The sequence below is a fragment of the Diabrotica undecimpunctata genome, chromosome 8, assembly GCF_040954645.1.
Source record: "Diabrotica undecimpunctata isolate CICGRU chromosome 8, icDiaUnde3, whole genome shotgun sequence".
NCBI lineage: Eukaryota > Metazoa > Arthropoda > Insecta > Coleoptera > Chrysomelidae > Diabrotica > Diabrotica undecimpunctata.
In genome coordinates, this window is record NC_092810.1 from 127500564 (window position 1) to 127744356 (window position 243793).

General features: G+C 33.9%; 3 protein-coding genes and 1 non-coding gene across 7 annotated transcripts; 2 read left to right on the forward strand and 2 right to left on the reverse strand.

Annotated features, from left to right (window-relative positions):
- Positions 1–13440: 13440 nt before the first annotated feature.
- On the forward strand, positions 13441–13514 carry TRNAT-AGU (transfer RNA threonine (anticodon AGU)). The gene has a single exon. It is a non-coding gene; the product is annotated as a tRNA-Thr (tRNA).
- Positions 13515–13818: 304 nt separating this feature from the next.
- Positions 13819–33607, reverse strand: LOC140448559 (armadillo repeat-containing protein 1-like). 2 transcript variants are annotated; one of them, XM_072541642.1, is made up of 5 exons: positions 33515–33607; positions 31535–31701; positions 28914–29070; positions 25731–25925; positions 13819–14022 (listed from the first exon to the last, which is right to left on the reverse strand). In XM_072541642.1, exons 1-5 carry the CDS (start codon positions 33584–33586, stop codon positions 13852–13854), a joined length of 762 nt encoding a protein of 253 aa, XP_072397743.1. In that variant the 5' UTR covers positions 33587–33607; the 3' UTR covers positions 13819–13851. The 2 variants fall into 2 exon arrangements, with proteins under 2 accessions (XP_072397743.1, XP_072397744.1); XM_072541643.1 differs by lacking the exon at positions 31535–31701 and having other exon boundaries at positions 33515–33603.
- Positions 33608–35525: 1918 nt separating this feature from the next.
- Positions 35526–220466, reverse strand: wnd (Mitogen-activated protein kinase kinase kinase 13 wallenda). Of its 3 annotated transcripts, none has more exons than XM_072540992.1 (8): positions 220249–220466; positions 145252–145413; positions 75830–76038; positions 68605–68986; positions 65283–66060; positions 64716–65088; positions 61071–61395; positions 35526–55009 (listed from the first exon to the last, which is right to left on the reverse strand). In XM_072540992.1, exons 2-8 carry the CDS (start codon positions 145401–145403, stop codon positions 54709–54711), a joined length of 2520 nt encoding a protein of 839 aa, XP_072397093.1. In that variant the 5' UTR covers positions 145404–145413; positions 220249–220466; the 3' UTR covers positions 35526–54708. The 3 variants fall into 3 exon arrangements, with proteins under 3 accessions (XP_072397093.1, XP_072397092.1, XP_072397094.1); XM_072540991.1 differs by having other exon boundaries at positions 61071–61398; XM_072540993.1 differs by lacking the exons at positions 145252–145413; positions 220249–220466 and adding an exon at positions 128141–128372 and having other exon boundaries at positions 61071–61398.
- Positions 170751–196993, forward strand: LOC140448561 (myrosinase 1-like). The gene is made up of 9 exons (XM_072541644.1): positions 170751–171016; positions 175644–175729; positions 177934–178134; positions 180035–180427; positions 183937–184031; positions 189018–189281; positions 189530–189667; positions 191818–191924; positions 196730–196993. Exons 1-9 carry the CDS (start codon positions 170976–170978, stop codon positions 196944–196946), a joined length of 1542 nt encoding a protein of 513 aa, XP_072397745.1. The 5' UTR covers positions 170751–170975; the 3' UTR covers positions 196947–196993.
- Positions 220467–243793: the final 23327 nt, after the last annotated feature.

The following is a 243793-nucleotide window of genomic DNA, read 5'->3' on the forward strand; positions in this document are numbered from 1 at the left end:
ATAACACAAAGACTGTATAAAGAAACACAAGTGCATATAAAGTTAGGTAATGAAATAACAAAAACAATCACCGCAACAAAAGGCCTCAAACAGGGATGTGGTCTCTCACCTACACTTTTTAACATATATATATATATATATATATATATATATATATATATATATATATATATATATATATATATATATATATATATATATATATATATATATATAGATCAGGCTTTGAAAAGATGGTATAGAAAATGCGGAACAAAGGGCATACCAGTACAAGAGAATATATTACATTCACTACTTTTCGCAGATGATCAAGTCATTTTTGAACAAGACAGGGAGGATATGGAATATATGATAAGGAAATTAAAGGAAGAATATGAACTTTGGGGACTCAAGATAAATATGTGCAAGACCGAATACTTATGTATTGGACCCGAGGTTGCAGATTTGAACTTAAGTTTAGAAGAAGAGACTATTAAGAGTTGTAAAGCTTTTAAGTATTTAGGGTCAATGATTAGCCGAGATGGTCTTGTATGAAAGATATAGAAATGAAAATAGCACGGGAAAAACAAGCCACAAGAGCACTTCATGGAGTGATATGGAATAACACTCTAACCAAAGAAAACAAAAAGAGGATCTTTCAAAGCATACTGATGAATATTACCCTATATGGAGCGGAAGTATGGCCAATGACAACAACAATACGAAATAAAATAAGAATAGTTGAACTGGACTTTATGAGAAGATGTCTACAAATCACAAGAGCGGATAGAATAAGAACGGAGGAAATATGGAACAGAATGGAAGTAAAATGCTCAATTACAAAAAAATTGGAAAACAGAGCCCTGCAGTGGTACGGGCATGTACAAAGAATGCCAGAGCATAGGTGGCCGAAAAAAATATTAAACTGGGACCCGTCGGGAAGAAGACGGAGAGGAAGACCTGCTACAAGATGGAAAACATACGTCGAAAATGCTATGATAGATAGAGACCTCAGAGAAGGTGACTGGGAGAATAGAGTGCTGTGGAGGACGAAAACGGCGAACTCATAATGGGAAAAGCCGAAGAAGAAGAAGAGATTTTAGCCATTTTTCAATCTATGCTATGCGACATACATACTTAAAAACGACGAGGTAATCTTGGAAACGACTTATTAAAATTCAATTTCGTTTTTGTTAGAAAAACCGCTTCAAGCTTTTAACATTTCTTACGGTGAAAGCGTTATGAACGGATTAATAAGAAAAAAAATATTAAAATATTAATAAACTGTAAATTACAATTTATGTTACGTTTTACAGTGATGTATCGATTTAATAAAGCAAGTAATTAATTTTATGTTTCATAAACGTCACTTTTCCTATTAATCTTGATTATGAAATACTGTTTACATACACATTCTGTATAATAATGGATACATCGATCCTGTAATAATTTCAAGAGATAAATGACTAGAAGGAAATAGGATATTTTAATGAAAATGTCATTTTAAATTATGAATAAATGGAATCAATCAGACGTTATTTTGCAATAGCTAGTCAATAAAAACACAAACAGTGAAAATTTAGTATAACAATAAATGGATTTACAACTGATGTTGCCCTTGTTCTCTTTATCATATTCTCCAATGATTAACACATTTCCTATTACTTTTTTTAAACTTCTTTATCTTCTAGACTTTTTCTACTAAATTATCTTGATCTTCTTCGTGTTCTATGAGACTCCATGTCTTTACTGTAATCGTTGTATTATTTATAATTTTCATTACTTATAAATAGACTTGGGCAAATATGCAAATAAAAAAGTATGAAATATGCGCCTAAATATGCAGTATTTTATTCAAAAATTTGCAGTATTTTATGCAAAATATGCATATTTATTGAGAAAATATACATATAATATTTTATTTACAAAAATACTGGTTCGGAAAATGTCCCAGCTAGTACTTGAACCACTTCAGAAAGAACCTGGTAACCACTATTTTTTCCATGGTTACTTTACATTTTTAAAAAAATTCCTTTCCAATAGTACCTTTAACGTCTTGACACAATGACTCAAATTCTTTTATTAAAACTGTACTCTCTAACAATGATAATTTGAAGGATTCTAATTGAGTTATAGTTTTCTGGACAAAACTATAATTTGATTTCATGAGTGACAATTGCTGTTGGAGGATGTTATTTTGGAAGGCTTGCTTAGCTTCCAATAAAGATTGGCAACTATCATCCGTTAAAAGGTTAATTATTTTTTTTTAATCAACAAAATGGTCAGCATAGAAATTAGCTGCTTCCCAACCATGTTCCCCAACGTGTTAAAATGGGTTGCGGTGACAGTGAAACAGCAGGAAGTATATCTCTGTAACATTGTATTCTTACAGGTGATTTTAAGGAATACCTTTTTGACGCTCGCTATTAAACTGTTAACTAGTGGAAATTTTTTTCTTACTTCCTCCGCAACTCTGTTTATTCCTTAATATTGTTCTGAAGCTATTTTCTTGTGGCATTAAATGGGAAAAAGCCACAATTAAAGGTTAAAATACATTTATTGACGTTTCAATTTCCACTTCGGAAATCGTTCTCAAAATACAAACATTAGTAAATTAAACAAATTTTGTTTTTGTTACTTAGTGAAAAATTCTTCTAATAATTTAATTTTATCTGACTCATCTATATTGACAATTCAGACATACATTATACATTTTAAAGTAGACGACTTTAAAATGATATTGCCAATATTGTTGAGTTGCGTTCCTGGGACGACTTTACTTATAAGATAGTTCATTCGATTACATGAAATCAACTTTAACTTGAGAATATCCGTTAGAAAAAATCATAACATGTAATTCGCCTTTAAAAAGACAAATACATGCCATGATGACAGTCAAACTCTCCTGTTAGTGATTCCATAGTAAATTATGAGGGAAAAACCAGGAAAAAAACCTCATAATACTATCCCGACATGGTAAGTATTTGATCTTGCATTTAGTTTACCTTCAATAAATACCAAATTCCGATTTTATATGTTTGTTATTTAAAAAATATAAATGATGTATTCTCTATATGTTACTGACTTACCAATACTGGTATTTTCCTTTTAATAACTTCCTCTTTCAATATGGGTAACCAGATCCTACTACATTCTGCCGAGGAATTGGCGACACAATTGGTCTCATTTAGCATAATTAGAGCCGCTTCTTTGATTTTTCTCTTTTTACCATCCGTTTCTTTTAGGACTATATTTGAATCATTCCATTGAACCCTATGTTCATTATCCCATGCATGTTTACATATTTGAGATCTATCAAATTCTCTATTTTTAATATAGGATTGATGTTCACTTATTCTAACATTTAATGGCCTTGATGTTTCACCTAAATAAAACTGATCGCATTCACAAGGTATTTTATAAATGCAATTCTTTGTCCTTCCTTGTTCATTGTTAGGTTTGGTTTTGGACAAAATAGATCTCAACGTGTTTGTTGTTTTGAATGTTGTTGAAATGTTGAATTTATTTCCTATCCTTTTAAGCTTTTCCGATAATCCTTTTATGTATGGTATTGTTATTTTCCTCGTATTATTCCTTGTATATGCTGTAGGATCTCGTTCTAAGTTGTTTTGTTCTAAGATTTTGAAACAAATATTATTTCTAAACAAAATTTAAAACCCTCAGTATGGTGGAGATATGTAGATGATGTATTCTCAATATGGCCTCATGGATCAGAGTTGTTGGACACATTCCTAAATGATATAAACGATAAAGAAGAGACAATAACATTTACCATGGAAAAGGAATATAATAACACATTACCTTTTCTGGATGTTTTAATCTCTAAGAACGATACTGGATACGAAACTCAGGTGTATAGAAAACCAACACACACCAACAGATATTTAAATTTCAAATCAAATCACAATATTAATATTAAAAAGGGAATCATTAAATCCTTATACGATAGAGCCAAAATTACTTGTTCTAACGAAAATTCGTTCTTGGAGGAGAAACATTTGTTAACATCTGTTTTATTAAAAAATGATTATCCTTTATCGTTTATAAATAAGGAATTTTCAACAATCGATCGAATAGAACAAAACAACTTAGAACGAGATCCTACAGCATATACAAGGAATAATACGAGGAAAATAACAATACCATACATAAAAGGATTATCGGAAAAGCTTAAAAGGATAGGAAATAAATTCAACATTTCAACAACATTCAAAACAACAAACACGTTGAGATCTATTTTGTCCAAAACCAAACCTAACAATGAACAAGAAAGGACAAAGAATTGCATTTATAAAATACCTTGTGAATGCGATCAGTTTTATTTAGGTGAAACATCAAGGCCATTAAATGTTAGAATAAGTGAACATCAATCCTATATTAAAAATAGAGAATTTGATAGATCTCAAATATGTAAACATGCATGGGATAATGAACATAGGGTTCAATGGAATGATTCAAATATAGTCCTAAAAGAAACGGATGGTAAAAAGAGAAAAATCAAAGAAGCGGCTCTAATTATGCTAAATGAGACGAATTGTGTCGCCAATTCCTCGGCAGAATGTAGTAGGATCTGGTTACCCATATTGAAAGAGGAAGTTATTAAAAGGAAAATACCAGTATTGGTAAGTCAGTAACATATAGAGAATACATCATTTATATTTTTTAAATAACAAACATATAAAATCGGAATTTGGTATTTATTGAAGGTAAACTAAATGCAAGATCAAATACTTACCATGTCGGGATAGTATTATGAGGTTTTTTTCTTGGTTTTTCCCTCATAATTTACTATGGAATCACTAACAGGAGAGTTTGACTGTCATCATGGCATGTATTTGTCTTTTTAAAGGCGAATTACATATTATGATTTTTTCTGACGGATATTCTCAAGTTAAAGTTGATTTCATGTAATCGAATGAACTATCTTATAAGTAAAGTCGTCCCAGGAACGCAACTCAACAATATTGGCAATATCATTTTAAAGTCGTCTACTTTAAAATGTATAATGTATGTCTGAATTGTCAATATAGATGAGTCAGATAAAATTAAATTATTAGAAGAATTTTTCACTAAGTAACAAAAACAAAATTTGTTTAATTTACTAATGTTTGTATTTTGAGAACGATTTCCGAAGTGGAAATTGAAACGTCAATAAATGTATTTTAACCTTTAATTGTGGCTTTTTCCCATTTAAATAGTAATCAGTTTATTCCATGCGCTAAACAAGTGACATGTATTAAGTTTGGATAAAATATTTGTAAATTTTGTCCTGCTTTCACCATATATGGTGCGGCATCAGATAAAATAAGCAATAATTTATCATTAGGCACAGCAGGAGGAAGAAAAAAGTTTGCTAATGCTTCTTGTAGAAACCGTGATATTGTTAGAGCGTTGGTTTTCTCCACTTGCTTACAGGAAATTTAATACGATTTTGTAAAGGTTTCATCACTAAGTACACCAATCAATAAGTGCACAATGTATCTTCCTGACGAGTCAGTGGTCTCGTCCACACATATGTAGAAGTAATTATTACCTATTTCGGCTTTTATGTTGTGGATAACTGAGGAATATAACAAATTGACACTATTTCCCTTTAGAGTTCGTTCACTGGGAATGTTTTGTTTGCAACATTTTTTTTTAAAAAGAACTAAAGTTTTCATTAGATAATTTTGAAAGCGGTATATTAGAAGACACTAATGCACGACAAAAGTCTTCGTTAAAAGTCTGCTGTTCGGTTTGTTTTTTGGAACTTGACTGAAAGCACTTGGACACTGAAGGTTGATATTTTTCACCGGATGTGGTTTTTACCTTTTTAGCTAAATGTTTCGCTGTTCTAGCATGCTGATCTATTTGAATTTTTTTTTTCAGATGATATCTAAAAAACAATTAGAAAAAAGATTTAAATTAAATCAAATAAAAATCGATGTAGTAATCTTGAAAATGAGAAATGACTGTGCAAGAAGGAAAAACCCCCAAATATTTATGAGGCTCTTGGTCTGTTCTGTTTACATTTAAAGAAAAAAATACTGTGAGCACAAATTAAAAGCACGCATGCTATTGTTAGAAAAAAATGTTAGCGACCTTTCAGTAGACTATTAAATGATTTGAATTTAAAATAGGTATCCTATTTTTTATCGCAAGGAGTTTAAAAAATGCTAGAAAAAAGAAAAAATACATCGATTTATTGCAAACTAGCCTTGTGTCGGTACTTTCTTAAACATAATCTCCAATTTTAAAATCTTTGTTTGTACCACCGTGTAAATTTTTAAAATAAAATAAAAAATAATACGTATGTACTTACGGTTTTGCCACAACATGAGCAATAAACTATATCCATATCCATAGATAGCTCTTTGTACGGTTTTATCCAAGTTGAAACATTGCTTATTTTCGGCATTTTCAAAGCACAATAATTATTCACAATGAGAAATACACGTTGTTTACGCCTCCAATTTTACAACAAGAGTGAAACCAAGTGAAACTGACCGTCAAAATAAAAATTTTTTTCTAGAGACATAAACTGGCAAACACAAGCCCTTAATTTCAGGACAAAACGTGGCAAAACTATAAGCCGCTGTCTTTTATTAGTTACTATGCCAAGAATTTGAATACCAAGTGATTATAAAACAAAATTAAATATTGGCATTTTCAGGCTATCTGTAAGTTTGAATATAAAAATATATAGTTATACCAAATTTTCAAATTATATGCACTTTGTGCTCACTTTTATAAAAATATGCAAAATTTGACATTTTTGCATTTTTTATGCATTATATGCAAAATATGCAATTTGCATATTTGCCTAAGTCTACTAATGATAGTAAAAAAAGTGATTCTTCAATGTCAGTAGGCTAGTTTAGGTTCACTCAGTTCATTGTTCCGTTAAGTATTTCTATACAGGTATCAAACATTATATACAAAACTTTAATTATTTATGTTATATTGTAAACCTTTTTCCGTTTTAATACTTAAGGGTTAATAACCGTACTGTAGCAAAACAACGCACACAGTTCTCTGAAATTGTTGCCAATCTCTACCACTGAAGACGGCATTTGAAGAAGGCCGATTCTTTTCTCTTCGCTCTAGGAGAATACTTAACTAAATGGTGGTTCTAACGAGAGAGAAGAAATGTTTAGTTACATCCACTGTTTATCAAACAAAACATAAAACAATTCCATCTTTTATATTTCCATAAATGAGTTACATAATGACAGGGGTTGTTAAAAGAAATATTTACTCCTTCCTTGATAGGGTTTATGATTGTTGCATAATACCTTCTGAAATTTGGGATCATATATTCCTTCAGCTAGTAAGTCACCGAGAACGAAAGAAAAATGATAAATAACAACCATTTTTCTCTTTACTTTTGTTTGATGTTATCACTATCAGCGACGCTTAATAAATTATTTAATTGGGGACGCTCTGTATAGCAGTGGCGCTAGATAAATCCAGTTGATCCACGTATGTGTATTTCTAAGTGCGTTCATTAAATGCCGTTGGTGTATTTGCTTATTAAAGTAGGCACCCCTATAAAGGGGAACTACTACCCTTCGCAATAACATAGGGTTCCACGTAAAGGGCGATTCAACACTCCATATAGTTATATGATGCACTTGCTCCAAAAATTTTCCCCATTAATTTGTGATCGTGTTCCCATGGTGTTTTGCGATATGAGATTGGAGATATGTGCGTGCGTATGTACTTGAGGGATAAAAAATTCCAGTAATTCAGTTTACATTCCCCAATGGCGTAACAAAATATTTTTCAAAAAGTACATCGTTTTGTAAAATGTCCAATAAAAAGATTATATGTATGCTAAATAAGTAAAATAAAAATGCTTATTATTAAAAAACACGTTAAAACTATTTCAAGCACTAAATAGAGGATTCCTTAATAACAAAGAAATATCAACAAAGACCAAGATGACAATATACAAAACAATATATAGACCTACAATGACATATGGAGCAGAAAATTTGATATGAAACAAAAGACATCAGAGCAGAATTCAGGCAGCAGAGATGAAATACCTCAGAAGAACGATCGAAGTAAAAAGAACTGATAGAATCAGAAATGAAGAAATAAGAGAAAGACTCAAAATCAAACCGATACTCGACTCAATCAAGGAGAAAAAATTGGCATGGTTCGGACATCTAACCCGGATGGACAATAATAGACAAGTAAAAAGAGTGTGGGATGCCAAACCAATAGGGAAGAACAGAAGAGGAAGACCCATTAAAGAATGGAACAGTGACATCTCGCAGATACTGCAGAGTAAGGGTAAGACTTGGCAGGAAGCAACACAGATGGCATCCAATAGGAAGGAATGGAGAAAGTTCGTTAAGAGCTAGGACACCTCAGAAGACTATAAAACATTGTAATTTAATGAATTGTATTATAAACGGCCCAACACCGAAAGGTACAAATGGGTCTACTGATTAAGTAAAGTAAATAAGTAAGTAATTAATAATAATAAAAAACATTATGTATGCTAAATCATAAGTCAATAATCAACGGCATTGGCATAGTCTGGTTTGTCAAGAACATAGCATGGGCATTTAATACACAGATATCTACTGTGTAAAAAAATAATTTTTTATACCATTTTGTGGTGTTCCTTATGCAATCAATGCTACTTATTATCATGTCCGCGTAGTCGACTGACCCCATTTGTTTATTGTACTCAATAACACAATATGGTTCCCTTACTGGTTCTTAAGTAGTAGGATCAATTTTGTCAAGAACAACCAATGTATTTTCATGCATTGTTGTTATCATCATATAATCTCTTCAATTTAAACACCAAGCAAATGTCAGAATTTCTCGAATCTACTTCATCTTCTTCCAATTCTTCTCGCAAAGAAGGCATATGAAGCCTTTTAGATCTAACAGTCCCACACGAAGTTGTTTTATGTTCATACAAATATTGTGACAGGATTAGACTGCTAAAAAATTGTCAATAAACAGTGAGTGGCCTTTGTTTAGATATCGTTTCATAAGCTGAGTCACAATGTTTCCAGTGGCACTCAAGCCTTTGATAGTTTCTTCGGTAGAATATGTATTCTTTCCAACATAAACAATATAACATAAAGTCACATATAACATAAAGTTTTATACCAAAGCGGTGGCGTTTGGTTTTTATGTACTGTTTAAAAAGGAGTCTTCCCTTAAACAATATCATACTCTCTTCAATAACAAGGTTTTCAAAGGGATAGAATTGTGACTGATATCTTTGTTTTATTTGTGTCAAAACCTTCTTTATTTTATACAAGCGATCTCCAGCTTTTGCATGTTCATTGCTACATAATTTGTAAGTATCTGTCTCTTGATATTTTTTGGTAAAAACTGAGGAGTACAAAAGAGGACCTTTTGACCAATTCTCCTTTACTTTAAGCTTTTTGTTTCTGGACATAAGCATAGTCAATCCAAGAAATATAAAGAACTCATCTAAATAAAGATGTTTCCATTTTTTTATCATTGTTTTGCATAGGATACCTGTATGTTTCATTAATTATATATTTGGCTGTATCTTCGGTAAAAATTTTCAAAAAATAATCTATTGCCTTTGGTTCTTCCGTTAAGTTCATCATGTCCTGTACTCAGCTCTGACTATCATCAAATTTATCTAACTTGGAGATGAATTGATTGTTTTCCCACTAGATTTGTATGTTACTATAATATTTTTTAATATTATTTTGATCGTTTGCATCTAAGTTGTCACAATTCTCTAAGCTTACATATTCATCAATTTCTCTAAAATTATGCCAAAGTGACATCTGACATATGATTTCATATGTCAGATGTCACTTTAACATGTCCGTTCTATCCGAGCCTATCTCTCTCCTGATAGCACCCAATATGTAGCTTAGTCGATTTTTAATCATTTTTAAACTGTTTGTCCTTGTGTCGTGTTGTGATAATGTATCATTTAATGTTTATGACATTCTGCATATATTGTTGAATAGCCTAATTTTGACGAAGAAAAGAAACGTTTCTTGGCTTATTTCAGATGCCCCTGAAGATGTTCTAAGAGCGAAAGTACTTGGGCAAGATTTAATAAAAACTGTACTCGATATCTGCCTTTTATTTGATTAAAATTTATTTATTCGAGCATTTAACCTTATATCACATTATTAGAAATGTTAATTTCACTATACCACTTTACTATACCATTTTTAAATTATAAAAATTTTCTACAAGGTAAAATACGATTTACCCAAATGAGAGTGTTTTAGAACAGATACCGCCTGGTCCTCCTGCTCTTCCAACATCAGGTGATGATAGTTCTAGCACGTCACAAACTCTGTCATCATCACCAACTGTAGCGAAGTCTAAATGAAAAATGATGCTGACTCCGGAAGATGAAGTGATAGAGCTCGCGGAAGAGCGGCTAAGAAGTATTCGTCCTAATGATGAGTTCGAAGCGTACGGTTCGTAGCACATAAGCTAGGTGTCCTTATTCGCGAGAAAACTCATAAATGACGTGATTATTGAGGGGGAGATTGAATCACCCTGCAAAGATTTTAAAGTAATGAACTCTCAGCAATTTAACCTTTACCACCCACAACTCTATCCTCCACCGTACATCTAGCGAATGCCAGACCATTAACTCTCACCCTTTTATATACCCTAGCCACAACAACATAATCCTCGTTCTTCCAGTTTCAGTACTAACATTCTACACCACCCAAACTCTCCATTATTCAGTACTCGCAACCTCTCAACCATGATACTCCCGATGTATCTCACATGACACTGCCTAAAGTTCAAATAAACAATCCAGGACAAGCCTACTCTGAACAACCAATATAAATTCCGACCAGTCCAGTGTTACGTGTACATAAAAAAAAACTAAAAATGTTCTACTTCTATCAACCTTACATGAGGATGACCTAATAAATGAAGAAACCGGCGAAGCCTACAAGCATGAGTTATAGCGTGAAAGTTAAAAAAAATAAATCTCACACAAAAATACATTCAGATTACTTTGTAATAACTATTATGGTGCTAGCAATCAAGTAATCCCGTAAATTTCTAATAATATTTGCTAATATATTATTATATGTATTGAAAATATTCTATATTACCGACAATCATTGCCTAATACTAGAAGCGCGACCGTTCCAATTTTGACCCATTTCGAAATTCATCTCTGTGCAGTAAATATTCTCTTCTTGCTATAGCCTTAAATTACATTATCATATTGACATTTTGTTAATTATCTGGTACATTACATACACAAAACTATATATCTACTATGATAACTAATTTTTTGTTTTTTTACGAAAATACCTTAAAGCGTGGATGGGTCATTCTTGACCCAGCTATCTATATTAATATAAATTATTTACAATTGATACATACTAATTTATATTTGTATTCGGAGTCTATATTCAGAGAAGCATTAGACGAGGTCCAAGGCGGAATTAAGATTAACGGAATCAGCATAGACAACATCAGATATGCTGATGATACCGTCTTAATAGCAAGCAACGCACAAGAACTACAAAATATAATAAATGCGGTAGTTCACCACAGCGAAATGTTCGGTTTACATCTAAACGTTTCCAAAACTAAAACTTTAGTATTTTCAAAGACACCAATAAACGTACAGGTGTATGCCAAGGGTCAAATAATAGAACAGGTAAATTCCATAAAATATTTGGGAACAAATATCAATAGTCAGTGTAATCCAAAAAAAGAAATCCTATCAAGAATCGAACAAGCAAGGAAAACATTCATGAGCATGAAAACATTTTTTACAAGATCAGACCTTAGTCTACAGCTTAGAATCCGAATGATCAGATGTTACGTTTTTTCTGTCTTACTGTATGGGTGTGAAAGTTGGACAATGGACTCTGAAATAGAAAAAAGAATAGATGCCTTTGAGATGTATATATACAGACGAATGTTGAGGATTCCATGGATACAAAGAGTTACTAATGTTGAAGTACTTCGTCGCGTGTGTAAACAAAAAGAATTACTAAGAATAATCAAAGAGACGAAAATGCAATACTTGGGTCATGTGTTGAGAGGCGAAAGATATGAATTACTTCAAGTTATACCGGAAGGAAAAGTACAGGGCAAAAGATCAGTAGGAAGACGCCAGAACTTGTGGCTGAAAGACCTGAGGAGATGGTTCGACCGCTCATCCGCAGAGATCTTTCGCGCAGCAGTTTCCAAAACTACAATTGCCATTTGTATCGCCAACCTTCGAAAGGAGACGGCGCAATGAGAAGAAGAAGAATTTATATTGGAATTTAAAGGTTTACTACTTATCTTATAACTAACGGCAATAGAACGAGAATGTCGAAATACATAATACCGTCTGAGTGGAGGGGATACCATACTTACGTTCGCCAGATCGTCCATCGCATCTCGATCTCGCGTCGTTCCATTTTCCATTCAGACGAGTTTGAACTAGTGAAGTGATAGTATGTCTTTTTTACTTTTATTGACTACATATAAAGTGTCGTGACCATGAATAATCGGCCTTTGAGACTCATCAACGACATGTTGATGCAATGAATGAGATTTTAGAAGGTGAAGTATTATACTCTTCATCTGATGAAGAGTATAACAACCAGCCCAAGTTGATTCTACGTCCGATGACGACACAGAACCGATAGTGTCCCAGTCTGAGAGAAACGTTGTTAAAGGTATGTTATGTGTTCTTATGTGATAAGATGATGATACTATTTCGTACTTTTATGTATTTTGTCGTTCTGATGTAGTATTTGATCGAGGCGCCGATCCTCGATCGGACCATAGGATGGCATTATATTATCATCGCCACGTAAAATAAATGCATTATTTTAAATGGGAGCGTTTACTGTCAGTGCTATGCTCTAGGCGAGGATACCATGCCATGGTCTCCGTAATGAACATACCCTTAGAAAAATACGCAGGGACTAGAGCTGCTGTCAAACGAACTGCCATCCCAGATGAAATCGATGAACCTCAAAAAAGCGAACACGTTGTGAAATCAAATCAGAGTGCTCTGGAAACAAAGCATTTGTAAAATACCACGAGTGTAAAAAACAGTCTGTAAAAAATGCACTTCCACACAATATTTTGTATGTTCATTATGTAGGTAAGAGCACTATCTAGTAATATTTTATATTAGATTTTTACTTTGTTTATTACTATTATTCATTATCAAATAACTATATATTTTGTTTCAAGGTTGCTTTTACATTTTCGACTTAACCATACGGGTCAAAAATGACCCGTTCGCACTTATACGACTGGCAGAAATGTCAGCGCTTCTAGTGCTAAATCGTAGGAATGGAATGGAAATTTGATCTAATTACAGATGATGGATGATTGAAAATATATTTTTTACGTTATCAAATATTGATAGGTTATTTTTACAAATAATGATAAAAAATATACATGGGCTCTAACTTAAATTTGGTAAAATATCAAACGCATTCCAACGGCGCCGTGGCTTAGTTGGTTAAAGCGCCTGTCTAGTAAACAGGAGATCGAGGGTTCGAATCCCTCCGGGGCCTCAGCTATGTGGTGGCATTTTTTGTTTTTATTTTTTTTTTAAGACTTAGCAAGAAATAAATTTTTTTTTGATGATTATTAATGCAAGGCGACGTATCTCTTGGTCATGACTCATGAGTCAATTATTGAAACACATGTAAAAGTAAAATCAAATAAACTGTAATGAATCAAGAACTGTATTTCTATAATATGAATACTCCATTCATACTATGAATGTATCCTTCAAAGAAAAATAAGAACCATCGATAGTTATGACCGATCTGACTGACAACTACTTTAAAATCGACAAATAAAAACTAAATCATATAGACGAAATGTTTATATTAACAATATTTTGTGTTACCAATACAATGATTCATTCCAATAATTTATTAGTTTAGTTAATAAACTATTTCCGCCTTCCGATGGAGGCTTTGTATTCTTTGTTATCGCCCAATCATCTTCCATAACCTCATCTTCGTCATATTGATAATAACTTTCAGATTTATTTTTAAAAATGTCCATATACTCCTAAAAAGTAAAAATAATTAAATATGAAAAAATTTTTGCTAAAAAAGATACTATCGTAATCAAAAATAATACAGTGAGGTGCTAAATTGCAACCTAAGCTAATAAAAGAGAAGAAAAACTGTCACTCTTTAACCTACAACCACTTCAACTATGTCAATTTAACTTCTCAAAAATTATTAGACAACAAAAAAAAAATCGGTTGCCTGTAAAGTCGGTTTTACGGGCGAAGATTTTACGTGACAACGTCTTTTTTTTATATATTATTTTATATATTATATATTATTATATTATTATTTTATATATTATTTATATTTTATATATTATATTTTTATATATTATTTTATATATTATTTATTTTATATTATATTATTGATCTTATTATTTTCTACAATATCGATCATTGAAGTTATTGTTTGCTACCAGTATTTTATATATTTATTTTTTTCAGTTATAAAAAATTACTATTTCCAATTGTGTCTACCAAGTATGGTCACATGTATTTGCCTACATATTAAATAATAATAAGTACAGATAATGTTATGTGACGTTCACTTCTGATTATATATATTTTAATATTTTTAATTTTAAACAATCAATTTGAAAATCAAAACACTTATTCAGATCGAAGGTTCAAATTTTTGCTAAATAAATTTGAAATTAATTAAAATTTGTAAATGTAAATGGTAAAGTTGAAAATTAAAACATTTACTAAAATTGGAATTTGAAATTCTTGCTAAACACAGTTAAATTCTAACTCCGCGCGTGGTGATTGGTCGGTTTAGTTCGTTTGTTTGGTCGCCCTGTTTTGACAGGTTAGAAGTTATAATTTGTTATTTTAAATGTTTGACTAGAAATACGCGCTGTTTCTTCTCAATCGACTGAATTACGATTGATTGCAGAGTGATTTAAACTAATAATTTACTTAACACTATCAACATTTGTCAATAGTATGACATAACCTATAAACTCAGTTTCTCAACTTTTGTGTCAATCTAACAATTAATCAATCAATCATAGTTTACGATAATGAAATATTAGTGTACAATTATTTACCTTTATTGTTGTAGTTGATGTAAATGACGAATCTAAGCACTCCACATTTTCACTACAGACACAGCTGACGATACTTTCAACGATTTTCAACTTTAGCGATTCAACGCGCCTAATTCTCTAGTGCTGCGCGCAGCGGACCGATCATGTTTGAGTGGGAGAGAGACGCAAGGCATTCGCCGGTCCGGCGGGCCTCTCTCTCGTTCGGCGACTCACTGTAACAGACGTGAGCGGGCGTTACACTTTTTCTTAAATGACTCCGAGCCACAACCTAATTTAAGACGTTGTCACGTCAAAAACCATTCCTGTTTGCCAGTTCCTCTTGCATACAAGTGATGTAGTGCTACAAAATACCCCTTTTTAAGGATGTCTGAACTCCTTATGGTGGGATCACAATAATTTCCAAAAGGAACAAAAAAAGAATAGGGCAAACCATGGTTGAATCAGTTCTTTGTTATGGCTCTGAAGTATAAACAAGTAATGCAGACATGAAGAGAAGATTGTTGGCAGTTGAAATGGATTATTTGAGAAGAAGTTCTAGAATATCAAGGCTGGAAAGGAAGACCAACGAAACTATAAGAAATAACATGAATGCTACAAAAACGGTCATTGACAGAATAGAAAGAAGAGTTTAAAATGGTTTGGACACCTATTGAGAATGCCTGACGAACGTTGGCCCCAAAAACTTCACAGATGGAATCTCCTGGAAGAAGAAAAAGAGATAGACCTCGACGCTCATGGAATGAAGGAATTAGAAGAGCGATGGAATCGAGAGGTTTGGAGGAGGAGCATGCCTTGGCTCGGGAGGATTGGCGGGAGGAATACGGCGATAGCCCTCTCCAAAATATATTATATTTACTTGGATCCTGTAATATAATATAACTTTTCCTTTATTCGTTAAATAGTTGCAGTAAAACCAATGATCACCTGTCACCTGTTCACCATAACAGTTTTTTAATTATGTTTTCTTAAACATTTAATAATAATTCTCGTATCGACATGTAAGTAATATTTATTTATTTAATTTCAATTTTACTAGATCGATTTCACTTAATTTTTTATTTAATTAATTTAAATTCATATTTAATAATTTAATTTAAATTGCTGTATATTCTGTACCAGACAGCAGATTATATTTTCAGCATTTAGTTTACCATCTACCGTTAACCTGAAGATGCATAGCAAATTATAGTATGCGAAACCGGTCGTTGGTGGTAAAATAAATTGATTGTGAGTCAGTCTTATTCTTATTTCTTTTTACCTATTTACAAAAATAAAGCTTTTTTTAAAGACTTTCAAAAAGTTTTGATGAGTTTTGTCCGAAAAGTGCTTAATTTTTTGGTTATTTCACGTTGAAATATTCGATTTGGAATTTGACAAATAGGAACCTACTATTCATTAGTTATAACTTTTTTTTATTCGGTCTATAGTGTTCATAAGTACATCATTTTTTTTTGTTCATTGTAAGCTTAATTTTTGCTAGGATTATTTTTTTCGATAAGCTGCTTACTTTTTGAGTTATTTGTGAAAAACCGCTTGAAAACATGGTTTTTATTTTGAAAAATGAACATTTTCACTCGCAAATAACTCAAAAAGTGTTGACTTGGTGAAAAATCTAGAACAAAAGTTGCTTAGAATTATCCATTTTTTTATCCATTTCCGGACTTATTTTGAGCGCATGTTCACCTACGAGAAGGTGTGACTTTCACCACCCATAAATACTGATTTAAATACTTCATTTACATTATATTGACTTTACATTTTTAATGACGGTAAATTCTGTGTTTACTTATTTTATTTTTCAGTTTAGCATCATAACACAAATCTGAGCCATGAATCTCGACCCATTTTGTCAACCTCTACGTATATTTTTGAATAACATTTCGTTGTTAACATATTGTACCAAAAACTGAAAAAATATGGAAACATTTCCGCATATTTTTTACTTTCAAATCACGTATTTCTCTTATATTTTTCTGAAAAGTCTGGAATATATTACACCCAGTCTTTTATCATTAGTCGTTTGTTACATGGACCACATTTTAATATAATCCTCTTCCAACTGTCTCCACTCAATTGTATCGTGTCTTTCTTTTTCATATCGAGACAGTAAGTTTCTATGTCAGTCCAATACGTTTAGGATCTAGCAGGGATCTTTTTGTCATGTTGGGGTGCGGAATTTCCAATTTCTTTGTACTGTCTTTCATCTTCTTGGCGTTCATTGTATCCGGCATATTTTAGTATGGTAGCATACTCGACAATATTTGAGCGAATATTTGTTTAATATTTTTTTCTTTTAAACAATATATTTAAAAGTATTACGTAATTACTATGATGTAATTTTCACATATGTAAATGATATATTACCAGTTGAATCAATAAATGTAACTACTACATCCTTCTCTATTGCAAGCCAATTCCTAATGTGTCCTTGTTGAAGCCAACAATTAAATAGAATCATCATCATCATTCTCTTTGTCTTTATCATGACTTTGAACCATCTTAACCTATGCTCTCTTATCTTGACAACAATTGGAGCTATCCCTTGACTTCCCCTAATATACTAATTCCTAATTTTATCCTTTTTTGTTACTCCACTCATCCATCTAGGTATTCTTATTTCCGCCATATTCATTCGTTGTTCTTCTTTCTTTTTAACTGCCCAACATTTAGTTCCGTACGTCTTATGGCTGTTTTTTATAGAATTTTCCCTTCAGCTTCATTGAGACTTTTCTATCACACAACACACCACTCGCTCGATTCCACTTTATCCATCCAACCCTAATTCTACTGCATGCATCTCCATCGATTCCCCCATTACTCTGTAACACCGACCCTGGGTACTTAAAACTATTACTTTTCACAATCATTTCACCATCCAAATACAGTAGACTCGCGATTATCCGAGTCCCGATTAACCGAGCCTCCAGATTAACCGAGGTAGTAATTGAAAAGAACAAATTATGTAAAAAATTAGCTTGGAGAGCGAGATCAAGTGAAAGCATGTACGCTGGCTTTTGGTACGCTGAAGAGATGTGTCACTAGTGAGTGTTATTGTTCTAGCCACCATGCTTCTACTAGCCACCTACCCACCCACTCCCCCACCCGTCAGTTTGAGTCATCACAGCTAGATGTTCGGTTCGTCCCACTGTAAGCTCTTACAGGTTCATTCATGTATTCTTTTTGTGTAGTTTCTACGTAACTTGAAGTGCAATATGAGTTTAAAACGTAAACGAGTTGTGGTTTCTTTAGAAACAATTTTAAGTGCTATAAAACGCTTGGGTAAGGGTGATTCAGTAAAGAAAGTTGCTGATGACCTAGGTGTTGGAGAAGTGACTGTGAGAGATTGGAGACGTAAACGAAAAGTGAATGAACAATGGGTTAATAAACGTAAGAGTGGTGAAAGTAATTTGTTGCGGAAAACTTTGAAGAAAGGAGAATACTAACAGACTTCTGAAGCCTTATTTTTATGGTTTTCTAATCTTCGACGGTTGGGAAATCCAATTAGTGGTCCCATGCTTCAAGCTAAGGCTGTCGAGTTTCACAAACGGTAAAGGATGGCGTGGAAAATTTTACTGCAAGTGATGGTTGGCTTGACAGATGGAAGAAGAGATATGGCATCCGACAATTGAACATTTCGGTTGAAGAACTTTCGGTCGATTCAATTGTGTGATTTCAATTGTGACGAAACGGGCCTTAATTTTAGAATGCTTACAACCAAAACAGTGGCAGTCAAAAGTGAAAAAACTGCGCCTGGATACAAAAAAAAGTAAAGAATTAGTAACTCTTTTGATGTGTAGCAACTCTTTTGGATCCTGAAAATTAAGACCTCTACTTATTGGAAAATCGAAGAATTCAAGGACTTTTAAAAATATTCAAGTAAACTGTCTATCCACCTACGGGAATCAACGTAGTACGTGGATGGATTGCCAAATTTTCAAATATTAATTTTTGATGAGTTCGTTTGCGTTGTTAAGGCATACTAAAAAAAGAAAAACCTACTAAGAAAAGCTATTCTTCTTTTGGACAACGCGCCATCTCATCCAGATGCAAGTTCGTTGGCTAGCGGTGACATTAAAGCTGTTTTCTTGCCACCAAACGTCACATCTCTCATTCAACCTCTGGACCAAGGATTATCCTTGATATGACCCAGATTATCAGGGATCAATTGTGTATAATTAGGGATTTTTTTTGTACATAAGTAACTAGACTGACTGTACATAACTGGTGGTGGGTAGCTATAAAAAATTATATTGTATATATTTGGATAGGGATTAAAATTTGTGGTGAAACTAAATATTTTAGTTAATACCTGTTTCCTTTCTTATTTCAGCAAACAGCTTTACAATATACCTTGGAAAGTTTATGTTAATACTTTCCTGGCGCCCACTCACATTTTTGAGCAACTTCTATAATCACTTTTATTTACATTAGTTATATACCTATTAATTGTTTATTACCTTGTCATTCATTTTCTTATTCTACGGTCTCTGTAGGGCATGCAAATTGACCGAATCCTCTTTTGAGTATCAAGTAGTCACTCTCCGGCACCTTCTGCTAGCCAGCTTTAATTTATTTGTTATCTGTTACATTACTCCAATATTTTTGTTACACACATACACACTTTTATTACATTGGCGTCATAAACGTCGCAGTCCACACATGTTTTTGTTACATTGGCCTAGTTGGATGAGAGAATGACTGTGACAGCAGCCCTTAAAAAGATCACCGTTAAGGAGGTGTCTTACTGGATAGCTTTAGCGTGGGATGATGTGAGAGTAACAACTTTGCAAAAGTCATGGCGGAAGCTTTTTCAAATTGAAGCGAAAAGTGATAGAAAAGTTAACAATAACTGTATTGCTGAAATAGTAGACCTCGCTAATCAGTTACCAACGGTACTGCCGATAAATGATGAAGACCTCAACGAGTGGATTATGCAAGATCAGCAAATGGAACTGACTGATGATCAATCGCCGACATGGTTATCAACCCACACAATGTCACTAAGTATGATGACACAGATGAGATAATCGAGACAATATCTCACTTCGAAGGATTGAAAGCGATTGGAGGTGCCTTTGCCTACATTGAGCAATAGGAAGAGTCAACCCCTACCGATGTCCTTCATCTTCAGCGTTGGCGCAACATCGCAGCGTCAAAACGAGGCCAGAAGTTGGCGCAGAAATTTATTAAAGACTTTTTTAAAACATAAAGATGATCTAGTACGTAAATGTTTTCCTAACTATATATTTTAACTATGTACTCTATATACAGGTTTACATACTTTAATTGTACATAATAAACTAATTACACACGTCATAACTTTTGAATTTTTCGTTTATTTTAAGCAAATACCCGATCTCTGCATTATCCGAGTTTTTCGGTATCCGAGGTATGAGCGGTCCCAATTAGCTCGAGTAACCGCGAGTCCTTCTATGTGTACTAACTTTCTTTAAATGAAAATTTCAAATACCTACTCTGTTTTTGTCCTACTAAGTTCTAAATCTTTTTCCTCAAGAGCTTGTCTCCACTGTTCTAGTTTTTGTTCTTTTTCACTATTTCCTATTAACACTACATCATCAGCATACATTAAGCACCACGTAATATTACCCTGTAGTCTCGCTGTTATTTGATTCAAAACTAATGATAATAAATAACAACTAAGCACCGAGAATTGGTGCAATCCTACTTTCACATGAAATTTATCAGTCTCTCCCACACCTGTCCTAACACTAGTTGTTACTCCCTCATATATGTCGCTCACAATCTTGAGATATTCACCAGGACTGCTTTCTTATTGAGTGCCCACCACAGAATTTTCCAATTAAATAGAATAATAATTATTTTATTAATATTATCTTTGTAATAGTGGGGAAGATTAAGATATTAGTATTAGGCTGGCGAATTTTCAAACTTGAGTCTCAGGACAGCCAGTGCGGAGCCACGACTATTTTATAGCCGATGCCAACCGGAGTTTTAAATACGCGTTCGATGTTTTGGATATTTCGACATAGAGGTTGTGGAAAGCTTGTGTATTTTGACCACGAAATAAGATTACCGCGAGACAACCAGACATCTGAGCTGCTCAGAAGAGTAAGTTTAGGTTGGATTTCATTCGTAAAAATGAAAGACGTGTTTTAAAAAATGTACCAATCCATTTAAAATGAGCTTTCAACTAGTGTGTTCTACCAATTCTCACATGTGTGAGAATTGTAATCCAAAGTGGATATTTTGTTAAGTGCCGCAGAGAATTCAACGTCAATAATGTGAGCCATACAACTATCCTAAGGTGTCTCCATGAAGATAAACTTCATCCATATAAATTGACTTTTGTGCAGGAGCTAACAGAAGACGATCCAGATTGTAGAATGGATTTCTGCGAAGGAATGATGGATAAAATTAACACAAATGAAATAGCTTTTGTACAATTTTTTCTGATGAATCAACATTTACATTGAACGGAAAGGTAAACCGACAAAACTATAGATATTGGTCAGCGGAGAATCCTCATTGGATGCGTGAGACACACACTCAGTATCCTCAAAAGTTGAAGGTTTATAGGAGATCATATTATTGGTCCTATATTTGTAGATGGTAATTTGACAGCGGAAAATATTTAAGCATGCTAAGAGACGATGCTCTTCCTCAGTTATTAACTTATATCCCAATCCAATAGATCCGACCCTACCGCATGAAACTGTCTGGTTCCAGCAGGACGGTGCAACACCCCATTATGCTTTAATGGTGAGAAATCACTTGAATGAAATCTTCTTCAATAAATGGATTGGACGAAGGGGTACTATTGAGTGGCCAGCCAGGTCGCCAGATCTTACGCCTTTGGATTTTTTTTCTGTGGGGTTATCTGAAGAACAAAGTATATGCAACACAACCAACTAGCATTGAAGACCTCAAAGAAATGATAACTACAGAAATACGGAATATTTTATCTCAAACTTTAAACAAAGTTCGGGACGAGTTTTATAGGAGACTGTGTTATTGCCAACAACAAGGTGGAGAACATTTTGAGCATTTATTTTAATGTAATCCAATCAATTACTTCGGGTATTCTATGAATTAATTGTCTTGAAGAAAATTATACTTAATTTCAAAATTTCACCTTGTATTATTCATAATACCCTACATGATATAGTTCGTTGAGATCAAGTTGTTGAGCAGCTTTTAAAAACATAAAAATATACAGGGTGTTTCATTTAGAATACCGATTATGGACTATGCCAGACTTGCGTGGATCACCCTGTACATTTAAATTTATGTTTAAAAAGCGCACATCTAAATTTAAAAGTTAAGGTATATCAACGTTTTTTTATTATTTTCTAAAATAAGGACACAAACAATTTTATTCCATAAGTGGTTTCCACACTGTACATATAAGCATAAGTTCTATTGAGCTATACAGTTCTGTAAATAAAATTTATGCTCATAGATAATGTTTCGAATGTTCAGTACAATTTGTAAATAATTCGTATTTTTTAAGGTCGATACAAAGAAAAGTTAAACATTCGTTTTTATTAAACGCCTATAAATGAAATATTCCACTGATACTAAATTCCGGTCGCATGTGACATGTCGATAAACATTATCTATTATCTAGTTTATACAAAAAATCCAATAACAAATTTAAACTGAAAGTCCATTGTACGTACAAAAAATAGATAACTGGAAACAACAGTTTAAAAATTTACCTCGCATCGACCATGTTTATTGAAATCGGAATAGATAAATATAGCAGTGTTGTAATAGCCACTGATCTGGTTGTTTTGTTAACTATTTTATAATAGTAAATTTCGCAAAGCTCCTCTATTAAAAACAGTCTTAAAATATATAATCAAACATACACAAACATTATTGATTGCATAGCACAATGCCAACATAATGCAACGTAGTAAAAATGGTGTAAAAGGGAAAACCAACTTAAAGAAATAGGAAGAAAAAGACAAAAAGGAGCTCCAAAAATCTAAAAACCTGAATTGAGAAATGGCCTAGGAGAGATCCAGCATTTCCTCTAAACTCATTAAATTGCAGTAAATTGTTTGGCCATGACTACTGACATAGAAGGATTTCACATTCACTTCAATCTTTATTTCAATATGGAATCCACAATGTGAAAATTTCTTGATGTACTTTTTGCATAAGTTACTTTACAATACACATATTATTTGCAATATGAAAGTGGACAAAAAAAGCCGCAACATTTAAAATATAAACAAATACAAGAGCGCATAGTTATAGTTGTCCAAGAGTATGATGTCGAACTTAAACGATATTTGTCGATATTAACGGCCACTGAGAGTTATGAGAAAAAAATGCATCCAATATCATAAAACTATTTCAAGACAATAAGACGCTCCAAGCTCTAAAAAATGCGAAAGAAAGTACACGTTTTGCCAAACAGATAAAATAGCAACAGGCATTATACGAGGATAGATTGATATTAAACTAGCCTTTGATAGATGGTTGGTACCTTTGATACCGAATTGGTTTCGGTGTTGACATTTGCCATTCATGACATGACGTCTGTCAAAATTTTAAGTTTTAAAAACAATTAGTTTGGTTTTTACAGCCGTCAAAGTAAGCAAATTTTGTGTTTTCGGAGAAATGGAAAAAGTCGAGTATCGTTCGGTGATTAAGTTCCTCCACAAAAAGGGTAAAACGAATGTGCAAATCAAAGCCGACCTGCATGAAGTTTATAATGAGGTTGCACCTTCGTTAGCAACAGTAAAATTTTGGAAAGCTGAATTTGTTCGTGGTCGTACGAGTATTTTTGATAATGAGCGTCCCGGGAGGCCTAATGAAGTCACCACACCGGAAATGATCAACAAAGTCCATGACATGATTATGGCAGATCGTCGAATTAAGCTCCGCGAGTTAATAAAGGTCCTAAAAATTACCTACGAACGCGTACACAACATCATTCACCATCATTTGGACATGAAAAAGCTAACCGCGCGATGGGTGCCGCGTTTACTGACAATCGATCAAATGCAAAAACGTGTGACCACTTCGGAGACGCTTTTGGCGATGATACGGCGCGATCTGAAGGATTTTTTTCGCCGATTTATCACCGTTGATGAAACCTGGGTGCATTATTACACACAGAAAAACAAAGAACAATCAAAATAGTGGCGCAAAGACTAGTGGCGAAGGGCTCCGAAGAAGGCAAAGAGTGCACATTCGGCCGGCAAAGTGATGACGACTGTTTTCTGGGATGCGAGGGGCATCATCCACATCGACTACTTGGAAAAAGGAAAAACAATCAATGGTGAGTACTACGCAGCATTATTGGATCGATTCGATGCCGAATTCCGTCGAAAACGCCCCGGTTTGGAACGCAAATAAGGGATCTTTCACCAAGACAATGCACCGGCTCACCGATCGGCCGTCGCCATGACAAAATTACAGGAATTGGGCTATAAATTGGTTGAACACCCACCGTATTCTCCAGATCTTGCCACCAGCGATTTTTTTCTGTTTCCAAACCTAAAAAAAATGGCTCGGAGCAGCATACCTGAAATCTCATGTTTTGAAGTTTTACTACCCTCTGTATTCTTCCATCCAACATGTCGCTTCAACGTTGCCATACTGGCTCCAGCGTCTGCCAGAAGAGTTGTCGATATTCGACGCAGACAATATACTTGTCAGGGTCGCCCAAACCCAGATATTTTGCAATGATGAAGGGAATTTTTCCAAATGCATTTTTCCAACTTGTTGTACAGTACAGTAACCTTGTTTATAGGTCAGAAAAAATATTTTTTCTGAACAACCACGTAGCTCTGAAGACATTGTAATCTCTTATTAGCTTTAAACTATATATTTTGTCTTAGTGATTAATGGTAAAAACGCTTCTTTTGTGTCCGGTACATACGTTTACCATAAAAACTGATTTTCTATCTTCTACGTGAGTAATTAGCATATTCACTAGTTCCTGCCGTCGACCTCCGCCAAATACACCAAATATTAATGCAACTTCGTTCATTAATAACGTATCCTTCGGAGCTTCATGAATAAATTTTAAAACCTCTTTTCGTACTTACTCCTTGACTTTGCCATTAAGTTCACAGCATACCTAGGTACCTGCTTGTTTTGCGAAAAATTTCAAGCAAATTTTTTCATACGCATGTCTGTACGTATCATTAACAAAATACGTTTATTTCGAAAACGGTGTACTTTTTTGATTTGAAACAAGAATATCTTTTTTGTATAGAATTGAATGTTATTTCATGTTTTTTTCCTAGAATGTTTATACAGGACGGACAAAAAAATTATGGCCACATTATTGAACCAATGTTATAGTAGGTGGCGCCACCTAGTGTCAATGGTAAAACTAATATCATTTTCATATTAAGCATACTAAATAATAGCAAGATACCAAATTTCACTTAAATCGGTTAAATAGTTTTCAATATACATATCTCTAAAAATAATATAAAAAATATTAATAAATCAGAACGAAAATTAGCAACATTTTGCCTAAGCAATTTGAGCTCAAACGCTTTATTTTGATGTCAGCTATCACCCATTAGCTAATGTCCAATTAATTATGGGACACCCTGTATATATTTTATAATAAATACACCATGCTCGTATCTGACCTACTAATCAAGACTTGTATTGTATAAATAATAAATTTGGTTACTTACTTCTGAACCTGTCAATGTATTCTTTACTACAATCAAACACATCAAACCAGTCTTTTCATGAATTGTATTAACAACGTCTTTAATTTCTATCTTCGCAGATATTCTTATCGTACATCTCTTCATGTCCATATTTACAATGAAAGAAATTACTCCCTTTATTTTAACCAATAGTTCCTCCAGACAAATCAAAATGTCCTAAAAATTTAAACTTATTTTCACATCATTTATTATATATATATATATATATATATATATATATATATATATATATATATATATATATATATATATATATATATATATATATATATATATATATATAGTGATCCATCCTATAAGCTTCGGTCTCTTTACGGAAGGCGATTTAATGTTCATCCAAAAGAGTGATATATTGAGAGTCCAGTCGTCAGAGAGTTGACCCCTAAAAATCATATGAACAAGCTGAATTTTGCAGAGAATATTAATTTTGGAACCCCAAAAAAGATGCAAAAAAGTTTACCACTTTTACCCCCAGGCTTCTCCCTAAAAACACCACTCGCAGGGGGGTAAAAACGCAAAAACATCGATTTACCAAGAACCTATACACCGTAAAAAAAATGTTTCAAATAAAAATGTAGCTGAGATAAATTTAAATAAAAATGTTTATAAGCATTCTTTGTGTAGCTTGAACTGTTCTCTTAGAAACAACGCTTGAAGCAACCGTCGATTTTTCATGTCAGTTACGCGAGCGAAATCGATGTTCAATAAAATTTGTATCAGCGGGACGGTAAAAATTAGATATCTTTTGATCCAAATGTCATATCGACAAAAATCAAGACGTGTTTTAAAGGCAAATAGTGCAGCTTTTGTATGCAGTTTTTATATTTTGCCGACAATAAACTCAGTTTTTATAAAGGTGTTAAATAAATTACGTGGCGCGATTTTTGCCATGTTTTACGATTCTCGTGAGCAATAAAATTGATCACTTTCATTGACAATTGGTTAAAATTTCCAGTTAGTTTGACAGATGATTGTCTCAATTGGATTGTGACTTAGGGTAACAGATCAATTGAGACCTTTTGCTAAAGCTTGAATGGCAATGGTCGAAATAGGGGTAACAGAAAAGTTATGAACCACTGTAGTGAGTTTCAATCCTTAGGGATTCATCCCTACCGTTTCTTGACGTTATCATAAAGAAAAACCAAACCCAAGGTGTTCATCACTCTGTTCATCAAAAACCCACCCATATCAATTGTTACTTGCATGCCAACTCTCATCACCCACCTTCACAAATTAATTCGGTCATTAAACCCTTGTCTCCAGATCAATACGCCTTTGCCACGATGCAAGTAGACTCGCTGAGCTCTCTAATGTAAAATAAGCCCTCATCAAAAACGGTTACCGCGAAAATCACATGAATAGGAGCATCCACGCACATCAATCTCCCATTTAATCTCAACCCAAAGACTCATACTCTCATCATACAACAACTTTTTTTCCTTACATCTAAGGTGTCACTGACAAAATCGACCAAAATTCTTAAATCAAGAGGAATAAAAACAATATTTACCCCCCAACAGAAACTTTCATCTCTTGTCTGATCAATCAAAGACAACATTCCAAATAATCAACACGAAGATTATGAGATTCCTTGTGCAAACTGCCCCCGATCTTATATAGACCAAACAAATCGTAGAACGTAGAATACAAAATAGGATTTAGCTCTAGGTCAACACCATATTTATACAGATCACAAAATTGATTTTGAAAACTCCAGAACCATAGCCTTCATCCGCTTCTATAAACCAAGAATTATCCGAGAAGCCATAGAATAATAGCAATACAAATAAATAAGTAAGTAAATAAGTAATATGCTTTATTGTCACTGAACATTGTACAAAGCTTATAACAATAAGACAAAAAAGGAGAAAAAAAATCAGAATAAGAATCGTTTGAACTTTTAAATAAAAAAAAAACAATAAAATTCTTCCAAACTTAAACATAAAAAATACTACCTAATTAAGAACCTACAAACTTCGTAAAATGTACCTAACAAAAAATAAAAATTAGGAAAGCAGATTAATGAATTAAGGGCTCAAATATTCCATCTCCTTGTGCTAAACAGTAATCAAATCTGTCATACAGATTTTTCCTCATATTTTGGAGTAGGACTGGTGTAATGCTTGCAGAGAATTGACCGACAATATGGTCGCCCAACATCCCAGTACAAACATTTAACTTTTGCGGATGCTGCGTTCGCATTACAACACTGAGGTGCTTATTTTTCCGAGAATAATACCTTGCAACGGATGGATTGTTTTTTTTTATGTAATAATAAATGAAGATTCGACAGAAAATAAAATATTTTTTAAAAAGTGTTCATTTTCATTCTGTTTATGTATCATAAATTCACAAAACTTGGTCCGCCTAAAGTTATCTTCCGGAAACAGTTCTTGTGTTGGTTGTATCTTAAAACAGTGATACCCATTCCGTTTGAGAACTCGCTGGACAGTTCGAGCATTCACGTTAACTTTCCTAGCAATTTGTACACTATTGCAGGGTTCACTAGCTTCCACAAAAGCACAAATAACAATATCCATGTTTTGTGCTCCCCATCAACAGGTCTAATATGTGGTTCATTACATTCATGACACTTTTTACAACTGTTTACATATCCCGAAGTTTGAAAATATTTAATGGTATATTTTTCAACTGTTGTAACACTTGGTGGGGGTCTATTTTCGAAGGTAACAATAAATAAATCAATTACTCCGCGTATCGATGACCCTGAAAGTACCATGTTACAAGTTATACTTTTTCTTGGACGGTATACAATGTAATAGGCATTTTATTAATTATTTGTTTATTCTTTCAGAACTTCGTTTGAAATTTTTAATGTCAATGTGAGAATTACCTACGACAATTCGTACCTACGGTGAAATGAATATAGGGGTGGAAACGTGTAACCTGTCACAGCGATTGCCATTGTGTTGTATGGTCAATAAAACAATGTCGTCATCTGTATATTTAAATTTGGACCAAAATTATGGTCTTACGACAAATGAGTACTTGGACTTTCTCGCACTTATGCCGAACACTGTATATTAATCGTTGATAAATTGTATTAAGAAGCATAAATAATGATTGGTGTATCAATTAAAGGTATTAAAATAAACATTATTATCAAATAGAAGTATAACTTACCCCGTCCATAGCTTCGAAGTGTAAAACATAAAGCTTATTTTTGTTATGTGATCTATTACACCTATTGCTAGTATTATTAGCCAAATGAGCAGCGTTTCTTAGTTTATTGGTAATCTTCAACACTTTTTGATAAAGTTTCTTGTTATTGTCTTTTACCCTATGGAACAAACACTAAATATTTATTAAATACAAGCTTTGAGTTCCTGAAATTTTGAGTAATAATATCCTGGTGTAATGTTAAATTTTCACTCTATAGTAAAATTTTAACGCTATAATTTTACCCTAGAGCAAAAGTTTAACACAATTTTACTCTCTTTATCCCATGTTATAAGAAGACAACGAGTGAAAACAGACTGAATAGCTTGGCTCTCATTCACTATGAGATAGAAATTAATGCGAATGAAGTAGTGGATATATTTAAAAAGAAAAACAAAACATTAATTCTGTAATGCGTAACTATATATAACAGAACCTTATTTTTTTAGTTAGCCTATACTGCCCTACTGCTCAAAAAGGGACTCCCTCAATTTCTTCCAAGATCTGTTCTGTATCTATTTTTTAGATCTTTAATATTTTTTTTATGAATATAAGGATTGTTTTATGTACTTTTAATCGTTTTATTTTCTTATATTCGTTATATTTTACGCATATTTTCACTATTTTTATAAAGCACTGTCACTTAAACTTTAGCTTCTGGTCAATCCAAAAAATAAAAAGTATTTTAGTAGGTACATTTTCAAGGTTAATCTACAGTATGGGCGCTTTTTGATCTTTGAAGAAATTTTTCTCTACAGTACTTAAATTGACACTGCTACTTACTGTTTAATTTAATTAAACCCAGCTTGGGAGACTTGTTCACCACTTGAACTGACGTTAGGGTAACAATTTAATGGAGCGAGGTGTATTCATTTGAGTCATAGGAATCACTTCACCGCGCTCCAATGCTCAAGAGTCCAGACCATCCCCTTCCCCCCTATAGCACCTGATGCGCGATAGGGGCACACCATCAGCCAAATACTCTTCATGTGGAAGTCCTGGGCACAAGGACTTTAACATAGTTCCCTAACCGAATCAAATGCATGCTAGCGTTAGGGACTTTATTCCTGTTATCCTCTTGTGACTTATCCGCGAATCTGAAATTGCATGCTCGGGCCTCAAGTGTTTGCTCTAGGCTACGCCCAGTTCGAAGACTTGGTACTTGAGAGTTTGGTCCATACTTTACGTGCTCGGGTTTTTTGGTTTTTTTTTAATTCTTTTTTTGGCTTGCGCCGGTTTTTGTTATTGTTTTTTATATTTTTTTTTTGTGGCCGAAGCCATTTTTTATATTTTTTGTATATTGAAATTTTTGTATGAAAAAAATCTTATTAGTGGGCCTACAGTCAGTCAATCACAGTGGTTGTGACTGTCTGTAAAGATAGAGCTACGAACTATCCTCTGATTTTTCCTTTTGGTTTTGTCTCTGGGGTATATATTTATTTATTTTTAATCCAGTATTTGTTGCTTTGTACGCTTATGCTTCTATTGGTGGAATCTTATTATCTCTCGTAGTATGGGACTTGGATGGTTCTACAGCTCCGCAAATTTTATTCTTGCTTTTTCTGTATCATATTGGTCAACCTGACTTGTTGCAGTTCTCTGAATAGAAACAGCGACGTATCTCGATACGTTGACTGCTTTCCTTAGGCTGCTGTTGTGAGTTGCTTGGATCTTTTTCTTAGTTGTACAAACCTACAGACGTGTCCACATGCGAGAGATGCGTATGTGAGTATCGGTAATATGATGCTATTTACTAATCTTATCTTTATTTCATTCTAGTTTGCTTTTTTGCCTGCAAGTCCTCTTATTGACGCTTTTGCCATGTTGGCTTTTTGTATTGTGTCGTCCTAACCTTCAAACGTGCTGTTTAAAGGTTAATCCTTTGTCCATTATTACTCCCAGATATTTAGCTTCGCTTTTCCATTCGATGGGATTACTTTGTACTGTCAATTGTTCCTCTGGCTGTTGATGTCTCTTTTTGAAGAGCACCGCTTGCATTTTGAGTTTATGGCGATTTTCCGTTGTATACTCCATTCTTTGATGTTGACTAATGCTGTATGCAGGTTGTTTACTGTTATATCTACATTTATATGGTTTGCCGTTATCGCCGTGTCGTCGGCATAAAGGCTGAGTAGAGTTCCAGGTGAGATTGGAACATATATTGTATACAGTATTGGTCACAGGATTACTCCCTGTGGTACTGCAGCCCCGGGTTTCCAAGTTCGGACAGGACTTGTCCTATTCGAACTCTGAAGCTCAGGTTGTCCAAGTATGAAGAGATCAGTATCGTCATTGTATCTGCTGTATCAATATCCTTCATTTTGTAAATTAACCCTTTATGCCAGACTCTATCTATGGCTTGGCTTACGTCCAGAAAGGCTGCTCCTGTATATTGTTTGTCATTAAATCCGGCTGCTATGTACTCCGTTAGTCTGAGTACTTGCTGCTCGCTGGAATATTCTGGTCGGAATCTGTGCGCCAACCAAACTGTGCTTCTGGAATTATCCCTAGTCTGTCTGTTTCTGCTTGGAGTTGGTCTGAAGTACTAAAATACTAAAGTACTAATATTAACCTATTTGTACTACCTGATCGACAATGTTTCTATAGCCTCATAAATGCCTAAAGTTGTCAATAGAAAGGAATGTGTTGATTTATTTGCAGCATAATTTTCTAAAATATCTAAACATAGGCTTAATATATTTAAATTTTCACTGTCTAATAACGTGGCTACGTGTAAAATTGCTTGCTTTCCCTACAAAAAAACGATCCAGATGAAAATGTGCAAGTTCAATAGCAATAACTTCAGAGAATTTATATTTTAGCAATGAAGAATTACAATAAACTCAAAACTACTGTTTTAAAGAAACTACTTCATCATCTCACCGATCAGCCTAGATAAATGGGACGAATACTTAGCAGATGTACTGGCGAAAGAAAGGGCAGAATATTTGCAAACACCTCAAACACAATCAGAGGTGCAAGTACATACAATAGCTTCCCCAATTAGGATTGACGACAAAGAAGTAGCACGAATATGTCAAGCTTTAAAGAATAGAAAATCACCAGGCCCTGGCAATATCCCACCTGAACTACTCACGACATAAGACATAGTTTATCACGACAATACATAACAAGGGATGTAAAGATGTATGTGACAATTATCGAGGAATCGCAGTCCTTAGCACCATTTCGATCAAAAAGAGAATGGAAGATATATTCTGTGATATGGAGGCCGAAGAACAGGCCGGCTTTAGAGCAGGTAAATCAACTATTGGCCATCTGTTTACTGTTACCCAGCTAATCGAAAAAAAAGTAGCAAGAAATCAACCAATACATCTCCTCTACGTGGACCTTAAAAAAGCTTATGATAGTATGCCACAACAAAAACTCTGGGAAGCTCTCGAGAAAACAAATATTAGTTTAGCCTTAATCAACGATGTTTAAGACCTCTACAAGAACAACAGAACAACAAAAGTAAAATAAAGAAAGGTCAGGAGGTATCCAAGGGTTTTACTATCAGCAAAGGACTCAAACAAGGATGCTGCGTGTCTCCTATTTTGTTTAAGATCTACTCGGAGCAAGCGATGAAGACGTGGAAAAGAAAATGCAGAAACATGGGAATTCCTCTAAACAACGCAATATTGTACACATTTGAGTTTGACAGTCGACCAGATAATGATGGCCCAAGACTATGAAGACCTCGAATATATGACCCGTAAACTTATCGAAGAATACGAACTATGGGGGCTAAAAGTAAATATCAAGAAAACTGAATACATGTGTATTGGGGGAATTCAACAAAATCTAATCTTGAAAGAAATACAGCGAGAAATAAATCACTGTCAAAAATACAAATATTTAACCAACGATGTCAAATTAGACGAAGAAATTAAACATAGAAATAACCAGGGAAGACAAGCCATTAGGCAATTAAACAATGTACTGTGGAACAAAACAATCTCCAAAGAAAACAAACACAAAATCTATAACAGTATTATAAAAAGCATTGTTACATATGGCCACTGAAAGGAAAAAACTTAAAAGTATTAAAAGCAACAGAAATGGACTTCTGGAGAAGAGCGGCTGGAAAATCAAGATTAGACAGAGTTAGAAACGAAATAATACGAGAAATTATTGGTGTTAAGCACAATATAACAGAGGACATCAGAATAAATCAACCAAGATGGTATGGACACGTCCAAAGAATAGATGAACACAGAATACCAAAGAAAGTATTGAACTGGACACTGCATGGAAGAAGAAAGCAAGGTAGAACGAGATTAAGTTGGAGAGAAAGATCGATAAAGACTTAAGGGAGAGGGGAGTTGAAGAAAACCTTTGGAACGACCGAGATAAATGGAGACTGGAAATCAGAAGACGGCGGAGAACGTTAGAAACTAATTTATTGATTGATTGACTGCAGAAACTACTAAAGCTTAGCCAATATTAAAGAGAAATAATCTTAAATCGAGCTGTGCTTTTTAAAAATTTACAGTTTGATACAAGAAATCTTAGTTGGGCGATGGTATCTACTAATATAAAGTTTACTAAGTTAAATTACTCACTTTTGAATCCAATTGCTCATTTTTGTTTTCGCTTTGTATTTTATAAGTTTTTAAAATATCAATTGTTGTCATTTCTCGTAATGTCTGATATTTCAAAACATGTCAAGTCGACATATTAAGCTTTAATCAAGTCTTCTTCCATTTTCAGATCTCATACTACGTAAGTATGTGATAACTGGATAGTGAGGCAATAAATTCATGGCAGCACGCATATTTAGTATATGTACAAGATTCGTCCGAGGAAGATCCTAAATCGTAAACTTTTTATTCTACAAAATTGTCGAATTTGGGACAATAACAAGACAGATGAGCTTCCAAGAGCGTCTAACGCACCCAGAATAAGTCACTGTTTGGTGAAGAATCGAGGGAATGGTCATCCCACGGGCGATTTTGACCCTGTTAGATTCTTTCATGTGGGGGTTTCCTTAACCACAGTGGCCCTCAAAGCTAACATAACCTTGTAGCGTTTTAAATTTGTTAATATTTAATATCTATATAATAATATAAATTCTGTTTTAAGTTTTGTATTCAGTTGTTTTTGTCGTTGAAAACGATTTTTGATTTGTTTCTCTGATCCATTTTTTTTATTTATTTAAGAAAAATCTCCTAACCCCTGTTTGTGTTTCTTTATTTTATTTAAGGAAGAACCTTTCTTTCCTCCAGCAAGATTAGGATCCTTCAAAGCGGCGCCCTTATCCTAAATTGCTAGAAGCCCTTTCTTGTTGTCTTAATTGCCCAGTTGTCCAGGAGATTTGTGTAAGTATCCCTTTGTTTCATATTCTGGTAGTTACCCCAATCCGAGACCCTTGTCATTCACTTACCCACGAACCCAGCTCTCCAACTAACCCCTGAGTGCCCGTTCGCACAAGTAACGATTGTTTTGCTTGCCCTATCTTCGCCCCCATAGTTTCTGTCCGCAATTTTCTACCCCCACGATCTTACCCTAAGGTAGGCAAAATATATTTCGTTACAACCTATGCCATTGGTACTTATGTTACTAGCTTGAATCAATACAAAAATGAAGAAACGCCCAGAACTCTCTTGGTTTAAAGAGAGGAACGAACTTGGAACAAACGTTTAAAGAACTTACACAGGCGCAGCATTATGACAAGATTCTCTATACAGGTGCCTCCTAAGAAGAACAGGCCGTCAGCGTCGGTTGGACCGTCAGTACCTCAAATACAACAGGAGTATCATATCGAAACATACAACTTCATCATGATCTAAAGACTAGTATCAAGAACAACTAATTAAGTACTTCCCAAACACCCAACACAAAATACTCTGACACTCATCTTACTCATGGATATCTGATGTCTTCTGAAAATCGCCCTCGCTGCGCTGTGAACATTGTATTGCCTCCTTAACAGTCCAGTGCATATTACAAGAATGTGTCCACATATAATTCTGCATGAAGAATGCTGGAGGGTATTGGCAACTTATATTTTTGGCACATATTAGAAGATATAACTGCTGCTCCCACGCCATTTATTGATATTGAAGCATCTGTATATATTTTAGAGGAATTTGTATAGTTTGATAATAAGTTTTGCAGATTTTCATGTATTATAATACTATGGTTAGTAGTATGTTTGTCCAATGAATTTAAACTAGTTATTATTTTAGATACCCATGTCCATGCTGCAGCAAGTTCAAAACTAACACTAAAGCAAGGAGGTAAGGTGGTGTTAAGAGATGAGAGATCCATTTTGATTTGTTGGTAGAAAGGTTTGTGTAGACGTGGTTTATTGAAGAAAAATGTTGATAATCGATTAAGGTGATCATATTTGAAGGTGTGGTTGTTAGAATTTGCATTTGATTTAATTGCGTAGGTTAACTTTTAAGTACATTCTTCTGTAATATAGTGATGGTTCAGCTGCTTCTGAGATAGCTTTACTTCCCAAATTTTATATTGATTGATAATAATCTACTGTTCAAAACTCTAGCGCAGTTGAACGCCTCTTCATAATCGATAACTGAAAGAAACATAAAAACTACAAATTATATAATATTTCTTTTATTTAAATATCAAGCCAAAAAGGCATTACAATCTAAGTAATTACTACTAGCCAAAATGGAATGTATACGAAAATTACAAATGATATAATTGAAACAAAACCTATCCATAAGATTAAAAAAATATTCATTTCAACTAAACCATTCTCAAGACCGACTATTTAAGTTTATATCTAACAACTCTATGAACAATTTGTACACTTTCAGTTAAAGTTTTGTACAATCTAATTATTCGTTTCTAAAATAATCTATTAAGTGACGGAATGAGTTATAGTTTGTTCATGGCGAATTGGACCATTTTCTATAAAGTTTGGACCTATATAATAAGAATATTTGTATAAATCCGTAAATTACATGTATGTACAATGCGTGATAATTTGTAGAAATAAATTAATAATATAAATAAAATTTTATACAAAATAAATATATTCAACCTAACCTGGAAATTAACCAACTTAATTTCCAGTCTATATGTGACATACATTCACCACACTGTAGAATCTGTAAGTGTTTTATATCTAAATTATACGTAGACTTTCGTAGCAGGTATTTTGTAATGATCACTTGTTTTCCATATTCTAGTCTGGAATAACTGAGATGAATTATTTCTTCTTAATGTTTTGTCTGCAACTAAGTAGGCATTATCCGATAAGGCAACGGTCTAAGCCGTCTTCCACTAACTAAGGTTTGATAATATCTGCCACAGTTATGTCTTAGATATGTTAACACAAGTAACACAGGAATAAAGGAGGTAAACGACAACGGCCGCTAAATCTGCGATTTGGTGGATGCGTATACAAAAATTATCACGGCACATCCACCAAAATATAAGTTTAATTCTGGTAATTTTTCAGTGTTTTGTGGTGGGGGTAAAACGGCTGGTTGGATCTTGACATAATAAGGTGTCACGTGAGAGGGTTTAACGAATAGAATACGTTGTCAAAGAAAAATTAAACATGTCAAAGGGGCTTTAAACATGTATCTTTGCTACTATGGGACCAAGCGTGACGTCCGAGGTATCATATGACAAGATTTAGCGAACAGAATACAATGACAAAGAAAAATAAAACATGGCAGTATGCCATAAAGACCATAAGCCTATATAACCTAAAGGCATTAACGTACAGATAGGTATGAGGTGTCATATGCGGATTTAACAATTAGAATACGATAGCAAAAAAAATTATACATGGTGACATACCAAAAGGGCTTTAGATACGTAACAGTCTTGACTTGTGGGTATCATATTACAAGATTTAGCGAATACATATAATAAAATGACATATAAGAAAAATTAAATATGGGAATATGCCATAGAGACCTTAAGCTTATATCACCTATACCTCCGCGAGCAAAATCGTTTGAACAGGAGGTAAAGCCATGGCCATGAACCTTCGTCTGTCAAGTCTTCTTCTTCTCGTCTAACAGCGTTTCGTGTCCTTCTTTTCCTCGACTTATGTAATATGTCAGCTTCTTCTTAATGGGGGTTAAACACTTAGGGGTGGGGCTAAGCAACATTATTAGGGATGGGGCTTACATAATAATATTTTTTTAAAGCATCATAGGCATCACCAAATCGGAGATTTTGCGGCCATTCTCTTGTACCCGCAATCACAAGTATGTTATATAAGGAATTCTGGGCTTGAAATCCAACAATACTTATTATTTAGCTTTAATTATATAAAATCTTAAGAAGTCACATTGTGATGAAACACGTCATATATAGGTAAATATAATGGAAACTTTTCAAAAAAAGAAAAAATTTTAATCATTTTTAACATTCTCAATAAAATAAATAAGACTAGGTTTTTGGACGGAATGGAAAAAGTGTTAGAAACTAAAAAAAAGTAAACACGTTAAGCTGTTTTAATAATGCCTAAAATAGGTTAGTACCCATCCAAGATTATAGAGATTATTTAGATAAAGAGTTATTTTAATTCTTCTATTTTACATGTTCTAGTTTATTGTTTGTTTTCAAACGCTGTTTCAAAACACGGCAACGAAAAGTTTAATTATACTCTTGGAGTTATATACAGTTCAATAACAGTTTCTCCAGCTATTCAACATTTATATAACATACAGCAAACACCAATTATGGTGATTTACTCGAAATGGGGTATTTTCGTTCGGAGATCGGAAAAACTTTAAATTATGTGAAGGGGGAATTCTTCGAATGGGTAATACAATTTCAAAGGACACAGTATTCTTCATAAATGTATGGCGAGAAAGTAGTAACGCATTAAGAAAACATATAAAGGGCATATGTTAAGGCAATCTGCGGTTAGGATTAAGGATACCTTAGTGTGACATTCGTACAACGGAAAAAAAAGATGGAAAATGTGGCACAAATCTAAGGAGAAAGAAGCTAAAAGGATAGGAAAATCTTCAATTGAGGTGAACGCGCTAACAGAGGATGGAGTAAGTTGGCGGCAGTCTTATGCTTCAGAGAGAGTTTCAGGAAAGAAGTCAGTAAGTCACGAAGCAAAGAACAGATGTGTCTCAAACTCTGGACTTGAATGTTCAAATTAGGCATATTATTTTGAATCTGTTCAGAAACTTACAACATCTAAGTTGTAAGGTTTGTTGAAAAGCGATAAAATACTTTTATTTTTTACTAAAGATACATACTGTTAAAATGTCTTTAATTTGAAGATCGTCCTTTAGGTCGAATAATTTTTATAAGGGTAATAAATATTTAGAGTGATTAAAAAACTATTTAACACCACAATTTCATTAACTTTTCGCATCGTATAGACTATATTCTTATTATACGAAGAATACTATAGAAATTGGCCCAAGTGATGTTTATAAATACATAAATATTGCGACACAATGAATTAAAATTAATAAAATAAGTACATACAACTATAGCTACCATACAAAATATCACAATCAAAAATGTTAAACAAAAAGGATGGAAAATTTCACAACAGAATATCAACGTGCATCACTTTTAGATAAGGAGGAGGAATGTAACAGGGTCGATTTTCTACATTCAGTCTACCTATTTGGAAAGTTTGGTTTTTATATTAAAAAATGTAATTATTGGCAAAAAAATACATCTTCAAACTAAATATTGGGCCACACCCGAAAATTTATTTTTGCAAGTTGCATCGAGTAGATTATAACAGCGCCTAGCTTTCGATTCCCTTTTTGGACTCATTTTAAGAATTTGGTGTTTCTAGGCCCTAACCTCCTGAGGTTATTTAATATATTGTTTATAAATTTAATGTTTTTATAATAATAAAAACTCTTATAAAAGAGTGTCCCTTCGTTTTACACTTAAACGATTTGACGGCGTTTATTGGACAATGCTCACCTTGTCCATATAAATTTTGACAGTCTATCATCTGTGTTTGTGGTCATTGAACGTCACATAGTTTTTTTGATCACCGCTTTGTATTAAAGTTTGCAATATTAGGATGTTCACGAGCTGTGATTATAAGTGTGAGTTCAGAAGGCATTACTAAAGGCTGCAACCAAATTTAAAGCCTGAAAAGACAAACAAAAAACAGAAGTGGATGACTTCAGAAATTCTAGCATTAATGGAAGAGGAAAGAAAAGCCAAAGGGAGAAATGAGCCAAATAACAAGAACTACAAAGTAGAATTAAAGTAGAGATAAAAAAGGCCAAGGAAAAGTAGTTAACAGATCAATGCATAGAAATAGAAGAGTATGACAGAAAATACGACAGCTTTAATATGCATAAAAAAATAAAAGAACTAACAAATACCAAAAAGCGAGCACACTATGGGAAACTCAAAGACAATAATGGTAAACTCATTGCAAACATCAGATGATAGAATAATACAAGAAGAACCACAGGAACAAACAGGAACGAAAATAATAATGTGCGAATTAGACAAGCAATTAGAAATGGAAAAGACCGCAAAATCAGTAGGCCCAGATCAGATATCCACTGAGCTAATTAAATGCATTGACGAAGAAACACTGCATATACTTTTAGATCTATTCAACAAGTAGATACAACAGAACAATTTCCCTAATAAGCCACACACTTAAGATATTTCTCAAAATAATACATGGAAGACTATACAAAAAAATAGAAGAAGATATAGATGACACCCAGTTTGGATTCAGAGGAGGACTAAGAACAAGAGAGGCTCTGTTCCCTTTTTCGCGCAAAGACGACTAGATATGAACCAGGATCTCTATGTCTGCTTTATGGATTATCAAAAGGCTTTTGATAGAGTACATCAGAAACTCGTAAAACTGTTAAAAGAAAAAAATGTGGATAGCTGAGATATACGGGTTGTCAATCTGTACTGGAATCAAAAAACAAAGGTTAGAATCAAAAATGTCGATACAGAAACTATAGAAATCAAAAGAGGTGTTAGACAGGATTGCGTGCTGTCCCTCATTTTTATTCAATCTGTACAGCGAAGCTATTTTTAAGGAAGCAATATCAGATGAACAACAGGGTACGTCAATAAACGGAAAAATCTTGAACAACATAAGATTCGCAGACGACACCGCTGTTTTTGCAGACAGTCTAGAAGCACTGCAACGCTTAGTAAATAGATTACATCAAGTCAGTATAAAATATGGACTACAAATGAACGTTAAGAAAACCAAGTGCATGATTATTTCTAAGCAATATACAGTAGAACGGCTAGATATCGAGGGAAAACAAGTAGAAAGAGTGAATAACTACAAATATCTGGAAACCTAGGTAAATGAAAACAATGACCAAGGTAGAGAAATAAGGACACGCATTTATAAAAATAAAAACAATGTTTGTTAATCGAGACCTTCCTCTGGAGCTGAAGATAAGAGCCTTAAGATGCTACGTGGACTTTGTTGTATGGAATGGAAAGCTGGACACTAAAAGTGGATCATATAAAGCCTATATTGACTCTGACGTTACAAGCACAAAACTTTCTTTTAAGCAGTGGGAACATTCCTCTTGTGTGTGTTTAATTGTTTGCCCTTTGCAGTCCATTATGATTAAGAGGCAAACTTGCCCAATTTGTGTAATCGATATACACATAGACTTTTTACATGTGGATGTGATTTATTGTGCACCAAGTTTGGCGTGGTAAATTAAAGTCAAGAGAACTTTCAGTAATGCAGGACATGTTGATGGATTTGACTTCAAAGTATTAATGTCCTAAATGTACAACCGTAGTTTACATTTTTCTTCTGTCGTACCTGACTGCCTTATATGTAGCGCATTCCAACTAAACTTTATAAATTTTCTGACAGTTTGTTACTATATTCCTATTTCACATTTGCTGCGTGTTTTAGTTGAGAAAATATTCGCAGAGAAAGCAAAGAAACACGTTTTTCACTTTTATATTATAGTTATTAACTCTCTCTCTTCTTCCCCTTCGCATCTCTTCGTTGTTATTATATTTATCCACAAACAGTACTTCTCAGTAATCGGTAAGTAATTATCTATCTTTGCAAAATTTATTTTCTTTAACAGTCGTCCATGCTTCGAAGGTTGATGTGCGTATTTTGATAATAGTGATGTATATTTTTGATTAGCTACTTTAAGTACCAAGCGTAACATTTGTTATTTTTTTAGAATATAACTGAAAACCATATTTCCAAACAAATTCTTAATATAAAAACCAAACAATAACTACATTTATACCATAAGTTGTGTAGAATAATAAGTTTTAATTTAAAACAAAACACTCTACCAATTTCAAAATTGATAAACAAGTTATACGTATTTGATATAGACAAACATTTTACCTACTATTCTCTAAACATTTACTCTAACGTAGGTACTTTTAGCTCAAAAAACCTCGATATTTATAAAAATATTACCAATTTTCAAACATTTATAAAAGTTTCTATGACGGCGACTAGTTTAATGCATATTTACACTTTTGCCCGCCTGTACATTCAACCAATATGGGCTTAATACTAAGATCGTATTACGTACATAGAATATAAGTACTAACTCAAAGATTTAAAGCACAATTGCCAAGTTATACAAAAAACACAAATGCAAAATGTTTCAAACGATTTTGCACTGGGAAAAATTTCTACAAAGACTCTATACAAGATCTTATAAAAATATTTTACTATCATTTTCTCCTACAACTTCCAATACACAACATTAATTATTTTTCTTACACCACATTCTTATAATTATCATCCATATGCGTAAATAATTTGACTGGAACTCTAAAATAATATAGAAAGGTATAATCATTACTTTTACAAAAGTTGAAAAATCAATCAGTGACTGCTAAGAGCCTATGAAGGGCCTTTATCTTTTCTTACTGTTTCTAGGCTCTATTTTGTACATGTGTCAATAGTTAACAACAGAGGCACACATGACAACACAATTATGGTCGTCCCAGCAACTAGTATATGTGAACAAAAAAATAGTTTCTACCTGTATATTGCTTCATATGCGGCAACATTTCATATCCACAGCTGTAATATTGTATTTTTCATTATATACTATTTCAGTAACTTGTCTACTGTGCTTTTTAAAGTTTTATTTAGAAAACCTTTAAAAAAGGTATATAAATATTATTATATATCTTTTATAAAGGATTTTTAAATAAGACTTTTGTGGTTCATTGTGTATAGCCAACTACAGAAATTTCTTTTTTCTTGAGGATAATGTGCTTTTGTGAGCTGAAATTCCCCCACATAGGTTTTAATACTGAACCCGAATCCGTCATCGGTTTAGGTTCTGGCTGAACTAATCCGCGGATTTTGACGTATAATTCTGGGTTCGATTTGATTACAATGTTGCGAAATAGAAAAGAACATTTATAAAATTATATTTTTGGGTTATTATTCCTATTTACAATAACACTTTACCTGTACCTTTTACAACTGTAGCGGTTATAAATACTCCATTGTTTGATGATTAATGTTCATAATTTCTCATCGTCAAACATGATCTCTACTATTTAGAATAAGATATTACAATGTACGGTTGCGCAAGTGACTAATGACGTGCAGTGACAGTTGTAGGAAAAATCCTATATATAAAATATATAAATATTATGTTCAGTAGATAATTCACAGACTAATCGATTGTATGTTTTAACAAACATAAGAACTGTTATATGATTAAGGGGCACCAACGGCTTTTGTATATTTGTATTTTGAAACTGTAGTTTATGACAAGATTATAAAACTAATATGCGAATATGTTCTTGCTGGTTGCATAAAAAAAATTAATTAAAACCGAATGGTAAGATGAATCGTTGATTATTAACATGACATCCGTCATTGCTATCAATATAGAATATAATTTGAATGGCAAGCATATAGATATTGCGCTACAGATATTCGTAACTTATGCATAAGAGATATACAGTAAGGACCGTGGACTTTTTACTCTTTTATAGCTCACTAATATCTGACGGGATTTAATACAAAATTGTAATCTATTATCTTTGTCTCCCACACTGGAAAACGAAGACGAAATAGATACCATATACTTTTAAACAGAGATTTATTTTACATATTTTAATTTTAACGGTAATGTACATGAAATAATTTGAAGCTCAATAACAATGATAGGTGTAATATCAGTTTTACATTTTTTAGTCACCTTATTTATTATCATATTATTTTAGATGACACAAGTCTGGATGGACGGGACCATAGCCATAGACAGGTATTGTCTATGGGACGGGACATTCGGTTAATAGCCAGTTTGTACTGAAATCGGACAGCTGACATTGGAATTAAAGGTTAGGTATTTGAAGACGTTCCTATTATAAAGGGTGTTCGACAGGGGTATGTGCTTTCTCTGCTTTTGATTAATTTATATGCAGTTTCGAAGAAACTGTGGAAAATAGAACAGAAGATATAATTGCCAACAGAATAGTGATCTACAACTTAAGATATACTGATCACCCGGTTTTGTTGACAACGGATAAATATGATTTACAGATACTTTTATCAGCGGTAACTGTCCATAGCAAACAATTGGGTTTGAAAGTTAACACAAAGCAAATCAAATGGAGAGTCATCAGCAAAAAGAAAAATATAGCGAACAATTTAACTTATATCAGGATAGATCGAGAAACTGTGGAGAGAGTACAATTAAACAAATATTTGGGCTGTTGGGTGAATGACAAGTGTAACTTATCTAAGGAAATCAAAATCAGAATAGAGCAAGCCAGAACATCATTTAAAAAGATGCAAAAGGTATTAACCAACAGAGCGCTAAGAATCCCCTTAAGAATACAGTTATGGCGTTGCTATGTCTTCAGCATTCTTATATATGAAATGAAAAGATGGACTCTCACTGCAACAATGTATAAAAGAATTCAGACTTTCCAGATGTTAAATGTATCGTGGATGTACAAAATGACGAATAAAGCAGTTTTACTAAATAACGTCTAAATAGAGATAGAAGAGAGGTTCTGAATACCATAAAAAGAACAAAATTGGAGAGTACTTTTCCCACGTGATGAGAAATTTTAAATATGAATAACTGCATGTAATTGTACAGGGAAAAAAAAGGTAAACGTGGTCATGGACGACGAAGAACCTCTACTAGTGGTATGGAATTAGCACCACGATACTATTTAGGTCGGCTGCGGACAAAGAAAAAGTTCATGTGACTGATCACCAATGTTCATGGAGTCGCTTGAAGGCACTTAAAGAAGGTGTGCAGCTCACCACTGACCAATTATTATTGTTGTTTAATATTTGTTTTTGCGTAAGGCTGACATTCCTAAATAAAGTATTTCAGCAAAATGTAGAATGTAGCCAAAGACAGCGACATTAAGTGGCGATCTTGCCTTCCAAATAAACAAAAGAACTTAAACGGATCTGAAAAATACTTCGTGAACGAGTTTTGTTTGTACTTATATGTGTTGTCATCTATATTGTTAATTTTATTTACAGACAAACTATTCTTGATGACGTGTCCGAGAAAAGATCCCCGGTCTGAACTGTAAGTTACGAATTATAAAACATTATAAAATAATTTAAATATAATCGGGATTTTGGAAAATCCATCAACATTCAAGGTAAAGATATTTTAAAATTTTAAAACATGTTAATTCCATGACAAAATATAGTTATATATTCTGATAAAATCAGAAGTATACCATAAAAACTACAGTTCAATAATAATCAATATTTGCAAGCATCAAGAAAACAATGAAAAGTTAAAATGGAGTAATACAAAAATAATTAAGATACATGCAGTCGACCAAAAGCAGGTTAACGATTTTCATTGCTGGCATTTGTAAACACATTGTCCCATACATCAGCAATAATAGCATAATCTCAAATAAAAAATTACTATTAGGAATTTTCGATAAAATAATAAATTACAACGATCTGCTGTACAATGCTTTAAATTTATTTTGAAAGATAGTGGGCACCAGCTAGGAAGAATCAATGCCGCACATCTTTAGTATTTCCGAAAGTGACAGAGCAGCTGTATATATGTGATATAAACTGTCCTGTTCTCATCGGTGTCAACAGCGATCAGGTCACTACAGAAAGTTTTGTGGGAAATTAGTTATTACCAGGTGAATTTGAAAACTTAATTTTGAATCCCTGTATATAAAATGTGGATCATTGTTTACGTTCTCCCGATTAGCCGATTACGATTTCGGCTCCCGAAGCTCCCTATCTCCCTCGTGTAAAATTTAAACTTTTTGATGCCTAAATGGATATAAGCTATTCCTTTTTAACAACACAAGCCAACAAGCCTGAAAAAGACAAAGTATGCTTTTTATTAGGTTTTCGGTGCGCCACGAATTTGAGATCAAAATTACCGAATAGGCTCTGGTTTCGGAGATATCCTCATCTAAAAGTGCAAAAATAGCGGTTTTTGGCATGGGCATATAATAGACTGAGCGATAGAATACAGGCTGGTTCCTCCAGTGCAATAGAGATAACTAACGCAAAGCAGTCCCTGCAGCTCTCTCTAATGGGCCAGGTTTATCGACCATGTGACCTAAATGACCAGTCAGAAGGTCGCGTGGTCAATAAACCCAGCCAATTAAAAAGAGATGCAGGAAGTGCTGTTAGTTTTCTCTGTCGCACTGGGGGGAATAGGCCTGTATTACGGCGCTCAGTCTAGAGCTAAGAAACCAGAGCTAATTTTACAATTTGGAATTCAGATTCGGATCTGTGTAGAAAAAAACCTTCTCAAAAGTATCTTATGATCTCTGGTTCCGAATATTGGTCAAATTTTGTCGTAATGTGTAATTTATAAATTGTATTTTTTTGAAAATGAATCTGTCTCGACGTAGACTTGTGCTTGAAAAATCACAAAAAGAGAATTTGTTCTTTTTGGACGATTTTAAGAGTAAAATGGCTCCCTTTTTTAAATATCAGTTTCCAGTAATCTTTGTTCAAACCGTAGTATAGTTTTTTATCAGGGTGGCATCGATCTGGAAATATCACTGCATATGCTCTAGCTGCAGCACTGGCATTAACATTATATGGAACTAAAACTTCTAATATATTAACGTATTCTTGATTAGAATAATAACTTGCACTAATAATGACAGAAGTTGTCAGAAATAATAATAAATTCTTAACATCACTGTTGAAATATAAGCCAGCCATTTGTTTTAAGTTTACTACGTTATTAATAAAGTTTAAAGACTTTATCAATAACTTGGAAACAACGACAAAACGCAACATTTTTAGTCTTACGATTTAATTTGTCTTAGTCCGCCTATTCACATTCGGAAGTGACACAACTTTCCTACCAGCTTTTGGTCTATTAAGTCTGAAAATATTAGAGAATATTCAAAATTTGGTGCGTTACAAGATGCATTTACTCCATGTTCATTTATTGGACTTCCAACCCGGTATACGTAGATGAAAACGTGGTTTTAAATTATGTATGTCATATATTCATACCTACGCCCCCTTTAACTCAAGTTCATCGTTTATTTCACCGTTCAAATATACAACTTTCGAATTACATAGGTTTTGCAAGATTTATGCCTCAGGCATAATATCTGAGTTGCATACACGAAAGAATATTAAATCGAACACTAAAATAAACAGATTCTTATCCACCGGGTAATAACCAAATCTAATTTAACAAACTTAGCAATTTTTAAGACTTTAATGATGATGATCTCAACTATCCAGATAAATAATGAAACTTAGTATTGTTGCTAATTGTTTACCAGCTCAAGGTCTACCCTTACTTACTGCCCTTTATTCGTAGAGTATGTAAAATAACCTACAAAAATGTTAAAAATATCGTAAAATCATATGTTCAAATAGTTATAGCTTATTGTCATTTCAATTCATACAAAAAGTCGGGCAAGTTTTGAATATTTATAAAAGTCGTAAATATGCTGTGTATCTGTAATATTATTTTTAAACATTAATTTTACATTTAACCATAAATAACATACGTCTATGTTATAACTATTTCAAATGTATTTATTTATTTTTAATTATCTACCTTAGTTAAGTTTAAATAAGTACTTGTAACATAAAAATTACTTGAAGAGGAATAAAAAATTGTCGAATAAGTTAAAACAATAAATAAAATGTAACTGGATAAATAATATAACAATTTCGCACAGTTGAAAAAATAAACAAATATGGACCATCAATAAGTATCAACTACAAAAATAATAAAAAGAGTAATTGAGTAAAACCTGACAAATTAAAATTGGTATTTTATACATAATACAGAATCAATAAAAAATATATTGAAAACTGAATTTATATAATTTAGTATAACTTCAGTTGTCACTGACATTAAAAGATTCAGGTGCCAAGTGAGAAATATAGTAATTAAATACCGAAACTGTGAAAACGTATACAGAGTTGGGATAAAGTATGGAACCAAGTACCCATGAATCAAGGAACCATGAGAATTTGCATGCAAGTAGAATGGCATAAAACTCATCTGATGCTATATTTTTGTACTATTCTACTTCCGGTTTCACTGGAAATACTCTCAACTTATTTAATTATTATTATTTAAATATTAAATGGAATACAATATGTATTTTTGCAGATTTTAAAAGAACTTGTTATTCCTAATTGACCAAGTTTGGTAAAAAATTTGTTAAATCTGAAAATAAATCACTTTACAGTTTAAAAAATTGGTAAATCTGTTTACTAAGACCAAAGAGAATAATAATTTAAAAAAATCACTTCAAACGTTCAAAAAACTCGTAGTTCACATCCTCACAGTTTGTAGGCATACTAATTTATTTTTTTTTTATATTAAAACAATGTAGTAAGAAACAAACAAGTGCTATCGGTACTACGGTGATCGGTTAAGGTGATCATGTTGGAACTCATGAAGAAGTTTATAATATTTTTAATGAGTGACATCCTAAAAGAAATCCCATATCACGTTCGACGGTTCAACTCACCTCAACCTTCCTCAACAAATTTGGCACTAAACCATCGTGTAAGTCGACGATACGTAAGGAAAATATTGAAAATTGAAAAGTATCATCCGTAAATTGGTTAAAAAAATTATTCTAAGACGATGATTTTGACCGACTGATATGAGTGTTGCGAGCTACCGATGGACTTTTGGACATTCGAACATTTTGAAGCTAATATAGTGTTTTTCAATTAGGCAACTTGACTTGTGTCAAGTTCACTTCAACGGAATAACCAGTTAAGACAAAATTTTTGATTTGAATAAAGAGTATCGTCCCACTATTATCGACACCTGAGGATTCATAGAGTGGTCTGCCCGTTGTTCAGATCGTAACCCGTTAGATTTTTTCTTTGAGAATATCATCACGTGTTTACATGAGACGACCAACATGCTTGTAGGATTTGAGACAAAGAATTATTTATGAATGTTGATGAATAGTACGTGTAGCTGTCTGGAAAAGAGTGACTCACGAATTTATTACTAGACTTACATCTTGTCAGGGTATGAACTTCGATCATTTTGCACATTTGATAGGAGTTTTTTTAATTCTTATTATCATTGGTCTTATTAAATAAATTTACCTATTCTGTAACTGTAAAGTGATAATTTTTCATTTTAACAAAATTTTTCTACCAATCCTAATAATTATGTATGAATTAGGAATAACAACTTCAAAAATATACAGGGTGTCCCATTTAAATTAAATTAGTTAACGAAGTATTTGCGGTGAAACCAGAAGTAGAACAGTTATAATAAAAAATATGGCATCAGATGCGTTACATATCACTGTACTTGCAAGCAAAGGTTCGTGAATATCGTGATTTTTCATTTTAAAGATATTTACTTGGTTCTATACTTTATCCCAATTTTGTATAGAGCAGTCGAAAACAAATCTAATTATAGTAGTATATGACATAAAATAATGCAGATTTGGATTTTAGCCAGTTTCACAGACTAACATATACATATAACCTAAATTATTATTTACAATTTTAATATAAAATAAAAATTTTAATAAAAATTGTTTATACACAACTTTTATATGGACAACGACAATGACATAAAAGTCACAAACTGATGTTAACGATTTGCAAAATGGCTAAAATTTCAACTATCATTATTTCAATGTAAAATCATCCATAACTTACTTTAATTACGATTTTCTCGGTGGCTCTATACAATAGTCTAAGATACCACCACAAAATCACTACATTCATAACGTAGTTAATCAATTTTACATGTTTACGTACATTTAAAACTAGGAGAATACATTGATAATAGGTTGCCAGTCAAACAGTGGCGGCAAATAATTTTATTTAAATTAATCGTAATTAATTTTTAAACAAAAATTTCGTCTATTTTTGTTTAAATAAAATACGCTGTTTATGACGTATGTGCATGTTTTTTATATCAAAATAAAGATAATTTTGTTAATATGGTGATATAAGGTTGTCGGAGAGAAAATAGTTGCAAATTAGGGTTGCCAGTTGGTAAAAACTCAGGATATCAAAGATGCAGTAAAAGAGGGCTGGCGCGCAACGCCACTGGTTTAACATAGAGAGTAGCAGTTATGTGATGTATTTTATACATATAATTAAAAATACACTTTTTCATTTTTCTAAAATGCAAACTTTACTTTAATTAACGTAATAACATTATAACGAACTTCAAAACTTGGTCAGGATAATCTGACTATCGCCATCCTTGTCAAATCAGTGGCTTTGCCGGCTAGCTCTCTTTTACTTTATCTTTGATACCTTGCGTTTTAGCCGCTGGTAACCCTAATTTGCGACCATTTTTTCTCAGGCAACCTAACATCATCAGATTAAAAAAATTAGCTTTAATTTTATATAAAAAAGATGCATATACGCAATGAGTAGTATTGCGTAAATGCATCTTTTATATATTTTATTTAATAAATATATGAAAAAAATTAATTTTGTATTTAAAAATTAATTAATATCAATTGAATTAAATATCTGGGGCCATTTTTTGACTGGCAACCTATTGTCAATGTATTTTTCTATTCTTAAATGTATGTAAACATGTGAGTTTGATTAACAACGTATGAAAGTAGTGATTTTACAGTGGGATCTCGTACTATAATTTAACATTGGATAAAATATGTGGCTTTAATTTTATGATAGATATCATAGGTTTCTTAAAATAGTTTTGTCTCGGACAACACCTTTTAAAACATAGGTGTCCGTACCCTGTGCGTTCGAAGAGTTCAAAATTTACATATTTTTATACTACACTTACAGAAGGTACACCAAAGAACTGTAAGTACAATAATAGTTGATAAGATTGTGAATAAAATATCACAGAACGTAGCTAATAAAAAAAAACAGTAAGGAGCAATGAGCAAATAAATTATTCAAGAACCATCAGAAATCAACTATAAAACTTGGAGAGAGAATTAATATATGTTAAATGCAGAATTCAACTGCCAACTGTATTTTAATCTATTCTCAACCTCGTTTTTTGTAGCGGTTCTCGAGCCTTATTTTGCCAACAAATCTGCTCGTTTATTTCCATGCACCCCTTCATGACCCGGCACCCAAATTAAAGACACTTCATTATCTTTTGCCAGGTTGTTGAGATTTTTGCAGGTATGTACTGTATTATAATCTAGTAAAATCATTATTTTGTAGAACGCAGTAATCTGTGTGACAACGCACGAAAAGTGATACCTTGTAAAGGGGCCATAAGTGGCATATGAATGATAAAGGAGCTTGTATTGTACACAAAAAAATAAGTGTTTATAAATACTCTGTTATACATAATTATTTCAGCAGCATCGCACCTTTTTTAATACGAATAACAAATAACGTCAGTGACAATTGAAGTAATCCTAGACATTAAAATTAAAATCGACCCATTTAAAGAAAAAAGGTTAAGGTAAAATATACTTTAAGTTTGATTTCTGACTTAACCTCATTTATACAAACTACTTCATATATCGAGGAAAGTTATATTTAAGTGTTTTAGTGATGAATAAAATATGAAATATGTAAAAAAAGTTCCCCAAGTCGATTAAGGTACGTTCATAACGGAGACCATCGCATCGTATCCTCGACTAGATCATAGGACTGGCAGTGAACGCTCGCATTTAAAATAATGCATTTATTTTACCTGGCGATCGATAACATGGTACGACGGTCGAATCGAGGGTCGGCGCCTCGTTGTGAGCGCCTACTTAGAAGTCACAGTTGGATATTTTTTTAACGTAGTGCCTTATGATATAATAAAAAGGCCACAGAGATAGTACTGCGCTTCAATATAATATAGTGTTACCATCGTTATGATCGTAATTCATGTTTTATGCAAACTGGAGTCTTTTACATATTTTTTAAAATACCTTGATGTTTATCAGAAGTCGTCGTCAAAAATCTTTTAGCTACCCATTCACTACATATGAATAAATTTGTAAAATATCACAAACCAACAGTAGATCACACTCTATGATAAACATTATGTATATGAAAGGAGTATTATCAATTGTTATGGTATGGTACCGGAATTTGGCACAAGTTCGATATTATTCTCAATTTTTTTTTGTATTACGAAATTATACCGCTTATCGCTAAACGACAGAATATGTGCCTAAACAAAGACGGGGAATAGCTGACAGGAAATTGTAAGTTTGATAAATAACAATTCAAGTGTTATTATAACTGATTTTCGAATTTCTTAAGTTCAATCCATTTTCATTACTTGACTTATATTTTTTTTCAACAGGAGTTGTTATAAAGGTAATAAAGATATTACCTTACTGTTCGATTTTTTACGGTAAGACCTTATTTATAAGCTAAGCAAGCAGGAATATTTTATAACCTCTAAATGGACATTCAATTTGTATAAATATGAACGTCGAAGATTATGCAACAATCCAGTGAACTAACTAAGTGGGAGGTCTATTCTTCATGAGAGAAAATACTATTTTACAATTTGCTTATTTATTTATAAGTTTATTTATAGTTTAACTAGAATTTTTAATATTCAATGGACCAAACGTGTCATTAATGTATTTGCGACAACTTTGGAGTACTATAACAAATGGAAACCAAAACATGTAATAGTTGAGTTGTATTCGATTCATACCAACTATATAAACTGGTTAAACAGTAAAATATTTAGAAGGCCAAGGCACATAATTATCATAATTAATGGATTCGACTGTTACTTAATAGAAGTTCAGTATTTTATTGTTAAACAATTGTTTATTGTTAAAACTTTTATTTTCAAGAATTCCACAAAATTTATTTTGTTACAGCTGTTTCGACAGAATGCCTTTCTCAAGTGACGTATTTTTACTATGTGTCTATACTTTATAGTCTGTAACTGAATAAGTTGAGGAGATGAGATATACTTTAAAGATAGCTTTATTTTTAATATAGAGAATAAGAAATTGGTCAATAAACGAATGATTATTATCTAGAAGGTGAAGTGCGTACGTATAATCTATTTTTTATTATTTAAAGCCCTTTTGTGTTCTGCTATACGTTTGTTAAAGGTTCTACCAGTTTGACCGATGTAGGTTTTTGGGCAGTCACCTATTACTCAGGATAGATCAATCTCTTACTATTACTCAACATCGCAGTTTTACGTCAGATGGTTTATAATACACAATTTGAGTATAGTTTATGAGTAAATGTATTTTTTCTAGTGTTCTTTGAACGGAAAAAACTATATGGATTGAAACTTTTAAAAAATTACCATTTCTATGTGACTTACTGCGATATACTAAAGAGGATTAGCATCGATACACTGGATCTACTTTCTATTAAAGAGTAAATAAGAATATTTAGGATATATAATCTTCTTTGTGTGTCATGCTTGTTTTCGAGCGTTAGCTATCATCATATTAACCTTTAAGTGTTAGTGGTAGCTATATTTACCACTGTTGGTAAAGGTTATTTTTCTAACCCATAGCAATGAGTACTAGACCGTAAGCATATACAGTACTGTTGCACAGGATCTTTAATGAAATTAAACACCACATGACTCGCACATGCCTGCACCAACCCGTGGGTCGTTAAGCGGTAAAGATAGCTACCAGGTACTTTATTTATGTTATCGTTATAGTAATTTAATCTAATTTTTCATTAGTTTATTCATTGAAATATAGGATAATAAAAAGTTTACTGGTGTAAAATATAGCGTGAAAAACATTTCGCCATAATAAAGAGGGAGTATTATTGATTTCTAAAAGTTATCAATCTATTCAACATTGCCAATATATCTAACCTAATTTGTTTACGTACTTCACAATTATTTTCCATCAATACAAAAATAGAGAAATTGCATCTTGAAGAATATTAGGGTGCCTTCTAGTATTTCATATGAAAATAAGATATCTTTTTTAAGTTTTTAAGCGAAAATACGAAAATACGATGGCAATCACTTCTCACTGCAGAACAACTGAAAGAGTTTGTAAATAAAGACGTGGATGATACTCATAATAATCCAGCATTGGATCAAATTTAAGCAAAAATATTGCTTCTAGTTTAAGCTCAAATATCGCTTTACCATCAAAAAAACATGAATATCATCAGCAAACTCATTCAGCTTTGGATTTCCCAGATAGCGGTGACGAAGATTCTGACGATTCAGTTTTAGATCCAGATTATTCCGCCGAAACGATTTGTACTACTAAGAAAAAAAAATGTAGGGTTAGAGCCAGAAGTAAATAAAACAAGAACCATGTGGATATTTCATCTTCCAAAAAATCGGATTGCAAGTAGTCTAAAAAGACAGATACAAAACAAAAGACACCTACCATAGATGTGCTAACTGTAGTTCAAATAAGAAACAGAAGAGGACCATTCCTATTTGTCGGAAATGTGACGTAGCATTATACAAAGAATGTTTTTCTATATAATATCAGAAATGAAGTTTGAAGTAATTTGTTTTCTTTTCGCAAATTTTGTTTTAGTGTGTAGATGTAGTGGTAGAGATATTTATCAGTGATTTGTATGTACTGGTAAATGCGAAGATTTCGGTTTTTTATCTCAGGTAAGTAATTAACTTCTATTTCATTTCACAATTTTCGAAAATATTCGCCTTAAAAAGACAAAATAAGTTCTGCGCCTTAAAGGGTTAAAAAGCTGCTGAAATGCAGCCGATAGCTGCTTATACGTAGATGGTAATACGGTCGGTAATCACCAGCTAAACATAGCAAAGCGGAGCAAACGTAGCACTTTAATACTTATAGAAACGTGTTTAGCGAGAGACTTCTATTGCATAATACAATGCCCCAATGAATGAATATTTTACGTGCCAGCTCATTTCTAGTCGAGATTCCCTAGGACATGTAATGCGAAAGCAAAAAGCTTTTACGTTGGCTATTATAAGTTGATGATGGACGGATAAAAGGCGTACAATGTTTTGGCAAAATACTAATACTTTATTAAAGCCTTTAAAATCTCAAAAAGATAATCAAAATCCCTGTTTGGATCAATTGTTTCAAATTTTAAAAGTAAAATCTTGTTTAGAGGACGACAAACGAAGAACGTGTATTCATCGTAAAGATATCAGTGGCTTGTTCCAAAGTTTCCATCGTTGAATAAAAATTTTATTACCCATTATGAAAAATAAAACGGAAAGTATATCTTTAAGTTTGTCTTTTCACTGGTAAACATTTTATGTTTAGTAAATATGAAGTAATTCAGAGAAAAGGTTCAGAAATCAAACTTGATTGAAAAATGTGATAAATATACTTGTCAAAAAATCAAATATTCACCGTATCGTTTGAATTATATACTATACGAGATTTTGGAACTAAAATTACAAACTTACAAACTAAAATCACATTCACGCTTTCATATTCAGACTACGTTTTCAGTTTTGTTTAAGGTAAATGCTACCTGTGTTGCGATAGTAATATTATCCTCTGATTCACTATCTGACGACCTGCCTAAACTGTCACTGGGCCTTTTGTTCGACAGATTAGACAGGCGACGCACCCGTTCCGGGTTAGATTCTAGTGTTGATGATTTGCTCGAAGGCGAGACTGAATAATCCGATGTGTTGCCTTCATCTGAAGCATTAGGTTCTCGTTGGAAATGGACCAGACTGGCTTTAAAACGGTTTGATCGCCTTCCTGGGTAAATAGGCCTCCTCGCAAGACTATAAACATAAAAAAATGTTATTAAGTGCACAAATTCGAACAAATGGTTTCATAGTGATGTGTTTTTCAGCATGCAACTAAATAGCGGAAAAATATAAACTACAATTGTACAAAAAATAAATAAACATAGAAACAATAAAATAACACTATACTAAAAAAAAAAAAATTATAAAATTATTTATTATTATTATTATAAAATTCAATAAGCTATAGAGGGGACATAACCATTTGCAGGTGTAGGCCTCTAACAGGACCGCATTTAGGATTATCTTTTCGTTTGGTAAGAAGTATTATCTTGTAAAATACGAAATCTATATTTAAATTTTGCAAAATGTTAGACAAAGAACCTGATTGTTTTTAGTTCATATCCGACAATAGGAACTATTTATACAGGACGAAAACAAACCAAGAAATTATTTTTTATCTCAAAAACAGCCAACAAATTTTACATACAGGGTTTTTCAAAAAATATAAGTTTAATTTATAATTTTTGTTACAGTGGTTTGTACGATTTCAAAAAGTTTAAATATTGCCAAACGGTTAGTTTTTTGGAATAAACATACAAAGTGATTAATAATTCGTTTGAGTTCGGCGTAAATATATGGTTTTCTATTTTGTTCCTTTTCATGGAAAAAGTGTATCAGTTTAATCAGTTTAATGGTTCAGTTGTAGTTTAAGTGAGATTCCAGAAGGTGAGGAACAAGAATCGTTGTTTCCATCCCCGTTTTGTTTCTCCATGGTTGTCATCCCAAGCTTTTTGGCAGTTTGGAGATGAATTTGTTCGTGTTCAGAGATTTTCCATCCAGTTCTACCCCCAGAAATTTTAATAGATCCAGTTCCCGACCCCAAACATTATGCAGAGTGAAATTTAGTGAAATTTAAGGTAACTTTTTGTGTTAAATTTTAAAGTCAAGATGGACATTTTTTTTTAAATAATAATTGCTTTCATTATTTAAAAAGATAATTTTTTATTTGCAATAATTTTTTATTTGCCACAGTTTATAGCCCAGTAATATTTGTAAGTTTTGTAGCATCTCACGAGTTTGTAAAAGGATAATAACATGTAAGTTTTCTTTGTTATTTTTGGTATAAATCTCTGTAACTATTAATATAGTGTTTTTGTGCCATCTGTATTTTTGTAACTGTTTGTGGTGAGACACGATAAATGTTTTATTTATTTCTCTGAACCATTTTGTCTTTTTATTTTAGAGAAGTCTCCTAAAGTTCATTCGTTTACCAAATTCCCATCAGTAAACATGAGCACGTGTTGATATTCGCCGTCTCATTCGTCAAGAGGCTATTAAATATAATTTATTACCTTAAGCGAGACAGATTCTCATGTTACAGATCCCAACTTGCAAGCATTTTAAATTCAAATTGTATCGTGTTGATTTTTAAGTTAATATATTGTGTTATATTTATGTTATAGTTATTGTTAAGTTATTTACTGGTCGTGTTATTTCTTAGAGTTTAGTTTAATTGTGATATAATGATTAAATTTCAAGAAATTCTCACACTAACAGTTTCAAAAGTAAATATTTTTAAAAATCATATGATACATATGTCGTACATCAGTACGACCCTGTTTGGCTTACACGTGGTTCTATTGACGATTGGGAATTTGTAAAATGAATAGGGTTTAACCATTTTTGTATTTTTAATAAATATTTCAATAGTTACAACTAGTTGTTGTAATCGTTATAATTCGGCACCTCGAAGCGGCGTCCATTTTAAATTGCTAGAGGTCCTCTCTGTTGTTTTTTTGTCCGTTTGTTCAAAGAGACTTATGTAGTGTTTCATTGACCCCTTTGTTTCATTTTTTGTAGTTGCCCCAATCCAACCCCCTTGCCATTCAACTTATCTACGACCCAGCTCTCCAAACAAACCCTGAGTGCCGTTCGCACAGTTTCGTTTATTTTGCTTGCCCTATCTCCACCCCCAGTAGTTTCTGTCCCCAGTTTTCAAACCCCCTATAATTATACCCTATGTGGTAGGCAAAATATTTAGTTACAATATTTGCTCAGATAAGTTCTATGGGTTTTAACTCACAGTGATACTGAGGAAGTTTCAATACCAGTTTATTCTGGGTTTTTGCTATTTTATCAATTACGTATTTATCATAAAAAATTTTATGGTCTTTTAAGATTGAAAGTAGCTGTACTTTAACCATATGTTGATCAAATTTTATATTTTTGTAACGGAGCCAATTCTGGATATTGCTATCTTTAGATGCACAGGTATTTTCTCTATTTTACGAGAATGGTAAGGTGCGTTGTCAAGAACAATAATGGTGGAACAATAATACTCTTCTTATATTGGTTTTCACCATAATTTTCACCAATTTTCAAAAGATTGACCTGTCACTGGATCTGGGTCTGACCATCTCTTTATGGTAATCAAAAGACTTATTCGACTCTAATGCTCAGAGGGCATTTGGATGAGACCCATCTCGCTGCTAATGTGACAAATAATAAGTCTTTTACCTTTTCCTAAAAATTTAATGTATTTGTAAGTTTTGAGATTTGAAATATGTAGAATGTAATAAATTACTTAAACGGTTTTTTAATCCCGTTGTTAATCCATCCAAAAAAGCTTGTTTAGGTGATTTGACTGTAGTGTCTACCCATATTTTAGATTTTGTATGCCCAGCGTTCAACCATGTCTCATTTGGATAATAAGTTTTGGGCTTCTCTTCTCTATAAGTCGTTATCTGTTGAAGATATTCTCGTCGCCACACCACAATGTTGTATCTGTCTAATAAAAGTGCGTTTCTTCCCCTACATTGATATTGAAAATTATTTTTTTTAGTATTCGATAAAATGTGGTGTTCGTCAAATTTGTTAAATCAGGATCATCGTTCACCTCCCTTAAAACCATATCCACGATGAGTATTTCGTTTGTCATGAAAAAATTTCCTTAATCAGCGTAAATACACTTCGATCAGAAACTCGAACTTTACTTACCACTAGCCTGTGATTTTCTATTGTTTCATATTTAAATACATTTCAAATTATTTCTTTCACTTCAGCGCTAAGAGGACTGACTTCTTGTAGTTCGTTTTCGAGAAGGGCTCCATGTATTTTCAACTAATTCATCAGCAGAATCAGTGGACGACATTTTTGTTATTAACAACAGTAATCACGTATCTGCATCGCTTATTAAAATTTAGTATAAGTACTTGAAAAATCTAATATTTCATAACTTTTCTTATAGAAAATTTCCAAGAACAAAACGGTAGGTAAATTATTATTTATACCTAATTTTGTACAGACTCTAATATAAAACTATTCATCTTTGGCACCATCTTAGGGCATGCTGAGAAGATTAAATTTGTCAAATAATTGATCAAAAAGATAAACTGGAGCAACTATTTAAATTCAACATTGTTGTCAAATAGTATTTAGACGGATCTAAAATGGCAACTGACTTTTTGTGAGTACATTCTTTAAAGGGTCTGAAGCTCCAAACAGAAATAGCGGTATACTTTTTCTACTAGATTCGCAATATTTTGTACTATACTAAAAAGTTAAATTTATATAAATGTGTTTGTAGAGAGAAGTAACACTGGCTTGTGCAACTGTGAACTGCACTTTTCGTTGTTTTGAATGTAGTATATATTCATTAGCATTAGTTCATTAGCACATAGCCATATTCATTTTACAAATTTTACAATATTGGTGTCTTCAATCTAGTTCCAATCTAGTTTAACTGTTATTCATATGTTTACATAGCTGAGAGCCCACATGCTATTTTGGTTTATGTAGATAAGGATGACTTTTTTGGTTTGGGTGCCCCAGACAGATTTTTGATTATCTCGTTCCTTGTATTCATTGATGTTTCCAAAGTGTATACTTGCTTTTGCTAATCCAAAAAGTTTTAAATCCCATGAATGACGTGTCTGTCAAATTTTTCCAACTATTCTTTGATTCGTCTTCTATAGGCGCTAAAGGCATTACTGAACGCTGGTACAGGAAATTAATTTCTGTATTCTGCGGTTCCTAGGTTAATTTGAGGCCCACAATCGTCGCTTTTTAGAAGAATAATCATTTTAAGGCAACGTAAAAAAGCTGTATCCTGTTTTCCTGATAAAGCAACATTTTATTTGGAACCGTTAATAAACAAAATACACGCTTTTGTTAACATCCACATTGATTTCAAGAAGGTTATACACCAGTGCCACAAAAAGTTAATGATTGGAATGGGATTGTTGGAATCGTATAGTTGGCATATATTTTTTCGATAGTACTTTTAATGCAGATCTTTACTTAGACTTTTAACGTTTTGACCTTATCCCAGAGTTAGCAGTTAAGTTCCCTAATGAAGACTATCCGGATGTACCGTCTAGTAACATCTGGTTTCAACAAGACGGTGCTCCGCCTAACTTTAAGAAGAATGTGTGGAGTTATCTTCAAAAGAGATTTCCAAATCGATGTACAGGTAGAAGGGTCACCTAGTTCTCCGGATTTAACCCAATAAGACTTTTGGTTGTGTGTTTATTTAAAATGCAAAGTATATAAGTAAATATGCCAAACAACATCGAAGAGTTGAAACAACTCATTAGAGAAGAAATTTTAAATATACATTTTGTGAAATTACTGTTAATTAATTTTTTATGTTTTTCAGGCTTGGAATAGCAATTACGCAGGGAATTATAAAAGTTATCAAATCCATCAGAACTAAGGAAGATTCGTAATCAGAATTGAAAAATCTTACTACTGCCTAATAAGACAAGTATTGTAAATATTATTTAAAACATTGTGTTTCTTGATTTAAAATAAAAAAATGAAATGGTCAAACTAAATAGTGACAAGTGTCAGCAAAAAAGTAATGTGGTACCATGTGTTTGTCTGCAGTGTGTAAGATTACCTTGACTTTACAGATTCTTTTCCAGAAGCAGGTTTGCTACATAGATTAAAAAGTTATGTTAAAATAGATACTTGTAACACTAATATCAGTTTTGGTACAAATTTTCATTATAAAGACCAAAAAATATTGATTTTAATTATTATTTAAAAACAGAGAGGCGAATTGAGGCTTAGAATATCACTTGGTATTATTGGCTCTATTTCTCATCGGTGTAACAACCCTCACAGATTATCAAGGGCAAGAAGAGTAGATTATCAAATTAAAGTTAGGGCATCAGAGGAAGATGAAGATTGAATAATAACATAAACTACACTCATCGTACTGTTCCACCTTGACATGGGGATGGGGCGTTACCAGGAAACCAAAAGAATGTCAACACACCAAAATATTAAAAATAATAAAAACGGGGAGCCTAAGAAAACCCTAAAAACTAAAAATGCTATTTCCAAAAAGGATCTCCAGCAGATTAAGAAGAGCTACAGTCTCCAAACCATCGGAACAGAAAACTACATTAGAGGACGATTGGCGCACTCTTACACAAAACACAAGAGGCATTTCGGTAACGCTCATCTGGAGATCAAAGAAAGAAGCTCAGGAGTGTGAAGGAGCAAAGTGCAAGGTCACCATACCAATTTGCTAAACACACTGTATATACCAGAACTACCGACGAGAAAATTAAACAGAGCAACAGTCCAAAACTGCTCTAATGGGATCAAGACGCGATCCCCAAGAACGACTCTGATAAAAGAGTGTCAAGAATGAAATAGAGTCCATAATAAATGTCTTCATGTATTACTAGATTTGAAACAAACTACTTTGGTTAAATAGGTGCTTAAGACGAATAAAATATCGATAACTCTATGTATTTCTAGATTTGAAACATAGTCGACTTATGGACGGGTACTTTGATTAAATAGGTGCTTAAATAGGAGCTGCATTAACATCACAAATCACTTTTTTGGAGTGGATAGTTGTTATGGCTAAATATCTCTCTACATTCAAACATATTCTGGCGATCTTCTGAAGGACAAAAGTAAAGATCAGTATGTAACACATCAGAAAGAACTATTTAAATGATTTAAAATATATTAAGTGAACAACGTGATCCAAATCCAGAATATAATTAATTGCCCTTTTGGGGTAAAAATATCTCAATCATTTTTAAATAATTACATAATCAAAATAAATATTTACCTTCTCCTTCTTAAAGGATGATTATATATCTCCCCCTCCTCGTCTGTGACACTATCTTCGTTAGCTGCATCTTCAGTACTATCCAAATCGTCCCTGGTTTCTGAAAAAGTTCGCTGCCTGATAATATCTACGAGATTAGTAGAAATGTTGCCGTTTTCTGGTGAGAATATCGTATCGATTTTCATCGCAGATACTTTTCGACTGATCGTTTCGAGATTATCCTCTTCACTGGACAATTGCGGATCAATGTTTCGATTGACGCTGTCTTCGCATTCAAAGATCTCTGGACTTGGTGTTCGGGAATCTCTTCTGGTAAATATCTGAACTACTAAAAAAAAAATCACGTTTATATCTGAAAACTATTGTAATATAAAAGTAATTTAAAAAGAGGCTTTCTACGGAAACTCTTATCCTTTGCTTTTTTATTTGTAAAAATGATTCTGTAAAATATTAACTTGCATCAAATATATAATTTTTGCAAATTAGGAAAAATTAAAAAAATCATTCATAGTTTTAACCATTACGAGCCCCTTCTCATATCAGCTGGATCACCTATGGAATTTGCAGTTTAAGTCGATTACCATAAACAAATTATAATCTGCAAGTTCCCATATTAATTAATAAGGCGTTTTATTAATATTTATTAAAAACATTACCCTTATGGTTTTTTATTTATTTTCAACAATAAAAAAAATTTCCCTAAACCCTCGCTATGCATTCACTTATGTCAACATACGTTGAAGAGATAGCTATGGAAAAATGACATCAAAACAATAATATTGTCAGTTAATGTCAAATGTATTTTGTAGTATTATAAAGCTTTTTGCCGTTTGTGGATTGTACAATGGGTCGAGGTAAAGTTATCGATGAGAAAATTTGTTCAATCATTATTAGATTTTTTAATTCTGGAAAATCCAATTCGGCAATCGCGAATATGTTGCAACTATCACGCTATAGTGTAAAAAATATAGCCAGAAGATACAAAACTACAGGTTCGGTCGTCGTGATCTCACTAAGGAGTGAGATATTTTCTCGATTATCTCATCTGTGTCATCCTTAGTGACACTGTGTGGGTTGATAACCATGTCAGCGATTGCATCATTAGTCAGTTCCATTTGCTGATCTTGCATGATCCACTAGTTGATGTCTTCATCATACTATCATAAATACAACTGGCAACCAATTTGGACTGAAGATCAATAGAAAGAAAACTAAATTTATGGTGATCAGTAAAAAGAACATTCAACATATCGACCTGAATATTGAAGCCGAACGTATTGAAAGAGTACACCGATTTAAATATCTGGTATATACAGTAAATGATAAGTGGGACCCAGACTTAGAGATTAAGATCCGAATTGGAATAGCAAGATCCAAATTCATCAAAATGAGAAAGCTCTTAAGCAACCGCCACCTAAGCGTTAACCTCCGATGGCGCGCCACGAAATGCTATGTACTCTCTACGCTACTTTACGGAGTTGAAGGGTGGACGTTAACAGCAGCAACTATAAAGAAGTTAGCGGCTCTAGAAATGTGGCTGTATCGACGCATACTGAGAATACCTTGGACAGACAGAGTGACCAACACAGAGGTATTAAGACGAATGGGTAAAGAGGTGGAATTGTTAACAACTGTTAAATGGAGGAAAGCGTCATACCTGGGCCATGTGTTTCGTAATGATAAGTACAGTCTGCTACAGCTTATCGTGGAAGGCAAGATTGAAGGTAGAAGAGGTTTGGGCAGAAAGAAGAAATCCTGGCTGAGAAACTTGAGAGAATGGTTTCAAATACCAGAAGCTGCGAACATAATACATGCGGCACAAAACGGAGAAACCTATCGTTTGATGATCGCCAACCTTCGGTAGAAGACGGCACATAAAGAAAAGAAGATGTCTTCATCATTTATCGGCAGTTCCATTTGTAACTGATTAGCGAGGTCTACTATTTCAGCAATACAGTTCTTGTTATCTTTTCCATCACTTTTCGCTTCAATTTGAAAAAGCTTTCGCCATGGCTTTTGTAAAGTCGTTACTCTCACATATTCCACGCTGAAGCTATCCAGTAAGACACATCTTTAATAATGATCTTTTTAAGAGCTGCTGTCACAGCCATTCCCTCATCCAACCAGGTCAACAACACTTGGGAAGACTTCGACGATATTTCCGTTGCATAGAGTCTAAAATTCCTTGGTCCAGAGGTTAAATGAGAGATGTGACGTTTCGTGGCAAGTAAACAGCTTTAGTGTCTTTAATATCACCGCTAGCCAACGAACTTCTCCGCATCCGCATCTGGATGAGATGGCGCGTTGCCCAAAAGAAGAATAGCTTTTCTTGGTAGGGTTTTCTCTTATAAGTAGTCCTCAACAACGCAAAACGAACTCGTCAAAAAACCACTCTTTAAAAATTTGGCCGTCCATCCACGCACTACGTTGATTCCTGTACATGGTGAGTAGGCAGCTTACTTAAATATTTTCGGATTCTTTTTGGATTTGAATTTTCCAATGGTCTTAATATTAAGGATCCAGAAGAGATGCTGCACATCAAAAGAGTAACTCGTTCTTTGATTTTTTGTATCCACGCGCAGTTTTTTACTTTGAGTTGCCAGTGTTTTGGTTGGAAGCATTCTGAAATTGAGTCTGACGTGAGACCCTGCTCTAAAATGAGATCTCTCAATTTTATATTAAACGGCTCAATTTCACTTGCCGAAACTTCTTCACCCGAAATGTTTAATTGTCGGATGACATACCTCTTCTTCCATCTGTCGAGCCAACAATCACTTGCAGTAAAATTTTCCTCGCTATCCTTAAACCGTTTGTAAAATTCGACAGCCTTAGCCTAAAGCATGAGGTCGCTAATTGGACTTCCCAACCCTCGAAAATTAAAAAATCATAAAAATAAGGCTTCAGAAGCCTGTTCGTATACTCCTTTCTTCATAGTTTTCCGCAACAAATCACTTCCACCACTCACACTTTTATTAACCCATTGTTCAATATCTTTTCGTTTACGTCTCCAATCTCCCACAGTCACTTCTCTATACTTAGGTCAGCGGCAACCTTTTTATACTGACTCACCCCTATCCAAGCGTTTTATACCACTTAATTTTGTTTCTAAAGAAATCACCAACTCGTTTACATTTTAAACTTATATTGCACTTCAAGTTACGTAAAAACTACACAAAGAAGACATGAATGAACTTGTAAGAGCTTACAGTGGGACGAACCGAACAGCTAGCTGTTATGACTCAAACTGGCGGCTGGAGGAGTGGCGGGTGCGGTGGCTGGAGGAGTGGCGGGTGAGGCGGCCAGTAGAAGTCTAGTGGCTAGAACAATAACACTCGCTAGTGACTCATCTCTTCAGCATACCAACAACCAGCGCAGCGCTTTCACTTGATATCACTCTTTAGCAAATTTATTACATAATTTGTTCTCTTTAATGACTACCTCGGTTAATCCAGAGGCTCGGTTAATCGTGTCACTTTTTCCATTTAAAAACGTTTTGAACAAATGCCAAGTTGTAGGAATATAAAATAAGAGAATCAATAATAAACATGGCTCTTAAAAAGAGCCATGTAGAGATTGTGAGTAAACTTTAAAAAAGTCGTCATACTTTACACATTAAATTACAGCAGTAATAAAAAAAATAGATACCTGGCTGTGGATGTGGTTCCATATAATGCAATTGCACACAATTCCCGTTCGCCGCCTCATCTTTGACGTTACTCTTGAATTCTTCTAGTATTACCCTTTGCGGATAAACTGTCGTACTCGCACAACTGGTAGTCGCGCAGCTGGTTGTCGGACTCATATCCGTTTCGCTAATATCCATGGAATCAGTCTGTGTTTCGGCATCGACCACGATCGACATTCTTGAACTTGATGACCTGGAGCATCGTGAATTTCGAGGAGAGTTTGAGTTTGTTCGCTGATGTCTTTTACGTGATGTTATTGATGTTTGTGTTGTCGTAGAGTGTGTTGCGATGTCAGTATTTAAACGGCTGTATTCTGGCGCTTTTGTAGGAATCTAAAAATAAGAATAGAACTTCGTTATACGAGTCATATGATATAACATGAACAAAAACTATATAAGTATGCTTTTTGATTTTTCCTTAAACTGAAATCTTCTATGTAACAAAAGTGTAAGAAAAACTGGTCCTACTTTAACTTCAGAAACTGTAATCAAACTTTTCTTTGTTATATAGACATATTGACACTTACGAGTTGGGGACTGTCAGGACTTGTTAAACTGCATTCGGGACTAGTAGGAGTGGTGCTTTGATTCCCGGGTCTTCGTCTGGCAGTATTAAACCTAGAGAGCATCTTCTTTGGCCGTCCACAAGGTCTTTGTCGTTCAATCTGTTGAATCTTCCCCGACAGCATAATCAACATTTGATTTACTTTTTCCAGTCTTCGATCATATACCTGCCTTATATCTCTAATATGCTTCAGTTCTAACTCTCTTCGCTTAATAAGCTGTTCCTCTTTGAGTTGATACTCGATCTTATGCTTCTGTAGCTTTTCACAAAACAGAAATATGTGAGATCTGATTTCCTGCTTCCAGCTTTCTTGTGTTTCGAAGAAAGTTTTGTCTTCATATTTAGAGAATATATCAACTGACGCGATCTCCAGATGGTTGCAAATCAACTTGAAGTTTGGCCGTTCTTTGGGGTTGAACTTCCAACACATCTGCATAATCAATTTGAAACCGTCTGGACATGTAGAAGGTATCGGCGGGGTTAATTTGCCCGACCCTACGGAATACATTATGGCACCCTGATTCATACCGTCGTAAGGTACTTCACAAGTGATGAGTTCCCACAGCACCACACCGTACGACCAAATGTCGACCTTTTCACTACAAGCCAATTCTTGAATTGCTTCTGGAGCCATCCAAGCTACTGTTCCTGCGAAAGTCATTTTTTCACTGACGCCGTTCCATGTTCTTGATGTACCAAAGTCACTGATTTTTATTACTTCGCCTTCTCCAATCAGTACACTAAAAAATACAAGATAATCAAAATATTGTAGATAGCAGTTTAAATTTGATTTAATATAGTTAATACACTAGACAAACAGTATTAAATAGGGTATTAACAAAATAAATAATTCAAATAATCAAAATATCGTATGATTTTTGTTTTTGTTTAATGAGAATTAAATGTAATGAAACATATTTTGTCTCATAAATTTCTATAATACTCCAGGAAACAAAGCCGAAAAAGCACTTGAAAAATCGAATAATCACTGGCCGCTATTTTTCAACTGGAATATCTGGGGAAAGTCAATAGAAATGGCGTACCATGGCGTGGGTATCCAAATTTTTACAGTGTCATGGTTTAACAAAAAAGTTATTGCAAATTAAACCATATTGTAAACTCCAACACTTGGACTTACTTTTGCCTTTCTCTACTAGGTGGCCACAGTAGTAACACATTCCATTTGAAAGATATTTTAAGGTGAATAAGGGTGTACCAACAAAGTACAGTGGACATAGAGACACATTGGTTACCTTAAAATATCTTTTAAATGGAATGCGTGATAAGTCCAAGTGTTGGAATTTACAATACGACCTAGTAGGTAACGCAAATTTCCGATAAAAATCCTAACCTCAAATTTGTGAGTGTCAAGTAACTTTTCTATTCTATTCTATTCAACTTTCCCATAAAAATATAAAGAATGACTTTTTTTAATATACTAACAGTTAAAACATAGTTGTACTTTGGGACACAGTGGTCATTTCAAAAAGGAGTACAGTCGTCACTCCTTTCTCATAGTGCGAAAAGTGACCACTGTACCCCCATCAGAAAATTCCAGTGTTTTATATAAACTTCTTCTTTTTATATAGACATGACTCTGTCTGTTTTTCAATGTGCCTCCAGTAAGTTGTCGTTTTATCATTTCGTAGTCTTCCTACTGATCGTCTTCCTATTGGGGAACCGTCTCTTGCCGTCTTTACTACTCTATTTGTTGTCGTTCGGTTTATATGGTTGTTCCTTTTTTCTCTTCAATTTTTTACATACTCCTTGATGTTCTTCACCTTGTATCTCTGTCGTATATCTGTACTTCTAGCTCTGCCCCATATTGACTTACCATAAATTTTGTGTTTACATGTCGGCTGTTTCTAACATCCTTTTTGTCCTCTATGTGTCAGGTCGTGTTTCTGCGCGTATGTCATTATTGGTCTGATGACTGTTTTGTAAATTCTGCTTTTCGTTTCTTTCCCGATATATTTATGTCTCCATATTGTTTCATTCAGGCAGCCTACGGCTCGGTTCGCTCTATTCACTTGATCTTCCACTTCAGTTTCCGTAGCTAATGTGATGCCTAGATATTTAAACTCAATCACTTGTACTCATGCATTTTATCTTTTTTGGGGAAATTAACATGTTAAATTTTCTGGCGGTTATATTAAATTGGTGCAGCATACGGTGTAAATCATCTTCACTTTGAGCGAGTAGTATTGCGTCGTCTGCATAGCAGATTATTTAAAGTTATTTTTCTCCCATTTGGTATTCTTTTTTAGTTCTTACTTTGTTTATTGTTTCATTCGTAATCAGGTTGAACAATAGAGGACACAGGGAATCTCTCTGTCTTGTCCCATTGCCAGCTTCAATAAGCTCGGTTAGTTCTTCTTCTACTTTTACTTTTATTGTGTCGTTTTGGTAGATATGTTCGATCGTTTTGATTATTAATAGAGGTATCTCTCTTGCGTACACTAATTGGATAATGTCTTTTATTTTGATCCGGTCAAATGCCTTCTTAAGATCTACGAAACATAGATATGCCGGTTTATATAAACTGTTTTAGGCAAATATAGTGAGAAATAGAAAGAGGAAAACGGAAATGATCTTACCAGCGAAGAAACTATGCTTGCAGCATTGCGAACTGTTTTATTATGGTCAATTAAACGTACTGCAATGCAAATTTCTATTGCAAGACATTGCATTAACTAGATATGAAAAAAAAATATGAAGAAAAACAAATAGCTTGGGATATAGCTTCAATTATATCGGTTCCTAAATTGGGTCCAAATGAGTCCAAGCGCGCTTGAAAATTTGTTGTTAGGTCTTTGGTATTTTAGTATTTATCGTAGAATAAACTTTAGGTTAACAAAATTTAACATACCAAACATTTTTTGGCACGTTTTTCGTAAAAATCTTATTATAGAAGTAAGGGGAGAGGAGACAGAAATCAAGATCAAGAGATCATGATAAAGTATACCAACCCCATTGTTGCAAACGGAGGTGCTCCATTGTTAGAATCTGGAGAAATGACATCAGTGAGAACAATGTCATACCCGAGAATAGATCATCAAAATGATCTCCAGAAAAAAAAATGTGGCCATCTCGGGACGATAGATGCAACATATCAAAATTGTTGGTTAATATTACAATTAGACGGACTTAATATTATAATATGTATACAAGAGTGGAACACATCAACACTAAATTGTAAAGTAAATTTTAATGATTGGTATTACAAAAAAGATCTTAATCGGGATGAGGAATCATATTGTTAATATTAAAATATCCATACTTACTTTGGGCTTTTTAGATCTCGATGAATAATTTTATGACTGTGCAAATAGTGCATTCCGTTTGCAATCTGCTTGGCCCAGGACACTACCCTGTTAATCGTCACAATATTTTTCTGGTTTTTGAGCAAATCGAACAGAGGCCCATAAGGACAAAACTCCATCACTATACAATAACACGAGGGTTCTTGAGTACAAACGCCCTTGAACTTCACTACATTAGGATGATTCAGCTTCCTAAGATTTCGTATATCTGTGTCTTTAAGGTCTGAGACTTTCTTTACAGCCACTTGAACGTTGTTGAGGGTTCCTGAGAATACTGCTCCTTGTCCTCCAGATCCAAGAAATTTGAGGTCAGTGATTTGATCGAAGGGAATTTCCCAATCATCTAAAACATTAAACAAAATTTAAAATCAATAATTAACGACAATTCACAAAGATTTGTTGGGTGTATTTTGGGAAGGAATTGTTTATGCAGGGTGTAACGTTTCTTACTAAATCATCACTATAAATATTTGAATACAGGGACTGAACACTGGTACACAGATGTCTACTTTTGTCTCTTCCTTGATAGTCACTGAGTAATCATTGACGTTAATAAGTCTTACAGTAATTTATTTAGCAGAAGTAACCAATTTCGTTCCAATTAAAATTCCTCGGCCAACCTCCTCGTCACTTTTAAGGCTACATCATAAGAGGTCTTTCTTCTACCACAATTCTCTTCAGCTTGCACAGTACTGTCATCCTGTGGATGAAAGAATACCTCATCGTTACCCACTTTGATTACCCTATTGTTAAAATCCAATTAAAACCCATGCAAATTCTTTAAGTCCATTCCTAATATAACATCCTCTTCGATGTCAGCAACTATGACAGTATGGACGAACTTTCCTGTCCCAGTTCCTAATTGGATCTGAATTTCTCCATGGATGTTAGCATTTTCACCTGTGGTAGTCCGCAGTCGCAACCTCGTTGGTAAAAGTTTTACGGCTGTTTATAATTGTCGGGCATATAATGGTCCTAGTAGTTCCAGCATCCACCAAAAAGTATACTTTTTACCATTTATTTCTCCATCTACGTATACGCTATCTTCACGACATTTCAAAGAAGCTATTAGTATGAGAGGGTCTTTAAAAAAGTATTAAGTCAAAGCTACCCCCTAAGGCCGACCCGTTCTAGTTTTACTGCTGGCGAAATTTTTGATTTGCATCATTCCGAGAAAATCCGTCCTGCAGAGAAAAAATGTATTTCATTTACAGAGGATAGGGTCAAAGCAGAACTAATGACAATAATCAAGGAGCATCTTGGTAGATATCGTCAATACATTGATGTTTCAATGGCTAGACGTCATGGTATTACTGTTTTGAGACTTCCACCTTACCATTGCGAGTTAAATCCATTTGAATTAAAACCAGAAAATAGAAATCCAAAGATTTTCTGGTAGAAGAAACAAACCAAACTTCAGATTTTTTCTTAAATCTGTGCCTTCTATAAATTGCAAGGCAAAACATGATGCAAGGCAACAAAAGAACGACATATCGAATCTAAAAATTGCATTCCACAACATATCTATTCACTAAGCAAAAACCTTCGGTGAATTAATTTGGGCTCAAATGAAGGGATATGTTGCTCGAAAGAACGTAACATTTTAAATTGGCGATGTTCAGCGCCTATTACAATTCAGTATAGATTAAACACATCCCACAAATTGGAAGAACGCTGTTGCCCGTATCTTTAAAATAGAAGAGAAAATGTGGAAGTTGGATGGGATAATAAAAAATGTTATTGAACATGTAAGGGTCGGCGCCAACAAGTCAGAAGACTCAATGGATTCCCAGGAAACCCGCTAATATAGAAGTTATTGAAAAATTAGAAATGCTTAAAAGTTTCATCATTACCATCACTGTCAGTAACATTATTATCATCACTCTTCCCCGTTTTGGATTATCTTTTGAATCTTCCCATTGGTCATTCAGCTAACGTGGTCGATAAACCCGGCCTACTAGAAAGAGATGCAGGGACTGCTTTGAGTCAGTTTTGTCTGTCGCACTGGAGGAATGGTCCTGTGTTGCAGCGCTCAGTCTATGCATTCCCTAAATCTCCTACTAATCGGCCGGATTTTTTGACCTTCTTCTTCTTAATGCGCAGTCTCCTTTCGAAGGTTGGCGATCCAAATGGCAATTTGGAAACTGTTGCATGAAATATTTCTGTGGATGAGCGATCAAAATATCTCCTCAGGTCCTTCAGTCACGAGTTCTGGCATCTTCCAATGAGTTCTTAAATGACCAATGGGAAGGTCATGTGGTCGATAAACCAGGCCCATTAGAAAAAGATGCAGGGACTTCCTTACGTCAGTTTTCTCTGTGGCATTGGGGGAACGGTAATGTATTGTAGCGATCAGTCTATTTGTATTATATGTCTATGTATCTTTATGAACCTAACCTAACCAAACTTAACCTCACTTAGACAATTAAAATTTATTTGATTAATTAATTGGATTGCTGATCTGATTACCTAAAAGAGGAACTATAAATAAGAGTTTGCAACACTCTTTAATCATTAAATTGAAAATAGAATGTACAAAAACTGATTTTGAAGATATTTCCAAATATTAACAGGTTTTTGCTACTTTTTCATCTTAATACATGAAAAAAAATATCATAGTTAGACTCTCTTCATTTATGAACACAATTTTTAAAAAACTGCATGTTCCTCAGTCGTCACAGACGAAAATGCCACTGAACCTCTAAAAATCATACGAACAAGCTGAATTTTGCCGAGAATATTAATTTTGGAAACCCAAAAAGATGCAAAAAAAGTTTACCCATTTCACCTCTGAGCCTAAACCTTCACCCTAAAACTCTCCCCGCAGGGGAGTAAAACCACAAAAAAAAATCGATTTACCAAGAATCTAACCTTCTCCCTAAACCCCACCTACGAGGGGGGTTTAGGGGGAAGCTCTGGGGTAAAAGTGGTAAACTTTTTTGCATCTTTTTTGGGGTGCCAAAATAAATATTCTCGGGAAAATTCAACTTGTTCGTATGACTTTTAGGGGTCAACTCTCTGACGACCGGACTAATGCTAAACTGCATTTATGCAGAGAGAAGGATAACACCAAGTTCGTAAAAAATTAAAATTTGAGCAGATAAATAGTGAAGAAAACATAAAAATGAAGAATTTGAACTATAAACTCTAATTTCATAGAAAATAAAGTCTACAGAGAATCCCAGAAACTTGAAATTGGAGTTTAGAACATGATTTTAAATGCCAAAAGACAAATTAAGTATACGAAATTCATATTTTAGATAATAAGCATTTATTCAATGATAACTAGTATTAGTCTGTATATTATTGGCCGTGCAATAGCCTCACTCTGTACACTATTGAAATACCCGATCGTCAAAGGACAACATCAGAGATTTTTTCAAAATTTAAATACATTTTCTCGATTCAGTTCTCAGCGCACAGATGTTTACGGAATGTATCACCTTGACCTGCTTGACAGCCACACATATGGATATCTGAGGGCACTACATGTACAATTTATTTATATAGAAATGCAATGTTTTGTAATTAAAGTTATAATATAAAACCAATATAAATAAATAGATAACCTTTATATTGTAGGCTGTTATTGAAGAATTTCTAACAAAACATACTAATGGAACTGTATTGCTGGTATAAACTCGTAACGTAGCCTCGACTTATTTAACCTTAAACATTATATTGTATCTTGCATCTAAACAATCTCTTCAAAGAAGCATGCCAGAGTAAATTGGATAATTGTTTCGTTCAACATATCTTCTATGTTCTCTCCTTCATATTGTGCCACAATGTCAGAGATTAGAAATCATTAAGTTTATTTTGAGTTTAAACAGCGTACTGTGGAGTCATGAAATAGGAAAAAGAAGAAAACACAATATCTACGAATCTCTTATTAAAAGCAGTCTATTGTACGTAGCGGAAACTTGGCGAATAACCGAAAACAACAGAAGAAAACTGAAGGCAGTAGAAATGGACGCTTTTAGAAGTAGGAGTGTCACGCAGAGAGAGAATAAGTAATGATGAGATAAGACAGCGAATGTGGGTTGACGGCTCTCTAACAACAGACATAGAAAGAAAACAGCTGATATGGTACGGACACGTCCAGAGGATGGATAACTCAAGACTCCCAAAAATAATTATGCAATGGATACCACCAATCCGCAGAAAGAGAGGAAGACCCAAGTTTATCTTGACCTTATTTAAAAGGCTTCACAAACAGTAGGACTATAGCAGATCAAATAAAATATACTCCATATATTTTATATATTTTCCACACATTGTTCGTAAGGAGAAGATTTACCGACCAAATGGACACAAACCAATTATTACATCCATACATTAGAAAGGAAATAGAAAAATGTGAGAACTATCGAGGACTCAGTAGAGGAATCATCTGTGGGCAGACTATACAGGGTGTTCAGAAACTCCGGATATTCCTCAGATAATTTTAAGATAATCCCAATTCACCTAGTCCATAAATTTTTCCTAAGGGAGCTAGAGCTCTTTTAAGATGGCAAAAAATTAAATTGAAACAAAATTGAATTTAAAGGTTTTTAAAAACAAAGTATTTATTACAATAGAATAAAAATAACATAAAAGAAGAAGTATCAAAGGTAGATAGTAGGAAAAGATGCTCGATATGATAACCATTAGTCTCTATGCATAAATTTGCCCTTTTGCTTAGAGAACGCCGAATTTTTGCAAAAATTCGAAAGTTATTTCTAAATTCGTTGCAAGTATCTTGTATTCTTAGCGAGAGTTGTGCACGATTTTGTATCGGAACTGAATAAACAAATGCTCTTGTGTATCCCCAAACACAATAATCTCAAGGATTCAAATCCAGCGACCTTGCTGGCCAAGCAACTGCACCGCCTCTTCCAATCCAGTGTTCTTCGTAATTATTATCAAGAAAATCCCATACATTTCTGCTAAAGTGGGCCAAATTTTGCCGAATATTTGAAGGCACATCTTCTAACAAATCAAGTAAAACATTTTGTAGGAAATGTAAGTAATCAGTACCATTTAAACGGTTAGGCAGTTCCACAGGTCCAAGTAGATAATCGTCAACTACTCCTATCCAGATGTTTATGCTAAACCTATGCTGATGCTTAAATTCTTGAACAACGTGAGAATTGTCACCAAAGTATGAATAATAATGTGCTTATGTACATTAAAAATTCCATTTTTTGTGAATGTAGCTTAGCAAAACAAAATTTTATAACCATCTACCGATTCTTCACGAGCTGGAAAATCTCGTTGTAGCAGTGCTTGCACCTTTGTAAAATAAGGATATAAATTTTCATTGTGTCAGATATTTCCTACGGACGATTTGAAAATTGTGGGACACAGCAGATAGCCTTCGAACGCTAATTTATGGATTTTCCTCAACTTCCATTAAAATAACCTCTTCACGTGCTGCTGTTACATCATTATATATCTCTGTTTCATTATTTTTTGGGACCACTGAACCTATTTCTCTTCATCGTTGATGAAGAGCTGTAAATGTTGAGTGAGTGGAATGCTCACGATTGGGAAATTTTTCAGCGTGCTGCTAAGCGTTACACCTCATTTGGCCATAAACAAAATGCATATCAGCGTATTCCTCATTAGTAAAAACCATTTTTTTAATTGAAATTGTTGTGTTTATATGCCACAAAGTAAAAAAACTAAAAGATAAAGTTCGCGAACTGACAACAATTTGACGAAGAAAAACGTAGGTTATAATTCTGTTGCAAAGCCAACTAGTGCAAAAAATATTAATTTAACATTCATGACAAAAACGAAAAATTTTCAAATCGATTTTTCTAGAAAAGGGTGTATCCTACCGACTTAAAATAAGAGTACCTTTTAGTATTAGAATACCTGAAAATTTAATACTCTAGTATCACGAATGCTTAAAAGTTAAGCGTTAAAATAAAATAACCGTTGACCCACCCAAAAGAGACGCTTATGACCGGTACCAGAAATTCGCAATTGATGGAATTCATTCACTTCTGGAGGATAATCGTCCCAGTTTTCGTTTTTTAAATAGAAGCGTACTGGAGGTAGTAAAAAAACTAATTACAAGGCGCCATCTTCAAAGAGTCTTTAGGTCCAAATATGATTTACATTCTGAAAATTGTATGAGGATCACATTTATACTTTAGATCAACTCACAGAAAAACTTATGGCCCAAAATAGACGTCTATATTGCATAATATAGAGAAATCTGAAGGAAGATTAGGATGACTGAAAACACAGAATACAGGCACTATTTTACGAGAGTTCAAAAATTGCAGTAGAAAAAATTTGATTATTACGCGTACAGATGGTGCAAAATGTCAAAAATTATTTTATATGTACTTATGTCTGTTATTAAATTAATTTTAAAAATTAAATCAGAAGCTACAATTTTAGTATGTATTTAATTTATTCATCAAAATGAGCTTAAACTCAAACAAAATTATTATGACTGAATAGGTATTTTCAATACCTTTTAAACGAGTTATCACTTGTCGTAAGGTCCCATTTAAAATTATCTGTCACAGTGGCGCTGTAACGTCATCTGTCACTATTACGTCACCTGTTATGACTAGTTGAGAAGCCTACGTCTGTTAATTACCTCGCTCCAAATTTCACTATTATAACAATAACCGTTCAAAAGATACGAGGGGGGAACGGACTTTTGACTAGCACTGCATATTGATTTTTGAATAAATTTTGAATATTTTAGGTCTGAAAGGCTTGTTAAGCAGGAACTTTTCCTGCTACAACCGGCTCCACGTGAGCTAAAATCAAGCTGTAGTTTTCTGAGCACTCGAGGACTACACCCATTAAACAACATCTAAATCGGAGAGAGAATCACTGAATTGCGCTATTAGAAGAACTAGCTCCTGGTCACGATGAAGCATGGGAAATCTGAAAATCTTTTTCTAGACTAAGGCCTGGGACTACCAGATGTAAAGACTAGCTCCAGACTTTCAGAACCCGTGATATACGCTATACATATTGTTGTATTGTAATAGTATGTGTTGTTTTCCATATTGTGAAATGCATACACGTTATAGATCAAAAAATAAGTTATATGTCTTTTCTATCAAAGTGAATAGGTGATATTTAGAACTTTTTATGTGAGAAAATAACTTCTTAGACATACCAAACTGACAGATACAGTTACAAAATAAATGACAAAAATATATTAAATTACCTTGATTATTCTTATTCTCCACAACACCCTTTCCAATAATGGACAAGACAGGTCTGAGGCAACCAAAGATTCCGTTCATCCATCCCTGTTTGAGATCGTAGCCAGGTTGTGGTGTGTCTGGAGAACTGTCTTGGCAGGCAGCAGGAATATTAACCGCATAATCGTTGGCTATTTTTGGCAGAGAAAAGTCATCTTTTATAGGAACACCACTGAAACAAAAAAAAAGTGTTGTTAGAATATATAGAATGTATATTCTCTACATAAGTACATTGTTCTTTCGTTTTTATTGGAACAGAAAAATTGATCATCGCTTTCAATTCTTCTTTGAAGCTTATCCTGTCAGTCTTTCTATTCACTAAACTATGCCTTACCTATTGATTATAATCAAAATAGGCATAATTCAACCTGCTAATACGCAGCAGGACAACAACGAGTTGCAAGATAGCCTGGTAAGATAAAGGGCATGTGTCGTACAAGAGTTTAATGGGACAAACCCACTTAGCAGACCATCGCTACCAAAAATAAACTCTTGTAAGAAACTAGGTGCGCTATTACAAATTGTGAGCACTGAGGTCCTACCCAATTATATCGTGGAAGCCCATACATTAGAATATTTTGCATATGCTGATTTACTGTGCAGCAACAGCAATTGCTAATGTTATGGTCATTAAGATCAAAACACGACGGGGTACTAACATCGGAAGGACTGAAAACAGAATTGCACCATGGGAAAAACGACTGCTGAGGAAAATTGAATTATTGCGTAGGGGTATTGGACAAATTATGGAATACATTCGAGGAGGTACACTCGAAAAATAGTTAAAAGAGCTGAAGAAATAATTCTGAACACTCTAAGACACTCACAATATGATTCAGAAAACAACACAGCTCAACACTGCCTGGACACATTAAAACAAAATCTCTCCGTTTATTCAGGTCGCCTAAGGAGATACAAAGTTAGTAACAACCGGAAATTTGACAATATACTTTTTGGGTATGCAGAGAAGGCTTTCTATGGGAAACTGAATTCCACTGTAGAATATGAAAATAAATCCTACCCAAGCCAAAAAGAAATTCATGAGTTTTGGGAAAATCAACTTTCGACGAGAGCTACTCATAACAACAATGCTGGGTGGAGTGAAGAAACGACGAACAACTGTCAACACTACAGTAATATTCCCTATGAACCTTTCAACACTGAAGAAGTTTCGAACATTATTAAAGAACTTCATAACTGAAAATCTCCTTTACCAGACCGAGTACAAAACTTCTGGCTAAAGAAGCTTTGGAGTGTACACGAGATTTTAACTTCTTTTTGTAGTTCCTTCTCCTATCGGAGGTTGGTTATCATCACAGCTGTCCGTACCTTATTGGCAACTACTCTGAAAAGATCTACGGAGCTGCAACTATACCACTCTCTTGGGTTTCTTAGCCAGGAAATTCTTAGTCTTCCTATGGATCATTTACCATTGATTTTACCTTGCATTATGAGCCTTAATATCTCATATTTCGCACCTCTGGCAATGTGGCCTAAATATTCCAGCTTTCTTGTTTTGATGTGCTTTATGATCTCGCAATCCTTCTGTAGCCTTCTTAACACTTCTGCATTTGTAACTCGTTGGGTCCATAGTATTTTCAAAATCCTTCTATAGCACCACATCAAATGATTGAAAATGAACTTTTAAAAGTATTAATTAATCATGTTATTTATAATCCGCAGGAAATATCACCATTTCTTACTCAAGGAACTACTTATCTAATACCGAAGGATCAAAATAACACCCAGGATCCAGTAAAGTACCGCGGAATTACTTGTCTTCCAACTTTGTACAAATTGGTCACATCTTGTGTAGCAAAGCGTATCTACCAACATCATTCTCTAAAACAATATCATAGAGCCTCAACATAAAGGATGCGCTAAGGGTTTCATGGGCTGCAAAGAACAACTTATAATCGACTCAGTCATTTCCAACCAGGCGTACACCAAAAAAAGGAACGTTTTCACCGCTTTCATTGACTACAAGAAGACCTTTGATTCAGTACCGCATGAATGGCTTATAGATATATTTAAAATATATAAAGTCGATGATAATATAGTGACCTTTTTAAAGCAAATAATGACGGAGTGGAAGACTAAAATTCACCTTCAAATACCCGGTGAAAACAACATCGAAAATGAAAATATCAGGTTGCTAATTTAAGAACTTATTTTCAGGTACAAGCTGAGACATCCACTTTACATCGAACAATTTGCTCAGTAGAAGATACAACGCCGCTTAAACTGAAGGAATAAGAAATGCGGAAAAACCATCTGACTAAGCAAGAAAAAATGCGCACTTGGATGAGTAAACCTCTGCATGGGCGACATCTCAATGAGATCAGCCAAGAATCTGTCAACAATACAGCGTCGAACTATTGGTTGACATCAGGAAAGATGTTTCCCGAGACTGAGGGTTTCCTACTTGCCATTCGGGATCAGGTTATTCCTTAAAAATTACCTGAAATATATTGTTAAAGATCTTCAAGCCCAAAATGACAAATGCCTATATGGATGCCAAGCCCAAGAAACCATCCATCTTACCGGTGGCTGCCAGGCGTTTGTCGGTACTGATTATAAAGAACGCCATGACTCAGTAGGAAAGATTATCCACCAAGAACTAACTAACACACTGGGACTTTTCCAAATCGACCATCTTCCGTATTATCAATACGTCCCTGACAGAATGCTTGAAAATGACAACTACAAGCTATACTGGGACCGCACTGTGCTCACAGACCAACCAGTGGCACATAATAAACCAGATCTTGTAAGTTAAGTGTAAGTACATGATATTAATTGCAGTAAATTCAAGAAATGTTATAGTTTCTAATCAAAGTCTATTTAGATATTTATTATGTATTACTATTGTCTATTAATCAGTCCTTTATAGAACTGTATTGTTTTGTTTTCAATCCATTGTTTAGTTTCATATTTATTGTTGTGAATTTATTAAAAGGTTCAATATTTATAACACTTACGGATTTAATTTATTTCTTTATTTATATTAACTTATCTGACAATTTATTATATCCGTACGTACAAATTCGCGAGCGCGGGTCTTGAGTATTAACTGGCTCTCCATATAAAAATGTTGTATTTATATACGAAATCCTGATATACTGGAATACTCGAGAACATCAAGTTGGAGAATTCACCATAATTTGAATCTAGACTTCCACCGAAATTTCTACAATAAAACAGAATAATTAGTCATAAAAGTTAGGCCAGTATATTTATCGTAACATTGCCCCCCTCTTAAAAGATGGTTCCTCCTGGAACCTTGTCGGGACTGGAACCGGAACTGTATGCTGGTATCGGCAACTGGACCCTCTTTTACAACTTCCAGTTGTATAAAAATGACAAGGGACGGTTTTCTCTCCGCACCAGTAACTATGCGGATTGCAACAGACTAACACCTGGACTTCGGTGTCTTTAAAGATCTCCTCCACCATATTTCGGATAACCCTCCAATCTAATTGGCGGCACTCCAACTTTGGCATGGCTAACTTTTGCACGTCGGACTCTAGTACGTGCTCTCTCAATTGAAGTAAGGCTTCCCATACATCTCGGTAGGTAGGTTGGTCACGGGCAGTGTCTTTTGTTACCAGGTAGAAAAGGTAACGTGATGCATCTTGGAGTTTCAAGGTTTTACCGGGAGCTGGCACCTGGCATTGAAGTTCTGCAACTCGACCAAACTTCCTTCGAAAGACGGATGCCAACCCTGGTGCGTCTTTGATACTGGCCGGGATGGTAAGGGCCAGCGAGTAGTCATCGGGGAGCGCGAGTAGATCTTGCTTTTCTTCAGTGGTAACACCATGTCTTGCTTTACCGGTACCTCCATAGGCACCCATGAATTCCTCAAACGTGAGGTCAGACACGTCTTGGACTTGGTTTACTTCCACTTCTTCATCTACGTCGTGGTCACCTTCGAAAGACGCCAGCCGGTTATGGTGTACTATCATCGGCTTTCCCCTCGGAATCTTGTTTATTCGGTAGATGACATCGTTGATCTTCTCCATGATGAGGTATGGACCTTCCCAAAACTGCTGCAATTTGGGAGAACAACCTTTTCGCTTCTTGGGATTATACAGCCATACTTTGTCGTTCTTCTTAAAGCAACCCTTTTCGGCTTGTGTATCGTACCGTTTCTTCATTCGGTCGCTAGCGATCTGAAGGTGGGAACGGACCAACTCATGTACATCGTCCATTCTTCTTCGTAATTCGATCACATAATCTTCACCTGCTACATCTTCTCCAGGTCGACACCCAAACTCTAGATCACAAGGTAGTCGCATTTCGCGTCCGAATAGGACTTTCGCTGGTGTCTGGCCTGTTGATTCGTTAACAGCAGATCTGTAGGCCATTGTGAAGAACGGAAGGTATTGGTCCCAGTCTCGCTGATGATCGGACACCATCTTTGTCAAATATTTGCCAACTGTCCTATTCATCCGTTCTACCATACCATCAGATTGCGGATGATATGCTGTAGTTCTTGTTTTCTTCATGCCTAGTCTATCACATATTCCTTGGAATAGATCGCTTTCGAAGTTCCTGCCTTGGTCACTATGGATCTCCAAAGGCACTCCAAATCGGCTGATATATTCTTGGATCAACTTATCTGCAACGGTGGCGGCCTTCTGGTCTGGAAGTGCGTAAATCTCGACCCACTTACTGAAGTAATCCATTACTACCAGCATGTACTTGCCTCCATTTTCACTTTCTGGAAATGGCCCAGCGATGTCCAAAGCTATTCTTTCAAACGGGCTTCCAACATTATATTGTCTCATAGGAGCTCTCCTTTTCCGGTGAGGCCCGTTACTCGTAGCACAAATAGTACATTTCTTACACCAGTCTTTTACGTCGTCGGAACTGTTCATCCAATAAAACCGTTCCCGAATTCGCTGAAGGGTTTTCCTTACACCAAAATGCCCTCCCGATGGACTGTCGTGTAACTGACGAAGTACTTCGGCTATTCTGCTCTTTGGGATCACCAACTGTCTTCTTTTCTCTGCACCGTCATCATTTTCCAGGACTCGTTTGAGCAAGCCATCTTCGATGATAAATGAGTCCCACTGGGCCCAATACGTCTTAACTACTGAGCATAGGTTTGATATTTCCTGCCAAGGTGGTCGACGGTTTTCCTCTTTCCATTTTCGGATTTTCTGTATAACTGGATCTCTCTCTTGTTCTTCCCTTATCTTAGTAGGCGTCCAGTCGTCGTTGACAATCGTCGTTCTTAGCACTGCTGCTTCCTTGGATTCCGTTTTGTTGCAGTGGGAACACTCTGCGGGGCATGGCCTTCTGGAAAGAGAATCAGCATTTCTGTGGCTAACTCCGGCTCGGTGCTCAATCTTAAAATCGTATTCTTGGAGTCGTTCGATCCACCTGGCTATCTGACCCTCTGGATTCTTAAACTGCATCAACCACTTAAGGGCGGCATGGTCGGTTCGGATTAAAAACTTCCTTCCATAGAGGTATTGATAGAAGTGCTCTACTGATTTAACTACTGCTAGAAGTTCTCTTCTCGTGACGCAATAATTCCGCTCAGGTTTTGAAAGAACTTTACTAAAATATCCGAGGACTCGTTCCTGTCCTCCTTGAATCTGAGACAGCACTCCTCCAATTCCCACATTACTTGCATCCGTATCTAAGATGAACTCTCCTTCTGGCAGTGGATACCCCAAAATTGGTGCTGTTATTAAATGCTTTTTCAACGTTTCAAAGGCATTTTGGCAGTCTATATCCCAGCGGTATTCTCTTGCTTCCTCTGTAAGTCGCGTTAATGGCTTAGCGATATCTGCAAACTTCTTAATAAACCTCCGGTAGTAAGTACATAGTCCAAGAAAACTTCTCACTTGATGTTTGTCAGTTGGTTTTGGCCATTCCTTAATGGAATCGATTTTTCCCTTATCCACGGCCACTCCTTCTTTACTGACTATATGACCCAGATAATTGACTTTACCTTGAAATAGCTGGCACTTCTTGGGGTTTAGCATCAATTGGGCAGCTTTAAGTCGATTAAAAACGTTTTCTAAATTCCTCAAATGATCTTCGAATGTCTCCCCCAAGACGATTATGTCATCTAAATAAACCAGGCATGTTTTCCAAGATAACCCTCTCAACACATTTTCCATAAGCCTCTCAAATGTCGCAGGAGCATTACAAAGTCCAAATGGCATAACGTTGAATTGCCACAATCCAGATCCTGTGGTGAAGGCTGTCTTTTCTTTATCGACTGGGTCCATTTCTACCTGCCAGTATCCAGACTTCAAATCTAAAGTAGAAAACAATTTACTTCCAGCCAATGTGTCCAATGTGTCATCGATCCGAGGCAGAGGATAACTATCTTTCTTGGTAACGTTGTTCAGCAAACGGTAATCCACACAGAACCTCGTCGTTCCGTCTTTCTTCTTAACCAGGACCACCGGAGAGACCCATGGACTCGTAGAAGGTTCTATCACCCCGTCTTTCTTCATTTCCTGAACAATCGTTTCAGCTTCCTCTCTCTTCGCCTGTGGTAATCGTCGAGCTGTTTGACGAATTGGCTTAGCATTACCAGTATCAATTTTATGCTTAACAACGGTAGTTCTTCCCGTCTTTCCTCCTTTCGGTACGAAAATATCACGATACTGCCGAAGAAATTCCCTTAATTTCCTTTTCTCCATCTGATTTAGAGACTGTCCTGCAACTGCAACCATTTGGTCGAATTTGTCGTTGGAATTATCAGATGTTGTCGCCTGACGAATTATGGATGTCACAGGTACACAAGTTCCTACTTTTGTCTCTTTCTTTATGGTCACTGGGTAGTCGTTGACATTGATAAGTCTCACAGGAATTTCTTTAGCCGAAGTCACCAATTCCTTTCCAATTATGATTCCACGGCCAACCTCATCGTCGTGGTTCCAAGGCTCCATCATAACAGGTCTCCCTTCGTCTACAATTCCCTGTAGTCGCGCTACTATGATCGTTTCGCTTCTCGCAGGCACGACTGTATCTTCTGTAATGGCTGCTTGCACAGTGTTGTCATTATGTGGATGGAGAAATACCTCCTCGTTGCCAACTTTGATTACCTTATTCTTAAAATCCAATTGGAATCCATGCATATTCATTACGTCCATTCCTAATATAACATCCTCTTCGATGTCAGCAACTATAACAGTATGGACAAACTTTTCTGCCCCAATTCCCAATTGTACCTGGATTTCTCCATGAATGTTGGCATTTTCACCTGTAGCGGTCCGAAGTCGTAACCTCGTTGGTAACAGTTTCTTTCGGCTGTTTATAACTGTCGGGCGTATAATGGTTCTGGTCGCTCCGGTATCCACCAACAACGTATGCTTTTTACCATTTATGTCTCCATCTACATATACACTATCTTCACGACATTTTAAAGAAGCTATTAGTATGAGAGGGTCTTTGGAAAAGTTCTGGGTCGAAGCTGCCCCCCTAAGGCTGACCCGTTCTAGTTTTCCTGATGGTGAGTTTCTTGATTTGCGTCGTACCTAGGGTGCTTACAGGAGCTTCGTACGTGTCCTATTTCGCCACAATTCCAGCATCTGATGGTCTTCGTTTTCTTGTATGTCATGCTTTTCATCATATTAACGAGCTGGTCAAGTTTATCTTCATCTCCTTCCTCTTTTACAGTCCTAACTTTACTGTACCCGCCAGAGGCCTGCGTAGCTGACTCGTATTCGAGGGCGGCGGATAGGACATCAACCAGCGTCTTGTGACGAGCTAATCGCAGTGTTCTCTGCATTTCATGATCACGAAGACCATCAATAAACGTTTGAACGGCCAATTTTTCCATCATGTCTTCGGGAGCTGTTGGATAAGCATATCGTACTAATCTGGCAATATCTACCTCATATTCTTGAAGAGCCTCATCTTTCTTCTGTCTACGATTTTTAAGCTGTGACTGATATACATGCTCCAAATGTTCGTGGCCATATCGCATATTTAACCTCTTCTTCAGTTGTTCGAAATCATCGGTCTCCTCTACGGCTATGGTCTGAAGCACATCTAAGGCATCTCCTCGAAGGGCGATAGTCAGGTTTACAGCCTTTTCTTTTTCAGACCATCCATTTGCTCTTGCGGCTGATTCGAACTGTTTCATGTAGTTGTTCCATGATGATTTTCCGTCGAAAGTTGGGACTTTAACATGAATAGAACCTCCACTTCCTTCAAATTTCGGCCGTGTCTCCAACTTAAATTTCGTCTCGTCTTCTTTTATCTCCACTGTAATCGGATTGTTACCTCTCTCTGCTGTCCCTGTTTCCTCCATCTTCTTTTCCATCTCTTTCCATATCTTTTCTTCGAAGGCTAACATATCGGCAGCAACTTGGTTTTTTAATGAAGATATTCTATCGTCCAGGGCAGACATCTCAGAAGTGACTTTAGAGATTTCCGAAGAGATGTTAGCAGAGACTTTGCTTTCCAGCGAAGAAATCTCGTTAGAAACTTTGTTTTCTAATGAGGCGATGTCGCCGGAAACTTTTGAAATATCGCCAGAAACTTTGTTCTCTAATGATGCGATGTCACCAGAAACTTTGGCTACATCACCAGAAACTTTGGCTACATCAGAAGAAACTTTCGAAATATCGTCAGAAACTTTGTTTTCTAATTTCGAAATCGACGAGATAACAGCATCTTCAAATATATAAGTCTCTGGATCTAGTCCTTCTTCTAGCAAAGCGTTCTTTAGTCGTTGGACTAACTCAGCCTTTTTTCCGGTAGAAGCTAATTCTCTGTCTTCGAGATGTCTTCTTAAATTCGTCACTGTGAGCTCATAAATCGTAGCCATTTTCACAATTTATTTTACGTATTCACTTGTATTATTATTATAAGTCTAATTTATGTTCGATCCCACTCTGACACCATTTGTTGTGAATTTATTAAAAGGTTCAATATTTATAACACTTACGGATTTAATTTATTTCTTTATTTATATTAACTTATCTGACAATTTATTATATCCGTACGTACAAATTCGCGAGCGCGGGTCTTGAGTATTAACTGGCTCTCCATATAAAAATGTTGTATTTATATACGAAATCCTGATATACTGGAATACTCGAGAACATCAAGTTGGAGAATTCACCATAATTTGAATCTAGACTTCCACCGAAATTTCTACAATAAAACAGAATAATTAGTCATAAAAGTTAGGCCAGTATATTTATCGTAACATTATATCTATGTTTATAATTTTTAATTTGTTTTAAATTCTCTGGTAGACAATTGTATAATTTGGACCCTATTTAACCAACATATCTCTGGAGTATGGATTTATTACATTTAGGTACAATTGCATTATTCCTTGAATATCTACTTTGATGGGCATGATTGTTAAAGTTTAATATTATCTTTTTTTTTATGTATATGTATTAGAGCTTTGTAAGAATATCTTAAATTTTTCCCATAAATAATTCTAATTAGCCACTTCTTAATAATGTTCATAGAATGCAAGTAATTATTCCGTATTACACCCCATCTTAAAAGGCCATTGGAAAATGAGTTTTTTATGTTTAATTTGCATTTTCGTAAAAATTTATATAACTGAACTTAATCTAGAACTTGGAGACTCTATAAATAGCTATAATTTATTTTGAACTTCACTTATTATTTTATTTTAATTTAAATTAACTAATTTATTTCTCTAGACATAAATTAGATTAGAAAACCAAGGCATAGGCACGCGTTTATTCATGTCACAGGTTTATCGGTATATAATTTATTTGTATGATCTTTGATTGCAGCTGTTAGTACCAAAAGCATTCGTATTAAACCCTTTTTTTATTTCAAACCAGATTTTTGTTTCTAATACACACAGCTGACGTCAAGGTTATCATTATCAGGTTGAAATGTTTGTAATTATCTCTCTGGTTGAGTAAATAATATATAAAAAACTAATCTGTGGTTAATATGGTCAATTTATCGATAATGTTAAAGATAATCTACGTGCAATTTACGTGTATTGTGATACGTAAGGTATACTGACAAACAAGCATTATAAAAGGTGTTGCAAACGAATATGCTTTTCCAAAAGGGGATACTCCAAAAAGGGACGTATGTCTTGATGACATGCAAAGGGATCCTTCTACAGAATTACACGAAATTTCGCAAATAGATGTCTTAGATAAATGAGTTTGGGTAAATGGCCACCTAGATCAGCAGACCTTACTATTTCAGATTTCTTCTTTTTAAGATACCTTAAGAGTAAAGTATACCATGAGTGGCCTGTATTGACGTAAAAGCATACAAACAAATGAACAATGACGCGTGGTGGAACTTGCAGGAAAAAGTAACGTGTTTAATAAAAAAAATTAATTCTGCAATTTTCAACTTGCAGCTTACTACATTTAGTCAATAATTTTTATAATAGTCATAGTTAAAAATAGTTTCCCATTAACGTCAAATAAAGGCAAAAGATAAGCTTTGAAAAAAATTAAGTTACAATTATACTATGTTACTTTCATCATAAAAAACATTCACTTACAAATAATGAGAGTGATTGTTTGTAATTATATTTAAATATGTTACACGTAAACCGGAGTGACTGACATCATCGAGAAGATAGCCAGACTAAAATGGAGATGGGCAGGACACATAGCCAGAATGACAGATGGGCGATGGACAAAGAGGTTATTGGAATGGAGGCCAAGGGAAGACAAGAGAAGCGTCGGTCGACCACCTACAAGATGGACTGACGATTTAAGAAAACTCAATAAAAACTGGATGAGAGCGGCGCAAGATAGACGGGGTTGGAAACATGAGGAAGAGGCCTATGTTCAGCAGTGGACTCTTGAGGCTGGATGATGATGTTACACGTGGAAAACCTAACATACTCAACAATCTGTTACGGAGGTTCGAAATATAAGGTTAAGTTAGTACACTATGTACTGAATTATCACGAAGACATAGATTTTATCGAAAAAGTCGAAGAAACACAGCTAGAAACGCACGAGGAACAAGAAGAAATAATAAATCCCATATCACCCAGAGAAATAAGTGAACTGAGTAATTGTATATTTAACAAACCAAACAAACGCAATATTACGATGCAGGCTCTTCCCAAACCGATAGAAGTAAGCCCATGTAATCATGATCGAAGCCAGGAAAGAACTACACATTTCCGCAAAATTACAGGCCGACTAGCTTACTTCCAGCAGTCATCAAGATAGTACAGCGTGTCATCCAAACCAGACTCCAATCAGAGACAGACAGGTTAGGTTTAATCTCAAAAGCACAATGCAGATTCAGAGCTCAACATTCCAGTACTAGTACGCAGACTTATAGAGTACGTTACAGCTGGATTCAACGATAAGCAATATACAAGAGTAGACTTGTTGGATGTAAGCAAAGCCTTCGGTAGTGTGTCACATAAAGGATTTACATAGAAAATAAGAGATTATGTATATAGCGGGGTCATGACGAAACTCATCTCCTCGTATATAAGCGACCGGTGATTCAGGGTTCAAATTATCAAGAATCCATGGATACCTGAGGGACATTGCATTCGAAAATAAAATGAGGAGTACAAAGAAAAACTACAGAGAATTCAGGGCCAAAATATTAACAACAAAAAGAATAATGGGAACGATGAAAATGGGAAAATATTAAGAACTATCAAGGGAATAACCTTTATTGATAAAAATAGAATATGGTGAGATGGGTTAGAGCAGGCAAACGATTTTGAAGAGATCATATAGATAGAATACCAGAAAGTGGATATACAAAATAGGCTAAAATTCAGAAAACTAACACATGAAAACCAGTAAGCAGACTATCCAAATGACGATATGAGAATTGTAGCTTAGGATAAACATAAGATATTAAATATGATGTTTAAAGTTCTTTAAATGATTTAAAATTCGTTTTACTCTACCAAATATTATTTTGTATATTTAATAAATTTTAAAATGTTTTTTTGACATAAAAAACTGATATCGTAAAAAGTCAAAGTATTTTCAAAAACAATTGTTACGAAAGTGTTTCAGAGAAAAGATATTGTGATAGCAACATACTTAGCTGATCTTTATCTCAGTAATGCGTAAAACAACTTCAAAGAATAACTATACATAACGTATTAATCTCTATTTTTTTCTTTTTTGTTCACTCTGTTATTACTAGATAACTCACGAATGATTGGAGAAAAAATTCACAGTATAAGAGACAAGAATTAAATTTATGTCTGCAACAAATAAATGCTATGAAAATATTTTATAAAAATTAATCTCACAGAAAGTGGACGTTGCTATCTCTAAATGAAAGAACGCGGAACGAAATAAACTACAGAGTAAAAAAACAGATATAGAGGATGTCTCTTTAAATCCTGATCCCCCGGAGGGAGTGTAGTGGTCATCGTGATGTCGTGTGGTGTCCGTCATTCTCCTATAAAGGATGTAATAGTACTAAATATAGTTTCCTTAGATACTAAAGTTTTAATGATTAGGTTAGAACTGGTTATGGACGCAGTAAGGATTAAGAACAGCACAAAAGTAAACTAAAAAACAATCAAGTACAATATAAAAGCAGTGAAGAAGCTGAACGCCAGATCTTAAAAAACATCAGGAAGGGTATGTACAAAGAGACTACTCGTATACAAAAATAGAGAAAACTGAAGCCTAAAATCCAACTTATAAATTAGAAAAGAAGAAAATTATAACTATGAAAAATTAACAAGGCAACTGGAAAGCAAATGGAATATAAAGTAGGCCAATTGGTCCATGTAGGTATACATACAGCTCGTCAAAAATTGCAATGTCTCTGAGTTTTGACCAGAATATAAATTTGGATGGGAGGATCCGTCAGTAGCCCGAATATACTCAGTTCCATTTTGTTAACAGAAGCAAACAGATCAGACGCATCACATTACACTGGTGTAGGACTTATTAATCCGGTTCCGTTACAATGGAATTTAAATTCAAAAGTTCATCGTAAAGTTTTGAGTGGTCAATCTCGTGAAATTATAGCAAATGTGATATATTTTATGAAACGAGAAGCGGAGGCTAAACATCCGATAATAGAACTAACGAAAATTCAAGAGCGTGTTTCGCGCGCAACTGGTGTTAGTGTTGGTTCTGTAAAGCAAATTTCAAAGGAAATGAGATCAGTTGAAGATGGTGAAAGTGATTCGTTCTATACACCTAATATTAAAAGACAAAAAAGTGCGACTAAAACTAAGTTGGATAATATGGATAAGGAAATTCTTTGGAGATTTGTAATAAATTTTCACGTCCACTAAAAAAAAGTTCCTACGTTGAGAGGCATACACAGGAAATTTGTCAATGAAATTAATTATACAGGATCGTATAACAGTTTACGAAAAGTATTACATAAAATTGGTTTCCGTTGGCGAAAAACTCAGACAAACAGAAAATTGCTTAGGGAAAAACCTGACATCTAACAAAAAAGGATAGCTTTTTTGCGAAGTATTAAGAGGTAGAGAAACGAAAATCGTCCTATAGTATACATGGACGAAACATACATCCACTCTTGTCACATATTCAATAAAAGTTTGAATGATGATTCTCACGATGGTTTATGTAAACCTATCTCTAAAGGACAGGGGTTAATAATAGTTCATGCAGGAGGAGAAATGGGGTTCATAAAAAATTCCTACTTAAAATTTAAATCAAATTTAAAAACTGGTGATTACCATAGTCAGATGAACTTTCAAAATTATAAAAAGTGGCTAGTGGAAATGTTGACTCTGAACTTACCAGCACAAAGTGTATTAGTGATTGATAATGCCCCATACCACAATGTTCAAAGTGAAAAAAATATAACGACTACATCAAAAAAAAGATGAAATAAAAGAGTGGCTAAGAAAGAGAAATATACCATTTACATATGATATGTTTTAAGAGCCGAGCCATAGACTTTAGCAAAATTTTATCAACCTGATCATAAATCATATGAAATAGATAAACTTCTAGAGGAAAATGGACATTCGGTATTAAGACTACCACCTTACTATCCCGAGTTAAACCCCATTGAGTTAGTTTGGGCATCCATGAAAAACTATGTTGCACAACGGAATGTAAGTTTTAACTCTAAAGATGTGGAGGTTTTATGTGATCAATTTTTTGAGACATTTTCAGAGGATGAATGGAAATCACGGTGTGAAAATGCCAAACAGGCAGAACAGTTTTTTATGAAAAGCACTCCGTCGGTGGACTTAATTACGGAGAAAGTGATAATTAACTTGGATGATGATGATGACGACAACGATCGCGCTGATAGTGATAGCGAAGATGATCTAGAAGATACAGATTCAAGTTCCGATCCAGATATTTGAGGCATTGAACTATTGTAACGTTATTTTGTAAGTATACTGTTAGAATTCGGACGTTATAAAGGAAAAAAAGAATGATTAAACAATTTATTTTATTTTTATATTTCAATATGATGTATACAATGCTAAAATGATCATATAAAGAAAAGATGATGGTTTATCCATCCAATGCTTGCGTAATGTTGGTGTTCAAATGTACCAACCAAAATAACATAGTTATCGATTCCTTCTAAAACATCTTAGTTGTTCCTATCCTTAAACAATGAAGATCCTAATATTGTGAGTTTATATAGATCAATATCCTTACTGTCTTGCGTATTCAAAACTCTAGAAAGGCGTATAAAATTTAGATTAAATTGGTGGTTACAGTAAGAGAATCGACTCCCAGTAAACCAGTTTGGCTACAATAGAGGTTTTGGAACTCTAGACGCTTTAGCAATACTTGCTCTAGATGTTCAGGATAACTTAACTAGGAATAACTATTCTTGGGTAGCAGCACTATTCTTGGATATTGATGAAGCATATAAATCAGTTTGTTTGTTAATTGTAAAATACAAAATGGGGAATTTCTTTCAAAATGCCAATTGCTTTCGTTAACACAATCATGGGTTTCTATACAGACAGAGTAATCTCTCTCAGAGATCATAGTAACAAGCTAATAGGACCTCGAGATAACTATCACAGCATATCACAAGGCTCAGTATTATCGCCAATCTTATTCCATCTGTAGACCTCTGATATACATAATATGCCCATAAACAATATCCCATTCAAAATAATACAATATGGAGATGACGAGGCTTCTCAATCTTCTGCCGCGTCTGATCAAATGCACGACAATTATTCCATGTGGCAGAAGATCGAGAGTCTGGATACTGGATATTAATATATAAGATATACATCAGGCTTAAATGAAAGTGAGGATGGGTAATAGAATGAAAACGAGACCAATAAAAATCAACCGACGCATAATACAAGCAGAAAATATCACTAAAACTATTTACATCTGATAAAAAAATTAATACTCTTATCTGTATTAAAAATACATAAAATTGTTACAAACGTGAAGGAATTTAAATATTAATAGAATACAGATGGTATTAGTTTACGTGAAAAACACGTGAAAACGTTATGTACAAGGAAAAATTATAAATTTAATGATTTAGTCTACATATATTATATTTCTAAATATTATAATATAATCTAAATTACTTCGGCCACATAGTCAGAACAACAGGGACTATGGAACTATTGGTAGTAGAAGGAAAGATAGAACACCTAGAGGAAGATCTCCAATAAGATGGAGAGACCAAATGAAGAGTCTGGTGGGAGAATCTCTACACGAAACTCTATCTGGTACAGGATTGCAGCCAATACAGATAGCAAGCTAACAATATTTATATTGTCTCCAGTGACAAGGAATCAAGAAATGAGAAGGAGGATAATATATTTAAGTCAACATATACAGAATAATCTTTTGATAACGTTTGTTATCAACACGTTCGCATATCTTATCTTATCAATACATCAACAAGAATCGAACTAAATATTATCGGTCACCAAATATAAATATGTATGTCCTAAATAAAGGGTTTTCTTATATTTATTTGACTATAAGCAAGGTTTTGGTGCATTTGCTTTTATCATGCTTATGTTTATAAAGTAAAAGCTCGTTATACGACCTTAATGTGTTCATAATATTTGGACTTATTCTAGGACTTTCATATCCTAATCAATGTCAAATACCAAAAGTCCAAAATGCAGGCTCAGAACACATCCCGGATATCATAACAGAGGAAATAAAAAGAGCTCTCTCGGAGATGAAAAACAATAAATCACCTGGAGAAGATGGCATAGTCGTAGAACAAATCAAAGAAAGAAGAGAACGTTTTATCTTTTGTCAATTTTCACTAATACCAGCAACTTTTGTTAAAAATGCATCCAAGGGACTCCCTCCCAAGTCAAAAACTAATTGTTCTTTCCAAGCAAAGCTATTGTGATTTGTTTGTTTGTCACGACAATCTATTTTCTGATTAATGAAAAAGGTGCTCGATGTCAGAAGAGAGCCTATTCAGTCTAGTCTGATGCTCATCGTCTATAATTTCTCAGTAATAAGGTTTTAATCGTATTGTTCCACTAACTCTTCGTGAAATCACGTACATCTAATTTCGTTGATCTACCACGGAAATAGCTGGATCCACTCGATTATAGGGGCCCTAGATTCGAGATCCCTATATATGTGAAACTTCTTTCTAATCTTTTTCAATGAGAGATATAGCATATTCTTCTTTCTTAACATCTTTGGACCCTTTATAGGTGTCTAATTTATCTATTTTAGCTCCTACTTCAGTTAATTCCTAACCTAGTCTATCTGTTTTACGACCCTACGTCAAATGTTTCATTTCTTCTAAATTATTACTTAATTTCGATTCTCTTCTGTTGTAGCTTCCCAACTCTTCCTGAGTCGGTCTTTTCTACTTCTGTATGTTCTTTTATCTTCTACAGTAACTTATTCTCGTTCATCTTTGCGATATGTTAAAAATAAGTAAGTTGTTTTATTCTATTATATTATCGAATAAAACTATTAAAATGTAAATCAATCGATTAAAGTACAAATGGCTGATAATATAATTAGTTTGTTTACAACAGACTAGCTATCAGGTGTAACAACATATTGCAACAATTTATCGTCAATATTATTTCGTAGACGTCCAACAATGAGACGATATCAAATGGAAATAGCCTGTTACACGAATTTTAAATTTTAAATCGTATTATTTACAGTTTCATATCAGATTGTCAACATGCAACGCAAAACAAATTGATATAAAATTAAATTTGACTTGTTGATGTGTCATTTGACGATGGCATCTTCGCGCATGGATGCGTTGAAGAAAATAAGATGGCCGGCAGACAGTCCTGGCCAAATTTGTATCATGTTTTCCAGGCAGCCTCGGAACTTTATGTGCTCAAACAGGCAAGTCTTAAATATTCCAAGCCTAGTTTAAGTTTGAAATAAGTAAGAATCTTCTTACATACGGCTAACGATTAGTCATGTCTTCTTTAATGATTCAGCGCGAAAATTCAAATAATGGCCGGGGGACAAGGGGGTGGCAACTCTACAAACTTAGATTTAAGCTTAACTTACACCCCCCTCTCCCCCCCCCACCCCGCCAAGACACCAAAAAAATTAAATTACTTTCTTTGAAAAATAGGCCTAAAAAAATCTAACATTTCAATGGACTATTAAAGGTTTAAAATCCATAATATTATCCTTTATAAATGGCGCAAATTGGGAATCTTGTATTTCTTGTAAATGGTTAATTTGTATACTTAGTGGTAAAATTTGCTGTTATGAATTGGAGAAATAGTGGGTTGTCAATTGGTTGACGAACCATAGAAAAAAAACTAAAAAAAAATTGAGTTCATAGTTTCTAACCTACAAATATATTGTCACGGTTAATAAAGAAATCTCTTTCATCAGTAATTTTTAAAAAATAATAAAAAAAAAGCAAAAAGTTTTTGTCCACTCCAGACAGTAGCTTTCACAACAAGAAATACTGTCGTCTCGGTTTGACAAGAACCTAAGAAAGGATTTAAGGTTGTGAGAGATACATATGATACATTTGTTTATATATATATATATATATATATATATATATATATATATATATATATATATATATATATATATAAAATAGCTTAACTCAAAGGTCAGGATCAGACAGAAATCCAAGGTCACTGATGTAATCCCCACAGAATTAAATCATTAAAATGGTAGTGGGCGGAACATTTAGCGAGAAGAACTGATCGTAGATGGTCCACCAGAGTTACACTGTGGTATCCAAGAGGAGTCAAAAGACCAAGAAGACGTCCAAATTTAAGATGCATTATGATTCATTTTTAAAACAACTTGATTGCCAGCTGCATTAAGGTCGCTTATAAGTTCTTGTAGTTCTGCAGGATTATAAGCAATCAGAAAGATATCGTCTGTAAATCTTATGAATGAGGTATTCTCTATCAATGGAGAGTCCTTTGTTCTGCCAGTTCATTTTGCTGAATATATTTTCTATTGGTTGGTCAAACCTTCTATTACTGCCTTGGGATATACAGAATCGAAAGCCTTCTCGAAATTTATAAAGGTTAATGCTAGCGTTATTTCATATTCTTTAGCTCTACTCATTAGTTCTCGAAGCATATGGAGATGATCCAGGGTACTGAATCTACTTCTGAAGCCAGATTGGCTGTGCAGCATCTAATGCATTTTTTAATCTGTTGTTGATGATCGTTGTGAATATCTTTTATGTGATTGGTAGTAGACTTATTGGTCTGTAGTTTTTGATATCCTTTTCGCTATATTTCTTATGAATGAAAATTGTGTTTGCTGTATTCCAGTGGTCTGGTATGCATCTTGCTCTTAAGCAGTTCCTAAATATGCCTCCTAAAATTTTTAAGGTTTTTTGCCAGGGTATTTAAGTAGTCCAACTGTTATGCCATCTATTCCAGCTGCTTTACCGCTTTTATTTTTATTTCATTTTATTTTCATTTCATATATATATAGAAAGTCAAAAAAATTATTGAAAGTTTTTTAAGGAAACTCCCGGTAATGTTAACTATAACCATTTATACACAACGTATTGAGTATAAACATTTTTTAACCTTTAATGTGCTTGTCAGATCCTTTTAAAATTGTTTCTATTTACAAATTAGAAGGCTGACAATTTACTGACATTTGATTGATTGATTTTATGCTTATTCTCAACGCATGGCCTCCTACTAAAAATTTCAATAATACTTCCAGTGATATGTAATGTGTAAACGATGAAATATTTCCCGTTAGTCACATTTTTCTGTTAAGAATATAATGGCGAGTTGATAAGAGCTTTAATTATCACTAATTATAATGACTATCTACTAAAGTCGGTTTCGTACAAAAAACTGAATTTAATTATTATCCAGACATTTTCAATTAAATGTATTCATATCTTTTACATATTCTAAAAATAGCCAACAGGAGGAAGTACAAAGGCAAGGCTGATGCACCACAAAAAAAGTGAGACCAAAATCTATAAGGGCCCCTAGTTTTGTAATATACGATGACTTGACAGCAAAACTGTTTCGCCCTTATTCACCCCATTTAGGAAGTAACACGCGAAGCTTGTCAGAGCTGGGTATAATCGTTCCTTTTATTGATTCGATTCTTTATTAAGAACTTCTTGGATTTTATTCACCACTACCGAATACTCCATTCACAGTTATTTGGCAACGTTTTTAATCATAAACTTATCATGACTTTTTTGTACTTCTTTCTTCTTTTGGTGCCTATTCGTTTCAAATATTGGCGATCATTGTGGCTATAATTATTTTATTAACTGATACTTTAAATATATTGGTTGTTGTTGTAGAGAACCATTTTTTCAGGTTTTTTAACCATAATATTCTTCTTCCAATCCCTCGTTTTCCGAATACTTGTCTTGAAGAATTATTTTCAGTAATCTGTATTTAGTGCCGTTTCTCATTATGTGCCCGAGATATTCTAACTTTCTCCTTTTAATCGTATACATCACCTCCCTTTCTTTCCACATTCTTCGTAGTACAGACTCGTTGGTTATCTTGTCCGTCCATGATATCCTTAGGATTCTTCTGTATAGCCACATCTCGAAGGCTTCAAGTTTTTTCTCCATCGGTTCAGTGATTGCCCAGGATTCAACTCCATAGTATAATATCGAGAAGATATAACATCGTAGAAGCGTTACTTTTATCTCCAGATTAGGGTTGTGGCTTTTAAAGAGTTTGGCCATTTGTTGAATTCACTCCTAACCTTCTCTATTCTACATTTTACTTCTTGTAAGTGATCCTATTGTTCGTTTACTATTGTTCCAAGATAGGTAAACTGTTTTACTCGGTCCAATGGTGTATTCTTGATAAGCAGTTGAACGTCTCTAATTTTATTTTTGCTGATGAATATAAATTTAGTTTTTGATATGTTTACTTGTAGTCCAAATGTTTGACTTACTTCATTAACTTTGTTTATTAGTTGCTGTAAACTGTTTAAACTGTCTGCAAAAATAACGATGTCATCTGCATAGCGAATGTTGTTGAGGCGTTCTCCATTTAAAAGGATTCCATGTTCGCAATTTTCCAAGGCTTCACTAAATATTTCCTCTGAATATAGGTTGAATAATATAGGTGAAAGTATACATCCTTGTCTAACGGATCGCAGAATCTGGATGGCTTCCGTCAGTTCATCTCCAAGATTTGTTCTTATTGTGGCTGATTGGTTCCAGTATAAATTTTGTATTATACTGTAACACTGCCGTGCTACAATAATATTACAAGGCCAGAATCGCTCGTTGTCGAAGAGAATAGGGCGGGGTTATAGAAACTACTATATCGTATTTTAAATTCAAGCACAATTAGATAATATGAAATTATTATTTATTATTGGACGCCACCCCTGGTTTATCCTCGAAGGGGAAGAGCAAAAAAAAATTAAGATTTATTGAAGGTTTACAAGAAAACTATTCTTTATTATTTCTTAGTAATGAACAAAAAGAAAACATTAAAAGTTACGTCATCCCAAAGGGATTCCAAAATATTATTTTATGTTTTAACATTATCATAAACAAAAAATCTTTGTATCGTATTAAATTAAGAATTGGTTATAAAGAAAATGAATGTATATATATATTAACCCCAAATTTCGAAATTTGTTTACATTGAAAATAATATAGTTATTTATCAACTAGGAACAATGAAGAAAATAAACCTTTAAATTAAATTAGAACACTTCACTATATTTTCATTTTTTTTGAGTTCATAATCATTTCTGTTGTCTTGAAAGTGAGTATAATAAAAATTGGTACAACCTTAATCTGCTCTGTTTCTCTTCTTATTTAATCAGTCACCAAATAAACCATTGATTCAGCTACGTACTATATCAAATCACCACCATCCTAGATAAGAGGGGTTAGGGATTCCATAAAAAGATACTGCTACTGGGCCATGATCTGGAATAACTCCATAGCAATACTATCTTGCGACGAGTATTAGAAATATAATATCAGCATTATAGCCTCTCCAATAAGGGTCTAAAAAAATAAATATCTATCTGAAATATGGACAAGAAAAGGATTTATTAGCTCACCTCTGAATTGAGACCCACTTTGGAAACACGTCTTAACGGTTGGACGGTCTTAACAGAAAAGAGCGAAACGCTATCATGGCGCCTGAATCTGGAAATTGGGCGTGAGTGACAAGTTGAAAAATATGCTCATCTACCGGATATATTTGGGAATTACAGAAGAATCCTTGAGTCGGCTACAGGTAGGTACTTGACAGATAGATGGGGCTATTAGTTTTATTAAAAAAAAAATATAATCGAAATATATAATGAGTTTCTTTTAAATCTTTTGAAACGGTTACAATACGCCGATCTTTATCATCTATTTGGGCTTTTGTTAGAACATCCATCATGTTTCGACATAAAATGTGTCAAATGCTTTTTGGTAGTCCACAAAGCAGGTGTAGATATCGCAAGTCATATCTTTGCATCTTTGGAATAATACCTTTAGACTAAACAGTGCATCTCTCGTACCTACGCCTTTCATGAATCCAAACAGTGTGTCTTGTATTCTCTCTTCACACAGCTTGTATATTCTGCGATGTATAATTTTAAGAAAAGTTTTAGTGTATGGCTCATTAGACTTATTATCCTATATTCTCTGCATTTTTTCGCTGCCTGTTTCTTTGGTAACGTAATAAGTTCTCAAACTAGCCAAACTTTTGGAATATTGCCTGTATCATAGATATTATTGAAGATTTTATATAGTATTCTTAAAGATTCATCATCAAGTAGTTTAAGAAATTCAGACTGTACTTCGTCTGGTCCTGCACCTCTCCCTTCTTTTAGTGATATTGTGGCTGCTCTTATTTCTGCCACTAGCATAAATGGTCCTGTTTCCGTAGGTATTGGGGACTGGTTCTCCCTTTCATCAAGGTATTATCAATACTCTCTTTGTCCACGATTACCTCTTCGTTGTCATTAACAAGTTTACTTACTCTTCTGTTTTTACATTGCCTTGTAATTTTTCTTATCTTTTTATACACGTTAAAGTCGTCGTATTTACTTTGAAAAATCCGATTTCTTGGCATTTTTCTCCAGTTCTTTCTGTTTCGCTTCTCTGATCTTTCTCTGTATGTTGTAATGTTTTATACATAGAGGTATTGTTATTGTTTTTCCTTCTTTCTTCCATCAGCTGCAGAATCGCTGTCGTCATCCGACATTCATTGTACAATAATTATTAAATACCTAAAGTGTTAGTAAAGTGTTATAATATCAGATTATCATCATTCTGGTTCTACACCCTGTATGGGTCCTAGCCTCCTCAAGAATTTCTCTCCATACGTTCAAATCCATCGCCTTCCTCCGCCAAGTATACCCAAATTTCTCATGTCTTCATCGATGTTATCAATGAACCTTGTTCTGGGTTTTCCCTTTCTTCTCTGGCCAATTGCTCTATCAGGAACGTTTTTCTAGCTGGACCAACTTGTTCCATCCGCATTACATGAACTACCCACCTCAGAGGTCCTATCTTAATGAATTTTACGATATCTGGTTTCTGATATTCTATAAAGTTCGAAGTTGTATCGTCTTCTCCACACTCCATTGTCATTCAGTGCTCCATAGATTCGCCTTAGTACTTTTCTTTCGAAACATCCTAACATGTTTTCATTACTTTTTGAGTCCAGGACTCTAAACCATATGTTAGGACTGGGCGTATTATTGTTTTGTAGAGTTTTAGCTTTAATTGAGGATTTATAAAGAAGATTGAGCCCAAAAGAGCAACTGTTGGCGGTGCAAAATTCGCTATTTCGGAAGTCGCTTCTCGTGAGTTACGTTGTCGATTTCGAAGTGGTTGTGGAGATCGTTATTTTCGAAGTACCAAAAGTTGTTTTGAATATTTGATTCTATAATCGCTAATGTATATGTTGCATTAGCTGGCAACCCAACCATTACGCAAATTTACAGGGTGTTTCCTATTAATAAATACGTTGTCCTAGAATATCTCATGATAAGCATTGCTATTTAAACAAGCCTTGAGATAAATTCAACTTAGTAATATAATTGGTACTTGCAGATTTGTTACTTCTGGATACACTTTTTTAACAGCCTCATCAAATATTTATTAATAAAAGGACTCCATTTTACATAGTTAATCACATTTCGTTCCTCGTTCCAAGATCGGTGTCAAATATATATCGCAATAAACGGTACTGCTTGCAGAAATCACGGTGCCTCAATCCTATATTTAAAAAACTTCGGTTCATACGGTGGTATCGTACCTTTTGAACCGATCGACTCACCTCTACACCTCGTGCGTACTCTACCTATCGTTGACCCCTCTGTCGTGCATAATACAGTAATCTAACAAATCCTTAAGAGGGGAGATTTTGGCATAAAAATAAATTTAAGTACATGCGTGATAAAATTGCATTCAAAAAATTAGAATTTAATTTTAGGACTTGTCCTAATGCACCGCAATAAACTCGGTCTTATTGTAAGCTATAAAATGTCTTCGCCTTATCCTATCGTTTTATCGGAAACGGTTTTGGATGAAGGAGTTATAGGGTATTTATTTACATATTTCCTCTAGCTATTTTCGATGGTTTATTGCTACGTTTTTCATTAATTTAGCCCCCGCTTTTTCCATACTTATTCCCTTTTCTTATATCCTTGATGTTTCTTATATTCTTGAAGTTATATATGTATATACGTTAGTGTACTCTTTCCAGTTACTGCGTTTTTTCAATCCAGTTTTGTATATGATCTATGGACTAGGCCCAAACCGTCATAGCTGCCCGCCTATTATTTTCAACATTAATTTATTATAAACTGTTTAAACATTGATTACTTTAAGGTATTTTGCATTCTGTAAATAATGTAAACAGGCTTTATTTTTTAATATATACCAGGGGTCTTATTTAGACGACAAGAATAATCTCCAAACTAAGGGGTGAGTCTCAATAGATTCACAGCGTGGAAACTACTCTACGAGGTTCAACACCCTGCTAGGCACGTCAGTCGTCTACAGATAATTCCGAGTTTTTCAACACCGAAAAGATTATAATACCCACGTTCGTCTGTCTAAAGCTCTGGTCTACTGTCAAAGATCGATCCCACTATAAACCGCTAATCTCAATTAAAATAAATGCTCGAGCGACAGCCGTAGCGAAATACGATTGCCTAGTAAGTCAAATTGTTTTGAGTCTTTTCGTCTTTTGTTTTGAGTCTGAAACTCTAAGAGATATCGTTGTATCCTTTGACGAGAAAGGTTACCGCCTTAGAGGCATTCAGACATAATCCCACAGATGATGCTTTGCGCCATTACCAGCTCGAGTAAGCGCGTCAACCAAATGTACGAACCTGTGGTTCCTCTCTTACTGGGAAGGATTACCTGTAAAACTAACATGTATCGCACGGTCTAAACCCAGGTTATATTCCTTGTCTACGAGTGAACAATCCAATGCTTACTGAACTCTGCTTCGCAATGATAAAAAGTGCCGACATTTAAGGATCAAAAAGCGAGGTGGCTATGAACGCTTGGCCGCCACAGTTATCCTTAAAGTAACTGAATATCACCATCAAGCCAGCTTTTGCCTTTCTACTTTACGCGATGTTTCTGTCCTTGCTTATCTGGCTTTAGGACACCTGTGTTATTCTTTGGCTTAGTTAAATATGCCACCTGGTAGGGTTCTCGAATCGAATCAGGGTGGAGGTAAGTTGACACTTGAATAGGACCAAACAAACGCTAAGCGGGTATCCGAAAGAAAGCCTTACTGGAAACCATGAAATCGACAAACGACAAAACACAATACGCCACTCACTTACTTTTTAAGTGGCCTTGTAATTTTAAATATCTGTGTGGCAGACCTAGTATCTTTCAGCTATTTATATAGTTTTCTCTTCTCTTCGATTTATTATTGTGGTATTTCATCAACAACAGGTGTACTTATTTATTTTCAAATTTCTTTCTTGTGGTTTTTCGAAGTACATATTTTAATTGCAGTAGGTATCTTTAATTAATGGTATCAAATCGAAACTTTTCATTAAGCTGTAGACTCCGTTCCCAAAATTATTACAACGATCTGGATCCAAGGTGATCCGATGACTTTTTAAAGTAGGGGAGACCGGGGGCAGTTTTAACATGGTACAATTGTGACAGTAGCCATATTCATTGTCCGGATGATTCAAATGTAGCGCCGCTTTGAGGTTGACGCGTTTGACATAAGAGACGCGTAGTGCTGTAAATTCAGCGCGCCAGTTGTAGTACAATACATATAATTCAGCAGTAAGACAATTTAAAATTTGTCATGTAACCCTGCACAAACACATTAAAAAAATTAAAAGCGTCATTAAAAATCCTAATATTAGTTACAATTCATATAACAAAGTATTACCAGTGGAAATTCGGCGGACCTATTTTATGGGCTTACAGCAACTTCCGTTCGTTCTTTGTCCTATGAATTTTTGCATAAAGAAAAACTTAAAGGTTCCAGAACAGTGGCACGTTACGGAAATGGCATCAAGGGATTGGTTTTCCAATTTTATGAAGAGAAACTCCACCTTATCAATAAGAGTACCAGAAGCGATAGGTCACGCAAGGGCTGTAAATTTAACTAAATAGTTCTACACTACTGTATTCAAACCATTCCCTCAAGTTCTTAACCCACGATATTCTTCGTCTTCCCACATTTCGTTTTTTTTTTCCTCGAATTTTGGAGGAGCAACAAGATTTAATTTCTTTATTAAAAGATAAATATAATAAAAATTCAGCTATACCCATACTATCGTCATCTAGCGAAAAAACTGTAAATAAAGCAGGTTCTACCAGTCAAGAACCCAATAAATTGTCATTAAACAAAAACACAAGTCGACCTCATTCATACATGACTTATAAAACAAAAAGAAAATAAAAACAATCTAAAAACAGGACACTCATCTTGGAATACCCAATCGAAAAAAGAAAACAAATACAAACCGGTTATTGGAAGCAACGAATCGTCTACTGTAAACACTATTCCTAGACAAGGTCATGTATATGTGTCCTGCATAGGTGTTGATATGAAAGCCGATACTACTTTCTACTGCGTGGAATGGCATAGAATTGACAAATACTCTACATATAAGATATTTTTCACTTTCGATAAAATTGATGAAGTCTACAGACCTAATATTTGGCCCAAAGAAGCTGCAGTTAGAAGATTTAACTTCAAAAGAAATTTTCAGCACATAAAGAAGACGGAGGAAGAAATCTAGAAGCTTCTAGAAATTTTTATCAAAACTAATCCGACAAGATACACTAAGCATGTTTCATGTTAAACTGCAGTGTATTATAAAGTCGATATGATCAATGCTTTTCTTGCGGATCAAAATTTATATGACGTCATATGTTTTTCGGAGCACTGGCAAAAGAAAATTTAAAATTAATTAGCATCTAAGGCTTTTCTTTAGCTAATTTCTTTTGTAGGGTAAAAAAGGAACAGGGTGAAGTAATTTATGTAAACGAAAATCTTCTGTATGTATGTATTGTTTTCTTAATCTAAATGAATATAATGTAGAGCAAAGTTCAGAGTTTTGCGCAATTTATGTACCTTCAATAAAATCCAATATTTTAACTGTATACACATCGGATAAGGGTGACTTTCACTTGTTTTTGGTGAATTTTGAGAATGTAATCACGTCCTTGCTTAGTAAAGCAGACAAACTGATCATACTTGGTGATTTTAATATAAATTTTACAATTGAATCTAACCCTTCTTTTGGTTCTTTTAAATCTATTGGTCTAAAAGTAACTATAAAAGATAATACTATAATCACATCCCAGTCCAGTAGTTGCCTCGACAACATTATGACAAATTTTTCTGAAAATATCTACAGTGTATTTGAACCTTGTTTTTCTGACCATGGAGCTCAATTTTTATTTATTGATTCTGAGCATAAAGTTGACACTAATCAAACATTTCAACGGTTTATTACTTCTTCTGATTTGCAGAAACTTAAACGAACGCTAGCTAGTACAAAGATGGACTTTTTCTATGATATTAATAATGATCCTGATTTTTTGATAGTCTTTCTTACCGAAACTTATAACAACTTAATATTAAAGCATTTTCCATTAAAAAAAGTACGACAAACTGCTGAAAAAACACCCGTGTAATGGCTTAATAATGGATTAAGGTCTTACAGATCTAATCTTTCTCTTATTAAACGCATTGCAGATGCCACTAAGGATCCCAATTTGTTTCAAAGTTTATAAACAACAAAAATTTGAATATAATCGGCAATTACAAAATGCTAAAAAGTCAGCTTACTGTGATGTTATGACTAATTCCAATAATAAACCTAGAGAGTGCTAGAAAATGGTAAATTTCGAAAGAAACAATACAAGATCCAGTCCGGTACAACCTAATCTACGTCCAGACGAAATAAATCAATTTTTTACTACAACTGCAGAGAATATAATTACATCTCTTCCCACTATTAATGTTGATGTCCTTTCCAATTACAGAAATTATCCTTCTCCGGGCAAGTCCTTTTTTTCGTGCAGTTGTGGAGGTCTCTCAAATAATAAAGTCTCTTAGTAATTCTAATTGTAGGGATGTTCACGAAATTAGTAGCAAAATTTTAACAAGAAACTTACCAAGTAGTTTTAACACCTTTCACTCATCTTATTTAATTAATTATATCAACTGGAGTATTTCCGGAAGTACTAAAACCCTCAAAAGTACTACCTACATATCTACAAAAAAAGTGATTCCTCAAAAACTGTGTTACAGTTTTTAACATGCCTGTGATACATACATGTGTATCTCCGGCTTTACAATATTTTACCAAAAAGTATTAAGCAGCTAAGCTGTAATAGTTTCGAAAAGTTATAAAAAAATATCTTCTGAAACATTGCTTTTATTGCTCAGTAGAATATAGGACTCATTGCAGAACATACAGTCATGCCTGTTACTAATGGCATACCAGTACCAGTACCTAACAAGCACCAGTTACTTTGGCAAGTCCTATACTTTAACCAAACTGGCAAGTGTTTACGTTAACTGGCATGCTATCTAATCGCAAAGAATTTAATTTTGCTTGCTTAGTAGCATGGTGGCATGCTGTGAGATACAAGGCGCATGCGTGGGGAGTGTCACTGGCATGTGTGAACGCGCGCTACCGCTACCAGCATGCCAGTAGCTAGCAGAGAATTGTCAGATTTGTTGTGTTGGTGATAAAAATTAATCGTTTTATTTTTAAATTTGTTAATTTAAAAAATGTTTCGTTGGGGTGATGAAAAAACCATCAAATTTATTGCTACATATTATAGAGAATTGGAGTGTCTTTTGAATTTTAAATCATCTCTATATAAAAATAAAATAGTCGGTGACAATGATTACACAAAAATGCATAAGGAAACGGGTGAATTTATTACTATAAACGAGATAAAGGCCAAAATAAAAAATTGTTCGAAGATTTTCTCGCCTACCAATTCAATTTCTCACCCAAATTTTTCTCTTTTTTGAGTTCCGCTTCGGATTCATTATTAAATTTCTAACAATATCTGTGGTCATCAGCAATATTTGCTTGTTGAATTCATTCCGAATACCTTCCAATTTTGTTTTGAATTACAAAACAAGTACTTAAGTTTCAAATGAAACCCATTCCATTGTTTACTAGCACTGGCGTGTGTAAAAATCTACCCTGCTTTTTCGCCTTGCCAGTATAGGCAAGCTACTGGCATGCCACTACTAGCAAATGTGTTTTGTGTCTTGCCAGTTACTGGCCTATGCCATGTCAGCTACTTTAACAATTTACTGGCATGTGTGTACCCGACTTTACCGTGATTTGCCATAAATATTATTGTGTTTAATATGTGTTCTTGTTTGTGGTATATTTAAGTTATATTTTATATTCTTTTTTATATACTATGTATTTTTTTTGACTTGCTATAAACAATGTTAAGTAGTTAAATAAATATAAACCCTAAATTCTGCTTCTTTACATATCTGTCTATGTCCTCCCATCATAATGACTCTAATTTTATAGCCCTTTAATTTGTTCATTTTCGAATATTACATTTGTTTTTGTATGCAAGTTTTAAGGCGCTGCGTCTGCTGTTATCTAGTATTTGCCTCAGTTCCATAATGCTATTAAGCAAACGTGTTAATCCATAAAATATAATCTGTAAATAAGTCCATAAAATTTAATATGCGGTAAATAATATGGCACATGCATGTCTACCTCCTTTTATTCTACAATAAGTGCAAAGTTCTTCAGTACCGTCATTTTTGCTTTGTCTCCTAACAAACATAATTTTACTTTTTAACCATAACAAAACCACCAATTTATATTTAATTAATGCATTAACTCCCGTCCATTTCTGATATTTAACAACTATACGAGAATACTACTTTGGAAGGTAACATAACGGGTTTTGTTAACCGGTCTTTTCCCAAGAATCTAATTTATACACTACATTGTCTGGTCTCATTTAACATTTACAAAAATACGCAATCATTAGAAGGTGATAATTACAGACAATATTAGTCACTATTTACGTAAGCGAATATAATATCAGAATTGGTTTAAATTTGACAGGAATAAATTATGCAAGAATGTGTCTCAGAGCCATTTCATAGCACCAATAAATACACACGGCAATCAGTATTTAAATAAAAATAATTACATAGTTTATTAGTCGTGACAAAAATGTAATTTCACTTACAAATCATGTGATAACTACGTGGAAAACCTTATCCACAACGCAGTTTGGAGAAATTCATGTTTAAAATTTGCATTATTTTGTATTGCATAAAAAATACCAACCACTAATCAATAACACTGGGCAACCACCAAAATGTATATGACTAATAAAAATATTGTATATTTCAAGACAAAGTAATAAATATAATGTTTTGGAACATAATTTTGAAGAGGTAAAAATGCACGAAAAAAAAAACAGAGCAAAACAGGCCCTGATAAATTTCCCTCGAAAATTTTCGTCCCATCCGATCTTACAGGTATTATTTACCAAAAATATGCTAATATGTATATAAGCTCTCGGGGGAACCTGTAACCCTAGAGAGCGCGTCCCCAGGTGGCGGATAGGGGAATGCCCTCACCGGCCTGTTTGCTGCTAGGCCGGCGGGTAGGTGGGAAATAAAATACCACCCGCGGACCAACAGGTGGGGTAGATAGGACTCCTAAGCCGTAGAGAAGGCAACTTATCTAAGAGAAGGATACTCTGATTTAAAACCCTGGTCCTCCAAGTTGGGGGTTGAGGCATCGGGCCAACTCCTCGATACTCGGAAAAAATGATCAAAGTTAAAAATTTCAGCAAAAAGCCTTGGAATTCGGACGGATTAAACTATAAACGAAATTCGCAAAGAAAATGGATTATGAATTTGGGTGCTTGGAACATACAAGGAATAAGGACAAAACAGGAGGAGGTCTTCCGTGAACTGAGTAAAATGAAACTAGACATCTGTGTATTAACTGAACTAAAGAAAAAAGGAAGAGGAAATGAAAAGATAAACGAATACCTGCATTTCTATAGTGGCGTAGAAAAGAGCGAACGAGCTAAAAGGGGAGTGTCTATAGCAATACATCAGAAACTGAAAAAATGTATTAAATCATGGCAAGAAATAGATGAAAGAATTATCCTCATGGAAATTAAGAAAAATGGCCATGAAATAGTGGTAATTGGAACATATGCACCGACGGATGACTCAAGGGTTGACAGCAAGGAAGAGTACTTTAACAAGTTAACAACTGTTCTAGCCACAATTAATAAGAAGAAAGAAATTTGGATCTTAGGTGATCTTAATGCAAGAACTGGAAAGAGCTCCAACAGTGAAATAATAGGGAGATATGGAGAAGACATTCTGAACGACAATGGTCAAAGATTAATAGATTTTTGAGAGGCACATTCTTTGAAAATATTAAATGGTTTCTTCCCCCATAAGAATATACATAAATTTACATGGACGCAGCCTACCAGGAATTTAAAATCAATAATTGACTATTTCATTCATCGTAAAGATTCTAAACTAAAAACGAAGGACGTGAAGGTGTTTAGAGGGCCAGAATGTGGAAGTGACCACCATATGATTATTGCAAAAGTAATGGTGACATTTAAGAGAGAACAATCAAGTCACAAAAATGATGAAGTAACAGACATAGGAACAACCATAGAAAACATAAAATATAACCTGGAAAGCTTTAAACAAGATTCGACAAAGTTCTTATATAAAATTAGAATAGCTCAGAAAATAAAAAATATAGAAACAAAGGACTTAGACCCTGAAAGTCTGTATGAGGTAATTAAAAAATATATTCATGAAGCGGCAAATGAAGCACTGGGAAAAGTTGAAAATCGGAAAAAAGGAAAACCTGAATGGTTGTCAACGGAACTAGAAGAGAAAGTTCTCAAGAAAAAACAAGCATATCACATATGGCTTCAATCCAAAGATCCTCAAGACAGAGAAATATACGCTAAATGGAATAGAGAAGTTAAAAAAGACGTGGATAAGGCGAAAAATATAAACTGGGAGGCTAAGTGTGATGAACTGGACAGATTTATGGGTGGAACAAAAGTGGCGCAAGCTTGGAAAACATTAAAGCAGTTTAGGAAAAATGAGAAAAATGAAGACAACATTTCTCTCATAAAGTTAAATGAATGGGAAGAATATTATACGAAACTGCTGAAAGAGGATAGAGTAAAGTACAGATGGGAAAAGATAAGGGAATTAATAGACAACAGAGACGAAAGACAGGAAATCCCTATAATAACATTATCTGAATTGACGGAAACCTTAAAAGAGGTTAAAAACGGAAAAGCCGCAGGGCCTGGAGACATTCCCATAGAGCTGGTTAAATATGGGCCGACTGCACTTTTAGAATTAATAGTAGACCTTTTCAATAAATGTATGTGTGGAGACCAGGAAATTCCTAAAGATTGGAATAAATCTTATATAAGCTCCATATATAAGAGAGGGAATAAAGGAGACTGTTCCAATTATAGAGGTATTAGTGTGACGAGCTTTGTGGGCCGGTTGTACGGCAGAATATTAAAGAAGAGGGTTGAAAGACAGATACAAGATATTGAAGAACAAAGCGGCTTTCGTACCGGGAGATCCTGCCTTGATAATATATTTATCCTACGACAAATAATTGAAAAGCGTGTCGAAAGAAGTAGAGAGACCCATTTGGTATTTATAGACCTTGAGAAAGCATATGATAGTGTCCCGTTAAAGAAAATGTTTGAGGTCCTCAAAAGGTCCGGATTGGATTCGACGTATATCCGAGCGATATATAAATTGTACGAAAATGCAGTTAGTTGTGTAAAAATTGGAACCAGAACCTCAAATGAATTTAAAGTCACTAAAGGCCTAAAGCAAGGATGCTGTTTGTCACCGACACTCTTTAAAATATACGTCCAAGAAGCATTGAGGAATTGGAGAAATAAATGTAGATTTATGGGCATCGAAGTGGGACAAGAAACTCTGTATACATTGTTGTTTGCAGATGATCAGGTGGTGGTTGCAACCGATGAGGAAGATATAAATTATATGAATCGAAAATTATTTGAGGAATATGCCAAATGGGGGCTTACTGTAAACATAAGCAAAACAGAATATTTAAAAATTGGAGGAAATACCACAGATCTGAGACTTGAAAACGCAGTCATAAAAGGCTGCAACCAGTATAAATATCTAGGAAGCATCATATCAGCAGATGGCAGAGTTAAGATAGATGTACAAAACCGAATAACCCAAGGGAAAAAATGCATCCGAATACTGAATTCATTACTGTGGTCTAATAAAATAAAGATGCATACCAAACTTCGCGTATACAGAGCAATTGTAGAACCAATTACCACATATGGTGCCGAATGTTGGACGATGACAAAAAATGAACGAGATAAAGTAGACGTTGTGGAAATGGATTATCTTAGAAGGTCATGTCGAGTATCGAGAATGGAAAGAATCAGGAATGAGGAAATACGAAACCGTACAGGAATTAGAGATACTCTTTCAGATAGAATACAAGGAAGGCAATTACAATGGTATGGTCACGTGATGAGAATGGAGGAGGAGCGGTGGCCAAAGAAAGCCTTAATGTATGTTCCGCCAGAAAGAAGGAAAAGGGGAAGACCACCAAATTCCTGGAGAAGAGAAATTACAAAAACAATGCAATCTAGAGGCTTAGAAGAGGGAGATTGGAGAGATAGGAAAAGATGGAGGCTGAAATGCGGGAAGCGGCAATCGCCGTAGGACCCCCGTTATATGATGATGATGATGTATATAAGTGATTTTTGGTTTGATTAGTATTGGCTCTATTGTAGTTTCGATACCGTACGTCAGAAGAGGTCTTAATCTTTGACACATTTTCACCTTACTCTCTACTCTCTATTGCCATATTAATTAGTTCTATAGACTATCGTCTAAAGACGATCCTCTCAAGACACAGGATCCTGACTGCTAGAGTTGTGCGCTATTAGGTCAGGAAAGAAAAAAAAAATAGCTACAAAATATTATTTTGAAGGCTCTAAAAGGTATAGCTAATGACCAAATCCTTGAAGACGTACAGCTGATTTTGCTTTATTTTTTAAAAAATCGCAAAAAATAAAAAAATCATTTTTTGTCTATAATATTTGTCTATAAAACGTTTCTTATACATTTAAGAGAAAATTGGTTCAAATTAAACTTTTAGATCTTAAAAAGTTCTTTAATTTGCGAGTTTCTAAGATACATAAACAATTGACCGTAATAATCGCCAAAAAATCATTATTATTGCAGTAATTTATATAAGTTAATAACTCTGTGGGGCTTAAATTTTGAGATCCTATATTAAAAAAAAAAACATTTTATTAAAATTGTTATTATACAAACCGTTTGAAAAAGGGCTGACTTTTTAGCTTATAAACATTTATAATAACTTTAATTTTTTATACCACGCGCTTGTAAGTAGGTTCACTGAAAAAACAATATTTAAAAAAGAACCTCCTATTACCAATGGAAACCAAGATGGTAACTTTTTAAAATCATATTTCCATTGTCCATGTTTACATTAAGAGGTGATAAGATAAGAATAGAACAGATTATAACGAAAATGATCTCAGTTGTATGATCCATTTCATAGATGGCATATCCTTCTGAGACCTGATGTCCAATTAAATATACATTTACGTATTACATATTTTTTGGCAAGATCTAAATTTACAGCGCCTAGTCCCACGGTCCATCGTAGTGTACATACTAGAGAACTTGACAACAGCGCGCCGTATTGCTGAGAGCACATTTTAACTTGTTAACCTGTTAATCACAAGTGACAAACATGGCGCGCAGTTGTAGAAAAACAATTGATGATAAGTAGCTAAGATTATTAAGCTAAATCTTGCTTAGTGTAATAACATACGATGTTATAAATATATTTATGTGATGTAGTTGTCTTAACAAACCATTTTGGGTTTGTTTTTTATCTAAAACAGGGATGTCCATTTTTATGGACGTCAGGTCCTTAGGCATACATAAAATACTATGTATTATTATACATGAAACGTCAATAAATTAATTTAAAACTACAATTGTAGCTTTAGTTCCCAAATAAAACAGTAAATTATATAAAATATTATATTAGACTTTTTTGTTTCAGCTGTCTTTGTTAATAAAAAATATTTAAGTTGACCATGAAAGACTTCTTGAATGTCTGGAAAATTCGGATATAGACGTTTTAGATTCTGAAAACTCTCATGACTGCTTTGATCCAAATGAAGAATTGTATCAGCCTCAGCAATCAAATTTGACTCAATATACAAATGATGAAAAACACACAGAAATACCATCCGAAGATGTATTAGATAACGTGCCACTCAATGAACGAAAAAAAGGATTAAAAACCGAAATATATAGAACAAAATTAGTGTTTACTAATTCTACTATTCAAAAAAGGAGATAAACAACAGCCAGAAAACTACAGAGGTATAAACTTGTTAAATAATACGCTAAAACTTACAACTAAAATTTTATAAGTGATAATAAATCAGAGGATAAGTTTAGCAAATAAACAGGGTTTTCGTAGTGGAAGATCGTGTACAGATGAAATATTCGTTATAAAGGAAATTACTGTGAATCACTAAAGTATAATAGACCAGCATTTCTGTGTCTGATTGACCGAAAGAAAGCGTTTGACAGAGTAAGACTCAAAGAGATTCTGTATAATAGGGAAGTTCTCCTAAATATTATAAAAACTATCGATAACATCTACCAAAACAACAAAATAAAAATCAGAATAGATGGACAACTTACAGAACCTATAGAAATAGTTAGCGGAATGAGACAAGGGGATTCATTGAGCCCCATGCTCTTCAATTTGATCATGGATGAAATCATCAAAATCGTTAACAAAGGAAGAGGATACAGAGTTGGAAACAAAGAAATCAAAATACTCTGTTACGCAGACGACGCCATATTGAGAGATAGTCTGCAAAGACTGGTCCACAGATTTAAAAAAAGAGCAAAAGAATTTAATATGACTATCTCATCTCAGAAAACTAAAACAATAGTAGTCAGCAAAGAACCAACCAGATGTAAAACAGAAATTGATGGCATCAGTATTGAACCAGTAATGGAAATAAAATACCTGGGAATTACACTGTCTAGCTATGGAGACCTGGACAAAGAAGTGAGAGATCAAGTACAAAAAGCAAATAGACTGGCAGGATGCCTTAATAACACTATATGGCGAAACAGACACATTGACACTGAGATGAAGTCAAGAATTTATAAAGCCAGTGTAAGACCAATAATGACATACGCCTCAGAAACAAGACCCGATACAGCCACAACGTAAAGGCTACTGGAAACAGCAGAGATGAAAGTACTGAAAAGAATTACAGGAAATACGCTGAGAGATCGAAAGAGAAGTGAAGACATTAGAAGAAAATTTAACGTACAGTGTATAAATGAATGGACACAAAATAGAAAAAAAAAATGGAATAACCACATAAGCCGAATGGAGGAGACCCGTGTCGTCAAAAGAGCAAGAGATAAGTCACCAATCAGCAAAAAAAAAGTATCGGACGACCACGCAAAAGATGGAGTGACAACCTTTCATAGTGGAATTAATCCGCCAATTAACAAGCATAATTGCTTATAAAGAGGAAGAAGAAGAAGAAGAAAATGAGTGTTTTTGTCCCTCAGCATGTAGACTTGACTGGAATTGTCGATACAGTCCACAAGAGGCAAAATTGGAAAGTTAAAAACTACGTCGGTATGTATTTTGATGATAAAGATTTTGGGAATATTTGTAATTGTACAAATATTAAATTTTTGCAAGAAAAAGGAAAACCTTTGAACTTTACTCTAGCTGAGGTAAAAATTTTTTTGGAATATTTATTCTAATGCCCTGTCTAAAGTATCCACAAATTAGAATTTTTGGGCTAAGATAACAAAAGTCAACAGTATTGCACAAGCCATTATTAAGTTATCTACAACATTATTAGAAGGAACGCATGTATTCATTGATAGATATTTCACCACCTTACCTTTACTTGAATACATGTTAAACAAAAATATTTTTTTAACTGGTATAATAATGAGATCCATAATACCCAAAGCAGTTCATGTAACATCTGATAAGATGATGAGTCGATTGGGTAGTGGTTCTTCGGAATAAGATGTAAAAATTAACATAGTCCAATGGTATGATATGAAATCAGTTATGCTAGCGTCAACTGCGTTGCAAATAGAAATTTCAAATGAATGTAAGCGATTGTCAAAAAGGCTCCCGATATGCTGAGGTACCAAACATTGTTAAAAAGTACAACGAATCTATAGAGGGAATAGATTTAATTGACAGGATGATCAGTTATTATCGAATGGGAGCTAGAAGTAAGAAATGGACAGTCAAAACCATTTTTCACTTGTTTGACCTTGCGATTGCCAATTCTTGAATTCTATACAGACATGACCATAAGCAACTTGGTGATGCTAATAAAACCGTTATGAAGTTAACTAGAAACAGTTACAAACCTAGAACATCACTTCAAACGTCTACTAAGAGAAAGATGCAACACATACCTGCAATGGCATCCGAGTTACAAAATTCTGTTAGATGTAAGCTTCCAGGTTTAAGGGTAAAACAAAAGTTTATTCTGAATCATGTGACATATTTTTATGTTTAACGGGAAATAACAACTGCTTTAAACAATTTCATTTACAATAATTTTGTATTGATGCAATCCTCTCCTTTTAAATGGACATGTTCTTTTTCACATTTAGCAAAAAAATAACAATTTAGAAAAATGTACATGTTTTGTGCTAAAAATCATACTAATTCTATTATTTAATCAAAATAAAAACAAAAAAGATCAGGTCAGGTCTCAGGAGGATATACCGAGGAGTAAACTCGTTAAAATGATGGTACTTGTAAAATACCGCCTGTAAGAGTTCCGTTTAACATTAAGAATACTAATAAATTAAAAATATATCACATCCAGAATTGGTTTGTACATGAATAAATTCCCTCTAAGGGAGTAATGGAAATGTATATAGCCATTGGATCATTGAATGACAAATTGTTGAACCGTCGGCCTGTGATCAGTGATAAATCTTGCTATGTATGACCTTTAATAATTGTCATGGATACTGTTCGTTTTATATTTTCATCCCCCTTAGTATTGTGACCTTTAACTATTAAGTTGTATAGTTGATTAAAGTTTTTTATATCAACGTCTACCGAAACAGGGGATCTAACTTTGCCCTACTTGCTACTGATGATAGCCAATAATCAGTTACTTTCATGATAACACTTTCTATTTATCAGCGATACAGCGATTAGAAAATATAGTATCTCTGTGGCGAAATATATATTTAAAGATTTGGAATTACCTGCTCAAAGCACAAATTAAATATAAAAACCGTCTAATGAACTATGTATCTAATATTTTTTTAATCGTAAATATTTTTGTAAATACCATTCGATTCATACATTTTGTCTCTATAATCAAGATAAGCTATAAAAAATAATCAATCAATTGCAGTGTTTTATTAAAATGATAACCACACATTTATTTCACGGTGTAAAGATCAAGTGCTTCAAATTTTAAAGAGATGTTGGAGTAAAATTTAAAATTGTACTAAAGCAAAGTTGTTACAGCAGAGGAGTGGCCTTTAACCAGTGTTCAATGTTATGAATATTATTAAGATTGGGTATTTCACAAGCTGAGGCTGAAACGTCGTATTACCCAGGGGCGTGATTTTGCGATTGTAGTATTCATGTAAGCAATTCTTTAATGGTGCAAAAAGACTTGAAGGACGTTAATATGCTACTACGAGACAATAGCATCGATATCTAGTAAGATTCACAACGACACGTGCGTGCAATTACAAAAGTGTTCTGTGGGATCTGACCACATACCCACACACTTAATATGTGATTAAACTGTAATCAATACACTAGATGATGCTGTGCTTCTGGACAGAAGATCATTGAAGGTTTCCATGTTATATCGTGAAAGTCGTGTACTAATCGTAGATCCTAGATTAAAATGTAGTTGTACGTTACTTATACATGAAGTTATACTGTCTCCATTCTGATTCAAGAAGAGTGGAAATCTGGAGAGAAATTGGTGGACGAGAAGTTCAGGGTAGACATTTACAGGGAATTTATCCATATAATGGTCTCTAAGTTATGAGGGCTAGACTAATTTGTCATCATTGAACTGTTCCCGTTTCTGCGCCGGGAATTTTAAATAACAATATCAATATATTTACTAAATCAAAAAACAGAATGAAATTATAACACTAGCAGAAGAATAACAAGGTTTTATGTCGAGAAGATCATGCACCAACGCTATATTTATAAAGAGGCAATTGCAAGAGAAATCATTAGAATACAACAAACCGGCATATCTATATTTCGTGGACCTTTCACGTTTGACCGGTTCAAATTAAAGGACGTTATCCACTTATATTGTTCACAAGAGAGATACCTCTAGGAATAATCAAAACGATCGAAAATATCTACCAAAACAACACAATAAAAGTAAAAGTAAAAGAAGAACTAGCCGATCCTATTAAAGCTGACAATGGAATAAGACAAGGAGATTCCCTGAGTCCTCTATTGTTCAATCTGATTATGGATCAAATAATATAAAAAGTAAGAACTAAAAAAGGATACCAAATGGGAAAAAAAAACTTAAAACAATCTGCTATGCAGACGACGCAATACTACTCTCTCAAAGTGAAGATGATTTACAACGTATGTTGCACCAATTTAAAGCGCCAGAAAAATTTCCCCAAAAAAAGACAAAATGCATGTTTATAACAGCAGATTTACTAGGATGTAAATTAAAGCTGGAAGGTCAGATAATAGAACAAGTGATAAAGTTTAAATATCTACGCATCTCATTGTCGAGCGAGGGAAAGCTCGCAACTGAAGTAGAAGATCAAGTGAATAGAGCAAACATCACCGTATGTTACCTGAATGAACAAATATGGAGAAATAAAAATATCGGGAAAGAAATGAAAGGCAGAATTTACAAAACAGTCATCAGACCAATAATGGCATACGCGGCAGAGACATGACCGGACACAGAAAGGAGAAAAAGGATGTTATAAACAGCAGAGATGGAGACGCTTAGAAAAACTGATGGTAAGACACTATGGGACAGAGCTAGATGGGAACTTGGTAAGATCAACGAATATATTTCATTATGTTTCAATTTCCACTTCGGTCATCATTCTCAAAAAATATTTTTGAGAACGAATTCCGAAGTGGAAATTGAAACATCAATAAACTTATTTTAAATTCCAATTTGTTCCCATTAAAATAGTAATTACTTTAAGGTGCCACAAGAAAATAGCTTCAGAACAATATTAGTATACTTCAAAATACTCCTGTAGATGGCGAATGCATAAACTTTATTTTATTGTTTGTAGATATAGTTTATTAATAATAAACACCAACAAAACGAAGTATATGAAAATAAGCATGCAACCACAAATACTACGACCACTTGTTATAGAAAACGATGTCATCGAAGCAGTGAACGAATTTGTATACGGCTATTCAACGGCCAACAGATGCTATTTTGGGCTCAATCTCCTCCTTAAATCCACAATTAGGTATATCGAGAAATACAAAAATAAAACTCTATATAACAATAATACGCCCAGTCCTAACATATGGTTCAGAGACCTGGACTTTAACAAAAACTAATGAAAACATGTTAGGATGTTCCGAAAGAAAAGTACTAAGGCGAATTTATGGAGCAGTGAATGACAATGGAGTGTGGAGAAGACGATACAACTTCGAACTAGAATATACCAGGAACCTGATATCGTAAAACATATTAAGATAGAACGTCTGAGGTGGATAGGGCATGTAATGCGGATGGGACAAAATGACCCAGCTAGAAAAACGCTCCTTAGACCCATTGATGAGAGAATAAGAGGAAGACATAGAACAAGGTTCCTTGATAACATTGATGAAGACATGAAAATATGGGAATACGTAATTGGCGGAGAATGGCGATGGATTGGGACGACTGGAGAGAAATTCTTGAAGAGGCTAGGACCTTCGTAGGGTTGTAAAGGCAGAATGATGACGTTGTGTTAACAACGTTTAATTAATAATTAAACTTCCATATCTTTTACATATTTGGCCTTCAGAATATAGTTTGTTGTTTCTAATATTTCTTCGACACCTAAGGTTTCTTAGCTTTCCCCTTTTATTCACAAAAAGTTAAGTGACGTCCTTTTTCTATCTTTATCTACTTTTCTATGGTAGCTTTCCATACATTTCTCTCTATCTATTTCTTCTTTTGATGATTTCTTCTGTTATGCAACATGCCGATTCCAAAAGCTTCTTTTGAATTCACGACTCGATCTCCACCAACCATCTGGCTGCCATTCGCAGTATATCCATTGGTGATCTTTCCAGCAACATCCAAAAAAGGTTACGCATGGTATAACACTATTAAATTCCGTACATACATAACCGGTTACGCCTCAGAAGTACAAAATATTTATAACAGATAATAATTTTCATCTCGGATAATCAAACTTGTGGTTTTTGTTACTTAACATGCCTTATATCGGTTTATTTTCTCTAGTTTTAACGTAAAAATGAATCGGCAAATTATTTGAAAATCCCGGCCTTCTATTTCGAAATGTTGTATTATTTATATATTTTTTTAATGCGTGAACCATGTCTTAATTGATCAATTACACAGTAATTACTGATAATTATATTTTATTTTCCGACGTTTGTTGCTTAACATTGATAAAATTTACATATTTGCTGTAGCAAACAAGTACTTATTCGACCATACAAGAATTTTCTACTTTGAAAACATTTCAAATGCTTTATCTTTTCGTTTTACCACTACCTATTATAGACACGTACTCAAACTGGGAGCGCAAGCTTTTAGCTTTAAAAAAATACGAAATGTAGAAATTCGTTAGAATGGGAGATACAAGTAGAAAAACTCGATTCTTTTAAAGCAACAGATTACCGTTGCCGCAAAAGCTGTTCATTTTTCAACTTTTATTATTGTTGGCTTTTATTAAACACAATACCATATCTGCTACCGAATTATTTATTTGATCATTCTTCATCTTATTGTAGTTCTATGACCGTTTACGATCTTTAGATCTTTTCCTGAACGATCAGATCATATTTTTAAGGGTGTCTCATAATGTGACTGAAGTATTCCAGTTTCGCTTCCACCATGAAGAAGAACAAGCTGAGAACCTCTTTTGGTTCTAGCTTTCATTTCAGTAGAGAGCCCTTTTATGAAGGTATCTCGTGGATTCTTGATCGTTGTGTACATTCATTCCTTTTTGACTGAATCACCGACGTTAATCCAAGACTCATCGGTATAAACAAGGTTTACATTATCCCTTCGTCAATATTTTTATTTGTCTGAGGTACTTATGTCTCCAGGGTATGATATATTTTCTTTACATCATTATCGAATATCGACCTCTTTTTTTCTATATTCAAATCCCATGTCATTTAGTAAAGTAATAGATATGGGCATTAAAAACCAATCTCAGAGATAGTAATTGAAACATTTTAAAGAAGATGATAGATATTATGAAAAATTTAGAGATATTCCAGCTGTTGTTAATATTTTCTTCTACAGAACAGACCTCATATAGTGAGTTTGTTGAATTTTGTTCAATTAATATGACTGAGGACGTATGCTGGGAAGCTGTCGTTAAAACTATCACACAGTCCGTTAACAGTTTATGGTTCGAGTTACGATATAGCAGAATAACTGCATCAAAACTTATTAACTGGTAATCTAATAAATATTTTATTAGGTCTTTAATGGTTGTACTTTTACACAATCATACTAATACAAGAACTAAGGTGGCTAGACACGGGAAACATAAAAATAGACAAGGCGATTATTTTCTACAGTGGAAACCAGACAGAAAAACACGAATTTGGCACAGGTTTCATAGTGCGAGAAGAATACCTGAACAGTATTATAAGTTTCACGCCCATTAGTGAAAGACTTTGTTATATTAGACTGAAAGGAAAATGGTGCAATATCTCAATTATATCCGCACATGCTCCGACAGAAGATAAAGACGAACATATTAAAGATTACTTCTATGAACAACTCGAAAGAACGCTTGAGAAAATCCCCAAACAAGACATGCAGATAATCTGTCGAGACTTTAACGCAAAAATTGCTAAAGAACCTAACCTAAGACCGACAATAGGACAACACAGCCTACACGATATCTCAAAAGACAGTGGACAAATGCTCGTAGAGCTAGCATCGGCTAAAAATATGCTTGTAAAGTCTGCTATGATACAAACATTCATAAACAGACTTGGGTCTCTAATGGCCACTCCACGCGGAACTAAATTGACCACGTAATTATCGATGCTAGATATGGAAGTAATGTGCTGGATGTGAGAAGCCTCAGGGAAACAAGAAATTAAACAGCATCTAAATATAGTAGACCAGAGCAATGATGTCGAAAGGCTGTGGCAACAAATGGAAAAATCAATTACGGAGTCAGCACAACTAATAATAGGAAAAAGCAGGAAGAGAACAAGGAAATGGTTTTATAGAGAATGTGAAGAAAAACTACATGACAGACAGATAAAGCGAAACAGTATGCTTCAACAAGGAACAGCAGAAAGTAAAGAAAACTATGCAACTTCACGCCGAGAAACAAGAAAATTAATCAGAGAGAAAAAAGGAACTACGAACAACAGAAATATGAAGAAATGGAAAGGAATAGACAACAGTCAAATAGTCAGAAAAAATGATGAATTAATAATAAATGAAAAAGAACTGCTCCAAACATGGCAAGAATATTTCAAGACTTTACTAAACATACATCAAGAGGAAGAACATGCAGAAAATATATATTCTGGGTGGACCTACCGGTAGAGGACCCCAAAATAGATGAAACATTGCAAGCAATTAACAAATTGAAGAACGGAAAAGCTCCAGGCTCTGACAATATACTGGCTGAATTCCTTAAATACGGAAGAGAAACTCTACATAGACAAATACACAAACTAATAACACTTATATGGAACGGAGAGAAAATACCAACAAAATGGCACGAAAGTGTAATAATCCCCATCCATAAAAAGGGAGACAAAACCAAGTGCTCTAATTATAGAGGCATCTCACTACTTAATACGGCATATAAAATCTTATCGAACATCCTATTAAGTAGGCTGACACCATTTGTAGAAAATTTCATGGAGGAATACCAAGCCGGCTTCAGAAAACATAGATCGACCATAGATCAGATCTTTACTCTAAGACAGCTGCTTGAAAAAGGATGGGAATTCAATAGAACTATCCATAATCTCTTCATAGATTTCCGGCAAGCGTACGACAGCATTAAAAGGGATCAGATGTGGAATGCAATGGCAGAACTTTCAGTTCCAAAAAAACTTATCCAGCTTGTTAAGTTATGTGTGACTAGTTGTAGATCCAGAGTACGGATAGGTAACAAACTCTCAGAATCTTTCGAAATAAGCAGTGGCCTGAAACAAGGAGATGCGCTGTCACATTTCCTCTTTAATATCATCCTGGAGAAAGTAGTAAGAAAGCACAACTTAGAACAGAATTACTGACAGTAAATGGACCAAAATTACTACTAGCATACGCAGATGACATTCATTGTGGGAAACACAGTCACCAATGTGAAGGAGACTTTTAATAAATTGGAGGTAGAGGCAAAGAAAACAGGTTTAAGGGTAAACGAAGAGAAAACCAAATACATGTGCATTAACAGACAAAAGGGACGAGATAAAATAGGGCAAAATGTTACAATAGACCCATATAACTTTGAAAGAGTGGAGAGTTTTAAATATCTCGGAGCAACAATCACTGCAGATAACGATATCGCGGAAGAGATTAAAGGAAGAATTCAGGAAGATTTAAGTACACAGCAAATTTTAAATTTATATTGCCAAGTTATTATGAGTTTTTGAGGCGTAAAATTTTGGAAATTTTATTTTTAAACGAAACTGGACATCATTATGTAACAAAACACAAAACTGGATGTTCCCTATTCAGTAAAATTTGAACTAATTCAATCAGTACTGTATCATCTGCATGTCTAATATATATATTAAACAATTCCCCATTTATTTATATTACTTATATATCGTTGACGTTTGAGTGCTTTTTTTTTAATAATTGATCTTAAACAATTTTTGAATAATTGAATAAAAGCTATGTAACTTCTCGTTGTACAGATAGCTCATCGGTATGATTTTCCAAGGTTTACCTTAAGGGTTTAATTCAAATATTATTGTACATCCATATTGATAGCTCCAGATGAAGATAGTCTGCAAAGACTGGTCCACAGATTTAACATAAGAGCAAAAGAATTTAATATGAAAATCTCATCTCAGAAAACTAAAACAATAGTAATCAGCAAAGAACCAACCACATGAGAAATAGAAATTGATGGCATCAGTATTGACCAAGTAATGGAAATAAAATACCTTAGAATTACACTGACCAGCAATGGAGACCTGGACAAAGAAGTGAGAGATCAAGTACAAAAAGCAAATAGACTGGCAGGATGCCTTAATAATACTATATGGCGAAAGAGACACATTAACACTAAGATGAAGTCAAGAATTTATAAAGCCAGTTTAAGACCAATAATGAGATATACCTCAGAAACAAGACCTGGCACAGCCACAACACAAACGCTACTGGAAACGGCAGAGATGAGAGTACCGAGAAGAATTACAGGAAATACGCTAAGAGATCAAAAGAGAAGTGAAGACATTAAAAGAAAATGTAACGTACAGTGTATAAATGTAAGTACAGTGTATTAATCCGCCAATGAACAAGCAGAATCGCTTATAAAGAGAAAGAAGAATATCCATAGGAACAGAAAATACCATTAATTTGCGAAGAAATAAACGCATATATGGACAAGAACAAATGAGTAACGTATACAATGATTAAACTCTGAGCATATATTGAGCAAGAAGGAATCTAAATCAGTCAAACATACTACAATTACACAAAAGAACTAGAAATAGCTATTTTAAACGATAACCACCCATTGTATGGCTCTACAAGTCCTGACCTCCCTCATTAGACCTCTACATTCGTTACAGTCTGTAGTTATTCTCCTCCACAATTGACTGCCACGAAAATTTCTTGCATCCTCATCTACATCATCCTCCCATCGCTTTCGTGGTCTTCCAAGAGACCACGTGGTCTTCTAGCTGGCATTCTTTCATTCAACAGTTTTTTTGAAAGCCCGTGTTCTTCCATCCTAAATACATGGCCTACTATTGAAGAAGCTGTAGGCGGACATACTGAGATAAAGGTGGTGCTTTGTATTTATTACATGTTTCATAATTGTATCTGATTCACCACCTGTTGTTCTCATATATAGGGCTAGTATTCGTCTTAGAACCTTTCTTTCAAAGATGTCCATGCGGTTTACAGATTTTTAAGCCAATATCCAAGATTCATATCTATAAGTTCCGTATACGTATTCCTTCCTGTTGCTTTGCTTCTGCTCATGATATTTATGTCATCTGCATATGGTGTTAATTTGAAAAGCGTCAATTTGACAATATATGTATATAATGTCAAACGTCAGAAAGCCTTATGGGAAAGAAAAGAGGGAATAAGAATTGGTGGAGAAATACACATACTGATAAATGATAAATATAGTCTGCTGCAGGTCATCATGCAGGTTAGAGTCGATGGCAAAAAGGGAATAGGTAGAAAGAGGAAGTCATGGCTGCGAAATATTCGAGACTGGACAAACATGACTGTAGACGAATTATTCCACGTTGCAAAAGACAGAGAAGCTTTTAAAAATGTGGTCGCCAACCTCCGTTAATGGGGACGGCATAAGAAGAAGAAGAATGTCAAACGAGGCATAATGCAAGCTACTTTACGTAAGCCAGGTGTTTTTTTTTTTAACAATCCAAAAAGTTTTAGTTTAAACTAAATTGTAGCGTATATTAGTATATAAAAACACTTCTGAAGTTGCTTCTTAGGTTATTTACAAATCCAAACCTCCACTCTTCAGACGAATAGCTTTAAAAAGATATTTGTGAGTACCTATGTTCGGTTATAGCACTCTAAGTATCTGATGTAACGATAAGGATAACTAACTGATTTGTGTATTGTTACTTTAAAATATATTAGTCTTGTAACAAAAAAAGCGTGAGTAATTTTTAACAAGAATTAAGCTAATGTTAATGTTAATTATATCCACTTATGTTAACAATCAATGGTTCCAAACTATCACATTAAGTAAATTGTGGAATTTTCTTTTTTTAATTTGGAAATTTTCCGTTCTTATAGATCCACCCAATTTAATACTGATATGTCATCAATAATATCAACCATTAAGATCCAATTTCATATATTATTTATTACCCTCCAACCAGTGTGATGTATAATAAGTATTCTGAAAAATTTAATATCCACAGAGGAGTTCGACAAGGATGTGTTTTGTCACCTCTCTTTAATATTTGCTCTGAATATATATTCAGGAAAGTGATGACGGACAATGAAGACGAATTCTTCGGAAATGGAATATTTATGAATGATTTCCGATAGAATGATGCCACTGTAGAAGATAGTTCTAGTCAAATGATACCGTACCTTTCGAATGTTGCTCTAAACATGAAGAAACAAATTGAAATGAACGAGCCTCTTGGTGCATGTTATATTAAATGTAGTATCGCATGTAAAAACGCAGGAAAAGTTGCATGTTGCATCGTGTAAAGGGACCAATAGATATTATTCACTGATTCTAGTCGAGTAAAAAGAAATAAAGTGGAACAAAATCTACCAAAAACACCGAGGAGGCAAAACAGCAAAATAGCACAAACCGAAAGAATTGAAAAGCAAAAATCTGTTAAATATATAGAAGCTTGGATTGTCGTATTAACCTGAAATTTGTATTACTTACTGGATTTGGTTTTAGTTACCTACGGATTAACTTAAAATAGGCGTTCAAGGTTAATTTGTAAATTTCTCCTTTAAAAAGTTACCATTTTTGCAGAAATTGACAAACACGACGTCCTTTACAATTTTGTCATGATTTATTTGTCATGAATTTCATATACTTAGGTATTTTCGTTTATTCTGTACGGTTATTGCGTGGTTTTATAAATATAAGATTTATACGTGGTTTATACTAGTGATAGGTAAGGCTAGTTAGTCTAGGTTAAGTCTCTTTTCCGTTAAATATTATTCCACGAAAGACAAATGTGTATTGCCTTCGTGGAAACAAATTATTAAATATGGCAACAATGCATACTGCTCGTACAGAAATGTCAATAAACTTAACTAGTATACATATTCGGAATTTCCCAGGATGGTCTATTCTACATAATTACCCAAATTGGAATATTATCATTACCGTGAAAAAAATTACTGTTGACCGTTGAATAATATTCGTTGATCAATCAGTAAAACCAACTCAATTGATATAAATTTCAGGTTGATACGAGAATCTTGAATTTTTTATATCATTACCAAATGCCTTTGTAGGAAAGCAAAAAAAATTAACGATCTAATCAACTTACAAAAGTATGTTACCTACGTAATAGGAGAAATATTCATAAGGCGCTGGCAAATGAGTCTAATGTGAAAATATTATGAATGAATACCTGGCCTTAAATTGATGTGCCTTGAGCATTCACATGGTAGCTCAGCGAGCTGGCAAACTCTCTTCAATGTGAGTAATTTAGCGGGCGCATAGTTCGAGTTAGTCAGATAATTTATCCTAACACTGCAGTGTAAAATCTAAAGTGGCTAATTCATTGGTTTTTATCAGAAAGCGTTAAGAGTTAAGATGCTATAAAAGTGTAACAACCAAATAAAAAAAGAGAATCTGAAAGACGAGAAGCCCAAGTATACAAATCTGTCTATTACTACTTCGTCACTTGGTGTATGTGCGGTATTTGCCCTGACTACGATCATTATTTTGGATTTTCCGGTATCCCGGTGTTGATCTGAAGTCCGAATTCTTTCCGACGAGTCCGAAATCTGGCTTAGCAGTTCGGTGATGCTAATCATTTCGACTTCCTACTAGTATAAGTGCGTCATCTGCATATCGCAAGTTACTGATTTTTTTGACTCCTCCATCCCATTCGTTTAGTAATTTCCTTATTATATATTCAGAATATATGTTGTATAACAATCGTAATAGTATGCAGCCCTGTCTAGTTCCTTTCTTTGTATTAAACGCATTTGAATATATTCCGTGTACTTAACTGTGGCAGAGTTTTCATCATATAGATTTCTTATGAGGTTAACTAGGTAATTAGGTACTCCAATATTTCTTATTTAACTTAATTGAGCGCGTTTGTCTTGGTATATTGTGTTCCCCCGTTTTTGTATTATCTGTCTGGTGTTCAATATATGCTCAAGCGTTCCTTTTCCTGGTACGAATCCGCATTGTTCTTCAGCTTTCTCTGGAAGTAGAAAAAGGGGCAATGGTTCTGTAAGTGCTGCATATGGTTAGTGATTCTTTTTTATGAACTGGGATAAAAGCTGATTAGCACCACTTACCAGGCCATTCACCTGTGATCCATATCGTAATGCACATATCCAGTACTACATATAGGTATGCCAATATCTTTCAGGTTTTTTGTTTCTTACTTGGATAAGGGCCTTCTCTACTTCTGCTCGCAAAATGATTGGTTCTGCCTCCTCGATTGGGTGTTTCTTGTGTTCTGAGACTGATGAATCTTTTGAAGTGTCTTTGTACAGTTCTGAGCAGCAATTTCTCCATGTTTAGCAATGCTCTCTGTCGGTTTTTACTTCTCCATTATGGTCTTGAATGGCTTGAAGTTGTGGCCAACTCTCGGGCCAAATATTTATTTAACTTTTTTAAATAGTTAATGACTTTCATGACGATTTGCATATTGCTGCAGTTCTTGAAACACGTTATTTACATGATTGTTATTATCTCTGATGAACAAACATCTTATTTTCGTGCTTAGCTCCGCTATTTCTTGAGTGTTGTTTCCTGCTCTTGTGTTATGTTGTAGCATAACTCTTCTTTTTAATTCTAAGATTCCCTCTGACATCCAATGATTGTTCCTTTGGATTTTACGCGGTGTGCCTTCTTTTACTGCTGAATGTATCCAGCTTTTTATTCTATTCCATGTTTTATTTATGTAATCTAATATTTGTCGTTTTTTCTTGTTTATCAGTTTCATCTGGAATTCCTCCACATTTACCTTTAGCTGTTTTGTCTAATGTATTTTTCAAGTTGTGTGTACTTTATGTCTGCAGTTCATTCTTAGCAGCTTATGTTCTGATCCACAGTATGCTCCAGCCATAGCTTTTACGTTTATTACATAAGTTTTTCATCTTTTCCGCTCGAGTATGTAATCGATATGATTTTTATGTTCTTTATTTGGACTAGTCCACGTTGATAGCCTGTTCGGTAGTGTTGGTGGAGTTGTACTAGCGTTGAAAGGAGAGGAGCGAGGATGTGAAGAGGACGGGCTCCTATGAGTTCAAAAAGACACATGAACGTTTAAAAAGTGATCGAAATGGTCACTTTCTAAAAGACCGTCAACTAAGTAAGTATTAGGTTCATTGCTGAAAATTTGAACAATAATAAAGAAACTGTAAGCCAAATTTTAAATAAAAGACTAAAGATCAGGAAAATGTGTACTAAACTTGTGTCCAGACTCCTAAAGGTGGAACAGAAGAAGCACCGTAAATATATTTGTTTTGACACCGTGCAATGCACGAAAAAAGACAACTTCTTGTCAAAGGTCATAACTTGTGACGAAATATGAATTTTTTAATATGACCCTTAAACCAAACGGTAATCCTTGCTGTGGAAGACTTTCGAATTCTCCAAGCAAAAAGACGGTGTGGAAAAAGTGTCCAAAAAGTGGATCGAAAAAATCCTAGTTCAATGCGATGTCGACTGTTTGCTTTGATATACCGGATGTAGTCCACATGGAATAGATACCAGAAGGTGTCCAGAAAACAGATTTCCTAAATATTCCATCATGGCAACGCGCTGCCTCATAACACGCACTCTATAAAGGAATATTTGGCCAAATACCAGGTCACTGCCATGAAGCACCCCAGATTTAACACCTTACAACTTGCAAAAACTCATGCTTCACATAATGGAAATTCTGTACTGAGCAATGTAGGGATATGTAAGGAAAAGATATTGACGGAGGGGAAATGAAAAATTATGATAAATTGCTAAAATAAAGATTTAGTTTCCTAACTTAATTACCAGACCTCTTAAATGAAACCCTCTGCGTAGACAAATAAGAATTTACTTTGTTAAAATACCTCTCTTTCTTTTTCTCTATTTTCACTCTCCTTATTCCTGCGTGTAAATAAACTATTTTCTAAAAGGAAAAAGACAGTTAAGATTTGATTTCACGTATAGTGCGTCTGTGTATCCGCTTATACGTATTTCGCCCTAAAAGGGCTCTTCAGAACGGATATTCACAGTCGCTCTGAACGTGAAAATAAATCTCTTCTGTCTATTATGTCTAAATACATCTATTTTAAACTATTTTCTATAAATAATAATATATTTCGATTAACCGGTTGGAAATTGATTTATCAGGAATCTGTTCGAATCAGAATCACTGAAAATGTTATCACAAATGAGGCAAGGAAAGAATAGTAATTCCCATAAATTGCGGCGTGACGTTCCCCTACAACACCGATACATCATAAATGCAATCCTTGTGAAAGAACGATTTGATCAAAGTATCCTTCTTTTCATATCTCTATATATTTCCTAAATTATCTTTTCCCTTGTGTGAATAAAACTTTTTGAACTTTCGCTCAACGAACCAGTTGTAAACTGAACAACGTGAGAAAAGAAGTAAATTTTTTTATGTAAAAATATGAACAAAAATTCCTTCGAAATTTATTTAAAAACCTTCATTTCAAAGATCAACGACTGGGTGATAAGAATAAAATACTTGCATACGAAAATACCCAACTAAAATAAACTTTTAACTAAATTTTAAGTCTAAATTGGAATAATAAAGTAATTACAGCATATGGAGAAAACTTAAACAATCATTGTTTTGAAAGATAACAAACATTCTTTGATAACAATTTATTTATAACGGAAATAATATTTTACTAAATAAATTTGAAACGAAAACAACATTCGATTTGAAACTAACAAAGGAAGTTTCATCAACAAAACAGGTGTTCACTTATCAACAGTTTTGGTGAAAACTTGCCCGGTATATGTACATCCACCAAATATTTGTATGTGTATGGGTGACCTTGTACTTTCTCGATATTTTACAGTTACCTATCGTCTATCATAATAATACCTACACATCAAATATGTTATGTACTCAATAATGTCAATAAAACAAAGATTTAGTATGTACCATTCTATATCTGTAGTCACTAACCTCTTATCCCTGAAATAATTCTCCACAATAAAGATACTTGGCACCATGCGTTTAACACTATAAGGAATGTTCACTTTCACCATTTTACATAAAGCACATCACCTGTTTTTAAAATTACGTATATTCAACCCACTGAACATAACTTTCGAACCCTTAAATGAAATAGTTATTCCACCGTTTGTTATGATTTTCAGTAGGTTGTTACCATGTATTTTGTAAAACGTTACTGACGATCGTTCGGGTGATTTCGTCGAAACTGAAAGCAGCTTTATCTAATGTCACAAGGTATTACGCGGTACAAAAATCGATGTTTGGTTCATTAGTGTTAATAGCGCAAAGGAATTTCACACAAATAAAAAAATATACTCTTGTGGGAAAGACCTGAGGTCGCGGTTATTTTTTTAATGCATAGGTATACCACGCTTATATTTGATTATTGTAAATTATTTGTAAATAGCTTTGGTTTGTGGGATTTATTCTCATAAATTAACAATTCATACTATCTACATCAAAATTTAAAAAGGTTCTGAAACTGTTTTCTTCTAACATGTCCAAGTTAAATATTATGTTTTATGATTGTAATGCAAACAAAAATCAAAGTCGAAGGACTAAATACGGAATCTACAGAATACTTATACAGAAAAAGAATATCAGAGAAGATCGCTGGGAATGAAATATTCTCAAAAAAACTCAAAAATAACATAATTAACGCAGCAACAGAATCACTTGGAGAGAGGAAAGTAGCGAACACTAACATGTCAAAAAATAAAACACCATGGTTTATAGAGGAAGTGAAGACAAAATGTGAAGAAAAGAAGAAAGCCTTTTTACAATACAGAACACAACAAACACAACAGGCATATAACTACTATAAACGAAACAGATATGTAACGAATACTTTAGTAAGACAAATAAAAAGGAAACACTGGCAGAGATTCTCAAAACAGATGGAACACGACTTCTATAGAACACAAAAAGAAATATGGGAAATGGTCACAGGACAAACAAAAGAGATGAACGAACTAATAAAAACAAAACACATTCAAGAAGGAAACATGGGTAGACTACTTTCGATGCCTATTTGCTAAAGGTGACGATAAAGAACCACCAACATCAGAAGTGACGACAAACGAAGAAATAAATATTGAGGAGAAAGAGGTAAAGGAAGGAAATTAAAAAATAGAAAATCACCAGGAGATGACAAAATACCGAACGAACTCCTAAAGTACCAAGGATCAGATCTGACTAAACAACTATTAAAACTAATCCAAAAAATAATTGAACAAAACAGAATTCCTCAAGAATGGAGATCAACTATCCTAATACCTCTCTTCAAAAAGGGAGACAAATCGGACCCAGAAAAAATTACAGCGGAATTAATTTATTAAACACAACACTAAATTAACAATCAAAGTGATAAACTGATATACCAAATGTGATATAACAAATAAACTGAATGAAATTATAATACTAACAGACGAAAAAGGTTTTAGGGCGGGAAGATCATGCACCGACGCTATATTTATAATGAGGCAAGTGCAAGAAAAAAAATAGATTTTTTTTTGTTATTCGCTTCAGCAAAGTCATACGCTAATTTGCGAGCCATTTAGGGCGGGAAGATCATGCACCGACGCTATATTTATAATGAGGCAAGTGCAAGAAAAAAAATAGATTTTTTTTGTTATTCGCTTCAGCAAAGTCATACGCTAATTTGCGAGCCATTCGTGGTGGAAGTCCATGATGAAGTCGATAAGATTGTTTCAAATAATCAACTAAAAGCAAGATTTCCTCTTCATCAGAAAGAAATTTCCGGATAGTATGATTTGGACCCAACTTAGGAACCGATTGAATTGTAATTGAAGCTATATCCCAAGCTATTTATTTTTTTACATATCTAATTAATGCAATGTCTTGCAATAGAAAATTGCATAGTTTCTTCGCTGGTAAGATCAATTTCCGTTTTTCTCTTTCTATTTCTCACCATATTTTCCTAAAACAGTTTATATAAACCGGCATATCTATGTTTCGTGGACCTTAAGAAGGCATTTGACCGGGTAAAATTAAAGGACGTTATCGACTTATTGTACGCAAGAGAGATACCTCTAGGAATAATCAAAACGATCGAAAATATCTACCAAAACAACACAATAAAAGTAAAAGTAGAAAAAGAACTAACTAACCGACCCTACTCAAGCTGGCAATGGGATAAGACAGGGAGATTCCCTGAATCCTTTATTGTTCAATCTGATTATGGAAGAAATAATAAAAAAAAGTAAGAAAATTTAACATGTTAATTTCCCCAAAAAAGACAAAATGCATGGTTACTAAGATGTAAATTGGAGCTAGAAGGTCAGATAATAGAACAAGTGATGGGGTTTAAATATCTAGGCATCACATTATCTAGCTACGGAAAGCTCGAAACTGAAGTGGAAGATCAAGTGAATAGAGCAAACAGAGCCGCAGGCTGCTTGAATGAAACAATATGGAGAAATAAAAATATCGGGAAAGAAATGAAAGGCAGAATTTACAAAACAGTCATTAGACCAATAATGACATACGCGGCAGAAACACGACCTGACACAGGGGACAAAAAAGGATATTTGAAACAGCAGAGATGAAAACACTTGGAAAAATTGATGGTAAGACACTATGGGACAGAGCTAGAAGTACAGATATACGACGTAGATGCAAGGTGGAGAACATCAAGAACTGGGTAAGAAATAGAAGCGTAGAATGGAACGATCATATAAGACGAATGACAACAAATAGAGTAGTAAAAAAGGCAAGAGACGGTTCCCCAATAGAAAGACGGTCAGTAGAAAGACCACGAAAACGACGGAACAACTTACTGGAGGCGCATTGAAAATCAGACAGAGCCATCTCTACATTAAAAGAAGAAGAAGAAGAATGATTGTATTAAAAAAATAATAATTTAAGTTTTAATTTAATCACTGTAGTTAAGTAATCAGTACAGACGAGCTGTGTCACGCCGCCAAGAACAGAATTCTAGTAATGAGATAGTCGCCTACGCACTTTGGTGTATGGCATGTTAAGAAGAAGAAGAAGTTAAGTAATCGGGTGTAGTCAATAACATATCTTTCATAGCAGTTTATTGTCCGCCAGATATCACACTAACAACAAAAAATTATAATGACCTTTTAAACAACTCAAACTATTCAAGAATTATTGGAGGTAATTTCAATACCCATCCCGATTTATGAGGGTCCTACAAAGTTATTGCTTCTGGTTCAAATTTTGTTAATGCACTGTCTTTTTTGTTCTTAACGACGCTTCCTCGACAAAAATTTCTAAATTAGGTGTCAAATCTGCAGTCGATTTATCACTCTGCTCACCAGACCTCGCTAATAGCATAGACTGGTCAGTTAAAGTAGACACACTAGACTCACACCAATTCGTTATTATAATGCAGCTTAATCACTCTTTTGTAACACGAGATGATACTACCTATCCTAAGTCTAAATGGAATACTAAAAAATTTAATTGGCCTAAATATAATCTCTTTACACACCTTTCCTTATGATAACATGCCTTTTTTCAGCAATACCTACTAACGAAAAATACGAATTTCTCTTAAATAATATCGAATTTGCTTCAAATCATTCAATTCCTCATAAGAAACCTTTTAAAAATAAACAGTTGCCGCCAACGTGGTGGAACGAAGAATGTCACGTTGGAGACAGGCAGAGAAAACCAACGTTAAATATCTATAAAAACTATAGTTCATATGCTGCAAAAACTAAATTATTGTTAAAAACTAAATCAAAAAATGATTGCAAGCAGTAAAATTAAACCTACTTGAAATATTAAAGTATGGTTACAAAATAGCAACATCGAGAAATGGAAACAAATATTAGTAATTCCCATTCCCAAACAAAAAAAAATCGGTTGCCTGTAAAGTCGGTTTTACGGGCGAAGATTTTACGTGACAACGTCTTTTTCTCGGTAGAATATTTATTGATATGAATATTATTAAATTGCACAATAGGAACAAGGAATTGAATGAAAATAAGAATTACACAAATTTTACCTATAGAAATATATTTTGTTTACTAAAACATTGTACATGTAAACTCAGTTTCTCAACTTTTGTGTCAATCTAACAATTAATCAATCAATCATAGTTTACGATAATGAAATATTAGTGTACAATTATTTACCTTTATTGTTGTAGTTGTTGTAAATGACGAATCTAAGTACTCCACATTTTCACTACAGACACAGCTGACGATACTTTAACCACACGTGTGAACTTGTATTATGACGCTTTCTCGGTTTTCCAACGCCAAGAACGCTCGAGAAAGACAGAGACACAAGCACGCACCGATTCAACGAGCCTAATTCTCTAGTGCTGCGCGCGCAGCGGACCGATCATGTTTGAGTGGGAGAGAGACGCAAGGCATTCGCCGGTCCGGCGGGCCTCTCTCTCGTTCGGTGACTCATCGTAACAGACGTGAGCGGGCGTTACACTTTTTCATGAGTGACTCCGAGCCACAACCTAATTTAAGACGTTGTCACGTCAAAAAAATACTAATTATGCAGACTCCTACCGCCCTATTTCTCTTCTTTCGTGCATTTTTAAAATATTTGAGCGAATTATTTAACACAGGCTTGAATTTCACATTTTTATTCTAATTATTTTCTACCAGTGCAACAATTCGGTTTTAAAAAAGGTTTCGGCGCTATAGATACAGTATCGCGCTTAATTTTCTTTCGATCTTCAACTAGGCTATTCAAATAATCAGTAATTACGTTCTGGATTACTTGACATTAAAGGAGCTTAAGATTGTATAGACACATTGATATTAAGAGAAAAATTACTTTTACTCAGAATTTGCAATATAATATGCCAAATGTTCAGTTACTTCGCCTCTCCTTTTTAATATATACAAGCGAAGTTCACGAAAAAAATAACAAATAATATTATACAATATGCTGACGATTTTGTCATATATAACACTGGTAAAACTTTTGAGAGCTGTTCAATAAACCAAAAATTAAATATAAATTCTCTTATTTCCAAATTTAATTCAATTAGTTTTTCATTATCACCAAATAAATCAAATTTAGTGTTTTTTACAAGGCTTAATACACCACCATTATAATATATAATATTGCGAAAAATGTAATGCAATTTCCCATAACAAATATAGTACCATATCTTAACACACCGCTAGATAAGTTAGTTAGAGACCATTCATCCATAAAATAGAAACAACACGTTATAAAGGATTAAATTTTCTAAAACTTATTCGGAGAACTTGGTGTAGATCTGACACACAAACCTGTTTAATGTTTTATAAAGCTTTCATCCGATAGATTATGGGAGTATTTTTTATGGTTCGGCCAGTAATTACATTTTAAAACGGTTAGAAGTGATACAAAACGCTGCTTTACGCCCAGTGAATCTTTGCGTATGGAAGCTTTAGAACCTCCCTTAGATGCTCGAAGACAATTTTTATCTGAAAAGTTTATCCCCCCCCCCCACTTCTAAACAGCTTTTCGTAATACTTGTAATATTAGCAAAATTATTTAATAGCTACCTCAATCGGATTTCTTTCAGACTTTAGAATCATCGATAATTCAAACCCCCTCAGATTTCGAACTACTAACACTTAGCAAAACTACCCTTAATAATTATTATACTGCCAAATACTCTAATCACCTACGAATATATACCGATGGTTCAAAACAAAATGTCGGTATAGGCTGTGTCACTTATATACCACCATTAGACATTAAAGTAGTTATTTATGTACCAAGGGCATTAAGTAGATGTTTATGCTAGAGGACGACTATCTTAAAAATACGAGGGCCTCTGGTGCGAGTGTTTGCAAGTCGCCCGAGTGTATACACATCTATTAATGCCCAAGATGTATACAAACTTTTATGTCATACTAGTTTGTTAAGTCTCCATAAAACAGTCGCATTGTATGCAGGCGTCCCTTAACTAATACATGTCCAATAAAAACGCCTGTTCCTATTTGTTTCTGGCAGCACTTCAGCCCTATTAGTACATGTACGTTCAATATACATTTTGCCCTGCGCTTTACAGTGCACCAGTGTGTTGTGTTACATCTACCACTGCGCAATACACTCATGGGAGCATTTAGATACCATTTGGATCCGAATATTCATCTGGCCACGCAACAGGTGTATTTTATAGCCCTTCACTTTTTAGTAAGTTCATATTTTTTATTGGCTTGTTGTGCGATCTTAAGGTTTTCGTATTTGTGCTGATAACTGCCAAGTATCTAGCCATCTTTTACAGTTTCTTTCCTAAAATTGTAACTAAGCGTGAATCTATCATCTGTCATCCAGGTCATACATGAAAAATTTATATTAATATGTGATAACAATCTACCAAATGCTTCTAGATTAATAATTTTCCTTCACTCTTTTCTTTAATTTTCTCGATGTGTAGCAGATTCAACAATTGTATGTAAAACAATTTAAAATGGCGACACAGAACAAGAACTGTGGCCTTGAGTAGAAAGAATCTACCGCAAAAGAGAGAGAGAGAGAGAGAGAGAGAACTATAATATTCACTAGACAAAACACATCTTTATTAGGCAATAAATGTCTAAATTTTGAGAAACATGCAAATTTTAGTTAAGTACTTAGAAGAGTAAAGGGGAATAAAATCATCTTGTTGATACCTAGAATTCAAATTCCAACACTGGTGTTAGTGGTAAATAGGATTTGCAAATGGAAAGTTTTTAATCAATAAATGCAAACAATATTAATAGCTTGGAAAATCAATCAAAAGACACAATATTTGTACAAGATAAGATTGCATTAAGCTCTCCCTAGAGAATACGAAACAATAGAAAATATTAACAAAATAATAGTAAATGGAATACACAAAGCGGCACAAGAAACTTTAGGTATCATAACGAAAAATCGAGATGTTAGAAATTACTGGTGGAATGATCACCTAGAAGAAATGAAACAAAACATAAATAGGAAGTATACCATAAATGGCCAAAGGAAAGAGAACACGGGAATAAAAAAAAGTGAATAGCAGCAAGCACGTGCCAAATTCAAAACGGGTTCAAAATGAGAAGACAAATGTCAGGAGCTAGACATGTACATCAGAGGGCGAAAATCTGGAGAAGCCTGGAGATATAAAGAATATAAAAACCAACAAAAGAGAAGAAACTGTGATAAACCCCATAAAAACAACGAAATTAGAAGAGTATTACAAAACACTATTGGTAAAAAAAAAGACCAGAATACAGTACCATATCAAACAACATAATCGAGGTCACAGAACAGTCAATCAATATAAGCAACAGACCAAAAAAGCAATAACCTTATTAAAAAACGACCGCGCCTACTAAAAAATATTTTTTTAGTAGTAAGTATTACCGTAATTAGTACACTAAGTCGACTATACGGAAGAATATTTAAAGACCTCATATGTGAAAAGTACCATCCATACGAATCAGAGGAAAAAATCTGCTTTAGGACAGGTAGATCAACAACAGAAAACATTTTCTGTACAACCTAGGAAATAGAAAAAGGCTGTCAAGAGCCCAAGAGTTGTATTTACTTATGGTAGATCTAACTGCATATGGCATGTAACATGGTACCCATTAATGGACTATGGGAAGTACTAGAAAAAGCAGCATAAATGCATCTATCACACAGGAGCTAAAAGAACTATATAGAAACTCGACATCCAAAATTAAAATTGACAATAGAATATCAAAAGGTTTCCTGGTCACTGGAGTATTATTCAATATATAATATTGATGAAGCCCCGAGACAGTAGAAGAAGAAGTGCAATGGAATGGGACTACTGATGGGAGATACGATACCCTACACGGTACACTATGTAGATGACCAAATGGCAATTGTACAAGAAAAGGAAGATCTTGAATATATGGCAAGTAAACTAAATGGGGTCTAGAGGTAAATACCAAAAAAAAAAAAATGTCTATGCGTAGGAAGGGAAGGTACGAAGAGCCTGAACCTGGAACAGGAGACAATTACAATCTGAAATAAATATGTATATCTGGGAATAAAACTAACGAGTATAGGACGAAGCAAAGAAATTATTAAAGAAAGGATATTAAAGGAAACACAGGTGATAGGAGCACTGAATTTGGTACGGCAGCACAAAAATATAAAAACAGAAAATAAAAAACGAATTTACAACGAACACAATATTAATCTATGGAGCTGAAGTCTGGCAATTAACCAAGAAGTACAACGCTGAATTACCAGCCACTGAAATGGAGTTTTGGAAGAGGTTAGCAAGAAGATCTAGACTAGAACACATAGAACACTAGAAACGACGACATTGTACAACAAATGGGAATAGAAAGAACAATAATATAGTATGGTACGGGCATGTAAGACGATGTCGGAAAGAAATTTAAGAGATGAAGACTACCACAATAAAAAGGAGTAGGGATTAGGAACGGAAAGGCTATAACGCTATAAAACCAGTTTAACATATATATATATATATATATATATATATATATATATATCTTTAAGTTGATTTAAATATTCGTTTAAAGTCGCAATTAAAAAAAACCCTCAAATATTTGTTTACAATACTTTCAGCACAAATGTTTGTTTCATCTTTGTAAACACAAAATGTGGACGTAATAATTATTTTGTTTAACAACAGCACCTACTTGCAGAGTAGCTGTAGTAACAAAAAAAAATAAAATAAAATGAAAAATTTCTTTAAATTTTTTGTTATCATGTTGGTACAATTTATTTATTATGTCACTGAATTTTTTACGTTCAATGATATCTATTTTGCTAATACTATTTACAAATGATATTCCTGAAGATTGACGCAGTGTTAACTTACGCTTAAATATCTCATAAATATAAAAATTATGAACCAAACGATATTTTGGTAGAAGTAATAGAATTCTGATAAGTTGGGTCAATAAATTGTATTTGTTTATCTCGAAGGACAGATCGTATATTAAATTCAACAAAATTTGCAGATAGAAATACACTGGCTACAAACATTAACCACGCCAAATTTACAATTAAATAAATAATTATATTAACAGTTGTTAAAACACAAACGATTGTGAATCTTAAAGAAATCTCAAACTGACCTCAAGGTCGTGAGAAACTAATAATTATGTTAAATATAAAATATTATAAGAACTTAAATTATTTTGATATAAGTAATTAATATGCTGATAATCTTAAATTGCACATTTAATTTTAGTTATTTTAAGTTTATCATTCTTTAAATTTAGAATAGATACATTATATCAATGTCTATACAAAAACTTCGAAACAACTATTTTATTGATGTGGTTCTAACAATCTAACATGGCTAGATATAATAATATAATTAGATACAAGACATTACAAACATACTTAAAAAACATATCTTAATAAAATGAAATGAAATGAATACTCCAAGTTAAATGTCACTCATCTTTGATTCCTAACATACTCAATCAAACAGTGCTTAAATCTTACAGATTTTATATCCAACAGATCATGAGATTGGCTAAAGTCATTTCCCAGGATCTGAATCCTGTTAATAGGAGAGAATTTGCCATAGTTAGTGTGATAGTGTTTTATAGAAAACAAAGGCATGTCTCTCAGAATTCTAGTGTTACATCTAAAGTTGATAAGACTTGATAGATGAGAACAGTCAGTGGTATGATCAAGTAGTTTATGGAGAAAAACTAGATCACATTTAGTTCTGTAGTCTTCTAAGGAACTGATATTTAGCCTTGACCTTAGTTCTAGCACAAATCCGGAGAAACTTATTTTGAATTTTTTCAAGGGTGTGAATATGGTTAAAATAGTATGGTGACCATACTATAGAAGCATAAGACAGGATGCTGCGGACGAAAGTAAGATATAAAATTCGATATGTGGGTACTGAAAAATCTCGAGAGTTTCTTGTGATAAAACCTAGATTTCGGTAAACTTTATTTGACAAATTGTTGATGTGGGGGATAAATGACAAGGAACTGTCAAATAACGCTCCCAAATCTTTTATTTCAGTCACTCCTGATAGAAGACTTGTATTAATGTGATAGTCAAACACAACATTATTTTTAGATTTGCTAAAGGATATAACAAAACAATTATCTTTATTTAACTGGAGACCATTGGAAAGAGACCAATTATACAGGGAAGTAAAGTCTTCCTGGATCCTTAGACAATCAGATAGATTTGAAACTTTAAAATATAACTTAAGGTCATCAGCAAATAGCAAAAACTGACAAACCTTTATTACCTCAGACATATCATTAATAAACAGATTAAAGAGAAGAGGACCCGCATGTGAACCTTGTGGTGTCACCTCGGGGGAACAAATAAGGGTCTAACCAATTTCGGTTATCCCCGGGTGCTCTGTAGAGGGCTTCGAATATACTGTCGAAAGCTCCTCTACTTAAGTCCATTTTCGGGTTATGGACTTTGGTAAATATTTATCTTCGGTGTCTTGCCTTGAAAAAGGTAAGATATTTCTTACATGACAATTTCTTCGTCGAAATAAAACACCAAGTTAAGTTGAAACAATTCTCAGCCACAGAGTATGGAAAATAAATGCAGGAAGCATAGCCCCGAGAGCACTAAGCTCTCGGAGAGCCCGTGAGGGACTGACTTGGCTGACCTGAAAATCGCCAATATTTATATGCGCTGTTCGAGCGATAAATAGGGATTTCCAGGTCAAGAGCCAATGGAAAAATTCGAGGCGGGGCGATGCGCATCAAAATGCGTACTAGTCCACAGACTATGGCATTCGATGACATCCCCCCTCCTCTGGAGACTCTGCGGCTGGGAAAAAAATTTATTGATTAAAAAATACAAATGTGAAAATACACAAGAAAATATGCATAAAAATACAAGTAAAATGTTCATAAAGAAATTCACACAACACTGCACTACTTACAGGGGGAGATCGGTGGTGATGACGACATCTTAAGCTCCTACAGGTCCATCCTCGGTCGGTGTGCCAACTCCTCCAACGGGCTCGTCTTCTTCTCGGTCGTCCGGATCCCATCTGCCATATCCAACGGGGTTTCGTAGAGTACCAGTGTGCCGAAGCCTACGTGGTCGTCCAACCACTTTCGGTAGGGGGGCGATGACTGGGTCTACTCCGGGACTTCCATCGGCATCTGGGGCTTCTAACTTCGAATAAGCCTGGCTCGTCAAAGGTGTCTGCACGTCGAAGGCGTCAGGTCTGCAGAAGGCCTCGATGTCGGAGTGTTAATTGCTTTCTAACACTACGTGGTTCTCCCCATTCTTCTCTTGACTTCAACCTATGTTGAAGTCAATGGTGTGTTGCCTTCTGTGAATTCGAGCTGGGTCGTGGGTTCGGATTTTAACCACGTTGTCGGGCGCCATGTCACCTCGGGGGAACAAATAAGGGTCTAACCAATTTCGGTTATCCCCGGGTGCTCTGTAGAGGGCTTCGAATATACTGTCGAGAGCTCCTCTACTTAAGTCCATTTTCGGGTTATGGACTTTGGTAAATATTTATCTTCGGTGTCTTGCCTTGAAAAAGGTAAGATATTTCTTACATGACAATTTCTTCGTCGAAATAAAACACCAAGTTAAGTTGAAACAATTCTCAGCCACAGAGTATGGAAAATAAATGCAGGAAGCATAGCCCCGAGAGCACTAAGCTCTCGGAGAGCCCGTGAGGGACTGACTTGGCTGACCTGAAAATCGCCAATATTTATATGCGCTGTTCGAGCGATAAATAGGGATTTCCAGGTCAAGAGCCAATGGAAAAATTCGAGGCGGGGCGATGCGCATCAAAATGCGTACTAGTCCACAGACTATGGCATTCGATGACAGTGGGACCCCTGAACTGACAAAGATAGGAATTGAAAGTGAACCCTTTATAAAAACAAACTGAATTCTTTCATCAAGATAACTACTTAACCATGAAAAAAACCACTCAGGAAAGCCAATACATCTTAATTTAAAGATGAGTAAAGAATGGATTACTGTCTCAAAGGCCTTCGAGAAATCAGTATAGATGGAGTCCACTTGGTACCCATCCTCGAAAGCCCTGATAATGTAATCATTATACAAAACAAGATTTGTAGATGTAGATTTACTCTGCCTAAATCCATGTTGCTCATTAATCAAGAGATTCCTACAATGCCAAGTAAGATATTTGTTTAGAATTAGTTCAAAAAGTTTAGGGATGGCAGATAACATAACAACAGGCCCATAATTTTTTATATTGTCTCTGTCACCTTTTTAATATACAGGAGTTATATAACTGTCACGCCACTTACTAGGGAAGGTGTGTAGTCTCAAAGATAAATTAAATAATACATGTAAAGATTTGGATAGACTGTAGACACATCTTTTTAAGAAATATGTAGGAATATTATCAGGGCCATAACTCAGTTTATCCTTAAGAGCATTTATAGACTCAAGGACTTCAGAAAGTGAAAATTGGATAAATGGAATGTCAACAGAATTTTTTACTTTAAAATTGAAGTTACTTAAATTAACTTTGTCTGAGCGATAGACACTAGAGAAATGGCTCGCAAACAAGTTTGCTATTTGCTCACTTGATTCAGCTAACAAGTCATTAAAATGCATGACATTTGGAATTCCGTGGCTTTATATATTATAAATAGATTCCTCAATGTTGGAGAGAATGTTTTGCATTGTGTTCTAAGATCTGAAAATAAGATATAATCAGCTGCTAACTAAGTATGTTTGAAACTAGCATGAGCAGTTTTTTTTAAATAACAAGTTTTTTTAAATCTGGAGAAAACCAACGAGGAAATTTTGAAGGTTTATATGTTTTTTTGGAACAAAGAGTGATATTGCTTCAGAAAGAATTTCATAAAAATTATTTACTGAGATATTAATAATTGCATCATCAAAAACAATATTCCAGTCAACTGAAGAAAAATAATTATTTAGACCTACAAAATTTGCATTACAATAGTGAAAATATGAATTGTTATAATCTAATTGTTTAACATTACCATTAAAACTAAGATCACAAGTAATTGCCACATGATGAAAGTTATTGGGTAGCAAAGTGTCCACTGCCTCATACACTGACACTTTCTGATAGGCTTCAATACTGTGGAAAATGAGATCCAAAAATACCCCACGTTGATTCGGTATAATATTTGATTGCCTCAGGTTCAGGTAAGAGAAGCATTCGCATATAGCTTTACTGCGTCAACGAGCAAGCCCTCTTCATTTGAGTAAGCCCAAGAAGCTAGTGGTAAATTGTAGTCGCCAAATAAATATACAGGTACATCTGACCTATTGTTTTTAATAGTTTCAACTGCCGAGCAATGACTAAGGTAAATATCTTCTGATGAGTTTGGAGGAATGTACACTCCACCCAAGATAACTGATGCACATTCATAATTCACTTGAACAAACAGATGCTCAACATTATTAATGTCAGATTTGATTTGATTAGCTTTAAAATGGTTTCGTAACAAAATTAAAACTCCTCCTCCACGCTGGTTAGTGCTAGTTCTTAAGTTACGATCCAATCTGAAAATGTGGTACCCAGAGTTTAACAATTCCTTATCTGAATAATCTTGATTAAGCCAAGTTTCTACCAGAATGATGACATCATAGTTTGCAGATATTACCAGAGAACAACCCAACACAGGGATTGTGTCTCTGTTATTCTAGGATATTACCTACATTTCCTCAGATGTCAACAACCTTGAATAGTAAATAAACAAAGGGGTGGTATGTTAAATATCCTAACGATCACAAACGAGTTTTTATTCAGAAGCGCTTTCACTGCATATGATGTTGCCAAATTATTTAATTTTCTGAAAAGAAAAATTTATGTATATGGAAAACAATGTAATTTTTTTTTGAAACGGTTAAGTTTAGAAAAAAAATTTAGAGGACTTTTTCGTTCCAAATTGAGTAATATATCCATACCTTAATGGAACGCACTATTTTCGGGGACACCCCGTATAACTCTTTCTCAATACTAAACAAAGTATCTTATCCATATATGTAAATTCTTGTGAAATAAAATTAAACTATTATTATTGATAGTATGCAAAGTAAATCATTAATAGGTTGTATTAGACATTATAATTAAAAAAATGGTATGCATGCAATTTAAATTTGTTTATTGTTTATGCAAAATATGTATTTTTTTCTGGTCAGATTTGTTTCTGTAGTTGACAAGTTGTATAATATTGCTTAGAACAACAGTAATGTACTAAATAAAAATATAGATAATAAAACAAAACCGTAGGTATCAACGACATTTATTGTGAAGTAGTTAAGCAGGGAGGAATAATTCAAGAAAAGCTAGCAGCCTAATGAGAAGTATTAATATATAGGAAATGAGTCAATACTCACAATCTTAAGTAGTTTTTATTGATGTTAAATTTGGGCGTTCAAAACTTACATTATATGCCATGCCCCATCATCAGGCTCCAGTACATGTCTTTGTTTAACAAAAGCTACAAGATATCAGTCACAGGAAAGGCTCTATTACCATAGATAATCTTGTAAAACATCATCACCCTCAAGAAATCCATTCAGCCAAATATAGGAATATGTATATATTACATTATATGTATATGTTACGGTAAGAGTTTATACCGGTAATTGTATACAATTACCACAGCCGACGGTAAATGTAGGAAATTATTTTCAATTGTGTACTTTTACCGGTATACTAAGGGTCAGCGGTAAAAGTATAAAATGAAATAAAAACAATAAATTTCAACTGCTATCCAAGAAGTGTGATTTTTATTGAACTGAATTAATATACTACTTTGCTTACCTAGTATTTGATGTGACATGGCAAACTCTGATGACACTTGGAATTACACAACTTTCCATTTTTTTTACATTTGCGCTTATCTGTTTTATATTTGCAAGCATATCGCTGATAGTTTTGCCCAACCCACAAAGACGTTTTTCTAACATACTCGCGCAATAAAATGTTGAGTTTTGGAACCATGTCTAAAGAAATGAATGAGTCTTTGCAGATGGTAAATTGCTGTCTGATTTGATGTTTTAAGTTTTTTCTTCGCTTACTTTTCACGACATTCTTTTGCATGTATTCGTTTAATTGCAACAGAATCTTGCCTGTCCAAAATTTGATTAAAAAATAGTTCTTCTAGAACCGAATTAGATTCATTCACTCACTTGCTTAGGTTGTTCTACTTCTTCACGTTCTTCAGAATCAAGAACTGACTGGGTTTCTTGTACTTCTTCCACTAACGTGTTCAAATCTTCTTCAGTCGAAATATTTTCTAGAGCATCTTCTGGCAGTGATAAAGTTTTCAAACCAATTTTGACAAGAACCCCAAACATAGCTTCATACGGACTGCACTTGATGTCAGAATGTAATTCGGTTCTTGGCGAATTATACAAATTGAAGACCCTCTGACCACTTGTTTGTTTGGTTGCTTTTCAACCAGGAACTCAGCATATTTTCGATGTCTTGATTCGCACGTTCAACAGATCCTTGTGACTGACTGTGTCTTGGCTTACCGTGTACTATCTTTAAATGTTTCAACAGTTCTTCTATAATTCTGTTGAAGAATTCTCGACCATTATCACTTTGAAGAATGCTAGGAGCTCCAAAGGAACACATTATGCCAAGAAGAACTAATGCAACTTCTGCACGTTTAGTTTTCAACGCTCGTAATTGTACAAATTTTGTTAAGTGATCTTAGTAGACAAAAATGAATTTGAATTCATTATTATCTGCTTGGGCTTGCGTATCTATCAAATCTATTTGACATCTACTATTCGTTTCTTTTGACAGTATAGGTTTCACTACGAAACCGTTTTTGGGAACTTTTGAGGAAGATTGAAGATGAGGAAGAACGAATTTTGGGAAGATTTTTTCTGGCAAGTTTCACACAGATCCAAATAGTGACATAGATCGTTATGATTTTTACTCATGTTTTTGTACTTCTGTTGTAATTCTTTTAATATTCTTGTTCTACCTCCATGCCCAATAGATTTGTGTGCTCCGTCAATAAATTTAAAGAGGTCATAAACATAAAATAAAACATTCTGTTCATCTTTACTTAAAAGGTAAATCAGTTTTTCAGTTTCTCCTACCTTCATGACATATTTTTTTAACCGCTTGTAGGTTTTAGATTGACTTACATGTAAATTGTTTATTAAACTTTGGTACTTCTCTTTTGTAAGCAAAACGGTATTGTGCTTTTTACTATTCATCACTTCAAGTACTTTTGTGTATTAAAACACTCTTCCATTGTTAAATCAAAAATAATCAGTTCTAGGATAATGTAATGTACCTACAAATCTGTAGGTAGGTAGGTTAACATAAAACGTTTTGTCAGTCAAGAAAATACTCCAAAGATAGGAAGGTAACAGTACTGTTAATTAAAAAAACACGAAGCACATGCCAAATCAGGATAGAAACACTTTTGATGTCTCAATCAACTCTGCAGACTGAAGACTTGCGCTTGCGTGGCGATCGCTATAATTTGAATTTCTTACTTTTACCAAGATCATCTGAAAAATGTATATAATTAGTAGTAAAAGTAGAAAATAAAGAGTTTTTAAAAAATATTTCCCACATTTACCGTCGCTTTTGGTAATAGTATAAAATTAACAGATTATCTACTCTTACCGTAACATATATATACTGTGGATATTATGGAATTTTAATATTATATAGTAATTTATATGTATTAAGAAGTTTTTCTCTCCCCTTTTATGTCTGTCATGTTTTGGAGGTTATGTTATTATTTCTCCCGCCATACTATGATATTGCAATGTTGATGCTATGATGCTAAATCTATTGGAATCGAATCGATTGGAATCGAATCGAGTAGATTGAAAAAGATATCAAGAAATCTTTCTTGATACCTAATTTAATCTCCTATCTTTCCCAATACCTAACCTGACCTTATCTATCTTAATAGAACTACAAGAACTGCCATAAATAGTAAGAATTCATCAGGAATGAAGCAAGCTAGGGTGACTTCACCCCTATAACTAGATGTTAATCCATACAGGAGACTTCCAAACAATAAAATTTAAATAAAAAACCTCAGTGATCGAGTTTTATTACAGTTATTCACGATTTACTTTTACCGGTGGATTTGTAATATATCTATGTCTCTTACCTGTTAGTAAAATTATTAAATTGATCCTTGTTCGGCAACGAAACTACTTGTGGTAGAACAATGTCGCCATCACATAACACTTGAGTATGTACAGGGAGTGAGTATAGAGGGGGCGCCTGGCCCCTTTCAAGCGTGCCGTCAGGGGTGTGCATTGTCCTTTATCTGAAACAAAATCAGTGATATATCTCTAATATTAAAATAAAATAACGTAAAGTTGGACAAGATAAGCCTAATGCTTGAATAGAAGTTCCGCAAATGTTTCATCAAATATGTAATATAATTAATAAGGTAGTTTTGGAAATAAAATTAAATGAAAATGAGAATGTGTTTTTGAACTTTCAGATGATTATACCTACAGCAGGGGGAGATATTCTGAAAGGATATAGACAGCTGTTTACATTATTAAAATAGACGTTTTTGAATAAGTTTTACTGTGGAATTATGTTCTATATACAGTGTGTCTACGTAACTTGTAATCATATGGGAAACTTTTTTATTAATTTTACGAAAAATGGTTATTTTTCATAAAAAGTTCTGCATGATCTAAAACCTAAGATGTAATAATCAGATATAAAATTTTATCAATCTTATACGAGGTATGTCAAAAAATATGAATTTCGCTCAAGAGTAAATTTACTTATATATTTCGGCATGGCCACAAATAGAAAGAACGCAGTATCAAAAAACCATCGACGCAGGTTGTACACGGAGAAAAAAGAAGAGTATAGACGTCTTAGAAGAGAGGAAAACCGTACCCATCGACATAAGAAGAGGGAATACGAACAGAACACTCTCAAGGAGATACAAAGTTTATTCAAAAAAAGCAAAAAAGTTAATACCACAAATCCTTAAATAATAGCCGTCGAGAATTTAAACCACGATTAAAAATGTATAAAGACACTAACGTTGAAATTCTACATGATAAAAACTCAGTTCTTAATCATAAACAATAGACATAAAACATAGACAATCAACTAAATCTACAACGTCAACTACACAGTGAAGACCGAACAAGATAAGAAGTGTAAAATGCTATTTTAAAACTCAAAGAAAATAAAGCCCCAGGAATCGATGAAATATGTTATAATCTATTTCTAATGAGTGTAGAGTAATAAAATCTCATGAAGTATTCAAAAGCGCTACAGGGTAATCCGTCAATAAATTCCGTCCGCATTGCAAAATTCTGTCGTTTCATAAAGAGCAGGTAGGTATCACCCTGTTTTAAGGGATTAGTCCATTGTTATCGACAGATAAACAGTGAGCCAGAGGCGCACTAGTGGGTTAATTGACAAAAGAATATGCATTCTTAAAAATCATATTAAAGGAAATAAAAATGTAATACAGCAGAACAGTGTTATTAAAAAAATATAAAATGTAACAATAAAATATATACGAACCGAAATCGGGAAATACTCACAAACACACACGAATGAACTTTACATATTGAAACACTTGTGGGGAGTTTAAATCAATTTATTCACAAAAACTACAAAAACTTTACTGGATACGTTATTACAATTCTACATCACTATAGTCTTCATCCGAAGAACTGTCATCATCCCCTGGTGTTATAATTATAGGGTCAACCACCTGATCGACCAAGTTGTCCAGTTCCCACATTTTATCTTCCTCTTTTAAAACATGCTGGATTGCTTTTTGCCAGTTTTCTGATGTGATTTCCATAATGGCTTGATCAAACAATACCTTGACATCTTTCATTTTAAATGTGGTATTGTGCCTTGCAACATATCCTTTAAATTGTGCCCATATAAGTTCTATGGGATTTAATTCGCAATGATATGGCGGTAGGCGTAGCACAGTTACTTTATACTTTTCTGCTACATCTTCTACGGCATATTTTATGAAGCGAGATTTATGTTGTTTTACTACGGCTAGTAGTTCCTTCTTTATTGAATTCGTCTCAAACTGAATACCTTTATTTGAGAGCCAGTTAATAATTTCTTGCTTTCTCCAAGCTGAAGTTGGTACCTTCTCTATGCGCCTTGAATGGTAGCTTGCATTATCCATAACCACGACCGAATCAGCTGGAAGAAATTTTAACATTTCCCCGAAGTAGTCTTCGAAGACATCCGAATTCATGTCCTCATGATAATCTCCCGTCCGACACGACTCAAAGCTTAACAAACCTTCTTTTAAAAATCCTTCTTCGCTTCCAATGTGAGCAATTATAAGCCTCTTCCCTTTTCCCGAAGACACTTTAATATCCGTCGAAAGGCCTTCTATGAAAGCTTGGCGAGCACTTGTTACATTTTTATCTTGCCACATTTTTTGGACTATATAACCTTCGTTTATCCACGTCTCATCAAGATAAAAAATTTTCTTGTGCTCTCTGCGGTACTGTTTTATAGTTCTCAAATATTTTCGTCTCCAGCAAATGATTTCATCACTTTCCAGTAATAGTGCCTTTCGATTGTGCTTTTCCCAGGAAAAATTCATACTTTTTAAAGTTTTCCATAAAAGTTTTCTGGATATCAAAGGAATATCGTTATCTTGGCTTATCTCCATTAGTATTTTGTCAAGGGTGGGTATTTCCTTTTTAAAATAAAACGAATGAACTTTTCTTCGAATGTCACGTTTGGTGTCTTCACCTAAGATTTTTATTGGTCTTCCTGATTTTCTCTTGCATGGACTTAACTGGCCTGATATCTTTCTTTCTCGCAATAATTTAAAAATCGTGGACTGTCCAATTCCAGTCATTCGGGCACATCGCTCAACACTTTCTTGCACAGACAAACTAGGGTGATCGTGTTTTATGCAATCATATACATTTAAAATTATAACTTTTTCACTAACAGATAGCGGAGAATTTTTTACACCTCTTTTCTTTGGAGTAAATGTCGCCATTTTATAACTTTTTCACTATTTCTATATCACAATATTACTGTACGTTTAATTGGTGTAGTAACAATTACTAACTCGAATGTCGAATGATAATAATAAAATAAAAGAGGGATTATAATGAAAGTGTAAGTAAAACCTCATTACGCGTTATTAGTCTTCATGTTGATTTATTTTAGTTCTTAGTAATATTAGGAGGTGCGTCATACCCTTATCAGTTTCTTCTAATGCTTTTATTCGTTCAGTAAGGAAGTGAATTTGTTTTTATAAATAAAAATGTAATTAGCTTTAATGACCATATAATGGAATACGAGTTTGAAGAATAAGTTAATCGAAAAATTAAATAAAATTGGTTATCACAAAATATCCAAAATATGATATTTTGAGGTACATCAATTTTTGACGACGAAGTTGACATCCGTCCATTTGCCTACGCCCATGACGACACCGAAATTCAGGCAAATTTTATGACACTTCATGATTTATTACTCTACACTCATTTGAAACCAATTATAGAAATGTACAAAAAGGGTGGTGATAAACTTTCTGCAGCACTCCATAAACTAATAGTACTTATATGGCAGAATCAATTGGTACCAGAACAGTGGCTAAAGGGAATAATATGTCCGTTGCATAAAAGGGGTGATCAACTGGAGTGTAAGAACTATAGAGACATTACTCTGTTAGCATCGCGAATAAAATCTTCGGCAATATATTGTTTAGACTTAAACATTTTACAAAGGATATTGTTGGCCAATATCAATGCAGATTTACTGCTGGAAAGTCCACTACACATCAAATTCAAGCACATAGGCGAAGTAAAGTCACTAGAATATAACAGATACACACCATCTCTTCGTCGGCTTCATAGCAGCCTATGACAGTGTGAAAATAACTGCATTATATAAAGCAATGATAGACTTTGAGATCCCACCTAAGTTAGTTAAGTTGACCCAACTAACAATGGAAAACGTAAGCTTATGCGTTAGAAAGAGAACTCTACGTTCTTTGGCATTAATAATGGTCTAAGACAGGGGGACGCACTGGCGGGTCTACTCTTTAATATTGCCTTGGAAGAGGCACTCAGACAATTAAATATTAGAATGAATTGAACTATTTTTAATAGATCGACGCAAAGTCTCGCATTCGCTGACGATATAGTTATAGCATTGTTTAAATAGGACTAGTTAGACAATCCTTATGGAACAAACGTTTGACTTTCAGTCTGCCGTCATGTAGCGGCCTCTAGTCATAAATTTAAAAAACTATTAACAGAAACTTAATTCTCTGCAGGGTTCTATTCGAGTATATTGGCATCCTGTACACGGATGCCAGATTGTGAAGAAAATATAAGACTTTAATAAAATGCTTATTGGTATTATCGTTGTATGCGTCTAGTGAAAGATAACTTGACTATTTCCAGCAAATATTTCAAATTGTTTTTATACTTTGAGACTTGCTAAATCTAAATCGGTTAGTAATCTATTTAAATGAAGTAGCTTTTATACTACTTTTTATACTACTATTTTTTATGTAAATGCTTTTTTATTTTTATTAGTTTACCAGATATTTAATTTGGTTATATGATTTGCTAGAAAAGGATTAAATATTTAATTGAAATAGACTCGATTGCTATCGTCTTAGAACACTAATGCGGAGGTTTATTTTTTAGTCAAGACGTAAGTTTTATCATTGTTTAAAAAAGAAAATCTTTTTAAACAATGGTTTTATGTATGTTTTGAGAAAATTAAATTTTCAATCTTTTAATCTTTAAAATGACGTTTGAAAATATAGTAAATTTATGGGTATGGTTTTTTGATAACGCTTTTGAAACAAATAAACACATCGATATGCCACAACAAGAGGCAACACATATTTAGGGAAAAATTAATCTATGTGTTGGGATAAAAGGAATAATAATTAATAACACTTTAATAAATAGTATCCTTTATTTTATTTATTTATATATTTTATAATATAACCACCATTTTTGTATTTCTGTTTACATAAATGAGAATGTTTTTTCAATCAACTCGCCCGATTTGAGCTGTTTATTAATGAAATAATTTTAAATGACAAAGTGATAGATATTGTAAAAATTAAATTCGCATTATTTTAATACTTATATACCACTTATCAAAATTCTAATATCTACACATAGACAATATTAACGAAATAATAATTCATAACAAAACAAAATTGTTTACATTAATAATTATAGAAATTGATTGTAACATTGTTTTCATGAACTAAAATAAGCAATGTATGTAGTGCGAAACACTATTGGCACTGGTTGAGGTTGTTTTGCTATCGAATACGTATGAAAAACGCGTGGTGTCGTTAACAAACCTTCCTTTTCTACCTCTCTATATTTTTTTGGTTTGCATTTAGATATTTTTGGACAAAATGCTTACTGCATAGAATTTTTTTTTAAATCGGGTAGCTTCAGACTTTCCAATGCAGCATTACCTACAACAATATTATTATTAACACAACTGAAAAAAAAAGCAACTTTCTGCACAATAAAGTAAAAAAACAATTTTAGTTCTGTATTCTAAATATAAATAACTTGGCAGTTATGCCAATATATGTTTATATATATATATATATATATATATATATATATATATATATATATATATATATATATATATATATATAAATCCCATAGGACTACCAGAAACAAATTTTTGGTAGTCCTATGGGATCTAGTCTTTCACCCATTCTCAGTAGCTATGTCATGGATGATGTTATCAGTGATTGTATCAACAATTGCACTTTTTTCATTCCTTTTTTTTTAAAGATATGTAGATGATTTAGTTTTGGCACTTCCTCAACACAAAATTATTGAAATAGTCAACATTTTCAAGTATCATAATCAACATATACAATTTACAGTTGAGGAAGAGGTAGACAACTCTAGTTCCTTAGAGTAGGTTTCAAGTCCAGTGCTTTATACAGGTTGGTGAATTGTTTGCAGTTGGTAAGTTTGGTATGGTTGATTCGTAGTCTTGTAATAGTCGATGCTTCTCTTCTAGTTATGAAGTATAGGGAGAGATGACCAATAAAAGATTGAAGTTTATGAAAAGTTGTTTTGCTCTTTTGTTCTAAGTTTTGTCAAGTATGCTCTACCGACTTTTTAAAAACGAATTTCGAGATTCGTTAGCTAGTTGAATTGGAGTGACTTCAGTCACCCCATGGTTGGTAGCTTCTTTGGCAAAATGATCTGCTGTTTTATTACCAGTAATTCCGGTGTGAGAAGGCAGTCATATGAGAGAGACTGTTACATCGTAAGCAGAGAGATTTTGGTATTATGTCATGAATGTTTTGAACTAATAGGTGCTCAGTGAAAATTGTATTGACTAAATGGATATATGAAAGTTAATCTGAACAAATGGCAATATATCTGTTTTGATGTGAGATGCATTTAAAAGCCAACACAATACTATATAGTTCACCTGTGCAAACGTTGCATATTAAGGGTAACCGAGATGATCTTATAAGTTCATGTTTAGTGGTTACTGCACAACCAATACCAGTGGTAGTTTTAGAAGCATCTGTATAGAGAATTAAATTCTAAAAATGCTTTCTTTATAAGCAGGTTAGAAGATTCAAGTTTGTTAAAAATTGTGAGTGAGGTATATATTAAAGGGAGATCTTTAGCTCAGAGGGGAAGTAAAGGTAGAGGAAATGAACTAGTCAGAAAAAGGTCAATATTTTTAAGTAGTGGACAAATTAATTGAGGTATAGGTTTTATGATAAGGTGTTGGTTATTGTTAGTGGAAGAAGACGGCATTGTGGCAATTAGGGAATGAACGGGATTAAATGGATTTGCGGATGTAGATGCAGCATACGAAAGTAGAAGTGATTATCGTCTTGGGTAGAAGAAAGTTCATTAGATTCACGGTATACACTCTCAATAGGACTAAAGCGAAAAGCGCTCAGACCTAGAAGTAGTTTTATTGGCACCCCATTGAAGATGACTGAGGGTTTTAAAAATGTTCAACCTTTTAAAACAATTGATTTTAAGTTCAGAGATTTGATTTTTTGAAGGGAAGTGGAAGGGAGTGGAAATCCCTATGGAAAATTTTATTAATTTGGCTTTGTATAAGTTTATATGAGGTTGGGACAGATTTAACATGGCAGTAAATGATTAGGTCATCAGCGTATTGAACATATTTGATAAGAGGCAGATTTCGTTGATGGCAGAATGAATAAAATTAAACTTAATGCAGATTCTAAAGGGACACCTTAATTTTGAGGAAGAGATTAAAAAGTTTACCCTTGGCAAGGACTTTAAAGATTCTTTCAATTAGATATTTTTTTACAAATGAGAAAATATTACCATTTAAATTATAGTGGGAGATTTTGTCAATGATTGCTTTTCTGGAGATTGAATAAAATGCCCCTTCAACGTTAAGTACAGTTGCTACGGCATCTTGTTAATTATAGATTGCTTAAGAAATGTGTGTTTGAAAAATAAAAAAGTTATCAATAGTAGACCGATTACGTCGGAAGCCGGATTGAGCGTCGGGAATAATATTATACTGTTTAACGAACCAAGTGAGTATTTAATTGATCATTGTTTCAAGAAGTTTGCAGGTAATACAAGTAAGAGAAATCAGAAGAAAGATACTGGAGTTATAGATGTTTGGTCAGATTTTTTAATTGGAATGATTATAGAATTGCGCCAAACATCTGGGAATTTTTGTGTGTTCTAGATAAGGTTATAAAAATTTCGAGAAGTTTGGAGAGAGATGTATTAGAGAGATTTTTTAAAAATATATAAGGGATATCATCGGGATCATCAGCAGATTTTGTACATGAAAACAAGGTAAATATTAGTTTATTTAAGGTAAACAAAGCGTTTATAAACGTGACATCGTGTGGAGTTGACGAGATGGTGGAGAAAGATTGAGCGCGTAAAAAACTGGGAGTAAAAGCCATATTACTTTTATTGAATCTGTCTTCAACCCCATTAGCGAGTGTGTCGGAAATGAATTGACTATCAGAGATAACTGTGTTGTTGAAGATGATAGGAGAAATAGTTAGGATAGAAGAATAAAGGATGACTAAATTCATAGGATGAAGGCTAGTTTTATTGCCTTGGATTTGTGAAACAGTTTTTTTTTATAAATGAGAGTGGAGTTATCATATCCACTGGTAACTTTAACATCCTAATATATAAGACTAAATAATGTAAACTAAATTGTAACCTATAACTTTTAACGGGTTTTTACCCAGATATTTAGTGGCTCAAATAATGTACACCTAGACACTGATGATGGAATATGGATTCCGAAAACGATTTGTCTTCATGACATAACCCGTTTGTGTTCGTTTGTTTTTTGTAATGATCTTTCTTTTATCTTAGTATAGATTAGGGCAAGATCTTTCATTAAAGATTGTCAGCGGTATGTCAGTGGTAAATTTACTTGCTTCATTTAGAGGGTCGTTGGTGCCCTAATGTAAATTTTTCAAGATCATTCTAGAAAACCCTAATTTTTGTGTTTTTATAGGATTTGAGTGCAGCTTTTAGTTCGAAATAGTTTATACGAGAGTCACGATAATTGGTATCTTGTGAAACTGAGGATGAATAATGAAAGGGCGAAGGAAGAAAAGAGTATATATGGTTAGGTCCAGATTTGTTGCAAAACTTTTATTTTAAATTTTCTGCCAGAATCTTGGCTGTCTCTTAATTGTCAAGGATAACCTTTCGATTAAAAAAGAGATTGGATATTTTAAGGTTATTTTTTATTAACAATTTTTTTTCCACACTGGACTTGGTATTTTAAGTACATAAAGTTTTCTTACTTAATTAAATATCGTGTCTAAATTTGGCAAAAGATAAAGTAAAAATATACAGAGAGCAGAAAAAATGAATAAATACGAGAGAAAGAGAGAAATTATATTCATCATGTATGCTGTAATTAGATTTGACATCAGAAGATTTATCAGAGGATGCACTTATATATACTCTTGTAAGTCGGAGGTAGGCTGTTCTTTTAACTTTTTTAAGATTCTAGTGATACGGTTTTTTAGTGATCTTTTCCTTGTACCTATGTAGAGCTGCAATAACTCCTTTTGAATACCATCTATGTTGGAGGATTTTTAAGCTTCTTGTAGTGGGGTGATACATACAAAAGAGTTCTTTTGTATGTATTACGGATTATCTTTGTAAATCATTTCTATAGCGGAAATATAATAAGGTTTCATCGAGTAATCCAATCAAAGATTAGATTTGGACATTTTTTGGCTGGTTTGGGTGGCATCGAAAATGCCGAAGGAGAAAAAAAGCTTAATAGAGCAAGAATACCGGATGAAGATAGAATGGTAGGAGTATCAGGAGGACTGTCATTGAAGTGTCCCCTTTTTTGTCCTACTGCCAACATGGGCTTTGAATTAGTACGACGAGGGATGAATAAATTCATAATGGCAGCCAGGATGGGTATGTAGTTAACGGAGATGGACTCAATTTCCGAAGATAGAAATTCTTTTGATGAAGTTAAGGATTTAGGATTAAGGACTCCTTAGAGTTAGCTGAAAATGAAGAAGAGGGAGGAGCATTAGCTGCAATGAGTGTGTGATCTGGTCAACTGGAGACTTTGCAATCGGACCCCACGGAACGACCCGTAAGCTTACAAAGAAAACACTATAGTCTGTCAGAGAATAAAAATATTTTAAAGGATGTATTTTCATGGTTAATTAACAGAGAAGATTACACTTCGAAGTTCACCTTGTCAGGGATTACAAATGTTCAGATGTGTAGTCCTGGTTACCCAGACCGTAACACAATACCTAAATGTGAGTACCTAATAGACCCTCTCCCAAACTGGAAAGAAAGAAAAAAGGATCTCACCTATTTCTTGGGATTTTCACTGGTTTTCTTTAATTACACCAATATAGCCGCAATTAAATTCGACTATTGAAATATAAAACCAAATTTGATACTCGTTTTCTTATCACATTGTGATTAAAGAACTTCGCTTCGTATTGTTAACTCGTCGATGAATTACTTTATCTGTTTAACACTGTTTAAATCTTTAAAATCCGTGAGGGTGAGGAACTTTAAAAAGGGTGTTTAAGCTTTGACAGTTATTTGACGTTTTTTGATTCGATTATTTGAAGCTTTATTTGTAAACTTCAACATTTTATTAAAAAAACAGTTTGAAAAAGTTCTTTTTAGCTTCTAAACATTTATACTACTTCTGATATTTTTCATGTCATACGGCTGTACGTAGGCTCAATGAAAAGCAGTAAAAGCACAATTAAAAAAAACAGAAATTTACATAACCAATAACAAGAAACAAGCTGATATATTGCAGCGGACAGATCTCCCTTGCATTTTTCTGTGGCGATATTTTACGAGTACCATTATTTTAATGTTTCAAAACTAATTTACTTCTTCACTGTGTATGCCATTTATAAATCGAATTATAAAATTTAGATATTCTTTTACAATGTGTTTAATTTTCAGCTCTTAATGTTAATAAACAATGAAAATATTTGCAATTTCTTAAACAAGAAAAAAAAATGCTATTTGATTTCCTCTGGGCAATAGAAGGTTTTGGTTTTTTTTTAAATGTTTTTTTTATTAGCTTTATATTCAGCCTAGATACAAGTGTATCACATAAAAAAGTCAAAGTTATTAGAAATTTTTATATGCTCAAAATTTGTTATTCTTCAAACTGATTTTTAAAAACAAATTTAATATAATCTTGATGTTTGTTTTTAATAATTTAAAACGAAGCCATAAAAATCGATTTCTATTTACAAAATAACCTTAGAGTGACTGTTTGGACAAGTACAGTTGCTTAAATAATCGGTCTCCTGGATAAACAAATTGAATAACTCATAAACTGTATGGTCGTTCTGTATGATATTTAGCACACTTTAAAAACTCATTAAATGCCATAATTTTAAATAGTTGTATTACATATCGTTATACAAAAAAGAAAGTTATTTATATTTATTTTATTTATATTTATATTAACATTTATAAATTTTACTTTAAAAATAAGGGTTTTTAAATTATCTCGGTCAATTCTTTATGTATTTTAATTATAAAAATCTCAATATTAGAGAACATTTTATGATCTATAACTTTTATTTTAATCATATATCTCTAACATGAATAAGTAACGTTTTATGCGCATAAACTTTTTTCACCTTTTACGATTGTTTAATAAAAAAGCAAAGCAAAATTAGCTGTAGTCTTCACATAATTGTCATCAGCTACCCCTCATATACCTTTTAGAGACTTTAAATATCTGTTTAAGATTTTTTCAGCATTTTTAGAGTTGTAGATCATAAAAAGTTACGTAATTTTTGAGAGTATCCAAATTAAAATACATAAAACTATTAACCGAAATAGTTGCAAAAGAAAACCTTATTTTTGCAGTTATTTATAAATTATAATAACTCTTTTTTGCGCAAAGACATGTAACATAGCTCCTTGAAATTATGGAAATGAATAAGTTATTAAAGTGCGCTAAATATCAATCAGAGCAAATAGTTTATAGGTTATTTAATCTGTTTATAAACATTTATAATAACGTTGATATCGTTTACGCCACAAACTTATTTAGAGGCTTATGAAAAACTGGTGAAAAACACACTTTCTAAAAAAAAAACAGAATCTTCTATGACCATTACTAGGCAAGAGAGCATTTTATATTTAAAACCAAAGCATTTTATTCTTAAAATCATACTTCCATTGTCTATCAACAGTAAGAGCTGAAAATTGAAGGGACACTAAATGAAGATCTGAATTTTGAGTTCCAACTTACATATGGCATATGCGGTAAATAAGTAAAAATTTATAACCCGTTAAAATGATGGTATTCGTATCGTAAATACCGCTTCGAAAAAGTAGAATGGAGAACCATTTGAGCTCGGTTTTTTTTTAGATTTGAACTTTTTCAAAATGAAGCGCGATTGCAAAATTTGCAATATCTTGGCTTCTGTGGCACGTAAAACATACATTTTTTTTAAACTGGGATAGCTCAACAAAAAGTTGTTTACATAATCGCTTTCTACGATAAACGTATCGTCACTATTTTTATTAGTTACATTACATACGATTATGCAAAAACAAAGTTATTAAAATTTATAAATTTCTGCAAAATCAAGGGTTTTTTGCAACTATTTTGGTGAATTCTTTATATATTTTAATTGAGAAACTCACAAATGGAAGAACTTTTTGAATCTACAATTTTATTTTAACTATTTTTCTCTAAACTGGATAAAAAACGTTTATAGCCAAAATCACCTGTATATCTTCACAGATTTATTATTAACTAACACTCATATACCTTTTAGAACCTTCAAACATCTGTATAAAATTTTTACGTGAAACCAATAATTTTTTCCCAGGTGGACCTTTGTTTAAATTAGTTCTCCGATAAAGATGAACTTATTTCTACTTTTCAATACAATAACTAAAAATAGCTAAAGAAATACATATTTAAATATCTAATACTTTGTTTATGTTTATTAACTTGAGATATTTATTCACTAATTTGTTTTTCCGAAGTTTATTATATCATAATTATAATACCAACGAAAACGTAAAATTCAAATTAATGCATCTCGAATATGACGCGTGCACCCTGGCGATAATAAAAAATGATAAATGAAAAAAAAACATTTTTTCAATTTAATTACATAACGGAAACGGTGTAAAATAAAAGAATATAAAAAAAGTTTCTATTTACTTACCAGAGTGTAATATCCATCTTTGGCAAGCCGAAGGATTTTTGTCGGAAATCTGAACATTCTTAATCAATTAATTTTGTATGGTGATAAACCACATTTGTAATAACAACAAATATTTCCGGCCATCTGTAAAAAACCATTTATTTATTATGGAAGTAACATTATTTTAATTTAAAATCAGTTTTTTCAAATATTATCGAATGTATGTATTATCCGGTAAAATTTATTTCTGAATAACTAATTTGTTCATTTCTCATACAATGTTTTTTTATGTTTTAAACACATATAATTAAAATGTTTTACTTACCTCGGACCAAATTTTTGTAATACACTTCCAAATAAAATAAAATATTTAAATTCTTTAAACTTATTTAGATATAGGAAGATTTAGAAGCCACAGTACGTTTATGTACAATTTTAGTTGACACGATATTTACTAGTTGATAGTAATAACTCTATTTTAAATGAACACGTTGTGATTCATGGTCTGTTTTTTGTAAGTAAACCTGTTGCTACTAGGTCAGTGAAATATTGCAACGCTGGTGAATTTAATTCAGTGGATCAAAAATGGACGTTTAGTTTAGTCCTTAACTTTTTCACATAGCACCATCTAGTATAATGTATATCAAACAAACAATGGTATATTAAAATCTATTGAGACAGAAAGAGTGGTGACATCTAGTGACTGTCTCAATTAGAATCAAACAAATTTATACATTGCGTTGGCTAACTAGTCCTATTTAAACAATGGTTATAGTGATCAGAAGTATGAGAGATATGGTGCAGTGCTTTACAAGGCTTGCGGGCGCGACAAGTGAATTAGGACTTGTGGTAAACGAGGAAAAAACCAAATATAATATGTTGGTTTCTAAAATCCCCGGAAATATCCAATAGAGAATTCAAATTAACAAACAAAACCTTTGAGCAAGTTAAAGAATTCACATATCTTGGATCGCTAGTAAACGCAATAAATACGACAAGCAACGAAATAAAAAGACACATAGCAATAGCAAACAGAACTATTCACGGTCTCCGTGAACAGAAGCATTTTAAAAATAAAAAATATATACAAGAACTTAATAAGACCGGTCTTGATAGATGGGGCTGAAACGTGGGCCTTATCTTAAAATAATGAAAGACTTTTTGGTATTTTTGAGAAAAAAATTGTTAGAAAGATTTTTGGGGCCGTAAATGAAAATGGCTATTTCGTCGAAGGTACTAGTCGAAGAAACTTTGAACTATATCAGTTATACACCGATCCAGATATTGTGAAATTCGGTAAAGTGTGGAGACTTAGATGGGCTGGACACATTGCTAGGATGTCAAATCAAGAATACATGAAGAGACTAACATTTTCAAAACCAGAGGGCACAAGAAGTAGAGGACGACCACGAAGAAGATGGATTGATGATGTGGAAGAAGACCTACATATTCTAAGGGTCAGAAGATAGAGGAAAGTTGCCAGGAATCGATAGGAGTGATGAATTCTTTGTGAGCAGGCCAAGATCCACAACGGATTGTCGAGCCACTTATGATGATGATGGTTTCAGAATATCAAAAATTGGTATTATGAAAAGTTGCAAAAAAACTATGTTTTAATATGCAAATACATCCTGTTAATTGAAAATGAATTTTGCTAATTTTTCTCAAATTCGGAAATACAGAAAGCCTGAAGACAACTTGCAGGATCCAGCAGAATTTAATCTGGAATGGTATACCACTCACATCTGTGAATCACAATATTTATCGGAAATGATTAAATGCGCGGACGAAGTATGCTGTTGCCGATCTAGCATTGTATTGAAATTTGGCTTGCCGGATTTCCTGCCGTCACCCTGTCCAGTCCTTCAAATTCCAAGCAGCTCGTAGTACCTAATCATTTAGATAAAGGGTCATGTAAGTTTTCACCACTTATTGTGAGATTGTCCGTTGATCAGTCTCCTCCACTGAAAGGGTATAAGAAGCTGCCTTCTGATTTCTTTTTTGTCTATCAGTACAATTCAACCTTAAGAACAGAATATATACAACCAGTAGGATCCATTTCACGCCGCACAATAGTCGTTACATGCATGGCAAGACAGCACAAGGCTGCCGTGAAAGTAATGTACTGCCTCAGCAACTTGCTACCAAAAAGGTAAATGTGCTTCTCTGCATTTTATGCAGAGGAAGTTTATGCAATTGGTTTAAAACTTCAGAATCCTCGTCGTCTGCTATCCGAATGCCAGTAATGAAAGAATCTGAGCAGCTGGCAAACCCGTGGACAGACGAGCAGTAACTCCAATTGAATTATGTTTACATACATACCCATACCTCATTCTCACATACTTATCAACAAGAGATTTAGGAACTCCTTCACTAGAGTTACGACATACTCTGGAGCAGATATTGGATTTGATCACATCCCCTTGATCGCAAGAATAAGACTAAAACGAATAGAGAAAAAACATCAGCAAAATAATTTTACTACTTCAGATGTCAACGGAAGTAAAATAGATAATGATGTAAACAATTACATAAAAGAAATAAGAACAAACGAAAACATGGAAAGTATTACGTGAACATATGGCCAAGATAATAGAAGAACATAGTGTAGCTAATAGATTCAAGAAGTAACAATGGATGATGGAAAAAATACTAGATCTTATGGGAGAAATAAGACAATACAAGGACAAAGAAAACAATACAGGGACACGGCAGACGAATATAGAAGAAAATCAACAGTAATAAAACAAAAACTACGAGTGGCTAAAGAATAGCGAATAGCAGAAAGATGGTCAGAAATAGAAGAATTAGAAAAGAAGCAGGACATGTTCAATTTACATGTTCGTGGCCTGTATAATAAGAAAAACACTAATACTCTAGTACGAGTAGGTAATGCAGGAAAAGTTATCATTAATCAATGAGAAATACTTAAAACGAGGAGTAAATACATATACCTATAACTAATACGAATCTATTTTTTTAATAAAAGATATCGGAAGCGGAATGGCCGCTTGTAAGGCCGGCATCACTTCCGAAGCACTACCTTCCCATACTGTTTTTAAATCGGTTATTGCCTCTATAAAGAATATAATTTCATCAACAAGGGTTTCATCTTGGCTGTCAGTCTGTCTGAGGTTAGATCGAATTACCTAAATTCATTATATTCTTGGTTACTTAAAACTAGCCCCAAACTTTCTTGGAAGATTAGGGCAAAGACCGACTAAATAATTTTGAAAGCTTATAAATGCACCAGTAGGCGTCTAACCGTCTGTGTATAAAAAGGTGTTTGTGCGATAGTCTATTTTCGTTTATTTAAAGCTATTGGCGGAGAATATTTTTATTATGGTCGTTCTTAAATAAAAATCGTCAAAGGAGACTATATAGATATAAAAAAAGGTATACAAACTAGCCATAGAGCAAAGAAAACTTAAATTAGATTACATGTAATCAAGAAAACACTAAAACTCTAATGCACACAAGTGCACTAAAGAAGAAGAAATATTTTCAGAGACAACAGAAGGAATGATATCTATACAAACTATTTATTTAATCTACTCCAATACTATATAAATTAAAACAAAATAAAGCGTAAGTTTGAGATAAGCAGAAAAATATGATAGAGGAATTGTTTGATATGGTCAAATGCCTTCTTAAGGTCCACGAAACATAGATATTCCAATTTGTTGTATTCTAATGATTTCTTGCACTTGCCTTATTATAAATAAAGCGTCAGTGCATGATCATCCCGACCTAAAATCTTGTTCTTCTGCTAGTATTATAATTTCATTCAGTTTATTTATTATCACTTTGGTCGTTAATTTTAGTGTTGTGTTTAATAAATTAATTCCGCTGTAATTTTCTGGGTCCGATTTGTCTCTCTTTTTAAATAGAGGCATTAGGATGCTTGATCTCCATTCCTGAGGAATTCTGTTTTGTTATATTATTTTCTTTTAATTAGTTTTAATAGTTGTTTGGTCAGATCTGGTCCTCCGTACTTTAGGAGTTCGTTCGGCATTCTGTCCCCTCTTGGTCATTTACTATTTACGCTTCCTTTAGCTTTTCCTCATCAATATTTATTTCTTCATTTCTCGTCCCCTCGGGTGTTGGTGGTTCATTATCGTCACCTTTGGCAAATAGGGATCGAAAGTATTCTGGCCATGTTTCCTTCTGAATGTGTTCCGTTTTTATTAGTCTATTCATCTATTTTTTTTGCTCTTGATCATTCTTCATATTTCTTTTTGTGTTATGTAAAAGTCATGTTCAATCTCTGAGAAGCTCTGCCAGTGTTCCCTTGTTGTTTCTCTAAAGTATTCGTTTCATTTCTGATTCGTTTATAGTGGTTATATGAACGTTGTGTTTATTCTGTTCTGTATTGTAAAAAGACTTTCTTCTTTTTTTTACATTTTGTCTTCACTTTCTCTCTAAACCATGGGGTTTTCTTTTTTGATATGTTAGTTTTCGTTACTTTACTTTCTCCAAGTGATTCTGTGGCTGCGTTAAATATGTTATTTTATTTTTGAGTTTTTCCCAGCTTTCCTCGTTGTTATCGTTTTCTAATATTTCATTCCCACCAATCTTCTCTGATATTTTTTTTCTGTATAAGTATTCCGTGGATTCCGTATTTAGTATTTCGACTCTGATTTTTGTTTGTTTTGGCGCCGCTCTCTTGGGTGTGAAGTATTTCATGATGATTCTTATTGTACATAATACTAGGTTATGGTGGCTACCTACATTATTTTTTATTTTCAAAAACTTAGTGAGTTTATAGAGGCTAAACTTGCTTGTGGCCAATTTGTCCTTTAGAGAAATAGCCACGAGGATACACAGAAATATCAATACGGTGGTGGTTTGTTATCGTGCATGGTATCAGGAAGGTTATGCATACAGAGCTAGCGGTACAGGGCGTGGCGGCTGTAGCTCAGTGGCTATGTTACTGGGACCTGGATTCAATTCTCGGCACTGACAAAATTTTCACTTTCTGATTGAACTGAGCCTCCACCGTGATTAGAAGAGCACGTAAATTCGTCAGTCTCGGCTACGTAAGTGGTCATTAAGTCATGTTATGGGCGCTTGTGCGATCTGAAAACCCTGATAATAGACCTTAGCCAGAGTGTGACACGAACTTTACTTTTGAGGGCGTCTCAGAAGGACGGCTATACACAAAACCGCCGCCTTAGGCTTTCTCTGTAGGGGGCCGCTTCACGACCACAAAGCTAATTGAAGACTATTGGTTTAAAGTGCATGAAAGGTCTATTATAATGCAAACTGTCTCTATACGACTCTAGCGGTACTTCAGCATGAAGTTTAGGTAGCCTAAAATACGATACCTCAAGGAGAAAACAATCGTCTTATTATGAGACCCAGACTTATTTTTGATTGCAGAAGACATCGAGGAGGTCCAATATATAACTATTTTTTTACACTTTTTCCATGAGTTTGATTTTTCTGAAAATTTGATCAATTACTTATCTAACATAAGATCTTCTTCTTCTTCAAGTGTCATCTCCGCGGCGGAGGTCGGCAATCATCACAGCTATTCGGACTTTTGAGACGGCTGCTCTGAAAAGTTCATTTGATGTACATCCGTACCACTCTCTCAGGTTGCGGAGCCATGACATTCTACGCCTCCCTATGCTTCTCTTTCCTTGGATCTTTCCCTGCATAATCAGTTGGAGCAAGGTGTATTTCTCTCCACGTGTAATATGTCCGAGATATTCTAACTTTCTTGTTTTTATTGAATTTAAAATTTCCATTTCTTTGTTCATCCTTCCCAGAACCTCTTTGATTGTGACGTGTTCTGTCCATGATATTTTCAGAATTCTTCCGTACACCCACAGCTCAAATGATTCCAGTTTTTTCATTGATGTCGCATTCAAGGTCCAAGATTCCATTCCATAAAATAAAGTCGAAAAAACATAGCACCTCGCCAACCTAACTCTTAGTTCCAGTTTTAAATCCCTGGTATATAGAACTCTTCTCATTTTGTTCAAATTTGCTCTAGCCTTTTCTATTCTTGATTTTATCTCCTGATTGTAATCATTTGTGGAGTTAATCATTGTTCCCAGGTATGCATATTTGTCCACTTGTTCGACGTTGGTTTCGTTTATTAGAAGATTCTCGTTATTTCTTTGAGTTTTCGATATTCTCATAAATTTCGTCTTCTTGACATTCATTGTTAGACCATACTCTTTTCCATACACTGCTATTCTGGTCACCAGTCTCTGAAGATCTTCAATGTTTTCGGCTAAGATCACAGTGTCGTCCGCATATCTAATGTTGTTAATGGGAACTCCATTTACCTTTATTCCAGCTGTTTCACCCTCAAGAGCTTTTTTCGAGACCTCTTCGGAGTAGGCATTGAAAAGAATTGGCGACAATACGCATCCCTGTCTTACTTCACATCTAATTTCAATTTCTTCTGACAGCTGTTCGTTAACATGTACTTTTGCTCGCTGTTTATAGTATAAATTTGATATGATCCTGAGGTCGTTGTAAACATAAGATACATGTTTACAAAAAAATGTAATAAATTCAGTATTACTGGGTGTTCAGTATTATTTTTTTCTATATCACTTACACTGTATATAATTATTAATTTATGAATTTGTAATACTTTAGGCTATAAGTAGAAGTGGGACACACTGTACAAATTTTTTTAATTAGTCTAAAACGCGTATTTGATAATGGGGAGCCGATCTTGATAAATAAATTTTGCTAGCTGAACTTTCACTAGCAGAAAATCATAAAAAAACCAGTTAATCCATGTGGTAATTGGGCTACAAACGACCTTAACGTGACTGATTTTGTGGTTGGTAAACAAGGATTTAGTTACGTAAGCACTGAACATATCTAATTAGCATATACATATACCATAAACACAGCGTAAAAATTAAACACACTTAACAATTTAAGACTATAATAGTGTGTTAATTATTGTACCAGCCAAAAATATTTAAAAGTAGTTTTTCTACGGTGATTCAAAAAATAAACCGTTATTCAAGTTAATTTAGTGACAAAGCAATGAAAATTTTAATTAGAGAACTAAATAGATATAAAATAGATATTATCGCTGTACAAGAAACCCATCTAGTGGGAAATGCGACAACAAACATAGAAAACTATACTTTATTTAAAAGTGGAAGTCAAAGTAGGCGATTTGGAGTGGGATTTTTGGTCAACAACACACTAAAAGATGAAGTAACTGCATTTATAGCAAAATCCGATCGACTATGTGCCATAAGACTAAGAATACATAATAGACATATGTACATTTTAAATATTCACTCACTCGCAGAGGAAAAGGAGAAAGAAATCAAAGATGCTTTCTACGAGGAAATAGAAACCGTTTTGGACTTTATACTGAGACGAGACATACTAATAATTATAGGAGATGCAAATGCAAAGGTGAAAAGAGAAGAAATGTAGAACAAAATCACGTAAAATCTCAAGAAAGAGAGCATGAAAAAAGCAATGGTAATGGACAAAGGTTAATCTCACTAGCCGTAGAAAGGAAAATGAAGATAATGAGTACTCATTTTAAGCGAAAAGAAGGGCACATGGATAATACCTTCCACTGGGGACACAAACCAAATTGATCATGTGGTAATTCAGGGTAAATTTTCAGAACTTGTAACTAACGTAAGAATTAGAGGAGATGACGTTGATTCAGGCCATTATATGGTCGTATTTAAGTTAAACTATGAGTATTCAGAAAAAATAAAACCCAAAAGAAGGCAAAACATAAGATATATCAACGACCACTTAAAAACAGAGGAAGGAGCCAACAAGTATAGGCAAGATCTAGAAAATATTTATAACCACGTAATAGTTGGCTTCGAAAAAAACTGACAAATACTCGAAAATAGTATAAAAACAGCTATGAATAGAAATATAACAAAGAGTAAAAGGAAAAAGAAAAAAGAATAGATAGACACAGAATGTGAAAAAGAAATAAGAGTTAAAGCGAATATATAGACAAAAGATGTTGCAAACAAAAAATGATAAGGATAAAGAAAGATATAATGGGAAAAGGAAATTAGTAAAAAAATTTGCTGAAATAAGAAAAGAGACCTTTTAGAGAGTCAACTTAGAACTGGTTTTAGAAAAAATCGATCAACTAGTGACCATGTATTTATGCTGAAACAAGTTCTCTCTGGTACATATGAATACGACCTACCGCCCCACCTTGTTCTCTTTGTGGATTTTAAGTGTGCTTATGACAATGTAGGTATATCAAAATTCATAAAGTCACTACAGAGGTTCAAAATCCCATCTTAGATAATCAGACTGGTACATATGACGCTTCAGAATACTACAAGCGCAGTTAAGATTAATGGAAAGAAGAGTCAATAATTTAGAGTTCAGAAAGGTGTAAGATAAGGGGATCCTCTATCCACCACGCTGTTTAATTTGGCCCTTGAAAAGATAATAAGAGACAGCAATATAAATAGAGCGGGAACAATATTTAATAAGAGTCGCCAGTGTCTAGCCTATGCTGATGATGTACTTTTTGCTAGGAGTAGAAAAGAATTAGAAAAAATAGCTAAGAATCTTCTAGAGGCCGCAGGAAATATGGGATTACAGATAAATATAAATAAAACAAAATACATGGAACCGAAGAATAAGCAAAAGAAAGGCAGAAAACTAAATATGGAAATTGCATTGGGGAGAGAAATTTTGGAAATTGAATAGGTGGAGGATTACATGTATCTGGAAGTTCTTGTGGCAAAAAAAATGCGAAGAAGAAAAGGAAATAGATCTACAAATGGAAAAAGGAAACAGGTGTGCAGGCAGTTTGCAAAGAATAATAAAATCGAAAGAGGTATCGACAAATACAAAAATAAGGCTGTATATAACTATCCAGCGACCTACTCTAACGTATGGGTGCGAGACATGGGTGTTAACAAAGAAACTACAACAGAAAACTGAAATATGGGAACGAGGAATATTAAGAAGAATTTTTGGAGGAAAGTTGACAGAAATAGGATGAGAGCAAAGAACAAATGCTGAATTCTATGAAATGTTCGGCGAAGGGAGAATAAGCGATTTTGTCAAAACTAGAAGATTGCAGTGGCTGTGTCATCTTGTTAGAATGGAGGACAGTAGAGAGGTAAACAACATAGCATGGAGAACACCGGAAGATAAGAGAAAAAGAGGTACACCAAGGAGAAGATGGAGGGAAGCAGTTACGGAAGATCTACAAGAAAAGAAGATAGAAAATTGGAGGAAAGAAGCTAGAGACAGACGGAGATGGAAGAGAATGACTAAGCTATGGGCCCGAAACGGGCTGCTACAAGCTTTTATATATAATTTAGTGACAAAAGTGCTTCTTTATGGCATAATGGACTAAAAATTTTTATTACACTCCTGTGTTATTTAGTCTATAATACTACAGAATTTTGTGATCATGATGGATATAAACATACAATGTGTGTATATTTATATTATAAGTCATACTGTGACTTGTAACCTATAAGATCTATCGTGTCCCCATTTTCTTGACTTTTCTGACGTTTTCTCAGTGATAAGAGTAGTCCTATTCCCACGAGGTAGTTTATGTTCCTTTAGCTTTATGTTAGGTAAATCCTGTTTTTATTTGATAAAACGTGATAACATAATACGTCTCATTTAACTCGGAGATAGCATGCTCTGTAGTTTCCTACGGCGGCGTAGTAACTTGGAATATATAGAGGTTTGTTTCATTCTCTACTCCAGAGAACATGCATTCTGCCACATCGACTATCATCCATATTTTCAGGTTTTTTCTCAGTCAGTAATGGCCTTTTTTGTATAAGTATTCCTATACGTAGTGCTTTTTTGTTTAAACTAACGGTCTGAATCTCTTCTAGTATTTTTTAAATTGTTTTATTCCTTTTAAATCTTCCCAATGTTTGGATCTTTTGCAACCTACTTCTCTTTAGATTTCTACCTGAATTAAGTTGTTCCCGTCCCATTACAGGTGTTTTCATACCTTTTTTAGCAAGATCTTCAGTAACTAATTTATCCTTTAATCCGGTTCGAACTTTCCTTGCTTAAATCACTTATATTCCCTAAGCGTTCCCATGCATTTAGAGTGGGTCAAAAGTGATTTCAGTGTTTTTTCTAATACCTGAAACTTTTGCACAAGTGGAACTAGGTGTATCTTTAAATAGCGTGAGTTTCCACTTGGAAGATGTATTTTGTCTAGACTTTCTGAGTATATAGGGTCCGTCATACACTTCTCTTTCAGTTTCTTTTGCTGTTTTAGAATCGTCTGTCTACCACTTCACGTATTCTGGCTTAGTTTAGAAATACTGCCTTTGTCCTTCCGTTTTTGCAACCATTGCTGACTTTTGCTGCATTTGCAACGCTGAATCGAGAACTGGTTCTACTGATTCCTTCATCGGTTATACTGTTTATGGTCTTTGTTTTCAAAGTATTGAGAATTAGATCAAGGTTTATTTCTAAAGCAGCCGTTTTTAAAGCTTTGATATATTGTTCCTCGTATTATTTAACGGGTTTTATGTAGAGACCACAAAACAATTGGTGGTGATTGCTCTTACTATTGACGTATACATCCACGTTAAAATTTTTGGGTTACAACACCAATTTTTCTCTGAAAACATTCTTCAGATCATAAGGGTTTTTCTGGCCTTGCCTATCATCTCTCTTCCACGCTTTATTCAAATAATTTTATTGTCTATAATGTGACCTTGGTTTCTACTATGTTTTCCATTCAACTATGGTCGCACAATTTGTATGGTTTTAGGGCGTAGTTTTTGTGTTTTGGATTAATTTTAAGATCATGTCTCGATCATATTGTTACTATAACTTAACTGACTGAAAACAAAGTATCAATGTACCCAAGAGATCCATCTTTCATTTATTGACCTAACAAAAGCATGCGATACAGTACCAGCAAAAAACAGTTTAAAATATTTCAAACGAAGCCCTGATAATGTGGATTTCTACACCCTTCATCTTGCTGATGATCAAGTGGTTATAGCCCAGGACAAAGTTGACCCAGAATTTATGGCTAAACGGTTATTTAAAGAATATGAAGAAGGGGATCTATACGTGAATCGGCCAAAAGCACAATACCTGTGGATTGGAATCCAACAGGAAACCTTATCATATATGAGAACATTGTAATTAATTAATTTCTAGACACAACGATTATCCATAGTGGCTAGACTAAAACGGACATGGAAGGAAAGATATTATTAAGAGGGAACAAGGTTAGAGGATGTCATAATTCAATAGAATTGTGGTACAAAGATATATCTTGAAAAAAAAAAACACCTACTCTTTAACTCAATCTTTAAAAGTATCCTACTGTATGGACGCAAATCATGGCAGCTAAACAAATGCCGCTTATTGTCCTTAGAAATTGACAAAATAATGGAAAAAATACCCAACGACCAAATACTACAACTACAACAACTATTATTGAAGATATTGAACGCAGACAACTTATTTGGTATCCCTTTCTCTTCAAATCGGGCCCCCCGGAGGAAGTGCAGTGGTCATCGTGATATCGTGCATTGTCCGTATCCAAAGATCTTTGTCTCTGGCCATTTCTTTTAACTCATGCATAGGTCTTTGGCATTTTCTTGTAATTTGATCAATCCATTTTGTTGGGATCTTCCTCGTGATTTTTCGCCTTCTACCTTTCCGTGGATAATAAATTTTTCAATGTTTTCTGTGTCTACTGTGTTGGCATATGTCCAAAGTATGTTAATTGTTGGAAATAGACTTTCCTGGAATTCCATTTAGAATTGAATTGTTTGTCCTGCGGTCGGTCCACGGAATTCGTAACAGTCTTCTCCAATAAGAAAATTTTAGTGGTATATATCGTTCTTCTTTCCGCTTGTCGTAGGGTCCAAGATTCACAACCGTATGTCAGTTGCTGAAATATTAAGCAGTTGATCAACCTCATTTTTAGAGTTCGTAAAATTTAAAAGTCCGTCCATATTTTGGCCATCTTTCTTAGGTAACGGCTACTTTTGTTAGATTGCATCTATTTACGTTTTATTTCTTCCTCTAGCGATCTTGTTCGCCGTTTGACCCTGGCAAACGTTTTACGATAATCTATAAAACAAATGTATAGTGGAACATTGAATTCTCTAGATTTTTCTACTATTTTTCTTATGTTCAGGCGTTCTCGAGTCTGCTATCCAGTTTGCTCTTGAGATATTCCTCTTTGTAGGAACGTTTTTAGTGTCTCATTGATTATGTGAAGCATTATTTTGCTGGCATGTGAGATAAGAGAGATTGTTCTATAGTTATCGCATTTATGGAAGCTGGTTCTTTTATGTATTGTCGTTATTGTAGATTTTGGCTAATCGCCATTGCTTGGAATGCCATATTTTGTTACAAAGCAAGTGAAGCAATTTTGTTACGGTTTTTTCTGTAGCTTTCAGTATTTCTGCTGTAATCATATTTGGACCTGGTGCTTTGTTATACTTGAGTTTAGTTTATACTTAATATAGTCATGTCCAAAGAATCGATGATAAACGACTTCCTAAACAAACACTAAAATGGGTACCAGAAAGAAGGGAAATGGGAAGACATGGTAAGAAGGCTTTCGATGATCAGTGTCGAAAAGGAATCTTCAGAGTGGAGATTAGAACGACAGGCGTTAATGAAAACTAGGAACCGGAATTCTTAAGACTTTATTCATGAAGCAGAACTCTGTAAAATATATTATTGTATTCAATCGATTGTTCTATTATCTGTCGTATTACAAAGACAGCACCCGACTAACAACATGAATTGGGCATTTAAAATCGATGGAAAAGTCACCAGAACATAAATGGCACGCATGTTACATTTTCTATTGGGGACGAAGTTAATTAAAAATCATTAAATGCCAATACGAATAAATTTCCTTAAATTAGAAAGCAATTATTCAATTTTTTTTGTATCCATATGTATAAAGAGCTAACCAGGGAATAATTAAAAGCTGAAGTTTTGCGTTCGGTTGAGGTTTGTTTATTTTATACTTATGTCACACCGTATCCTAAACCAAAAGAAAAATACAAATAGATAAAATAAAGTGATTTTAGGCAATAGTTCAATAAGAACCGCGGAAAAAATTGCAACCAGTTTACATAAAGATACATACAGTTTACATAAAGATAAATTGCAAACACTTGTTGGTGTTGAGTATTGGTTTTTGTTTAAGAATGACTTATCCATTCGTAATATTAATCCTAGTGCATTTAAGGTAAGCAAATAGTTGATTTTATGTGAATTTTCTTTATCATTAATGTTGAACAAATAGAAAGTTTTGATTTGCATATTTTTCTGTAATAGTTGAACGTATTTTTAATAAATTGTTCAGAAATAACCCTTCAAAATATATTTTGTCTGTGGAATTTTTAGTTATTTACGCCTTTTTTGTTGAATGTTGTGTTTAGACGTGAAGTAGAGGGTATCTACTTCACTTTTGGACTTGAACCCAGGGTTGCTTTTACTTGGGGGATAAAAGCCACCCCTTCTCTGAGTTTAAAAAACATAAGTTCAAAATAAGTCCGGAGATGGATAAATTGACTAATTCTAAGTAACTTTTGTCCTTTAGAGTTTTTCAATATTTTTTGAGTTATTTGCGAGTAAAAATGTATTAAAAAAAAACACGTTTTCAGACGGTTTTCAGACGCAAACAGTGTTCAACATAAGCTACAAAAAATGTAGCTTATAAAAAAAACAAAAAAATGGTGTATTTCGAGGGCTGAGAACCATAGGGTTTCAAGCGACATTTACAAAATTTTTTAGGAAACGAATTTAAAGTTTGGTGTCAAATAAAACGGTTTTGATAAAATTATATTTTGCCAGATATGTTAAATATTATTGTTTAAGGATTTGGTAATACAGTAATTCATAAAACAATGCTGCCGTTGTTGTAAAAAATGCAAATTTCATGGTTTTTTCAAAATGTTACACTTGTACTTGGAAACTTATGACACTGTAACCACTGTACTTGAAATTTTGTGTCCCTAAATAAATTTGAAGTTTTAAAAATATGTCATCATTGTAGACTTTATTGCCTTTGTAGCACTGACAACAATAATAGCCTACAATGATGTTGGAAGAAGAATTTTTAAAAACATAGGAAAAAGAAAATTAACGAAGATTTTATTTATAAACTGTTTCGTTTCAGAAATCAAACAATTCATGTAATTCTAATCTTCCAGTGGATTCCATTTATACGCAAACTCAATATGCTCAAGCTTTTTCGCAGTCAGAGATTTGGGTTTTGTGTTATCGGCCGGAGCTACTAAAAAGTCAGCAGTGGAATTATTTTCTTCCTAGTGTCCTAGTCAGCAGTGTTTCTTCCCAGTGCTGCTAGTAAACATTGACTAGAAAATTCGGCGCTGTGATAATTCAGCTTATACTGAACAGTAAACATGTCTCCTTGCCAAAACGTAGTTGACAAACTTTAGTGTAAGGTATTTTATTATATTGGTATAATGATGCTGTTTTTTTAAGTGTTTTGGTTTCGTATTAATCACAAAGAATGGCTTCCGTCTCTTATGAATTCTTTGAAATATATAAAAGATTGGTTGATTTACAATTATATTTATGTCCCTTCTCTTTCGTCTTACATATTGTCATTTCACAATATCTCTTCTCTAAATCAACATTTTTCTCCTTTTAGAGCCTCGTATATAGGTCGCCTATTGATTATTTTAGCATATTTTTATCCGGAATCGATTAACTTTATTTATATATAATTATTACTTACTTTATTTATTTAATATGTATGATAATAATTGAAATGTCATTTAATCGCAATATATGAGTCGTATTTAAAATATTATGGATCAAACAACAAAAGTAAATCTTCTGCACATTGCTAGATAAAGAGTTTCTAGCGAGTATGTGTGAAATAACACTATAGCTGCCTCTATGTATTCTTTCCATCTATTTGCGATACGTCTGAAAGATTTAGGTTAAGTTTACACTGCACGTGAAGCGAAGCGATGCGATCCGAAGCGGAAAGAGCTGCAAATTTCAAAGCGATCCGTTACCAACCTTGTTATGCATTCTTACTTTAGAATAATTCTTTTAAAACGTAATGGACAATATCAGTACGTGTATGATATAAATCAGGAGAGAAGTATATAGGTAGAATATAGCGTCCAGCCTTGCGATTGCTGGACGTAAGCAAAGTCTTCGACAGAGTCTTGCAAGAAGGATTGACACACAAAATGAGAAGCTATGGATACAACGGAGCCATGACAGGACTAATCTCATCGTCCTTGGGCGGCCGATGGTTTAGGCTCAGTCCTTATGCAGATGGCACAGCAGTTGCGGCTAAACACAGAAACATTGATGAAGCTGTAAAAAACTTACAGACAACATTAGATGACATAGAAGAATGGAGTATCCAATGGAAAATAGCCATCAACTCAGAAAAAACTTAAACAGTCATGTTTAAAAAGGGAAGAGAAACCCCAGACGAACAGCTCACAATACAAAAAATCCCATCGAATGAAAAAGAGAAGCAAAATACCTAGGAGTCACAATGGATCAAGGACTAACCTTCACGCAATAAATATGTGGACCAAACCATCCAAAATGCAACCACAGCCCAGAGCGGCAATAAGACGACTCATAGGGATAATAAGCACATTAAGACTAAAAACGAAAATAAAACTGATTAACAGCATTATACTTCCAATAATGACATATGTATCTCTCGCATGGGGACACATAAGTAAATCAAACAAAACGAGGATAGAAGTAGCACATAATAACAGCCTCAGAGAAGCGGTAAATATACCCCGATACGTTTCTGAAAGTTTCCTGTTCAGAGAAATGAAACAAGTAAGGGTGACAGACACGATGGAAGAAAAAGCCAGAACAAAGTTTGCTGAGCTAGAGAACCACACAAGTCCGATACTGCGAGCACAAAATACCAGAACAGCAAATCTTGGCAAACAATTAAGTCTAGAAAATCGTAGCTCTATCAACAGAAGATCACCCAGCACATAGCACTGGCAATTTTTATAATGACTAATGATATTACTGAGGCAGTCATCAGAAAAACCAATATAACCGGCCATATAAACACCAAATCAGTACAAATTACTGCATATGCAGACGATGTAGCCATCATAAGTAGGAATAAACCAAGACTAATGGAAGTGTTCAAACAAATTGATCCTGAAGCAAGAAAAAGAGGTCTCAAAATAAACGAAGCAAAAACGAAGTATATGACAGTCAAAAGAATAACTGACAATGAAAATAATATCACAATAGACAACTATACTATCGAACGAGTGGATGCTTTTACATATCTCGGCACAGAAATCAATCAGAAGAACTCCGTAAGTAGCGAAATTAATGCACGTATTTCCAGCGGGAATCGTACATACTATGCTAATAAAAGATTGATGACATCGAAATTATTAGACAAAAGAACCAAAATGACTATCTACAGAACACTGATTAGACCCGTAGTAACCTATGGATGTGAAACTTGGGTAATGACGAAAAAAGATGAAGCCCAACTCAGGACATTCGAGAGAAAAATACTGAGGAAAGTATATGGCCCGGTACAAGAGGAAGATGGCACATGGAGAATCAGGAGAAACAACGAGGTTAATGAGTTAAATGAAGGTTATGACATTTTAAGATTTGTGAAAAGTAAAAGACTGTCATGGCTGGGACATGTGCAGAGACAAAACGATGCAAAAACAACAAAGAAAATGTTACAATGGAAGCCCATAGGAAGGCGAAAAAAAAGGAAGGCCCAGAACGAGATGGTTGGATGACGTGGAAGACGACCTGAAAACAATGAACATAAGACAATGGAGAAAAAGGGCACAAGAGAGATCTGAATGGAAGGACATAGCCAGACAGGCAAAGACACATCCAGGGTTATGATGCCAAAAGAAGAAGAAGAAGAATGATATTACTTCTCAGACATCTCTCCTTTTGGTGGCTTCAGCCACCAAAAAAATTACAAAACTACTAACAAAAAGGCGAAAGCAACCAAAAAAAAATAACAAAAAACCCTAAACCCGGGCACGAGAGGCCCACATCCTCGAGCGCCAAGTAGCCGAACACGGAGCGGAGACTTGGGGCCCGAGCAAGCAATTTAAGATTAGACGATAAGTCATCAGAGATAGCAGGAAAAGAGCGCCTTACGCTAACCTGCTTTGATCAGGATAGGATATCGTGTTGAAGTTCTTGTATCCAGGACTTCCATACGACAAGCACTTTGCTGATAGTTATGCCCCTATCGCGCATTAGAGTGCTATAGGGGGAAAGGGATGGTTGGAGCATTGGGTCGCGGTGGAGCGACTCCTGAGTACAAGAGTTAATCCTCCTCGCCCCAATGAATTGTAACACCCGAGTGTCATTCTTAAGGGGTGTACAAGTCTCACAGGCTAGGTTAAATTAAATTGCTTGCTTGTCTAGCGATTGTATGTTGCATGACACGACTCTCGTGAAACCTATCTCATTCGCTCGGCGTTGCTTGGTTCGGAGTGAAAACACTTCATCACTTCATCCCATTCCCAACTTTCTTTTAAGATGAATACATCTATCCCTCATTCTTGAGTTAATCGTATTTTTTCACTTCACGGGCAGTGTAAATAAAGCCCAAAGACTTTCTTTTGCGTTTAGAAGTTTTGGTAAATAACATTGTTTTCAATAAACATAAGTTACTGATTTTACAGTCAAAATTTCTTTTTCGATAATAAATCCTGATACATTTTTCAAAAAACACATCTCTTATTTACTAAATATCCGCAAATTATTTACCAAATATTATTTATGTTTTTGAAATAATGGTTTTCTAATCAGTATATACCTAATAATTTTTCTTACTACTTTTCTTTCAGCACTAATGTGGCTACAAGTATTAACAACCATCGATTCCCATCAGATTTCCTATGGGGAGCTTCTACTTCAGCCTTTCAATTCGAAGGTAAGTAACACAAGTATAACCTGGATTTTACAACAATAAATATATTTATTATAGTTTAAATAGAAGCAAATCTACGACATTGACATATTATGTCTCTCTAATCCAGAGGACACTAGATGACGCCTAATATTTTTCATAATTTCTTCTCATATATTATTATATATCGAATATTCCTTCTCGTATATTATTTAAGGATATTATAGTCTCCCTTCATACCGCTAGTGAAATTTAGGAGTGTATCAGGTTATGTTAGTGGGCACTCACAACGAGGAGCCGACCCTCGCTCCGACCATAGGATTGTACCATATTATCGACGGCCAGGTAAAATAAATAATGCATTATTTTAAATGCGAACGTTCACTATCACTGCTATGCTCTAGGCGAGGATACGATGCGATGGTCTCCGTTATGAACGTTACCCCAAAGGATACTTACATAGGAATCAAACACCGATTTCGGACAGTGGTCGAAAAATATAGTCAAACGCGCTCTGGTTACCAACATATCGCCAATGTCCGAAATACTACTTTTCGGCTATTTAATATAGACCAGAACGCCCTTTAGATCTGTTGGAATTGCTAGAATGCGTACCGACTTTCCCAAGTCAGCCTGAAAGCATTCTGGAATTCGTCACATTGCCAGAAAGCGTCGAGTATATAAACAAAACCGATGCAAAAGTCGATGTAATATACAAAAATATTTTTTTTGGTTACATATACTTCTGCTTTAAGGGCATCGGCGTAAATACTTCTACTTATTTTTACATGAACTGTTGCTGTGATATTTGCTGTTACATACTACTTTTGTTCTGCTGTCTTTGTTTTTAATGCTCGTACGGTGAATTTTGTTAAATGATGCTGATAATTGACGATGAACTGAAAATCTTGAGCTGACTTGAGCTTGAATCTTTGCATGTCAATTAGATCTACTTGATAGCGCAAATTCATTTCATTTGTTAAAATTGGTCTCACCACTAAGTCTTTTCGTTAAACTGTCTAATTCAATTGACACTGCTTGCATACTAATAAATCAATCCCAATTATTTGTGCTATTATGTTACAATATTTTCTCTTCAGTTCGGAATTAACAACAAAAATCAATAAAAGAATATTATTAGACGAATTTACCTTATCTCCACTCATGTATATCCTGCCATTCTTGGTGGATTATGACCTCGTTCTGCTCTGTCTCTTTGTTTGTTCCCACTGGACTCCAATCCAAAAGTTTTTACTTTTTTGATATTCATCTTGAAGCTTATGTGTTATGTGTAAGCTATAAAGCTTAGTATGTCTTGTTTAAATTTCATTCCTCTTTTTATCTCTCAGTCTTTTTACTAACAGTGTCTCCTCATCAACTCCATTTCGGCTACTGTAATTTTGTTCTTAATTTGTTTGTTCATTAGTCAGTTTCCGCTACATATGTCATTGTCTGATCTGCTCTTCATTTTCGCTTCGTTGTTGCTGCTGTTCTGTGTCTCTGTCTATGAATCCTTACCGGTTTTCTGTGAGTAGTCTTTAAGTGGTTTTCCAATTACTCTTCTGATATGTATTGTATTTGAACCTTTTGGTTGGGGTTGGTCCTTCTATCGGATCCTAGTAGTTCAATATTTTCTAGGATTCCGATTTTCTTGTTCCGCTTATACATTTTTCAATTTATCTGCAGGTTCTTTGCCATTATTCAATCATTTATTCTTATCTGTAAGCCCCCTTCATTTTACTTATCTATTTTTCTCTTCCTGTATGGTTTCTGGCGCTAGGATATTCATATTTCTCATATAGATAATTTTCTTTTCTTCTGTGCATTGCTTGGTTTCTTCTTTTATTTTTACTTTGATAATTTCTAATTTCTGTATTGTCACTGAATTAAAAATTCTGTAATTTCCGGTCCAATCTCCTCAGATGCAGGCCTCTTGAACCCCAGATTGGTCCCGTATTAAATATATGTTGAACTTCTTTTCTTCTTCCTTGTCTTTACTCCCTATTTGCTGCTGTTTCTTATTTATGGTTTTAAATTTCAACACGTACGGGAAACCTATTTTTCACGTCATGACTTTATTATGCCTGAACAAGCTGTTTGGGATTCTACCCTTCAAACCCTCGATTTTACACAAGGTGCTAATTTTGGTAAGACTATTTTATTTAGTGTTTATCTGTCCTAATATGTATGTTATCTCTTGTTAGTAGTTTATAACTTATACTTTGTAGGAGCTTGGAATGAAGATGGGAAAACGCCAAACGTATGGGACTACTTTTTGCACAACCGACCTGATTTTATTCCTGATAAAAGTAATGCAGATGTCTCGGCTAATGCTTACCATATGGTAAAAACTGACGTTGAACTTGTTAAATCTTTAAACCTGAAAGTATTTAGGACATCTGTGGCTTGGACAAGGATACTACCACAAGGTAAATTAAATAAAGGAATCTATACTATCTAAAATGTTACATTTTTCTAAAATCTTAGTCTAAACATCAGTATTTTTGTTTGATTTTTCTAAAGTTTTAAGTATTTCTTAAGAAATTATTTTTTCTTCAAACGTCAAATAATGATGACATTACTTATCTAACTTGATCCTGTCAAAGTTTGATGTCTCCGCCGGCAGCAGTTTTTTTACCCATTTCTTTACGGCGGAGGGAAAAATGTTGTCATGGCAACAATATGAAACATGTCACAAAGCAACAATACAAATGTCATTAACAACAATTAAACATCATTTTTATTTATAGTAATATGAAAAGTACAATTAGTTAATGAGGCATTTTCAAAATTGAAACCGTGCAAAAATGTTCCCGACTCTTGATACGCATTGGTAATTGTTGATGATACTGATGGCCGAGAACAACTTTCAGCAATCATTCCCGATGTTGGCGAATCATGAGGGTTTAAAATTTTTTGAGCATTATCGTTCTTATTTCTTATTTCGTTTAGGTTTTCCATTTTCGCACTAAATTTGCGCTTGCGGTTGCAACAACAATAAGCTGTCTTTAATAATTGCAAACAACTGTCAAACAACTGTAACCAGGGAGACGCAAATCCCACCGACGACTTAATTATTTTAATTTCTAACATCTAGACGACTTTGATAGTTGTCACAGTTAATTTCGAGTAAAAATAGCGTATGAATTGTACTATTTATGGTTGAAAATTGCTACGTTTGAAGAAAAAATAGTATACCTTATTCGGCAAAGAAGCGACTTTTCTTGACTTGCCCTCTATTACGCGCCTCACTTCGTTCGGCGCGTAATATCGGGCGCGTCAAGAAAAGTCATGCTTCTCCGCCTCATAAAGTAATATACTATTATGCTGTTTTCCATATTGTTAATCCGCTTAAAAGATTTTAGCAAAATGCCGCTAAATATACCGATTCTGTCCCGTCACATTTTGTTTGTAAATATTCTATATAAACTAAGATACCGATGAGGGATACCCAAGAATTCTGATATTTCGGAAACGGCATTTCAACAAAGCAATTTTTTGTGTATAAAAAGGCCCACCTTGTTTGTTATTTGTTTATTGTTTTTTTTTTGTATATTCAATTTTTGCATTTTCTTATTTAAGGTCCTAGTTTGGAAACCCTCTTTATCCAAATTCGTCCTAGTAAGAGACGATCTCCTAAGTCATCCCAATTTCATTCCTAGTTAGAAACGATCTTTCTAGTTCAGAACGGTGTGCCAATACGGACCGAGGCCCGTATTTCAATGTTTGGACTGCCGAGACTCTCAATTAATTCAGATAAAGATACTCAACTCTTTATCCTTAAGTACGACTACTGTATTTTTGGCTCTACGGACCATCTCGGCAGAGAATTCAACGACGTTGGAGTATAGACGAAATTGTAATCCGATTGACTGATTGCCAAACTTATTAGGGAATATTTTTCATCTATTAAAGGAAGCCAAGTCAAGTGGTATGTTTCTGTCATTATAAGAAAATCGATCTAAAGAGACTGTTTTAGAGACTATGTTAATATGAAAGATATTTCTGTAATCGTTCTTGTACAGTCTCCATTCTAAACTTGTTTAAATCGAAATGGATTAACTAAACAGTAAATTGTGTTCTTAAAACGTAATAAACTAAATTTTCTCATTTGATTGCATGTGTTTTTTTATTTTCATCACAGTTAATCCAGTGCAAAGAAGGTTAATAATAGGTCGGGCCCTTAATAAATAATTATAATTGCATTATTAATTTTTTAGGAACAACTAGTATAAACATTTTTGTCATTCAAAACTTGGTAAGAAAAGAACACACACATTGAAAATACAAAAGTACATGTGGGTTTTAATCTTATATGTTTCGTTTCAGGCAACGAAGGCAAACCCAATCAAATAGCTATAAATCATTATAAGAATTTATTTAGACTATTGAAAGAAAATAACATTGAGCCTCTGGTAACTTTGTCACATTTTGATCTTCCTCAAAAACTGTCACTGTATGGAGGATTCTTAAATTCATCCATCGTTGAATGGTTCACCAACTATGCACGAATATGTTTTGATAATTTTGGTGAAGATGTCAAACAGTGGGCTACATTTAACGAACCTTATATATGGTGTGTTGGTGCCTATGGTGTGGGATTTTTGGCTCATTCAAAAACAAATCCTGGGTTTTGGGAATATACGTGTGGACATAACCTATTAAAAGCACACGCTGCAGTCTGGCATATGTATGATGAAGAATTTCGACCCACGCAGAAAGGTATTTCATGATTTTTTTTTATATTTAGGTACATATAAAGTGGATATCTAGTCTGTTAGCTCTTATTTTTAACATAGTATATCAAAAACGTGCATCACTGTGTTCAAAACTAGCTTTATAACGATGTTACAGATTATTGAACATATTTATAATTAGAGGTTGCTAACAAACGGTTATTATCACTTATAGTTCTCTATCGTTTATTGGGGCTTAAATCTCACTTAAATACAAACATGCCAAAATGTATGTCACTTTGACAGCTGACATAAGTCAGCTGTCAAATTGGTATTATTATCTAGGACCATTTTATAAACATTTACGAGTTCAAATTAATAATAGTTTTTATTTTAAAAAATTTTAAAAATGATTTCCAGATCGGACATCTAAAGGTCAAAACAAGTGTAAAATGTAATTCTCATTGCAATCAATTGGGGTTTAATTCCATACAAAATAAAATTTTACTTAATTTTTCCCAAAAAGTTTGTTAACGTTAGAGTCACGTCATTTAGCATGATTGACATGATACTGCCGACCTGTAGACTTACTTTACTTTTTCGTGTACAAGGCTCCACTTTATTTGATTGGTTTTCACTGGTACTACCCCGGTTTTCAGTCTTTTCCATACAGGCCACTTGGATTTCGTATCACGAGACATCTCGACGAGTCGGTAGTTTGCAAACAGGCCGTCCATGGTCACATCCAGGAATCTGATACAAGATTTTAATATTTTGGATGTGCATTTGGCGCTATAGAGAGCGTTTATCAATTATGTATTTGATCCGTTCCATAAATTCATAAGCTTTTTTGCGACTATTATTGGGGCTAGCAAAGCCGGTGGATGTATGTAGTTTTTCTATTGACCTAGGATCCCTAGGACGTTTTACTTCAGGTTTCTTTTGCTTGATTAAACCACAAATAAAAGCATTCTGTGCTGTAAATGATTTAAATTTCTAGAATGATTCAAATGTTTTTTTTTTCTATCTTCACATGATATCTTTTCAAAACATTTTTTATTGCAAAAACAGTTCTTGTTTGAAAAAGTTTTACCTGACACTACTTTTCCTTTTGTTGTCATACTCACAACCTGAGTTGCGAAGCCACTTTCTTGTTTCTTTTATATTTTCATGCCTCGTTCTTTCATTCATTTTTAGTGTAGAGAATTTAACATTTTGAGGTTAGTTTTGATTTTATACAAACAAATATAATATAATACACAAGTCTAACTTACCAGTACTTTCTTGTTGAGAATCAAAAGGTACCTATTCATCTCCTGAGTAAGCGAAAATACTAGGCTCGTCACTCACATTAAGTAATTACTTAAACTGTCGTCATCCATTGTATTGAAAAATCACAACCGCAAAATAGTAAATAACTGCTTTAGGAATGAAGGAATAGTGGTGTAAGTCTGACTTGCACCACTATTCCCCCTACTAGTACAGAGATTTTGTTTGACTGTCAAGTTTGTGCTGCTATTTTTGAGCAAATAGAAGAGGTATGACTTACACCATTGTAGCTTCTGATATATTTAAATATGGAGATTTTGAATATGCACTTATCGCTATTGTATAAATAAAGTGACTTACACCACTTTTCCTTTCACCGCCTCATATATCGAATAGAACGGGAGCCAAGATACTTCTGAGGACCAGGCCATTATTGGAAGTATAGCTTTCTGATAGAGGGCTACGGACGGACCGGTGGATCACGCATAAGTACGAAAAAAATTAAACCGACTGAATGATAAAATGTAACGATCGCGCGACCATACATTATATGACGTAGTCGCAGTCCCATGCGTGTTTCTTAACAAAATTAAAATAGAATAAAATAAAAATAAAATAAATTAAATTAAAATAAATTGAATCGAATTGAATTAAATTAAAAACCATCGTTACGTGCGTAGAAGTTAAGGAAGGGATTCCCCCCTCGGTCACTCCCGGAGTGGAACATCCCGTTTTTCAGCCTGCTCACGCTCGTCATAGACTCATCGCTTTTGTAACAAAGACTCAACAATTTTTACTAGAACATCTTTGAACAGATCTTTGAACTAGATCTTTGAACACATCATAGAGTTTTGTCAACAACTTTTTGTGGTTCACTATATCGTAGGAGGATCACTATGTGATCCGTGAGATTAATGATTTGGCGGTGCATGATTTACTCAGTCTGAATCCTGCTTATTGTGGTATGAGTTTTTGGCCGATTATGTTTCCTATACGGTTTATGAGGGGTCTTGGTCGGTAATTTTTGGGCGAGTCTGGAATCTTTCCTGGCTTTTTAACAGCTCTGTTAACTTTAGATTCCCTTCATAGTTTCTGGATTCTGCAGTTGTGCTGGCAGTTATTAAGCAACTCATAAGATCCAATTCTTAGCGACTGGACCCAAGTCTGCTATTTGCTCTACACAGATTTCCTTAATTCTAGCTGTCTTATCATTTTTCATTGAGTAGATAGCTTGGTTTAGTTCTTTAATTTATTCTAAAAGGTATCTACAGGCAATTTGTTTCACTATGTTAAATTAATTATTCTCTAAATTATTAATTCTCTACATATTCTCTAATTTGAATTTATATATCGATTAACTTTGCATTATTCAATCAGATTTAATTAATCTGATTTGTTACAAAAATTAATAGAAAAGTACATGCATATATTTATTTATTTATGTAAATGTATTTTTATTTCTTTGTTATTTTTTTAACTATTCGATCATTCGATAAATTTATGCAATTAATATTTATAAATAAATAAATAATAAATTGACTTTTCCGGAGTTTTTTTAAAATGATTTCTCGATATCAATAATTTTTAAATATGGTAAATATTATTATTATTTTTAATTATATAAACTCTAGAATTTGAAAATGATCCTTATAATATTTATAAGAATCAATGTTATACTGAAGCTATGTTGTTGGGGCATCTTAATACAACTTACTATTTTTACTGGAAACAATTCACAATTTTACTATTACAAAAGTAAAAGTTGCTGTCGAACTGGCAGCTAAACTGAAATGGAAATGGGCTGGACATAACGAACGTCTTACGGATGGCCGATGGAATAGAGAAACCGGGGACTGGCGGCTATATGAAGCCAAAAGACCACGAGGAAGACCGCAAATGCGATGAATCGACGATATTAAAAGAACTGCAGGGCCAATGTGGAAACGTCTTACAAACAACAGAGATGAATGGCGAGAATTAGGAGAGGCCTATATTCGGCAATCTGAATAGAGAAAAGGGCTTAAAAAAAACTCTAGAATTTGAAAATGATCCTTATAATATTTATAAGAATCAATGTTATACTGAAGCTATGTTGCTGGGGCATCTTACATACAACTTACTATTTTTACTGGAAACAATTTACAATTTTAGTTTATACGTTTACTTTGAGGTTTCGATTTCGATGACGTTTTAAATAAAGAAATGAAGAAGAAACTGAGAAATAAAAAAAGGAATAAAATAACGAAAATATGACTAATACAACAATAAAAACTTTTCATTTTTTAGGAACCGTTTCACTAACAAATGCGGCGGATTGGGTTGTACCGAAGACGTCCTCTATTGAGGACAAAGAAGCAGCTGAGAGACATTTGCTGTTTAGAGTATGTATTTTAATTTTTCTGACATTTTTTGTATGTTCGTTAACCGCTGTAATTTTCGTTGAGTATAATACAGTTTCTGATCAGAAAGAATACGATAATAGAAATGAGAAAAAAATGTGAATACAAAAATCTTAACCAATATAAGAAACTATATGCTGATAAATTATAGAGTTGTAAATGGATAGCTAATATTAGTAAATGATATTGGATATCAATGTGTTTCGTTCTTCTATTAAATTTTTAAAAAACAACAAATTTGAAAAAAATAGCCCCTTTAGCAGCTTCCGATACTGCTATATATTCCGCTTCTGTGCTTGACAGAGAAATACTATTGTGTTTTCTGCTTTCCCAGACAATAGGTCCACCAGAAAACTCAAAAAATAAAAACCAGTATAGAACTCAGTCAGATCAGAAGCATATGATATATTATTTATGCTTACCTTCTTCTTCTTGCAGTACCGTCTCCTATCGGAGGTTGGCTACCATCACAGCAATCTTTACTTTGTTGGCTGCAGCTCTGAACAACTGTATTGAACTGCACCCATACCACTCCCTTAAATTTCGCAACCAGGAAATCCTCCTACGTCCCACATTTCTCTTTCCCCAGATCTCTTATTGACAATAATTGTGGTTATCATCATATCACCAGCATACTCCAATGTCAGAAGTTCTCAACTAATCTTTTCTCACTGTAAGATGCGTGCTGTATCCAGAATCGATATAAAAATCTGTAGATTTAAACTTTGCTCTTAAAATTGTTGCGCTAAACACATTATTATTAAAACAAGGGCACTTATTGATAAAATGACCTTTCTGTTTACAACGAAAGCAGGTTACATTTCTCTTGTCTTTCTTGTTGACTTTCTTGACATGCTTAATGCTGACTTCACTCGACTTTGTAGCAAAAGCTTTCTGCTTTTCACTGCTAGCACCGTCTATCTGCAAATCCAGCAATTTAGATATAATTTCGTCGTCCTGAATGCTCTATAGCTAGAAACATGGGCATATACCTTTCTGAAAGTCCCTCCAAAAGTAACGTGCCAACCCACGTGTCATCAATCTGGAAGCCGGTACTATTCAACTTCTGGGCCGTTTCGATTAACGTATGATTCTATGGAATCGCAGTTTTCCAACCGTAGCAATATGAGCGTTCGAAGCAATAATATTTTCCTCAAAAATCTGAGTATTCGAATAATTTTTTCAGAGTATCCCATACATTTGTCGCCATGCAAGCTTCTTTCACATGCAAGTATAAGGACGGATCATAAGTCAATGTCAACTTAGCTTTTGCTTTGGCAACAAGCATTGTGTCTTATTCAGTTCCCTGAATACACTTAGATATTCCTTCTAGAACGAAGACATTCTCACCCGCGAACGACCAGTCCTGGTAATTGTCCCTACCGGTTAAACGCATGTTAGATACTTGTGAGATAGTTTACAGCCATTTTCGATACTGTTACTATACTAACATTTTTATCAAATGAACACGCACTACTTGAATGAACAAAGAAAATCTTCCACTTCCACTTAATCACACATAACCTGTTGATAAATTATAGAGTTGTGAAACAAAAATGGAGATTTGATGAAGAAATAAAACACGTGTTAACTCTATGGCTGTATTTTTACTACTACCTTGAAACAAAAAGCTCACATAACATAATAACCAGTAAAGTAGCCACTAGATAGCACTGCTAGAAAATATTTAATTTATTTATGTATATCCAACACTATAAATACCAAACAGATTAATGTTCATAATTATGGTAATACTAGGTTCATTATTGGCAATCTGACATTCCAGCCCATCTTACCGCTGCACTTTTATAATTTAATAAATTTCACAATATCTGCATCTGTGTATAACTCGTATAATTCAAAGCTATATCTACGACGTCATAGCTCAATTTCTTTTATGGCCCCAAAAATATTTCGAAGTATTTTTCTCTCAAATCTACCAAGTAATCTTTCGTCGGTCGGTTTGGGATAAATTCCATATTTTAGCCCTATATATCAAAACTAGCCTTATTAAGGTATTGTAAATGTTGAGCTTTACTTCCCGTTTTTCCGGTTGTCTAGCGTGCGGCCTTGAGTGAAAGGAAGAATCGAATACTGCTAGAGTGTTGGTCTCTACCGATCGTTAAAGCCGACCAATGTGATGGAACCATAGTTGACGAGCCGTCGCTTGAGATGTCGGGATCACAGCAACAAGCACAGGGCGCGATCTAGCTCTTACCTCCCGTACGTAGGAACAGTAACGTGGCCGTCGTTTGAGGTGTCGGTAGTCGGTATGGGGCTGATTTCGTTCCACATAACTTTCATGCAGAAGGTTTTGCAGGTCATATACGGTGAGTCCCAATCTAAACTTGAACTTGCAAAATGTACCTGTAGTTAGAGACGAGTGGTCGAGGAATAAGCTCCTCGGCGGTAACATGTCAAACGCGCTTGGTGATCCGTTAATCCATCCGCGTGAAACTGTTCGCCCTTTCAGGAATCACGGACAGGCTCATGAGCCCCACAATATAGCTGTCGTATCACCCTCGCTAGAGACGGACTCGCAGGGGCATTGGTTCTGCCAGAATAGGATAGAATTTCCCTCGGAAGTCGGCTCCCCCTTTATGCTCCTACTCTACCGAAACGGTAGCGTATTGGGTTGTCAACGACTGTGGGTCCCCGGTCTTTACCACCCGGGGAGGAAGTATTTGTTATCCATTCGTGTTGACACGGATTCCTTGATGAGTGTGGGGTCTAGGTTTTATTGGATTCCCTGGGCTTCGGATCCCGCCTGCTGCGCACATGAGTCCTGTTAACGCGGTATGCACGTGGCGGGTCTGCGCCTATTCCAGACGATCAAGTAGTGTTTAAGATCATGGTGCTCCGAGAAATTCAATCCAAGTAGTGATGCCACCTTCCCATGCCCGCCAACCAGCGATCCCCTAACAGGATGTGTCTGGGCACTGGTCTAACCGGCAAGGGGGTAGAACTGCGCTTTTGCCTGCAAGCTGAAAGTTCTGGAGTTAACCGCTCCGTTTCGTAAAATAGGGCAGTCGAGCTTTGTGGACTTGTGTGGCTCAACCCCCAGACCCCCTGGTGCGGTCGTAACTATGACTCTCTTAAGGATTAATTTTTTATTGCTCTCAGATGCTTCCCACGGAGAGTTCTGTTTGCTATTGATAGCGTTTTTTTACTTCGTCGCTTGTCGGATTTGTTGTGTTTATTAGCTATGTAGTTGTGTGAATTCTTCGACTTGCTCAAAGGTATATTTATTAATTTGGATTCTCTGTTGAACATTTTAAGGGTGTTTAGCAACCAAAATATATATTTTGCCTCGCTTAAAACAAGTCCTCATTCACTTGCCCCGTTCGTAAACTTTATAAAATACCGTACTACGTCTTTCTTACTTTTGCCCACTATAACGATATCATCAGCGAATTTGATCATTTGTGTCGATTTGTTGAAGATACTTCCATTCAGTCGAATGCTTATCTATCTGACTACCTTTTCTAAGGCAATATTAAAGAGTAGGCACGCCAGCGAGACTCTCTAGACCCTAACCTGTCAAACGCGCTTGGTGGTCCGTTAATCCATCTGCGTGAAACTGTTCGCCCTTTCAGGAATCACGGGCAGGCTCATGAGCCCCACAATATGGTTGTCGTATCACCCTCGCTATAGACGGGCTCGCAGGGGCATTGGTTCTGCCAGAATAGGATAGAAATTCCCTCGGAAGTCGGCTATACCCTTTATGCTCCTACTCTACCGAAACCATTATTAGAGTTTTCTCCTTGAATTCTCACGCACGAGCTTACGTTTTGCATTGTTAGTTTTATCAATTTAACTATCTTAACTGGGATTCCAAAGTCTATAATTGCATCATATAGTGCAGTTCTTTTAACACTGTCATAGGCTGCTTTAAAGTCGATGAAGAGATGGTGTGTATTTATATTATATTCTAATGACTTTTTTAAATTTGCCTATTTGCCTGTATTTGGTTATATAGTTGATTTTCCGGCAGTGAATCCGGATTGGTAATGCCCAACAACATCTTTTGTAAAAAGTTTAATTCTGCATTCACCAAACAGCATTTGGCACTTCTTCTCTGTTAGTGCTTCAATGTGTAGTGACTGATAAAGATTTGGTTGGTTTTCAATGTTATCGCCTTCTTCAACATCATTTAAATGTGTTTATTTATTAAGAACTGAGTTTGTATCATGTAGAATTTCACCGATAATACCTCTAGAATTCGTAGTCTTGTATTAAATTCTTGAATTCTCAATATTGAACTGCTTCAACAAAAAATGTTAATGTGACTGATTAATATTGTATTAATATTTAATAATAATGTGATTGACCGATGTGCGAACTCCTACTTCGAAAACTGGACATCATCATGGCAATTTTAATTCTTGATGCTGTTTCTAGGAACAGTTGAATGGAACTCCGAGCGAATCATTCGCTGAGCTTTTTATACTTCAAGACGTCCTTCTCATCTCAGTGCTGCTATTGCCTCAAATGGTCTGAAAAGATTTTCGGAGGCTTGATGCATGAATGTCTTTTTATCAGTATCACATCCTGAACGATTTAGTCAACACAACACAAATGCAACCAAAGTGCAATATTACCCCACACCCGCTTGCATTTTTCTATATAGGCCAGGATCTCTAATGTAAGGACTGACCTATAAGCCAATGTATTTTCCCCGTATCCCGCCACTAGGAGGTACGTACTTTATTCATAATTCAATTGTGATTGATTAGTTTTAATTTACAAAATATATTTCACTCCGCCATTAATAATTTGATTGCCAAAGTCATCTTACTTCAGTGGTTTTCAATATCAAAGTGACAAAAGGATGAAACGAACTACCGTAAGAACTACCGTAGTACAACATCATAAACCAAAATTTATATAAATCTTGGAAGTGTTTGAGGCTTTCCATATTTAAAACTCACTCTGTAATATATACAAAAAAATCTAATTTATTTTTAGATTGGGTGGTTTGCTCACCCACTCTACCACGGAAATTATCCCAGTGTCATGATAGAAAATATCAAAAATATTAGCATTAACGAAGAAGGAAGAAATTCTTCTAGATTGCCCGAATTTACGAAAGAAGAAATTAAATACATCAAAGGCACCAATGATATTTTCTATTTAAATACTTATTTTGCTCATTATGCTAGTAATGTGATAACCAAATTACCTCCAGGTTTTGATAATGATATTAGAGCAACAATTGAAGAAATCCCTAATGTAAGTATAAAATTAAATATAGACAAAGTCGTAGAATTATTGCTGGGGAAAGTTAAATATAATAGACATAGAATGATCAAGTGATTTAAAAGGTGTCCGAAGGGTTCGGGCGATCAACAAGATTATCGAAGGGAGAAAGCGATCTTGAGACGGGTAGATAAAGGGAGAAGTGAGTGGGAGATTTAGAGACAAAATAAAAAGAGTCCTACTGGTATACTAACCCATTTACATACACTTTTAAATTTTAGGGAATTACTTGGGGAATAAGACCATTTATATCGTGGATTAGAAAAAATTTTAACAATGTTTCGATAATGATAACTGAAAATGGTAAAGGTTCTACTGATGCAGGCCTCCAAGATCATTACCGAATAGATTTTATGCAGGTAAGATAATAGTACTTATTACATTCCTTACAGAGTCATTACATGGAGAATGTTTTCGACATTGCCATTCATATAATTTACTCCATGGTAGTGCTATTGTGCGGTTGGGCCGACGCTAACGACGCGCCGCTAAGCGTGCGTTTATAACGAGGCGCCGACCCTCGCTCGGGCCATGGGATAGTACACAGCCACCTATAGTATCATTTAATCGATTTTCGGTAAAATAAATGCATTACTTTAAATGCGAGCGTTCGCCGTCAGTGCTACGCTCTAGGCGAGGAGACGGTGCGATGGTCTCCGTTATGAACGCAACTTCATTATCGCTCGTATATCAGGGTCCTAAGTGTACGTTCACACAGACTGCTATGGAGCGATCAGCGATGCGATGCTTTGCTATGCAATGAAAACAAACACTTAAGTGCCTTGTTCAAATAGCGCGCGATTTATTGCGATGCAATGCGATGCTAATAGTAGCGGCTATTATGCGCTTCGGTTTGGTTTGCAAGAATGTTTGATTCCATCGCCAGTAGTCGCATGTCTAGCGAGCGATATGGATGTGAAAAAATTAATAAACAATGTTAGAATTCGTCCGGCCCTATGGGATTAACAATCAAAAAACTATCACAATAGGGACGAGGTGAATATATTATGGGTTGAGGTTGCAGAGGAGTTACAAGTGACAAGTAAATATTAATTACTGTTTATTAATAATTACGTTACTACATAATTATGCTCTAGCTAATTTGAGGTATTTGTAATTGGAAAACCATTCTATCCGAAAATCAAGACTTCGCCAAAATGATTAATTTAGTTTGGGTTATCAAAACTGTATTTAAACAGAAATCTGAATAATATATGAAAATGATAACGAATATATAACGAAAAGTATAACGAGTATACACACTTGGGCACATTTTAAAAGTTTAATTTTCTTAAAAGATTTAATGGCATGTCGCAACATGACTAGCAATCTACCATCAACTGAAGAAAGTGATATGATGACTGAGAATACTCACAGCGATTCACTTAATGATGAGCATGACCTGCTATCACAAAATAATGGAATTCTAACTGAACAATATACTGCAGATGATAATATATCACAGGCTAAAATTAATACGGAAACTTCCAACGACAATACTCCATTATATAACGAAGAACTCCAACCTAGTACGTCATCCTCTAGTAAGCGCTCCAAAAATACTAACCAAGGGCGTAAACGTAAACAAGATGATTTGGATATCGAGCGATTCATATCTTTGGAAGAAAAAAAAATAGAGTTACTAGACTCTGCAACTAACTCAAAACATAATGATGATAAAGATTATCATTTTTTAATGAGTTTCTACCCACCTTTAAAAATAATGCGTGAGGACACTAAAATGTGGTTCCGTTAGAAGATGCAAGAGTTTCTGTAGAATTGTACTGTTTACAACTAACAACAACAACACGAACAATCTCATACGAGTGCAGTTGCAGATGTTCCGTTTGGTTCACGTACGTCAGATTCCACCCTATCTGATTAAAAATTATAAAAATGAGTACGTATATTAATAAAACGGTTCTCTATTATTCTTGTGTATTTTTATACACATTATAACAGTTGCAACATTGAGAGACTATATTGGATAGACACCCCACTTTTTATATTTCCCCATGAAATCTAATTAGTTCTAAGTAAGTTTCTAACCCTGAAGTGTGATCGTGCGCGAACGGGACTCCCTGTATTTTTTGGTAGATCTATGGAAATATTAGATGTACTATTTTAATATTCAAACGTACCTTAAAGTTATTGTAAGTCGTTCTTTAACACCTATTGGTTTCCTCCAGTTTGTGTGCATTTTCTCTATGTAAGGAGTGATATCTCTCTGAATATAATCGAATGTTTCTAAAGACATCCGAAAATATTCTCGAAATTTGTCAGGATGCGTAATTAGTTTAGCAAATAAATAATGTAACTATCCAAATGTCGCACTTTCTATATTAATTTTATGAACCCATTTACGTTTTCTATTTAAATACTTTTTATAAAAATGGTACTTTAAAAATTAATTTTTCGCCAATATATATTTCAGTTTTCTTTCCATCGTCACAGCGGTCTGTGTGAACATACACTTTGCTAATATTCAAATCAGTTTTCTTTATTTCAGAAAATATTTAGTTCTATTAGAGATTCTATGGAAATTGACAATGCGACTGTTCTTGGGTACACGTTTTGGTCCCTTTATGATGGTTTCGAAGTACAATATGGATATAAGTAAGTTTAAAACATGGATGAACATAATATAAATAAAAAAATATTAATATTTTTAAAATATTAGTGAAAGGTATAATGAAATACCTTTTATAATCATTTCAGCATCTATATATTATACCATCATATTTATATCTTCATCTCCGGATAAACATACTAGATATTATGTAATGATGATACTACATTTTAGGCCTCTTTCTTCAGAAGCCGGTTTCCGGACTCTTTACTTCTGGTCTCTAATTTGGCTCAGTATTTCCTACTTATCATGCATGCATTAAACAACAATTTGCTATCTTATCTGGTCCTCTACTTTAGTCGTTAGAGACGAAAACGCCACTGAACCTCTAAAAATCATACGAATAAGCTGAATTTTACTTAGAATGCAGAAATGCAATTTCTGCATTTTACCGCAAATGAAGTCAGTTTCTATAAAATTGTTAAATAAATAAACGTTGTCCGATTTTTGCTCCTTTGGTAGGAGTGGCAGTCTTTTTTGTATCTTTTTTTGGGATCCCAAAATTGACATTCTCAGGAAAATTCAGCTTGTTCATATGACTTTTAGAGGTCAGATTTCTGACGATTGAACTACTACTCGTACTCCAATGGCAATAGATATGAACTCAGTACTTATTGAAAGTATGATAAAGGTCGTGGCATATTATCATGCACGTTGCGTTTGCAGCACGTAGCGTTTAGTTTCCGAAAAATATAATTTAAATGGTTTTAAATATGAACAACTCACACTGTCCGGAACGTATCGTATTAGACACCTAACGTTTCCGTTCAGTATATTCGAAAACAATATTTTACGGATGCCGACGGCTTCGGAACGAGTCGAAACCTGTTGGTAAGGATAATTTGAATTAGGGGTCCGTCGTTTTCTCCTCGTTGTTTATTTAGGTATTTGTTTGATTTTGATACAGAATATTTAAAAAAATAATTTTCGTGGCTATTTTGTCATTTATGCATGTGTTTTTATTGCTTTGTGACAATTAATCACGGAAGTGATAAACAATTAGGACTTTTGCATGGAAGTGATACCTCTTCTTTTTTAAAAATACTCTTTGGTTTGATATACCTATACGGCTTCGTTAAATGTAGTATTTTGTTTTTTAACTAAAGGTGTAATTAAATTTAAAATATATTCAAACTGAATCCTATTCATTCTAAAATATCCATATTATTTTTCATCGTCATCAATTAATTCTTTGTATACAGTCCAGTATTCACCTTCCTTTTTCCTTTCTCTTAGCATTGGATGTACTTCAAACCTTCTTTTTACTACAGTTTTTCTTTCTTCATCGTTAAGTAGAAGAGCAATTGCACATAATTTTTATAGAGAAAAGCGAGATTATATCTTCACCGAACCAAACAGAAACGTTCTATGTATGAAAATGTGAACGTGCAGTCCGATTGCTGGACTGGAAACGCTACGTGCCGGAAACTATACGTGCATGATAATATGCCGCGACCTTTACTCTCTTCTTTGTCTACACAGGTAAAAAGCTGCTGCATAATCTGTCGCGTGTCCCACTTCCATAGTTGTATCCAACAAACCTGTTAGCTGTCCAGCTAGGGAGACCTTGACAAAGAAGTGGGAGATCAAGTACGAAGCAAATAGACGGGATGTCTTAATAACACCATATGGCGAAACCGACATACTAACACTAAGATGAAGTCAAAAAATTATAAAGCCAGTGTAAGACCAATAATGACATATGCATTAGAAACAAGACCCGACACAGCCACAACACAAAGACTACTGGAAAGGGCAGAGATGAGAGTACTGAGAATTACAGAAAATACGCTGAAAAATTGAAAGAAAAGTGAAGACATTAGAAGCAATTATAGCTTACAGTAAAGTGTATAAATCAATGGACATTAAACAGACAAAAAGAATGAACTAACCACATTAGCAAAATGGACGAGGCCCGTGAGGTTAAAATAGCAAAAAATAAATCACCAATCGGCAGAAGTATCGGCTGACCACGAAAATGATGGAGTGACAAACTTCGATAAAGGTATCAATTAAAGAAGAAGAAACCTCTTAGCCAACTTGTTACCATATGCTTTAATGCTACCCATATTCAGAATTATCATTCGTGCCGGCCGCTTTACTTTTTTTATTGCTCACCACGGCTGTATTGGTTCTACTGGTTTTTATTTGATTTTCTTGGTTTAAAAAGCTAATTAATAAGTATTTCTTCCTACTCTTTTGACATCCTTTTCGTGTAGTACTATTTTTGTCGTGGATACATTTAATCTGATTAAAGTTTTAATATGTTTCACTATTTTTTTTGGTAGAACGATGATCGCTAGTAATCCTTTTAAATCTAAAAAATCATTTAATACACTGCGCTCCAAAATTAACGCATAATTTTAAAAACCCTGGTAAATCAAATAATTTTAATGTTTCGATTTTTGTGCTAATATATTATTGTTACCCCCGGTATATTGTAAAATTTATCCAAAGAACGATAAAAAACGTTGTTTTTATCATTTTTTGCAAAAAAATTAAAACCATCCTAACTGTGCTTCATTTTATTTCGAATTTGGTTGTGTTGGATTATGTTGTGCTGAACGTTTAAAGGAGTTTTTCAAGTTTATTAAGTGTTTTTTCTTTGAAATGAACCACCAGCAGCAAGAAAATCGAAATTTGTCAGAAAGTGACTGTTTTAAAATCGTTACTTTTCGCGAAGAAGGATACACTCAAGTAGAACTCGCTGAAAGTTTTAACGTCACCCAGTCAACCATTTCAAGAGTGTTAACACGTTTTTCTGTTACTGGAAGTAACTCGAGAAGACCCGGTCAAGGCAGTAGAAGGGTTATAACTCCTAATCAAGACCAGTTTTTGACACTTCGTACACTGAGACAAAGGTTTGTTACCAGTACTTCTCTACAAAATGAATGTTTGGATCGTTATAACTTTAGAATCAGCCAAAATACGATTAGAAGAAAACTTGCCGAAAACGACCTACACCCTGAAAGGGCACCAATTGGCCCATTATTGACCAGAGACCATAGAGGGCAAAGATTGCATTTTGCTCGTGAACACAGGTACTGTCTTTTTTCTGATGACGGGAGAAACCGAGTGTATAGAAGGCCTGGGGAACGCTACGCACAGTGTAACACCGTAGGGACTGTACAGTATGGCGGCGGCTCGGTAATGGTGTGGGGTAGGATTAATTTAGAGGCTCGTACGGAATTAGTTAGAATAGATCGCGGTCGGCTTACATCGCAGAGATATATAACAGGCATTTTAGAAGAGCATGTCGTGCCATTTGCACTATTGATTGGGGATAATTTCATGCTTATGCAAGATAATGCCAGGCCACACACGGCAATAATTGTGCAGCAGTATTGTCAGGAGGTTGGAATTCCTGCCATGGATTGGCCTGCGAGAAGTCCTGACCTCAACCCAATAGAACATGTTTGAGACATCATAGGCAGATGACTACGACAACTACCTAATGCACCAAACGCATTAGATGAACTGTTTTTGCGGTTGGTTGAAATTAAGGATCAAATTGATCGAGAAGAAATCAGAACGATTATTCTCAGTATGAGAGATACGTTGTCAAGCAGTAATAAATGCCAGAGGAGGCAATACTCGATACTAGTACACGGTACTAGTATTTTCTTCAACTTTAAAAGATTCAATTTCGTCATTAATTTAGGTATAATGTTAGTTTGTTTAGATCAGGTATTTGTTTAGATTTATGATGTTATATTGTTAATTTCAATACATTTTTTGTAAAAAAAAAAGTTTCTGGTTGAGTTTACCGACAGTACAAGCTGATTATAGACGCAAATGTCAAACATGGAACAAAAAATTTCGGAATAGCAGTGTTGGCATGTTTTTATAATGTAGATGCTGTATGCTAAATATAAAAAGATAAAGCTTTAAAAAAGTACATTTTGTTTAAATTATGTTATGAATTCTGCAATTTTTGATTTATATAAAACAACAATGAGTAAATATTTGTTTCTTTGGAGATTAATTGCAGTTAATTATTAGAAATTTTTTTTAGCAATTACCCTTTGATAGATTAGGGGATAGATTTGGCAATCGTCAGATCAGCAGTTGCCAGATTACAACAGATGTTTACAATTAATCTCGAAAGAGACAAATATTTACTCGTTATTGCTTCAAATAAATTAAAAATTGCAGAATTCATAAAATAGTATAATCAAAATGTACTTTTTAAAAGCTTTATCTCTTCATATTTGAAGCATACAACATATGCATTATAAAAACATGCCAACACTGCCAAACCGAAATATTTTTGACATTTGCGGCTATATTCAGCTTGTACTTTCGGTAAACTCAACCAAGTTTTTTATTAAGATGTTCTAAAACAACCATAAAGCACAAAAGAACAAACAAAAATTTTTTCATTACAACTCAAAATAAGAATTTTAAAATTATACGTTAATTTTGGAGCGCAGTGTATTTTTTCAGTGTCGGTGAGAGACTGTGAGTCTTGAGTTCTCCCTCAATCAACACTCTATGACTAACAAGTCATTTGTTAGCTTATAATATCATATTATTTTTGAAGTTACATTGTAGGTATATATATATATATATATATATATATATATATATATATATATATATATATATATATATATATATATATATCTTACTTTCTCCTGATAAAATACTTGAGACGCTTTGTTATACGTGAAACAAAAATAAACACAACCGGACCATAAAGACTCAAATAGACTCAAATAGACTACAAATATTATATTTAATGTATAATTATTACACTATATTTTTAAACGCTTTTCTTAATATTTTGCAGAATGAAAATGGGATTGACTTATATTGACTTTAATTCGAACAATAGAACAAGAATTCCAAGACAATCTGCTTATTATTATTCTAACGTTAGTCGAACTGGTTGCATAAGTAATAGTACATGTGTCGATGCTGCTTCATGTTGCCGAGCTTATTCGTTCCCAATATTGTCGATCATCATGGCAATCATCATGGCAGTTTTAACTTTGTGTCGATGCTAGCAAAGAATATTAAATTTATTGTATGTATAATAAACATTTACAACATACTTTTTGATTATTTTTGAGCCTTATTTTCTACAAAATACAAATTCATTAAAATTTGGAATAACCAGGTAGGATAAATTATTACATTAATAACAAGTATAATACTAGGTAAGTATACAATAAGACAATAATTGAATCGGTGAGATGAAAAAGGTACACATTCCAAAAAATGCGAATTTAAACTGAGATAGCCATTTTGTTTCTAAGATCAAGTTCCATCTATGGAGTTGAAAAAGGTACACATTACATTACAAAATATTACTTATGCAGAGGTCAAAATATTCCGTTGAGTTGAAGAAGGAACACATTCCTGGAATGTGTCCCTTCTTCAACTCGACGCGTGTCACACAGCGCAAGTGTAGTGGGAGTCCGCACAGTTATCGTTTGCGCATATCCGGCTTCTACACATAAACGGCCAGTCATTTATCTGTTGTTGTTTAGTTAGTGTGGAGCTGTGTTATAACGTAAACAGTTAACAGTGAATAGTTATAGTGTGTTATTTGCGATGTCGAGTTCAGACAGTGAAAATGTAGAGCCACGCCGGAAGAAGGGAAAGTTAAATAAAGAATTACATGTCAGAGAGATGGAAAAAATTGCTAGACGCAAGGGTGAAGAGTTTGTTACGTCATCAGGTAAACTAGTTGAAGCTAAACAAACTGGCCCTGACTGTCAGTGTAAGAAACAGTGTATGTCTAAGCTATTAGATGAAGACAAAAAACGTATTTTAGAAAAACTTTATGCTGGCCAATCAAAAAATGAACAAGACACCTTTTTAATGGGGTGTATTGAAAGATTCGATGTCAAACGGCACAGACCAACAGTTGATCATTCAAAACAAATCAATGCCTCATTTAAGTATTATGTGATCGTGTCTGGAAATCGTTCAGAAGTATGTCGCAAAGCATTCATAAGTTTGTATGCAATTTCACACAAAATAGTTATCAGACTCACAAATCTCTTGGCGAAGGGAATGTCTCCTCTTGACATGAGAGGCAAGCATTTAAATCGTGTTAATACTATTCCAACCACTATAACTACCAAAATACATGAACATATCGATTCATATCCTAAATATTTAACCCATTACACTAAGCAACCTATAACCTATTTGGATGCTAAGTTAGATGTACTGAAAATGTATGATATGTTTCTTCAAAAACACCCTGACCTTGGAACAAAAGTAAAGTACGAGTTTTTTCTAAAATACTTCAAAGAAAATTTTGGATATAGATTTGGGAAGCCACAAGTCGACGTATGTTCAACTTGCGAAGACCTTCAAACTAAACTAAAATCCACTACATTGAATGATAACGCTAAACGTACCGCTGCTGCAGAGCTAATAGTGCATAAGAGACGTGCAAAAAAATTTTACACTAAGCTCAATGAAGTGAAAGAGTTGAGTAAAACTAGACCTAATGTAATGGGGATAGTTTTTGACTACATGCAAAACTTACCGCTACCCAGTTTGCCCGTACAAGAAATGTTTTTTCTGAGAAAGTTATGGTACTATGTATTTAATGTTTATGATTTTAAAAACGATAGGGCAGTATTCTACACATACCCCGAAGGTGTTGCAAACAAAGGACCAGATGAAGTCACCTCTTTTGTATTAGATTTTCTTCAAAATGAAATCCCTGCAGAGATTACGGAACTCCACATTTTCAGTGACGCATGTGGCGGCCAAAACCGCAACCACACTATGGTGAGGGTACTTTCAGCCCTAACTATGACCGGTAGATTTACATCAATCCATCAATATTACCCGGTAAGAGGGCATAGCTTTTTGCCATGCGATAGAACCTTTGCAGTTATTAAGAGAGCAGTACGAAAATATGATCGCATTTATTCTCCAGACCAATACAAGGCCATCATAGAAAACGCCAAAAAGATTCAACCAACTTACAAAGTAAAAGAAGTAAAAAATGAAGATGTACTAGCCTGTAAGAAGTGGTGGCCTCTTTACTTTGTTAAATTACCAAAAAGCCTTGAAGATAAAAGAATATCTTTTGCCATAAGCAAATATAGTTATCTGATTCACAGAAGTGACCGGAAAGGATACGTGGTAGCGTCATCGTTCATTGGTGGTTTTCTCTCACACACCTTTAAACTTACAAAATCCAATGATGTAGTGCTTCCTTCAAGCAAGGCTTACGATTATGGAAAGGTACCTATTAAGGCAAGCAAGATCAATGACGTCATGAAACTCATCAAATACATTCCAGAGGAATACTTGCCCTTTTATGATGAACGTCGTACTTGGCCAACGACAGAAGCTGAGACCCCTGATGAAAATGATGAAAATTAACTTTCCATTATTGTGCTGTAAACTTTTTTTATAAATCATGTATGTATTTTAATATTACATTGCTATATTTCAAATTATTTTGTTTCATGTTGCCTTAAAATCTCATTTGCAAGATATTGAGTGTAAAAAGGGACACATTCCATTATCTAAAATGCTAATAACTCAGACATAGTATTAAAAAAACCAAAATAACCATAACAGTTGAATGTCTTCCATTTACTTGTGAAACTTCATAATGGAACCATTTTCTGTAACATATTTAGTTTTGCAGATAAACAGTTTTTTTTAGTTCCTGAAAAATAGCCATTTTGGAATGTGTACCTTTTTCAACTCACCGATTCAATTATTATCCTCATCATCATCATCTGTAAGTCTGCATTTTATGTATATTAACGATATAAACATCTGTCAATTATTAACCCATCCCTTCGAGAACCACAAACTCTTAATTTTAACTCTTAACTGGTGACCCTATTTTTAATTACATAAATGGTGACCATCAGTCTGACAGACTTCTGGCTAAAAAAAGCTGGCACCTAAAAATGCAATAAAACAGTTTTTAATAATAAAACAATATTGTAATGTCATTTTTATTTAGTGAAAAAGAAAAAAATCAAACTGTAGGACTTATAGCAAAAACAGAAAAAATGGTAACATGTTTTATACCACAAAATTTTTAAAGTCATATTCCAAAAAAAATTAAACATATACAAACAAATATAATATATGTATGTTTAAAAATAGGTAAGTTCATTTTATATAAAATATTGTTAAAAACAACATACTTAATTGTAATTCTGCACAAAACCTGCAAATTACAAAAAACGTTAAAAATCTATTCTAACCTGGTACAATTTATACAAATTTTTCGAGAACATTGCAAACATGTGGGTTTTTGACACGTTGCGTTGTGCATAAATATTCAGTCTTTCTTCTTAATTTGGATGGACAGATGTAGTAATATTTTCTTATTTCAAACTTTTCTTCTTCGTTAGCCTTATTTTCGGGAATATCAAGGATACTTCCGATCAGTTCTTTCAGCTGCCTTTATAATGTTGGCATTTCATATCTTCTATGCAAATGTGAGGAAACGAGAGGGTTTCTATAAATTTGAATCTAGTCCAATTATTTTCGGGAATAGAAGTAAACAGAATGTATGAATTTACTCCACATACGTCTACTATCTTATAAAAAATAGCCATGGGTCATCTACGTGTTCTGCGGCTACAGGAATATTTTACACACTTTTCATCCATCGCGTCTACACCCCCTTTGGTCAAGTTGTAAAAATAATTTATTTCTGGTAGTCCATTATCTGCATCTACTTCTATGGAACGATGCACGGAAGAAATTAATATCACAGCTTTATTTTTCTTAGTTGTACGGGATAAAAGTGTTAGGTCTTTGGTAAATCCATACACAAAGTGTCGTCTTCATTACGATTTGGTCGCGGAAGGAACTGTGGAGGAATTTCTTTTTTATTTCTTCGCATTGTGCCAACGTAAGTGAGTTTATGTTGTTGTAGATGATGTACTAAATCAACTGAACTAAACCAGTTGTCGCCAGTTACATTTCTATTAGTATTGTAAAGATGTTTGACTAATCTTATAACTGCTTGAGTAGGTATGCTCATTCTTCTTTCTTAATTTGTAAGGCTAAATCCATCTGAACCTTTCCCAGCATAAATGTAACCATTATGTAAATACCCAGTTCGTGCATCAGTCATACATAAGATTTTTATCCCATAGTTACAGGGTTTGCTGGGAATATACATTTTAAAGCGACATCTGCCTCTGAAGCCTACCAACATTTCGTCTACACACACATTTTTCCCAACCGTATATGCATTTTTTGAATTACTTACAAATAAGTCAAAGAATTCTTGGATAGTTGAATTATCCTTTGCTCTTTGTTCTCGGTCCGAGGCATCGTCAAACCTTAAGGCGGTCATCAGGGTCAGGAAACGTTTCTGCGACATAACTGCTCTAAATATAGACCGTCCTTTCCTGTTCGTAGCAAACAGACTTCGTACATCCTCATGATTTGACTTATAAATAGAAGTATAAAGAAGCAGTTTCAAGAAAGCTCTCAATTCTATTTCATCAGTATCAGCCAACTCGGATTTGTCTTTTTTATATTGTTGATATTTTGGCCGAAAAGTTGTGAGTTTTTGTTAGTTCTCTTGACAAGACTATACATATCTGGTAAAAACAATTTATTAAAATAATAAACGGGACTCGTCGACTTTTCTCCTTTTGAACGGATTGATGGGAGTACAACAATATTGTGAGCAGGCGTACAGACGTTTCTAGTTGGCTCCTTTTTACTCCACTTATACCTATTCTTTCCATAGTAATAATTGCTGGAATTGACACATTCTTCTTCATCTTTGTTAGATATCATTTCTGAGTCTTGTTGCTGTCCATTTTCACTTGGTTCTTGTTCACTGTCCATAAAATGATCACTTTCTATATACTTAATATTTTTCTTCCATATCATCATCACTAATGTCACTGTTCGCCTCATTATACCATTTTGTGCACACTTCTTCGAAATCATCATCTAATACTCTTAGAGCTTTACGAGAATTATCCATATTAAAATAACGCTAATGCGTCTAGTAGACACCGCGACGTAAATATTTAGAAAACGGGACGAGCGGGGTACCTCTCATTAACACGTTCGAATATACTCTAAAAGCTGGGAAGGTACACCGAATTACAGGTTGCTACGTATTTGTGGCGAGAAACGCATACGCGTTAATAAACGTGCGGAGTCTCTGAGACGCATGGTCACCAGTTAAGAGTTACATAATGAATAGACCATGTTAGTCCAGTCGTCAGAGATTTGATCCCTAAAAATCATACGAACAAGCTAAATTTTGTTGAGAATGTCAATTTTGAGACCCAAAAAATATGTAGAAAAGATTGCCACTCCTACCTCTGTGCTTCCCCTTAAAACCCCCTCGTATGGGGAAAAACGGAAAACATCGAAAATGCTTATTAGCACTTTTTTTAGAATGAACCGCTCTCAACAACAATTTTTGATAGTCCAGGATTTGACGTAAAAATAGTAGAACACTTAAAATTTTTTTATACGCATTGATTTGGTTGAAATTTTGACAGTAGTTAAAAAATAGCTTAAAGATCAAAATCTACCCTATGCCAATATGTGCTTTTCCTATGGGGGTGGTTACCACCCCAACTCTCGGGTAAAAAAAGTTTATCAAAAAAGAGCATGGTAGTCGATAGAAAAGTGAATTTTAAGACAAAAATGTTCTTTAAAGTTTTTGGAGTTATTAGTGAATGAAAGTTCATAAATTACACGTGAAAAAGTATGTTTTTAAACGGTTTTTATCTAAAAACTGTTTGAAAGCTAACCTAACATCTTTGTTTACAAAAAAACTACACGGAAACAATGGCTGACACTATTTTGCGATAAAAAGTCGTATGGATGATTTAAATATTTTTTAGTGTTTTGTGGTGGGTATAGAATAGTTCATCGGATCGTAACGTATGATAAATCATTGGAAAGGGGAGGTGGTAGCAAATATGTTGATACAGAAAAAACACGCATTGCCAAAAGGACATTATATCATATTTACGTTGCTATTAGTCCGATTGGAGCGTGTGATGTGTTAAATGAAAGGGGAGGAAATAACTAATATATTAAGATAGAAAAAACAAACAAGCCGACTACCAAAAGGGCATTACATTCGGGACATCTTCGTTATTAATGAACGTATAGCGATAAACGAGATAATCACATGACACTATGGATGATAATAGATATACTATAAGTTAAATTTGCAGATCAAACTTTATATTTACTTGGTTTACATACAAGAAGTTAATTATTTTAAAAATTTAACGAGTGACTGTAGATGGCAATTGATTGAACCTACTAGTTTCATATAAATACAATTATTATTTTTAAACATCTTATTTAGTTTATGTAATAATTAAATTTACTTGATATCAAATTATATTTACTTAATTATATTTTATTTTTAACCTAAGATTTCGTCTGAATTTGAAAGGTCTGTCAGAAGTAGACAACCTATGCTTTGTTAGTACGTTAGCAGGTGGCGTTAGGAGCAAACATAATAATTTATTGAATTATTTTAATATAGGTAATATAATTTGTTTAAAATATAAATAATACCTAAATAATAAAATTACTGTATTATATTTTAAACATATTTTTAAAATTTGTTTCATCTTTCTTTTAACTCTTTAATAAAAATTGTATTTTGACTATTGAAAACAGCTTTCGATCTGGAAGCTAAAAATAAATATAAAGAAAGAACGTATCCTATAATTTGTGACTTATTTCGAATTGGAAATTTTAAGTTTAAGGATGTATATTCATTTTTACAGGATTTTCAATAATACGATCAGGAAATACGATGATGTAGGTATGTACATTCATAATTAAACAGCAAACAATAATTTGAATCGATGATATTAGTCATCAACTACCTTAATGGTTGAGCTGGGTTTTCCTTGTTAAAAAAATTAATCGAAGTGTTCTAGCAAATTTCATAAAAAATACGCACAATTTTACATGTTCGCAAAACCCATAGAGAAGTAATTAATACATTTTGTTTGGTTCTAAGATTAATTAGTATACTATATTTATACACTTCGCTTATTTTGTACTAGCGGCGCCGGCGGCTTCACAACACTCACATCGTGACAACAGTACATTACTAGTATTTATTCTCTTTGTCTATGGTCTGTTTTTTAACCAGGAGGAGTAATTCAAATTTTCCGCGCTGTAATGCTTGTTTGTAATTGGTCCAACCGCAGGCAAGTTTACTCCACTAAATTATGACATGTTGACACTAATGACATTTGTGAAATTTTAAAATTCAATATTTAAGTATATCGACGATTTTTTTGTATTTTCTGCGTTATTCCTTACATTTTTAGATATTTCGTTTGTATTTATATAAAAAACAGTTCTTTTCAGAACTATTTTGCGACATATTAGTGTTATTAAGATAACAATGTGGATTCGATGCCAAGTACTAGTGGTAATTATTCCTCTACACCTAAAAAATGTCGGGTAGATTTGGGTCATATACCTTCAAATGAGAAACAAAACATGATTTGCTTATACATTATAAACATATCATAATAAACAAATCAAAATTGATAATTCTGGAATGAAAATAACAGCCACGCTAGCAAAAATAAAACAGGCAACAGGTTAGTTTTGCAGAATAGTTATTGTTAAAATCAAGATTTACTAAAGTAATGCTAATTTTATTAGGACATTACTTTAGCTTGTATTGGAATATAAGCAGACTTCAACAGTAGTATTGTAAAATTCCATTGGATTTTAGATACCATTTTATCACGAATATATCGCTTTCGTATACGTTCTTTTTACGATTTTCTTCTTTAATGTGATAAATAAACTCTAAAAATTCTTCAACTTTTTCATAACAGTTCAACATTTTTTTATTGTAATTAGAAATACTAAATAATATATATTGGAAGTGAATTCGAAAAATTATTATTCAAACCCAAAAAAGAAGATGTATTTGGTGACTTTTCTAGTAACTTTCTTGGGTGTGAATCTGTCTTTTTAGTTTACTCCTCCTGGTTAAAAAACAGAGTATAGTAGTTTGCGGGCAAATTTACTTTAATGTCAACCAATTTTTGTGATTCAAAAGATTTATTTTGTAACGTCATAAACGTCACTTCTTTATTAATTTATATTTTAGTAATTATCTTATTTTAATTTCTTTATTAATTTATTAATCTCTTTACCTTCAGTTTCGTTTTTACCCATTTTTCTTCAAAAAAGTAATTGGCGACCTCTTTCTCTTTCTTTCCGGCAGAATAAATATTTGCCTTCTCTCGCTCTGTCTGGTAGACTAAATATTCTGTTCTATGTTGACAGAAGAGCTAATTCCATCATAGGCATACATCCTACGACATCTGTGCTATACTTCATTATAATCTCCCACTTACTTTTTGTCAATCAACTTTCATGGTGGGATATCCTTTTTTTGTCTGTAATTGAAATTTATAAAAGAAGGCAAAAATTATTATAAGGTTCATTTTATGGTCTGCAGAATTCTCTTGGGTTTATGGGATGTTTCTAGAACATTTTATTTGGATTTATGGGATATTTATTGAAGATTTTATTGGATATTTCTGGAACATTTTATTGAAAATACTTTATGGAGTGGTGTGGGCCTAAACAGCTGTCTTCAAGACCTACTCACATGGTTTGGAGCCGACAACAGGACATGCCCACATAATCGGAGGCAACATATATTTAGAAGCAAGCAGCCCATTGATGCCACAAGTATCATTCAAATTTATTTAATGTAAAGCATTAGGCAGGGTTGTTTTGGCTATTTAAGTATTATGTTTAATGTGTTAAATTAACATGATTAGTTAAATAATTGTTTTATTTGCTACCAGTTAAGGGTTCATTGTTTAATTCATAGTTTAAGACAAGACGAATTCACACTTGAGAGACTGAGTTAGGCGAAGCATAGACGATAAGCTCCCATGGTTGATTGAGGTATTATTTTTATAATAGTATTTCAATTCTTTTTGGTAGTCTTATCATTACATTTATTATTGCTACATAGCTCATCAACAGACCTTGAAGCCCTAGAGCTTCCAACAAACGGGAAAATCATTAAAGAAAAGATGAAGGAGCTTCTGTGAACTTCAGAAGAACACTGTAGTTTTCTTTCAGGACGCTCATTTACTGATAATATATTTTCTATAAAACAACTCATACAAAAAAAACAACTGCATTTAGCGCTGAATTGCACATTGTATCCGTGAAAGTCTGAAAGTTGCTCTCAACACGTCCTCATAGACACTTCTTTTAAGGGCTAGCAAAAAAAGGACTAAGGAACTTGATGAAAGCAAACAAAGTTATTAACATTTACAAATTATTGCAAAAATAATTTTTCCCAATTATATCAATCAATTGTTTATGTTAACTTATAAACATTAAAGAACTTTTAAAGATCTACAACTTTTATTTGAACCATTTTTCTCTAAAATGTATTAGAAACGTTTTTACTCCAGTCAGAGACGAAAATGTCAGTGAACCTCGAAAAATCATACGAACAAGCTGAATTTTGGGACCCCAAAAAGGTGCAAAACAGTTTACCACTTTTACCCCAACGCTTCCCACTAAAACCCCCTCGTAGGGGGGTAAAACGCCAAAAGTCGATTTACCAAGAATCTGTACGCCGTAGGAAAAAATGTTTAAAAAAAAATACATTTTTATTTGAAACATTTTTTACATTTTTTATGTGAAACATTTTTTTTTGCGGAGTACAGATTCTTGGGAAATCGATTTTTTGAATTTTTACCCCCCTACGAGCTGGGTTTTAGGGGGAAGCCCGGTGGTAAAAGTTTTTTTGCATCAGCTTTGTACAAAAAGGGTGTACATATGTGAAATTATGAATATAATTTCAGTGTATGAGGACTGTATTATATAGAGCAGGTTCAAAATAAATTAGGATAAGTAGTAAAGGATTATACAGATTATAGCAAATTAAGTTTATACAAAGTCTTACCAATCCTTTTGCTTCACACACTCTCGAGGTATTTACAGGCTTTCTCGCGGTTGTTACGGGAAAGCTGTCCGAGTACCGGTTTCTGAACACGTGTCTCGCGGTACTAACACTGAGATCACGAGCACATTTGCGTCTGTATACGATTTAAAACAGTATTTGCGGTATTTTTGGCGTAACTATAAGCGAGAGAGAGAGAATGTCTGTTGTTAGCGACAGTCAACAGTAGAGAGAATACCTTTGTTACTAACAATAGTCAACAGGGAAGAGAGAGCATCTGTTCCAAGCGATAGGTAACAGGCAAGAGAGGAGATTACTTCTGCTGCTGCGGACTCAGCAGGCGAGAGAGATAGCGACTGTTCCTAACGATAGGCAACAGGCAAGAGAGTCTTTCTTGTTTGCTATCTTACAACTGTCTGTATTTCTAATGGAGTGGGGTTGAATTGTGAGTAGGAAGGGTATAATTGTAAAATTGTGGTAGAATGATAGTTAATAATACAGCGAAAAAATAACATGATTTTTCGCATGTGAAAAAATTGAACAAGCTTGTTCGTATGATTTTTAGGGGTCAAATCTCTGACGACTGGACTATTTATAAGCAAAAAATATTATTACAGAATAATCTATGAAATAATTTTCAATATTTCTTCAATCAATACGTGCTTTAAAAGCTAAAGATCTTAGAAACTTCCGCTGAACACTCTCCAATCCATCAATCCAGATTTGATGAAATGGGGACCAAACAACAGAGCAGTATTCAAGACCTGAGCGTACCAGAGAGCAATATAATAATTTGAATACAATAGGTGAGAAATCATGACTGTTACGATAAATAAAACCAGGATTACGAAATCCTTTTTCGTTAATTTTAAGAAAATTGCTTCTAAATATCAATCCAATAATACACTCAAATCAATCTCTAATTTCAGTAACTGAATCCAAGAGTACATCATTAAGAACATATTTATTAGCTATTAGATTATTTATACGCCCAAATGAAATACAAGAACATTTAGTTGGATTTAAGCTTAAACCATTTTGTTTTAACCATAAACATATATTATTTATATCGTCTTGCAAGAAATATCTCTCCGATATATCATGTAAGTATACAACGAAATAACTTAAGATCACCACAAATAGCAGAAAGTGTGAGTTTTTGATAGCCTTACCAATATCGTTCGTTAATAAACAAGTTAAAAAACAAGTGATCACAATGAGACCCTTGTGGGACACCAGAACAACAATGGAATTATTTTAAAATAGAATTGTTAATACGAACTTGCTGTGTACGTCTCATCAGAAAACTTTTAATCTAATTAACAATGGGGTCACCAAAGCCAGATGCATGAAGTTTGTGGACCAAAAGGTTATGATTAACCTGGTCAAAGGCCTTTGAGAAATCAGTGTAAATGCTGTCGACCTAAATTTTATTCTCAAATGCACCCAACAAGTATTGTTGGTAATTGACAAGGTTTGTTACTGTTGACTTCCCGTTAGAGAATCCATGTTGTTCATCAATAATTATGTTTCTGCAAGCCAAGGTGAGATTTATCGATACCAATGTATCAAGAATTTTCGGGATTGCTGATTGAATAGTTATACCTCTATAATTGTTAACACACTCACGATTGCCAGATTTATAGATAGGTGTAAGACTACTATTTTTCCAATATTGTGGAAATATAGATTATGACAATAGTTTTTAAACTCATAATCTCCTCGAAAACATCAGTCAGACTAAATTTTAGAACCTGGAAATCCACATTATTGTCCAATTCAAAATTAGGTAAGTTATACTCACTATCATTATATGTACCTGAAAAATAACTGGCAAATAGACTGTTTCATCACCATTTTCAGCTATTACATCCCCACCTTTATTAGACATTACATTAGAATAAGCACTAGACCCGCGTCTAGCTAAAAAAGAGCGGGGATTACTTAAAAGATTTGCTTGAATATTCTCTAAATAGTTCTTATAACATACTGCCTGTAATGATTTACATATTTCCCTTAACACCGAAAATTTCTCATATAAGTTGCCTGATGCTTTAAAATTCCTGTGAGCTATTTTTTTTCTGTATGACAAGCTCAATTAATTCTCGCGAAAACCAGAAAGTTCAATGATTTAAACCATTTGATAGGAACAAACGTATTGATGGCATCATATAAAATATGGTAAAAATTGTTTATGCAGCAATTAAAATCTGATTCATCTAATACCTTGTCCACGGATTTAGGAGCATCTAGTCTACTATAAAATGTTTGACAACAGCTCAGTTGCAGTATTTTTTATTTTTCTTTTATTGTGCTGTGACACGTCTGACTTTCGCTTCTTTAAGAGTACATCGAGAAATTTGTACTAGTGCTGCTTTGGGACAAGCTAAGTGAAGAAGGGTCCCTTTTTGTGAAGTTCTCGTTATCCTGAAAAATACACGTCTAGTTATTTTTGTTACAGACGCCTGCAACAGAAAACGAGTGGAGAATGATTGCGAGAAGATTCAAAGAAAGATGGCAATTTCTGGCAAAGTTGGAAGATCTTTCATCGAAGGATCTTCCAACCACAATTACGCCATCCAAATGAACCAGGCATGTTTTCCATGTTAGACCTCTTAAAACTACCTCCATTAATCTTTCAAATGTGGCAGGGGCATTACATAAACCAAGGGGCATAACTGTAAACTGCCAAAGCCCTGATCCTATCGAGAATGCGGTTTTTTCACGATCAGCTAGCTCCATGTCTACTTGCCAATATCCACTTTTCAGATCGAGTGTGGAGAACCAACGAGAACCAGAAAGTGTATCCAAAGTATCGTCTATTCTGGTCAAAGGATAACTATCTTTTTTAGTTACCTCATTGAGCTGTCGGTAGTCAATACAAAAACGTGTTGAACCATCTTTCTTCTTTACTAGCACTACTGGCGATGTCCATGGATTGTTTGATGGTTCAATTACCCCTTGTTTGTTCATATCTTTGATTATGTCTTCGGCTTCATCTCTTTTCGCAAATGGAAGTCGTCTAGGTTGTTGTCTGATTGGCTGAGCATCTCCGGTATTAATTTTATGCTTTACTATGCTTGTTTTACCCTTATCCTTATTATCAATGGCAAAAACATCTTGAAATTCTATTAGCATAGACTTCACTTTTTTATTTCGTTCATCATCAAGATCTTGGCACGTTTTAATCACCATCTCAACAAGTTCTTTTGGATACTTAGATTTCGTTGATTTCTCATTAGTATTCATAGAACTAATCGAAGCCACGGGAACACACTGTCCGATCTAAGTTCTTTTACTTAACTTAATAGCAGTTCCACTTAAATTCATAACTCTTACAGGAACGACATCTCGAATTCTCATCAAAGCTTTTGCCGTTAGGAACTCGGCATTGTACACATCTTCGACCATCTTTAAACTTCCCTCTCGGCAGTAACCATTAGGTCTGGTCATCAGAATTTTCTCACTATTACCGGGTATTTTACGTCACAAGTAGTTAGTAAGCTGATAACATCTTCTTTGTCTTCATGAAACGGCAACTCTTTTTTACGATTTAAAAAAAAAACAAGAGCAGTCGTCAAGGATTTTCCATCAGCTACATCCCTCAATACGTTTTAGAACCTTAAAAACCACGTAAGTATACGATTTTAACATGAAATCGTTGATTGTTTGACAGATATACTGCAGTTTTATACGATTAGCACAAGGTAGAGAAGAATTCCAGTTGATAGTCGCCATCCTCCGAGGAGAAGAGGGCACATGAAGATGAATATATGTATAATTTTCTACGATAATGTGCGGTCTCCTTGAGGCTTTAATTTTTTTCTCTCGTTTCTAAATAAGTTCATACATTTTTCTGGCTTTAATATTAATAACATTTGTCAAAAAGTTTTTCCAATATTTCTCATTCTTTTAACTGCTTTTATTAATCTTTTTTATGTGTCGCTGTTTTGTTAAGTTTATTCGTCGTATATTTTAAATTAATAAATTCAAGCTTAGAGTCAAGGTTTTGCAAATAACAATTCAAACCATGGTATAAAGATTAATAAGGAAATTACAGTGAGAGTCACAACAAATTATTAAACCATTGACCTTATCACCTGACATGTTTTATATTAAGTATAGTAGTTAAGCGGAGACTGAATTTTAAATTATAATAGTAATATAATATATTCTATAAACAATTTAATTTAACAATATAATGTACAATCATTTATCAACTCGAATAAAAATATTTCGAGTTTTAAAATTATTTTAGTCAGTATTGTTTAGTTTTTATAACTGAGCATAAATTTCCTTTCCTTCTTTTCGTGCCCTCAGCCAATTTCAGGTTGGTAATCAACAATTCAGTTTAAATTTATCATCAATTCAGTATTTACTACAAATAAGTAATGCCAAATTTTTCAAGCGAAACTTCTATATTTGCGTTGTATTACTTTTTTCTCTACAGTAAAATGCTGGGCGAGAGTCACGAAACAATCGTCACAAGATGGCGTCGTCACGGGTAGCGTCACAAAATAGCGGTTCTTGCCATCGAACACCAATCTCGAGTCTTTAATCAATCAATCAAGTCAATCTTTAGTCATCATATATTTACTCTAAAAGTAGGTTTAAATTAAAAACTGCATGAAAAGTAACTAATAAAATATAAACACTAAATGGGAAGTAAAAAACTAAAAGAATGCCTGTTACTAAAAGATTAGATTCATAGTGATTGTCAAAATTTAAAAGGCATAAATGTCATCCGATTAATAACAACATTGAATCATTTGTTTAAATTTTTATATTTTTCGTTTTAAAATAATTTCATATAAATACAATTATTATTTTTAAACATATTATTTAGTTTATATAATAAGTAAATTTACTATCAAATGATATTTAAGTATTTATATTTTATAATTAATTTAATTTAATATCTGGTTTCAGATAAACCATTGTTTATCTGAAACTATTGCAGCAATAAATTGTTCCTTGGGGTTAAACTTCAGCAATAAATTAGCAATTAATTTCTAGAGATTCACTTTTCTGGTTTCAACGTTTTTCTACGATATCTCGATTTTCCCATGATGACTTTTAAGCTAAGGGATAATGGAGTAGTTTTTGGGGGTTGGTCAATGTACAAATTAACAGCAATGAATTAGCAATCAAATATGCCGCCAAGATGGGCCCTGTAGCACTTTTCCTTGTCGAGATATAGCTATGGCTATGCTAGTATCACCGTAAAGTGAGCATAACCATTGTTTCTCGAAAAAGGCTACAGCAATAATTTTTTCTTTCCGTAATAAATTAGCAATTAATTATAGTGTTGGTCTGACTGAATTCGGCCTTATACAAAGGATAATGGATATGCTAAGTTTACCGACATCAAATTTGTTTGCAATAATTGTGATCTGAATGTTGTAAAGTAACTAGGACAACTTTACAACTCAAACCATAAAAAAAAGTAGTTAAAGGAAGTTAGAAAGAACATGTTTCTTAAACATATCAAAAATTAAGAGAAGCCGATTCCTTTTAAGAATAAAATAGAGTGAAAAACGACGAAATGAAATTTATCAAATATCGGTCGATTCCACTCAGTAATAAAATAATATCAATGCCATTCTTGCTTGATCCGTATTATCTAGTGATTCTAAATTTAATGCGAACAAAAACGAAGCCAAGGTAGAAGAAAACTTAGCGACAATATAAAAACTACGACCATTACCGACTTAAAAGCGGGCACCACTCCAATCGCGTTAACCTCGTCGAAAGTACATATAAGTATATATAAGAACAAAATTGAATCCATTTACATAATACAAATATGGTAAGGAGTTGTTACTTCTAAGGTTTACTATACAGTGTGAAACCATTTATTGTTTTTACGATAATTGTTGTTCTTGAAGTGCAAAATAAACGACAAAATAGTTTACTTCTCACGTTAGATAGAAGGATTTTGTTTTAAAACATGTTATTGTAAATAGAACTATTTAGCTGATAAAAATAGCTCTGAACAAAAGTATGTACTTAAAAATTTAGAATAAAAACTACCTCCAATAAAGTTATCAAAACATTAGGATCAGAATTACGCTTGTTCAGTGTCCACGTCTCACTTCCATGCGTTAATATGGGGCGAATTACAGTTCTATATACCATTGTTTTAGTTGTCTTTGAGAGCAATTTTGATTTAAGTAGCGTCGCTAGGGAATACGTCCTATGTCCTGCCATACTTCTAGCTTTTACATCTGTTTCACAACTATTTTCGGCTGTTATTACTAGTCAGCATATCCATTTTATAAGACCGAATTCAAACCAACACTATAATCTATTGCTAACTTATTACGGAAAGAAAAAATTTATTGCAATACCCGTTTCCAAGAAAGAGTGGGTATCCTTAAAGTCATAGCTATATTTAAAACACCCCCCGAAAAAACGAGATGTAAGCCAAAAATCGAACCGCGAACCCCTGCAAGGAAAAGGGGTACAAGGTTCATCTTAGCGGCATATTTTATTGCTAACTAATTGGTGTTGATTGATAAGTATATTAACCAATCCCCAAAAACTACATCATCATCACCTAGCTCAGAACACACCCCCGGAAAACCGAGATATCGGCCAAAAACCGAATGGCAAGGAAATAATCGCTAATTTATTGCTGAAGCTGTACACCAAGAAAAAAATTATTACTGCAACCGTTTCCGAGAAACAATGATCATGTTTACTTTGCGGTAAAGCTAGCATAGCTATATTTCGGTAATGAAATGGGTTACAGGGCCCATCTTGGCGACATATTTTATTGCTCCTTGATTGCTGTTGATTGGTACATTGACCAATCCCCAAAACTTACCCAATTATCCTCCTAGTCTAATTGGGTAATTTTTGGGCCTCCTAGCCTAGAAGAATACGAATCTTCCTTGACTCGTCACTGATATGCCTGCAAAACTGCATTTAATTTATTTATTAAGTTTTTTTTAGTTATTACGTCAGAAAAAAAAATACTCGAAATCAGGGTAGATCGGGCAAATGAGCCTTACGCTACGCTCCGCAGAATAAGTAAATCATTGCTTGTTCATTAAATTCGCTTTAAAATGTAACATTTTCACTTATATATTAAGAATTAATATTAAATATAGCTTTTTGAAAGATTTTTAGTCAGTAAATAATTTAAAAATTATAAAAAAAAATAGAAAATCAATTTAATAGGTAAGTTTAAGCTTATAGAGGTATACATGAAAAATGTGTTGAATATAACATACCTATTTACAACTTGTATATCGATTTCAAACAGGCGTTTGATGGAGTAGATCGACAAAAGATGTTAAAGCAACTATCTATGTTAGGGATACCCAATAAGTTGGTTAAACTTATACGAATGACTCTGGAGGGTTCCAAAGCTATGGTGAGAATAGATGGAGATATGACGCAGGCCTTTGATATTGAAAATGGAGTTAGACAAGGGGATGCCTTATCAACAACACTTTTTAATCTAACTTTAGAAGCTGTTGTTAGAAAACTGGATGTAAACGGCTGTATTAATACAAGAGCTATGCAAATATGCGCATATGCGGATGATGTTGCCATAATAAGCCGCAACAAAAGGGTATTGAGCGAAAAAGTCATAGAACTGAAACGAGAAGCTGCTACGTTTGGTCTATATATAAATGAAAGCAAAACAAAATATATGGAGTGCACAAAATCGAATGAACATGAGAATCTGGAGGTAGACAACCATACCTACAAATATGCCTCCACTTTTCCCTACCTAGGCTCAATAATAAAGAACAACAACAACATCAGTCAAGAAATACAAGCACGGATTCTTAGCGGTAATAAGTGCTTTTATGCATACAAAGACTTAATGAAAAGTAAGTTACTGAATCGTGAGTCTAAGCTGAGAATCTACAAAACAGTAATTAGACCAGTGGTCACATATGGATGTGAAACGTGGACCCTCTCAACCACTGATGAAAATCAACTGAGAATATTTGAGCGCAAAATACTAAGGAAGATATTTGGACCAACCCAATGCAGCGATAGTTCGTGGAGAATTAAAATGAACCACGAGCTGGATGAACTAATGCAGAGCGCAGATATTGTCAGATTTGTAAAATCACAAAGACTAAACTGGCTTGGTCACCTAGAAAGAATGCCAGATAATCGAGCTGTAAAAGTAGTCCAGAGATGGAAGCCCCAAGGAAACAGAACAAGAGGAAGGCCCCGTAAAAGATGGATAGACGACGTAGAGAGGGATCTTAAACCCATGAACATCAGGCACTGGCGAAGGAAAGTATCCGACAGGGCATAATGGAAGAACATTGTTAAGCAGGCCAAGACTCACAAAGGGTTGTAGCGCCATTAGAAGAAGAAGAAGAAGAGGTAAGTTTACGCGCCAGCTACAAATTTACCAGGTACGTATACTCGGCGTTAGTACCAGAGATACACAACATATAGTGGTGGTAGCGGTACGCGTTGAGCGCGCAATGTTAACAATTAAAAACAAGGGTTTTGCAATAAAATAATTTTAAAAAACACATAACAATCTTGTACATGCATATTTAAACTTTACTTTAAGTTTTAACTTCAAAAATGATTTTCTACTGAGTTTCAGAGCTTTGAAAATGGCCGATTTTGGCCGACAAAAACCTTTGTCCCGGGCGAAAAGTTAATTTTTGAAAGTATGAAAAAATTGTATAACAAAATCTCGACCAAGGTGGCCCGTGGTTTCTTGGGGATTTAATATCAAAGAAACCGAGTCCGAATATCTTTGTTAACTTTTAATCGGCTACGACTCACCGCATCTTGATCATGTCTGGCTTTGACAAATAACCCCACGCCGTGGGTATAAATTTTAAGAAATTTATACATAAATCAGCACACTGCACTTTGTTTAATATTTTTAACCATTTCTCCCACCAATCGCTACGTTTCTTACGACAGCATTCAACGCAGGTAATCGATGTCTTGTCAAAACTTGGATTTTGTATTAGGCTGCATTCACAGTAGCGTGAAACTCGACTGTTTGTATAGTTAAGTGCCCTCCCGCACTAGCATACTGAAATACTATCCATAATATGATGGTATGCTAGCGCCCAGCTTATTTACGCGTCACCTGGCCAATCTTTAGCATTTCCTCGGCAAAATAAAACAAAATATACGGCCAAGATGAGCTCTGTAGCATTTTTCATTGCCGAGATATAGCTATGGCAATGCTAGATTTACCGTAAAGTCGGTATAAACATTGTTTCTCGGAAACGGTTGCAGCAATAAATTGTTTCTTGGCGTAAAGCTTCGGCAATAAATTAGCAATCAATTCCTTGCGGTGCGCTTTTTGTCGGATATCTCGGTTTTTCCGGGGAGGGTTTTGAGCTAGGGGATGATAGGGTAGTTCTTGGGGACTGGTTAATATACTAATCAACAGCAACTTGTACCCCTTTTCCCTTGTCGAGATATAGCTGAGTTTACTGGCTACGCTAGCTTTATCGTAATGTAGCATACCCTCTGTTTTTCAGAAAAGGCTACAGCAATAATTTTTTTTCCGTAATAAATTAACAATAAATTATAGTATTAGTCTAAATTCGGACTTATAAAATGAAGATGCTAACTTTACAGACATGGAATTAATTGCTAATTTTCTGGTAATATTTCAAACATTTTTGGTGAAAGGCTTTGAGCTGCAACGTGACAAAGGTTCTTGGATTCTGGTTACGCATATCAAAAAATATTCGTTGACCACCGTATGATTTGCAGAAATTTCAAAAATGCACAACTAGAATAAAAACATCGGTTTTCTACACTAAATGATTGCTTTTAAGCTGAGATATTTCGAACGTAGTGTTAGCTTTACTAATTAATAACATTATTCTATGTTTGGAAAACCACCAAAAATACAAATTGGTAAAAGTTTGTAATTGCCATAAAAATTGCAAAACAGAAGCTTGTAATTTCAAAAAAACTTAGACTTGTGCGAATATAAATATTATATAGTGAAGATGATGTTTATATAATTAACAATACCTAAATAAAATGAAATGTGGTTGATACAATACGCGCAATGTTAACAATTAAAAATAAGGGTTTTGCAATGCAATAGTTTGGAAAACATATAATCTTGTACGTGCATATTTAAACTTAAGTTCTTTCTAACTTCAGAGCTTTGAAAATGGCCGATTTCGTGTTTTTCAAAAATTCAAACGCGAGAACCATCAACTTTGAGAAAAGTTACTAAGTACTAAGTTTTTGAAATTTGTTTGAAAAAATTATTTAAACAAAATCTTAACCAAGGTGACCCGTGGTTTCTTGCGGATTTGATATTAGGGATTAATTTTTGATAAGCTTGGCACTTATCTAGTTTCAACGTTTTTGACAATATCTCGATTTTCGCGTGTGCGACTTTTGCGCTAGGGGATGATGGGACAGTTTTAGGGGTTGGTCAATATAGCAATCAACAGAAATTAATAAGCAATAGAATATGCCGCCGCGATGGGAATTGTAGCACTTTTCATTGCCGAGGTATAATTTTGGCTACGTATCTTTACCATAGAGTTAGCATAAACATTGTTTCTCGGAAACAGTTGCAACAATAAATTGTTTAAAAACCCCTTTAGCCAAATTTGTAGCTCCCTAGGTGGCCTCAGGAAAAACCCTTTTCCCGCTCAGGAAAAACGTTTTTCGAAAAAAAAAACACATTTTTTGTGATAGATGACCACAGGGGCTTCCGGGAGCTAAAAATTTGGCTAAAGGGTTTCTAAGTATGTACTTTCAAGTGCCCAACCCGAAATAAAAATCCAACTGAGTGCAGATTCTGCCATCTTATTCCGCTATACTTAGCCTTATCAATTAATTTCTTGAGATTCACTTTTCTAATTTCATCGCTTTTGTTCCATATCTCGATATTTCCGGAGGTGAATTTTGCGCTAGGGGATGATGGTATAGTTTTTGGGGATTGGTCAATATACCAATCAACAGTAATTAATTATCAATAAAATGTGCCTCTAAGATGGGCCATGTAGCACTTTTCCTTGCTGAGATATACCTATGACCATGCTAGCTTTACCGTAAAGTTAGCATACCCTTGGTTTCTCGGAAACAGCTACAGCAATAAATGTTTTTCGTTCCGTAATAAATTCTCAATAAATTAGCAATTAATTATAGCCTTGGTGACGAAACCAAAAATTAAACGAAAACCAAAACGTGAAAATTACTCGCCACATATTTAAAATATTGCAAAAACTTGACGTCAAATCAGCCATAGATTGGAAATAGGACATAGCCTTCCAAAATTCCCTTCAGGCTATATTACGAACTACCGAAAATGTAAGAAAATCTTTATATTTTAATAGGAACCAGAAATATTTCTCAGAAACGTCTTTTTGAAGTCCATCGGCAAATCGTTGGCCCTATGAACATTACCACCACGAAGAATTGTTGCCGATATAGTAAAAATTATTCCGTGGGCTCGATATCAGTAGTCGATGTCTTAAACAACTTATTGAGAGCATCTACCCTATTCTTACAAATATATTTCGTCTTCTTTGCCGTATTTGTTTTGTAGCGTTGGCGTTGGCTAGGTGAAACAATTTCTCGAGCGGTCGACCTGTCCATTGTCTACCCAGCCAGTATTCGACCCAGCGTTTTCCTTCGATTTTGCCCTGAATAATCAACAGGAGTAAGCGATATTTAGGTCCTCTCACTATATGGCCTTTCTTTTTTCTTTCCTTCTTTATTTCTCATTTTGATGATGTTGATCAATTCTGGCTCTTTGTGCATGGTCTCCTGCACACGATTGTTAGATATGTGTGATATCCACGGGATTCTGAACATGCGACAAATATACTTAATTAATACTAATTAACTCGGGAAGATCGTTGAATTTATTGTTAAAGAAAGACGACTTCCTCGATTTACATAATATCATCATAAAATACACAGCAAGTTTGATCTATCCTTCCCACACAATCCATTAAAATCATAGCCATAGCCGCATTCTTCGTAGCACAAAAGATCTTTGAAAAAGTCTGCCATGAAGAACTGATAAGAAGAATAATAGACATTGGCCTACCATCACAATTCATTAAGATTGCAAAATCCCGTCTTAGTGGCAAAATTCACGATTTAGAGTAAAACGTCACGATCATATGTCTGCTCCTTTCAATCAAAGCAGTAGTCCCTTTTGCTTTTTGTGTTCTGCTATACATCTGTTAAAGATTCTACCAGTTTGACCGATGTCAAACCAGTTTTTGGGCACTCGCCACATACACCACTGTGTACTTTTCTTTTGAAGTGCTTTTTCTTTTGAATATTTTTGTTCTAGATTATTTACAAAAATAACTCAGACAAATATATTAAGAATCATAAAGAATTATTTAAATATATAAATAAAGAATGTTAAGGTACCTATTATTACAAATTATTATCTACATGGTAAAATTTGTAAAAACTTTTACGATATTGGTAGTGAAAGAACCAGATGCAGGAAATTTACTTCCTTTTATCAAGAGTACAGGACTTCTTAATGAAAGGACACAATTTGAGACAAGATCGGGGAAATGAGGACATAACTTGGCTAACAAGTCCGAATGTATATATGATTTTATTTCCGGAATTATTTTATAAACAAAATTCCGAAGTCAAAATAGATACGATGCGATGGTGTCAAATTTTGGGTAGAAAAGGGAAACTGTTTTTACTGAAAAAAAACAGTTATTACTGTAACGGAAATATACTTATAAAACTAAATTTTTTGAAAATATTTGTAGATTATTTATTGGTTGGAAGGAACTCACGCCATTAGAATTTAAGTATTAAAAAACGAGAATTATTATTTTTCGAAAAGTAGATTAAGAATAGGTAAGTACTTTAATAACGCATCCCAATATCCCATTACCTTCTAGCAAAACATTTGATAAATCGCATCAGGCACAAAAATAACACCAAAACAAGAATAAAGTGAATGCTATTTATATAGATAGTGTTCTTTGTTGTGATTTCAATCAAACCAAACATTATGGTACTAATATATTTATGTATAATGTGTAAAAGAATTGTATTTATTCTAATTATTATATTGTAGAAACTCACCAGTGGTATTTTATACCCATATAAGTTACTATATTTGAGTAACACTTCAAAATAATTAAATTAAATTTGGAAATATATTTTAAGAATTAACAACACAGATTAAACTCGTATTGACTTACAGACATTTGGAAGTCCCATTGTCAGATTTAAAAATAACATTAAAAGAAAAATAAAACAAGTGCTTCGTGTAATTAGACTTCTTTGCAGTAATTTCAATAATGCATTTAGAACTTTATATAAACAAAAGGTAATAAAATAACGAATAGAACAAGAACTGTAACATGCATTCTATTGTGTGGATATTAAAACTACGGGTTTTCCGGTTGTATTACCTGACGGTCGCATAAAGGTACAGGTAGCAGCGGGAGTGGGTAAGAGTATTATCCAAATGCGAATTCATCTGATTAATTATATCACACTACAATCCACACACTGTTTTCATAAATTCAACTGTTAAACACTTTAATAACACATTGCACATGATCCCGTAATTCTTTTACACCCCCGTTTTAGGCTAAAATTCTGCAGCAATATGGCGCACTCACAACAATATCCCGTTCGATACTGTTTGGTCGGTTCATGTCATGTCGAGTTTCTCGTTTCTGTTTGGTCTTTCTTTCTCTCTCACTACAAACGCTCCTCGTGTCTTCGAGTTCAGAAGAGATCGGGGTTTGATGGACTTTAGTACGGGGGCTCGCTTATGTTAATTTCATACACACATCGCTTTAATTACCATTGTAAATATTTAAACTGAAAACGAATTGTAGCGAATAGTGAAAAAATATATAATGTAGATACATCTTGATTGATACTTTCATTAATAAATTTATTTTGTTTTTATATAATACTTACATAAATGAAAGAAACAAAATCAGAGTTTGGTGTTTATTGAGAGTAAAGTGAATGTAAGACCAAATACTTACTATGTCGGGATGGTATTATGAGGTTTTTTCCTGGTTTTTTTCTCATGATTTACTATGTCATCGCTGAAAAACAGGAGAATTTTACTGTCATCATGGCATGTGGTTGTCTTTTTTAAGACGAATCACATGCTATGATTTTTCTGACGGATATTCTTAAGTTAAAGTTGATTTCATGTAATCGAATGAACTATCTTACAATAAAATCATCCCAGGGAAGCAACAGGAATATTGGCAATATCATTTTAAAGTCGTCTACTTTAAAATTTATAATATATGTCTGAATTATCAATATGAATGAGTCAGATAAAATTAAATTATTAGAAGAATTTTTCACCAAGAAACAAAAAACAAAATTTGTTTAATTTATTAATGTTTTGTATTTTGGAAACGATTTTCGAAGTTAAAATCCAAACGTCAATAAACTTATTTTAAATTTAAATTGTGGCTTATTCCTAATAACAATAGTAAGTGGCAATGAGGAAAGTTGAATGTAAAGTGCAGGTACAAGGGGATCTTTCAGAACCATTTACAAGCAACAGAGGGCTGCGCCATAGTGTTAGAAAAATTTATGAGAGATTTGGGAATAAACTTAAAGGGAACGATATTTACCCGTAGTACCTATACAAATAATGGCATATACTGATCATTGGAAGAACTCAAAATGAAGCAGTTGAAGCACACGTATCAAAAATGGCAAATTTTTATGTTCCCTAAAATGACATAACATAATCTCCCTAAAATGACAACATAATATTTAGGGCAAAATGGTGTTTAAATTTTAACAAATTGTGTTTGTGTTTTCATGTATGTTACGTCCACAAATTTTAATTTTATAATCTTGTATAATGTTTTGTGGAACTATATTTCTTCTCGTTTCTATCATTATTTTTGTTTTTTCTGTGCTAATTTCCAGACCTATCCTTTTTGTTTGCGTTTTTAACTCTGCGTATGTTTCCTGTGCTCCTGTTGATGTTCTACTCATAATATCAATATCATCGGCATAAGCGGCCAGTTGAACCATTCGGTTGATGAGTAGGTTTCCTCGTCCAGTTTGTATTTGCCTAACCGCATACTCCAGTGCCAGGTTAAACAAAGTTGGGGCCTGCCCATCTCACTGCTTTAGTCCATGCGAAATTTTGAGAAAGTCTGTCCGGTGGTTTTGTATTCGTACACATGTCTGAGTTTCATCCATTGTGGCTTTAATGATTCTAATTAGTTTGTGTGGTATTGCCAATTCAGCCAATATATTATAGAGTTTGTTTTTTTTTTACTGAGTCGTATGCCTGTTTGAAGTCTACAAACACGTTGTGAACATCAATGTCATGTTCTCATGATTTACTCAAGATCTATTTGACTGTAAATATTTGATCCAGTGTCAATCTTCCCCGTCCAAACCCTATCTGATACTCTCCAATAATATTTTCTGCTAGTGGTGGTGCCGCTGGTTTATAATATGCGTGAGGACTTTATATGCTGTACATAGTAGAGAAATTCTACGGTAGTTTTTGCACTGAAGTTTGTCTCCTTTTTTATAGATCGGGCATACTATACTTTTCTTCCAGTCGTCGGGTATTTTTTCTTCTTGTCATATGTCTTTCATTAGCGCGTGGATGTGACTTGCTAGGTGGCTGCCACCTAGCTTATACAATTCTGCTGTTATTTCGTCAACTCCTGGGGTTTTATTGTTTTTCTGTGCCTTAATAGCTTCGAGAACTTCTTCTATGGGTGAAGCTTCTACTTCATTCTCTTTTACGTAGTTCGTACCTATTTCATCTTCCATATCTACTTGTGTACCAAGTAGGGTCTGAAAATAATGCTTCCAGGTTTCTGTGACTTTCTGTTTTAGGTTTATACCCACTTTTTATCTTTTTTAGGTATTCGTAAGCCCCTCTAATTTCGTTATTTTTGAAATTTTCTTTCTTTCTTTCCATTTTCATAGGCTCTTTTTTTATTTCTACATATCTTGTCTGCTTTCTGTCTTGCGACTTTAAATGATGTTCGTCTTTCCTGTGTTCTTCTTGTTATATACATTTTGTCTGCTTCATGCTCTACTGCCTGTTTGCACTCGTCATCGAACCATGCTTCTCTTCTCGCCTTTTTCTTGTTTCCCAGGGTGGATGCTGCCGCTGTCAGTACTGCTGTTTTGATATTATTCCATTTGTCCTCTATGGAGTGCAGTTCTAGCGTCCTTAACTTATTTGCGACTTCTTCTTTGAACTTCTCTTTACATTCCTGAATCTTCATTTTTTCCAGGTCCAGTTTGTTTGTTCTTTGTTTCGTTTCTTTCTTTGTTAACTCTGCTTCTAAATTTAGTTTGGAGTAAATGATGGTCTGTCATGATTTACTCCAAATCAAGCCTTAAAACCGGTAGCCCAAAATTTACCATGATTAAATAATAAAAACTACTTAAGATTGTGAGTATTGAGTCTTTTTCCATAAACTAGTAACTTTTATTTCTTTTCAGGTAGAAAATCCGTTTTAACTTACGCAGAATTAGAGAAAATTTTAAACAACAGTGATGCTAATGCAACTGACAGTGATAACGATTATGCTGCAAGCTCCAGTGAGGATTCTGAGGAATGAGGAAAACAGTGGAGAAGAAGACAATGGAAATTATAATGATAGTCACAGTGAAAGAAATAGCAGATGCACTACTGTTAGTGACATTTCGCTTAAATCTTTAGTTATAAAAAATACACCTAATCAGAGCGGTCGAGGTGCTGGCAGAAGAGGAATTCGTAGTTCATCTCGTAGAGGAGCCTTACATCAACAATATATCAATATTAACTGAAACAAAGATGATAAATTAATTATAAACTTTACCCTTTTTACTCCACACGAGAACGAATCATTTGATGAAGAAATTTGTACACCGATAAAATATTTTACTCAGTATTTTGATGAAAACTTTGTTAAAAATGGCTGAAATTACAAAAATTTATTACTTGCAAAAATGTGGACGATAACTTCATACTAATGCTGCCGAAATGAAATCATTTTTTGGGTCCGCTTCAATTATATGTTATTAGTTACCCAAAAATTAAACTTTATTGGTCAACATATTTTAGAGTTGCCATAATTGTAGATAACATACCCCGAGACAGATATTTTCTTCTTAGAAACAATATTCATATTATTAATAATAATGAAATAACAAATGAAATAAAAACAAGTGATAAATTATGGAAAGTTCGACCACTTATCAACAATTTTCATCAAGTAATATTGAAGCTTCCTCGCGACAGTGATGTTTGCGTTGACGAGCCTTTATTGGTTACGTGTCGGTTAGACAGTACGTTCCAAGAAAACCAAATCCAACGGGACTGAAAACTACGTTTTAGCTGGAAAATCAGGAATCACGTTAGATTTTGAAATTTATCAGAGAACGACTACCAATTTTCCTCCTGCTCTTGAAAAATTTGGCTCTGGTGGCAGAGCTGTTCTGAGACTTTATCAGACGTGTTAATCTGAGATAAATATTTATTTTGATAGATAGTTCACAAGTGTTGCTCTAATAGATGACTTAAGAGAAAAAGGGATATCAGCAACAGAGACTATGATAAAAAGTCGTTTTGAGATCAGAAATTCATAAAATAACGCTCTGCCTAATTTGGCATAAGCTTAGGTCTGACGTGGATATATTACAAGGACTGAACGAAAACTGTCACAAATATGGCATCAGAATGAACTTAATGAAGGCAAAAGTCATGGTTATCACAAAATGTCGACGAGAGAACGAAACATTATATAGCAAACATAAAATAAAAATAGTAAGTAGGTACAAACAATTGGGAACTTGGTTAACTCATAATGCAGAACAAATTCAAGAGATTAAAAGTCTTGAATCAAAAGAAAACTTGCTACAGTTGATTATGGAAGGTTTAATTGAAGTTAAAAGAGATGGAAGAAGAAAGTGATTTAACTTGAGCTCCATCCATCTTAATACTGAATTATTTTGTGTTTCTCTTTAAAATTTCAGGTCCAGTTACGAAAATTTGTTAATACTAAAATTATACTTAATGAATGTAGATCTATTCCAAAAGACCCTTATGCCAGTCTGTGTTTTTGTACCTACAAAAATATTTAATAGTACCAGCTGTTCGATTTCATAGACATTATCATGGCTGACTTTCATGAATAAAGCCCTCTCTACATTCAACAAATTACGTTCCCGTTAGCTAATGCTAGAAATGTTTTCGGGTTAAACTTATAAAGAACAAACGGGCAAATAATTTCTGATAGATGGAACAGATAATTTATATAGGAAAATTCATTTTGTCTATTTAATCTATCTATGTATTTAGAAAACTAGTCTGAAAACTAATGTTTTCTTTTATACAGCCATTTATTAAGTAACGCACTCTAGCATTTCAGTATAAGAGTATGTTGTATATCATAATTTGTTTCATTTCGATCGTTTTATAAAGTATTTTGTATGTTTTAATGGGGATTGCCTACATCCAGATTGAAAATAATTGATAAAATTTAGCACAGTTTTTAAGATGGAGCTGATAATTCCCCACGTAATATAATAAACCAGTGAACCAGTATTCCTTTAGGTGGGCTTCAAAGAATGAATGTTCAAAAAAACTAATATATTTTTTTGATTGTACGTTGTAATAAATATGTAGGTATATATAAAATTAAATTACTGTTTACGTCCTGACACTTGACATCTCTTCTCTGCTACTATCTTTCCTATTTCGGGAGAAATTTTATTGTCGAGACTACTTTCAAAATTCACCCATCGTGAGCGTTATTAATACAGTTTCGGACAGGAGATTTATTTCCATTCATAACAGAAAATAATTGCTCGCACTGATAAGTATTTCCAAACATGGAAATAATTTCATATCCGAATTTTCGAGCATTTTCAAATCTTGCCGGTAAATATTTGTAAAATTCAGACACATCCACTTCAATGAATTTTGACTTTAAATTTGAGTAGCACTGAATTTCAATCCCTGTTCTTTACATACTACTGGGTACTGAGTCTATATTTATTTAGAAAATCGTAGAAAACAAACAAAATTGTCTTTTAAAGAAGTAAAATCTTTAAACCTTGTTTCAAATTCTGTTCTAAGATTTGAAATTTTTTCTGCGTATTTTTGATATGATGCAGTATCATCTTAGTTAGATGTGTTCTTGTTGAACGTTCGAAAGTGAGTTAAATCTTCATTTTTCAGTTGATTTTCCCAAAGAAATAGTTTATGATTGTTCGTAATGATCTGATCCTTGCTTTGTAACAATAAATTTAAATAGGATAAGTGTTTATTCGATATTATCATATTTAATCGGAGAACAAAGTTGTATCTTGATTTTGAGTTTTTAAAAACTTACATATTTCTTCTTTTCAATCCCAGAATTGTGTGAGAATCTTGGAGCAAAATAACTAACAGACATTATTATAGTAGGATAAACCCGAATATGTACTACCTAATTCACTTAAAAAAGCAGTGAATTGTCGTTGATTTAATCCTAGAGATCTTTATAACTTTTTTTATATAATGACAAAACATTCTCCATTTTGATCACTTTCCTGCATAGTGCTTCTTGATGTATAATGGAAGGAGCGTCATCTGTAGCTACATAATTTAATTTTGACAGAGGTGGATTCTATTTTTGCAGAAGTTTAAAAACACTATTAAATCTATCATGCCCTGTAGTAGTACCATGCATCGGTATGGCTCCAATAATTCCTCAAAAATGGCTAATTCCTTGTCGCAAGCACAAAGAAACACAGCTTATTGAGTTATGCCACCAAAGTCCTTACTCTCATCAAAGGCGAAGGAAAAACTATCAAAACTAGATGATTTTGCCTGGATCTGATCATTTAACTTGGTGGCCAAGTCGGTAATTCTTTCCGCAACTGTATTACGAGACAAAAAATTGTTTGAAAAGTCTTCGAATTTTCGGGACAAACAATTTCTGCAGCTTTAATCGGACATTTTTTTAATAAAATCACCTTTCGTAAAAGGCTTCGAGTGTTTAGCTAACTCAAACGAGACGTAACTTGCATGTATTATATCGCGTTTTCATTTTCTTGCAATACTTTACTAAATATTGATAGTTGTTTTTTAGTGCTGCTCTATCAACTACTCTTGTCTCATTAACTCTTTGTAATTATCATATTTTGATTGATGTTTATTGTAATGACGTTTAATATTATATAACTTCGGTAAATTGACTCTAATTCAAATTAAATATATTATTTTACCTTTACCATTTACGTCATAAAAAAAATACTCCAGTTCTCATTTTACCTGGAATATTCGTCGGTGATTTGTTTTGCGAGAATTTCAGAACGGTACTAGGAAAACATCATCAACAGGCTGAAAAATCAAAATGAAAATGAAGAAGGTCAGACAAATTAAGACTCATACTGGAGCAGAATAAAGGAAGACATTAAAACAGCAGCGCAAGATGAAATAGGAATTACCAGATAAAGAGAAGAGAAGAAAAGAGGATACAAAAAAAATGAACCCACTTAAATAAGGAACTTAAATATATAGAAAACCTCAACAGAGAGAAAGAATTCAGAGCATTCTATCAGAAAGTTAACATCAACAGAAAAGAATTTATGGCATCCACAAGACAATGCAGAAGTCAGAATGGCGACCTATTAACAACAAGGAGAGATGTATTGAATAGATGGGTGAAATACTTTGACCAGACACTTAATACAGAGGAAGAATAAGAAAACCTGAAAGGCAAAAGAGATGAGGTAAGGGGAAAAGACGAGAGGGAAGAGGAACCACCAACGATTCTTGAAATTAAAGATGCATTTAAAAAACTGACCAAAAACAAATCACTCGGAATAGATAATCTTCCAGCTAAAATGGAAAATACTAGGCTGGTTTTAGAGATGGTAAATCAACAATTCATCAGATTGCAACCCTGAAACAAATTTTGGAAAAAACACTGGATTATGGCATTGGTACTCATCACATATTTATAGACTACAAAGCAACCTATGACTCTGGGAATAGAGAAGAAATGATCAAAGCAATGACAGACCTAGGAATACGAAATCAGTTGGTAAATTTAACAAAACTAACTCTTGAAAAAGTTGAATGTAGAGTACGAATTCAGTGGGAACTGCCTGAACCTTTTAAAACAAATAACGGGCTGCGCCAGGGAGTTCCTCTCTCCTGTATACTGTTCAATCTGGCTCTGGAAAAAGTAATACGTATGTCACAAATCACAACTGTGCTGATGATATCAATATTCTTGGGGGAACGTAAAACGCTGTAGGAGAGGCGTATGTAGCATTAAAAGAATCAGATACAAAAATAGGTTTAATAATAAACACCAACAAAACAAAGTATATGAAAATAAGCACGCAACCAAAAATCCTACGATCACTTATTATAAAAAACGACGTCATCGAAGCACTGAACGAATTTGTATACCTGGGAGCGCTCCTTAACACTGAAAATAATAGTACCGCAGAGATAAACCGCAGAATTTGCACGGCTAACAGATGCTATTTTGGGCTCATTCTTCTCCTTAAGTCCACAATTATATCGAGAAATACAAAAATAAAACTCTACAAAACAATAATACACCCAGTCCTAACATATGGTTCAGAGACCTGAACTCTAAAAAAAAGTGATGAAAACATGTTAGGATGTTTCGAAAGAAAAGTACTAAGGCATTATGAAGACATGAGAAATATGGGAATACGTATTTGGCGCAGGAATACGATGGATAGGGACGACTGGAGAGAAATTCTTGAGAGATTTGAATGATAGAGATACTGAATACAAAGGGCTGAAATATAAATTAGGAATCGTTAACAGAAAATTCACATTTCTATTTTATTTTTACTTTGCGTTGGATATATTGACGGGGCCGCAAAAAAAATCTCCGGCTGTATGCAGCCGCGGGCCGCGAGTTTGATACCCCTGCGGCGTAAACAAATAATGTCAATATGTTCATACTAATTTTGGACTGTTTTGTCAGTAAATATGTCCCTTTAGGGGCAATAGACTTGTAGATTTCTGTAAAGTGAACATTTTAATTATGAACTCATTGTTCCAATTACCCGACAGAAGATTGTACACCTGGAGATCGCCTACTGATACCAAAGATCATATAGTCAAAAACCAGATTGAGTATATATTAATCAAAAGTAGATACAACTCGATTAAAATGATAAAGGCATACACTGAAGCAGATGTTAACTCAAACCATAACCCGCTGATAGCCACGTGAGATTGAAAAAAATTAAAAGGCTACAAAATAAACTAACATTGGATATTACAAAAATAAAAGAAACATCGACCCATCAAAAATGAAAACAATAAATTATTGCAAATCTATCTGAATGATGTAAAGGAAGTAACATTATCATCAGAAAATGTCAATGAAAAGTGGTATACTGTAAAACAGGCTTACTTCGCACGTTACTTTTTTAGTTTTAGAATGGATATAACGTCTCTCGAAAGAAGATCTGAACTTTTTATTATAAATATTTATTGAACAGGTTGTAATATAGCTCTTATTATAACTATTTTAAGGCGTATTACATAATTAAGAGAACAACGTAGATTTAATAGTGATGCAACGTTTACCCTAGAAAAGTAATACTTTGTCTCGATATTTTAATAATATTTGGCTACAAAATGCTTGCTGGTGAATAATAATCCTATAGGATTTTAAACTTTGCACCAATTAAATCCAAAAAAAGGTTGGTCGGCCCAATTTTTTAAATTTAAACCAAACTACATTTATGGCTACATTTTAAATGAACAAACTTTATTATAACGACAATAGTAAAAGCGCAAAGTTTGAAACTTATACCACCACAATTTGTCACATTCTGGAACAATGTACAATCCTCGTCTGGAAATTTTCTTGGGAGGGTTTATGGCGCCAATTACATTGTCCCGCGAATACCATATTTTGTCGTGTCTTTCTGGCCATTTCCAAAACTTTAACGATTTTGCCATGGCATTGATCATCGCTCCATCATTTTCTATTGCTGTTATCACTCTATGGTAAACATGATCTTCATAGAAAAATAAAACGTACTCACCAATATTTTTGTAACATCATCTAACTCAGAGTTTTTAACTTTTCAGCAATATTTATTTCAAGACAACCTAAGGGGAGTTTTTCATTAAATTCGCTTTTTTCTTCCATCTTTTGCAGCTCATTTATTTTATCATCTGACGAATCACTGCCTAGTGGAAAGTGGTCGTCCAAAACAATATCCTCTGAATTATCTACGATTTAGGGCTCAACAGCTTCATGAGGTGTAGAAGTAAATGCTTCAGTTAGATCATTAAAACTTATTCCAGAATGGACAATACTTTGTCATGCTGGAACAGTTATTGTCTTTTTCTTCTCACGTGTCTTGAACTGTGTGGCTTCCTGTCTTTTATCTTCTAAATACCGAATGAAAGTGTTTTTGATATCGGACGAACTTGATTTATTATTATTTGATGTATCACTATCAGTAACCACATTAGATTGCATAGTTGTTTTTAACCGCTCCAAGGGATTTCCTAAATCCCGACTTTAATATCTCATGCTGTTTCTTAAGTACATTTGATCTCCTCTCTACATGTGTTTCCTTATATTTAGATAAAATTTTCCTCCAGGCCTTTTCATTTGAGCAAGTAATGCAACATCTAACGGTTGTGTAATGTGGGTGCTCTTAGGAGGCAAGCATATAAAATGAATGTTGTGTTTTCGACACAAATCCGGGAACAGTAATATGAGAAGACAAATTGTCTCCTAAAAGCACCTTTTCTCCCTAAATTTTTTAAGCCTGGGCAATAGAATAGTGTTTTCTGTAACCAATTTGCAAATGACTGTGATTCGAACCAACCAGATGCAGTATTTGCATAACGCGTATCAGAGGGCCATTTTCAGTCCAGGTGTCCTACAAATGCTTGGATTTGTTCATCACATAAGGAGGTAGTAGCTCACCAGCTGCATTTCTACACGTCATAAGAGAATAGCTACTCTTTCGAGAGTTACAAATTCGTTCAGGATATTTAACCCCTCGTTTAGTTAATACCTTTTTTGTCCGGGATCATTTGTTAAGTTAGTCTCGTCATAATTAAAAACAGCATGTGGCTCCACACCAGTTAATGTTTGTTTAAAATTTTCTATGTATTCAGTCATTTGGTCTGCATTGAGTCCTGCTCTACTTATTTTTATGTTTGAGGCTATCCTTACAGTAAGGTCCTTATGACGACTTAAAAATGATTTAACAGAATCCATACATGGAGTATTTTCTCCATCTTTCCTCTTCATAAAAGAATATTGATGGGTATCCAGATTTTCTAGCATCTACTCCTTTTAATTTGTAAAAAATCCCCTTGGAATGTTAAACGATTCAGCGCCAACTGTTGTACTCATGCCATCTTTTATTGCTGCCAAACATGCCTTCAAATCTTCTTCTGAGTCTAGTCTGCTTCCAGTTTCCATTTATAACGTCTGGGCATTTTCTGAAAACCATTTACCTATTTAACTTTTACTCTTGGGGATACTTTGCACCACTTGCAAGTTGGCGGTGCAAAGTATACCCAATTCCATGTGTTAAGTGCAAATGTAAGTAATGTTTTTTTGTTATTGCTATGCTGGACAGTCGCGCGACTCGCGCGCGTCTTACTGACGTATTGCGATCTTGCGCCTATGTGTTCTAGAGATAGTTAAAATATCTAAACAAAGTTGAGCGTAGATTTACAGAAAATATACTTTTACAAAGATTTACAAAGAAAAATATTAGTAAAGATAAATGAGGCCAAAAAAATATTTAACAGATCAATGCATTGAAATAGAATAGTATGGTAGAAAATGCGAGGTCTTTAACATGCACAAAAAATAAAGAAATTGACAAATAAGAATGAGAACATAACGAAACTATCTAACGATAGAGAGATACAAGAAGAAGAACTACGCGAACAAACAAGGCCGAAAATAATAATGATGAAACTTTGCATGTATCTTTATATCTAGTCAACAGGATTAAAATAAAAATCTTTAAATTGTTCTCAGGAAAATAAACAAAAAATGTGAAAAACATGCCTGAAGAACAGGTAGTGAGTGGTCGTTAGGCCTATTTTACTTTAAAATTTTTAAGCAAAAATTTAGGGAAGAATAAAAAGATGTACTGATTGACGATAATGCATTTGTTAAGTATGATTTGCTATGCCAATAAAAACTACTAAAAAGGATTAAATAAAAATGATAATACGATAAAAAATGAAAACAATATAGGTCTCGGCAGGGTATTTTTAAAATTGAAGCAATAATTATCGCCAAATCTCCAAGAAGTAAAATAAGACTTCTTTGAGTAAGAAAAAGAACTAAAAGAAAAGATTAAAATTATTATCAACTTTTTTTATTTTCCATCGTTTAAAGATTACCTAGTCACATATTCCTTCATATGCTTAAGAAACTGCTTGTAGGTGGCCTTCAAAATTAGTGAAAATAGCACAATTAGTCATGTTGGGACTCGTTTTTGAAGAACCATTTGAAAATAATCTATTTTAGGTATACAACAGTAGTTAGTGTGCACAATATTTTACCTGTCGAGATTGGTATTAGAACCTACCTGAGGCTTTGAGGTTATTGGTAATCGTATTCTTGTCTCGTTCTTAGTGTTGAGTAACAAGGTGTAGTCCGGCGGCTTATTGCATTAAAATAAATTCTTTAAATACCGCTACGCTTAGAAAATTTTAAAGCGATCGTCAACACAAAGACAAGATAATACAGTAAACTAGATGTAAACATATCAAGCGAGAAAAATGTACTACCAAATTATGAATATATATATATATATATATATATATATATATATATATATATATATATATACATATTATAGATATTAATAGTTCGTTATTTCCTGACCTTGAGTATTTAAATAGAAACTTTTTTATTTCCTGGGTTTGTCGGTCTGATGTAAATAAAACTATTTAAATCTTGCTTAAACGTTTCGGCAAATTTGCCATTTTCAATTAGCACTTTATTAAACTTTAAACATTACATTTTACAATTAAATTTTCTTGTTTACACTTTTTTAAAAAGTTTAACATGGATTAAAAATTGGTATCTGACATTGACAGATGACATCTGACAGATATCTTAAAATAGGAGTGGTTCAGGGTCGTATCTTACATATCTGCCAGAGTGCATTTAAAAAAACAACTCAATTTATTAAGTTATGATACATATTGGAAAGATCTTTGTTGTCAGTCTCATTATTGATGGAATTTGGATCTTTTTTATGTGAATCATCTCCAATATGCATCTTTTGTTGTAATTTTGTTCTTTTTTCCAAAATCTGTACATTTTCAAAATCAAAAGAATGGCTATTTTCTAGAGAATGTTTTATGGCTAGGGCTGTTGTGTTTAATGCCTTGTTTTGTACACTATGTTTGTGTGCAACAATTCTTCTATGTAGGCATTGGTGTGTTTGTCCAATATATGTTGTAAAGACTGTAATGCAAAAAGTTTCTATTTATATATATATATATATATATATATATATATATATATATATATACATAAACAAAAGAAAGAGTAACAGGTACTACTGAATATTAAAATACAAAAAGATTTACTTTATTTCATACAGTGAGAAAGAAAATAAAACTCGGGGGCTCCGTATAGCGTGCTTTTTATTAAAAGTATAAGCTTTCGTCTATGTTTATAGACTTCATCAGAGTTCAAATTACAAAACAAAGGACAATTATGACAAAATATTACAATCTTACCCAAATATTAGCACAAAAGCTCATGGTGATTTGGGTGGTAGAACAAAATGCAAACTAACAACATAAGACATTATTTTAAATTCGTATCGAAACATTACCTGTCAGTTTTCTCTAAATATAACCAATCACTAATTAAAATGAACATGTTGTTGTAAGAAGTGAAAGTAATAAGCAATCACAAAACGTACATATTTTCAACTTTAACTGTTTGATTTAACATTAAAAATAGCGTAATAATTAAAATATTGTGACAACGACAAAGAAATGTTAATACATTCAATGCATTGTATATGTTTTACCTTTTACAAAATTAGATCTGGAAAATATGAGATAATACCAATTTGAACAGTTTATAAGTAATTGACAGAGACAATATTGCTTCTATTTTCTGCTATCTAAAGTAAAATAATTGTCCATATCTACTTGAGTCCAGTTTATAAATTTTAATTTTAATTTTAATTTTAATGGAAACAATATAATACAAGTCAACATATAAAAAAATGAGATACAAGAAGAACCATGGCGATATCCGGGAGGAAAATATAGAAACCAAATCTCTATCACGTATTGATCCAGTCAAAATGGAAAAACTGGCTACAGGTAGTTAGAACCATAATCGTCAGACTACATACTAGTCAGGGCCAAAATATAGATGAAATTAGCTAGAGACAAAACCCGAAGACAAAGAGAGAAAGTCGAAGCTCTTGTAGCGACAAGGACAGAGAGACTGAAAATAGACCGATCAGCGGCCATATATAAGGAGGAGACTGTGGAAGAAATATGGAAAACTATAGAAGATATAATAAGCAAAACTACACGCGAAACAATAAGGATGAACAAAAAGGAAGCATAAAATTGATAACCCGAGATACACTACATTGCTATTGCTTTGTGCCCTCCAAATAAAAACTTGGCAGGACCCTGGTCTACCTGGCCTTACGGCATACGACCGTTAGCACCTCCACTGCCCCTACGAATACGACACCAAAATGAAGGTGGCACGACACATACGCTTACCGCTCCACACATACGCTTAACTCCAATGATTTTTTTACGAATAGGTACAACAAACGCAGAATATAGACATATACTGAGCTTTCGAAGACATACCTTCGAAAGACCTTTGAAAGCTACACTAATTCCTTCCTCGATTTTCATAAACTACAATCAAACATCTTATCGTATTTTCTTATCTTTAGAAAAACACATGTGTTACTTTTGTAAACAATCTAACCTTTTGGTAGCAAATTGTCCATCCTGTACAAATCCAGATCTAAATTTAACAACAACAGTGCCGACTAGTACTATAAATACAGTAGTTAATACTCTTCCACATGACGTAACGATCACATCATCTTCAGCGAATTCCTCTTCATTACAAATCTCGACTATACCTTCTTCGTTAATTATACTATTATTAACTGCATTCCAAATATCACCCTTAACATAATTCCTAAGTTATCAAACTAATGCACAGATACAACTATAACAACTACCCAGTTATCAACAATACATAACATGTTTCACAACCTCATACATCAATCCCGAAGCATTCCTCAACACTTGTATGCCCTATTAATAGCATATCAATAGATAGTACTGGTACACTTGAAATAACTAATACACCTAGTATAGAAGCGAACTCAGCTAAGCGCAACCTTGATGAAATTCTAACCCCACTTTTATAAGAACCCAAAGAAAATTTTACAAAAACAATACAAAAACTTAAAAAATCCAAAACTATTGATAATTTTAATATTATTGCTGACAGAATGGAACCTGTAAAAGATTTTATTACTAATAAACTTAACACCGATATTAAATTTTGAACAACTAACTGCTTTTTTTGAAAATGCTTTAGGATTTCCAGATAAATTGAGTCTATCTAAAGCTTATACAGAAGACACATTAGGCTTACTTAATTTGTTAAAAGAAATCTATCCCCACATTATATATAAAGAAAAATGAAATTACGATGTACTTAATAAAATAATTAATTCAATTACTAGACAATTAAAACTTCAGTTCAATAGGGCCTCCTCCCTCCTCCCTAGAACCTTTTACATAAGCTCACATTCAAGTTTATTCTACAGTGGAATTTGAACGGGTATTATACCCGTTTAGAAATGTTACAGTTTTAATTGCTCAAAATTCTCCTTCTATAATTTGTCTACAAGAAACTCATTTTAAAAACAAAAAAGTTCATAATTTAAGAAATTATACAAGCATATCTAAAATTAGGCAAAATCAAGAACGTGCCAGTGGTGGAGTTTGAATTTTTATCGAGAATTACTATGAATATTTCAGTATTCCTCTCATAACAAATATAATCTTCAAAGACAGATTCCTACACCTCGAATTATACCGGGAGATTTTAATGCACACAATTCATTACGGGACTCAAAAACATCACACAAATAGGAAGAAAAATAGAAAAAATTTTTCTATTAAAGTCATTTCTTCTATTTTTCTTTCCACTTCTTTAGTTGATTGGAACTCTCTCTTCATTTCCATTTGGTTTAGTTGTCTTCTGTAGTTTGTCACCGTTACAGCAGATAAAGTTAATTTTATACCGTATATACCAAAACAATTTGGCAGTAGAGTCCCTCTGGTTACCGTCACACGTTGGAATAAATGGTTACGAAAAGGCAGATAGTCTAGCTAGGTACGCAGTAACCAGTACAGCCGCACCAGTGGAAAATCCAACGGTACATTTAGATCTAAAACCTTACTTAAAAGCAAAAATGTACGTATAACCTTCCGTCCTTACCTGGAACTTCTGGCCTTTAAAGCGACAACATAAGTCCTAATATCATGTCTCAGATTAGAACACATGGCTACAACACATGAACACTTGTTGAAAAGAGAACAAGAACCAGTGTGTTTTGTTTGTGAATGTAAAGTGACAGTGAAGCACATTTTGATAGACTGTCCAATATATTTAGTTAAAAGAATATATCATCATCTTTCAAAAACATTAAAAGAACTTCTAGGAGAATTTAAATACATAGCTGACTTGGTAGAATTCTTAAAATCTATACTTAAACTTTTTTAATAAAATTTAACACAATACATAATATATTGTTTACCTTATCTGTAATTGATATTTTATATGTTGTATATATGTATGTCTATGTATGTTGTATTTTTCTTTATCACTTGTTGTAAATAACCGTAAGTGGTCGAAGCAAAATAAAAAAAAAAGATAAATAAGGGAATATAACTAAATCATAACAAGAAATAATAAAAAGATGGAAGAAATACTTCGAGGAAATATACGCCAAACACTAATTAACCAACACTAAATAGAAAAGAAGAACACCAGAAACAACAAGAGTGCAAGAAATACTAAAGCAACCAAAAAAGACTAATCAGACAAAAATATCTATCAACATAGAAATAGTATTTATTTCAACAACAAAATAAGTGAAGTTCTTGTGTACAAACATAACAGGAAAATATTAATATTGATAGAAAAAATTATTTGAACTCGTAATCTCAACAACAGACTAACTCAATTTATTATTTCAATGTTTAACCGATTAAAGCGACTTACTAATCAGAAAATTTAAAAAGAAATAAAAGAAGCGTTTGAACTTATAGAAAAGGAAGTTTTAAATTTATGGCAACCATTTCTTACACAAGGCCGGAAACGATAGACAAAACTTGATTAAAGGATTATTTTTAAAAATATCAGGTAATTTTCCTACCTGGCTACACGTGTTGGCCCGAAAAACAATAAATAAGAGATTAGGCGATGCATAATGAATGTCAACAAAGTTATCAGGGTCTCTCATATATATTGTACATGCTACTATAACAAATATTTTATCTTTATAAAAAAGCTTTTTAGTTAAGATATTGGTGTGCCTGCTCTATTTTCATATAGCGATATTCTAAAAAAGGAACATTTTTGGAGCAGTTATAAATTGCAATTTATGCCAAAAATTTTATTGAAATATATGCGGAATTATATTCCCTGCAACATTTAAGACGTATAGTCGGTTCGCTATATTTACGCGGGTTTCGGATTAAAAATTTTATTGTAAGTACCCAGTTTTAATTACCTGCTCTTTGGGGAAATATCAACTGGTCAAATGAAATGAAAAATAATCCATAACTTTTTTTAATTAAATAATAATGGAAAATCTTTTATATAATTGACAGTATAATAAGGAGAATTACTTCATTAATGGAGTCTAATGTGGCTAATGTAAACCTAATAATAATTTTATATTACACTTCACACAGAAAATATGGTCTATGTATATTTGTTCCATGGAGAGAATTTCTAATGAAAAATAAAAAAATTTAACTTACCAACAAAAATGAAAATCAGTCATTATCATCAAAAATATCATAATCGTCATCATCATCACTGTCATCACCATTAATTGTTATTATGATTGGACTTATTTCGTTTATTTTATTTTCACGAGTCCACCAATCTTCTATTAGTTTCTCGCACTTTCGCACTTCTCGAAAGTGCCTTTCGCCAAGTTTCCCGAACTGCGTCGTCGCTATAACCGTTAGGCCCAATATGGTTGTCATAATATTATTTTGCTATTCCCCATATATATTCGATGGGATTAAACTGGCAATGATACGGTGGCAGACGTAAAACTTGATGACCGTAACTTTCAATAATCTGATCCACAACAAAGGTTTTTGGTTTTGCGTGGATATTTTCCAAGCGTAATAATTCTGATTTTAAAATATGTCGTGTAAATGGTATATGTTCCTTTGTCAACCATTCTTTAATTTTATAACAGTCCAAGAATTCGTTGGACTTTTGTTTAATACTTCAGAATGGTAAGGTGCATTGTCTAAAATAATTACGCTGGGCTCACTTAAACCTGGGAGAAGTTTTTCATGTAACCATTTTACAAACATTTCTGTGTTCATATTATCGTGATAGTCACTTGATTTTGATTTAGATGAAAATATTAAATCAGCACCTTCTATAAAACCCGATTTCCCTCCTACATGTAAAATTATGTGTCGCTTCCCTTCCCCATCAGTATGTTTGATAGATTTTACGTTATCATCTTGCCATATTCTCTTGGTTGCACCCCTAGAAAATATCCATGTTTCGTATAAATATATAAAATTTGTCCTTTCTTCTTTTAATTTAGAATATTTTCTTAGAAAGTTAATTCTTTTATGCACAACAGAACTCCTTTCACAAAGGGCTTTTCTGTTATCCTCCTTTTGAAATTTGAAACCCAAATTATGTATCACTTGCCATAGACTTGTTCTGCCAATTTCGTCAAATTTTCTATCTTTTAATTCCGAGAGAATTGTATTTAAGGTCACATGTTCCTTGTTGGCTCGCATTCGATAAATGGTATCACGAATTTCAAATTTTTTTCCATCTGGAATATCTTTCGTTTTCAATGATAGGCGAGTTTTTCGGTGATCTTCTTTCGGCCGTTCATTATTGCGATTTTGTAATACTCCTCTTAGTTTGGTTTCACTAATTCCTAGAGCATCACATACGAGTTGTTGAACAGACATTACCGATTTTAAAGGACCGCCATTTTCTTTTTCATCCGTAAAATACTTATGTACACTACAAATTAGACTATCTACATCTAACACACGTTTAGGCATTTTTAAATATTTCCACCAAACATACAATGTCAACACTGGCAAAGAATCAATTCAACTGCAATATTGTAACAAATTTATACCTACCCTAATGTTATTTTAATGTATATTAAAATATGACCATTAATGCAGTTTTTACCTAATTTTCTGGGATTCGTTTACTGCAACTGGTTATCAATGAGTCATTAGCATAATTTTGATAATCCGAAACCCGCGTAAATATAGCGAACCGACTTTAGTCATCGCGTTTTCTATCTATAATAATTTTTCTGTCAATGGAGTTTCAAGAGTTCAAATTTTTCATACAAGTTACCATTCCTTTTTTTTTGTTAGGTTAGGTTAGGAGGATCTTCCTTCGCAAGCAATTGTATACTTGGCAAACATAACAAACGCAATACTAAGATACGGACTTTTCCCAATTCGAAGGAAGCCCATGTAATTATGATACCAAAGCCAGGACAGAACCACATATTTCGCAAAATTACAGGCCGATTAACTTACTTCCAGCAGTCAGTAAGATAGTAGAGCGAGTCATTCAAACCAATCAGAGACAGACAGGCCAGGATTAATCCCAACATTCCAGCGAACTCCAGGTATTCAGACTTACAGAATAGATAGCAGGTGGTTCGGGCTAGGATTTCATGTGGAAATTCTTGTACCCAGGACTATATTTTGTATCCCATAAAGCGAAAAACGAATTAGATTATGTGAATACGATTCTGAACAATTTATGAAATGCTTAATGTGTTCTTCGTAACGAATGGAATCATCTACCTATCCATCCTTATCCAGCGGCGACCCAATTCTAGTTCAAAGCCGTAAATTCAGTTTACACTTTACGTTACGAGGTTTGACACATTTTCGGCTACAATGTCGCTAGAATACTTTAGGAGGCAGGGGGATATGAGTATGCACTTTTATGTCCCCTCGGTACCTTGTCGTTTTTTACGTTTTTTTGGGGCGTACATTCGATTTTTCGAAGGTACCAGGCTGAGAACTAGTCAGATAATTTGTTATTAACAGTTTAATTGTTTAAATGATTGTATCTCCTAAACTATTACATATATTTAATTTTACCATAAGAAATATTGTCCCTTTTGAAAAAATGTACAAAATGGCGTTTGGTAAACTCTGATCCGATTGTTATAACCGGAGTTATAACCGGAATTTTGTGAAAAACAATTGCAAAATAAGCATTCGATGGCGCTTTTCCAAGCATAACTCAGCTTTCATACGTGCGATTAACTTTCAAAACCCCTTCGTTTTAAGATAATTGTTTCAGCTTTAAAAAAAAATTTTTATTAATAAAAATAAAGATTACTTTATTTTTATTAACAAAAAAGTTATCACAATTTAAACATAAACAATTAAAACTCCTGGGCAAATATATTAAAAACAACAAGACTCAAAATAAAAAGCACTTACACAGCGGTGTATACAAATTTAAATGTGGCGACTGCCCAAAAACTTACATAGGTCAAAATGGTAGAACTTTTAAGACACGTATAGCAGAACACAAAAGGGTTTTCAATAATAGAAAAACAGATACTACGTACGCACTCTAGACCAGAATCATTCTTTTATCAGGTTCATTGCATAAGGCGCTGATCCGCGTCCTGGCCGTTCATTCCTCGATGCTAACGGCGCGGATCCGCACTTTAAACATGACTTCTATTTATAATATGATATTTTATTAGAACGAGAGTTGTGCGTTTATTTGCTACATCAGCATCTAAGAGTAGCATCAGGTAACGGAAGTTACGTCACAGTTGTCACTTTTGTTGTTACCTTTTATTCTGACACGTGTTTGACTATTGCAATGATGGAGAATGCAGAGCCAGGTTGTTCTCAGCCAAAATGTAAAAAAATATCCGTAAAAAACCCTAAAAAGTTAACAGAAGAAGAACTTGAATACTTTTTAACACAATCAGATAGTAAAGATAAATATATTTCATCGGAAGACGAATATAGTCCATCTACAGACGATGAGGATGGGGATGAGTTGGGTAAGTTGGAAACAAGTGAGTTTAAAAAAGTGTTAAATTTGTATTTTTGTAGGTGACGAAGAGATTTCGGGTATTGTGCAAGCCATGCAAAACGAGGAAGAACCGAATAAAAATTTAAATCTAAATGCAGGTTGTGAGGAAAAACCCAATGAAAATTTAAATCCAAATGCAGGAAATCCAAATACACATGAATGACAAAATGATCATGATGGAATGAAACAATTTGAGTTTATTAGATGTTGCAACTTGTTGGTAGAGCCACCACAAAGTAAGACACCTTTCGATTACTTTCGTCTTCTGGCGGATGAAACTTTTTTATAGCTGATAATGACAGAAACGGATCTGTGAGCTGAACAGTTATTTCTATCGGGTGCTACAGACAGATGTAGAGTAACAAATTTGTAAAACTGATAGTCTTTTTAATGTAAAGTGTTTCCCAGAAAATATGAGTAGAGACTGTTTTTTGTTAATTCTTCGGTGTCTGCACTTTGCCAAAAATCCAGAGGTAGGAGAAGTTATAGAGGACAAGCTGTACAAAATTCGTCCATTGTTAAATTATTATAATCAAAAAATGAATGACATATATCAGCCTGATAAAAATCTTTCCCTTGACGAATCAGTAGTTTTATGGCGTGGTCGTCTCTATTTTAAAATGTATATTAAAAATAAGCGCCATAAATTTGGTATAAAAATATATGTACTGAACCTAACGGATTAGTTCAAAATATGAAAGTTTATGCTTGTAAATTTGATACTACCCCCGGAGCAGACCATTCAAAAAAAGTTGTCATGGAATTGATGCACAAACATCTAAATGCAGGTCACTCGTTGTTTATGGACAATTTTTACATGAGTATGGATCTTGCCTAAACACTTATGAAGAATAAAACATATTGTACAAGAACTCTTCTGGGAAGAAGACAAAGAAATCCAGTAAAAGTGACTAAAGCCAAGTTAAAAAAAGGCGAGTCAGTAGCAAAATATAAAAACGGCGTTGCTGTTGGCAAATGGGTCGATAAAAGAGAAGTAATGTATATATCCACTAAGTTCAGCAATGTTATGGGAGAATGTGAGAACAAACGAAAACAAAAAAAAACCTCTTCCAATCGCCGAATATAATAAAAATATGAGTGGTGTTGATCGCAAAGATCAAATGTTATCATACTATCCTTGCGAAAGAAAAACCCTTCGCTGGTACAAAAAATTACTACAAGTGATTTTAGTAAACTCTTATTTTTTATTTAACAAATATTCTGGAACAAAACTAACTCTTTATGTCTTTCGACTAGAAATTATGAGAAATTTACTACGCTCTCATCAGAAAAATGTTCCTAAAACATTGAACAACTTGTTTGAACGGCATATTTTGAGCAAAATAGCTGAGAAAAATACAAAAGGAGAAACGAAACGTAAAAAGTGCAGGGTGTGTACAGTGAATAAAAAAAGAAAAGATACGATTTATGAATCTCTTATTTGTACTGACAAACCTGGTCTTTGCCTAGGCGCATGGTTCGTAACATACCATGAAGACTGAAAATTACTCTGGTTGGTGTATTTTCTGTACTATTTGTTACCTATAACGTTCAAGTTGCTCTTATTATATTATTTTTAGTGTATGTTTTGTTACTTTTCAAATAAAACATAATTTTTTTGTAGCCTTTAATTTAAAAAATAAGACGCGGATCCATGTCCGTTAGCATTTGGTGTGAAAATTTGAAGTGTGGTGCAAACGGTGCGGATCCGCGTCCTTTTGACATTTGCTCCCAAATGTGACATATAATGTCTAAAACATCATATAAAATACCAACAACCAACTCTTATCATTGTTTGTTGAAACAAAGTTCCTAGCACCTGGCATGTTTTTTATTAGATTACGTACGCAGTGAACCTGTTAATGACGAATTTCAAATTCTTCACATCCAAAATAAAGACCTTAAGCTATGTTAATTAAAATCTATGAAATCAACAAATTAAAAACTACAGACATAATTCTGAATGACCAACTAAGATCAAAACAGATCAGAAAAATTCAATACAAACATTTTAAGATTTTTTAAATGTTACTATGTTAATTTTTTGCCGAGATATTGAAAATTGATTTACTAGCGCGGTCTACGCGTGCCCGCATTCACTGCGTGCTGATCGCGATATTAAAAGATCCATATCTTGATCAAAAATTAACATAAAAACATTTAAAAAAAGCTTAAAATGTTCGTTTTGAGTTGTTATATAACTTCCATTAGCCAGATTTTCAAAGTTTATAGCTTAATTTTGTTTAAAACTCTTATAAACAAATTAATTCTCAACTTTTTAGTGAAATTGTTAAAGTTTAATTGTTCTTTTTTATTAATAAAGATAAATCAATCTTTCAAAGTTTTTTAAAAGCTGAAACAATTATCTTAAAAATGAAGGGTTTTGAAAGTTAATAACACGTATGAAAGCTGAGTTATACTTGAGAAAACCCCATCGAATGTCTATTTTGCAATTGTTTTTCACGAAATTTGTTATAATTCTTATTCTAACAATCGGATCAAAGTGAACCAAACGCCATTTTGTTCATACTGATACCCTCCAAAATCAAATCTCCAAAAGGAGACATGA

Bases quoted from the DNA above. Each gene is read 5' to 3' on its own strand.
- LOC140448559 (XM_072541642.1), bottom strand. From the start codon at position 33,586: ATGACAACAATTGATATTTTAAAAACTTATAAAATACAAAGCGAAAAC. The intron at 31,702-33,514 runs GTGAGTAATTTA...GTTTTTTTGTAG, and splicing joins ATGAGCAATTGGATTCAAAA to GGAAAGCAAGCAATTTTACA. The intron at 29,071-31,534 runs GTAGTACAAATA...TTTGTTCCATAG, and splicing joins ATAGAAACATTGTCGATCAG to GGTAAAAGACAATAACAAGA.
- LOC140448561 (XM_072541644.1), top strand. From the start codon at position 170,976: ATGACTTATCCATTCGTAATATTAATCCTAGTGCATTTAAG. The intron at 171,017-175,643 runs GTAAGCAAATAG...CTTTTCTTTCAG, and splicing joins TTAATCCTAGTGCATTTAAG to CACTAATGTGGCTACAAGTA. The intron at 180,428-183,936 runs GTATTTCATGAT...TTCATTTTTTAG, and splicing joins ATTTCGACCCACGCAGAAAG to GAACCGTTTCACTAACAAAT.
- wnd (XM_072540991.1), bottom strand. From the start codon at position 145,403: ATGCACACCCCTGACGGCACGCTTGAAAGGGGCCAGGCGCCCCCTCTA. The intron at 68,987-75,829 runs GTAATTTAATAT...TTAATGTTTTAG, and splicing joins GGAGAATAAGAATAATCAAG to ATGATTGGGAAATTCCCTTC. The intron at 61,399-64,715 runs GTATCTATTTTT...TTTTTTTTTTAG, and splicing joins GGAACCACATCCACAGCCAG to TAGTTCAGATATTTACCAGA.